The following is a 288358-nucleotide window of genomic DNA, read 5'->3' on the forward strand; positions in this document are numbered from 1 at the left end:
TGACAACTCAGAATTTAAATACACACAGTATTTGGGATACCAAAACCAAACTCTACAGACCTTTCAGATGCACACACACACACACAGAGGGGGAGAGAAAGAGAGCGAGAGCGAGAGTGAGGGTGGGTGCGGGGAACAGAGGGATATTATTGATATTATTGGTTTGGTTTCTAAAAACAGACCATGAAAGTTTTGTTGAAAGTGTTTTAATTTAGATAACCATGATTATGAGTTTACTTTTCTAGAGTTAAAATTTTAGTTATGACTCTCAGTACAATGCCTTAACTCTGTTTTTGGGCTCATCCACCACCCATTGTTGAAGTGATGGATTATACATATGCTGTACCTATGCTGAGGCTACCACGTACATTTATTTCTGGTGGTAGTGTGTTTAACTGAATCACTGTTTCTTAGCTTCCCTTTCAGCTAGTTGTATCCTGTCACTAAGTTTTGGCCAATGAAATCTAAGCAAATATTTTTTGGGTGGGCCTTCAAGGAAAGTGCTTAGAGATGAGGGTTATTTTTGTCCTGCCAGGAAAATGCATGGATAGCTGTAATCTCAGTGTCTATACTATCTCAGATAACTTCTTTGGTGCCTTTGAGTAGAATAGAAAGAAGCATCCATCCTTGCAGATGAACTGAAAAAGTTCCTTCTCTGCACAGCTGCAGTCCCTCACAGTACATGGCCCCACTTACTTCTTGGCCAGGTGCCTTTGCAATAAAGAAACTGCACAACCATACGAAGTGGCCCTGACAGACATACTGGAGTAAGAGGCAGGAAATGAAGCCATGTCCTAAGGACAACAAAGACGAAGAGTGAAGAGGACAGATCCCTGCTACAAATGAATGTGCCACATTCAGCCCTGAATTGACTACAAGGACCTCTTTTATGGGAGAGGACAAAAAAATTTAAGTTTCTGTTATTTCTGATTTGTTTTACTAGCAGCTAATTGCTAGTAACTGAAGACCACGTGGTGTGGTTTGAAAAGTGCTACCATTGATTAATGAATTGGTTAATTAATTAAGCAAACCTTTCTTGGTCTTTATGTATCAGACACTCTGTGGTGTGCTAGGGACAAAACCAGAGCTTAAAATCTCGGATGTGAAAGACAGTTGTGTACTTACATATATAATTATAGAATACTGTGATACAGTTATTTGTTTTGCATATTGTACTGAGACATCTGGCCGAGAGGTGTAGGCTGCGCTTTGATAGACTGCATTCACCCAGAGGGGGAATTTTTTCTAGTTCATACCCACAAATGAAACGCCTCTTTTTAAAGACCGTTCAACCAATGATAATGCCTTATTGTAGTTTAGTTCAGTGATTTCCAAACTTGTTTTAGCAGCAGTTAGCCTTCTTTGAAAGAATTCTCATGTGCAAATACAATGTTCTGGTTGTAGAGGTCTAAATTGTATTTGTTTAGGTGTAGAATTTACTTGTTAACTTCACCGCATTTATTAATACAGGTAGACACAGTGTGATAACTAAATACACAGTAAGGCTTCATGGGAGAAGGGATGTTTGAGCTAGATCTTGAAGGATATTTCAAGAGGAGGAAAAATGGGAAAGAGCACATGAAGCCAAGGAAACAGTGTGCAGAGATATCTAAAAGAGCATGTCCTGTTACAAAAATAACCAGTAGTTCATGAAAGACAAGGGTGAGAAAGACAGGTTGATGGTTAATGGCTAGAGGTGGTGGTGCTAAGACAGAGGCAGATCATTAGGGAATATATAATGCTTGTGAGATTAGGTTTTAATTTATAAATTGTGGGAAGTTAAAAGATTTTAAAGAGCAAAGTGATATGAATAGGATGTTTGAGAAGGATGTTAGGATTATACTTAGTAGGGATACATTAATAGACAAAATGCAAAAACTCAGGCAAGTGGTAATGCACTGACTTGACATTATCTGTGCATTGGATGGGAGGAATAGATTAATGAAAATATTTAGTAGGTCAAATTGGTAGATTGTGGTGAGGATGGAAAAGCAAAAGTTAAGGATGATTCCTAGGATTCTGTACTGGGTGACCATTCATTTGATTTCATGACTATTAGCTTGGTGGTTCCATTTTTAATGAGAAAGGGTCATACAAGGCCAGGAATAGATTTTGAAGGAAACACAAAGAGCTCACTTTTACACATACTGGTCATGAAATGTGTGCAGACTGTCCAAGTGGAGATATCCAGGAGGAAACAGACAATGCAGATCTGAAAGTGTGGTGAGAACTCTGAATTGAAGACGAGATTTGGGAGTTAAAGGACTAAAGATGTAGTTACAACTTGTATAGCTAATCATCTGAGATATAAAGAGTATGTTTGGGTCTGGTATGAAAAACATGTGAGAAGTTCAAAGAGGAAAAGGGATCTATTGTGGCCTCTATGCTGCCAAAATCTTCCCATTAAGTGGTCAGTGTGTAAAAGTGACATTGTTGTTTTTTTTTTTTTAGGTTAAGGCCATATCTCTAGGTAATTGTCTCTTAAAAATACCCCTTAGAGGCATTAAACAGAGAACAGGGTAGTGTCATGAAGACAACCACCAAACTAGGTATCTAGAGATGATTTTCTAACACTGGCTTTGCCAGTGACAGCCTGCGTGATATTTAGCAAGTCACTGCCTTAGGTTTCTCATGTGGAAAATGAGGAAGTAGGGTTCGGTGACCTTCAACATTTGGTAGACTACAATTCAACCTGTAACAGTATCTTCTTATAGTTTAGTTCAGCGATTTTCAATCTTATTTAGCAGCAACTGGCCTTCTTTGAAAGAACCTTCATGAAGAAACACAAAGTATTAGGACGTTTTGGTTGCAGGGGTCTAACTCAAGTTAGCTTAGATGTAGAAGAGAATTTACCAGTTACCAAACAATTCACGATATTGTGACAAGGTACAGCTGGACCCCCTGGGTGACCAGAACCTGAGACTGGTACGCCAGCAGGACTTGTTCTCTACATGTCTAATCTCCGACTTCATTCTGTATAAGGAAGTATATGGTCACTGGCCACTCTCAAGACTTCCTTCCTTCTTTCTTGTCTCAGAATACTACTATGGTGGAAGAGTCCTTCTTCCCTTAGTTCCACCTGAAAACATTCTAGAGAAGAACTCTGCTTGCTTTGCTTGTGTCATATGCCCAAGTTGGGGAACTCTTTTGAGCTGCAGCTGCCAGGAGAACCTCCTGTTTATAGTGGAGGCCAGAACAGTTTCCCCAAAGAAAGGGAGCATTGTTCGCAGAATAATGGAAGTTACCAGGCAGACAAATAGATGATCAATATGTAAAACAGAGGCTTTCTAGTTGAGGTTCCACCTATTCTATCCCCACTAGGTGGCTTCTGAAGCATACTTTGAAGACCCCATAAGCATCCTTGGAGTAGAGCATTAAAATAATTGATTTTAGTGATTGGATAGCATGCCAGGTGCCTTCAAGTCCCTAACAAATTGAAGCACTAGATATTTATTGATGGTGGAGTTGCTTAACTAGAGAATGTCTGGAATAAGGGAAGTACTAGAAAGAGTGATGCCAGTGTTGTTGGGGTTGGTTGGGGTGGAGATTCTCAATCAGGGACATGAAAACAGGGACTGTAGGGAAAAGAGGCAGGTGGGCAGCAAGGTGAGTTTTGCTTACTCGGCCCTTTTATCTAGGACTAATGTATCATATGGTGCACTTTAGTAATGGTGGAAAATGTCAGTCTCTGGCTAAAGTAGTGGTATGGTCTTTGGTGCCATCCACAGTTATTCTAGAGAAAGGAACACTGGGGATGTCGATGAGTAAAGCCACGCTTCTTGAATGAATATACCCATGGTAGATGTTACCTCAAAAAATAATAGAAATATAAAGTAATGGGGATAGAGGGAGACACAAAAAAAGGAATGAGTAAAAGATGGAAGATGGAGAAGAGTGTAGTTCAATAAAACAAAGAATCTGTGACTGGAATAGAGTTTAGACCTCTGTCAGGAGATCTGGGAAATAAAAATTTAAGATTGTCTCTACTAATATTTGTTTAAAAGCTGTATTAATGAATATCAAGTAAATTACATTTAGCTATTTTACTACTATATATTACTGCATAATTTTAATGTGATACTTTCCTTGAGGTCATGTAGTGATTAATATAAAATTGTGCATTGAAATTAGTAACATCAAATTTGACTCTTTTCAAATAGTAATAATGTCCTTAAATAAGAAAAAACTTTAAATCTTTGCCTTTTGAGTAAGCTGTTCAACAGAATTTCAGAACACAAAGGAACATAGCTGTGAGGGGTCTTACAGGTCCACTTCTCATGCTACCAACAGAAAAAACAGGGAGAGAGATTTACTCAGATCAAATATTAATTGCTAATTTGGAAAAGACACAGGTGGGTTGCTAGAACATCAAGGCTTTTTTTAATTGAGAAGGAATAAACAATTCTGTAATAATACAAATAAAAGTGTTTCAGAACAAATTGTACCTACACAGAACTGCTATTAGATCAATTTGGTCAAAAAGACCTTATTTAAGCCAGAGCTTTCAATTGTATAAATTACTTTTCTTTAAAGAGAGATTTTCTTACTGTGTTTTTATTTTTAATCTTAGTAAGAAAGTGTAGTATCTAATAAACATGAAACATTCCCATGAGACCAGCTATCAAAAGCAGGTTACTAGTCTATTGTAACTTTGATCTATTATAAAACTGCTTTTTAAAACTGGCTTCAGTGCTATACTTTCGCGGTAGTTGGGAAAAAGGGAGGGAGCTTTCTCTTTTGTATCAGTGAGGATTTAATTTCTCAGCAGCTATACAGTGCCAACCATTTAATTATTATTTCTCTAATTCACATATCAAATGAGAAAAATAACAGTCTATTTTTTGGATGATATAGTTATACTTGTTAATATATAAAAGTATTCCCTTTCTTTTGTTTTTAGTGAGTCAATCTATTTGCTATGTTCAAGGGAACATCCCTGAGAGTAGAGATTATTTAAACATAACCTGCATCTAATTGACCTTTTTTGAATAATAAGATTCACTACTCTTATCTCTGAATGTTACAAATGCCACAATTTAATGGATTGTCATGCATTTACTATTTAAAATTTAGAGGCCAACGATGAACATCCCTGGTATAAACCTGAGCTTCAGGACCAGTAAACCCTACTGTTGATTAGCACTTAACATCCACAAAGGCTCTCTCCTCTTCCTTCAGCCTTGTCACTACTGCTAGTCAGGCTGTGACAATGGCAGATATATGGCTCAAGTGAAAATGACAGTGCCATTGGCCTTACACTCTTGGGTACTGCTGTGACTATTAATTTTGTGTCACTTTTCATACTTTCATTTCTGGTTTGTTCTGTGAGAATTTCCTGTTTATGTGTCTGCTTCCCCTACGATTGTTGAGCTGCGTAAGAAGTCTGATGCTGAATACAATGTCTGGAAGATACTACCCAGTCTGGACATCTTTGTTTATATGAATAGCTGGAATCTATATACCTATGGGTATTTGGAGAATCTTACCTCTGTAGGGATTTTTCATTGTCTGATTTATATTTTCCAGGTGTTTATTTTCTTCTTTTCTTTGACATCTGGGTAGTATGTCTCTTTGGGGAAGTGTTTGTGTGCCAAGGAGAAATGCTGTGGCAAGATGCCATTGAGGCAGGTTTACTATTCTGGGCCGCTGAAGTAACTTGTTTCTTTGTTGCTTCCAAAGCCAAAGATAATTGTTCATGGTATGTTAGCCTAGACTCAAAAGACAGTTGGCAATGAGTGGGACTTCTTCCAGGATTAAGGCCATTTTGACACCTACTGTAGAAGCTAGTATGGGGGTGGTGTTGGTAGGGAGGGAACTGGAAACCACACAGGTGGAAAACAAAGTAGCCTGCAGGCTTCTCTGTCCTGCAGGGCTTCACTCACTCCCTCCTTCACTCCCGCCCTCCCTCACTTCCTGGTTACAAAGACGAAAGTGGTACAATTGTTTTTTTGCAAGGGTGGACTCAGTATCTGATCAGTTTTGGGGAAATGATGATTTGCATTTTTCCGTACCCTTTTCCCGGGTGAAGGCCTTTTGCATTCAGTAACAGGACCTAAGATTAACTGCAACGAACATAACGTGCTTAGTGTGCTGAAAAACATACCTGCGGGAAGAATATTGAACACTGCTAATACACACTTGACCAACACCAATCAGTACACAAACCCAGAGCATGCATTGAGACATTGTGCAAAACTGCTCCAGAGCAGTATTTTGTCCCTTAGAGCTGGTATAATTTGTTTTTGGCTTGCTACGTACAAGCTGAAACTGACCCACAAAAACAAAATCAAACCCCAGAAGCTTAAAATGTCAAGGCCACATTCATCAAGTAAACATTAATATTATTACTAGTTTACATTTCGATGTTTTCATCCTGGAGCTGGCACTGCCAAACGTTATTCTATCGCGAGAAGGGAGAATTAGAAAATGAACATGACGCTGTTACCGCGGTTTCACAGGTTCTTTTATTTACCTTTCGAAATAGGACTTACAGATGTTCTACCTGAAAACATTTTTTTGAAAACGTCAGGAAACATTTCCTTTGGTTACTTCACCTCACCTGGCGTTTCATTAGCCACCTAGACCAGCGCACTGCTTTGCAGTCAGAACGCCTCTGGCGACTTTGCAGTAAACAGCATCGAGTCCTTGTACGAAGGTTGGGTGAGGCGGGTTCGCCAGTCTCTTCCCCCACTTGGCTTTGTGGATGTGGGTTTCTGATGCCCTATCAGGCTACCCAGCTCTGCTAGTCATTTAAACCAAGAGACAAGAGTAAGGAAACAAGCAAGGGTAAAATAGAAAACAAACAAGACCCCTGGCATCCACTCACGCACGCGCACTACGCCCCAACCCGGGCCCGGGGGCGTGGCCAAGGCGTGGCACTGGAGCTCCGCCTCATTCCCTCCTCACCCCACCCCTCCGCCCCGGGGAGTGACAGACTCCCGCCAGCCCCTCCACGTCAATCAACCCTCCTCCTTCTCGCACTCTCTGCACCTTGTTATTAATCTCAATTCCGATATTGCCCGGGCGCCTGACCCGGCCTTCGGCGGCGTGAGCGTGTGTGACCGAGAGTAAAGGCAACGAAAGCTGGCGTCCCTGTGTAGCAGACTCGGCCCCGGCAGCGGCAGGCGCAGCAGCAGGCACAGCAGGAAGCCCCGCAGCGGCGGCAGCCCTAGCGCCGGGAGGCCAAGGCCAAGGCCGGGCTCTGCGCGGCGTTCGTAGTAGTAGCGGCGGCTCCAGCGGCCGCGGAGCGCAGCTTCCTCCGACCCGGGCCTTCGCGGGGCCTCTCCTGCGCACCGGAGTCAGCGTCCCCGGAGCCCGGAGGCGCGGCCCTCGTCCCCATCCTTGCCCCGATCCGTCCACTCCTCGCCTCCGCCTCTGCGGTCCCTCAGGCGGCCCGGCCCGGCCCGCCCGCCCCGCGTCCCCTCCGGCCGGTGCCTCTCTCCGGCGGGCTGCCTGCATGTCTTTGCTGCCCTCAGCCCCGCCGCCACCGCCGCCGCCGCCACCCCCGCCGCCGCAGCACCAGCAGCAGGCGCCCCGCCGCCGCCGCCGCCGCCGCCGCCCGGACCCCGGCGCGCTGGATGCAGGTGAGGAGGGGTGCGGGCCGTCCGCACCCCCGGGTCGGGGCCCCCCGTGCGCCCGTATCCGGGCCCTGCTGCCGCGGCGCCTTCCCTTCGGGGCGGGCGCGAGGCCCGCCCGTGGGTGTTTGTGTTTGCGTCTGCGGCCGCGCTCGGGAGGGGAAGCCTCTGTGGGGCCTGGTGTGCGCGCGCGCGCGTGTGTGTGTTTCCCCTGCCGCGGGGAAATGGCTGCTCGTGCTGCTTCTGGGCTGGAGGAAGAGAAGGGGCTACAGGGTTTCTGTGCCTCGGAGTAGGATCCGGAGTTCTGGGAAGAGGAGCGCGTCCCCGGGGAAATGAGGTAGGAAAGGGACAAATGTGCGTGTGGGTGTGCGAGTTGGGACTTCGACGGGCGGGGAGGCGGCGGGAGGACCCAGGCGAGTGGGTGTGTGCCTGGCGTGGGGCTGACCCCAGCCTCTGTGGGAGGCGCGAAGGTTCCGGGGTCCGCTGCCAGGCCGGGGATGCCGGGGGCGGATTCCGTGTGTCCGGGACCCCCGGCTGCCGTGTTCCTCCCCCTGCGGCCGAGGCCCCGGAGCCTCTCAGGTGAGGGCTGCTCGCGGGGCCAGGCCGAGGAAGGTGCGTGTGGCACATGCAAGCAACTGGGCGCGGAGAGCTGCGGGTTCGGGCCGCGCTGCCGTTCCCGGGGCCGCGGCAGGAAGCGCGCCGGCCTGAAGCGCGGCGGCCTGAAGCGCGGCCTATCCGCTTCCGTGCCCGCCGCCCGCCTCCTCAGCCTCCCCGGACTCCCGCCGGGCCGAGGGCGCTGCTTCGGGCCTGGGCAGGTGAGGGTCGGAGGCGGGACGTGCCGATTGCCGGCGTCTCGGCAGCCTCTGCGTCTCCTGAGGAGGGAGGAGGCATATTTTTGGCGTTCAAAGCGCTGGCTCTGCCCCTGGCCGGCGGTGGGACCCGAGGGAAAGTGAATCAAGCAGTTTCGGGAATACGCGGTGTCGAGATCCCTTCTTTCATCCTTCCCTTAAGGCTGTATGAAGGAACTAAGTACATGGTTTCATTTTCTGTTGCAAATCCTGTCGATAAGATGTATACATGTTTTTAAGTAAACAATTTCTTGGAGGGACAGGGGGAGCAATGAAGGCTGGCTTGCCTATCCTGTGTTGTTGGGATGGGATCGATTTTGTGCATTTGAAATTGTTTTATCCTGCCTCCTAGGGGGAAAGGCGCGTACTTGCCGAACTGAAGAGGGCGGTGAGGAAGAGGAAGTTACTGGAGCTGTCACCCTAGACTTGGCCGGCTGTTTAGCTTAGGCTGCTTAGGTGGATTGTGTTCAGGGAGTTAGCTGAGCCGTTTGTACACATTGGAAGCACCGTACTGCATTTTAGGAGATACTACCTTATTGTCTCCAGTTATCTTGACTGTCAGTCGAGTACGGACAAACAAGTTTTCTCTCACAGCCTCCAGAAGCTAGATAGATCAAGCAGCCTGTACTGTCTACTCAGTGTGGGCTCTAGGAAAGCTATTTTGAGAGTAGTCTAAGCAGAACGCAACTCTAAAGATAAATCCGCTGCCAATAGGCATAGAGTGCCTTTCAGAATCAAATATAAACGGCTTTTGAAGAATTATTTGTTAATTTACTTTATCTACACGCGATTGTCATTTATATCTAGTTAGTTCATCTAGCTAAAAAGCTTATTTGAAAATAATGATATAGATTCCATCCACGCAGGCCATGCTCTGTATAAAGGCCAGACAGAGACTGCTCCTTTCTGAACCTGGTTTCACGAAGAAATCTTCCATGTAATTCACTGTCAAGTGGGGAAAAGTGGAGGAGCAGAGAGCTGTTTTCTATCACCCCTACTGGAAAAACAGCACATTAGTGTAGTGGAAAAAGGACTTCTTTTATAGACTTTAGAACTCTGCTATGCCATTTTTCTTAGCTGTTTGACCTTAGGCAGGGTATCTAATGTCCGTTAAGTCTCCCTGTTGTCATTTGTAAGAAGATAATACATTTATACATAGTAAGGTTGTTTTGAGTATAGAATGAGAAAACATGTTTAGCTTATAGTAAATGCTTATTTGTTCTTCCTTCAACTCTACTGTGGCCGTTGGAAAACATGTATGTGTAAATATTCATTTTATTACTGAGAGTAATATGTAACTAAGTTAAAAATCAATACAATAAAACATTTCAGAATCCTTTGGTTTACACAAAGTATAAACTTTTAATATATTTTAGAAGTCTTTTTCCTAGAAATAAAACTCATTAAAATAGACGAAAGTATTAGTTTATAGAGACTATCCAGTCATATTTCTTTCCCCATTTTTTGAATAGGCCATCTCTTAGTTTTCATTACTCTTAAGAGTTCTTGCTATCTAGTCCTGGAAAAAATTGCTCAAGCCATATATTGCACATATATGTTCCAGTACCATTAAGCATTAAAATAGATCAGGGAACTGGAGTTCATTTCTATAGATACACCAAGTAGCAGTGCCACAAAAATTGTCTAATTCTTTTAGTTTGTGTTGACTGCTGGTACAAAAAAGCCTCTTGAAATATTTTTCCTGAGTGGAAGCAACTTTCAGTAATTTCACATCTAAAAAATTCTGTATGGAGTAGTAAATATGCTGCTCATTTAATTTTAATTCTGTTGCTGTGGAAAAATAATGATATGGAGTTAAAGGTAAAGCCAACAGAGAGGTTAAATAGAGACTTCTTTTTCTTTTTTCTTTTTTAATGAAGGTAGAGAGAGTGTAGGAGTTGTTTCATTGGTTTAAGTTTGTAATGTCTGTCTTTACTAATGCCAGTTTTCCCATTGGACTTTGACAAGTCAGCAATGTCAGGCTTAACTAAAAAAAAACCTAGCAGAGCATTAAAATTTCCACACTTGTGAGGATTTTTGTGAAGCATGGTAGAAAGAGTTTCATTAGAATGCAAAATGTCATGGTTTTGCTAAAGTGTGTTATGGGTTTGTGTGCATTTACATGAACATAATTATCTGCCATATGGTTTAAAAAAAGTCCTTATCTTAAAATTCTTAAAATTATAGATGATAATTTTTAATATTTTAAAAACAGAAATGAATTTTGCCTTTAATTAGGTATTTGGTAATTTTCATTAGACATTATAAATTACAGTATTTAAAAATGCTTCCTAATTTTTTAAATTTGGGAGAATTGAGGAAAATATTTCTCTGTAATGATCAAGAAAATAGATGGTTCTGAACTAATATGTTAAAATGTGGACAGTGAAATTTACTAACAATGAAATTGCTCGTGCTATCATTGTTTAAAGTAATTATGTTACAACAGAATAAAGGCAGAAAATTGTTTAGGTTTTAAATTTTAATGTTACTTAAATGGGAATTTAAACAATCTTTACAAAATATCCCTTCTAAATGTCTTTAATTTGGGGGAATTGAAATACTTGAGATTTCAGTGTGTATTACTTTGGGTAGTGCTAATTAGGGTAATAAAAACACTCCAAAATTCCAGAAGCTAAACACACAGAAGTTTATATTTTGTTCATGTAAACAGTCCAGTGCAGGTGCTCCTGTTTATTAGCAGACTTGTGGCTTTCCTTTATGTGGTAATTGAGGGACCCAGACTCCTTATTACATCTTAGGATTCCATTATTCTGTAGGGCCTTGAAGCCCCACAAGCCATTTCTTAAGAACCCCCAGACTTAAAATGAAAAACATTCACATTTCATTGGTGAGAATTTGTCAAGAGCCTTATTTGAATGGAAGGGAGGTGGGAATGTTGTCCCTGTATGGTGGACAGCTTGGGGCATTTCATGATTTTTTTTTAGATGGTAGCATATATTTATGAAATTACATCTAAAAGGTGAATTATAATACTTAAACATTACTTTCCATCTTCAAAGGAAGATTGATTGGGGGTCAGGAAAGGAGAATGGAAGGAGTAAGAACTGCAGGAGGAGGAGTTCTCTTCTGTGAGGGATTTGAGTGACAGTAAACTTCAGCTGTTTAAAGATAGAAATTTTACAGAGAACATTACAACCGGATTTTATAACCTTTAGTGGGTCTCTCCTCTACTATCTAGTTATTGATTGTCATTGTGGTCTATATTAGTGTTCTGGGTGTTTGAGTTATTTCTCACTGTACTTTGAGATCAGTTGACTTTGAATTTCAGTTTGTGGAGTATAGTTTCAGGGGAGATACATTTTTGCACTTCTTTGTCTATTGGGATAAAACATTATTACTTCATATTTTAAAGAAATATCATTTAGATGGCTCTTACTATGTTTTATTGTTTGCTGTTTCTGTTTTTCTAATTCTAAAGTCATTGTAATTAATATATGTGAGCTTCAACCCAGGAAGAATGATAAAATTATCAAGTAAATAACAAAGGCTTAATTATTAACTTGTGCTCATGTTTCATGATGAAAATACTACAACTTCCTTTGGCTAACTCCAGTAACACAGAACCTCTAATACATGAAATGAATTTTATCTCTGGATGACTTTAGTTCAATTTAATCACCATTTATGTCTTTAATTACCTTGGGATTATCTGAGCTCTATGTCCACCTTATTTTTATTCTGAAGAGTTGGTTAGAGATCTGGGGAGTATATATATCTTTATTCTCCAAAAGGAAGATTTTTGAGTAGTCCGATTAACTTCTCCATGGTAAATATTTCTAATATCTTGCATTTTGAAAATTAAAAATGTTATTGGAGGGCCTATTCTATATCCATTATTATACTTGGTTCTAAAAAGAAGTGTGAAAGAAGTAAAATAAATTCTTGGGAAGTTTATAGCTTATGAGTAAGGGAGATAAAATGTACGATTTAATTATTTCAAAACAAAGGAACAAGTGCAAGTCACTATCGTATAAATGTTCACAGACATTCTGAGAGAGAATAACATAAAATGGGAGGGTGGGTGGGTCAGGGACTAAGGAGTTGAGACGGTTTTTTTGGGGGGGTGGGTAACTGCTTTTTTGTGATACAACTCATTTACCATAGAAGTTGTCCATTTAAATTATAACTCAGTAGTGTTTAGTATATACATAGTTGTGCAGTCATCACAATTTTGTAACATTTTAATCACCTGAAATAGTAAATCTTGTACTCTTCATATTACCCCTTATTCTCCCCTCCCATACCCTTAGTTCTTGAGCAAACACTGATCTGTTTTCTGGCTGTATATTTGCCTGTTCTGGACATTTCATACAAACAGAATCTTAGTATAATAAATGGTCTTTTATCACAGGCTTCTTTCACTTACCCTGTTTCCAAGATTTCAACTATGTAAAAATAGCATTTCATTCTTTTTATGGCTGCATAATAATCCTTTGTGTGGATATGCAGATGATGGACATTTGGGTTGTTTCTATTTTTTGGCTATGAACATTCATGCACAAGTTTTTGTGTACATAGTTTCCAGTTCTCTTGGATATATATACCTAGGAGTAGAATTGCAGGGTCATATTGTGCCTGTGTATAAACTTGGAGAAAACTTTCAGACTGTTTTCCAAAGTAGCCTCACCATTTCACATCCTCACCAGCAGAATAGGAGGGCTCCAATTTCTCCAACATCCTTGTCAACCTCTGTTATTGTCTGTCTTTTTGAACATAGCTCTCCTGCTGGGGGTGTTAAGTAGTATCTCATTGAGGTTTTGATTTGCATTTCTCTAATGATGCAAGCATCTTTTCATTTGCTTATTGGCCATTTGTGTATCTCTTTGAGATGTGTATTCAGATCTTTTGCCCATTTAAAAATTGTCTTTCTGTTATTGAGTTATAATTGAATCTTTGAATATTATACATACACATCCTTATCATATGATTTGCAGATATTTTGCTTTATTCCATGAATTGCCTTTTCACTTTGCTGATGGTGTCCTTTGAAGAACGAAAGTTTTTAATTTTGATAGTCTTTTTTCTTTTGTTGCTTGTGTTCTGTTGTCATTTTTAAGAAGCCATTTACTAATTGAAGGTCATAAAGATTTACTCTTATGTTTTGTCCTATGAGTTATATAGTTTTAGCTCCTACATTTAGATCTTTGATAAATGTTAATTTCTATATATAGCCTGACATAAGGAATTTAACATTCCCTTGCATGTGCTTCTCTGGTTGTATCAGTCCCATTTATTGAAAAGACTGTTTTTTCCCCCATTAAACTGTTTTGTCATTCTGATCAATTAACTGTAAACATGAAGGTTTATTTCTGGACTTTATATTTTATTTAATTGAACTAAATGATTTTCTTTATATCAGTACTATGGTGATTACAAATTCCCTCCAGCTTTGTTTTTATTTTTTAAGATTATTTTTAAGATTATTTTTGCTGTTTGAGGTCTCTTGTATTTCCATATGAATTTTAGGATTAGTTAATTTCTGCATAAGACCAGCTGGGATTTTGGAGGCATTGTATTAAATCTCTAGATCAATTTGGGCAGTATTGGCATCTTAAAAATATTAAGTTTTCCTATTCACAAACTGGGATGTTTCCATTTATTTAGATCTTCTTTGATTTCTTTCAACAATATTTTAGAGTTTTCAGAGTTCTACATTTCTTGTGTTGCATTTATTCCTAAATATTTTATTCTTATGAATGCTCTTAAAAATAGAGTTTTCTTAATTTCATTTTTGGGTTGTTCATTGCAAGAGTAAAAATACAGTTGATTTTTTTGTATTGATTTTGTATCTTGCAGTCTCGTTAAACTTGTTTATTCAGATAGTTTTTTTGTAAATTCTATAGGATTTTCTGTGTAACAAGGATCATGTCACTTATAAGTAAATACAGTTTTTTCCAAGTTGGAAAAACCTACTTTCTTATCTGGATGCATTTTATTGTCTAATTGTCCTGGCTAAAACCTCTGTTGCAATGAAAAGAATTGTCAAAAGCTGATAACTTTGTCATGATCCTGATCTTGGGAGTAAAACTGTCTTTTACTGTTAAGTGTGTTGTTACCTGTGGGGTTTTCATAGATGCTTTTATTAGGTTGAGGAAGTTCTTTTTTATTCTTAATTTGCTGAGTGTTTTTATCATGAAAGGGTGTTAAGGTTGAGTTTGAGATAAGTACGAAATATGGATTAAAAAAGTGAAGATGCTATGTTAGAGTTGCGGATAATATACTTAACTTGTTTGAGAGAGGCTAGCTTTTCCCCCCTTTCCCCTCGCCCTTTTTTCCTCCCCTCCTTGCTCCTTTAATGCTAATTGTCTTCCCATTGAGGCACATATACATTTGGAGGGCTCTTATTCCTTTACTGAAGGCTTTCTAGATAATTCAGACATATTGAGCATGGGAGAATATTGTTTCTTTTGAAAAACATCTAATAAAAACAGTGTGGAGAACTTTTTCCTTTGATGGCTAGGTTGGAGGGGGACACAGGAAGCAGAGAATGCTTAATCACAAATCAAATGGTAACCATAGAATTAAAGAGAAGGGAACAAATGTGGCATATCACGGGTATGGCTAATAAAGAATTTCATTTTTGCTTAGAAACTGGCTGTCACCTGACTTTTCCCCCCAAACATTTCAGCATTAGTAGCTTTATTTTTTTAAGTTTTCTAAAAATATTAATAGCTTTCTTAGGATAATTTTGCTCTACCAGAAAAGATTATGTTTTACCTGATGTGGAGATTACTCTGTTTAATTTTGAAACTTTGTGTTTCCATGAAGCTACATTCTGATAAATATTTTTTAAAAATTTAATTTCTGTCCTTAATGTTAATAAGTCTCAGAAGTTAAATAACTTTGGGTTTAGCTAAGAATCTTCCTGTTGACAAGGCTGTGTGAAAGACTCATCATTCACACTAAATAGATGCCTGATAATTTTGGGGTTCCATATTGCTTTCATTTGTTAACAGTAGAAATTGGTGATACTAATTGGTGACATAAAATAGAAGTTACAATACTTTATCTTCCTTACATTTATCTTTTGCAAAGGAAACATTTCTCTCTAATCTTACAGTTTAGAATCTTAATTTTTCTCTAAATTACTTAGATTCCCTCACTGAGTAACACAGACCAGAGTTATATAATATCAGTTACAAATACTGCTAAGAGAATAGAACTAAATTTAGGGTATATCAGCATTAATGTCTCTCTATTCAAAGACTTTGTTGGGATTTTTTACATATATGTCCATTGCTATCTGATCATAATGTTTATACTTAAAGACAAAAAAAAGGGATATGATATGTTCTGCTGTAGGTTCATATTTAGTGCAATCTTCTGCAACATCTGTATATAAATTTATGAAATAATATATTGGGAATTATATATAGAATGATAGCTTTAAAACAGCACAAGAATTTTAATCACCAAAAATATATCTAGCCTGGTAGTAAATATTTATTAAATGTTGACTGGCTACCAGGGTTCTGGGGAGTAAAAAAAATTTAGAATACAGTCTTATCTATAGGAAATGGAATAATATTTATTAGACTACTGAGCATTAAGGACTGTTTAAAGACAATCCTCTTGCTGTTTAAATATGTAATCTAAATTAGTCCTTACAAAAATCCTGTGAGTTAGAGTATCATTCTCATTCTGTAGCTGGTTAAGAATATAAGCCTTTGATCCTTTCCTTCGTATTCCTTGGGAAACTCACTTAACTTGAATATGCTTCAGTGTCCTCATCTGTAATAGGAGATAGTAGTTCTTACCTTATAGGGTTGTGAGGATTAAATGAAGTAATATCTATGAAGAAAAGCTATGAATTCATAGCTTAGAACAGTATGTGGCATATCTGGAGTTAAAGAACACAAAAAAACAGAAGAGCTTAAAAATAGTATGTTATTGTTTTCTTTTTTTTTTTGAGAGTGCATCTCATATTCATTGATCAAATGGTTGTTAACAACATATTGTTTCTTATTATTAGAAGACATACAAGTTAAATAAAAGTCTTAAATATTGGCAAAACAAAATTTAAAACAGGATCTGTTTGACTCCAAAATAATTTTTACAATACTTAAAGGAGACTGAAGCCAAAATAAATAGCAAACAAGTGAAGGTAGATTATGCTAAATGACAAAGAACATTAAGTGCTGTAACATACAGAGTACATATGGGTTTATAACCTACAGGGATAAAGAGAGGAAGTTGACTTCACCTTTATGGTTACGAGAAGGAAGGAAAGAGTAATGGATTGCTGCAACATTCTCCTTGCTTGTCTCCCAACATCCCTTATTGCTCATTTAATTTCCCATAGAAATTCTTGTAAAATTTATTGGGCATTGCTTAAATTGCGTACTTAAAATTCTTCAATAACAATAATAACAGTTACTGTTTTGGGTTGCCTTCCTATGTGCTAAGGACAGGAGTTGCTAAGTGTTTTATGTAAAAGGCTATATATGATAAATATTTTGGCTTTGTGGGCCACACAAGATGTATGTCCTGTATTGTTTTTTGTTGTAGTTTTTGTTCTTTTAACAATCCTTTGAAAATGTAAAAGTATTCACTGCTGACAAACCTACCTGGAGTTCGCTGAACCCTGTGCTAGGAGATTTATATAAATTAACTTCCTTTTAGAATTCTGGCAAAATTGATATTAATTCCTATTTTATAATTGAGGAAACTGAAGCTTAGAGTGGCAAATTTGTTGAAAGTCACATCATGGGTAAATGACAGAGCTTGAATTCAGATTTAAGTCATTGGGATTCTTTAACATGTACTTTCCAGGATATCCTCCTGCTTCTTACTGCTTTTAAAATAAAATGGAGATTTCATAACATTATATGTGAGGCCCATTATGATTTTGTCCTAGTGTACCTCTCTGGTTTTATCATTTATTACTTCTCTCTTTTGAACATACACCCTAGCCTAGCCATATTGAATGATGTATGGCCTGGTTTATGCTTTATTTGTACCTACAATAGCTTACATTTTATCACCTTGCTGGCTTCTTTAATAATTCATCTTAGTTGCGCTCTACTCTGGGAAACCTTGCTTGACACTTCTGTCTTTCCTTTTTGCTCTTTCTCTGTGCTCCCTGAGCATACTGTGAATTCTTCCTTCATAACATCTACCTCATTGTTTTGTATTTACCTGCTTTATGTCTGTGACTTTCCATTAGACTGTGAGTTTTTAAGGGCAGGGCTACCTACCTGACTTTGTAGCTCAAGGGATTAAGCCCCTTGTATGTACTAAGTGTTTGGTATATGTTAGCAGCTTAATAACTGTTTATTAAATGAATGAATAATCAAATAACATTGCAAACAGTTGAAATTACTTCAACAAATATGTAGTGGCAGGAGGGCAAGTGCACATTCAAGGACGAGAGGGAACTTGAGTTAATTTCTGGTTAAATTCTCAAAGTTTCAGTGGGAACAAGGAGAATATTGGCAAATTGGAATATGATTGTTATGGAAGGGTTTGAATGCCTGGGTAAGGAATTTTAATTTTAACATAGGTTCAACTCCAGAGCAGCAACTGTTTTTTTACATCTATAAAGTGAGGTTCTCTTATTAATACCTGAATTTTATACTATTGTTTTAAGTGATATTTTATAGGATATAGCTATGTAAGTTTTGATTACTAGTTATTACAAATGTGGCTCTAGAGTCTCATAGTTAGCAATACTGCTATTAAAGACATTAGAATCATTGAGTGATTTTGAGCAGTTTGAAAATAATTTAAGAGTTTGGAAAGATGGTGGCATGAGTAGGACAACGGAAATCCCCTCCCAAAACCATATATATTTTTGAAAATACAACAGATAAAACTACGCCTAACAGAGAGACCAGAGGATACAGTACAACAGCCAGGCTACATCTACATCTGCGAGAACTCGGCTTCTCACGAAGGGGGTAAGATACAAGCCACAACCAGGCGGGACCCGAGTGCTCCCCCCACCCCAACTCACTGGAGGGAGGAAAGGAGTTGGAGCTGGAGGGAGTGGAAGCCCAGGACTGCTAAATACCCAGCTCTAGTAATCCACACCAGGAGCACAGACTCACATTGCATGGTATACTGGATATTAGAGAAACAGAGCAGTAAAACCTGCGAGTGGGTCTCCACAGCTGGCTCCCCTGGGACAAAGGAAAAGTGAGTGCTTTTTGAAAGTCTTAAAGGGACAGGGACTTCACAACTGGATGGAATCGTTCTGGCACACTCAGCCCAGCAGCTGGGAATCCCAGGGAACTTCAGGCACCCTAACCCCAGGGGTGGCAACACAGCTCTGAAGCCCCTCATGGCGATAAACAGCCTGCCATTCATTCCCCGTTCCACGCGGCCCCGGCGGAGCAGCCTGGGAGCGGCCACGCCCACAGCAGCCACCCAGAACCTCCTTCCAGCACGCAGCCACCTGGGCCAGATCCAAAAGCTGCCACTGGCAAGCAGCTGCCCGGCACAGGCAGAGGAAGCAGGGCAAGGTGTGAAGGGGCACCGTTCTCGCAGGAGAGCACACCGGGCACACCTGCCTCTCCCCGCAGGGCTCTGTGCTGCCCGGCAAGCCACTGTTCAGGAAATTAGCCCGAGCCTACTCCTGGTGTGCAGGTAACCAGCACAGGCAGCGGAGAAGGGCAAGGCGACCAGCAAGCAGGAAGGGAGTTTGTTCTCCCAGCTAACACATGCACTACCTGCCTACAACTACCTCTATTGCCATGAAAAGGCAGAAGAATTTGGTCCAGTCCAGAATCACCCAGACAACCCCTGAGAGAGGGCCTGAGGAAATAGGTTTAACCAATCTTCCTGAAGAAGAATTCAAAATAAAGTTCATAACCATGCTGATGGACTTGCAGAGAAACATGCAAGAGCTAAAGGATCAAGTTGAGAGGGAGAATACAGAAATAAAAAAAATCTCTGGAAGGACTCAAGAGCAGACTGGATGAGGTGCAAGAGGCCGTTAATGGCATAGAAACCAGAGAACAGGAATACAGAGAAGCTGAGGCAGAGAGAGATAAAAGGATCTCCAGAAATGAAAGAATATTAAGAGAACTGTGTGACCAATCCAAAAGGAACAAAATTCTCATTATAGGGGTACCAGAAGAAGAAGAAGAGAGAAAAAGGGATAGAAAGTAGTGTCTTTGAAGAAATAATTGCTGAAAACTTCCCCAGACTGGGGGGAGGAAATAGTCTCTCAGACTGTGGAATCCCACAGATCTCCCTACACAAGGGACCCACGGAGGACAACAAGACACAAAATAATTAAAATGGCAAAGATCAAGGAAAGGACCGAGTATTAAAGGCAGCCAGAGAAAAAAGGTCACCTACAAAGGAAAACCCATCAGGCTATCATCAGACTTCTCAACAGAAACCTTACAGGCCAGAAGAGAATTCAATGATATATTTAATGTAATGAAACAGAAGGGCTTTGAACCAAGAATACTGTATCCAGCATGACTATCATTTAAATATGAAGGAGGGATTAAACAATAACCAGACAATCAAAAGTTGAGGGAATTTGCTTCCCACAAAACACCTCTAAAGGATATTTTAAAGGGACTGCTCAAAATGGAAGCACTCCTAAGGCTAAATAGATGTCACCAGAGAAAATAAAATCACACCAAAGAAAGCAGACCAACCAAATACTAACTAAAGGCAAAAAATAAAATCAACTATGTACAAAAGCAGTCAAAGGAAACACAAAAGAGTACAGATTAAAACACCTAACATATAAAGAATGGAGGAGGAGGAATAAGAAGGGAGAGAAATAAAGAATCATCAGACTGTGTTTAAAATAGCCTAATAAGAGAGTTAAGTTAGACAATTAGATAGTAAAGAAGCTACCCTTGAATCTTTGGTAACCACGAATCTAAAGCCTGCAATGGCAATAAGTACATATCTTTCAATAATCACCCTAAATGTAAGCTGAATGAATGCACCAATCAAAAGACACAGAGTAATAGAATGGATAAAAAAGCAAGACCCATCTATATGCTGCTTACAAGAGACTCACCTCAAACCCAAAGACATGCACAGATTAAAAGTCAAGGGATGGAAAAAGATACTTCATTGCAAACAACAGGGAGAAAAAAGCAGGTGTTGCAGTACTTCTATCAGACAAAATAGACTTCAAAACAAAGAAAGTAACAAGAGATAAAGAAGGACATTACATAATGATAAAGGGTCAGTCCAACAAAAGGATATAACCATTATAAATATATATGCACCCAATACAGGAGCACCAACATATGTGAAACAAATACTAACAGAATTAAAGGAGGAAATAGAATGCAATGCATATGTTCTAGGAGATTTCAACACACCATTCACTTCAAAGGACAGATCCACCAGACAGAAAATAAGTAAGGACACAGAGGCACTGAACAACAACACACTAGAACAGATGGACCTAATAGACATCTATAGAACTCTACACCCAAAAGCAACAGGATACACATTCTTCTTAAGTACACATGGAACATTTTCTAGAATAGACCACATACTAGGCCACAAAAAGAGCCTCAGTAAATTCAAAAAGATTGAAGTACTACCAACCAAATTTTTCAGACCACAAAGGTATAAACCTAGAAATAAATTGTACAAAGAAAACAAAAAGGCTCAGAAACACATGGAGGCTTAACAACATGCTCCTAAATAATCAATGGATCAACCACCAAATTAAAATAGAGATCAAGCAATATATGGAGACAAATGACAACAACAGCACAAAAATAATTTAAGAGGATTGATTGTGGTATGTAGAGTTAGTTGAAGAGATTGGAATGGAGGGTGATAAGGCTCTTTTTTAAAGAGTTAAAATATGAAGTGATAAGAAGTCTGTGCTAGTCAAGATAGAAAATAAAACTTTTAAGTGGAATTAGTGTTTGAATATGAAGAAGTCAAGAGATGATGGAGAAATCAGAAAGAGGAGACAATTTGGAGAAGAAAATTTTGAATTTTGTATTAGAAAAACTGGTTAAAATTAGAATGATTTTTTTCTTCTGCCTGAATTTAGTTCCTGATTACTTTATGCCTTAGTAATTCAAATGTCATCATGTTTGATTTCCCTTTCTGCCTCTAATGCATGGGTGCTCGGTTTGGATATGGGTGGATGTTGAATGGTACGGGTTCTTTGGCAGTCTGAAGAAGCCTGTGGTGCCTTTTTAGAATAATGGTTTTAAGTGAATGGAAGAAAATGAGGTTAAAAAGGAACATATTATTGATACATTAAGATGTATAAAAATAATTTGCAATATGTTAATATATATGCCTTCTTATCAATGTGTTTAAGTAACAATATATGGCAGCAAGTCTAATAACTACCCTACTTTTGAAGTAGTGATACATATGTAGATGATACATGAAGATATCTGTCATAACCATAATGTGATATGAAAATAAAATATGTTAGTAACAGAAATCACAGGTATTGCTAATACTACTATGGTATAGATTGTCTAGTTCTAATTGAAAGAAGTACTAAATTTTAATTAGGAGTTAGTAAAGATAGTAATGTAATTTTTTCCTGTGTATTTATAAATTCCCTAAGGTTTATGCACCTCAGATTAATAATCTTTGCTTGTGTTGTCTCCTGGTTTCAATCTATTCTGTGTCTTTTTGTCAAAGTATTGTACTTCTCTTTGCAGATGGTAATTTTTTTTCATGTCTTCCTTTGAAAATAATATGTGCTCCTTGTTTAAAAATACAGATAGTGAAGAGTATAATTTTCTGGTTATTCTATTTCATGGCTATGAAGATTGTGAGTAGAATAGTATATATGTAGTATCAATATCTCTTCCCGGGCAATATGTACTTATGTAACCACATAAACATACATAAATAGAATCATATGTAATGTTTTTTAAACTTGCTTTTTGACTTAATAACATATTATGGCAATTTTTTCCATCAATAGATATGTCTCATGCTTAAAAAAATTAATAGCATTGAAAAAGTGGAGACACATACTACCATTTTCAAGTGTACACTTTAGTGGTTTTAGTATTTTCACTGAGTTGTGAGTCACCAATACTATCTAATTCTAAAACATTTCCATCACCCTTAAAAGAAATGTCATTCCTATTAGCAGTTCCAAGTTGCCTCTTTCTCCACCTGCCGACAACCACCAATGTACTTTTGTTTCTATGAATTTGCCTATTCTAGGTATTTAATATAAAAGGAATAAACAATATGTAACTGTTTGTTTCTGTTTTCTTTCTCATAGCAAATGTTTCCAAAGTAATTCCTTGTAGCATGTAACAGTACTTCATTCCTTTTATGGCTGAATAATATTTCACTGTGTGGATATACCATATTTTGTTCATCTGTTCATCAGCTCATGGATATTTGGGTTGTTTCCACTTTTTGATTATTATAAATATTCTGTGAATATTCATGTACACATTTTTGTGTAAACATAGTTTTCACTTTTGGGTATCTACCTAGGAGTGGAATTACTGGGTTGTACAGCAGTTTTATTTAACTATTTGAGAAATTGACAAACATTTACACAGAAGCTGCATCATTTTACATTGCAGTACATCCACTTTTTTGATTTGGTGTCATTAACCTACTGATTGGCAATTAATGTGTTCCTTATTTTTGGCAGTCATCAACACTAACACAATGAAAGATTTGTATATACACCTTCACACACTTTTTCAAAGGATAAATTTCTAGAAGTGCACTTGCTGGATTATAATAGTTGCACATTTAAAATTTTGATGCATCTTGTCAGGTTGCCCTTTACAAATGTACAAAATTATGCTCCTGCCAGTGGTATGATGGATGCCTATTTCCCCAAACTTTTGTTCATGTTATTCATCTTTGCCATTCTGATCATAAAGTCATGTATGTTTGAAAATTTGCATTTATTTGGTTAATAGAGGGGCTTATGTTTTTCACATATTCCTGGGCCAGTGTATTTATTCTTTTTTGATTTGCCACATCATGACCTTTGCCCAAAATTTTTCAGTTGGGGTGTTTACATTATTTTTTCTTATTGATTTGAAGGAGCTGTTTATATTTTAGAAACATTACCTAATTGTCCATTATAAATATCACAGAGACATTTTGATCCACTTTCCTCTTTATTTTTTAACTCTGTGACTTTGTTCTTTGCCTTATGGATGTTAAAATGTTTTTATATTTAATTTGTCATTCTTTTTCTTTATAGTCTTAATCTTGCTTAGAAAAGTTTGCTATACTCCAAGATTATAAATCAATTTGTATTTTTGTCTAAAATTAAACTTGTGATTGTTTAGCAAAAGCTGGTTGTATTTTGTATTTGGACTTACCTGTTCATATTCCAGTCTTGTCACTTACTAGCTGTGAGGTGTTGGATGTTTCAGAGCTCTGTACTCAGCTTCCTTATTAGTAAAATGGCAATTAATAATATGGAATTTATAATTTTAATGGAATTAGTGTGATGATGTGTACAAATAATCTAGCATGGTATCTGGACACTGATTGGGCATTCAGTGCATGTTTTCTTCTTTTTCCTGCTCATAAACTCTATACCTTCCTTAAGTCTACTTAAAATCTGATTTAAAAGATAAGCGAGGGGAAGAAATTCAGATGGCCAACAGGCACATGAAAAGATGCTCCACATCGCTAATCATTAGAAAAATGCAAATTAAAACCACAATGAGATATGACCTCACACCAGTTAGGATGGCCGGTATCAAAAAGACTAAGAACAACAAATGCTGGTGTGGAACAACAAATGCTGGCGAGGATGCGGAGAAAGGGGAACCCTCCTACAGTGCTGGGGGGAATGTAAGCTAGTTCAACTATTATGGAAAGCAATATGGAGGTTCCTCAAAAGACTAAAAAATAGAAATACCATTTGACCCGGGAATTCCACTCCTAGGAATTTACCCAAAGAATACAAGGTTTCAGATTCAGAAAGACTTATGCACCTCTTTGTTTATTGCAGCACTATTTACAATAGCCAAGATATGGAAGCAACCTAAGTGTCCATCAGTAGATGAATGGATAAAGAAGAGGTGATACACATACACAATGGAATGCTATTTAGCCATAAGAAATAAATCCTGCCATTTGCAACAATGTGGATGGAGCTGGAGGGTCTTATGCTCAGTGAAATAAGCCAGGCAGAGAAAGACAAGTACCAAATGATTTTCCCCATTTGGGGAGTATAACAATGAAGCAAAACTGAAGGAACAAAATAGCAGCAGACGCACAGACTCCAAGAAGGGACTACTGGTTACCAAAGGGAGGGGTGGGGAAGGGTGGGTGGGGAGGGAGGGAGAAGGGGATTAAGGGGTATTATGATTAGTTCACATGGTGTGTAGCGGGGAGTCATGGGGAGGACAGTGTAGCACAGAGAAGACAAATAGTGACTCTGTGGCATCTTACTACACTGGTGGACAGTGACTGCAATGGGGTATGGGTGGGACTCAATAATATGAGTGAATGTAGTAACCACATTGTTTTTCATGTGAAACCTTCATAAGAGCATATATCAATAATACCTTAATAAAAAAATTTGTAATAAAAAAAAAGATAAGGGGGGGGAGAGTTTGAAGAAATGGAGGGTAGTCTTTCAGTTTTCAAAATCAGAGAATCCCTATAGGATGAGTACTGACTGAAAGGGGGGTTGAAAATTGATTTAGTAATTTGAAGTCATTTATGTTTAATAACATTTTTCATTAGAGTGATAAGAGAAAATAGTTATATTTTAATAGGATGGAGACTAAAGTGGTATAGCATGCAGGAAGGATATGTGCATTCAGAGCATGTGTCCATCATTATTTCTATCATAGAGAAAAATAGTTGTAACTTTTTTTCTCTCATTGTTAGAATGCTAGAAAGATGAAAGGGATAGCAGTTCTAATACACACATAGTATGGATTGTGTGTACAAATTAGGGCATTTTTACTTATTTGTTATGAATTATATTACTTGTAACACCTCACAATTAATGATCAAACCTGGTCAAGAACTACTGATCCATTTGAAATTGTTTTTAGTGGTTCTTTTATGAATTTACACACATTTCTTCATTAAATTACCATTATTTGTAAACAGTGTTATATAATCTTCTTGGAAAGCACTTTTAAATACATTTTAGAAAGATAGGAAATACACAAATGTTTACAATATAGTAATTGTTTACCTTTTTCTCATCTTCCCTAAACTATTAGGTTTTTTGGGCAAGAAATATGCTTCTATTAAAAATCATGGATTTTTGATAAATGTTTGTAAAGCATTTTCTCTTTGTAAAACAACCTCAAAATAAAGTTGTAAAGAATTGTTAATAAAAAATGTGTAAACTCTTTCCTCAAATGGAGAAATAATAGACATAGATTATGTGCAACTGGGTTTTAGAAAATGATAATAAATTCTATTCTTGACTCTGGGTGACTGCCTATTGTTCCTGGTATGTTGTAAGTATACTGTTCTCATTTTCTCATCCTCAAAACAAGAAGGAAATTCTTTGGGTTAGCTCAGGAGGAAGGCAATGAATTTCAGTAACAAAACAGGAAGTTTGTTCCCTGTGACCTTTGATGAGTTTATAAAGTTGGCACTTTGCTGGCAGGATTGAAATTTAGAAGAGTTTTCTATTTAGTGTGCTTTGCTGCTTTTGCAGAGTATCTACCTGGTGGGAAAAAATAGGAATCCACGTTAAAGGCTCTGCTACCTTTGTGGAAAATGATGAACAATACTCTTTCTTCTGCTGACAAAAATCTGGGTATCTGTATTCTACCGTGGTTGGGTTTTGCTTTCACATAGGTCCAAAGTATCCTTTTCCTGGAACCAAGCTTGACTCAAAAGCTTTTGTAAGTTCTCTGACACTTTTTTATCCTTTTAAGCAACTATTTTAGGAACTATTTTAAGGCTGACATCCCTTCCCTTCAAACCATTTCCGCTCATTACAAAGCACCACCTTTTTGGCAGTCATTTGTAGGAGTAGAGTGGGTACTCTTGTTAGGCATTTATTCATGCCAAAAAGGTAAGGATTAGCTCTATTGTTCGGTGATATCTGCTTCGGATCAATGTGAGTCAGCGTTGGCCCTGCCTTTTAAATTATTTGATAATTAAGATGCTGGCACCTTTAGAACCTTTTCCTGGATGGAGCTTTGTGCCTTATCAAGTTTTATCCAGAGTCTGGTTACTAAGGTTTTTCTGTTTCACTCCACTGTTTTTAATAAGACTTGTAATTTAGATAGACTTTTCCAGATTCGAAACCCTGCTTCTCAAATAAGTAAAACTAGTTTTAATACCTTATGTATATTTTGCTGGGGTATGTATCTACAGTGCTGAAGCACTATATTGTTTGGTTCAGGTCTAAAGTATGAGACAGCTATATGGTTTCTTTCACTTTCATATTAGCCAGGTTTGTATTCAGGATTTAATTAAATTTCAAGGAAATATAAAAGCTAAAATAATTAGAAAAGCTATTATGAAAAGGATTCATTAGTTAAATCCTTAGTTTTTGATACTATCAAGTTCAGTTTTTTAGTAACAGAAACCAGTTTCTTGAATTAGGGTTTATGTTTCTTTAATGCAATACAACATTCTTAGTTTATACACAGATAATTTTTTTGCTTATACAAATACATTTAAGACATTGTATTTGTGAACTGTTACTCAGTTCTTTGAGTTTATATGCCACTAGAGAGGCAGAACTTGAAATTGGAAGGTAGGAGAAGGAAAAATATGAAGTGTTTTGTTTTACATAAAGTGTTAGAATGTTACTTTAGGTTTTTTGTTTTTGTTTTTGTTTTACATTTAAACATGTTAGATTGAGTCTACTTTTTCTGGTGTATTTGTCAGAGTTATAGAAACTCTCATGTCTTGGTATGCTTGCTTTTTTTTAGCAAAGTGGCTTTATCTTGATGATCTGTGATCCTTTTACAACTGCCCTTACAACTTGTCTCAGTTTGGGTCTGAAATACTTTTGACTTTTTTATAGCATTAAAGATGTCATTTCTAGTAGGTTTGAAGAAACAGATTGTGCTGTTGATTCTTCTTTATTCATTTTTCAGACTGCATAGCCAGTTGATTTACATGAATACTTTTCCTTGGGCAGTACAGTGCTTGTTATTAACGAACAGTTTTAGGAGAATACTTAAAGTACACTTTCTGGTATTGAATTGTAAACACCCCTGTGAATAGAGTACTCTTGCTTTTTTTCTACCTCCCACTTAACTTTAGTAGGTTTACTTAGTGGAAAAGAGAAAAATTTAAAGGAATTTGCAGCAGTCAGATATATAGTAGTAACCTTTGATAATCAGTATGTTAAGGAGAATGCTGGAAAATAGACGAATGGCTTTGCATGTTTATCCTTGAATACATGCCAGATGTGTTGGATAGATCAGTCTTGACTACATACTAACCTCTTAAGTATGTAATAGAGTGGAAACTTTAGTTGTTTCTGTGACTTTTTTTCTTGCTTACCTGGGTATCTTAACAACTGTCCTTCTGAGAGTGATATGAGCTCTGTTGAAGTTAGGCTGACAGAATTTGGAGGCCAAGAGTACAAATAAAAAAACTCTGAGCCATTTTTCTTATTTGTTTTGTCAGTGTCTGAGTTAGTGACTGAAGTAGGAAATGAAAGAGACGAAATACTAGTAAGAATTCATTAGAGAAATGGGAACATGGTTTCCCTTGTGTTTGTTGAATAGTAAGCCGCGCTGTAATGGATGTTAAACATTTGTTGTTCCTGTGTCAGAAAGATGAACTGTTTTTGAGTCACTGTGCACTCCAGATTAGTTGGATTTAGGGTTATGACAGTAATAGGATTTGGGTATTCCTGGGTCTTTAGCCATACCAGCATCTATCCATCTGTCATGCTAGTTAGAGCGGTTCTCATCTTCACTTACGGTTTCTAAGGGGCTAAACAGATGAAGAAAAATGAGAATAGAATTACAGATTTATTAATATGTAGGTCTTGTGTTGGGCTATTTTAAAATCAAGACTGGCATAGAATGCCTACTCCTCAGCTCCCCTGATTCTAGATCAGTCTTTTGAAAATCAGTTTGTCTAAGAATCAGTTTGCTGAAATCATCAAAATTGTTGTCTTCATTCAAAATTATTTTGAGATAGATCCATGTTGTCATGTGTGTCAATAGGTTCTTTTTTATTGCTGAGTAATTATTCTTTGTATTTACCACATTTTATCAGCCTGATGATAGACATTTGGGCTGTTTCCAGTTTTTGGCTATTACAAATGAAACTAAGAACATTCATGATCAATTTAGTCTCTGGGTGGACATGTGTCTTCATTTTCTTAGTGAAATGCCTGGGTCATATGATAGGTATATATTTAACTTTTAAGGAAACTGATATTTGAAGTTATATTACTTTTCATTCTTACCTGCAGTGTATGAGAGTTCCATTTGTTCCACATTCTCGCCTAGTCAGCCTTTTTAATTTTAGTCTAGTAGGTGTACAGTGATATCTCACCATGGTTTAATTTCATTTCACTAATGGCTAATGACATTGAGCATCTTACCATGTGCTTATTTGCCATCCCTATATCTTCTTCAGTGAAGTATACGTTAAAATGTCTTCTCCATTAAAAAAATTCTACTGTTTTGAGAGTTCTTTGTTTATGTTGGATATACACTTATGATTTACAAATATTTTTTTCCCAGTCTGGGGGTTGTCTTTTCATTTTCTTAATAATGTTTTTCAAAGAATAAGGTTCTTGATTTTGATGAAGTTCAGCTTATCAATTTTTTGTTTTATGGATCATGCTTTTATTCTGTTACTTGAAATCTTTGCCAAACTCATGATCACTAAGATTTTCTCCTTCAGTTTCCTGTGCCTCTCCAAAATAAAGATAATGAAGACACCTACAAGTTAGAGTAGTTGTACTAGTGAATTAATAATATATGTAAATTAGTATGTTAACCAATTTTGAGTTAATTTTTACATATAGTGTGAGTTAAAGATTGAGGCTCATTTGACTATGACAGTCTTGTCCAACTGCTTGTTAAAGATTATTCTTACCCCTTTGAATTGCCTTTGTTCTACTTCTGAAAAAAAAATTGACCATAGATGTGTGAATTTACTTCTAGACTATATTCTGTTATCTTGATCTATTTGTCTTTATGCTAATATCTCATTGCCATGATTACTGTAGCTTTATAATAACTCTTGAAGTCAGGTAGTGTAAGTCTTCTATTGTTGTTTTTCCTTTTCAAAGTAGTTTTGGTGTTCTAGGTCCTTTGTATTTCCATACAAATTTGTCAGTTTCTATATAAACTACCTGCTGGGATTTCATTGGGATTGCATTAAACCTATAGATCAGTTTGGGGAGAATGAACATTTAAAAGTGTTAATCTTTGCTATGAACACAGTGTATGGCTCCATTATTTATTCATTTTTTTCAGCAACGTGTTATAGTTTTCAGTGTACAGATCTTGCACATCTCAAATATACAATGATTAAAAATTAAATTATATAACAAAATTAAATTATATTGGAAACAAAGGTAATACTTAACTCATCACTTCCTGATTTTACTGCATTTTACTATTATCTGTATTCTTGAGGTTATTTGCATCTGAAATATAATGCTGTGTTACTGGGCATGTTGTTGCTAGCTTGCAATCTGCCACTCATGTGGGAGATTTTGTACTACAAATGCATATGGCAGTATTTGTACCACAGAAACAGTTAAGTAGTACAAGGAGAGCTTAGTTTGTTGATTGTCTACTCTTAGGAAGTGATGGAAGAAATATTAATCCACATTAAACTTTAGTATACTTGAAGTCTGTTGTGAATAGCACAAAAAATTAAGGAAGCACTCTTACAATATTAGACAACCATTATCAGCAAAGAAGTTGCTCATGTCATTGACAAACAGATGAAGTTCTGACTTGTCTTTCTTGCTTCATTTATTTTATTTTTTTTATTTTCATTTTGGTATCATTAATCTACAGTTAAATGAAGGACATTATGTTTACTAAGCTCCCCCCTTCACCAAGTCCCCCCCACATCCCCGTTCACAGTCACTGTCCATCAAAATAGTAAGATGCTGTAAAATCACTACTTGTCACCAAGTTCACAGTCACTGTCCTTCAACATAGTAAGATGCTGTAAAATCACTACTTGTCTTCTCTTTGTTGCACAGCCCTCCCCTTGCCCCCCCAACACTATACATACTAATCATAATGCCCCCTTTCTTTTCTTCCTGCCCTTATCCCACCCTTCCCACCTGTCCTCCCTTCCCACCCATCCTCCCCAGTCCCTTTCCCTTTGGTAACTATTAGTCCATTCTTGGGTTCTGTGCTTCTGCTGCTGTTTTGTTCCTTCAGTTTTCTTTTGTTCTTATACTCCACATATGAGTGAAATCATTTATTACTTGTCTTTCTCCGCCTGGCTTATTTCACTGGGCATAATACCCTCTAGCTCCATCCATGTTGTTGCGAATGGTAGGATTTGTTTTTTTCTTATGGCTGAGTAATAGTCCATTGTGTATATGTACCACATCTTCTTTATCCACTCATCTACTGATGGACATTTAGGTTGCTTCCATCTCTTGGCTATTGTAAATAGTGCAGCAATAGACATAGGGGTGCATCTGTCTTTTTCTTATGGTAAATTCCTAGAAGTGGTGCATTCTTAGGGTAAATTCCTATAAGTGGAATTCCTGGGTCAAATGATATTTCTATTTTGAGCATTTTGAGGAACCTCCATACTGCTTTCCACAATGGTTGAACTAATTTACATTCCCACCAGCAGTGTAGGAGGGTTCCCCTTTCTCCACAGCCTCACCAACATTTGTTGTTGTTTGTCTTTTGGATGGTAGTCATCCTTACTGGTGTGAGGTGATACCTCATTGTGGTTTTAATTTGCATTTCTCTGATGACAAGCGATGTGGAGCATCTTTTCATGTGCCTGTTGGCCACCTGAATTTCTTCTTTAGAGAACTGTCTATTCAGCTCCTCTGCCCATTTTTTAATTGGATTATTTGCTTTTTGTTTGTTGAGGTGTGTGAGCTCTTTATATATTTTGGATGTCAACCCTTTATTGGATCTGTCATTTATGAATATATTCTCCCATACTGTAGGATACCTTTTTGTTCTATTGATGGTGTCCTTTGCTGTACAGAAGCTTTTCAGCTTAATATAGTCCTACTTGTTCATTTTTGCTTTTGTTTCCCTTGCCCGGGGAGATATCTTCAAGAAGAGGTCACTCATGTTTATGTCTAAGAGATTTTTGCCTATGTTTTTTTCTAAGAGTTTTATGGTTTCATGACTTACATTCAAGTCTTTGATCCATTTCAAATTTACTTTTGTGTATGGGGTTAGACAATGACCCAGTTTCATTCTCTTACATGTAGCTGTCCAGTTTTGACAGCACCATTTGTTGAAGAGACTGTCATTTCCCCATTGTATGTCCATGGCTCCTTTATCGAATATTAATTGAGCATATATGTTTGGGTTAATTTCTGGAGTCTCTATTCTGTTCCATTGGTCTGTGGCTCTGTTCTTGTGCCAGTACCAGATTGTCTTGATTACTGTGACTTTGTAGTAGAGCTTGAATTTGGGGAGTGAGATCCCCCCTACTTTATTCTTCCTTCTCAGGATTGCTTTAGCTGTTCGGGGTCTTTGGTGTTTCCATATGAATTTTTGAACTATTTGTTCCAGTTCATTAAAGAAAGCTGTTGGTAATTTGATAGGGATTGCATTGAATCTGCATATTGCTTTGGGCAGGATGGCCATTTTGATGATATTAGTTCTTCCTAGCCAAGAGCATGGGATGAGTTTCCATTTGTTAGTGACCTCTTTAATTTTTCTTAAGAGTGTCTTATAGTTTTCAGGGTATAGGTCTTTCACTTCGTTGGTTAGGTTTATTCCTAGGTATTTTATTCTTTTTGATGCTATTGTGAATGGAATTGTCTTCCTGATTTCTCTTTCTATTAGTTTATTGTTAGTGTATAGGAAAGCCACAGATTTCTGTGTGTTAATTTTGTATCCTGCAACTTTGCTGTATTCTGATATTAGCTATAGTAGTTTCGGAGTGGAGTCTTTAGGATTTTTTGTGTACAATATCATGTCATCTGCAAATAGTGACAGTTTAACTTCTTCTTTACCAATCTGGATTCCTTGTATTTCTTTGTTTTGTCTAATTGCCATGGCTAGGACCTCCAGTACTATGTTGAATAACAGTGGGGTTAGTGGGCATCCCTGTCTTGTTCCTGATCGCAGAGGAAAAGCTTTCAGCTTCTCGCTTTTCAGTATGATGTTGGTCGTGGGTTTATCATATATGGCCTTTATTATGTTGAGGTACTTGCCCTCTATCCCCATTTTGTTGAGTTTTTATCATGAATGGATGTTGAATTTTATTGAATGCTTTTTCAGCATCTATGGAGATGATCATGTGGTGTTTGTCTTTTTTTTTTGTTGATGTGGTGGATGATGTTGATGGATTTTCGAATGTTGTACCATCCTTGCATCCCTGGGATGAATCCCACTTGGTCATGGTGTACGATTCTTCTGAAGTATTTCTGAATTCAGTTTGCTAATATTTTGTTGAGTATTTTTGCATCTACATTCATCAGGAATATTGGTCTGTAGTTTTCTTTTTTGGTGGGATCTTTGCCTGGTTTAGGATTAGGGTGATGTTGGCTTCATAGAATGAGTTTGGGAGTATTTCCTCCTCTTCTATTTTTTTGAAAACTTTAAGGAGAATGGGTATTATGTCTACTCTGTATGTTGGATAAAATTCCGAGGTAAATCCATCTGGCCCGGTGGTTTTGTTCTTTGGTAGTGTTGCTTCATTTTTATCTTTTTAATGTAAATGAAATCAACCATCATTCATGTTGGAGCTGAACTCATTTGTCAGTTGCAACCATAACCTGGCTATAGAAACAAGAGTTTGGCAACAAATCAACTAAAAAATGGCGTAAAAACATTCTGAGTCAATCGGCTGTATGGAATTTATGGAATTTACAGTAATGACTATTATGTGTTTTAATATTATCCGTTAAAAATATGTATTACACATATTTTAGTGAAATATATAACAAATCATCCCCTCACCCCCACCATTTCCCGCCCTCCACCCCGGAAAGCATCTCTGTCTTCTGATGTTGAACAGTCCCTATAACCAGTTAATACTGACTGTGTTTTTCTCAGCTCCCCTGCCCAACACCCAGCAATTGAATGCTCTGCTTAGTATTCTGGGGAAGGGCCAAAGTTTCTGTGAAGTTTCTCTCTGTTCTCTTGATCTGTCCTCAGACTTCCAGGTCCAGCATATGAGGCAGTGTGTTGTATTAGATAAGACTGGGACTGCAGAACCAGACAACCTGGTTTAAATTCCAGCTCTGCCATCACTATCAGGGTAACCAGGGGCAAGTTCCTTCTACCTCTCTAAAACAGAGATAATTAAAACACAACTTAAAATTGTTGTGATTTTAAGTGATTTAAAATATATGTGTAAAACACTGTAGATAATGTTTTCATATGGTTAATGTTCATTGATCGGTAGTTATAATGGTTATTTGTCTCTACTTGGAAATTACTTAGATGGTTAGCCTTCCCTTCTCTTAGCACCTAGTGACAATTTTAATTGGCCAGGATATCTTTAGTTAAGAACTTACAAATAACTAGAACTCAAAACCTTTGACTTTTCCCTTTATCTCTATCATAAATGATTTTTTTTTGCAATAGTACTTGATTTTCTAAACACTTCTTTAACATACATTCTACTCTGGACTCATACTTAGGTGGTTTTTGTGAAGGGATTTTCAATCTTAGTTGATATTTTGAGCCAGGTCTATCTTGCTGTGAGGGTGTCTCTGGAACATTGTCATTCATGACCGCTATTTGCTAGATGCCATTAGCACCATTTCCCCAGATTGTGGTGACCAAAAATGTCTCCAGACATGGTAGTATGTGCCCTGAGGAGCAAAATCATACCTTGTTGAGAACTGCTTTTTTAGAGGGGACTTCAGACTGTGATTAGTTATTTTAGTATTTCTTGGAGAGAGCCATGACAATTTTATTAATCAGTACTTATTTTTCAGATTGTCATTAGTTTTACTCAGTAGATCTTTCTCAGATTCTTTTGTATAGCTATTTAATTTAGTTGCTGCTACTAGGATTGACCAATAGGGCATCTCTTTTTTTCTGGTTACTGCTCATCCTGATGGCTAAAAAAAAAAATCCTTCCTTGTCCATATAGAAGCCATAGATTAAGGCATCTAGGGACCTTCTCAATGGATAACAACACCCAGGCCTAAAATTTTGTTGTATGTCATTGCACTTTTGTCTCAAAAAGAAGAGACAGGGAAATACATATCTTACTGATGATTTCACTTCGTATGTTATGCTCGGAGGTGGTTGAGAAAACAAATATTTTCTATGCCCAGAAAGGAAATTATTGCTTGGAAGTAATTTATAAGAACTTTAGGTTCTTCAAAAAAAAAACAGTAACCCAGGATATTTTATTTGAATTAAAATTGTTGAACACCTGAAGGATAACTATAGTGTGAAGTATTATTGGTAGTAGGTTTTGAAGATAGGCTTTTGAGTATCATCCTTATACTTCAGATGTATGTATGTATGCACATGTATGTTTTCTGGGAAGAATATGGTTTGCATCTGTAAATTAAAGACATGTGGTGTTTTCTTTAGACATAGTTTGCCTTTCCAGAATATTTTTCATAATACCAAATGATTTTTTTACAAATTTGTTATGTATCTATGAGTGATTAAGAAAAATATCCTACATTCATACCTTAAGTAATGCCCAAGCAAAATCAGGTCATTGAAATCAGAATATGGAAGGAAACTTCAGAGAAATATTATGGGCATAACAGATGAACAAACCTTAGGGAAATTATAAGTTCAAATATACTTCTATGGTTTTAGGCTTATAATAACTAAAATTTTACAGAAATACTTACATATACTGCCTTTGATCACAGAAAATATGGCTGTTTAATCAGACAGTGGTCTCCTTATATAACTCATTAATTTTGTGACTCTAAATTTTCTTTATTTGGCAGAATTTTATTTCTCTTTTTATTAACTTTTATATTTTTTTATACTGCAAGATTTATTTGTTGTGATATTTTGCAAATGTCTATAGGTAATATATAGCTTTCTAAGTACTAATAACATGCTAGGTTATCAGAATTATGACAAAGATTACTTTTTAAAATTTGAAAATTTGACCTGTATCTCAAATATTTGTCAAATGCCTTTTTAATTTAAAAAGTCCTTAGTAAAATAACAACAAAATACTACCTACCTATTAGAATGGCTTAAAATCCAAAACTTTGACAATATCAAATGCTACTGAGGATGTGGATGGAGCAAGAGGAACTCTTTCATTGCTGGTGGGAATACAGAATTCTACAGCCACTTTGAAGAAAGACTATTTGGCAGTTTCTTACAGAACTAAACATATACCATATGATCTAAACAGTAATCATACTCATTACCCCAATGAACTGAAAACTTAAGTTCACATAAAAGCTTGCACATGGATGTTTATAGAAGCTTTATTCATAAGTGCCAAAACTTGGAAGCAACCAATATGCCCTTCAGTAGCCAAATGGATAAACTGGCACATCCAGCCAATGGAATATTATTCAGTGCTAAAAAGAAATGAGCTATCAAGCCATGAAAAGACAGAGACGGACCCTAAATGCATTATTACTAAGTGAAAGAACCCAGTCTGAAAGGCTATTTACTGTATGATCCCGATTATGTGATGTTCTGGAAAGGGCAAAACAATGAAGACAATAAAAAGATGAGTGGTTTCCAGGGGCTAGAGGGAAGGGGAGATGAAAAGGCAGAGCACAGAAAAATTTTTAGGGCAGTGAAACTACTCTGTATAATGCTACAGTGGTAGATAATTTTCATTATGCACATGTCAAAACCCGTAGAATGTAAATAAAAAAAGAGGGAACCCTCTGGTAAACTAGGATGTTTGGGTGATGGTGTGTCAGTGTAAGTTCATTGATTGTAATAATTGTACCACTCTGGTGCTGCATGTTGTTAATGGGGGAGGTTATACTATGTCTGTATTGTATCAGGACAGTGAGTATATGGGAACTCTATACTTTCAGTTTTGCTGTGAACCTAAAACTGCCCTAAAAAATAAAGTTTATTAGTAGTAAAGCCCTTTCTTCATACTACAAGAACAATAAGTTGAAAGTTAGAGAATAGAGCTAAACAAGTACAATTACCAGCAATCCGATCATTTTTTCATACCTTTTTCATACACATTGGTACATGTCTCATATGTTTTGTTATAAAGATGGGATTATGCTATGTATAATCAGCTTTTGTTTTCAGTTAAGAGTACTTTCCCACACACTTAAATGTTCAACAATTTTTAAAAATTGAATTAGCACTCTTCCACAATTGGAGAATGTTCTGTTTCTGATTTTTAGGTGCTTTTTGCTAAATAGACTACTAACTTCCAGGTTAGGCTACAAAAAAGTATATCCATTTTGTACTGATGGTAATGTTTTTCTTTGGGATTATTTATGTAGATTGGCACAAATATTGGTTATTAGGACTCAATGACAGATTCTTGGTAAACTACTTTCTATAGTATTAAATGTATTTTATGCAGCTTTTTAAAGATTCATTTGAGATTCATTTGAATCTCATGTGTTTTAAGTAAATCATAGAATTTTAAGGTGGTTATTAAAGGAAATTTACGCTGTTAATTTTACTGATTATATAGGGTTTATGGCAATTTAGTTTGTATTAAGTTTTTTTGTCACCATTTTGGAATGACTAGCATCACTTCCTAATCATCATTAGAGAGACATTTTTTATTCAGTCACTTCAGAATTGTTTCCTGAGAACGCAGGGGTTTGTTACTTAGTGTATTTCTTGCACTCTTTAATTTCCCCTCTTTAAAGAGAATCATAGAGAAACTGAATTTTAGAAAAATGTTTTCCCCTCAGGCAATTCATTTGTCTACTTCTATTTTGTGGAGTTGAATTGCTGTAGCTCTTTTTTTTTTTTTTTTGCTATATTTGATGTATCCATGCATAAAAATGTTTTTCATTAAATAGGTGTTTAGAAATTTTATTTTAATGTAGCCACTTATGTATACATAACAGTGTTTTTCATTAAATACATGCTAATTCTGAAATTTGTGAATAGAAATTTGATAAGATAGGCTAATAAATAAAACATTTCTAAAATTATAGCCAAGTATCACTGAATGGGAATTAGTTAAATTAACTTGTGGGCACATAAACTTGGGATTGTGTTGCATTTCTTCTGGGACATAAAATCATTTTTTTTGGATGAAATAACCTAAATCTAAGTTTCTACATTATATGTTTATCTTAAAAATCCAAGAGAAAGGGTTAATTTTAACACTAGAAGATAGGCTAATTGCTGACCCTAAAGAGTCCTGAATTTAGATAGTCTGCTTTGAGTGAATTCTCTGAATTTCAAAGAAGAGTATGAGTATGTAGTTTAGAATTGGGTCTTAATGCTAACAGTCTGTTCACTACACTGGTGATTATTTTTGTGCATACCAAAAAACTTGGTTAAATATGACAGTTCAAATGCTGTGCTATAGTCTGCTTTTATGATAAGTAACAAGAATATTTTCATTTTTCATCTAACTACAGGGCTTTTAAGGCATTTATAATTTAAGAATATGACAGCTGCCTCAGTAGGGGCCATTTGGAAATGTGACTAGAAGAAATGTCAATTTCTTTATGATAGTATTATGAGTAATTACAGGTTAACGAGTATATCTAATTCACATTATCACAAAAAATTTCCTCATCCCCTTTGTAGTCTACCCTTCTCTCCACCCCTAGCTCATGATAATTATTATTAGTTCTCTATCCCCATATTTGTTATTATTCTGGAAGATCATATAAGTGGATTCATATAGCATATAGCCTTTTTAAAAAATTGAGATATAATTGATACATAACTTTGTATTAGTTTTAGGTGTATAATATAACGATTTGATGTATGTATACAGTGCGAAGTGATCACCACAATGAAGTCTAGTTAACATCCAGCACTATGCAATTAAAAAATTTTTTTTTCCTGTGATGGAAACTTTTAAGATTTACTTTCTTAGAAACTTTCAAATATACAGTACAATATTAACTGTAGTCACCTGTACGTTACATACCCAGGACTTACTTTTCTTGTAACTGGAAGTTTGTACCTTTTGACCCTCTTCACCCTTTTTACCACCTCTGGCAATCACTATATCTGTTCTTGGTATCTATGAGGTTTTTTAGATTCCACATGTAAGTGAGATTATACAATGTTTGTCTTTTTCTGTCTGACTTGTTTCACTTAGTGTAATGCCTTCAAGGTGTATCCATATTGTTGCAAATAACAGGGTTTCCTTCTTTTTTATGGCTGAATAAGATTCCATTTGTGTGTGTATGTGTGTATATATATATATATATATATTTGTTTTTTTTTGGGGGGGGGGGATGAAAGGGTTTATACCCAACTTTATTCCTATGGTGGCAGGTCAGTCACTAGAATCCCATCCACTCAGAGTGAGTCTGCATATAAAAAGCCCGTCTCTTCCTCTAGGCCTTTGCACACCCACAGTTGTCTCAGTCTCTGTCCTTGGCACTGCCACCACTCCAGCCTCTGTTCTCCTGCAGCCTTGCAGCAGCCCAGAGCACTGGGCGGAGCTCTTTATGTACAGTCAGTAACAACGTATTACCCACATGTATGTAGTGAGCTAGCTGACTAGGGCCAAGTGAGAGTCCTGGCCGCAGGAACCTTCCCTTTCTCCACAGCTGGTATCAATTGTCTGGCTTTGGAATCAGGCATAAAGTAGTTAGCTTAAAGCCTAACATGTAGCAAACACTCGAAATAATAGCTCTTTCTACCATGAGCACTCATTGTATTTAAGGTGGTCTCCATCTTAATTTTTCCTTTTCATTATTTCATGTATTCAACATTTGTTGTAGGTGTCAAACCTACAAATTCAGCATTTGTTGGTGTCAAACACTGTGGCAAATTTCAGAACCAAAGATTAATCAGACATAGTTCTTGCCTCCCACACGTCAGGTGGAAGAGGAGAGAAAGAAGGTACAGCCCTCTGCACCTCTGTAGAGGGCGGGATAATGTGGCAGGACAGCAGAGAAGAGGAAGAAATCCTTCCAGCTGGAATTCAGGAAGATATTCTGGAATAATAGATCTTTCACCTGGTAAATGCCAAAATATAGACCCACAGGGTCCAGGTAGGTATGGAAAAGAGTCCTTTAGAAAGGGAAAGCCCTGGGCATCATGTTTATCATCTGCCATAGCCTGCGAGGGGCATATTAGTGTGTCTTCAAGGAGGAGCTGCTTTACAGGAGCCAGCTGCCTCTCACATAGTATCACACATGTAAATGGCAGAACTACACAGTGAATCAGAAATAATGATACTGGGAGCTTCAAGCCAGTCATCAGCTTCTTTTCAGCATTCTACAAACAATGCTCATCTCTAGATGCTCTTCCTGGGCTGGTGGAGACGCAGGCATTAGGCCCTTTCCTTTCCTTAGCTGCAGACCATTAACAGAAAAATCCCACCTGGAGCCTGCACCCCATTAAGGACCATCGCCCTTCTCCCGCTCAGTCTGAATTTGCTTCAAATTGTGTCACTCTTTTGATTTGTTCATATTCTGTCTTCTTAGCCTCCACTTCAGCACATTGTCCACTAGGCTGCTCCTAAAATGCTTGCAGTCTGACAGCTCACATCCCTTGTGTTTCTCTTCCTCAAAGCCTCCCCTAGGAGATCGCCATGCTGGAGATTTCCCATGAACTGTACTGGTCCTCAGCCACATTTCAATTGGGTTCCATTTTGCCAGAAACCTTGGATTTTTTTTCTGTCTGACTTTAATAGCCAGGAGAGGCATTGGGCTGGACAGGTAATCTCATTTAATTTCCCTGATATGATTGTGGCAGTCCAGATAACACCAGGCTCTCACTCTCAGAAGGCTCACCTTCGGCACCCAGCTCCCAGGCTGTGAGGAAGTCTGAACTAGCCTAGCAGAGGTCACATGGAGATGCAGGCCCTCAGCCAGCATCAACCACCCGACATGTACAAGAACCTTCAAATGATTTTAAGGGCTGAGCCTTTGATTCATGCAACTGAGGCCATCAGGGAGCAAAGAGAACCTGTCCCTGCTGTTCCTTATGCATAAACCCCAGATTCAGAGAGTATAATAAGTAGTTGTTTTATGCCACTAAATTGGAGTGATTTGTTAAGCAGCCATAGTAACTGAAATTCCATTTACAAGTATGGAAGTGCTTCTGCAAATCCATCTATGAATTCACTTTTTGGAAACATCTTCTCTCTCTGGAGTCTTTTTTTTTTTTTGTTAATCATTAATCTATAGTTACATGAAGAACATTTTGTTTACTAGGCTCCACCCTTCACCAATTCCCCCCCCTACACCCCATTACAGTCACTGTCCAGCATAGTAAGATGCTGTAGAATCACTACTTGTCTTCACTGTGTTGAACAGCCCTCCCCATGCCCCCCCCCCACATGCTAATTATACATGCTAATAGTAATACTCCCTTTCTTTTTCCCTGCCCTTATCTCTCCCTTCCCACCCATCCTCCCTAGTCCCTTTCCCTTTGGTAACTCTTAGTCCATTCTTGAGTTCTGTGATTCTGCTGCTGTTTTGTTCCTACAGTTTTTCTTTATTCTAATACTCCACATATGAGTGAAATCATTTGGTACTTGTCTTTCTTTGCCTGGCTTATTTCACTGAGCATAATACCCTCTAGCTCCATCCATGTTGTTGGAAATGGTAGGATTTGTTTCCTTCTTATGGCTGAATAATATTCCATTGTGTATATGTACCACATCTTTATCCATTCATCTACTGATGGACATTTAGGTTGCTTCCATTCCTTGGCTATTGTAAATAGTGCTGTGATAAACATAGGGGTGCATCAGTCGTTTTCAAACTGGACTGCTGCATTATTAGGGTAAATTCCCAGGAGTGGAATTCCTGCGTCAAATGGTATGTGTATTTTGAGCTTTTTGAGGAACCTCCATACTGCTTTCCACAATGGTAGAACTAATTTACATCCCCACCAGTAGTGTAAGAGGGTTCCCCTTTCTTCACATCCTCGCCAACATTTGTTGTTGTCTGTCTTTTGGATGGTGGCAATCCTTACTGGTTGAGGTGATATCTCATTGTGGTTTTAATTTGCATTTCTCTGATGACTAGCGATGTGGAGCATATTTTCATGTGTCTGTTGGCCATCTGAATTTCTTCTTTGGATAACTGTCTGTTTAGCTCCTCTGCCCATTTTTTAATTGGATTATTTGCTTTTTGTTTGTTGAGGTGCGTGAGCTCTTTATGTATTTTGGATGTCAACCCTTTATTGGATTGGATCAGTAATTAATGAATATATTCTCCCATACTGTAGGGTACCTTTTTGTTCTATTGATGATGTTCTTTGGTCAGGGAGATTCTTTTTCAGCTTGATATAGTCCCACTTGTTCATTTTTGCTTTTGTTTCCCTTGCCCAGGGAGATATGTTCATGAAGAAGTCGCTCATGTTTATGTCCAAGAGATTTTTGCCTATGTTTTTTTCTAGGAGTTTATGGTTTCATGACTTACATTCAGGTCTTTGATCCATTTCGAATTTACTTTTGTGTTTGGGGTTAGACAGTGATCCAGTTTCATTCTCTTACATGTAGCTGTCCAGTTTTGCCAGCACCGTCTGTTAAAGAGACTATCATTTCCCCATTGTATGTCCATGGCTCCTTTATCGAATATTAATTGACCATATATGTTCGGGTTAATTTCTGGAGTCTCTATTCTGTTCCATTGGTCTGTGGCTCTGTTCTTGTGCCAGTACCAAATTGTCTTAATTACTGTGGCTTTATAGTAGAGCTTGAAGTTGGGGAGCGAGATCGCCCCACTTTATTCTTCCTTCTCAGGATTGCTTTGTCTATTCGGAGTCTTTGGTGTTTCCATATGAATTTTTGAACTATTTGTTCCAGTTCATTGAAGAATGTTGTTGGTAATTTGATAGGGATTGCATCAAAGCTGTATATTGTTTTGTGCAGGATGGCCATTTTGACAATAGTAATTCTTCCTAGCCAAGAGCATGGGATAAGTTTCCATTTGCTATTGTCCTCTTTAATCTCTCTTAAGAGTGTCTTATAGTTTTCAGGGTATAGGTCTTTCACTTCCTTGATTAGGTTTATTCCTAGGTATTTTATTCTTTTTGATGCAATTGTGAATGGAATTGTTTTCCTGATTTCTCTTTCTATTATTTCATTGTTAGTGTATAGGAAAGCCACAGATTTCTGTGTGTTAATTTTGTATCCTTCAACTTTGCTGAATTCCAATATTGGTTCTAGGAGTTTTGGAGTGGAGTCTTAAGGGTTTTTTATGTACAGTATTATGTCATCTGCAAACAGTGACAGTTTAACAACTTCTTTACCAATTTGGATTGGTTGTATTTCTTTGTTTTGTCTAATTGCCATGGCTAGGACCTCCAGTACTATGTTGAATAACAGTGGGGAGAGTGGGCATCCCCCTTGTTCCCGATCGCAGAGGAAAAGCTTTCAGCATCTCGCTGTTCAGTATGATGTTGGCTGTGGGCTTATCATATATGGCCTTCATTATGTTGAGGTACTTGCCCTGTATACCCATTTTTCTGAGAGTTTTTATCATGAATGGATGTTGAATTTTGTCGAATGCTTTTTCAGCATCTATGGAGATGATCATGTGGTTTTTGTTCTTCTTTTTGTTTATGTGGTGGATGATGTTGATGGATTTTCAAATGTTGTACCACCCTTGCATCCCTGAGATGAATCCCACTTGGTCATGGTGTATGATCCTTTTGATGTATTTTTGCATTTGGTTTGCATATTTTGTTGAGTATTTTTGCATCTACATTCATCAGGGATATTGGTCTGTAATTTTCTTTTTTGGTGGAGTCTTTGCCTGGTTTTTGTATTAGTGTGATGCTGGCTTCATAGAATGAGTTTGGAAGTGTTCCCTCGTCTTCTATTTTTTGGAAAACTTTAAGGAGATTAGGTATTATGTCTTCTCTGTATGTCTGATAAAATTCAGTGATAAATCATGTGGCCCGGGAGTTTTGCTCTTGGGTAGTTCTTTGATTACTGCTTCAATTTCGTTGCTGGTAGTTGTTCTGTTTAGATTTTGTGTTTCTTCCTTGGTCAGTCTTGGAAGGTTGTATTTTTCTAGGAAGTTGTCCATTTCTTCTAGGTTTGTTAGCATATAGGTTTTCATAGTATTCTCTAATAATTCTTTGTATGTCCGTGGGTTCCGTCATGATGTTTCCTTTCTCGTTTCTGATTCTGTTGATGTGTGTTGATTCTCTTTTTCTCTTAATAAGTCTGGTTAGGGGTTTGTATATTTTGTTTATTTTCTCAAAGAACCAGCTCTTGGTTTCATTGATTTTTTTCTATTGTTTTATTCTTCTCAATTATCCTGATTTCTTCTCTGAACTTTATTATGTCCCTCCTTCTGGTGACTTCAGGCCTCATTTGTTCTTCTTTTTCCAATTTTGGTAATTGTGTTGTTAGACTATTCATTTGGGATTGTTCTTCCTATGCCTTAATCGCTATATACTTTCCTTTTAAGACTGCTTTTGCTGCATCCCACAGAAGTTGGGGCTTTGTGTTGTTGTTGTTATTTTTTTCCATCTATTGCTGGATCTCCATTTTAATTTGTTCGTTGATCCATTGATTTTTTAGGGGCATGTTGTTAAGCCTCTATGTGTTTGTGAGCCTTTTTGCTTTCTTTGTACAATTTATTTCTAGTTTTATACCTTTGTGATCTGAAAAGTTGGTTGGTAGTATTTCAATCTTTTGGAATTTACTGAGGCTCTTTTTGTGGCCTAGTATGTGGTCTATTGTGGAGAATGTTCCATGTGCACTTGAGAAGAATGTGTATCCTGTTGCTTTTGGATGTGGAATTCCATAGATGTCTATTTGGTCCATCTGTTCTAGTGTGTTGTTCAGTGCCTCCATGTCCTTACTTATTTTCTGTCCAGTGGATCTATCCTTTGGGGTGAGTGGCGTGTTGAAGTCTCCTAAAACGAATGCATTGCATTTTATTTTCCCCTTTAGTTCTGTTAGTATTTGTTTCACATATGCTGGTACTCCTGTGTTGGGTGCATATGTATTTATAATGGTTATATCCTATTGTTGGACTGAGCCCTGTATCATTATGTAATGTCCTTCTTTATCTCTTGTTACTGTCTTTGTTTTGAAGTCTATTTTGTCTGATACTAGTACTGCAACACCTGCTCTTTTTCTCCCTGTTGTTTGCACGAAATATCTTTTTCCATCCCTTGATTTTTAGTCTGTGCATGTCTTTGGGTTTGTGGTGAGTTTCTTGTAAGCAGCATATAGATGGGTCTTGCTTTTTTATCCATTCCATTATTCTGCATCTTTTGATTGGTGCATTCAGTCAGCTTATATTTAGGGTGATTATTGAAAGATATGTACTTATTGCCATTGCAGGCTTTAGATTCATGGTTACCAAAGGTTCAAGGTTAGCTTCTTTAGTATCTTGTTGCCTAACTTAACTCACGTATTGAGCTATTATAGACACTGGTGATTCTTTATTTCTCTCCCTTCTTATTCCTCCTCCTCCATTCTTTATATGTAGGTTGTTTTATTCTGTACTCTTTTGTGCTTCCTTTAACTGCTTTTGTGGGTAGTTGATTTTATTTTTTTTGCCTTTAGTTAGTATTTGTTTGGTCTGCTTTATTTGGTGTGATTTTATTTTCTCTGGTGACATCTGTTTAGCCTTTGGAGTGCTCCCATCTAGAGCAGTCCCTCTAAAATACCCTTTAGAGGTGGTTTGTGGGAGGCAAATTCCCTCAACTTTTGCTTGTCTGGGAATTGTTTAATCTGTCCTTCATATTTAAATGATAGTCGTGCTGGATACAGTATTCTTGGTTCAAGGCCCTTCTGTTTCATTACATTAAATATATCATGCCATTCTCTTATGGCCTGTAGGATTTCTGTTCAGAAGTCTGATGATAGCCTGATGGGTTTTCCTTTGTAGGTGACCTTTTTTCCTCTCTCTAGCTGCCTTTAAAATTCTGTCCTTGTCCTTGATCTTTTCCATTTTAATTATTATGTGTCTTGGTGTTGTCCTCTTTGGGTCCCTTCTGTTGGGAGTTCTGTGTATTTCTGTTGTCTGAGCAACTATTTCCTCCCCCAGTTTGGGGAAGTTCTTAGCAATTATTTCTTCAAAGACACTTTCTATCCCTTTTTCTCTCTCTTCTTCTTCTGGTACCCCTATAATGCAGATATTGTTCCTTTTGTATTGGTCACACAGTTCTCTTAATATTCTTTCATTCCTGGAGATCCTTTTATCTCTCTCTGCGTCAGCTTCTATGTGTTCCTGTTTTCTGTTTTCTAATCCATCAATGGCCTATTGCGTCCTATCCATTCTGCTTTTAAGTCCTTTCAGAGATTGTTTTATTTCTGTAATATCCGTCCGCACGTCATCCCTTAGCTCTTGCATATTTCTCTGCAGCTCCATCAACATGGTTATGACCTTTGTTTTGAATTCTTTTTCAGGGAGATTGGTTAGGTCTATCTCCCCAGATTCTTACTCAGGGGAGGATGTCTGGGTTATTCTGGTCTGTATCAAATTCTTCTGCCTTTTAATGGTGATAGAGGTAGTTGTGGGAAGCTGGTGTGTGTGTTGGCTGGGAGAACTTCCCTTCTTGCTAGTTGTGGCCTTCTTCTCCTGGGAGGACATTGACCCCTAGCGCCTTGTGCTGGGTAGGTGCGCGCAGACAGGGTTTCTAATCCTTGCCCGGCTGCTGTGAAAGAAGCTCTGCCCTGCTGCCTCACGCTGCTGCTTCACTATAGCGGAGTGGCATTGCAGGGGAAACGGGTGGGAGGCTGATTATCTCCATGAGGGGCCTCCGAGCTGTGCTGTCACCCAGGGGTTTAGGGCGCCCAGAGTTCCCCGGGATTCCCAGCTGCTGGGCTAAGTGTCCGGAACGTTTCTGTCCAGCTGTGGGGTCCCTGTCCCTTTAAGTCTTTCAAAAAGCACTCGCTTTTCTTTGTCCCAGGGTCACCGGCTGTGGGAACCCACTCACAGGTTTTACTGTCCCGTTTCCTTAGTATCCAGCACCCCACGCACTGGGTGTCTGCCCTCCCAGTGCAGATCGCTGGTGCTGGGTGTTTAGTAGCCCTGGGCTCCCTCTCCCTCCCCGCTCCAACTCCTCTCCTCCCACCTGGAGCTGCGGTGAGGGGCACTTGGGTCCTGCCGGGCCACGGCTTGTATCTTTCACCCTTCGTGAGGCTCTGGTTTCTCGCAGGTGTAGATGTAGCCTCACTGTTGTCCTGTATTTTTTGGTCTCTCTTTTAGGGATAGTTGTGTTTGTTGAATTTTCAGAAATACATATGGTTTTGGGAGGAGATTTCCGCTGCTCTACTCATGCCGCCATCTTGGTTCTGCCCTCTATATTTGTATTTTTAAACCACATTTTCTTTGTCCACTTATCTGTTGATAATATAAGCTGTTTCCATGCCTTGGCTATTTGTAAATAGTGCTGCAGTAAACATGAAGGTATAGATATCTTTTTCAGATTGTGATTTTGTTTCCTTCAGATAAATAACTAGAAGTTGAATGATAGTTCTATTTTAAATTTTTGAGGAACCTCCATACTATTTTCTTAACTGCCTGTACCAGTTAAATTCCCATTGACAGTGCACAAGGATTCCCTTTTCTCCATATCCTCACCAATACATGTTATTTCTTGTCTGTTTGATGATAGCTATTCCAACAGGGGCAAGCTGATGTCTCATTGTGGTTTTGATTTGGATTTCCCTGATCACTAGCGATGCTGAACTGAACCGCTTTTCATGTGTCAGTTGGTCATCTGAGTGTCGTCTTTGGAGAGATGGACACTCAGATCCTCTGGCCACTTTATAATAATTGGATTTTTTTTCTTTTGAGCTGTATGAATTCTTTATATATTTTGAGTATTAACTCCTTATCAGGTATTTGATTTGCAAATATTTGCTCCCATTTTGTAGGTTGCCTTTTCATTTGTTAATGGTTTCCTTTATTGAGCAGAAGCTTTTTAGTTTGATGTAGTGCCACATGTTTATTTTTGCTTTGTTTTTCAAGTAGTGCCATTTGTGAAAATGTGTGAGCTACACAAGGGCAAGGATATTGTTCACTTTGTTCACTATTTAAGTTATACTGCTTGGTATAATACATGATAGTAGCAGGACTGAAATAAATATTTGTTGAATAAATGTTAAATGTCAGAAATATGACTTCCAGAAGTCTGAAGTTAGTTTATTTCGTGTGACTTTACCATCACAAAACATGAATTTGGTTTTGTTTTGTTTAGAGTGGTGACGGGAGGAGAGCATGAAAACTTCGAATAGAGTTCTTTTTAAATGTTTGCATTATTATCATCTGTGGACTTTGGTTGAATATGTCACTGAAGAAAAATGCCATCCACAGACTCTTATTGTAGAAATGGGGTGGGAATGCTAATGAAATCCTTAATACACCTAGGGGTGTCTCCTAATTTTTTGTGATTGCCATCAATATTTATTTTTATTAATATGATCCTGCTACATGCAGTGTGATTGGCTAGGTGTTGTTTCTTAAGTATCAATTGGTGAACCCATTCAGGGAAGGTATAAATAATTTTATATGAAAATTGTAATGATTCTTGTGTATAGTTAAAAATAGATATTGATGAGGAAATAGAAACTTCAGAAATGCTTCAGTTCAAGGGTTATTTTGCTTTATTAAAGAGGGTAATCTTAGACTTATTTTCTCAGGAAGGAAAATAGTCTGAATGTTTAAGACTAGTTGGGAAGGATGGATATTAGTCAAGGTGGGTAGTTAATAAATAACAAATAATGTGTTCCATAACCTTTGGGAATAAATGCCAATATAAGATTCATCTGGTATGTGTAAAATGTAATCAGTCATTGACATCTTGTTCTAAAATGCAAGATGTAGTATCTAATGTAGGCTTTTGTCTTCCTCCACCTTTGGGAACTGTGCCAGCATCTGCCTCTCTGCCAAGATTGCTTTGCAAACTACTGAGATGATCACTTAATATTTACTTCTGTGGAAATAAGTGCATGTATTATGATTTATATTTTAGGATTGGATTCACTGAATTGGAAGTCTGATTCATTATGAAGCACTCCTTGGTGGTTGTAGCAAACTTTCTTAGTCTGAATTCTAAGTGAAATAATACTAATTGTGCTGAACTATAGATTGAGATAAAATGACCTTAAATTTAGACAAGGGTGATGAGAGGGAAGCTGTGGTTTAACACCATAAGGATTTATATCTTTTTATGCACTGTAGAGCCTGTTTTTCCAGATAACAAAAATTAACAAAAGTTAATAGCCTTTAACAGTTCACTCTGATTTGGCTCAGAGTAGGGTTTTTTGGAGGGATGGGGAGAGAGAACAAGGGGGAATTATGTTGCATTATTTTATTAACCCCAGATTTAAAACCCGAGATTTGGCATTCCTTAGCAATAATATATTTGGTGTATTTTATATATATTTCATAATATGGTATTCATTGAAACAGCATGTTATGTAGATATCTTGTATTTTATTTACAGTTCTGGAAACTCCAATTTAAATTTTTCTAGGGTGAAGTAGTTCTAGTGTTACATATAATATTGCTTGTAGTTTTTAAAAAATTGGAATACATTTTCCATGAAGTCATTATTTTACAAGTTTACTTGAAGTTTTTGCTTAGTGGAACAGTAGACTGAGAAATAAACTAATGAAAATCTTCACTGTGTGGTAGTAATTAATCAGTCTTCAGTGATGGAGATTAAAACTTGTTTACTTTCAGGATAGTTCAGTAGGAAATAAGAAGTAGGAGATAATCAGGTTTTTTGTCTAGGACTGACAGTTACTCTCAGAAATTTTGCACCAGAATCTGGTAGAGCTGCATAAATAATATGCTGAGGTACAAGGAAGGGAGAGTAAGTGGCAGGTTCAAAAAAGCTTATTCGGTTAGTATTTTGGAGCTTTGTGGAGTATTTTTCATAATAATGAAATTGGATTAAAGACTGAAAAGAGTTAAAAAGGTTGTGTTGCTAAGGAGCTTTTTACTTTATTTCCTGATCAGGATCCCCAGTATGAATTAGGTTGATGAAATGGGAGGATCCTTTGGGAACTGATGTAGGACATTGTAGAAATTAGAAACTTTTAGAAAAACCAATTTAAAAACCTGCCTCTTTTCATCAATTTGAAAAAAAAAAAGCTGGGGAAAGGAACTATCTGCTAGGCTTTACAAAACATTTCTACTTCTTGGATACAAAGTGTCCTTGGAAGGATTTATACATGAGACTATTAGCCACATTTTAAGTGTTACTTTTAGAGATTTAAGTTTCATTTGAATTATTATTTTATATTTTGAGTTATTTCGAAGTAGGTTTTTGTGGTATGTCTTCAAAGTGGAAAGTTAATGGTGAGAAACTGAGAGGGAAGTTAAAGCTGAATAGAAGGATTCAGTAACCTATTTCCTTATCATAGTGGACCTTTAGTAATGTATGCAATTGTTGAATCATTATGTTGTACATTTGAAAACAATATACTGTTATATCAACTATTTTTCAATAAAAATAGAAAAAAGTAATACCTGTTTCCTAAATTTGAGTTCTCTAAATTTTTAGTAACACATTTGAAAACTTGGTGTTTGGGACAGTAGTGATCACCAAAGCTACAGGCTCTACTAAATTACTTAGTTAATACTAATGAAAAATGTTTTAGCTTCCATCAGACTAACCAAATCGATTCATTTTGAAGAAATAACTTGTATTTTTATTGGCTTCCTAAGCAAATCTAAGAGACCCCCTAATGTGACAGTATTAGTATTACTTTGGTTTTCATATATTACAGGCATTGTTAACATTTCATGGATTTGTTTTGTAGGATCAAATTTTGTAAGTTTTAATGGACTTAAAAGGACGGACACTTGTGAAAAAAATTTTTAAAATATATAGCTCTATATATAGTATCTGTTTCAAGGTTAGAATTATGTACCAGAAGAGATGGCAATTATTAATCCATTAAAAAAATATTTAGGGAAATTGAACAGGGGTGGAGTAATTAGAATTTATGGAGATTAATTTTTAGAAAAGAGTGACTTAACTGTGAGATGGAAAAAGTGGGAGAAAGGTGGTAGATTTTTAGGGTTATGAAGCATATGGTCATTCCACAAATACATGTTAAGTGCCTACTATGTAGTAGGAACTGTATAGAGATACAAAAAGGATATACCTCAACACAGATATAACTCAGTTCCCTTAAGGAACATACCATCTAGTAGTGGGAGCCATTATTAAAACAGTCAAAATTAAGTTGCCCTCTAATCCTGTGTTCTAAGTTTATAAAAATGATAAAAAAATTAATGAAACATAGGTTTTTGCAAATTTTGTAGTCTTCTTTACCCATCCTCATTGTAGGTAATGGATTTGTGGCATGTCTTTGGAGCTGATGTGTTTGATTTGGCTTTGCTTAATCTTGTGTTTTTGTAGAATCTTACATTAGTGTGCAGAAGTACCCACAGAGACACATGTCTCTTATGGTAGAAATTCTGAAACACTTGCTATCTAAAAATTGTTTTACATAGGCTGAATGTGGTAGAAATCAAGTTTTTTCTCCATGGAAAATGATCATATTCTTTGTGCTGTATTAAGATCTTGGACATTTGTGGGAAATAAAATGTCGTTTAGTATCACCCAAGTTGTGTGGTAAGACTAAAGTAAAAGGGCTTAATCTGGAAACATAGAAGCCAATCACTGTTAGCAGATGAACAAATTTGAAAAACTTTCTTTTAGTCTCTTCAGAAATATCAGGAAAAATATGGTATGGGAAATACTGATTGTACTCTTAAAAACTAGCTTTGATTGCTTGATAGATGATAGGATACCTCTAATTTTTCTTTATTCTCTATATATAACAAATTTCAGACCATCTGAAGGTAACTCTTCCATTGAGATACAGTTCTATACTTTAGTTGAAACACCCCCAGATTTAGAAGGTTGGTTTTGGCACATGAGTGCGTATGTGTGTGTAAATGTGAGCAAAGAACCAACTATAAATACTACAAGGCAGTTTACTGACAGCATGTAGGAGTTCAGTTAGGTTCAGGACTTTGTCATTTGCTTTCTTGTTAGATCTGAACTGGACTTTATTCTCTGCCATTTACCAAGCAGTAATTCTTGTATTGGATCCCTTGAATGGTTACTTTCAGTAACCATTTAGTTTTTCATCTTTACACATTGCACACAAGTTTTATGTGTCGCTTATCATCGCTGATTATTGTTCAGTGGTTATTTTGGCAGTTACATGAGGAAAAGACTATGATACTCGTTTCAGTTAGGGTGGCCTTATAACTCATCATCTTCTGAAAATAAAAAGGAGTGATATTAATAATTACCTAAGAAAAACAGACACAAACCAGGACTAGCCCATGCAAACCAAGATAATATGATAATCCTAATTAGGATGCTTTTGATTGCAAGTAACAGAAAACAAAAAACGAGTTGTGTGAAATGCTTTGGTTTGTGTATCTGAAGAGCCTAGTGTTTAGGAGTGCTGCAGGTTTGGTTTGGTGAGGACTTTGGCTCTGTTTCTCTATTTTCTTGACTCTTGACTTCTATGGCTGGCTGCCCTTGTGGTTGTTGAATGACTGCCAATAACAATATGGGCTATAATTCTCCATTTATGATCAGCAGGAGAGAGAAGCTTGCTCTTTCCATAAGCAGAGTAAGTCATAAGCCTCATGATTATTAGATACCACTGAACTAATCTCTCTGATGGGGAATGTCATGTGCTGATTGTCTTAGATATGGGCTATGTGAATATCACTGAGGAAAGAAATGTAAAATTACCCCAATTCTCTTAACCTAGTCAGAGTCCATTCAGCAAACTGGTGTAGAATCAGTCTGTCTTGGACAACAAGGCAGGTAAATGAAAGGGACGGAGTGGAATGGCTCTTCAGGAAGCAACCACAGTATTCATTGTAAAGTCCAGTGCCACTAATTGTTTGCATTTTCCCTTAGGTATCTGTTAACTGAGTCTGTGCAAGAGCTTAGCATACTGCAGATGTGTTTTGTTCTAGTGAGAATTTGTAGTATAAAATGACTTAGTATCCTGGCAAGGAAAGAGAAAAAGAAAACTTACTGTCCAATTTTTCTCATTTTTTTCTTTTTTTCTATAAGACTGTAATAATTGTCAATCTTTTTTTTTTAACAGACTAATAGGGATGCCAAAGGAAAAATATGATCCTCCAGATCCTCGCAGAATTTATACCATCATGTCAGCAGAGGAGGTAGCCAATGGGAAAAAATCTCACTGGGCAGAATTAGAAATCTCGGGTGAGTGAAATCTGAAGCATTTAATCCAGAGTATAGTAACAGTAATGAACAGGAGTGAGTACTGTTATGTTTATTTCTTTGTTGCTAATTTTTACTTATATGAACAAATAAATACAAGATGCTGAGGTATTAGTGTTTAACTTACCTGTTTTATCTGCGACTAAATATTTTTGTTTCTATTCTGTTCTTTGAGATTGATACCTCAAGCCAGAGTTGGCATCTGAAATTGAGGATATTAGGAGTTCAGTTCTAAGGAGGACCAGGTTCTTTGATATAATATATTTTGTTTTAGCTATTTCAGAGTAATTATTTTTGCAAATTGAAATCTTTGCCATCTTCCTGTCATCCCAGTATTTGCAGAGCAGGAAACTTAGAAGCTATTTGTTTATTCTAACTCATAAGTAATAATTGTGTTATATGACCTTTCATATTTAAAATTTGTTAAAATAGAATATGATTCCTTAAAACTCATAACTCCCATCTAATAGTGAAAAAACATCAGACAGACTCAGACTGAAGGATGTTTTGCAAAATACCTAATTAGTAATCCTCAAAATTGTCAAGGTCATGAAAAACAAGGATTGAGGAACTTTCACTGACCAGAGGAGACTAAGGAGACATGATGACTAAATGCATGTATAAATTACTAAATGAATTGAATCTTGGAACAAAAAGGTGTTAATAATTGGTGAAATCCAAATAACGTCTGTAAGTTAGTTAAGAACAATGTACTAATGTTGGTTTCCTAGTTGACAAATGTACCATGGTGTAATATAAGATGCTAATATGAGGGGAGACTGGATAAAGGGTATATAAGAATTATGTATTATCTTGATAACTTTCTGTAAATCTAGAATTATTACAAAGTTAAAAAACTTTTAAAAATAGAATTTAGGTATTGTTTTTTTTCTTTTATGAATTGGTATATAATATAGCTTATATATAGATTTTGCTTTTTACCCAGTAGGTTTTACTTATAAGAGTTAAAATCACATTTATAATGTCAATCAAGAATTACCTGTACATTTACCTAAAAGGTAACTAGACGGATAGTGATTAGTAATCAAAGGAATGAATATGAACATATCCTATTAGCTTAACCTGGGGTTTCTCAACTTGGCACTGCTGACTTAGGGCCAGATGATTCTTTGTGGTTGGGGGCCGTTGTGTGCACTGAAGGATGCTTATCAGCGTTCTGGCCTCTCCCATTAGATGCCAGTAGCCTTCTAGTTTTGACAACCAGAAATGTCTACAGATTGCCAAAGTCCTTTTGGAAGCAAAATCGTCTCTGGTTGAGAACTATTTGGTTAAACACTGAGTAAAACTAAATTAAGTTTCTCTTTTACCAGAATCTTTACTTGAAAAATTTGTTCTCTATTAAAATGCAAAATCATATTTGGCACTTTAAGCCTGATTATAGACAACATGAAAGCTTAATGTGTGACTGTTTCCTTGAATATGTACTTAATGCAAATGCAAAATCTTAAACCAGAGATGTTAATCTATAATTGTAACATCAGAAAGCTGAGGAAGATGTCTCCTTTTGGGGTAAAATGTTTTTTTTGGTGGGTAATCTGATAATCTGGTTCAAAATCACAATTCTTGTCTTTTTAAAGTTTGTATACTAATTCAGGCCCTACATATGGATAAACCTTGCGCTATTAATTTTTACTGAGTGTAAGAAATTCTTCTGTTAGGAATATAACTTCTTAAAAAATTCAGGACTGTTCTATTACAAAAGCCCAATGTAGCCCCATGATTGCTGCTTGAAACCGTATGATCACCCTCACGCCAAGGGTCTTCTCATTATACCACATCTCATTTAATGCATGGAAGGTCCATGAGAAAGAATGGTTTTCAGGCAAAAGTGGCATGAATTAAAGAAGAGCCAGGTGGTTTTGGAAGCAATCAGATGGCACTAAATACAAAATTAAGATGTCAAAGATAACAATATCTGTATTATATTTGCAGACTCTACTACCACTTTGTTTTGAGCCTAGAGTTTAATACTTCAATGTTTTGCCTTTTAGGTAGAGTGCGGAGCTTAAGTACATCACTTTGGTCATTGACACACTTGACGGCGCTGCACCTAAATGACAATTACCTTAGTCGCATTCCACCTGATATTGCCAAGCTTCATAATCTGGTTTACCTGGATTTGTCATCCAATAAACTCAGAAGTTTACCAGCAGAACTAGGAAACATGGTGTCTCTCAGGTGAGGAAATATAGATATGACTCACTGTATAAAATTCTAAACTTACCAAATAAAATTATGGGATGTTACTCATTTTACAGTAGGGTTTCCATATGTATTTGAAGATGAAGTGATACAAACTGTCAAAGCACAATGCTTGAGTTGGCCACCATTGAACATTTCTTTTCCTTCCTTTAAATTTGGAAGTTTCTGTCCAGAAGTATGCTTACATTACCAAATTATTTTGAGAGACTTGAGGGGACTGGGGCTAAAATAAAAATAAAATACTAAGTCTCACTTTAGGCTCAAGTGTACAATAAGACTAACCAGAAATAATGGGGAAAATATGATTTTCTTATAAGTAAAACTTTTAGGAATACATTCCTCTTTTACAAGGCAAGGTATCCTTATAATCCTTAAGGAAACTTTAAAACCTGATAATAAATGGATTTATTTCTAGCCCTTTAGGATTCTTCATAGACCTTGTGTAAATGTTCCCAGTACACGAAAGGATTGCTTTTCTATATTGTTTATCTGTTGATTAGTAATTGTAACAAATTGCTATATGTTTAAAGTTAAAAATTTATAAAAAAGTTTTAGAATCTAGTTCTTCATTATCCCCTTTGTGTTTTTGTTGGTTTTCCTTTTTTTCTATACTGTTTAGTCATCTAATAAGAGAGCTGTTTATTTTTTCTGTTGTTTGCCCAATAATTTCACAATCATAAGGTCATATCTTATCTATGCTATCCTTTGCTTTTTAAAAAAAATTTGTTCTGTATCAGTGAATGTCCATCACAGTACCTTGATGTGTTGTAGTTGTAATCAGTTATAAAAGTTGATACAGGTGATTAACTATTTTTTTTTGTGATTGACTATTATAGTTAAGTCCTGAAGTTTGTAAAAAGTATTTTTTATGTGTATGTGAATTAGATTAGGTTCAAGGATATATGTTGTCTTTGTAAATTAAGGATATCTATTCTTTGTATACCAAGAACTGTAACTCTGATTTGCATCTGATAGACATTTGAGTAAGAAAGAGAGAAAAGGAGGTGGATATAGCCTGAGTGATGTGCAGTCCCTACACCTTTAATAATCTTATAGAGAATAAGTAAACCATAGAAACACTGTTAACAGTGGTGGCAATTACACATTTTGTAGTACTTAAACAGCATATTTGGATGAGTGTATAGAAATGTACCTTGAATGTAAATATCACTCATGGTATGCTGGAGAGAAGGATAAGAAAGCATTTGTACATATTAATATACTGTGATATAGTAAACTAAAACAAACATTTTTTTTAACAGGGAATTGCTTTTAAATAACAATCTGTTACGGGTTTTGCCTTATGAACTTGGTCGGCTCTTCCAGCTACAAACTCTAGGTTTGAAAGGTGAGTGATTAAAAAAAAAAAAAGAGAGAGACCATTAACACTCAGTTTTGAGGTGTTCTGAGCCTTTTATAGACCATTTTGGTTACAGTATAGTCAGATTTTAGTATAATTGTGACTCTAGTGATTCTTAGGCATGAAATTGAACCTCATTTGATAGGATTTCAAAATGCTGCCATCATTTTAACAAACTTGTATGGGGAAAACTTTGTTTTGTTTTATATTTTACCTTTTATTTTCTGTGAAACTGAAATTTCTTAGAGGAGGTGTTTTAAATAAGCACTGTAGTTTTTTTCCCATCATTCTTTTTTATTTTTATTTTTTAAAAAGAATTAACTTACTAGAGTAAACTATAACCAGAATGTTCTATGTCAGGTTTTGATAGAGAAGATAAAATAACATTGATACATGATTTTAAGAGGGAAAAAAAAACATTATAACAGTAAAAATGAACTATACCTAATAAGTATAATTATTCTAAATAAAATATATTAATTCAAAATGCATACTTCTCTGACAAGCTCATCTCAGTCAATTTGGGATGAACATCATGTTCAAGTTATATAAATATTGAAATTTATGTGATTTTCTCTTATAGCATAGAAAGGGGTTTATTTTTAATTCAGAGGACTAGATATAGATGTATTGGTTAAATATTTAATTCTGTGAGGAATGAACACTTATCAAAGCCTTATAAAGTATATACTTTCATGTATTTTATTTTCCTTCTTCAAAAACTGTTTGAATCTCCGTGAACATGTTATGTTTGCATTTGTTTATGTCAGGTAATGGAGCAATAAGAATGGAAAGAATGCTGGCTTTATTGGATGAAATGGTAGAAAAGGTTTTAGTCTTCTGTATACAGTTAACTCTGTAAATTATATAATTATTTGATATTTATGTGAATATAATAGATATTTATATGGATAATTATATGAATGGTCTAAGTCTTGTGTTTTTAGTTTCTCTGTAGGATTTTATGATTTTTTTAAAATCATGTATGAGGGAAACAGGTGATACTTATAGCTAAACTATTACTTGAGGATTAACCCAAGGCATATCAAATTTAAATGTTGGGACACCTCACCTTATTCTCTATGAACTCAGTCTTATAAATGTAATTGAAACAGCCATCCAGGTAGAGTTGGAGTGGGGGGCAGATCTGTTCCTTTCTATTAAATTGTATTATGGAGTGATTGTCATTTGTTACAATTATAGATTGATGAAATATGAAATTGTCACTTTCATACTGATTATATAAATTGTATATATTTTTGTCTCAACATTTAGTATTTCTTTTAACATCAATCAGAATAGTTCTTTTTCTAAATTGATGGAGAGTACATCAATGACAAATGAGTAATTTACTACTGAACCCAGTGACTTACCTTTCATACCATGTAACATTCCTGTAAAAGAAAAATTATGTATCTTACTGCTTCATAACTCTATTGCATGGTATCACATACAGAGCCATATTCCCAGGAAATTTATAAGTATCAGCTGAATGAATCATTCTGAATATCTACTATCTCCTTAGTCCTTCATTCTCTTTTACTAGTTAAAATATTAGTCTTCCAAACAACTGTCTTTGTCTGCCTTCAATCCTAGGGTCCTTTTGTCTACTGGTTTACATTTGTTAAAATCTCTTCCTAGATCTCTAGTCCTTCAGATTAGGCACCAGCTCTGCCTTGCCAGCTATAATGTAGCTTTGCTCCTGCTTATGGATAAATTCCTTTTCATTAAACTTCAGTTTGTTCTATGGTAAATACCCATATGCAGCCCTTTTTTCTCTTTGAGAATCTTTTTGTCTGGCATTGCTACTTATGTTAAGATGATCCAGTACAGAAGAGCAAGTACCCTTTAGCAATGAAAGAAACCCAGAGGCCTTTCTGCCTTCTTTAAAAAGCTTAAGATGGAGGGGATCACGGGAAGATGGTGGCGTGAGTAGTTCAGAGGAAATCTCCTCCGCAAAACATATGTATTTATGAAAATACAATAAATACAACTATTCCTAAAAGAGACACCAGTGGATACAGTACAACAGCCAGGATACATCTACATCTGCGAGAATTCAGCATCACATGAAGGGGGTAAGATACAAGCCACTACCAGGCGGGACCTGAACACTCCCCCACCCCAAAACCTGGCGGGAAGAAAGGAGTCATAACAGGAAGAGAGTGAAAGCCCAGGACTGCTAAACAACCAGCTCTAGAAATCTGCACCCGGAACACAGACACAAGGTGCACGGGGTGCTGGATATTAGAGAAATGGAAAAGTAAAACCTGTGGGCAGTTCCCCGCAACTGGCGCCCCTGAGACAAAAGAGAAGGAAGTGCTTTCTGCAACTCTTAAAGAGACAGGGACCCCATAGCTGGACAAAGTTGTCCTGGCAGCTGGGAGTACTGGGGAAACTTAGGCGCCCTAAACGGAGGCAGTGCAGCTCTGAAGCCCCTCACAGGACTAGGAAGCCTGCCAGTCATTCCTCCAACTGATGCGGATCCCAACACATGGGCCCAGTAGCAGGAGAGTGGGAGTGCGCGCCAGGGGCGGAAGTGCTAGAAGGAACCAAGAGCAGATCTGTGCACCTCAGGGCTAGAGCGCAGCGGCGCAACTAAACAGCCCGGGCACGGCTTGCGCGCACCGGCGGCAGTGAAGCCAGGGCCCGGTAGAAGCCTGCGCAGAAAAGCCCCACGTGCACCAGCAGCGGAGACAGAGGGAGCAGGCGCACTCCCAGGAGCCAACCGGAATCCCAGCCCAACGCACAGCTGCCCAGGCCAGACCCAAAGGCCGCTGCTGGTACAGAGCTGCCCGGCAGGGGCGCCGCTAGCACGGAGGAGTGCATGTGGCAAGCCTGCCACTCCCAGCAGGGCTCCGCGCTGCTCTGACGGAAACCCTGCCCACAGCAGCATAGGGGACTAACCCGGTGGCTGCTCCAGGAGTGTGAGTAACCGTCACAGGCAGTGGAGAAGGGCAAGGCATCCAGAAAGCAGGAAAGGACTTTCTTCTCCCAGCTGACATGACTGCAACCTGCCTAAGCCACCGCTATCACCATAAAAAGGCAAAAAAATTTACTCCAGTCCAAGATAGTTCAAACAACACCTGAGAAATGATCTGCAGAGGCAGACCTAACCAGTCTCCCTGAAAAAGAATTCAAAATAAAAATCATAAACATGCTGACAGAGCTGCAGAGAAATATACAAGAGCTAAGCGATGAAGTCCAGAGGGAGATCACAGACATCCAGAGGGAGATTACAGAAGTGGAACAAACTCTGGAAGGATTTATAAGCAGAGCAAGAGGCCTTTGATGGAATAGAAACCAGAGAACAGGAATGCATAGAAGCTGATGCAGAGAGAGATAAAAGGATCTCCAGGAATGAAACAATACTAAAAGAATTGTGTGACCAATCCAAAAGGAACAATATCCACATTATAGGGGTACCAGAGGAAGAAGAGAGAGAAAAGGGGATAGAAAGTGTCTTTGAAGAAATAATTGTTGAGAACTTCCCCAAACTGGGGGAGGAAATAGTTGCTCAGATTACAGAGGCACACAGAACTCCCAAGAGACGGGACCCAAAGAGGACAACACCAAGACACATAATAATTAAAATGGCAAACATCAAGGACAAGGACAGAGTTTGAAAGGCAGCCAGAGAGAGAAAAAACGTCACCTACAAAGGAAAACCCATCAGGCTATCATCAGATTTCTCAACAGAAATCTTAGAGGCTGGAAGAGAATGGCACGATATATTTAATGCAATGAAACAGAAGGGCCTTGAACCAAGGATACTGTATCAAGCACGATTATCATTTAAATATGAAGGATGGATTAAACAATTCCCAGACAAGCAAAAGTTGAGGGAATTTGCCTCCCACAAACCACCTTTACAGGGTATCTTAGAGGGACTGCTCTAGATGGGAGCACTCCTAAAAAGAGCACAGAACAAAACACCCAACATATGAAGAATGGAGGAGGAGGAAAAAGAAAGGAAAAAAATAATCAGCTGTGTTTATAACAGCTCAATAAGTGAATTAAGTCAGACAGTAAGGTAGTAAACAAGCTAACCTTGAACCTTTGGTAACCACAAATCTAAAGCCTGCAATGACAATAAGTACATATCTTTCAATAATCACCCTAAATGTAAATAGACTGAATGCACCAACAAAAGACACAGAGTAATAGAATGGATAAAAAAGCAAGACCCATCTATATGCGGCTTACAAGAGATTCACCTCAAACCCAAAGACATACACAGATTAAAAGTCAAGGGATGGAGAAAGATATTTCATGCAAACAACAGAGAGAAAACAGGAGGTGTTGCAATACTAGTATCAGACAAAATAGATTTCAAAATAAAGTAACAAGAGATAAAGAAGGACATTACATAATGATAAAGGGCTTAGTCCAACAAGAGGATATAACCATTATAAATATATATGCACCCAATACAGGAGCACCAACATATGTGAAACAAATACTAAAAGAATTAAAGGAGGAAATAGAATGCAATGCATTCATTTTGGGAGACTTCAAACACCACTCCAAAGGACAGATCCACCAGACAGAAAATAAGTAAGGACACAGAGACCCTGAACAACACGCTAGAACAGATGGACCTAATAGACATCTATAGAACTCTACATCCAAAAGCAACAGGATACACATTCTTCTCAAGTGCACATGGAACATTCTCCAGAATAGACCACATTCTAGGCCACAAAAAGAGCCTCAGTAAATTCCAAAAGATTGAAATCCTACCAACCAACTTTTCAGACCACAAAGGTATAAAACTAGAAATAAATTGTACAAAGAAAGCAAAAGGCTCAGAAACACATGGAGGCTTAACAACATACTCCTAAATAATCAATAGATCAGTAACCAAATTAAAATGGAGATCCAGCAATATATGGAAACAAATATTTCCCCAACTTTTGTGGGACGCAGTAAAAGCAGTCTTAAGAGGAAAGTATATAGCAATCCAGGCATATTTAAAGAAGGAAGAACAATCCCAAATGAATAGTCTAATGTCACAATTATTGAAATAGGAACAAGAAGAACAGATGAGGCGTAAGGTCTGCAGATGGAGGGAACATAATAAAGATCAGAGAAGAAATGAATAAAATTGAGAAGAATAAAACAATAGAAAAAAATCAATGAAACCAAGAGCTGGTACTTCGAGAAAATAAACAAAATAGATAAGCCTCTAGCCAGACTTATTAAGAGAAAAAGAGAGTCAACACACATCAACAGAATCAGAAACGAGAAAAATAAACAAAATAGATAAGCCTCTAGCCAGACTTATTAAGAGAAAAAGAGAGTCAACACACATCAACAGAATCAGAAATGAGAAAGGAAAAATTACAATGAACCCCACAGAAATAGAAAGAATTATTAGAGAATACTATGAAAACCTGTATGCTAACAAGCTGGAAAACCTAGGAGAAATGGACAACTTCCTAGAAAAATACAACCTTCCAAGACTGACCCAGAAAGAAACAGAAATTCTAAACTGACGAATTACCAGCAACAAAATTGAATCGGTAATCAAAATACTACCCAAGAACAAAACCCCTGGGTCAGAAGGATTTACCTCAAAATTTTATCAGACATGCAGAGAAGACATAATACCCATTCTCCTTAAAGTTTTCCAAAAAATAGAAGATGAGGAAATACTCCAAAACTCATTCTATGAAGCCAACATCACCCTAATACCAAAACCAGGCAAAAACCCCACAAAAAAAGAAAACTACAGACCAATATCCCTGATGAACGTAGATGCAAAAATACTCAACAAAATATTAGCAAACCCTGAAAACTACAAGACACTCTTAAGAGAAATTAAAGAGGACACTAACAAATGGAAACTCATCCCATGCTCTTGGCTAGGAAGAATTAATATTGTCAAAATGGCCATCCTCCCCAAAGCAATATACAGATTCGATGCAATCCCTATCAAATTACCAACAGCATTCTTCAATGAACTGGAACAAATAGTTGAAAAATTCATATGGAACCGTCAAAGACCCCGAATAGCCAAAGCAGTCCTGAGAAGGAAGAATAAATGGGGGGTGGGGGGAATCTCGCTCCCCAACTTCAAGCTCTACTACAAAGCCACAGTAATCAAGACAATTTGGTACTGGCACAAGAACAGAGCCACAGACCAATGGAATAGAATAGAGACTCCAAACATTAACCCAAACATATATGGCCAATTAATATATGATAAAGGAGCCATGGACATACAATGGGAAATGACAGTCTCTTCAACAGATAGTGCTGGCAAAACTGGACAGCTAAATGTAAGAGAATTAAACTGGATCACTGTCTAACCCCATACACAAAAGTAAACTCCAAATGGATCAAAGACCTGAATGTAAGTCATGAAACCATAAAAGTCTTAGAAAAAAATGTAGGCAAAAATCTCATGGACATATACATGAATGACTTCTTCATAAACATATCTCCCTGGGCAATGGAAACAAAAACAAAAATGTACAAGTGGGACTATATCAAGCTGTAAAGCTTCTGTACAGCAAAGGACACCATCAATAGAACAAAAAGGTATCCTACAGTATGGGAAAACATATTCATAAATGACAGATCCGATAAAGGATTGACATCCACAATATATAAAGAGCTCACATGCCTCAACAAACAAAAAGCAAATAATCCAATTAAAAAATGGGCATAGGAGCTGAATAGACAGTTCTCTGAAGAAGAAATTCAGATGGCCAAAAGGCACGTGAAAAGATACTCCAAATCGTTAATCATTAGAGAAATGCAAATTAAAACCACAATGAGGTATCACCTCACACCAGTAAGGATTGCCATCATCAAAAAGACAAAGAACAACAAATGTTGGTGAGTTTGTGGAGAAAGGGGTACCCTCCTACACTGCTGGTGGGAATATAAATTAGTTCAACCATTGTGGAAAGCAGTATGAAGGTTCCTCAGAATGCTCAAAATAGAAATACAATTTGACCCAGGAATTCCACTTCTAGGAATTTACTCTAAGAATGCAGCACTCCAGTTTGAAAAAGACAGTTGCATCTCTATGTTTAACGCTGCACTATTTACAATAGCCAAGATATGGAAGCAACCTAAATGTCCATCAGTAAATGAATGGATAAAGAAGATGTGGTACATATACACAATGGAATATTACTCAGCCATAAGAAAAGAACAGATCCTACCATTCGCAACAACATGGATGGAGCTAGAGGGTATTATGCTCAGTGAAATAAGCCAGGCGGAGAAAGACAAGTACCAAATGATTTCACTCATATGTGGACTATAAGAACAAAGGAAAACTGAAGGAATAAAACAGTAGCAGAATCACAGAATCGAAGAATGGATTAATAGTTACCAAAGGGTAAGGTACTGGGGAGGATGGGAGGGAATGGAGGGATAAGGGTGGAGAAAAAGAAAGAGGGCATTATGATTAGCATGTATAGTGCGTGGGGGGCATGGGGAGGGCACAGAGAAGACAAGTAGTGATTTTACAGCATCTTAGTACGCCGATGCACAGTGACTGTAAAGGGGTATGTGGGGGGGACTTGGTGAAGGTGGGCGCCTTGTAAACATAATGTTCTTCATGTAATTGTAGATTAATGATACCAAAATAAAAAAATAAGCTTAAGATGGTAAAAATGGGATTGGTTTTATGAAGCAACTGAAGGGAATGAAATGTCCCTAAAGAATGGTAGCTTTATAGTCTTTGGAAGGTAAAACCTGAAATTCCTTATTGTTCAATAAAGTATAACCACATAGTGGTACTCTGTGTCCACAAAATGGGAAGGAGTGGAATGGAATATTTATAACAGCACTGTGATATATTTAAAAGAAACATTGAGTATTGACTACCTCTTACATTCCGCTTTGTCTTGAAACTGAAAAAAGGAACACTGTTTTCTATTTCCTGGTCTTTTCTGAATCACAAGTATGGATATTTTTTAGTGATTTTGGTCACCTTGGCCCAACAAGCTAATTTTTAGGAATTCTGTTTTGAGATTTGAGGAGTATGTGTGAAGGGTAGGGTATTTGATGAATTAGGATAAGAAGGCCAATTTAAAATCTGCAGATGTAGCCAGTCAGGTAATTTGGAAATATTCTTTTTAATCTTAAAAGAAAAATCTAGAGTATTAATTTTTTGGCAGAGAAGATATACCTAAAAGTAATTCTCATACAGTTTTTTAAAATAATTTAAGAATTCATGTCCTAAAGTGTAAGACACTTCTCTGACATATGGGCCAAAGAGTTGTCCTCAGGCATAAAACAGTGATGTCCCAAGTCATAAAAAAATAACCTAAATAATTGTAAAAATTTCTATCTTCCAAGAGTTATTTATCTCCCTTAAAGTAAAATGGACCAAAGCAGAAGACTTTCACTTATAAACTTTTTTATTCATAAAACATAAATAAAAGAATAACATTTTAAAGAAAATAATAAATAATTATACACCCATTGTCCAACATTCTCGGTATCTTTTTAAAAATGCACTTTGCAAATCTAATTGTCAATCATACAGGAGGCAGAGTACTTATTTCTGTGTTACATAATGAGCTTCTGAAAATCAATAAATAAAAGAACAATGTAGTAGAGAACATATTAATAGTTCTTATATATGGATATAGAAATGACTATAGAAAACTAATGCACCTTATGCATAATAATAACTGCAAATTGAAAGTATACTCAGTTTTTGTGTATCACATTGAAAGAATTTTTAAAATGTGATAAAATAACTGTTGGTGACATTACTGGGAAATGGGCACAATCACACCTTGGTGTAGATCCCTTGAACCTTTTAAGTTTCCTCTGTACCTTTTAATGATTATATCCCCTTCCTTTCTCCCAGAGGTATTATACTGTTCTGAATTTTTTGTTAGTTATTCCTTTGTTTTTCTTTAAATTATTCAACAGATGAGCTCCTACTGTGTGCCAAGTGGGGTTATGTATGTGTCTATTTTGGGTATTGTAACCTTTATACAAAATGGAATTCATCTGAATGTTGTTTTCTGTGACTTATTTTTTTCCCAGTTTATGTATTTAAAATTCAGGCTTGTTCATGCATATCGTTTTTATTCTTCATTGCTGTGTTGTATTCTGATAAGTGAATGTTCTATAACTTACTTTTCTGTAGTTATTTAGATTGTTTCCCAATTTTTTGGCTATTACATACAATACAGCTGTGAACATTCTGATACATGTCTCCTGATGGAGTTTCTAGGAGTAAAATTTTAGAAGCCTGTACATCCTTAGCTTTATTAGGTAATGCCATAATGTTCTGCAAAGTAATTTGCACTAAAATACACTCACCAAGTAATGTAGTTTCAACTTTTCTGTCTTCTTCCCAATACTAAGTATTGTCAGATTTTTTAAGTTTTGGCCGTTATTGAGTATGAAATAGTTTCTAGTTGTACTCAATTTGCATTTTCCTAGTTGCTAGTAAGATTGAGCATCTTTTTATTTATTTATTAGCCATGTTCTGTGATATTGTTATTGATGTCTTTTGCTCATTTTCACTTGGAGTATTTGTTTATTGATTTGCAGATCAAATTTGTTAGTTGCTCAAATTTTCTGTTCTTTAGAAAGTTTTGATTGTTCTTTTAATAAGATTTATACTAAAATTTCTATTAAAATGGTCAAGTTGTTCGTTTCCCAGGTAGTTCATTTAGGTTTTGCTTTATATCCTTTGAGATTATTTTATTAGGTATACCAAGTATACCTGTATATTGCTGTACCTTCTAGCGAAGGTAACCTCCTGGTAAATACTAGGTAGTGAGCCTCTCCCTTGTTATAACAGGTTTTAATCTTACAGTTTGTGTTGTTTAATACTGCTATGCAAATTTTCTTTTGGTTAATGTTTGCCTAATATCTTTTCTTGTCTGTTTACTTTCACTTTTTCAGCCTTTATGTGTACTTATGTTTAGGTGCATCTCTTAAAATAGTAGATAGCTGGACTTTGTTTTTAATCCAGTCTGACTTCATTTTGTTTTTAATATGTGGGTTTGGACCAGTGGTCTTACCTATGTTATAACTACTGATGTTTTTGTGTTAATGCTACCCTACCTTTTGATACCATTCTTTGTGTGGTTTTTCTCTCCTTTTTTGCCTTTCTAAAAATAAAGAGTATTTTTTGTTTCTCAATCTATATGCTTACTATGGTTTTGATTTTGTATGTTCTATTTCTAGACTCTTATTGGTTACTATTGATATTGTATCTTTTATATATTTTTGAAAAATTAAAATTTTTATTTAGTTTTTTTTTACTAAGCTATAATTACATAAGGTAAAATTCACCTGTGGTGACTGTTGATGAATGTTTGCAGTTGCATAACCACCACAATTGAGAAAAAGAACTGTTCTATCACCCTCAAAATTTATTTGTATCTATTGAAATCAACACTTTCTCCTAATCTCAGCCGTTGGAAACTACTTTTCTAGATGTTACATGTGGAAAACATACAATCTGCAGCCTTTTGAGGCTAGAGTCTTTCATTTAGCATAATGCATTCAAGATTCATCTATGTTACTGCACATATCAGTAGTTGATTTCTATTGCTCAGTAGTATCCCATGGTGTGGATGTACCACAGATTTTTATCTGTTCATAAATTGAAGGACATTTGGGTTATTTCAGTTATGGGTGATGAGGAATAAAGCATTATAAACATTTGAATACAGATGTCTGTTGGAAGTAAGTTTTTATTTCTCTTGGGTAAATAGTTGAGTGGGATTGCCAGATTGTATTGTAGGTGTCTTAAGATTAAAGTTCATAAGAAACTGCCACACAGTTTGCTGTAGTGGCTGTTTATTTTGCATTCCAAAAATATGAGCTTTAGTTGCTATACTTCTTCATCAGCACTTGCTATTATCAATATTTTTTATTTTGCTGTTTGGATAGGATGTAGTAATATTTCATTGTGGTTTTAATAGTCATTTCTCTAATGAATAATGATACAGAGTAGCTTGTGTATATTTGCTATTTTCCTTGGGGAAGTGTCTATTTATATATTTTGCCTACTTTTATTATAGAATTGCTTTTTTCTAATTACTGAGATTTGACAGCTCATTTTATATTCTGGATTCAAGTCCTTTACTAGATAAGTGTCTTGCAGATATTTTTTCCCAACCTTTGGCTTATATTTCTATTTTCTTACAGGGCCTTTCAAAGAGCAGTTTTCCATTTTGGTGCAGTCCTGTTATGTATTATTATTACATCTTTGATGTCACATCTAAGAAATAAATCTTTGCTTTATGAAAATATTCTTGAAATTATATAACTAGGGTTTGCATTGTGGTCTGTTATAATTTTTGTGTATGAGGCAAGGTTTGTTCTTTTGCATATTCATATACAGTCATTTAGCATTATTTGTGAAAAAGGTAATAGCTCCTACATGGATTCCCCTTGCAACTTTGTCAAAATTCAGTTAATGCAAGTATATGTGTGTCTACTGCTAGATATTCTATTCTGTCCCACTGATCTCTACCAATACCATGATGTTTGGTTACTTACTGTAGCTTTATGAAAAGCCTTGAGATTACATATTATGAATTCTCAAACTTTGTGATGGGTTTTCCAAGTTGCTTTGACCCTGGAGATGCTTTGCATTTCCATGTAAATTTTAGAATCAGCTTTTAATTTTTGAATAGTATCCTGGTGGAATTTGTATTGGGGTTGTATTGAATATATAGATGAGTTTGGGGAGATTCAGTATCTTAATCTTGGGACTTAATATTGTATTTTCCAGTCTATGAATACAGTATATCTCTCTGTGTATGCAGGTCTTCTTTATTTCTTTAATATTTTATAGTTTTCAGTGTGCAGATATTCTAAATATTTTCTGGACTTATGCTTGGTATTTTTGATGCTATTATGAATGATAACTGCTTCTTAAGTTTTCAGTTCATTGATATTGTATAGAATTAAAGTGCAGTTGACTTTTTGACCTTGTTTCTTGTAATGTTTGTAAACTTAGTACTTCTAGGACCTTTTACAGACTTAATCTGTGAATAGAGACCATTTTATTTCTTCCTTTTTGGTATGTATTCTTTTAAGTTGTTGTCTTATTACACTGGCTAGAAAATGTTAAAAAAATTGATGACAGTGCACATACTTGCCTTATTCTCGATTTTAGGGGGAGAGCACTCAGTCTGTTACCATTAATTATAACAGCTACAGATTTTTTGGTCTAAATTTCTTTCTAATTCACATTTACTGAGGGTTTTTGTCATCAATGCGAGTTGAATTTGGTCAGATACTTTCTCTGCAACTGTTGAAATGATTATGTAATTTTTTTCTTCTCTAGTTTATATGCTGAATTATATTGATGGCTTTTTAAATATTGAACCAGCCTTCTATTCCCATTTTAAATATCAGTTGGTCATTATGTATTCTCCTTAATATATTGTTGTGTTTGATTTGCTAGAACATGTATATTTATGATCATAAAACTATTCTGAAGTATTTTTCTTACAATGTCAGGATACTGCTGACCTCATAAAATGAGTTGGGAATTATTACCAACCCCTCTATTTTCTGGAAGAGTTTGCATAACATTGGTACTATTTCTTAAATGATTGGTGGAATTTCCCAGTAAAACCATGTGGGCCTAAAATCTTCTCTTTTGAAATGATTCTAATTACTAATTCAATCACCTTCTTTGACATAGGACATTGAGGTTGTCCCGTTCTTAGCGTAGCCACCCCAACATGCTTTTGGTTACTCTTTTCATGCACACCTTTTTCTGTTTTTCCACCTATTTGTGTCTTTGAATCTGTAGTGTGTCTCTTATGGACAGTATACAATGAATCATGTTCTATTATTCATTTTACTAGTCCTGGCTTTTTAATCAGAGTTTATCCACTTATATTTAATGGACTTGCTGATAAGGTAGGACTTATGTCTGCCATTTTGCTGTTTGTTTTCTGTATATGTCCTTTTTCTTCCTCTCTTCCTCAATTAATGCCTTCTTTTATGTTAAATGGATATTTTCCAGTGTACCAAATTAATTTCCTTGTTTCTTTTGCTATATTATTTTGAGTTATTTTCTTTGTAGTTACCCTGGAGATTACAATTAATATCTTAGTTTAATAGCAGTCTATTTGGATTAATATCAATTTCAGTAATATAAAAAAAGCTTTGTACCTTTGGCTCCATTCATTTCAGTTTATAATCTTGTCACAAACATCTTTATTGTGTGTCAGTCAACATAGATTTATACATTTCTGTATGCAATTAAAGTTAAAAACAAAAATTACATCTATGTTGTCTTTCATATGTACCTGTGTAGTTATTTTTACTGGTCCTTTTTTTTTTTTTTCGTATGGATTCAAGTTACTGCCTAGTGTCTTTTCATATCATCCTGAAAGTATCCTTTTAGTATTTCCTGAAGGGGTTGGTTTGGTCTTCTAGTGATGAACTGGGAAGACAAGACACAGAAGAATCTTGAAAGCAGTGGGGAATGAGTGAACTCAGCTTTTGTTTATCTGGGAAATGTCTTTATTTCGCTTAGTTTTGAAAGGTATTTTTGACTGATAAAAAGAATTCTTGGTTGACAGATTTTTCTCCTTTCAGCACTTTGAATATGTCATTGTGCTGCCTTTTGGCCTCCATGGTTTCTGATGAGAAATCACCTGCTAATATTATCTGTACATTATGAGTCACTACTTTCCTATTGCTGTCTTTGTCTTTGTTATTATAGTTCTGTTATCATTTGTCTAGGTGTGGGTCTCTTTAATTTTATCCTTCTGTTTGGTTCCTTTTTATAATTTATGCATTTTTGGTATTCTTTATTTGGTGAGGCAATTATTTGGATGTGGTTTTCTCTAATCCTTGGCATGTATTAAAGTAGTGGATTTCTAAAGTTTTTTTCTGGTCATTAGGTACAGTTTTTATTGTCCTTGACAGTTTCCATCAACGGCTTTTTTTCCCTCTGTGTATGGAATATACTCTCTTGTTTCTTTGCATGCTTTGTAATTTTTCATGAAGACCTGGACATTTAAAATAATGTGTCAGCTCTGAAGTTAGAAGCCCCTTCCAAGGGTTTTTTTATTGTTGCTACTTGTGTTTGTTTGTTGCTTTAGTGACTTTTCAGGACTAATTCTGTAGAGTCTATATTCTTTATTGTATGTGGCCATCAAAGTCTCTATTCAGTTTAGTGGTCAGCTAATGCTTGAACAGAGATTTCCTTAAATTCCTGGAACAATTAAATCTTCCAGTCTTGACCAGGTGACTCTGTGCATGTTTTGGGTCACACCTTCAATACTCAGCCAGGAAGTTTCTAACTGCCTTAGCCTTCATTCCCTACTTGTACATAGCCAGCAGGTGAGGCAGAGGTAAGAGCTGAGGCTATTCTAGGTCATTCCTAAGCATATGCATAGCCCTCCGCATATGTTTGGCCATCTAGATTACCAGGAATATGTCAGAGCTTTTCAAGAGCCCTGTTGACATCTTATTCTCAAGCTTTGCTTCTAGGTTTTTTAGTTATTGTTTACCTCACCTGTTACCATGGCCTCAGGCAGCCACAGTTAAAGCACTTCTCATTATGATTTCCTCAAACATGCCCCCTCCTATCTGGGTAGAATTCTTTCAGCACTAGACAGGAGTCAGGGAGCCAGGTCTGATAATGAGGCTTTGAAAGAGCTCCAGCTCAGTCTTGGTTGCTGCAGTGATTGCCAAGCTATCCTGGTAGCAAGGGGCCAGGAGTTAAAACGGGGCCAGGAGTTAAAACTCCTCACTCAGATCACTGTCCATATCCATATTTTGCCCTTTTTTCCCTCAAATAAATACTCCCAGTGTTGCTGCAATTAGTTAATTTCCAGGCTTCTGAAATACTTCATTTTGACAATTTTAGTTTTTGTTGTTGTTATTGCTTTTATTAAAGGAGGGGCAAATTTTTGGAGGTCTGTAATTTGCCATTTTTGCTGAGTTTTCATTTTGAATGAGCTGTCGTAGTTTCTGTCTTTCAAGAAATTTGTTCATTTCTGCTAATTTGTTGAGTTGATGGACATAAATTTTTAACATTCCCTATCCTGATGTTTTAAGGGCTATTTCCTTTTTAATTCTCAATATTTGTAAGTTATGTCCTTTTGTTGTTCAAAGATAGGTTTATCAGTTTTAGGTGCAGTAGTAATCTCTTCTTCCTATTGTAAATTTAATTGATTTCTGTTCTGTCTTTATTGGCTCCTTTCTTGTTTCCTTGGGGTTTACTTGCTCTTGTTTTAGATTTTTAATATGGAAGTTAGATAATCGATTTCAGATAGTTTCTAATGTAAACATTTAGTGGTATAAATTTCCTGCTAAACACTAATTTAGCTGCATCCTAAGTTTTGATGTTTTCATTTTAATTCAATTAAACATTTTTAAGTTCTCTCATGACTTCCTCTTTGATCCATGGATTCTTTAAAAGTGTGATGTTTAATTTCAAAGTACTTGGGGATTTTGCAGATACTTCTGTTGTTCATTTCAAGTGTTTTGTCTTTTATTTTGCTTCTGCTCAGTATGCTTTGTATGATTTCATTTCTTTTAAATATGTAACAGTTTGTCTTCTGGCCCAGTATATGGTCTTTCTTGGTCATTGTTCATGTACACTTGAAAGTAATGAACATTTTCCTGTGTTTGAGCAGTTGACTCAAGTTGACTGAAAAGGTTGTTATGATCTTTTTTATCTTTACTGATTTTCTGTTTACTTTTTCTGTTGATTAACTGATAGAGGAGTGTTGAAGTCTGAAATGCCATATTGCAAATTTCTGTGATACTATTGCACTGTATTGTAGCTTCCATTGTTGCTAACTGAATTTTGTTGCCATTTTCATTTTTTTTTAATCTTTTGAAGTAGTTGATCCTTTTTCTCCCTGTCTGGTTTTAAAGTCTTCTACTTGCTGTTGACATTCTCTAGTTTGCAGTACAAGGTAAAATGAAATCCTTTCACAAACTTTGTATACACTGTGCTTCTTGGATCAATTTATTCATTTTTTTAAATTCAGCTTTTGAAAGTTTGGAGCTTTTTTTCTTTTCGAATATTGGCTCTTCTCAGTTCTCCTCTAATCTCTCTGACTGGAAGTTAGGCTATATTTACTATTAACTATTGCTGTGTATCACAATCCTAACTTTCTTCTAGTGTCCTTGTTTTTTCCTCTGCTGTCTTGGTTTTCCCAGAGACCTTTTAAATAAGGTCTGCAGTTTTCTTAGCTATACTCCTATGTTATGGAGGAGCTGTATGATGTGGTGGTAAGGTGTGGAAGGAGAGGAAGAGTCCTATATATAGTCTTATGTTTAGGTCTCAGTGTTTCAGTGAGTCTGAGTTGGGCATCTGTCTCCCTTCTCCAACACACTTTGGGCTAGAGAGAGGTGGATTGTGGGGTCTATCTCTTACCCAAGGTTGATTAGGCTTGGTAAAACCCTACTTGGTTGTACTTACCAATTTGGTATTTACATATTTTCATTTTAAAATTTGGTAAAATTTTGTTCTAAAATTTGGTGAAATAGCTTCCCTCTTGGGCAGGGCTTCTTAAGGGGAACATTCCCCCCTCCTCCTGCTTTGAGGAGGGAGGATTTTTCTCTAATTTTATTATAGTGAGACCTGGTGGGGTTCCTGGACATAAAATTCAGGAAGGTGTGGAGGCACCTAAGAGTGAGTCCTCTCTCAAGCTAATCTCTGAGCATCTAGCATTTTGTCAGTTACTATTTAAAGTGTTTTAACTAATACTAGTTCCTTCTCGGCTTCTGCATCTGGGCTTCTGCTACCACTAGGCTGTGATTCTCTGATCTGCCCATTTGTGTTCAGGGCAGCGGTTTGCTCTGTGAACTCAATTGTTAGGATAGGAGTGACAAATTCCAAGCTCTTTACATGAGAGACCTGAAACTGAAGTCCTATTCTTTCTAGAACTCCCAATTTAATATATATGAATATTTCTTATTCTAACTGCGATATCTTTTACTGTCTTAGGTTTTACATATTTTTGACCCTCAGTAATGCATTGTGGTAATTTTGTTAAATATATGTATTTTTCTGTTTACTAAATTTTATTTTCAGCTGTGTGTAAACTACCTAACTCCTTCATCATGTTTTTTCCTAGTGCTCTATTGAGCTATATATAAATTATTTGAGTAAAATACCTAAGTAATTACATATGCAACTTAACTAATTTCGACGAAAGTATGCACATGTGTAACCACTGCCTAGCTCAAGACATAGAACATTTTTGTCATCCCAGGAAGATTCCTTTCCTACTTTCAAGTCAACTAGAAACTGCCAAACAGATTTTAATCATAGTTGTACCATTTTACACCTCCACCAGAAATTTATGAGAGTTCGAAGTATTCCACATTCTAATACTTTTTTGGTCCACATTTAAAAAATTTTAGCTGTTCTTGTGGGTATGTGTAATATTGAAAATCTTTTATAGTTAGTACCATCATTTCTGGAAGTCCCATGGTTTCTGTTTTTCAAGTCTGTTTGCTAGATTGTTATATGCTTGTCTTAACAAATGCCTCCTTTATTATTTAAGTGAATATATAGACTGTTAACAATAGTTTGATTTTTGAAAATCGGATGAATTTTTACTTAGTACTCAGATATTCCTGGTTACTGTCATAAAAAATGATTAATTTTTCTCTTACATTTCATTAACTTATGTTTTAATAAGTTTTCTTTACACTTGAAATATCTGCCTTTTCTCCTCAGGTAATATAAATATTCTAACTAGGAAGACCCTCTTCTTTTATATGATACCATTCATTCTTTGTTACATATGGCTATTTGTCTTTTTTTTATTTTTATTTTTTATTAAGGTATGTTTGATACACACTCTTATGAAGGTTTCATATGATAAAACAATGCGGTTACTACATTCACCCACATCATCAAATCCCCACCCATATCCCAATGCAGTCACTGTCCATCAGTGCAGCAAGTTGTATGGCTGTTTGTCTTTAAGTTAGAATACTGTCTTCAAAGTAAATGTAGAACCTATAAGGGTTACTTCAATGTGCCAAGTTGTGATATTACTTCAGAATTGACTACAACTAATCTATATGCTTATGTATATATGTATATATGTGATTTTGACAGTTCATAGGCATACGGCATAAAGTGAAATGGGAAATAATTTTTGAAGTTTTTTTAATGACTATCGATAGGATTTCTTTAAATTTATATAATGTCTCTAAATTTAGGTAATAAATTAAATACAGTAGAATTCACTTTAGACAATTAGTATTTGTTTATTGTGTGCATTTGTGTGATCTTGCCATTGTAACTCTTACAGATTTTATTTTTGTCTTCTGGCTTAGGCAATCCTTTATCACAGGATATTCTCAATTTATACCAGGACCCAGATGGAACCCGAAAGCTACTGAACTTCATGCTTGACAATCTTGCAGGTAACTATTAATGAGAAAGTAGTAAACTCTGCAGATATTACTGCCAGCTAATATGTCACATGTTGCTTAATAACATCTGATAAATTTTTATAACTGCTTTTAGGTTTAGAGTTCTACCATTAGTTTATCCCATTTTTCTTTTCTTATATTGAGTGCTTTCTGTTTATTAAGCAGTATTTTGGGAGCTTTAGTTACATTATCGCACTAATCATTCTAAGAATTTAGGAGGTAGGAGTTTGTATTGGCATTGTACAGATGCAAATTCTTAGATTCAGAGAATAAAGTAATTTACCTAAGCTAAAACTGCTGATTAATGCCAGAGCTGTGAACTCAAGATTTGTCTTGCTGTTAATCACAAAGACAGATATGTATGAATTTCATGCAGAAATTATGGAACCCACATATTGTACATATTTTCATAAATAAAATAATTAGTTTGATGTACTACAAATTTGTAGAAAACTGCAAGCAGGATTTTAATTAAGAACAGATTTATCTGACTAAACTAGTATCTTAAGTGGAAATTTTTATATAAAAAGTCTTTTAAGTATTTGACTTAAAATTTTTTTTGCTTCAGTATTCAAATATAGGTAAACTATGGAGATTCTACTAAATTAAAAAATTTCTCTTAAGAATAGTGTGTTTCTAAAATACAGACTCTTGAAAAAGAGCTGGAAATCTAGATTCCAGCATAGAGGCCACCATCACAATGTTTTCACTGTACTTATTTTAATTCTATTAATCATAGAAGATACCAAAATACAAATTTTTCATTTATATATATATATTTGAATTAAGGTATCATTGATAGACAATCTTATAAAGGTTTCACATGAGCAGCATTGTGTTTTCAACATTCACCCATATTATCAAGTCCATCACCCCACCTCATTGCAGTCACTGTCTATCAGCAAACTAAGATGCTTTAGAGTCATTACTTGTATTCTCCATGCTGTACTGCCTTCCCCATGACCTACTATATTGTAAGTGCTAATTATAATGCCCCTTAATCTCCTCCCTCCCTCCCCCACCACTCTCCCCAACCCCTTCCCTTCGGAAACCGCTAGTCCCTTCTTGAAGTGTGTGAGTCTGCTGCTGTTTTGTTCCTTCAGTTTTGCTTTGTTGTTACACTCTGCAAATGAGTGAAATCATTTGATACTTGTCTTTCTCCACCTGTCTTATTTCACTGAACATGATACCCTCTAGCTCCGTCCATGTTGTTGGAAATGGTAGGATTTGTTTTCATTTTATGGCTGAATAATATTCCATTGTGTATATGTACTACATCTCTTTATTCATCTATTCATGGACACAGGTTGCTTCCATATCTTGGCTATTATAAATAGTGCTGCGATAAACATAGGGGTGCATATGTCTTTTTTAATCAGGGAGTTTGTTTTATTCGGGTGAATTCTTAGGAGTGTAATTCCCGAGTCAAATGGTATTTCTATTTTTAGTTTTTTAATGAATTTCCATATTGCTTTCCACAATGGTTGAACTAATTTACATTCTCATCAGCAGTGTTGGAGGGTTCCCCTTTCTCCATATCCTTGCCACCATTTGTTGTTCCTTGTCTTTTGGATGGTGGCCATCCTAACTGGTGTGAGGTGATATCTCATTGTGGTTTTAACTTGAATTTCCATGATGGTTAGTGGTGTGGAGCATCTTTCCCTGTGCTCATTGGCTATCTCATTTCTGTTCATATCCTCTGCCCATTTTTTTAATTGGGTTATTTGTTTTTTGGGTGTTGAGGCATGTGAGCTCTTTATATATTTTGAATGCTAACCCTTTATCAGATAAGTCTTTTATGAATATATTCTCCCATACTGTAGGATGCCTTTTTGTTCTGTTGATAGTGTCCTTTGCTATACAAAAGCTTTTTAGTTTGATGTAGTCCCATTTGTTCATTTTTGCTTTTGTTTCCCTTGCCCAAGGAAATGTGTTCATGAAAAAGTTGCTTATGTTTATATTCAAGAGATGTTTGCCTATGTTTTCTTCTGTGAGTTTTATGGTTTCATGACCTTCATTCAGGTCTTTGATCCATTTCAACTTTACTTTTGTGTATGGAGTTAGACAATAATCCAGTTTCATTCTCTTACATGTAGCTGTCCAGTTTTGCCAATACCCTTTGTTGAAGAGGCTGTCATTTCCCCATTGCATATCCATGACTCCTCTATCTTATATTAATTGACCATTTGTGCTTGGGTTTATATCTGGGCTCTCTAGTCTGTTCCATTGATCTATGGGCCTGTTATTGTGCTAGTACCAAATTGTATTGATTACTGTGGCTTTGTAGTAGAGTTTGAAGTTGTAGAGCATAACCCTGCTTTGTTCTTCCTTCTCAGGATAGCTTTGTCTATTTGGGGGTCTTTTGTGGTTCCATAAGAATTTTAGAACTATTTGTTCTAGTTGGTTGAAAATGCTGTCAGTATTTTGATAGGGATTGCATTGAATCTGTAGATTGCTTTAGGCAGGATGGCCATTTTGACTCCTAATTTGTCTATCCATGAGCATGGGATGTATTTCCATTTACTGGTGTCTTCTTTAATTTCTCTCATGAGTGTCTTATAGTTTTCAGGGTACAGGTCTTTCACCCCCTTGGTTTGGTTTATTCCTAGGTATTTTTTTCTTTTTGATGTAGTTGTAAATGGAGTTTTTTTCCTGCTTTCTCTTTGTGCTAATTCATTGTTAGTATATAGGAATGCAACAGATAACAAATTTTTTTTTTAAAGTGAGATTTACAGTAAGGTAAAATCAAATTCGAACTGTCTAAAATTTCTTTTGGCTGTTAAGACTATAAGTTGATTGGGAGAGACAGAATAAGGTTATTAGAAAGGTTCTTTTAGTGAGAAATTAAGAATATGTGGCAGTTGAATTAAGCTGTATACATAATATGTGTATGCTATTTCTTCTTGCTTTAAAATGAAATATTTCTATTTTCTGTGTAGATGTAGCCAGTTGACTCATCCACACTGTGGTGTGTGTGTGTGTGTGTGTGTGTGTGTAATTTTTAAGTTCTTCAGATATTTTGGATATAAGCTGTTGGTTGGGATATATGTTACAAATCCCTTCTCCATGCTGTTGTTTGCTTTTTCATTCTCTTTTGATAAACAGAAAAAAATTTAACATGTTCAAATTTATTGATCTTTTCTATTATGGTACTCCTTTTGTGGCCTCTTTAAGAATTTTTCTCTACCTCAAGCTCAGAAATGTATTCTCTTATGTTATTTTCTAAAAACTCCACTTTTTTACTTATAACATTTGGAGCCATCATCCTCCCAGAGTTGAAGTTTGTGTAATACAGAAGTCAATTTCATAAGTTTTCCATATGTATATTAAGTAGACGCTGAGCCATTTATTGAAAAGTCTGTCCTTCAATCAGTGTTAGTGCCATCTTTGTCATATATTGTCCATATACGTATGAGTCTGTTTCTGTATTCTGTTCTCTATTCTCTTCTGCTAGTCTTTATGGCACTGTTAACAGTCTTTAATCAATGGTAGCAGACAGAGTAAGTCTTCCTCCTCAATTTGATTCTAAAGTCTTGACTAGTTAGTGGCCATGCTTCTTTCACCTTGTATTTTCATTAAAATTGTTAGAATCCACTTTTCAAATGTCTCCCCTCCCCAAAATGTAGGGATTTTGATTGGAAATATATCAGATCTATAGGTTCCTTTGGAAAGAACTGAGATGTTTATAACAGTGGGTCTTTTAACAATGTGTAATATACTTTCATTTGTTGTGCCTCTCTTGTTTTCTCTCAGTATTGAGCTTTGGATTTCTGTGTAGTGGTCTTACACATTTCTTATTACATTTATTCTAGGTATTGGCTTTTATTTGGTGTTCTTTTAAATAGTCTTTTTGAAAATGAATCTTAATTCTTACTGCTGATTTATGGAATACAGCTGAATTTTGTGTATTTATTGGCATTTAGCCACCTTGCCAGATACTTGTTACATGTACATGTTCAGGTACTTTGCTAAACTCTTTTAAATTTGAATGTATTTTTATTCCAATTTATACATTTTGTCATCTGCAAATAATGACACTTTTATTATTCTTTTTAATTCTTCTTTTATTTTTTTTGGTCTTACTGCACTTGGTGAGATCATCAGCAAAAAGTGGTGATAACAGGCAACATAGTCTTACAGTTTTTAGTAATTTATGATTCTAATGTTCATTGTAGTTTTTATATAGATAAACTTTTAAGGAAGTTTTCCTCTATTATTAGTTTGCTAGGAAAGTTTATTGTTTTTTATTCATTTTACTTGGTGAATGCATTGTTTTTATGTTACACTACCATTGTATTCCTGGAATAAACCCAAGTAGTTTAAAATACACTATTATCCTTTTTCTATATTCCTGTGTTCAGTTTGCTGGTATTTTACTTTTTTGCATGTAAGCTTGAGTGAGACTGGCCAAAAATTCTACTGTTTTCAATATTTTCATTAAGTTTTGATTAATTGTATGGCCTCATACAATGGGAAGTATTTTCTAATTTTCTATTGATTGGAGGAGTTCATTTAAAATAGGTGTTCTTTCTTAAACATTTGGTAGAATATATTTGAGTCTGGGTTTCCTTTATAGGAAGTTTTCAATTATTTAATTTCTTTAATAATTATAGCACTATTCTGATTCAACATTTTCTACCAGTTTAAGTTGTATGTTTTGGTAATGTGCCCATTTTCTCTAAATCTTCAAATTTATTGACATAAAGTTGTTAAAGTATTTTTAAATGATATTTTAATGTCCATTTGATATATAATGATGAATCTTTTGTGTTCTAAAAATTAGTTATTTGTGTTGCTTCTGTTTATTTGATGTATAGCCAAGGGATTTATTAGTATTTTCTTTGAAAAAAGAAAAGAACCAATTTTTAGTTTTGTTGGTCCTTTCTGTTAGTTTTTTTCAGTATCAGTAATTAATCATTATTAAATATCAGTAATTTATCATTATTTTTGTTCCTTTGGATTTCACTTGTTGCTCTTTGTCTAACCTCTTAACCTAAACCATTAACTTGTAGACTTTTTTTTTCTCCAAAGTACTAAATTATAAATCTGTACTAAATTATAAAGCCTGTAAAAATGGCTTTTAGCTACATCTCACAAGTTTTAATTTGTAATATTTTCATTATCATTCATTTCAGCATATTTTCTTATAGCTCACATTAGTTCTCCCTTGACTGATAAGTCATACAGAAATTTCTTTATTTCCAGGGGAGTTGTTCTAGTTTTGTCATAAATTGCTAGCCTTATTTTTTGGTGATCTGAGAGCGTGCTCTAATTGATTTTAAATTTTAAAAATGCGTTTTTTTTATTACCCAGAACATGATTAATCTTTGTAAGTACCAAGTATCGCCATTAGGAAGAATGTGTATACTATAACTGTTTGGTTCTTCATTCTGAGTATATTAGTAAGTTTGTTAATTATTGAATGTGGTATATATACTTAATAATTATTTTGTTTTTATTACTTCCTGAGAGGTGTGTTACTACAGTCTCCCACTTTGATTTGTTTATTTCTTCTTCTAAGCCTTCATAGCCTTTTAATTCCATACATTGAAGGAGTATTTCCATATGTTTCATCTCTCTGGTTATTTGACTCTCTTATCATTATGCTGTTCTTTCTACTTTGATATTAATATACTTACATGAAAACATAGAGTTACATGAGTTCTCTTTTGGTTGGAGTTTATACTGTTTATCTTTTTCTTTTCCTTTATGTTGAACTTTTTCTCTTTCCCTATATCTTATTTCCTTCTGTCTGCTTGCTTTGACTTTATTTTGTTCTTTTTCTTGTTTGAAGTAAAACTTCAGATTGTTGATTTGAACTCTTTCCTTTTTTTAAATGTAAGCATTGTAGCATTATAAGTTTCCCTGTAAGAACTACTTTAGCTGCATCTGACAAATTTTGATATGTTGTATTTTCATTTTCACTCTTTTCAATGAAATTTTAAAGATTTCCTTTGAGACTTCCTCTTTGATTCATGGATTATTTAAAAATGCATCTCTCAATTTACTGTTTCTTTCTTTTCTTATTTGATCCCAGTTTGGGACCAGTTGGGAAACATTCTGTGTTACTTCAACTTTTTAAAATTTGCTGAGGTTTGTTTTGTCTGTCTTGGTGAACGTTCCATGGGTGCAACTATACTCTGTAGTTGGTTGGAGTGTTCTATAAATGTAAATCAGAGTATGTTGTTGTTGTTGGTGTTCAATCCCTTTGTATCTTTCCTAATTTTCTATCTGGTAATCCTGTCAAATGCTGACATTATAATTTTGAAATCCCCAACCATAGTGTGGATTTGTCTGTTTTTCCTTGTGATGTTAATACAAACACCCTGTTTTTTTTTTTTGAGAGGGCATCTCTCATATTTATTGATCAAATGGTTGTTAACAACAATAAAATTCTGTGTAGGGGAGTCAATGCTCAATGCACAATCATTAATCCATCTCAAGCCTCATTCTCGTCAGTCTCCAATCTTCTGAAGCATAACAAACAAGTTCTTACATGGTGAATGAATTCTTACATAGTGAATAAATTCTTACATGGTGAACAGTACAAGGGCAGTCATCACAGAAACTTTCTGTTTTGATCACGCATTATGAACTATAAACAATCAGGTCAAATATGAATATTCGTTTGATTTTTATACTTGATTTATATGTGGATCCCACATTTCTCCCTTTATTATTATTATTATTATTATTATTATTATTATTATCATTTTTAATAAAATGCTGAGGTGGTAGATGCAAGATAAAGGTAGAAAACATAGTTTAGTGTTGTAAGAGAGCAATTGTAGATGATCAGGTGTGTGCCTGTAGACTATGTGTTAATCTGAGCTAGACAAGGGCAATAAAACATCCATGGATGCAGAAGATTTCTCTCAAAACAGGGGGGGTGAGGTTCTAAGCTTCATCACTGTTGATCCCCAATTTCTCACCTGATGGCCCCCCTGCGACTGTGCCTGTCTTAGGTTGTTCCTCCCTTGAGGAATCTTACCCGTCTCTGGCTAACCAGTCATCTTCTGGGGCCATACAGGGAGATGTAAAGTTGGTAAGTGAGAGAGAAGCCATATAGTTTGAAAAGGTTAGCTTTTTACTTCTTTGCAATTTATGCCCTGTGGCATCCATGCCCAGCATTTGTCTTGAGGTATCTTTACCCCTTGGAGGAATTATGATACTCGGTAAATTCGACATGAGGCATGAATTCTATTTAAGGGTTGTAATTAGGAAGGAAGAAGAAAAGCTATAGAGGTAGCAGACGGAAGAAAACATGGGAGGATTGATTATTTCTTTGACATATCTTCTTGTAGAGTACCTTAAGCATGTATAGGTTTTAAACTACTAACTAAATTGCGCACACATATTAACATAGTAGGAATACAGTTACATAACCAAAGCAGATCTATAATTACCAGCCATCTCCAGTGAAGCCAAGAAAACCAGTTAGGCACCCTAGGCATTTGTGAAAATTTGTCTATGATATGGTGGATATTGTCCAACTGTACTTGAACAGTCTGAGAGAAATAAGACAAATTAAAGCAACCCATTTCTGGGAACTGTTCACATCCCATATGTTCTTTTAACCGTAGATAGTCTGTAGTCGTAAGATTTTGGAGCGCTGCAACTTGCACTTCTTCTAATTCTTGGTTGAGTTCCAACAGTAGAGATCCAGTCAAATTTGTTGTTTTACTGAAAGCACAGGCCAGCTTAGATATCTCCTTCTTCATTCCAATGGCAAGTCCAGGAACCGGTGGGATGGATGCAGCTACAACTGCAGCATCGCCTGGATCTTTGTTGAGGTTTTTTGATGATCATCTTCTGGTATGACTCTTCCAGAGAGTGCTGATGTTGGAAGTTCTTCTTCATATCGTATCTTAGTTCATTTTCTGGGTAGCCAAATTAGGCTTTGATCCTCTGTATAAACACAAACAGACCCTTTGCCCACACTTTGATATGCCCTTTATACCATTGTGTAGAAGTCATTGGAGGTCACCACACAGGAACTGCTTTTTTTTTTTTAATTTTATTAAGAGAAACAAATATTATCAGAAAAGTGTACCTCCACAGCTGATCATCTGACACCCTTTAAGTGATCAAAATTAAGGATATTTAAAGCATGTGTTAATCTTTGATTTACCATTAGTTTTATCCTATCAAGGAGTAAGGAGTAATCCCCCTTTTCTTTCTTTTTTTTTTCTAATCTTTAATCTACACTTACATGAAGAATACTATGTTTACTAGGCTCTCCCCTATACCAGGGCCCCCCTATAAACCACATTACAGTCACTGTCCATCAGCATAGCAAAATGTTGTAGAATCACTACTTGTCCTCTCTGTGTTTACAGCCCTCCCCTTTCTCCCTCCCACCCCATGCATGCTAATCTTAATACCCCCTTTCTTCTTCCCCCCCTTATCCCTCCCTGCCCACCCATCCTCCCCAGTCCCTTTCCCTTTGGTACCTGTTAGTCCATTTTTGGGTTCTGTAATTCCACTGCTGTTTTGTTCCTTCAGTTTTTCCTTTGTTCTTATACTCCTCAGATGAGTGAAATCATTTGGTATTTCTCTTTCTTCGCTTGGCTTATTTCACTGAGCATAATACCCTCCAGCTCCATCCATGTTGCTGCAAATGGTAGGATTTTCCCTCTTCTTATGGCTGAGTAGTATTCCATTGCAAACACCCTGTTTTTAAAAATGTTAGCATGGTATTTCTTTTTCTCTCCTCTTACTTTGAGCTTTACCATGTTGTTGTATTTAAAGTGTTTTTCTTGTAGGTAGCATAGAAGTGAATCATGTCATGTTTTTAATCTATTCTGTCAAGATTCCACTCTTTTAATTTGTATATTTAGACTATTTACATTTAAAGTAATTATTATTACACAGAACTTAAGTCTTTGCTATTTTATTACTCATTTTCTGTTTGTTTCCTCTGTTTCTACGTCCTTTGTTTATCTCTCATTTCTTTATCTTTTATGATTTCCATGGTTACTTAAACATTCTTTAGGATTCAATCTTGTTTTATTTATGCTGTTCTTAAGTATATTCTATAGTTTTCTTAAGTATATTTCTATAGTTCCTAGTGGTTGCTCTAGATACCACTATATATATGTGTCTATTTATAATGGTATTTTATCACCTTAAGTGAATTATTGATGCCTTACTTCCATTTATATCCCTTCATCTTCCCTACTTTTAAAATGTAATTGTCTCTAGTGTTTCCTCTATCTACACTAAGTCCCTCCCAGTTATAATTCTTGCTTTAACTGTCAGATATGATTTCAAAAGCTCATGTGGAGAGGATAATCTATTATATTTACTCCTAATTTTGCCCCTTGTTCTTTACTTTTTGATGTTCCAGTTCTTATTCTGTTATCATTTTCTTTCTGTTTACAGAGATTCCTTTTGTCATTCTTCTACAGGTGGCTAGCAATACAGTCTCTTAGTTTTCCTTTGATAACTTTATTTCCCCCTGATTTCTGAAGGATAGTTTTGATGGATAAAGAATATGCAGTTGACAGTTCATTTCTTTTAGCACTTGAAAATACACCACATCCTCTAGCCACCAACACATTATAGGTAATGTGTCATTTCTCTTTGCTGTTTATGAGATTCTTTATTTGTCTTTAGTTTTCATCAGTTTATGATGTGTCTTGGTATGGATTTCTTTGGGTTTATTCTACTCAAAATTTGCTCATGTTGAATTTGTAAGTTAATGCTGTTTTCTAAATTTGGTTATTTTTTAGTTAATTTCTATTTGGTCCTTTTAAAAAGATTTTAATTTCTACTTCTTTGCTGGGGCATTTTATTTTTTCATTTGTTTCAAGAGAATTTGTTATTACTTCTTTAAACAGCTTATGATGCTGTTTTAAAATTTCTTTCAGAAAACTTCAACATTTGGATCATCTAGGTGTTGATTTATTTTGATAGTCTTTCCTCACTTAAGTTGTGGTTTTCCTAGTCTGTGGTATGTCTAGTGAATTTAATTTGTACCCTGGATAGTTTCAGTATTATGTTAAGAGACTCTGGTTCTTTTTAAAATCTCCATTTTAGTGTCAGTGCTCAGTTTAGGTTTAGCATGTGGGTTCTGTCAGCCCTTCCAGGCTTAGCTGATACCCCGGATATAGGCAAATTAGGCCAGGTGGTGACTGTGGGATGGGTTGGCTCCTTGAGTTATGCTAGAGAGGTTGCCATTAGCAACACTGGATGACTGGTACCACTGAGTGTGCATTTCCCCACATAGTCCCTGCTTCACTGCTCCTTTCCTGCTCCTTTGGTCAGAGAGGTCAGTCTTTCCATGTTGCCTGCCCTGTCTGTTTCTGGTGGCACCAGGGCTATTTGCAGGGCTGGCTAGCACTTAATGTGGCATATCTGGGAGACAAAAATGCAAGAATTCTTGTTTAATCACATTTTAGGTATGATACTAAGAGATGTATTAAGATGTTAACTGCTACTACTTCTTTTCTGTCACAATAAGAACAGATTTAAATTTTGATCCAGTTTTAGCACTCTGTCTAGAACCATACATATTTTTCTGTTAAACAGTCTTTATTTATTTAATGATAGCCCATATGACTCTGTACTCCTATACTTTGTCATATCATTGCAGTTGCAGTTTTCCTTTGATAACTTTATTTCCCCTTGTAGTGCTGACCCCTGTGTGTTTGAAAATCCACATAAAACTTCTGTTTTTCCAAAAACTTAACTATTAATAGGCTACTATTGAGCAGAAGCCTTACCGAGAACATAAACAGTTAATTAACACATATTTTGTGTTTTTATATATTTATGTGTGTGTGTGTGTGTGTGTGTCTGTGTGTGTGTGTTTACCTTCAAGTAAGCTAGAGAATATTTCAAAGTGTGGCAGATCTCAAAAAGTTTTCCAATACTTACTGAAAAAAATCTACGTTTAAGTGAACCTTTGGACTTCAAACCTGTGTTTTTTAGGGGTCAGTTGTATTATTCTCCTTGTAAAAAATGTTATGACAAGAATTTTCTTTAATTACAGTCCCCTCCATGTAAGTTTAAGTTGAGTGTATATTCTTGTAGGTATTTCTAAAGATTTTAATATGCAGAAGTCATACTAATAGAAATTTTATGGTATATTACTTTTTATGTGTGTTTTTAAAGTATTTCCTAATAAAATATACCACATTTTATCATTAAATATTTTCTACTTTATTTTTTCATTCAGCACTATTTCTTGTATATCTCTCCACTTCAGCACACACATCTGACCTTTTTCTTTTTAACTGTACCATTGACTTCCATACAGGGATATTAGCCATTTACCATTGTAAATGCTATTATAAACAATGGTGTAAGGAATATCTATTTCAAACCTGCTTTAGACTAATCCCAGGAAATAGAATTACTGAGTTACAAGGGCATGGATGTTGTAAAAGATCATCCAACTTGTCCTTCCAGATAGCTGTACCAGCTTATGTTCCTACCAGTCTTACATGCAAGTAATTACTATCACCAAACACGGATATCATATATTTTTGTCATCCTGGATAAAAGCATGCTATCTCCTCATCTTTTTTTTTTAATCCTGTTAACTAGTGAGGTAGTGTCTTTTCCTATGCTTTTGGCTCTTTGGATATCATTGTTGACTACTATGCATTTTATTTACACTGATATATTGTGAAGTATTAGTTAAAATATGATAGTTAAGATTTGTGAGGCAATTAAACATCAACCTCAGTAAATTCAAAAAGATTGAAATTGTACCAGCCAACTTCTTAGATCAAAAAGGTATAAAACTAGAAATAAATTAGACAAGAAAACAAAAAGGCTCAGAAACACATGGAGGCTTAACAACATGCTCCTAAATAATGAATGGATCAATGACAAAATTAAAACAGACCTCAAGCAATTTATGGAGACAAAAGAAAACAACAGCACAATGCCCCAACTTCTGTGGGATGCAGCAAAGGCAGTTCTCAAGAGCAAAGTATATAGCGATCCAGGCCTATTTAAAGAAGGAAGAACAATCGCAAATGAATAGTCTAAATTCACTATTATTGAAACTGGAAAAAGAAGAACAAATGAGGCCCAAAGTCAGCAGAAGGAGGGATATAATAAAGATCAGAAGAAATAAATAAAATTGAAAAGAACAAAACAATAGAAGAAATTAATGAAACCAAGAGCTGGTTCTTTGAGAAAATAAACAAAATACACAAACCCCTAACCAGACTTATTAAGAGAAAAAGAGCATAACACACATCAACAGAATCAGAAATGAGAAAGGAAAAATCATGACGAACACCACAGAAATACAAAGAATTATTAGAGAGTACTATGAAAATCTATATGCTGACGAACTGGATGACCTAGAAGAAATGGACAACTTCATAGAAAAATACAACTTTCCAAGACTGACCCAGGAAGAAGCAGAGAATCTAAACAGACCGATTAACAGCAATGATATTGAATCAGTAATCAAAAAACTACCTAAGAACAAAACCCCCGGGACAAGATGGATTCACCACTGAATTTTACCAGACATTTAAAGAAGACATAATACCCATTCTCCTGAAAGTTTTCCAAAAAAACAGAAGAAGAGGGAATACTTCCAAACTCATTCGGTTAAGCCAACATCACACTGGTACCAAAACCAGGCAAAGACCCCACAAGAAAAGAAAACTATGGACCAATATCCCTCATGAACATAGATGCAAAAATACTCAACAAAATATTAGCAAACCGAATTAAAAAATACATCAAGAGGATCATACACCGTGATCAAGTGGGATTCATTCCAAGGATGCAAGGACGTTACAACATTCGAAAATCCATCAACATCATCCCAACACATCGACAAAAAGAAAGACAAAACCACATGATCATTTCCATAGAAGCTGAAAAAACATTTGACAAAATTCAACATCCATTCATGATAAAAATTCTCAACAAAATGGGTATACAGGGCAAGTACCTCAACATAGTAAAGGCCATATATGAAAAACCCACAGCAAACATCATACTTAACAATGAGAAGCTGAAAGCATTTCCTCTAAGATTGGGAACAAGACAAGGATGCCCACTCTCCTTGCTTTTATTCAACGTAGTACTGGAGGTCTTAGCCACGGCAATCAGAAAACACAAAGAAATAAAAGGTATCCACATAGGTAAGGAAGAAGTTAAACTGTCACTGTTTGCAGATGACATGATATTGTACATAACAAACCCTAAAGACTTCACTCCAAAACTACTAGAACTAATATGTGAATTCAGCAAAGTTGCAGGATACAAAATTAATACACAGAAATCTTGCATTTCTATACACTAGTGATGAACTAGCAGAAAGAGAAATCAGGAAAACAATTCCATTCACAGGTGCATCAAAAAGAATAAAATACCTAGGAATAAACCTAACCAAGGAAGTGAAAGACCTATACCTTGAAAACTACAAGCCACTCCTAAGAGAAATTAAAGAGGACACTAATAAATGGAAATTCATCCCATGCTCTTGGGTAGGGGGAATTAATATTGTCAAAATGGCCATCCTGCCTAAAGCAATCTACAGATTCAATGCAATCCCTATCAAAATACTGACAATATTCTTTGTTGAATGTTCAATGCAATCCCTATCAAAATACTGAGAACATTCTTCATTCAACGAACTGGAACAAATAGTTCTAAAATACATATAGGACCAAAAAAGATCACAAATAGCCAAAGCAATCCTGAGAAGGAAAAATAAAGCGGGGGGGGGGGGGCGGATATCTCTTCCCAACTTTAAGCTCTACTACAAAGCCACAATAATCAAGACAATTTGGTACTGTCACAAGAATAGAACCATAGACCAGTGGAAGAGAAGAGAGAGTCCAGATATTAACGCAAGTGTGTATGGTCAGTTAATATATGGTAAAGGAGCCATGGATATACGTGCGAAAATAACAGCTTCTTCAACAAGGGTGTTGGCAAAACTGAACAGCTACATGTGAGAGAATGAAACTGGATCACTGTCTAACTCTATACACAAAAGTAAACTCGAAATGGATTAAAGACCTGAATGTAAGTCATGGAAGCATAAAACTCTTAGAAGAAAACATAGGCAAAACACTCTTGAATATAAACATGAGCAACTTCTTCATGAAATATCTCCACGGGCAAGGGAAAAAAAGCAAAAATGAACAAGCGGGAGTATATCAAACTAAAAAGCTTCTGTACAGCAAAGGACACCATCAGTAGAACAAAAAGGTATCCTACAGTGTGGGAGAATGTATTCATAAATGACATATCTGATAAGGGGTTAACATCCAAAATATACAAAGAGCTCATGCACCTCAACAAACAAAAAGCAAATAACCCAATTAAAAAATTGACAGAGGATCTGAACAGACACTTCTCCAAAGAAGAAATTCAGATGGCCAACAGGCACATGAAAAGATGCTCCACGTTGCTAATACTCATCAGAGAAATGCAAATTAAAACCACAGTGAGATATCACCTCACACCAGTTAGGATGGCCACCATCCAAAAGACAAACAACAAATGTTGGTGAGGATGTGGGGAAAGTGGAACCCTCCTACACTGCTGGTGGGAATGTAAATTAGTTCAACCATTGTGGAAAGCAGTATGGAGGTTCCTCAAAAAACTCAAAATAGAAATACCATTTTGACCCAGGAATTCCACTCCTAGGAATTTACCCTAAGAATGCAGCAGCCCAGTTTGAAAAAGACAGATGCACCCCTATGTTCGCTGTACCACTATTTATAATAGCCAAGAAATGGAAGCAACCTAAGTGTCCATCAGTAGATGAATGGATAAAGAAGAGGTGGTACATATACACAGTGGAATATTATTCAGCCATAAGAAGGAAACAAATCCTACCATTTGCAACAACATGGATGGAGCTAGAGGGTATTATGCTCAGTGAAATAAGCCAGATGGAGAAATAAGTATCAGATGATTTCGCTCATGTGTGGAGTATAAGAACAAAGCAAAAACTGCAGGAACAAAACAGCAGCAGAATCACAGAACCCAATAATGGCCTAACAGTTACCAATGGGAAAGGGACTAGGGAGGATGGGTGGGAAGGGAGGGCTAAGGGAGAAAAAGGGGCAGTACAATTAGCTCACACAATGTAGGTGGGGGTGCATGGGGAAGGCAGTATAACAGAGATAAGACAAGGGTGATTCTATAGCATTTTACTATGCTGATGGACGGTAACTGTAATGGGGTATGTGGTGGGGACTTGATAATGGGGGGAATCTAGTAACCACAATGTCCTTCATTTAAGTGTATATCAATGACACCAAAAGAAATTTTTTTTAATGATAAAAATGAAAAAAAACATCAACCTCACCTTGGTTGTTTCATTCTGAGAATTTTCTTGATTTCTGAATTTTTAACCATTTTATCATGTCCATGCAAAGGACATGTAATAAGAATCTCAACAACTAGAAAGTTCCTTGTTCATGCTTCGTAGTGTTTATACATGGGCTTTTCATTTTTGAGTTAGTTGTCATTATTCTGGCATGGCATTCCTAGAAGCCATGATCATTTTATAGGATTCAACATACTTGAACCAGCTGGATGGGTGGTTTGTCATGTTTTGGTAACCCTCATTCCTTTTCTGGCTAGATATGGAATATGTAAAAACATGCTCATTCCACTTTGTAGAAAGTATGGACAACAAAAAGTCATCCTTTAGGTAGACTTTTGGGACACCAAAAGGGTTGGTAAAGTGACAGTTTTTACAGTCATGGATACTTTGGTTGTAATTTCTGTCGCTGGATTAAGATGGAGTATTTTTTGCTTTAAAGAAATCCATTTCTCAGTCACTAATGCTCAAGGAAAATCTACAATCTTGAAACAAATTGTCCTATAATTACAATGTTTTTAAAAGGAAAAAGAAAAAAGGGGTAGATAATCTTAGTGAATTTTTGTTAATCTGATAGTTGAGTAGCATTTAGTTCTGTGGTATAGATAATCATATGCAATTAATGTTTAACCAGTGTCTTCTTTTTTCTGTACTATTCTCTTGCTTTGCATGGACATAATAAAAGAAAGATTTAAATTGGGGAAATGAAAGCCCCCATAGAAGATTCATTAATTTTTATTATACCTTCATATGTTTTTATTTCCTATTTTAAAGATACTTGAGTATTTCAATTCATCATATTTGCATAGCTTTGATTTCCCAGTGGGGAATAAGGATGAGTCAACACAATTTACATGTGTAATTAAGATATAAGGTCCTTCTTAAGCTTTTAAATAGGTACTTTTCATAAATACTGTGTAAGTAAAAATAACATTAATGAGTTTCCAAATGTCCTTTTCATATATTAGTTACATGTTTTCTGCATTGCTCTTTTTAAAAGTTCCTTCAGCTTCTAAATCTTCAGTGTATTTCAGCGTCAGATTTTTAAGTCATTTTGTGGGTCATTATAGCTGAAGAGAAAACAGTTGATTTGACATTGGAAATTATACTATCTTAGAAACACATGAAATTAACTTAGGTTTAAAATATTTGTTTTTCTAGTTCATCCAGAGCAGCTTCCTCCGAGGCCATGGATTACATTGAAAGAACGAGACCAAATTCTGCCATCAGGTAAATTGTTTTTCTTATTCTTGCTTGTCTTTTTTCAGAAATAGTGAAATGCCATTTGGGCTTTGTGATTTAATAAACAAGACTTAGTTTTATCTCCCCGTGGTAGATGAGAAAAATACAGAGAGATAGACTTTAAAAAATAAATCCACACTAAGGCTATGTACAAGGATTTTCTATCTTTCACAATGATGCAACTCTGGTTTTAATATATTCCTTGTAATACAGTCATCCAAATAGCATCTTCACACAGGGTATTGGGTGATTTAAGGAAAATGAATAATAAAGAGTTTTATTTTGAAAAATTTAAACTGCTCAAGTACTTCATCTTTCTTGAGCAGTTAGAATGATAACACTTGTGAAAGATTAATTTAGACTGACTCTATATTTGCTATATTGGAAATAAAATATGATACCAGGCCGGTGGTATAAAAATAGTACAGGGTGAGTATTTGAGTAATTTAAGGATATGGTTTAGCATTTCTAGAACTGCAGTAATGTAGAAATTATAAACTTTTATCTCTTGGTGGAGAGCAATAATGATTTGACATAATTTACAATGCTTCTTACTGCTTATTACACATTTTATGATAGGGAAATCTAACATTATTCTGGATTAGTACTGTTTCTCCACGTGCCTTCTTTTTAATCACAAGAGTAGTAGTTTCATGATATCTAATTGCATTTTTAAATTAATAAATGAAAATATTTCTGTTTTAATATGAAGATCAAACCAATCACTGAATACTAATAATTTTTAAAGGGACATAGTAATTTAATAACCATTAAAGAGTACATCACAGAATTTATTGTATACTCTTTAAGTCCTTCTGTTTGTGAGTTTTTTTTTTTTAAGTTAAAAACTAGGAGGATTCAGACAAAATGATTTGCTTTGTTACTGGGAAATATGGGAAAATAACATCTTCATGGTTCTGTTTGCATTTTAATAACACTGAGAAATATTGGCGTGTGCAATACATTTCTGTGTCTTCCAGTAGTAATAATTGTAAAACTGTCACACTTTAGAACTATAGTATCAGCGTTATTCTAAAAGGCACTGTGTCAAGTGTTAGCATAAATAATAGTCCTCATATCTGGGTATACATTGATCGTCTGAGTAAAAGGAGTGCCCAAGGTTTTCTACAGAGCCTTAAGTTTGGATTTATTTTACATTTAGCTTTCCCTAATGGTAACTAATTATGCCCTTCTGGATATTAAAAACACCATTTTCTAGTTCTTCAGAGTAATTCCTTTTTGATCACAAGTGAACATAATCTTGAAGAAAAGCTTTCCTACTATTGCATACCTACATTTCCGTTAAGAAAAGGAACAGCAGAAACAAATTTTTGTGAGTTGCTTAATTCTCAAAGTAATTCATTCTTGGGTTTTGCTTATTGAAAAACTTGTAAGAATTTTCCTTGGGATGTGTGGTACTTCCCTGAGTAGAATTGGAGTGCTAAAAATATATTGTTTGAAATACGCTTTACTTTTAGTATATAGGGAGATGTGTATAATAACTAATGATGGTTACAGGGGATTTATAGCCACAAACTATAAAGATAATTGAACTATGTAAGAATCAATCCCAGATGGTAAAAAAGGTACCAGTGTACAAAATGGCTACCAGTCAGGTCTGCAGAGGCCCCTTGAACCAGCTTTCTCTTAATACCTTTCCTGTCATTGGAATCTGAACCAACTTCTATCACGTGTTACTTTATTACTTAGATTCCACACCTTTTATTTAAAAATGTGATTCTCAATCATGTCTGTCCATAACAATTACCTGGAATACTTTTTAAAAATACAAATACCCAGTCGCTAGTATACTTGAACAACATTAGTTTAAACTGCATGTATCCACTTAACATGTGGATTTTTTCAATAAATATACAGTACCTTTAAATAAATAGGAACTTCTTCACATCTTTCATTTTGGATATCTAGTGTTAATAATATGTATGACATCTACCATGTTTTGCATTGTATAAGATGATATTGATGTGGGTACTGACCACTTGATTCATTTTGTAAACATGATGTAAATTTACAGTATGGATAAATACAGTACCCTACTATAAATGTATTTTCTCTTCCTAATGATTTTCTTAATGTTTTCTTTTTGCTAGCTTAAGAATTTTTGCACATAACTTATTGTAAGAATAAGAATCTATTGTAAGAATACAAAATATAAAACATAGACCATTAAAATATGTGTTAATGTGTTTGTTATTGGTAAGGCTTCCAGTCAACAGTAGGCTGTTAGTAAAGTTTTTGGGGAGTCAGAAGTTGTACATGGATTTTTGACTGCATGGGGGGTCAGTGCCTGTATCCCATGTGGTGTTCAAAGGCCAGCTATAGTCTTGAGCAAGATCATGAATATTAGCAATTTTTTTAAAGCTCTACAGAGTGATTCTGATGGGCACCCAAGATGGAGAATTAATTGATAAAAATCAGGACTCTGAAACTAATGTGTGTGTGCATGTGAATCACCTGGGATTTTGTTAAATTGCAGGCTTTGATTCAGTAGGTCTTTGTGGGAAAGGGATTCTGCAATTGTAAGTTCCTGGGTGATAACCGATGCTGTTGGTCCTTACAGCACACTTTTAAGTAACAAGGATACAAACTGTGCTCCTATCTGCTCACAGTCCTTTTACAGTTCAAGGGCATTTTGAAATGTGAGTGTAATTTCAGAAGTGATCCTTTGATTTGGCAAAAAGGATTCTCTTATAACTAACCTTTGTTAGTCCCTTCTGGGTTACAGCATTGAGAAGTCAGAGGCCCAAAAAACTATTAAGTATATTTTTTGTTAAAAAAAAAAAAGATTAATGAAATTACAGCTTTTTAATGAGAATAAAACTAAAAATTTTTGTTCCATTTATACACAGAAGCTCTGCTCAATACGTTATGTGCAAAAATCAGCATTCTGATTTAAAAATTGAATTTATTTATTAAATCTCTTAAAAATCTCAAATATAAACCATTAGTCTAATTCTAGTAAAAGAACTTTGGTGTGATGGACTCCAGTGAATTTTTAGTAGATACAGTTTAGTGGAATCTTGCCCAAGCATTTCACAGTTATGATATTTGGGGTATGTTTGTATGCCATTTGTGCTTGTACAGGTAGGTATACCCATGAAATTGCTTTAGAAAAAGTTGCCTAATATTCTCCCTTTTGTTTGTTGTCTTTTCCTCCCACTTTTTAGCTTCATTCACGGTTATGTGTTACAATGTGTTATGTGATAAATACGCCACCCGGCAGCTATATGGCTATTGCCCATCCTGGGCATTAAACTGGGAATACAGGAAAAAGGGAATTATGGAAGAAATTGTTAACTGTGACGCAGATATCATTAGTCTTCAGGTAACACTATAGAAATTAAATTGTCTTAAAGATTAATTTAAAAATAGTACATCTTTCTTCTGTGAAAGATCCTGTCTTCAAATCAAAACTCGAAAGGAATTATTTGCTCTTAAAAAAAGGATAATTTTAATAAGCACATAAGATATTTCCACAATGAAACTATTTTGCTAAGTACAGCCATCCACTTATATTCATTTACCATTTTCTTAAGGGAAAATAATCACATTCATGTTAATAATTCATTTCATGAACAAATTGGTTTTGCTGAAAGAGAAAACTACAGAAGATTACGTCTCTCAAGTTTATAAACTTAATTTACAGTGGAACCTGTAAAAAAAAATTTGCCCTCCCACTATTGTTCCTTAATGAAAAACATTTGAATGTTTAAAAAGTAACACTTTTTTTCCTTATTTTAAAAAACTGCCTCTGATATTCAGACTCTTCGGTTTTACCACACTTTGTTATAGTGAGTTTAACTGAAGAAGTACCTTTCTATTGAAATGTGTTCTATTGCATCTTTTTTTCTTAACAACTTTCAAAGCACATTAAATGTTTATAAAGGTGTTTTAAAATTTTAAGTGTTATAATTTCATGCTTTTCCAACATAGCCTGAAAAGAAAGTTACGACTTTTTAAATCATTTTTTGTACTAGTATACTTTGATAATTTATTTTTATGTTGTCCATAATGGTTCATATGACTTAATGGGAAATACGTAAGAAGTAAAAACCCTCAAAAAGAAAAATTTCTTTTGAACACTGAGAACTGACACAGAACTGGGGGGAGGGGAGGCAAACAAAATGAGACTTGGCTGTAGTTACTTAACTGTTCTTTTTTGATTATTTGTAGTAATAACACCCTCATACTCTTCTAAATAAGGTTTGAAGAATTAAAACATAATTAAAAAATATTTTCCAAGTAGAAAAGTAATACTACAAAGTGTTCATTCTAGAGAAGCTGGAAATTTTGAAAAATTATAAAGAATTACCTAATCTTATATTCTAAAGGTAGTTTGGCTGTCTACACATTTTAAAAATTTACTTACCTATTTATTTACAGATACATTTTCAAAATAAATTTGAAATCACACTGTTGATATATTTTGTTGTTTATTGTACTTAATGCACTTTCTGTATTATTAAAATCCTTCAAAGCCAGTTAACTATATGAATATATATTAATTAATGTAACATTTTCCCTAATATTGGACATTTAGGCCATTTATGCATTTTTACTCTTAGAAAATCATTTTGTTATGAGCATTGTCTTATATAAATCATTATCTTCACACTAGATCATTTCATTTACACAGATTTAAAATTTTATGGGTCAAAGAGTAAAATAGTCTAATAATTACTAAGTCAACAGAGACCATTGGATGATTGGTATTCAGGTACCTAAAAATTCCTTGGAGTAGAATTTTTCATTGATAGATCTTAAGCTTCTCTTTGGTGTCATTTCTTTCCACCACAGTTGAGAAAGATAGTTTAAAATTTTCCTCTTTATATATAAAATTTACTATGTCCCTACTACTTAATCTATATAATATGACCAATTTTGCTTAATTACCCATTGTGAGGAAGTGAAGGATTGTGGGATGAGCTCTGAATTGGGAGCTAAGAGATTTGGGACCAACTAGCTAACTAGTGTGAACATGAGAAAATTCTGTGACATTTCTGGTTCTTTCAGATTTAAAAAGCTGCCAGTAACAATGGCAGTTGCAAGCAGTAAGGTAAAATAGATAATATTTGTTACGTGAAATATTTTAACTTAGTCACATCTTACTCAATGCTGAATTGAACATTTTTATATCTTAATCAGAGTTTTCCTCTGTCATGTCTGATAACTTTTTTTTCATCTCAGGAAGTAGAAACAGAGCAATACTTCACTCTCTTTCTGCCAGCATTGAAGGAGCGTGGATATGATGGATTTTTTTCTCCAAAGTCACGTGCCAAAATCATGTCTGAGCAGGAGAGAAAGCATGTGGACGGTTGTGCAATATTCTTCAAAACAGAAAAGTGAGTTAAGGAAACAGCATAATAGTTTAAACTAATTTTTTTAATTGTCACATATTTGAGATTATCTTTCGTTTAACCCTGTAATAATAAACAAAAAGCTAGAAAGCAAGTGCTATAAAAATTAAAACTATTGGTAATGTTTTACTTCTTGTGTTATGTATTAGAAATAAGAGTGCTTACTTTATTATTCCTTATGCTTCTATTGCCAAAAGACACTAAAAATATTTAAGAGATATATATATTTGAATATGGCATTATAATCACATTTCCAAATATGTTTTTGTGAAGTAAAACATTAGTTCAGGTGCATGAAAAGAAAGTAGTACTTTTTAAGGGTAGAAGTAAATGATGACAATATAAGTTGGTCACAGGGACAGTACAGCATGGAGATTCTGTAACATCTTTATATGTTGATAGATAGTAAACTGCACTAGAAGGGGTGAGCATTTAATAATATGAGTAACTGTTGAACCACTGTTACACATGTGAAGCCAATGTAAGATTGTATATCAATGATACTTAAGTAAAAAAAAAGATGTATACCATCAAAAAATAAAAAAGTGATCATAGCCTCTTCCTGTGATTTTTTTTTGATAGTTGGCCTTTTCCAGAATCATTCATCAACCTTTTTGTCTTTTTCAATTACATTTCACGCATTTATTTAATCATTTATTCACTAAAAGTTTACTGAGCATTTACTTTGTGACAAGTGCTGTGCTAGTTACAGTAGACACAGGGTTTCTAATCCCACCCAGAGCTCAAGTCTAGTAGGAAAAGGTAGTTGTTTCAGAAAATCACAGTATAATATCATATATATAAGATAGATAAAGGAAGGTAGAAGAGAGACCCAGAGCTTATGGAGGTGGGGATTTAAGGGAATGATGGAGAAAGGATAATGGAAAGGACATTATCAAAACATACAGAAAACATGACCTGTGTTTTTTCAGGGCTGTTAATGTAGTTGATTAAAGTACAAAGATGAGAACATTTTGAATCTGCTTATTAAAATGCATGAATGATTTTGTAGAAGTCTCTGTATTTTAATATTTTTGAGTTTAAAAATGGAAAACAGTACCTGTTCAGCCTGCTTAACCCAGAGGAAGTTATGAAAGTTCAATGAGGTAATGGATGGGTAGGTACTTTGTAAACCATTCAGTGACCTGGAACTATTTTTATTATCATCTTACTTCTCTGTTTCTGTAGTCCTTGATAATTTTAGTATTTCTCCACTACTGGGTTTATTATGTTGTGTGCTTTGGATTTTGGAATTGCATTGCCTGCTTGAGGGTGCAGAGCAGCAGCCTTCCACATGCTCAGAATGCTCTCTCTTTGAGTGTTGGCTGAGTGACTACATGGTTAGAAACAGATTCTTTTGGTTATATTGAGGAAAAGAGGAAAGCATATTTTTGCCTTATAAAAGCTGCCAATTATAGAGTGGAAAATTTGAAGGAATCTGCAATAGAGGACTGAAATGTGTGAAGTCTGATAGAGGTTGAATCCCATGGTTAATGATTTGGATTTGATACATTGGTAGGGAATCATCTACTTACTGGATAAGCATATATATACTTGTGACTATTTTCCAGTATTTCCCTGTTTAATTCCTAGTATAACAAAGCCAGTTAAATGCTTTTATTGATACAGGCATATTACCATCATGACATGTTATTTTAAGTAAACGGATTAAGCGAATTTGAAAGATCCTTGACCCACTTCTTTTCATTTATTTGTATGTATTTTCCTGTCTTTTTTGTGAATTTTTAGTAGAGATAGTTTCAATGTGGTTAATAATTACTGCACAGCTCTGTGGTATTTGATATCAGAAAATACTAAATTCTCCTAGTGGGTTGGTGATTTTTAAAAAAATGAATTTTAGAATAACAATAGCTATTAATTTCGTAGTGTTTACATGTCAAACCTTTTACCTGTACAGATTATCTTATTTAATTTTTAAAGCAATCCTGAGAGGTGGAAATAGAGCAATTCCCTCCTAATAGATGAGGAAGGCACAGAGTAGTCTGGCCTCTTAGTCAATGCTTTAATCACTGCAATAAACTCAATTTTTAGTCTTGTTTGAGCTTCCAATATTATTTGTACCCTTTTATAAGGTTATCTCATTTGGGGAAATTGCCTTGAACTTGATATTTGTTATCTCTAAGTTCATATATAAATTTCCTTAGGTACCATGTGTGAAGTATCATAATTTAAAAAACCATATTGATAACATTGAGACATCTAACATCTAGCTCTTTTCCTATTTACTATTGTTTATTTCTGAAGGAAGATAATATAGAAAATTTTTATCATTCCCATCATAGTTTTGAGAGGAAAATCTAAATTCACTGGAGATAGGTAAGATTTTGAACTACCAATTAGTTGTCCAGGAAAATTTAAGTAACTGAGTATTCGAAAACTAATGCTTGAATTATTAACAGTGCTGTGAATTTGTTAAAGGCATGAACACATAGGAAATAAGTAGGTGTGTCATTTGGTTTTGTTCTCTTCCTCAACTCTTGTTGCCTAACGTGGACTCAGCAATAAGATGAAGACTTTGAATGTGTTGATTACATTCTGCCTCTTATGAACTATACCAAATACTTGTATTAGCTAACTCTCCAAAGCCAAACCATTTGGAATTTAACACAAGGTACACTACCCTGTCTTAATTCTATTTTTTCCTCATATTGGAGAGAGAATACAGTGCAAAGAAAAGACAATTTTGAAGCCAGGTGGTTCTCCATTTATGTAGCTGTGCAATCTTGATTGAGTCTCATGCTTTCTGGGCTTATTTCCTTATATATATAATTTGTATATTGTGAGATAACTTCTTTTATAGTTAACAAAACTAACAAAGTCAAAGATAGCTGTAGAAAAGTACCTAAACTCTGTACTCATTCTCAAAGTCTCATTTTTTGAAAACCAGAGTATCTGGTAATTCCTAATTTTCATTAATGGCAGTTTTTTCCCTTCTTGGAAAACAGTGGTACAGCATAGGTAACAGCAAATGGAAACTATAATAATTACTCTTTTTATCAAAATACTATATAAAAATCTCTTACTGTGATCAAAGAATAGGATACTGTTTAGTAAAGGCTAGGATACAGATTAACAATATTCAAAGAACTGGAATAGGATAAGATATTCCTTTTATCATATTTATTCTAGTTTAATCTTTGGGGATTCATAAGGCACTTTGAGATTTGGCAGCACCATTTGGTCATTATGAACATCACTTTTTGGGTAGTTAGATGCAGAGATACCAGAAAATAGAATTTGCAGTTGATAAAGTGCCAGAAATCAGCTTATGAACATCACTTTTTGGGTAGTTAGATGCAGAGATACCAGAAAATAGAATTTGCAGTTGATAAAGTGCCAGAAATCAGCTTCTGCTTTGTCCTGTATCTCAATAAGTATTATCTTTAGTTCAAAATATTTTTTAAAATGCATATGTATATATATATACATATATGTATTTATTTTGTATAGACAGTATGGAGAAACTGTTTTTTATGTATGGAGAAACAGATAAGTTTTTTAGACTCAGAAATTTAAATTTCTTTTTCCATTGTTGACTTACGTAGAAATGGGGTCTTGAGGCCAGATACACATTTAAAGAGATCCAAAATGGAGAGAAATGGATATGAACCAGAACTAGATACTACACTTACTTGTTATTCCTGAGGTTTGCAGTTCTGATCTTATCATGCTCTGTTTCAAATCCATGAGAAAGGGAAAGAACAACAGTGTGACCATCACACTGTGATGAGGCCATTTCCTTCAGTAGAATTGGAAACTAGGCTATCCTGGTACTGAATCCTCACTGTTTTGCTTCTGCTTTCAATCCTGCTTCTAGTCTCAGAGGTACCAGGAAAGGCCAAGTCCTTGCTTTTTCTTCGTATGTTATTACAGGTAGTTTTGTGCTTGAGAAGAGGGCATGCAGAGGTTTCAGTGTCATTCCAAAGTGACCTATTGTGGTAATCCTATCCTATATTTTGTTACTGGTGTCAGTTACTAATTTCCTCTTTTGTGGGTGGTGCTTGCAATTAGAATTTGTCTACCTGATTTTTTAAAAAGACTGATTTTTGGTTTCTATCTGATGTTAACTTTCCCATTTACTTTATCTGGAACATAAAATTACTGCTTTGTGCCAATTTCCTTTCCATTCCATTATGAATAATAATAGCTGTTTCACCTAACTTCAGAGGTTTCTTATGACGCTAACTTGATAAGAATGTGTAAGTGCTTTCAGAAGTTAAGAGTTGTACAAATACAGTAGGATAGCATATATCCACTTTTCTTCCCTATTTATCCCAGTCCCTAAGCTTACCTTTGTTAGTAAATTATTTCCTGGCATTCCCATGATTATTTAAATGCACCCAAGGACACATTTTATAGCATCTTACACCAAATGTACAATAAAAACTTCTGTTTGGTTTAAGTTTAGGAGTGCTGGGATGTGATCCAGAAAGTGGCATTGTTAACTTTTGTGTGATTATATTCTCATCTTGACTATGTACTGCATTGTTCCTTTTGGTTCATAAACAAACTCAGGGAGAAAAATACTACTTAAGTTATAGACTGTTTTGCTTGCTTAAGTTGACATTCACTCTCTCTACTGTTAATTCAATCACATCAAAGTCCATAAAATTACTTCTAGATTACAAGTTAGTAAGAAATTTACTTATTTTTTGTTCTGTTTGAAGGGCTGTTTTGTACATGTTCTTCTCTATGTGAAGCATTCAATCTAATCTTTCTCAAATCACGTAAGAAGGGTGGGGTCCTTGTTTGTTTTTTGGTCATGTTAGTATGGATTATATATGGTCTCTTATACCCATTTAACCTTCTATGAAGTAGTCTTTTTACAAAGGTGATTATGCAGAAGAATTCTTCACACTAAGATAAAAAATAGAGCATCTGTTTGGTAGCTACAACTTAGGGCTAATAAAATGAAATAGAGAAGCAAATCTAATAAAATTGTACATATTATTAGCAAGTCTTGATAGCTTGGATTAACAGGTAGTAACTATACACCAGTATGTTTTATTCAAAAGAAATATCTAATACAAGGAATGGAGGAAGAGTGCTATGTCAAAATACCACCTGTATGGAAATGTGGGACAGAAAGCAGAAGCAGAGTGGAGTGCAATTGATTGTGTGTGGAAGGGAGAAGTGTTTGGAGAAGTAGTATTAAGGTAGTATGGATAGAATATGGATAGTGATTTCTTACTATATTATAAATGTATTATTATAAGTATAGTATAAAATAAACAGAAATAAGGTAAGTTGTAGATTATATTTATCTGCACAAGTACTGGAAATCTCATTTTTTAAAAGCAGACTACCTGAGAAGTTCTTAAGAGTCAAGAAACCTATCTGTGCTCTTATTTAAATCTCACTGGAAAGAAGGAGCTTTGTTTGGTTCCTTGGTTCTCAACTATATCACTTTGGTTCTTCAACTGTTGGTGAGGCTGAAATGTTAAAACTCAGGAGTGTGACTCTGGCCCCTTTACTACCATTTCTAAGTGCCAAGGAAGGGAGTGTTAATTGTAATGATATCTGTACTCTGTTTAGGAAAACTGGTTTTATTTTTCCAAACATTTTGAAACCAAAGACATCAAAAAGCAGGTACTGTAAGAAGATAGAGAAGTTTTAAAACTCAAAAGTAGGCCAATACATTCACAAATTATACCAAGGAGGAAGAAAGAGGGTAGTTGGAGGCATCTAATAAACTAAATAATTGTTCAGGATTCATTTAAAAGAAGTCAGTAACCAAGGATGTACTTTTTAAAAAATTAATGAACCTGTGATGTTTGCCAAGAAAATTAAGAAAAAGTAAAGATTTGGTCAAAGTGGTAAGGCAACAAGAAGGTTTTTAAAATAACATGCACTATAAAGAAAGGATTTGCTCATTGTGGATTGCATAATCACTGATGATTGGGTATGAAAAAACCAGAGCTATACAATTTCTACTTTTCTTTCATGATTTTTATTGATAATTTCAAAGTGGAAGACTAATTAAAAAGGGTGAAGAGGAAATTGGCAAACGACGAAGATGAGATTGGTAGGCCTAGAGAGTCATTAAACTTCTTTAATTAGATTTCCAAATCAAGGTAATTATGTCTGTGGTACTAGAAGATCTTGCAAAAGCATGATTAGAGAACTGGCATGGGCAGTCTCTAATATTCATGATAATGAATAATGGAATATAAGAGAAGTTCTAGGATATTGGAGATGAATGACCCCATCTCATTTTTCAAAAAGAAAGACTTTTCAATCCTCCATTTTCCTCATCTTTGTAATGAGAATAATTTGGGTTCTCCAGAAACAAGACTCTTAAGTTAGTTTGGTGTTCAGAAGTTTATTAGGATCACCACCTGTGGAAAGGAAGTGGAAAGAAGCTGAACTGGGCATAGGGAGCAGAGCTGTATATTGCAGGCCTGGCAGCCTCAGCTGAGCACACCTGTAATTTGGAGCTGAAATGGCCTGTTAAGAGTTAACCCCAGGACCAAAATTTCCAGACCTTTGTCTTTTCCTTTTGGTCTGCAATTGGATATGTGCCACTCCCATAAGTATTTGACCTAGAATGAGGCAACTCTGTGACTGGAGTAACGTCTGAAGGATTGATAGGTAATCTGGGCAGTGTATCTTCATTGTCCACCCCTTTGCACAGTTTTTACAAATGTTAGGGCTGATATATATGAAATACCTCACAGTTTTGGTACAAAATAGATTCAGTAACAAGCAGCTATTATTCTCTCCTATTGAGAATTTTGATTATTTTAGAGAAGGTAGATATATACACATAAGATACAGAGAAATCAAAAAGCTGGAAGGGTGGTGTAATATTTTTGAAAAATAGAATGAAGATTCAAAATACCTTTAATATCTAAATGGGTAAACTAATGAGCAGAAGCTCATGAAATGAAAATAGAAAAAATGTCTACTGCTCTTAGATTATTATTATTAATATTTTATTAAGGTATCATTGATACACAATCTTATGCTCAGGTTTTCCATGAGTAACATTGTGTTTACTACATTCCCTCTATTATCAAGTCCCTACCACATACACCATTACAGTCACTGTCCATTAGCATAGTAAGATGCTATAGAGTCAATACTTGGCTTCTCTCTGTTGTACTGCCTTCCCTGTGCCCCCTCCCCCCTATATTATGTATGCTAATCATAATACCCCTTAATCCCCCTATACCTCCCTTCCCACCCACCTTCCCAGTCCCTTTCCCTTTGTAACTGTTAGGCCATTCTTGGGTTCTGTGAGTCTGCTGCTGTTTGGTTCTTGCAGTTTTGCTTTGTTGTTATACTCCACAGATGAGTGAAATCATTTGGTACTCGTATTCCACCGCCTGGCTTATTTCACTGAGCATAATACCCTCTAGCTCCATTTCTGTTTTTGCAAATGGTAGGATTTGTTTTCTTCTTACGGCCGAATAATATTCCATTGTGTATATATACCACATCATCTTTATTCATTCATCTGCTGATGGACACTTAGGTTGCTTCCATGTCTTGGCTGTTGTAAATAGTACTGCGATAAACATAGGGGGGCATATGTCTTTTTCAAACTGTGGTCCTGTTTTCTTAGGGTAAATTCCTAGGTGTGGAAATCCTGGGTCAAATGGTATTTCTATTTTGAGTTTTTCCATAATGCTTTCCACAAAGGTTGAACTAATTTGCATTCCCACCAGCAGTGTAATAGGGTTCCAGTTTCTACACATCCTCACCAGTATTTGTTTTTTGGATGTTGGCCATCCTAACTAGTACGAGGTGGTATCTCATTGTGGTTTTAATTTGCATTTCTCTAATGATTAGCGATGTGGAGCATCTTTTCATGTGCCTGTTGGCCATCTGAATTTCTTCTTTGGAGAAGTGTGTTCAGCTCCTCTACCCACTTATTAATTAGGTTATTTGCTTGGTGGTTGCTGAGGCATGTGAGCTCTTTATATATTTTGGATATCAACCCCTTACCAGATATATCATTTATGAATATATTCTCCCATACTGTATGATGCTGTTTTGTTCTACTGATGGTGTCCTTTGCTTTACAGGAGGTTTTTACTTTGATACAGTCCCACTTGTTAATTTTTGCTTTTGTTTCCCTTGCCTGAGGAGTTACGTTCATGAAAAAGTTGCTCGTGTTTATATTCAAGAGAGTTTTGCCTGTGTTTTCTTCTAATAGTTTTATGGTTTCATTACTTATATTCAAGTCTTTGATACATTTCTAGTTTACCTTTTTTGTATGGAGTTGGACAGTAATTCAGTTTCATTCTCTTACATGTAGCTGTCCAGTTTTGCCAACACCAGCTGTTGAAGAGGCTGTCATTTCCCCATTGTATATCCATGGCTCCTTTATCATATATTAATTGGTGATGTATGTGTGGGCTTATATCTGGGCTCTCTATTTCTGTTCCATTGATCGATGGGTCTCCTCTTATGCCAGTACCAAATTGTCTTTATTACTGTGGCTTTGTAGTAGAGCTTGAAGTCAGGGAGATAATCCCCCCTGCTTTATTCTTCCTTCTCAGGATTGCTTTGGCTATTTGGGGTCTTTTGTGGTTCAATGTGAATTTTAGAACTATTTGTTCCAGTTCATTGAAGAATGCTGTTAGTGTTTTGATAGGGATTGCATTGAATCTGTAGATTGCTTTAGGCAGGATGGCCATTTTGACAATATTAATTCTTCCTACCAGAGCATGGGATGAATTTCCATTTGTTAGTGTCCTCTTGAATTTCTCTTAAGAGTGTCTTGTAGTTTTCAAGGTATAGGTCTTTCATTCCTTGGTTAGGTTTATTCCTAGGTATTTTATTCTTTTTGATGCAATTGTGAATGGAATTGTTTTCCTGATTTCTCTTTCTTCTAGTTCATCATTAGTGTATAGGAATGCTACAGATTTCTGTGTATTAATTTTGTATCCTGCAACTTTGCTGAATTCAAATATTATATCTAGTAGTTTTTGGAATGGATTCTTTAGGGGTTGTTATATGTACAATATCATGTCATCTGCAAACAGTGACAGTTTAACTTCTTCCTTACCCATCTGGATGACTTTTATTTCTTTGTGTTGTCTGATTGCCATAGCTAGGACCTCCAGTACTATGTTGAATAATAGCGGGAAGAGTGGGCATCCTTGTCTTGTTCCTGATCTTAGATGACAAGCTTTCAGCTTCTCACTGTTAAGTATGATGTTCGCTGTGGGTTTGTCATATATGGCCTTTATTATGTTGAGGTTCTTGCCCTCTATACCCATTTTGTTGACGATTTTTATCACGAATGGATGTTGAATTTTGTCAAATGCCTTTTTAGCATCTATGGAGATGATCATGTGATTTTTTTCCTTTTTATTGATATAGTGGATGATGTTGATGGATTTTCAAATGTTGTACCATCCTTGGATCCCTGGGATGAATCCCACTTGATTATGATGTATGATCTTCCTTATGTAGTTTTGAATTTGGTTTACTAATACTTTGTTGAGTATTTTTGCATCTATTTTCATCAGGGATATTGGTCTGTAGTTTTCTTTTTTCGTGGTGTCTTTACCTGATTTTGGTATTAGAGTGATGCTGGCTTCATAGGATGAGTTTGGAAGTATTCCCTCCTCTTCTATTTTTTTGGAAAACTTTAAGGGGAATGGGTATTATCTCTTCTCTAAATGTCTGATGAAATTCTCTGGTGAAACCATCTGGTCTGGAAGTTTTGTTCTTGGTTAGTTTTTTGATTACGGATTCAATTTCAGTGCTGGTAATTGGTCTGTTCAGATTTTCTGTTTCTTCCTTGGTCAGTCTTTGAAGGTTGTATTTTTCTAGGAAGTGTCATTTTTTCGAGGTTATCCAGTTTTATTAGCATATAATTTTTTCATAGTATTCTCTAGTAATTCTTTGTATTTCTATGGTGTCCATCTTGATTTTTCCTTTCTTATTTCTGATTCTGTTTATGTGTGTAGATTCTGTTTTTTTCTTGATAAGTCAGACTAAGGGTTTATCTATTTTGTTTATTTTCTGAAAGAACCAGCTCTTGGTTTCATTGATTTTTTCTATTGTTTTATTCTTCTGAATTTTATTTATTTCTTCTCTGAGCTTTATTATGTCCCTTCTTCTACTGACTTTGGGCCTCACTTTTCTTCTTTTTCCAGTTTCAGTAGTTGTAGATATTGATTGTTCGTTTGACATTGTTCTTCCTTCTTTAAATAGACTTCGGTTGCTGTATACTTTCCTCTTAGAACTGCCTTCACTGCGTCCCATAGAAGTTGGGGCTTTGAGCTGTTGCTTTCATTTGTCTCCATATATTGCTTGATCTCTGTTTTAATTTGGTCATTGATCCATTGATTATTTAGGAGCATGTTTTTAAGCCTCCATATGTTTGTTAGCCTTTTTGTTTCTTTGTACAATTTATTTCTGGCTTCATACGTTTGTGATCTGAAAAGTTGCTTGGTACAATTTCAGTGTTTTCTAATTTGCTGAGGCTCTTTTTGTGGCCTAGTATGTGGTCTATTCTGGAAATGTTCTATGTGCACTTGAGAGGAATGTGTATCCCTCTGCTTTTTGTGGAGTGTTCTGTAGATGTCTGTTAGGTCCATCTGTTCTAATGTGTTGCTCAGTGCCTCTGTCTCCTTACTCCTCTTAGATTATTAAAAGAAGAGAAAGAGGGAGGGTCAACATTATTTGAAAGTACAGAAAAATATTTATATGCAAAAATGTTCATAATAGCATTAGTTATAATAGTTAAAATCTGAAGTAACATAAGTGGTCCAACAAATACTAATTAAATTATGGTGAATCTGTATAGCAGATGGTAATGCAATCATAAACATTTAGTTTAAAGAATAATTTTATAGGGAAAGTCCCTGGTAGAACATTCATTAATACATCAAAAGATAAATTTATAAAGTATTTTCCTTATTGTGTAAAAATATTTGTGTACATATGCATGGAGAGAAGTCTTGAGAAATATATATTGACTTAGTTAATGGGGATATGGGGTTTCAAGTGACTATAAATTTTCTTTGTATTTTTCCTCATTCTCAAATCTCTACAGTAAACATGTAACTTACAAGATCATTTCTTTCACTTACTTGTTTTTAAGCATATTTGAATTAAGCATGTTTTAAAAACCAGGAGTTCAGATACCTGGTTTAAGAGATCAAAAACTTTAAGATGTATGTTAGTTCTTATTCAGTTATAATTCATGTGGCTTTCCCCAAAGTGAAGTTTCAATCTTTGTTGACAAAAATACAGTCCAAAAGGAAGAAAGAAGTACTTGATTATATCCAATTCTAGATAATACACCTTTGGGTAAACTTGAGTTGTTAAGAGGAATAACTGTCTTACACTATGTATCAGAAAAGAAGTTGATCATTTCTTTTCTAGAAAAGACTTTGGGATATTTAAAGTACTGTCAAGTGGAAAAGAAATTAGATTTATTCTATACTTTAAAGAAATGATCTAGATCTAGTTTTAATGGAAGAAAGATAGAAGGAAACAAATTTTAGTTAAGGAAGACATTTATAATAATTAAATAACTCCCCCATCCCAAATAATGGCCCAGCTTTGATAGAAGTGAAATATTTCAATACTAAAAACATTACTATTAAGTAGCATTCTCAGACTTTCTTACAGAGCCCTGGGTTCCTATAAATATGTGTTAAGAGTTCTGTAAATATTTAGAAAATATTTTGACAGTTAAATGCAAATACTTGAACTGTAAGTTGGAAATAATGTGTTTACTCAAATGTTTCAACTTTGGAAATCAATAACATTATCTGATATTCTGCTTAGTTGATTTGTTTTGGTGCAGACCTCTGACTCAGGTTTTTGCCTGCTCACTTGCTTTTTCTGATTCAAGGCCAGTTATTTACCACTTACGTTTGTTATCTGTGTGAATAAGGATTTTTATGGATACTGTGTAACCAAAGCAAAATATAGAAATAAATTGTATACTGAGACTGATAGAAGACTAATTATCATCCATACCTTCTGATTTCAAATGTTTATATTCATCAGAATAGATTCATTGTTTTCAGTGATTGATTTATTCAAGCATAATACTGATTTGATTTGTTTTATATATGGGATTCATACCAGGCATTGCTTGAAAGAGGTATTCCACTGCTTAAACATATTTGAAAAAGTCTGGTATGCAGGATGGCCAGTTCTACCTAAGGAATATAGTTGAATCTGCCTACTACTTTTTATTTCTCTTTCCTTAGTCTAAGCCACCATCATCTGTCATCCAGACAACCTCAAAAACTTTCTGATTGGTCTCAGAGTTCCTACTTTGGCTCCTGTAATCTATTCTCCACAAAGCATTTGGAGTGATCTTAAGATAAATAACATCATGTCTTTCCTTAGAACCTTTAGCCCTTCCTCTTCCTTCCATCTCCAAAATCATTTCATACCCTTCATTTTTTTCTAACCTGTAAACATACAAAATTCTTTGCTGGCTCAGGACCATTATTTCTTCCTCTATCTGGAATGCTTTTAATCCCACTCTTCAATTTGGTAATTCCTCATTCTTTATGTTTCATCTTAAAGGTCACTTCTTTAGAGGGTGGAAACTGTAGTACCTTTAATCACTCTGGGTTAGAAATAGGTACACAGTCTGACCTCATATTCTTCTCAGCTCATCTGAGACATTAAGAATTGGAGCAAGGAGAGGAGTGTTATTTCATCTAGCAGTGTCCTGCAGCATAGTAAGATTTTAGTACTTTTGAAGGGGTGTGCATGCTTCTGTTTCAACGCCAGGAGGAGGATGAGGTAGGGGCCTCTTAAAGGAACAAAGATATCTTCTCTCCACTTAAATCCAGTGAAAAGTAGATAAAATATTTAGTAGGTTTTGGTCATTTATAAACATTTCATGAACTTAATAAAACTAGACTGGAAGAAGTTAAATGGCTTGACCAAGGTCATACTGCTATTACTGCTATTAAATATCAGTGCTGGATTCAATTCTGCAACTAAGGTAAAAAAAAGCTTTTAGTGCAGAAGCAGTAGTCACAGGGAGAGCCATTCTACATCTCACAGTTGTTCCTCTGAACACTATGTAAATGTGGTTCCAGTTTTCCAGGAATAGCCAGATGGGGAACTTGATTCTCCTTAGCTAAGATGAGGGTGTGCACCTGCATTTTCTTGTCAAATCTCTTGATCCAGGGAGAATAAAACTGCAACAGGGTAGGTAGATTTTATTCTTTCTTATTAACTTGCCAACTCAGGTAAGTGTGTTCACCTTTGAAATACCAGAAAGTCCCAACAGTAGTTTAAGGAAATGGGAAAAGGGTAATTTACTTCTTCATACACAAGAAGTCCAGAAATAGCCATCCAGTCAACTGCTTCACAGTCCATAGTAGGCTGCCTTTTGCCCTTCTGCTTCTCACCACACGGACAAAGGTGATCTATATGCCATCTTTGCTAGATAGTGCTTCCAAGAAAGTTTTTACAGTAGTAAGACTTCATATTGTCTCATTGGCCAGATGTGTCACATGACCTCTTAGAGCTAGAAAATGACTAGGAGACAGTGAACAGTGACTGTATCTTGTGCCCCTTTGTTTGATGTCTTTTAGCATGACAGTCCATGTACCTAATATCATCATCATAATGCATTGTACCTTTTAGATTTACATTGGTGCAGAAACATACAGTGGAATTTAACCAAGTGGCAATGGCTAATTCAGATGGATCCGAAGCTATGCTGAACAGAGTGATGACAAAAGACAATATTGGTGTTGCTGTGGTATTAGAGGTCCACAAAGAACTATTTGGAGCAGGTAAGTGTCATTTAAAATGTTTTTACTAAAAATAAACATCATCCCAAGCTTTTCCATCTCAAACAAATGCTGAGACTCTTGCTGTTATTTAGTGCACAACTATTTTCTTGTCAGAAAAGGAGATGATCCGGAAAATAACATTAATTATGTAAAGCATCATATATTTCTTGGGATATTACCACATAATCTGTAAAAGGAAAGTAATATGCCAGTAATTCTAAAAGGTTATTTGAAATAGGAAATGTTTTAGTTAGGCTGAAATTGGAAATTATGGTGAGTCAGTTCTCTTTTAGCCATAATTTTAGCTTTTTGAGTGTGGGATCTTTTGTCTTTAAGGTTAAGTACTTGACAAGTTTTCTCTAATTTCTTTGTCATATCTCAGTCATTGTTAGGGTAAGAGGGATCTTTTATCTAGCTGATATTTTTCTTTTGCATGGTAGATTATTTATAGCTTCCTTTAAAGTCAGAAACTCATTATGTACTTTGCATATCCAGACCTTTTCTCCCCTTTCTACTGCCTGCCTTTGAGCATTTCATTGTTTACAATTTAGCCAAGAACAAGAAGATAAGACATAAGACCACTTCAGAACTTTATTTAAAACAATTTTTTCCATACTTACTAGCTGCAGAAGAGATTTTTTTTTCTTGAATATTGATTTGAATTATTCAGATCATGCATATCTGTCAAATCTCCTTTATTCACTGTTTTTCAGTTTATCCTTCATCAAAGACAATCTTTGATACGAGGTTTTAAATTCTTTTTAAGTCTCTCCATTTTTACCTACTTTTTTTGTCCTTTCCAGTCTCATTCTTCTCTGAAGTCTGTACCTTTTTTTCTTATATTGTGAAAATTGAATTTCTTTTGGAGTTTTGCTCTCCTTTTAATTTGTTGAAGAGTAATTGTAAATTACTCAGTAGACAGTTTCACATTCTGAAATATGCCTCTTACACTCCTAGAAAAGGAATTGAATATTATAGGTGGTGCTTATGGCCCTTTTTGAAGGGCAAGTTTTTAATATTTTATACAGTGAACATTTAATCTACAGCTAAGTGACATTATGAAACTTAGAGGAAAGGCAAGAGCTTTAGAGAACTGCAACTTTTTTTTATGATCAAATTGCTTTTAAAATGACTATTTCAATATTTGTAAATTGGCTAATATCCAAAATATATAAAGAATTCATGAAACTAAATAGGAAAAAACAAACAATCCGATTAAAAAATGGGTATAGGATCTGAAGAGATATTTTTCCAAAGAAGACATACAGGTGGCCAGCAGACCCATGAAAAGATGCTCAGTGTCACTAATCATCAGGGAAATGCAAATCAAACCAGAATGAAAATAGTTGTCAAAATGGCTGTTATCAAAAAGTCAAACACAACTGTTTTGGTGAGAATATGGAGAAAAGGGAACCCCTGTGCACTGTTGGTAGGAATGTAAATTGGTGCAGCCACTATGGGAAACAGTAGGGAAGTTCCTCAAGAAATTAAAAACAGAACTACCATATGATCCAGAAATTTTTCTTCTGGGTCTTTATTCCAAATAAAATAAAAACACTAGTTTGAAAAGATATATGCCCCCTGTTTTTATTGCAGCATCATTCACAGTAGCCAAGATATGGAATCAACCTAAGTGTCCATCTATGGGTGAATGGGTAAGAAGATGTAGTGTATATATTTAATGGACTATTACTTAGCCATAAAAAAAGAATGAAAGCTTGCCAGTTGTAACAACATGGATAGGACCTAAGGGCATTAAGCTAAGCAAAATAAGAAAATGCCAGATACTGTATGATTTCACTTACATGTGGAATCTAAAAAATAAAACAAATGACCAAGCAAAACCAAAAGCATAGATATAGAGAACAGAATGGTGACTCTAGTTAGTAATATTGTAGATTATTCTTGAAAGTTGTCAAGAGAGTAATCATAAGAGTTAACTCTATGGTGACCAATGGTAACAGACTTACTATGGTGATCATTTCACAATGTGCATGAATGTGAATCATTATGTTCTATAGCTGAAACCAGTACAATGTTATATGTCACTTATACTTCAACAAAAAATTTTTAAATGACTACTGCTGTCTCATGGTTACTTCAGTTACTTGTTTACTCAACACTGAAGATAATTAAAGCTTGGTAAGACAAGAGGAAACTTAACTTTACCAAAATCATAGACTTAGTGTTGTGCCCAGAATTTGTGATCCCCAAAGACTGTGAGGGAGCTGAGTCCAGTGCAAAAGCAAAGAGCCTTTATTTGAGCTAGCTTGAGCTCAATCTCCCATCTGCACTGACGCAGCAGCGAGATGCCGGAGAGAGAGCGTGTTTCAAAAGCACAAAGGTTTTATAGGGGTTTAGGGGCAGTTGGCGGGGTGATGGTCGTGGCTTTAGCCGATTGGCTGGGGAAGGGTCAGGTCCCTGTTGCGCAGATTGCCAGGAGTGGTTTGAGCGGGAACGGGGCTAGGTCAGGGACACAGTTACTCAGAACGGTGGGCACAGAACAAAAATGGAGTTGGTCCCAGTTTCCTCTTTCAATCCCCCCTTGTCATGTTGCTTACGGGCCCAATCATGGGACTGGCTGCATTGCTATTTGGCTTTTTTCTGTTACTAGCAGCTTGTATTGAGCATGGAGGACCATTAGTTGGATGGCCCCCATGCGGTCTCTGACAAACTGGACCAGCGGGGTAACAGGGACTTGAGCTGCAAAGCGGTGCGGGCAGCCGCCTGATGGTGATTAGATCACTGGATTTTGGGGATGCCAACCAAAGGTGACCAGTTGAGACACAGGACCAGGAGATGCAGAAATTGTCTGCTACTGATTTGCAGGGGTCCCCTGATGTCCAAGAAGGTTCAGGGCAGATGTAAAAGTGGGGCGGGGGGTTTTGGGGGTTAAAGGGCTTGGGTCTGAGGCAGGGTTCTGGGCATTCAAGATGGAAGAGGCTTAGTAGGTTAAACCTGAGTTCTGGAAACCAGGTGTGTCTGGGAAATCTGACTAAGGATTGTCCCTGAGCTGGTGTCTGTAATTTGCCATGTAATGTTCAGAGGGGTGTGGGGACTCTCGGCAGCATGAGCAGTGAGAAGTAGAACTAATAAGAGTTACTAACATCAGGCGGGTTGAGTGTATCATAGCCTGAGCTTGAGTGTTGCGTTGGTTCCGATTGACGATCCATTGGGTGACAAAGTTTTTCCGGATTGTGGAAGGGTCCGCTGGCCGAACGTGGGTGTGATGGACCCAGGTTGCAATGCCATCTACTTTGAGAGCATTGGGGGTTGTCAGTACCACGATGTAGGATCCCTTCCAGTGCGGCTCAAGGGTTTCTTGGCAGTGCCTTTTGACATAGACCCAGTCTCCTGGCCTGTACTGATGAGGTGCCGGGGTCGTGCCAGCTTTGTAGATGGCACAGAGGCATGGCCAAATGTCCTCGTGTGCCTTCTGGAGCCCTCTCAAGGAAAAAAACAGTTCTTGGTTTTCAAATTCAGCAAGAAGTTCAGCTTTAAGGTTGGGAATGATAGGGGGTGTCCTGCTAAACATGATCTCGTAGGGAGTAAGACCCAGGTTGTAAGGAGTGTTTCTCACCCGGTAAAGGGCATACGACAGGAGAGCTACCCAGTCCCTGCCAGTCTCCGTGGTTAATTTGGTAAGGGTCTCTTTTAGGGTTCTATTCATCCTTCCTACCTGTCCTGAGCTTTGGGGCCTATAAGCACAATGTAATTTCCAACCTGCCCCAATAGCCTTGGATACTGCCTGCGTTACCTGCGAGATGAAAGCTGGTCCACTGTCTGATCCTATCATGGCAGGAAAACCATACCTGGGTAGGATGTCTTCTAGTAGTTTCTTGTCCACTGTCTGAGTCGTTTCGTGCTTGGTTGGGTATGCCTTGACCCAGTCAGAGAAGGTGTCTATAAATACTAAAAGATATTTATAACCATACTTTCCTGCTTTAACTTCAGTGAAGTCAGCTTCCCATTGGGCTCCTGGTTTGGTGCCCCTGAGCCTGGTTCCTTTTTCATTTGATGTGGCTCTCGCATTTGTGAGTTGACAGATCTTGCAGGCAGATACACAGCCTGTTCTATTTTGGTGTCCTGTTGGTGAATCTTAATTCCGGCATGTCAGATTAAGTCTTAATTTTTGGGCCCCCAGGTGGGTAGACACGTGCATGTGTTTTAATACTGAGACTCTGAGCCGGTCTGGCAGCACGAGCTCTTTGTCAGGTGTATGCCACCATCCCTTTATCTCCTGGGCCATGGGGAGTCTCTTGATCTGCTGCAACTCCTCCTGGGAGTATTTGGGCTGGGCTGGTAAAATGGGTCTCCCATGTCCGGTAGTTGTAGGGCCATGGTGGGGACTGAAGTAAGGGCCACTGCTTTGGCTGCCTGGTCAGCCTTTCGGTTACCTCTTGCTACCAGGTCATCAGCTTTCTGGTGCCCTTGGCAGTAGATAATGGCCAACTTGGCAGGAAGCCATAAGGCCGTGAGCAGGTCAAGTATCTTGTGCTTATTTTTTATAGTCCATCCCTCTGCCGTCAGTAACCCCCTCTCCTGGTAGATTGCCCCATGAACATGGACTGTGGCAAATGCATAATGTCTATCTGTGTAGATGTTGAGCCGTTTTCCAGCTCCGAGTGTCAGCGCCTTGGCGGGGCTATGAGCTCTGCTTGCTGGGCTGACGTTCTGGAGGGTAGAGCCCCCACCCACATGGTGTCCGCTTCGGTGACCACCGCTGCACCTGCATACCTGTGTCCATCCCACACAAAGCTGCTGCCATCAGTGAACCAAATAGCTTTGGCATCAGGGAGGGGCCAGTTGGTTAGGTCCGTCCGGAATCCATGTACTTGCTCCAGGATCCCTGCACAGTCATGTAGTGGAGCATCTAGGTCAGGGTCAGGCAGTAGGGTTGCAGGATTGAGGGCTGCACTGGAGTGGAACCGCACTCATGGAGGGTTGAGTAGGAAACTCTGGTAATGAGTTCTCCGTGTGTTGCTCATCCATTTATCAGGAGGCTGTTTCAGGACCCCTTCAATGGTGTGTGGGGTCGTGATCCAGATCTCTTGTCCTAGGGTCAGTTTGTCTGCATCTTTGACTAGGAGTGCAGTCACTGCAATAATTCTTAGGCATGGCAGCCAGCTAGCAGCCACTGGGTCCAGTTTCTTGGACAAATAAGCTACCGGGTGGCTCCAGGGGCCTAGAGTTTGAGTTAGAACCCCTTTCGCTATTCTCTTGTGTTCGTCTACAAAGAGGTGGAAGGGCTTCAGAATATCTGGCAGGCCCAGGGCTGGGGCATCTAGGAGGGCCCTTTTTAACTGATTAAAGGCAGTTTCTTCCTTTCCAGTCCATTTAAATGCTTTCCCCTCTTTGATAGCCTCATATAGAGGTCTGGCCATCTCAGCAAAACCTGGAACCCAGAGGCAGCAGTAGCCAGCCAATCCTAGGAATTTTCTTACTTCCCTCCGGGAGGTGGGAGTAAAAATTTTCAGGACAGTTTCTTTTCTGACATCTGATAACCACCGCTGTCTGCCCTCCAGGATGTATCCCAGGTAACTTACCCTCTCCCTGCATATCTGAGCTTTCTTGGCGGGTGCCCGGTACCCTAAGGCCCCCAAGGTTGTCAGCAGGTCCTGGGTCCCCTGCTCACAGTCTTCAGCCGTGTTGGCAGCAATCAGGATGTCATCTACGTATTGTAGGAGGGTAAGGCCAGGGCGCTCCCTTCTATACTCACCTAGGTCCTCGTGTAGCACTTCGTCAAAGATAGTGGGCAGATTTTTGTACCCCTGATGCAGCCGTGTTCAGGTGAGCTGCCCACTATAGCCCTCCTCTGGATCATGCCACTCAAAGGCGAACAAGGGTTGGCTTCAGGGTGCTAGTGGCAGACTGAAGAAGGCATCTTTTAAATCTAGTACAGTATGCCAAACTCTGGAGGGCGCCAAGGAGCTCAAGAGAGTATATGGGTTGGGAACAGTTGGGTGTATGTCCGTGACTCTCTTGTTTACTTCCTGGAGGTTCTGTAACAGTTGATAGTCATTCGTGTGAGGCTTTTTGACTGGCAGTACGGGGGTGTTCCAGGCAGACTGGCAGGGAACTAGTATTCCTAGGCTTCATAGTTTCTGGATGTGTGGCTGGATTCCCTTCCAGGCCTCCTGAGACATGGCCTGATCCTTACCAGAACTACCCCTGGCTTGAGCTGTACTAGGAGTGGGGTCCTGTGAGCGGCTAGTCCTATTCCTCCTGTCTCTGCCCGAACTGGAGGGAATTTTTGTAGCCATCTGTCCATGTTATACTCTCTCAGGAGCGCCCTCTGGTGGAGGTGGTATTCATCTTCTAGTTTCATGGTCAGGACCTGGATAGGGTGACCCTTGTCATCAGTGACCTGAGGCTCTCCCTGTCTGAAAGTTATCTGAGCTCCAATCTTTGTCAGTACGTCCGTCCCAACAGCAGGTAGGGGCATTCTGGTATCACCATAAAGGAGTGGGACAACCGGCCTGTTCCCAAATCTACTATTCTTCGGGTAGTCCATGAATACTGGCTGATACCAGTTGCCCCTTGTAACCAGGACTTCTTGCTCGCTAGTTTTCCTTTTGGGGTGCGGAGGACCAAATGCGGTGCTCCGGTGTCGACAAGGAAGTCAACAGGGATCCCCTCCACTCTTAAGAGTTACCCTGGGCTCGGGGAGGGGGTCCAAACCCCGACTCCCTTAATCACTCAGTTCATCCAGCTCTAAGACTTCTACTCGATCAGTCTTGCTTCCCTTACCATCAGCCTTTTTCGGGCATTCTCGGGGCCCAGTGCCCTCTTTGCAATATGCATACTGATCTTTCTTCAGCCTCTTGGTGGTTCCTCTACCTTCTTTTGGGTTGTCTGCCAGCTGCCAGAGACGGCGGTCTCATTCCTCCAGGGAACCAGCAGTGGTAGCTAGTAGTATTCTGGCCAGGTCTTGAGTTTGCTTACTGCTGGCAGCCACCATGGTGCAAGCCTGCTTATCTTCAGGAGACTCCCGGTTGTTGTATATCGGCTACTACCAGTAAGTCCTGCAGACTTCTTTCTCCTAGACTATCTATTTTCTGTAATTTTCTTCTAATGTCTGCAGCCGACTGGTTTACAAAGGCCATGATAACAGCTGCCTTGCTTCCGAGAGCCTCTGGATCCATGGGGGTGTAGGTATGGAATGCCTCCATGATCCGTTCTAAAAAGGCAACCAGAGAATTCATCTTTTTCTTTTCCTGTACATTTCCTACCCTGGCCAAATTGGTTGGCTTTCTAGCAGCCATTTGGAGACACCCCATTAGAGTCTGGCAGTAGACTCGGAGCCTCTCCTTACCTTCTGCTGTGTTGAAATCCCACTCGGCTGAGTTAAGGGGAAGGAGGTGTTTATCAGCCTGATTGGTGGTAGGATTCCTGTCTACTCCCGGAACTAGTTTTTGGGCCTCATTGAAGATTCTCTCTCTCCTCGGTTATGAACAGGACCTGCAGAAGCTGCTAGCAGTCGTCCCATGTGGGCTGATGGGCAAAGAGAACAGTCTAATAAATCAATAAGCCCTGCCAGCTTCTCGGAAAACTTAGGATTCTGAGCCTTCCAAATGTAGAGGTCACTAGTGGCGAAGGGCCAGTAGTGGTGGGGTTGATTTCTCTGGTCGTCTGGGGGGCTGGTGGCTCGTAGGGGAAGAATGGTGGAGTCAACGGCAGAGGCGTACTGCTCCCTCTGGGCCCTTTGTCTGGTAAAGGGCGGGCTTTCCACTGGAGCGCCTCCGCCCCCTGCTCTTGGAGCAGCACCTGCTTCCCCCGGAGGTGGGGGCTGGTGTCCCTCCGGCATCCTAGGGGGCTGATATGGGGGAGGAAAAATTAGTTTTTCGTCAGCCCTCCCCTGTAGGACAGGGTAGAGGGGTGCTGAAGGCTGGGTAAGACTTTTGAAAAGTTCTTCTCCGTCCTCTGCAAAGCAAGAATGGGTTTCGGCTCCAGAGGGGGTGGGGCAGGGAGGGATTAAGCCAGGAGGGTGGGAAAGGGAACTGATAGGGTGGGTAAGGGAACTGATCAGGATGACTTGTTTTAGACCGAAAGACGATATCCCTGACTCAGTGGATGATAGGGAGGTCGAAGATTCCCTCTGGCGGCCATCTGACACTGAAAGCTGGCTACTCGCTAGAACAAAGTCTGCCACCGACCCTTCCAGACTTCCACACTGAGGTTGTTAGCTCTTCCCCTGACATCTTTAAAATGATCTATCATAATACTTAGAGAAGTAGTCTGAGCCTGTCCCATAATGTCCGTCCAGTAAGTCCACAAAATAAAACAGAGAAACACAGAAACAGACAAATAAATAGAGGGCCCTGAAAACAGTCTTCCAATTCTGTGGAAGCAAAACCGAAAGCTAGACGACGGCCTCACGCCGACTGACGGGAGCGACCCGCGTCATCTCAGACCTTTGAGGGGATCCACGTCCCTCCAGAAGGGAGGATCAGAATGTTTTCCGAATCCTCCTGCCCGCAGTCTTGCAGTGCGTCCACTTAGAGCATGCCGGGCACTACCAGAATTACAGAAATGAGCTCATGCGGGAAAAAAAAAAGCGACAGGAAGCAGATACACAGAAGAGACAGGGAACGAAGAGATACCTACTGTGGCCAGTCAAGCTCTCCAGGTCGGGGTCCTTCGGGGTCTTGGGGATCCCGGATGAGCCCCCAAATGTTGTGCCCAGAATTCGTGATCCCCAAAGACTGCCAGGGAGCCAAGTCTGGTGCAAAAGCAAAGCCTTTATTTGAGCGAGCTCGAGCTCAATCTCCCATCCACACCGATTAAGCGGCGAGATGCTGGAGAGAGAGAGAGAGAGCACGTTTCAAAAGCACAAAGGTTTTTATAGGGGTCTAGGGGCAGTTGGCAGGGTGATGGTCGTGGCTTTAGCCGATTGGCTGGGGAAGGGTCGGGGCCCTGTTGCACAGTTTGCTGGGCGTGGTTTGAGCGGGAAGGGGCTGGGTCGGAGACACAGCTACTCAAGATGGAGGGCACAGAACAAGAATGGAGTCGGTCCCGGTTTGCTCTTTCATTAGAAGATTAGATTTTTGTGTACAGAGTTTCTACTTGCAATAGAAAATTAATTTTTATGTTCACTAATATTCCAACAGTATAAAAGTATATGAAGTAAAAACTGAGAGACCACTCATCTTACTCATATTCTCTAGGAGTAGCTCTTCTTAATTTCTTTATATATGACTAACATGCAATACATGTGCGTAGTTTTATTTAAATAACATATCATACACATTGAACTTTGTGCTTTAATATATGGACATCTTTCTTTGTCAGTACATGTTAACTAAGTTTAACTTTTACAATTTTTAATGGATTATCTAGTCTGTTATTTTGAAAGTATTAATGTTAATATCTGCTTTTGCAGAATTAAAAAACAGATTATTAGGGAAAAAAAGAAACTTAGAAATTTTCTAGTTGAGTATCTCATTGTCCAAATGAACCTGAGCACCAAAAAGGGTAAGTGACTGGCCCAAGACCACACAAAATAATTAGTATTAAAACCAGGTCTGAAACCCAAGTATTCAGACTTTGAGGGCACCCTACTTCCTAATTCTCATTTTAAAAAGTACTTTGAGTGTATGGTATGAATTTGTTTCGGTAGGAAATTCACATAATCATTTTGTGCATAGGTTAATGTAATGTTACTGCCTTTTACTAATGACCTATCACTAATGAGCTCAGAAAATGCAAGGTGAAGTACTGCTAGGCAGCAGGAAAAATTTAAGTTAAGGTTTAGGTAATTCAAAAACTACCTGCCTCACTAGATTACTGTGATATTGAAATAACAAAGAATTTAAAGTGCTTGTTTACACTAAGAACTCAGCAAATCAAGGTGCTATAATCAAGTGTTGATTATATCATAGTATAATTCTTAACTTGGGCATGTAGAGCAGGAGTTAGCAAACTTTTCTGTAAAGGGCCAAATAGTATTTTAGGCTTGGTGGACCACATAAGGTCTCTCACAGTCTTACAAAAAATTTTGCAGAGCCTTTAAAAGTGTAAAGCCAGTCTTAGCTCATACAGCAGTACAAAAATAGGTGGTGGGATTTAGCTCATGGCTGCAGTTTGTTGACCCTGATCTAGAGGAGTATTCCCATGTTGGGATTACCAGAATCTCAGCAGTGTAAGATCTGAGAACTGCCATATGAGATAAAAGGAAAGATGGAAGTTAATGGAAAATAGCAAAGAAATGGCTATGGGTTTGGGGGAGAAAACCTTAAGATATTTCTTTGTTGATACATATAGCATAACTATGTTATATATGTTACATATTTCCTTTTTCTAATATTTAAATTTAGGTGTGAAGCCTATTCATGCTGCAGACCAACAGCTACTTATAGTGGCAAATGCCCACATGCATTGGGACCCAGAGTATTCTGATGTGAAACTTATTCAGACCATGATGTTTGTCTCAGAAGTTAAAAACATTCTGGAGAAAGCCTCTAGTAGGCCTGGCAGCCCAACTGCAGATCCTAATTCCATCCCGCTGGTGCTATGTGCTGATCTTAACTCATTGCCAGATTCAGGTATTTATAGCATCATTTCTTCATTGCTTTCAATTTTGCTTTTACTTCTAGTTGAAAGGCCCCTAGCTCCTAACTTTTGTGAATAGAGAATTTCTCTTCTAAACTAGGGAGTGTATCATTAAGAATTCCAGGGATGAGATGTGAGGTAATTGAGGAGAGTTTAGTAAAGAGGCTATTTCCCAAGGTATGTACAGGGTTAAAGAACACAAAACAATGAATGGTGCAATACTCTGCCTTTACAGGAGTTAGTGACACTTTACCAACCCTACACGTAAAGGGGAAAGTGGTGGGAGCTGTTATAAGAACTTGCAAAAAATAATTATAAGGAGAGGGCCACTTAGTAGAGCAATGGTTTTGAATTAAGTGATGTGATCAATCCCTGGCATCAACAAAAAGGGAACCAGGGGAATAAATATCCCTACTTCACTCTGCTGTGCCCTTTGATCTTCTGCCAATACTGCCCATTGACCAAATCCAACTAAGCCAGAAGGGTAGTGGCCAGCAGTTGATAAGTAAAGGCCAGCTTCCTGAGGCAGAGAGCTATAGAGGAGGGTGATCAGAAGAGGCAACTGGAAAACATTCAGCGCAGCTAGCTTTCTAGTTTAATAATGTTGACAACTTTTTAAGTGAATTCACTAAATGATACTGAGTACTAACACTAGGTGCAGAAGAGTGATTAAAATTCTCCTAAGATTTCACATTAACTTTTGAGTTCCATTAAACTAATTTGTGTTCTAACATTACTATTTTAGATTTCTGTGAAAAATCAGTTCTGCATTTTAGATTATTAAATTTCAAATTTAAAACATTAAAGTATTACTGTTTTGCTATAAAAAACATATTCTAAATTTTGTATATGTTCACTGAGCTATTTTAAACGGTTTTAAATAATAACAGTAAATATAAAATAACCCATGTGCCTTCTTGGAAATATTCATGAAAGTCACAAACCTAGAAAACCCCTTTACCTTTTTTCCTTAGCAAATTACTGAAATCATCCTTTCACAAGTGTTTGTCTTCAGCCCACAGCTCCATTGGCTCCTTAACTATGTACTCCTTCTTTAATCCTTTTTTTGTGCTGAGTTGCTCTCTGTCGTTTCCCCCTTCTCCTCTGATTTGTTTAAGCTAATGAGCTGTCAGGTGAAAGCCCAACATAGTGAGCTAACTATGGAACTGGACTGTCAGGGTTGGATCCTGTTTCTACCACTTAGAGCTGTGCATTATGACTAAGTCCCTCATTTATAAACAAGGCAGTAATCGTTTATTCTTCCTCATAGGATTGTTGGTGAGGTTTAAGTGTGAAAAGCACTTGAAACAGTCCCTGCATATAGTAAATGCTACATAAACGATAGCTCCTTTTCAGCTACCCCCAGTCCTGATACTGCACTCAGCACTTGTTCACCATCTGTTGCTGTCATTCTTAATCACAGATAGAAAAGATGAGTAACAGCATTCACTCACTAATCATTATGTGAAGAAGGGTTGTGATACTTGTTCCATATTTACTTATTCAGTGGAAGCAGTGTACTTTTTTGAATGCATCTATTCTCTTTAGCGTTTTAGATATACCTACTATTTTTGACTGTAGCTCAAAATAAAGAATGATGTTGTCTAGCTGAAAATAGACATTGACATGTTGAAATGCAAAATCTATTTTTTGTAAATGATTTTTATTTTTTATTATATGTGCTATATTTTACATATTCCCAAAGTTGTTGACTGACTACATAGAACAGTTAAATACTAAAGTGACAACATTTTGGAATAATACTGTAAAAGCATTCAGGATTAAGACCTTTTTGGTGAATGCCATACTAGTTCTTGAGGATCACCTTCAGTCTGACAAACCATTAAGAAAACTTTATCAGGAAGAAAATTTGTCAGGTGATCCTGATAGTTTGCTCTGAAATAGGCAAATACCCTTCAGTTTGATCTGAACCATATGAAATTGCTAAAATTTAATTTTTTTTTTTTTTTTTTAGCAATAGCCAAAAAAGAAAAGCAGCTTCATATGGCCCAACCCAGTTAAGCCACTCTGAACCTGGTATATCCACAAACAGCATATTTTGGCCATAGAGTTTTATGTAAGTTCTACTTGCTAAACACTAGTGTTTCTTCTTTATTCTGCTAGGTGTTGTGGAGTATTTAAGCAATGGAGGAGTAGCTGACAACCATAAAGACTTCAAGGAACTAAGGTACAATGAGTGTCTTATGAACTTCAGCTGCAATGGAAAGAATGGAAGCTCAGAAGGGAGAATTACACATGGCTTCCAACTGAAGAGCGCCTATGAAAATAACTTGATGCCTTACACCAATTACACCTTTGATTTCAAAGTAAGTGACAGCCTCTGGGCTGGTGTAGAAATTATTTCAAATGCAAGCATGTGGCAAGACAAGTATATATTATTTATGCTTAACTGTATTATTTTCAGGAATTTTTAGATTCTCAAAATGTATTGGTTAATTTTGCACCTAAATGTAGGGAGGTTTGTTAGCTTTTTTGGTGGTAGTTGTTGACAGAATTCTTTGCACCCTCAAATTTCAGATAACATTGATAATAGCAAAAACTTCCAAAATGCTTACCATTTTGTGCTAGGCACTGTTCAGAGCACTTCATATTTATTAATACAGTTAATCTCACTTGTCCATACCATCCCTAACTTTCAGTAAGGGTCCAAATAATAATCAACCTGATATAGCTCAACTTACTTCAAATGAATGATGTAGTATTCTCTCAAAAGTTTAACACTTTCCATTGATGTCTTAATTATCTTTTAAGTTTTCCATTCTTTTTTGGGAGATGGGGTTAGAGAGGGTTGTACTTAGGGTTTGTTTTACATCCATATAGTTATCCTAATACATTCTCAGGCAGTGGAACTCTCCAGCCAATTTTCTGATCACTCTCTGCCTGTAGCTCTTCTACCTCTGTTTGACTTTCTGACATTTTAGGCATCTATCCTAGAATCTTATACCATTCTGAAAAATGGGATGATGTTAGTAGTTTGGGGTAAGAGGCCTAGAAGGAATTTAATAAAGTGCCAAAGGGAATTTTCATATAAAATGGGCTCTCAAACATCTCTAAAATCCTTTTTCCATTCTCAATGCTGTGAGAAACAAATAGTAGGAAGAAAAAAGGAAATTTGTATGCTGATGTTATTAGCCAGTTCTTGTAATCATGAAGTAGAAAAAGAATTGCTTAGAAGAAGTTGAATTTCATTTTGGTATTTTTGACACTTAGAGTACGTGACAATCCAGTAATAGTTGATTTTGTTCAGATCACTCACACTCATATGCAGTGATATGCCGATAAATATTTGGTAATGAGCTTTCTGGGGAAGAAAAGCCCTAATTTGTAGTGGTTGCTGATTTTTATGGTGTAAGTATTCCCAGTGTAGTAGATTTCAAGCTCCCAATATAGTAATATTGAATTCAGAGTTGGGATAAAGTGGTAAGAAAGGTACTAGGTCACTCTAGCACAGCACGGCTCTTATGTAAGCTTAAAGGAAAACCTCTAGGTTTAATGTTTCGCTGTTTACTGTAGGTTAGTTGCTTACCTTTGTGACTATAGTGATACATAATCCATCTCTACCAGCAAAACAGAGAAAACCTAAAATAAAGTTCCCCAGAATAAGTGTTCAATAATTCTACAATTCTTATTGTTGTTTTGGTATGTATATAGGTAAAAAGACCAAATCATTTCTACCTAATCTAGGCTTTTTATAAAGCTTATTTTCCTTGTCCATAAAGTAAAAATTAGAGAAACAGAATCTTGGATATTAATCTAAGCTATCTTTCTCAGTTACCTGAATTGTGATCCTACATGTGTTAATAATTGAATCAAAAATCTTACTGAATCATTTATAGTCCAAAGAAGTATAGTTAAAGACCAAAAGTGCATGACTCAGAGATTTCTGATGTTTGGCTGGGTAAGAAGGGCCAAGCTATAAATCTTGGGAGAGAGGCATGCAGGGAAGGTAAATACACTGGCTCATTAAATAGGTGGATAGAATGGGACGAGAAAGGAAGATGACCAGAGAACAAATTAAGGACACCCTTGAACTAGAGAGAATCAAGTTTCTAATTTAGTAACAGACAAGTAAGTTTTTAATTTTACATAAAGCATTGTGTGTACTATCCCAAGATTGAAGGCAGTCTGTAAAAAAAGGTAACATCAAATAGAAAAATATGTAATCGGCATTACATACTGATCCAAATACAGTATCCTACCACTGCATTATTGTAGTGTTGTTAAATTTTGTGTACATGCCCCAGATAGCATCTTTTTTAACTTCTTTGGCCCTTGAATAAGTTAGAAATATTGTTAAGTGGTATTTAGAACTCAAATTCATTTAATCAAGAACTGATTTGGAATGCACTAAAGGGCAAGCAGTTAGAATTACTTGTAGACCAGTGCCTTACTGAGTTTGGGCTGCTATAACAGAATACGTACCATAGACTGGCTTATAAACAACAAAAATTTATTTCTCAGTTCTGGAGGCTGGAATCTGAGACATCAGAGTGCCAACATGGTTGGCTTGTGATTGTATTGTGTCTTCTCACATGGCAGAGAAGGTGAGAGCTCTCTGGGTCTCTTTTTCATAGAGTACTAATCATGTTCATGAGGGTTCCATTTTCATGACCTAATCACCTTCCCAATGTCCCACCTCCTAGTACTATCATGATAGGGGATAGGATTTCAACATACAAGTTTTTTTTTTGATATCTGTTTGGTGAGTGGGGGGCACACAAACATTCAGTCATAACACCAGATTAATTGAATAAAGTTCTTAATGCAGAATTTCTGCCATCACTTCCCCTACTTCCCCTGCCCCAACTCTAAGGGTGTGCCTTAATAACGTTTAATGAAAAGAGGAAGGAGTTTTTCTATTCTATCAAGTAATAAATCTTGCTCTGTTACATTGTAAAATTTATAGTAATCATTTTCTCCTTTTTATTTTTTTACAAGACAATGCTAGCTCATAAACTGTTTTCACTGTTGTTACTTTTTTTCAAATACATTTCTATAGCCTTAATATAGTCTTTTCTAATATGAAGACTGTTTTCCAAATTGTAGTCTTTTAAAAAGAAATAGTTTAAATCACAAAAGGTTAAAAATCAATAGTCTGTAACCTCCTTTTTTTGAATATGACACAAGGTACAAATATACATACATATGTATGGTTATTTGGGTGAGAGTTCACAGATATCACATTGCTAAGGGTTTTGATAAGAACTTTTACTTTGGGTGTTTCAAATCAAGAAAATCATTGCAAGTGATGCCTGTGATAAAATACATCTATCTGGATTGTTTAACATCTTTTTGGGGGCCTATTTTTGGAAAGGATTCTATAACTCTAGCAGCTGATATGTATAATGACACTCCAGTAAAGTGATAAGATATGCAGTGTTTTATTCAGCGTAAGTAGTTGAAAATATTTCATTTGTGCTTTGTTTGCTTTGTGGTTGGCACAAAGAGTTGTCTCATAAAGGAAATAAAACTACCCTGACCCTTTTAACCTGTTTCCTTAAAAAGTCACTGCAAAACTAGGCATTAGCTGAAATGAAGGGATAATACCTTTTACTAATATCATTTCTTTACTATTTGGACTTGGAATATTAATGGCAGAAAGGTTCAGGTATTTACTGTTGAATAAGATCCTCTCCCTCAAAAGAACTATTTTGTTATTTTAGTCTTAGTTATGTAAAAATCAACAAATTTGAGGTATTTGTTTACAAAATTTAACAATGTAAATTTTTTTCATTAAGAGTTTTTTTTTTTCTTTTTAAGTAACCCATCTCACTGTGGTACCACTTAAGTACTAGGCAAACTCATATATAATATTTGGAAAGAGGTACTCTTAGTCTGGAAATACCTCTTCATACTTGGGGCTCAGGTTCCCTTGCTATAGATAGGAAGAAATTGGATTTTACTGTCTTGCATACACAGCCTGGGACAATAAAAGCACACTAGTTTTGAAACTTTACTGGTCAGCTAAAACAACTCATCTAGCTCTGAGACATAGAATTGATATATATGTATGGGTCCCTGCTGAATGTTTTTTGCCTAAGGTATTGTTAGGCAGCAAGGAATCCAGAATTTATGGTATACCAGAATTTGTGAAAATGAGTATTCTAGAACATGTAACTGTATATGATATATTGTGTGGTGTGTGTGTACTAAATCTGGGGAAGTTGAATGAGCAAATCTGAAAATGTGCTTTACCTTGGGTTCATTCAGATGTCTTTGGATAGCTTGATATGCAAATAATTGAAAATAATTGTCATTAAAAGAATTGTCATACTTTTTCATTAGTTATGTACATATTCATATAAAAACAGCTTATTGTAACTGGTAGTGCAGTTTCCATAATGTTTATACTGATACATTAGATTTCACTAACTCAAACCAATTCTAAAGGTGCCTAGACCTAATTTGGTGTGTTTAGCTTCTCAGTTTACTTACCACTTATGCACAAATGCAGGGCTTTATAATTTACTTAGACCCATTGTCAACACAACAGACACCAGAAGTACAGATTACTCAGGTATTTGGCTTTTATAAATTATTGTTCTTTATATATCTTGAGTTTTTCTCTTTTCTAAGCATGTATTTTTCTTTTTCTTCCAACCCCAATCTCTTTCCAGGGCGTGATTGACTACATTTTCTATTCCAAGACTCATATGAACGTGCTTGGTGTCCTGGGGCCTTTAGATCCTCAATGGCTGGTTGAGAACAACATCACTGGGTGTCCACACCCTCACATCCCTTCAGACCACTTCTCACTGTTAACACAACTTGAACTCCACCCTCCATTCCTGCCTCTTGTCAATGGTGTTCACTTGCCTAATCGGAGGTAGTGGAGTACTGCCCCGCAAGGACGGGGGCGGGGGGATCTGTTGCTATGGACCTGTACAGTTGTAAATCAAAGTACGTAGGAGTGAAGTATGGCCATCCTTAAGCTGCTTCTTCCGGTTTCTTTCATTATGTGTTTGCTGTAAGATTTTGTACATTTTTGTGCATATTGGTATCATTTGGCACTAGGGCTGGAACCAAAGTTTTAACTCTCTCCCCAAATTTTTAATTTAACATGTTTTTAAATTGAACCTTTGTATTATATTAGAAGTCAGCATTCATAATTGATAAATCACCATTTTGAGGCCCAACAACAGTGTATTTGTTTTTCTGAAACAAATACTTTCTTTTGAATGGTTTCAAATCAGCCAGCCATTTTTGTAAAAGGCGATTTTTAAAAATTACAGGATTTTAAACCGAGTGATGGCTTGCCTTGAAGGGAAAATTTTCTTGGATTTTTGTTTTCCATTATAATAAACTGAATTTTGGCTTCCCTAGTCATTTGTACATTAACAAAGTGCTTAAATTTGCTAGATCTGTACATAAACTATGATGTAGCCTTTAGCTATAATAAGAAAAGTTGAGAAATTAAAGATGGTTGCACAGTATGCTTTCAAAATCAAGTATTTAACAGCATATGACAGTTTGTTGGGCAAACAGTGGTTTTTTGTTTTTTTTGAGGAATCACTATTTTGTTACCCTATTAGTTATATAGCCTTACTAGAAGTATTAATTCTAAGCTTATCTTTCCAGTTTACTTATAGGGAAACAACGGGTAATTTCTACTGCCACACATCTTGAAAATAGAATTTGGTATATATTTAGGATGCCCACAAATTAGTGTTCAGTATTTCATCGTTCCAATCCACCTTTTCTGCCTGGTTGTGTTAGAGAACAGACATTATATGATCTATAATCATTTTTGCTGTTATAGTCAGATGTTAAAAAAAGAACTACTGAATGAAAAGGCCCTGATCAAAATTACAGAAGGGGAAAGCCATACAAATATTTCATGTGTTTCCCAAAGTAGGTCAAGTGGCTGTTGGTTTTGGCTTTTTGAGGTGACAGTGGAAGGATTTGGGGGAGAGAGGGAACAAGGAATAGTGAAAAACCTTGGATCATTTTTCCTGACTCTAGTTGCCAAATGGCCATTATATGCTTTTAATCTTTGTTTCCGTTGTCTGTCAGGGAAGTTGAACTAAGAAGCTACTGGTTTATCCCCAACTGTCGATGCTCTTTAGGTATGTTGAAATCCTTTTTTTTGCCCAGGAAGGGTCAGTTGAAAATCTGTGACTCAAGAGGCAGTGGACATGATATCATTTTCTGGGGTAAAAAATTGGTTGGCTACTTGATGTTAATTATGGCACAGTAACAGGAAAAGGTTGTGTCTGTGTTTTTAAGTTTTTCTTTATTCTGCTTTTTTGCTGCTATTAAGAGTTTTCTGAAAGTTATATTTTAAACTTTTCATGCACTTTACTGTTTCTAGGCTCAAAATGTGATATTTTTAATAAATAAGAATTTTTCCATTATATGAATGAAATTTTAAAATAAAATAGCCTATATTTGTGTCTCACTAATATATAAAGTACAGGTCAAATTTAAATTATTTAATTAGTTTTTAAATATATACAATTTGTCTCCTCTCTCAAACTGACATCTTAGACTGTTTCATTAGTTTTAAATGATGCATTTCCTTTGGTCATTTTATACTAATTTCTTCCATAGTAAATTAATCACTCTATATAAGATAATATTTCCCTGAAGGATAATTTTAGTGGGACAAGGGTGGTGGGATGATGTAATATCATATATAGGTTTGTATCAGAAGGGTTCTGTAAAGCCTAAACTCCTTTTTAAAAGTGCCTAGTGATAGAGGCATTGTTTGTCATCTATGATAATTGGGATGTCATTATAGTTGAGTGAAGTTTGATGTAAATAAAATATTCTTTTAAAAATGTTAAAATGCTATAATAAACAAAGAAACAACCCTTAAGATGACAGATTTTCCTCAGTGTGCAGGTATCCCTTCTTATATACCTCAAGCATTCAACATCTAGCCATGCAAATTGATTTTCTGAAGCATAGTACTGGAAAGTAGAATAGCATGAAAAACTTAATTTTGTGGACATTACCTTTTTTTGTAATCAGCTACTGTATGTTTTTTTAAAATCTTGTTTTGGGTGGGTTTTCTGCTCTGGAGGTATATGCACTAACAAAATATTTTCCTCCTTTCATATACGCATGTTAATTAGCAACGTGAGCAATATTTCCTACCATACTTCACTCCCAATATTTTTTGAGATGTTTGTATAAAATGGAATTTAAAGTTCACTTATGATTGTATATGAACCACAGAGGAGCCCATTTATTAATAAAAAAACCTTTTTTAATAGTTAAATGTAGAGGGAAAAAATAAAAAACATTGGGAAACATTGTAAACAGCTTAAGTTTATTTTGTGTATGATTGAGGCACTCTGTTGCAGGAAGGTGTGTAATTGGGTTCTCTCTGCTTCCAAATGCACTCTTTCAAACCATTCATTATCCTGTGTATTTTTAATGTGGTTTTAGTAAATGTTGGTAGTAGCTCTGTTGAAGTAGGTAATTGTGTTATGTTTTGGGTGGCACACACACTTGGGGCATGGTAACCCAGATTTCATGTGCACGGTTTCCCTTTAGCCCACTGCCCAAATTTCACACACCCTTCACCCTTTGTTCCCTTTGTAAAAGGAGTGGTATCTGTTTTGAGCTGCCAATTCAGATGATCAGAAATGCTGCTCTCCTCAGTATTGTCTCGTTAAAACGCATGCCACTTGAAATTTTGGTAGTGAGAAGCCAAAAGAAAGAGGTGAATAACAGATGGTATATATGTATATATATTCAGTGAAAGTAAAATATTTATGCTCAGATACTTTCTAGTTCTCAGAATATGTTAATAAGCTTTATGCCATGGGGCTGCTGCATATTTTATCTGAAGATAAAAAAAAATTGGGCATTTTTTAATTGTGATAATGTATTTTTTTTAACTGTTAAATATGATTTCCGATATTTGTCTAAGAACTGGAGTGTTCTTGAAATTTTTTAAAACAGTGTTGTTTGAGGAAGGGAAACTGCACTGTGTACCATTACATCAGTCATATATGCATGTCAAGTCACCCACTCTCAGGCATCAGTATCCGCCTCATAGCTTTACACATTTTGATGGGGATTATTGCAGCATCCTCAGGCCTGACATCTGGGAAAGGCTCAGATCCACTTACTGCTCCTTGCTTGTTGACTTTGTTTTGAAATAATGTGCCTGGTGTCAACTTCTAAGCAACAGCACTGCCTAAAAGCAAGCAGAGAACAGAATCCCAGCACCATCCTATAGGCAACTTTTTAGAATTCAGATACAGTAAATCTGTTCCAGATTTATGATGTTTTATGTGAAAAAAAATTTTGTATGATGTAGTCGAGTATTTTTGTTTCATTTCTTCGATGTAAGGCGTGTGAATGTTCGTTTGAATATCACATGTTAAAGTCAGGTATGACACAGTGGGTTTCGAGACCAACTTTCATCCCCTCCCATTTGCCTTGCTCTAAGCTTTCTTTTCAAATTATATTTCCAGTATTTATAGGCAAATATTTAATTTTACTAATAAGCATCCTGTGTGAATGTATTAAAAAAGCCACTGTGTTTTAGTGTTGTAGTTGGCAGAAATGTATAAAGCTTCATTTCTTATTTGTCCCTGTTCTTTTGTGTTTTAAAGTTATTAAATCACAGAGAAGCAAGGGAGAAAGTTGAAAAATATCTAAGGTTCATATCACTTGATTCCAGGGTGTGCTATATTAGAATTAAGGATGTGGCACATTAAAACTGGAATGGGGGCAAACATACTATGTTACACTTGAAAATTCTATCTCCTAAATAATATATTGTTAAATGGGTGAAAAATTAAGTTTGCATTTGCATTTCCAAGAGTTTGTAAAATTTGCTAATGCCATTTATACTTGCCAATCAAATAGCAAGGAGTAGTGAAAGCACAAGAGAAAATAGGTTGTGTTCTTTGATGGAACCCGAGACATACAACTCATCATTTCCAACACAAGGCTAGGTTTTCTAGCAATAGGAATTGGCTATGTCCAGTACTTAACAGTACGTAACTTATTTCTCTATTCTTAATTCTTGAGGGAATTTAGTAGCTTTGTAAAATGCACTTAATGATCAGTAGCTTTGGTCACAGAAAACACCATCAGTTTCTGACATATTCGGCAGGCCATAAGAATAATGGCTTTATAGCAAGCAAAGACTTTATGACACGTTTTCAAAATAGCACTCATATACATACATATATATATTGACAGAAATGTGAATTCTTCTATTTGTAAGGTACTCTCTCCCACCTGCCCTCCTGTAAAAAAAAATCACCTTTCTCATGTGTGGATATTTGTTTAATATTTTCCTTCTGAATTTTATCATGTTTGTAGAACTCTGAATTAACAGGTAGACAAATTAGGGAAATCAGAATATTTTTCTAAGCCAGGAACTTCAACCAAAGCTTTAAATTTGTAGATAAAACTTTTATACTTATGGTTGGTTTGGGCATTTTTAGTTATTTAATGTAAGCATATCACCAAATTGAATTCAAACGTAAGTAAATTAGTACATTTTTAACCTGGCTTATTTACCAAAGTTGTAATCTCTTTAAGAACAGGATGCCAAGAGCATCTTTCATTTTATGGAATGATACACACATCTTTATTGTATAGGTGTCACTTTAAAGCTTGAGAGTAAGAAGGGAAAATGAAAGTCCTTACACCTATTCTGCAGGATGTTCTGAACAAGATCCACAGAAATAAAACAAAACACGTTTTTTTTCAGAAGTGGTAAGGGACAGCATGGATGTTTCTTGTTCTAACCAAATACCTTCTTTATGTAAATTTCTCTGTAAAATCACAAGTCCTACAGCAAGAAACAGGGAGATAACCGGAAAAAGCCTAGTTAATAATTTCTTTTGGCATAAATATTTTTGGTTAGCCAGTTATTCTTGGAACCAAAGGAAAACAAGCATGTTGAGGTTTTATTCAACAAACATTAGGACATTGAAGTAATGGAATGTTTTTAAGTCAAGTAGATTTCACTTTCAAAGAAGATGAAATAAGGACATTTCCACCTGTTAAATGTTGATTTTTTTATGGCACATAGTATAAACTGAATAGCAGTGTGCTGAAATTAGAAGTGTCATCAGAAATAAATCAAATTATAAAAAGGGTATGCAAATGCAAAGTGATATGACTCTTTTGGCACATTAAGTAGTATGGTATATTTAGCTTTCAGAAACTTTCAAAAGGCATAGTTTGGCACCTACTGTAGTTATTTTTGTTATTAGAACAATCTTCCTGAACTTAATTTCCTTGTTTGTATGTCTGTCATTGTAAAACATATGACTCATGGCAGCCCTCTCAGAAAGTGGTCCTTTCATACTCATTTCAATTTTGTGTTAATATTTAATTACTGACATGACTGTATTTTCTTTCAAGCTATCAATGGGTGTTATATTCCACATTTGTTTAATTAGTTAACTCACACAATTGGCTCAGTGTTGATGTGTCAAATAATGACTTTGCTTCTTACCAAACAGGCTTAGTTTCTTGCCACTTGTTTCAGTCTTGATGCAGTGAATGATGAAGTAGTCTGGGTGTGTGTTTATTCAGGAACTGTACTATCCTTTCTCTGTGCTTAAATTGCTAAAAATACATTTCCCTTCCCTGTGAAATACCTGAGCGGTGCTCTGCCAACTTTTTGTGGGGAGGGGTTTGGATGGCTGTGTTACTGCACACTGGATCTGGAATTGTTCAGTACTGTGAGTGGCAAATCTCTTAAACACCAGCAGCACTGAGAAGTGCACTATGGGCATTCGTACAGTTGTCCAAATGCAAGCAAGTCTTTCATCGAGGAATGCAATTGAAGAATAGATTCATTGGAGTACTAGGAATATTTTGAGAAGGATGAAAGCCTCATCTTTGTTTTTTGTTGTCTCTAGAGTGGGATGATACAGAGGGAGTTACTTTAGTTGTAAGAAGAGGACTGTGTATACACCTTTTCTCTGCAAGGGCCAGGGTGTTGTTCAGATTCACTATGGATTAGTTTACATCTATTATGATGTCTCTGAACCATAAAATAAGTGCCAACTAATTGTCCATGAGATGATCTATTCTTCCACTCAATTTACTATTTGAATAGGAAAGCGTTCGTTTATTCTCATTACTTGGCATTAAATCAATAATTTGTAGTTCTGCATACATTTGAGTCATTATGTAGCCTATAAAGTGTTTTTATAACTAATTTAATGGTTGGAAAGTAAAGCACATGAGTTTAAAAGTGAGCAAGATACTTTGGTGATTTTTTTCCCCCCTGAGTACTGGGTAGTTTCTATTGATACTATTCCAAAACAAATTGTTCTAGGCTGTGTATTTACTTTGCTTATGTCCAAAGAAAAAGCCAAACTAAATCATTTCATTACTGTGGTCTAAGAATCAGTTTAAACTTTTAAGATTTTATTTCTTTCTCTTTTACGTAGGAGATTTAATGAAGTGCCATGTAATTGAAGCTTACTAGTGTTTAGTGTTTAATGTTTAATAGACTGGTTCTGTGGTGGTCTAATCATTTAACACTCTGTCATCCCTGGAGAAAATGGTTCTGCTTTTACTGAACACATTCTCTCTGACAAAATCACCAGCTGCTTTATTTTTCTATTTATTACAGTTAAACAGTTGATGAGGTTTAAATCTCAACCAAACTGCTCAGCTGAGATGTTTTTCACAATAGACACTGTACAAAATGTGCGTGCAAAAGGACACAGTTGGGTGGTAGTATTTTTTCATTAATGTGAACATTGACTAAACAAAGCAGTCCTGCCTTTTAAATCTTGTGGCAGTTCAGAAGGGAGGTGCTTAAGAACCTTAACTACTATGTCAGATGACAAAATACTTTTTTCCATTTTGGAGATTGGGTACTGCTCACACATGATGTATAGGGCTAAATATATGCTTGTTTCCTCGCACCTGTGTACTTCCCCTTCTCTCCCTCCCTCCCTTTCCTGTAGGCAATAAATGGCCATTTTGCAACTGCATAGCTTTGTCTTGTTTTTATTACTCTTTCTGTGTGCAATGTAAGTGCTTTTAGGTCATTACATCTCTTGTAAAGTGAAGTAGGGAACCAAGGTGATTCAGGCAAGATAAAATAAACTGATATTACCTTTTTTTTTTTCTGGTGAAAAGTCTATCACTACTTAATATGTTGTTTAGAATAAGTTTGGAAGTTAGTCATGCGACTTGCTTTGGCTGAAGAAATCTGAGCAGAGGGATATGTGTCACTTCTGAGTGGGGTGTTAAGAACCAGTCTGCAATTTGGCATATTCCCTTTTCTTGCCTTTGTGATCATAGAAGCATATATTGAAACAAATCCTATATGCTTGAGTGACTGTTCAACATAGCTCCCCTGCTGAACACAGGACATTTAGCATAAGTGAGAAACTCCTGATGAATCTCAGTATCTTAATACAAAAGGGTTTGTTCTTATAGCCCATCCTGACTGATAGACAACCATCAGACACATATGCTAAATTACCAATTTTATCAGTCTCAACAGGTGGATCTCCAAACACCTAGAATAAGTTCATTCAAACATTCACATACTTACTATGAACAAGGTGCTTTGGGGGATATAAATAGGGTTAGGCTCCCCATTCTACGAAAATTCACATTCCAAACTCTTTTATTTATGACAACAGGACAAAATACTGAAGTGGTTTAGTCTGAGTAAAGGTATCTTAAATCTTAGAATCTGGGAAGGAGAGTGGGAAAAAGCAGTGAAATAGGAATTCTGAAAATTATGTTTAGGGATATTCAGTTGAAAAATGATTTTGAGATACAGTTTGAGAACAGATTATTCTTGAAGAGTGTGAAACAAAACTGAGCTGTTGAGCTTAGTAAGTGCTTGAAGATAACAGCATATTATTTTGGAACACATTGCTAACATAACAGATCTCTAGGTTGAAAAGCTCTATGCCTTCTGATTGGTCCTTTCCGGTAAGTATACAATAATCTGTATCCTTACTCACTGCCCCTAAGGACCCTCTTCTTTACAGAAGCCTTAATGTTGGCCAGCCTCTCTGAAATCTTCCAAAAGTAGAATCACTCACCCCTGAAGTGGATTTTGAAGGGGTCAGGTTTTAGGGTGCTGCCTTACTGAGAAGATACTCCTAAGATAGAGCAACCAAGACATTTACCAAATGTCCTCACATTCCACCATGTGACCTTGGACAAAACGCATCCTTATTGGTAAAATGGTTATAAATAATCTCATGAACTGGTTCTCTCAAAAAGCAAGACAGGAGATCACTGGAAGATGGCGGTGTGAATAGTTCAGAGGAAATCTCCTCCCCAAAACATATATATTTATGAAAATCCAATAAATACAAAAATTCCTAAGAGACACCAGTGGATGCAGTACAACAGCCAGGATACATCTACATCTGCAAGAACCCAACATCACACGAAGGGAGTAAGATACAAGCCACGGCCAGGTGGGACCCGAACACTCCCCCACCCCAGAACCTGGCAGGAAGAAAGGAGTCGCAACGGGGAGGGAGTGAAAGCCCAGGACTGCTAAATAATCAGCTCTAGAAATCCATACCTGGAGCGCAGACAAAAGGTGCACGGGCTGTGGGATATCAGAAAAACGGAAAAGCAAAACCTGTGGGCAGGTCCCCGCAACCAGCACCCCTGAGACAAAAGAAAAGCGAATGCTTTCTGTAAGTCTTAAAGAGACAGGGACCCCATAGCTGGACAAAGTCGTCCCAGCACACTTAGCTAGCAGCTGGGAATCCCAGGAAACCTTAGGCGCCCTAAACCCCGGGGAGGCAGTGCAGCTCTGAAGCCCCTCACGGCACTAAGCAGCCTGCCGGTCATTCCCCCAACTGGCGCAGACCACAACACAGCAGCCCAGTAGCAGGAGAGTGACAGCGTGTGCTGGGGGTGGCAGCGCCGGAAGGGACCGGGACCAGATTGCGTGTGCCAAAGGCAACAGAGGGGACAAGGAGAGGCTTGTGCGAGCCCGCAGCGGTGGCAACCGAACAGCCGGGGTTCAGCTCATGCATACCGGCGGCAGTGGAGCCAGAAGAGCTCAGTAGAGGCCCGCGTGGGAGAGCCCTGTGCACACCTGCACCAGAGGGAGCAGGCGCGCTCCCAGCAGCCAACCTGAATCCCAGCCCAACACACAGCTGCCCGGGCCAGACCCAAAGGTCACTGCTGGCACACAGCAGCCTGGCAGGGGCGCCACTATAATGGAGGAGTGCACCTGGCGAGCCTGCCACTCTGCACAGTGCTCCGCGCTGCTCTGACAGAGACCCCACCCACAGCAGCTTAGGGGACTAACCCGGTGGCTGATCCAGGAGTGCGGGTAACCGACATAGGCAGCGGAGAAGGGCAAGGCATCCAGCAAGCAGGAAAGTATTTTCTTCTCCCAGCTGACACACCCGCAACCTGCCTACAGCCACTGCTATCACCATGAAAAGGCAAATAAATTTAGTCCAGTCCAAGATAGTTCAGACAACACCTGAGAAAGGATCTGCAGAGACAGACCTAACCAGTCTCCCTGAAAAAGAATTCACAATAAAAATCATAAACATGCTGACAGAGCTTCAGAGAAATATACAAGAGCTAAGGGATGAAGTCCGTAGGGAGATTACAGACATCTCGAGGGAGATTACAGAAGTGGAACAAACTCTGGAAGGATTTATAAGCAGAATGGATAAGATGCAAGAGGCCACTGATGGAATAGAAACCAGAGAAGAGGAATGCATAGAAGCTGACGCAGAGAGAGATATAAGGATCTCCAGGAATGAAACAATATTAAGAGAACTGTGTGACCAATCCAAAAGGAACAATATCTGCATTATGAGGGTACCAGAAGAAGAAGACGGAGAAAAAGGTATAGAAAGTCTCTTTGAAGAAATAATTGTTGAGAACTTCCCCAAAATGGGGGAGGAAATAGTTGCTCAGACTACGGAGGCACACAGAACTCCTGAGAGATGGTACCCAAAGACGACAACACCAAGACACATAATAATTAAAATGGCAAAGACCAAGGACAAGGACAGAGTATTAAAGGCAGCGAGAGAGAGAAAAAAGATCACCTACAAAGGAAAACCCATCAGACTATCATCAGACATCTCAACAGAAACCTTACAGGCCAGAGGAGAATGGCATGATATATTTAATGCAATTAAACAGAAGGGCCTTGAACCAAGGATACTGTATCCAGCACGATTATCATTTACATATGAAGGAGGGATTAAACAATTCCCAGGCAAGCAAAAGTTGAGGGAATTTGCCTCCCACAAACCACCTCTACAGGGTATCTTAGAGGGACTGCTCTATATGGGAGCACTCCTAAAAAGAGCACAGAACAAAACACCCAACACATGAGGAATGGAGGAGGAGGAATAAGAAGGGAGAGAAATAATCATCAGACTGTGTTTATAATAGCTCAATAAGCGAGTTAAGTTAGACAGTAAGGTAGTAAACAAGCTAACCTTGAACTTTTGGTAACCATGAATCTAAAGCCTGCCATGGCAGTAAGTACATATATTTCAATAATCACCCTAAATGTAAATGGACTGAATGCACCAATCAAAAGACACAGAGTAATAGAATGGATAAAAAAGCAAGACCCATCTATATGCTGCTTACAAGAGACCTCAAACACAAAGACATGCATAGATTAAAAGTCAAGGGATGGAAAAAGATATTTCATGCAAACAACAGAGAGAAAAAAGCAGGTGTTGCAATACTAGTATCAGACAAAATAGACTGCAAAATAAAGTAACAAGAGATAAAGAAGGACATTACATAATGATAAAGGGCTCAGTCCAACAAGAGGATATAACCATTATAAATATATATGCACCCAATACAGGAGCACCAATATATGTGAAACAAATACTAACAGAATTAAAGGAGGAAATAGAATGCAATGCATTCATTTTGGGAGACTTCAACACACCACTCACTCCAAAGGACAGATCCACCAGACAGAAAATAAGTAAGGTCACAGAGGCACTGAACAATACACTAGAACAGATGGACCTAATAGACATCTATAGAACTCTACATCCAAAAGCAACAGGATACACATTCTTCTCAAGTGCACATGGAACATTCTCCACAATAGACCACATACTAGACCACAAAAAGAGCCTCAGTAAATTCAAAAAGATTGAAATCCTACAAACCAACTTTTCAGACCACAAAGGTATAAAACTAGAAGTAAATTGTACAAAGAAAACAAAAAGGTTCAGAAACACATGGAAGCTTAACAACGTGCTCCTAAATAATCAATGGAGATCAATGACCAAATTAAAATGGAGATCCAGCAATATATGGAAACAAATAACAACAACAACACAAAGCCCCAACTTCTGTGGGACGCAGCAAAAGCAGTCTTAAGAGGAAAGTATATAGCAATCCAAGCATATTTAAAGAAGGAAGAACAATCCTAAATGAATAGTCTAATGTCACAATTATCAAAATTGAAAAAAGAACAAATGAGGCCTAAGGTCAGCAGAAGGACGGACATAATAAAGATCAGAGAAGAAATAAAATTGAGAAGAATAAAACAATAGAAAAAATCAATGAAACCAAGAGCTGATTCTTTGAGAAAATAAAATAATTAAGCCTCTACCCAGACTTATTAAGAGAAAAAGAGAGTCAACACACATCAACAGAACCAGAAACGAGAAAGGAAAAATCATGATAGACCCCACAGAAATACAAAGAATTATTAGAGAATACTATAAAAAACCTATATGCTAACAAGCTGGAAAGCCTAGGAGAAATGGACAACTTCCTAGAAAAATACAACCTTCCAAGACTGACCCAGAAAGAAACAGAAAATCTAAACAGACCAATTACCAGCAATGAAATTGAATCAGTAATCAAAAAACTACCCAAGAACAAAAGCCCCAGGCCAGATGGATTTACCTCGGAATTTTATCAGATACAGAGAAGACATAATACCCATTCTCCTTAAAGTTTTCCGAAAAATAGAAGGGGAGGGAATACTCCCAAACTCATTCTGTGAAGCCAACATCACCCTAATACCAAAACCAGGCAAAGACCCCACCAAAAAAGAAACCTACAGACCAATATCTCTGATGAACATAGATGCAAAAACACTCAAAAAAATATTAGCAAACCAAAATCAAAAATACATCAAAAGGATCATACCCCTTGACCAAGTGGGTTTCATCCCAGGAATGCAAGGATGGTGCAACATTCAAAACTCCATAAACACCATCCACCACATCAACAAAAAGAAGGACAAAAACCACACGATCATCTCCATAGATGCTGAAAAAGCATTCAACAAAATTCAACATCCATTCATGATAAAAACTTTCAACAAAATGGACTTAGAGAGCAAGTACCACAACATAATAAAGGCCATATATGATGAACCCACAGTTAACATCATACTGAACAGTGAGAGGCTGAAAGCTTTTCCTCTGAGATCGGAAAAAAGACAGGGATGCCCACTCTCTCCACTGTTATTCAACGTGGTACTGGAGGTCCTAGCCTTGGCAATCAGACAAAACAAAGAAATACAAGGAATCCAGATTGGTAAAGAAGAAGTCAAACTGTCACTATTTGCAGATGACATGATATTGTACATAAAAAACCCTAAAGACTCCACTGTGAAACTACTAGAACTAATATCGGAATACAGCAAAGTTGCAGGATACAAAATTAACACACAGAAATCTGTAGCTTTCCTATACACTAACAATGAACTAATAGAAAGAGAAATCAGAAAAACAATTCCATTCACAATAGCATCAAAAAGAATAAAATACCTAGGAATAAACCTAACCAAGGAAGTGAAAGACCTATACCCTGAAAACTACAAGACACTCTTAAGAGAAATTAAAGAGGTCACTAACAAATGGAAACTCATCCCATGCTCCTGGCAAGGAAGAATTAATATCATCAAAATGCCCATTCTGCCCAAAGCAATATACAGATTCGATGCAATCCCTGTCAAATTACCAACAGCATTCTTCAACGAACTGGAACAAATAGTTCAAAAATTCATATGGAACCACCAAAGACCCCGAATAGCCAAAGCAATCCTGAGAAGGAAGAATAAAGTGGGGGGGGGATCTCGCTCCCCAACTTCAAGCTCTACTACAAAGCCACAGTAATCAAGACAATTTGGTACTGGCACAAGAACAGAGTCACAGACCAGTGGAACAGAATAGAGACTCCAGACATTAACCCAAACATATATGGCCAATGAATATACGAAAAAGGAGCCATGGACATACAATGGGGAAATGACAGTCTCTTCAACAGATGGTGCTAGCAAAACTGGACAGTAAGAGAATGAAATTGGATCACTGTCTAACTCCATACACAAAAGTAAATTCAAAATGGATCAAAGACCTGAATGTAAGTCATGAAACCATAAAACTCTTAGAAAAAAACATAGGCAAAAATCTCATGGACATAAACATGAGTGACTTCTTCATGAACATATCTCCCTGGGCAAGTGAAACAAAGGCAAAAATGAACAAGTGGGACTATATCAAGCTAAAAAGCTTCTGTACAGCAAAGGACACCATCAATAGAACAAAAAGGTATCCTACAGTATGGGAGAATATATTCATAAAGGACAGATCCGATAAAGGATTGACATCCAAAATGTATAAAGAGCTCACACACCTCAACAAACAAAAAGCAAATAATCCAATTAAAAAGTGGGCAGAGGAGCTGAATAGACAGTTCTCTAAAGAAGAAATCCAGATGGCCAACAGGCACATGAAAAGATGCTCCACATCTCTAATCATCAGAGAAATGCAAATTAAAACCACAATGAGATATCACCTCACACCAGTAAGGATTGCCATCATCGAAAAGACAATCAACAACAAATGTTGGTGAGGTTGTGGAGAAAGGGGAACCCTCCTACACTGCTGGTGGGAATGTAAATTAGTTCAACCATTGTGGAAAGCAGTATGGAGGTTCCTCAGAATGCTCAAAATAGAAATACTATTTGACCCAGGAATTCCACTTCTAGGAATTTACCCTAAGAATGCAGCACTCCAGTTTGAAAAAGACAGATGCACCCCTATGTTTATCGCTGCACTATTTACAATAGCCAAGATATGGAAGCAACCTAAATTTCCATCAGCAGATGAATGGATAAAGAAGATGTGGTACATATACACAATGGAATATTACTCAGCCATAAGAAAAAAACATATCCTATCATTCACAACAACATGGATGGAGCTAGAGGGTATTATGCTCAGTGAAATAAGCCAGGCAGAGAAAGAGAAGTACCAAATGATTTCACTCATATGTGGAGTATAAGAACAAAGGAAAACTGAAGGAACAAAACAGTAGCAGAATCACAGAACCTAAGAATGGACTAACAGTTACCAAAGGGAAAGGGACTGGGGAGGATGGGTGGGAAGGGAGGGATAAGGGTGGGGATAAAGAAAGAGGTCATTACGATTAGCATGTATAGTGCATGGGGGGTCACAGGGAGGGTTGTGCAACACAGAGAAGACTAGTGATTCTACAGCATCTTACTACGCAGATGGACAGTGACTGTGAAGGGGTATGCGGGGGGGGGGACTTGGTGAAGGGGGGAGCCTTGTAAACATAATGTTCTTCATGTAATTGTAGATTAATTATACCAAAAAAAAAAAAAGACACATCACAGCCTCCCCATGCACAGGGATACTAGAGTGCACTTTAGCACTGCACTTGGGGCCATTTTAAGTGTGAGATCACCAAGAAGCACACAAAAAAAAGAAAAGAAAAAAAGCAAGACAAAGGCTTGGATGCAAGTAGTGTATTGGAGAAGTGAACACAAGAAAGCGGAATAGGGGACTATGAAGGATCAAATAGGGAAGGGGGAAAAGCCCAGGCTGATCAGCTCTGGGGGCAACTGGGCCCAATAGAATGTACCGCAAAATTGTCTTCATAAGGGATGGGAGAGGAGACTATGATCTGCCATCTCTCATGAGGCAAGGGTTACTCCAAGTGTGTTGTTTTTCCTGTCCGTTTTTGTGCATCAACTTCACTGAGTAGATTCCTGCAGGTATTCCATACAGTAATCATGGAGAAATGGGATTGATGGGCACAGAAAGTAAGAAACATTTGGTGTGGCTTGAGACAAAATCTGTTAAGTTACCCTTGTGTAACTGGTTACCCAGCATTGGTGAAAGTAAGGAAGTGAGCTGAGAAGATGTGAGGCAGAGCACAAGAGAAAGTCTGATACAGGTTACCTCTTGAACCACTGTTAAGTTCGCTTCATTACATAATGCTAGGTCATGACAGTGTAAAATGAGGTACAGTTCAGTGCTCCAACTGCTTCTGAGGCTATGATTAATATTTGTCTTCCCTCTTCCATCATGCATTCCACATTTTGCTAAGCTTTGCACCAGCACATCAGCGTGTCTAGGCTGCTTCCCTAAGGTTGGGTGTCCCAGACCTTCATTCCAAAAAGGTGTTTTATGTTTATTGGGCATGGTTGCTGAATTTGCCCAGTTATCCCTGGGCATGAAAGAACCATGAGCTGCCCACTGAATCCCTTGGGTTCCAGACATACTTCTTCCTTTACCCATTGGGTAAAACCAACCCTATCTTCTCATGCCAATATAATGGATCTTCACTGGCACACCAGCATTGTGAGCCCTCAATGACCCCTTTCTGGAGGTAGTCTACGTCCAATGCTTGGGCAGTGTGTGAGTGTAAAGGCTCAGTCTTAGTTCACCTCAGCAACTCTGAAGAGCCATCCCAGCTTCAGAGTTCTCCAGGGTGCCTTTGTGAGACTGCATTGTAATCCAAGTACCCCTTAGTCCAGGACTGATTTGTTTCCCACTATTTGATTCAAAGAGCATTCACTAAAAGTTTCCTGCATATTAATCTCTACCTGAGAGTATGCTTCCCAAGCAACATAACTTGACATACCATCTGTGGGAGTCATGTCAACAGCATATTGCAGTGCCTCCAGGACTCTTTGACAAGACTTTAAATCTTGAATCACTAGAGAGTGCCACCATGTCAATAAGTTGTTTCTTAATGTAGTCTTATTCAGGTCTCTCTGCTCTAACACTTTGAAGATCCACTTTCATGTTTCTCCAGTTCATGGCCAAATGTTAGCCCAAGTCTTAGAATTCTTTGGTCTGAAAGCTGTTTCCTTCTTGTGTAGTTGCTGCATTCCTTTGCTCAGGCGGCTATCAACATAGTTATTGATCTTAAGTTCAAAGAGATGAGGCGTGGGTAGATCTTAAGGAGGACAAACAGCATCTTTTGAAGCACCTGTTACAAATGAGAACTTTGCATGTTACCCAAGTAAAGGGAGGTGTTTTTTTTTTTTCCTGTAACAAGGGAAAGGGCTTGGAAAATTCAAGGATATCTGAGGATTTAGGCTTCTCTGACTTTTCTACCAAATGTCTCCATCCCAGGTTTTACAGTCTCGCTTTGAAAGCCCAACCTTCAACTGTGTTTGTTGTGGCTCTGCTATTAATATGCATATCTTGGGCCTGATTTTTAGCAACCACTTGCCCCATAGCTGCTGAGATAATGGTCATTAAATAATACCCTGAATGTATCTGACTTGAGTTAAAGTGGGTAATCTGAGTCTGTCATTTTCTTCTATCAAGGTGTCTAAAGTCCGTTTTGAGAACCAGACAGCTCCGCTATCCTTGTCCTTACCATCGTGCCATACTGTTTAAGCGCTACTGCCTCCCGCATATGCTGATGCTTCCCTTCCACCAGCACTGCAGATCCACCATAGTGAAAGCAACTGGGGTCATCAACCAGCAATGGGGTGACTAGAGAGTGACCCAGGTCCAGAATCCCACCTTGAGCATTTGCCTCCTTGGGCTACTTGTAGTATCTTAGCCTAAATGTCCTCAAAAGGCAGAGTCTGAGAGATCTTCCTTGCAAGGAGTTGATTTGGGGATGTTACCTCAAGAAATGAGAGTTGGGGCTGGGAATAGTCAAACAGGGAAGGAGGGCAAGCCATTTCAGTGGTGAGTAGTTGAGGTGATCACCTCTGTGGGAAACTGAGGCTTGATCATGACAGCAACCCCCCAAAGAATCATGTAAAACACACCTGTGAATGTCCACCTGGGGAGTGGAAAAGGTAACGATTATCCAGTGGCCCCTAGATCACTTAGTCAAAGGTCACTTACCTGGATGTTAATCTTCTCATATGTCCAGGCTTAGCTTTTCTCTTCACATATGACATGGTGAAGGATCTTGAACTTCTATTGAAGCGAATCAAGAAAATAGACAAATTTAAGCACAGTCCTCTTTTTAAACACTCATATATATTCTTGTATCCCTTTCTTTGTGGATCATGGCAAATATGTAAATTAATATAAAAACTAGAGTTTACTCTTACAAAGTTTATTATGTCAGGCACTACTTATATGCTTTATTTACATGAATTTATTTAATCTTCACAACAGCCCAGTAAAATATGTACTGTAATTCTCTTAATTTTCCAGGTGAGGAAACTTGGGCCCAGAAGGTTTAGTAACCCAGTATCTGTGTGATCTTGGGCATGAGTTGATGCAGGAAACAGGAAAAATATCTGCATCAGGTCCAGGTAGGAGTGCAAGTGGCCTTTCCCATTGGGCCAGGGGACCCGGCAGACCTATGATGTTAGAGGTCCAGCTGCTTTTATACAATGGGAACAGAGGAATATGTTTGGTACCTGGGGTAACTTGGGTGGTTCTTGGTATTTCCTTAACCCATTTGCTGTTAAATAGACAAGTACAAGAATCATGGCCTGAAAAGTGCCTGGTAACCACTAGATCAGCCACAGGACCAGAAGAATACTAGCTGAGGGTGAAAGGAAGCTAAGGGTGAGTGGATAGTGGAGAGAGATGATGAGTATCAATTGTAGCCCTAGAAAAGCTGCATAAAACTATATGAAACATAGAAAACATGTAGGCCTTATTTAAGAGGTCAGTGTAGATCAAATAGTGTAATTTAGAAGATCTGTGATCTCTTCTTGTACATTAGGTTTAGCAGTGTCTATAACAAGGGGTTGCATTAGTTGGGATTCATTTGCAAAAACAGAACCTACTCTTTCATTCAAGATGACTATTACATAGGGAATGAGCTAAATGGGTGAGGAAAAAATGAAGTCAAACAGTGGGTGGTGAGGCAAACCAGAGGTTAGTAACATCTAACAGCCACTCCACTCTTTGAAGCACTGGAAATCAGAGGATGAGGTTACCAGATCCAAGAAGTGGGTTTACCTATCAGGAACTAGAACCATCCCATGGCATGGGTCAGGGGTCTGCTCGCAGAAGGTGGTATCACAAAGGGAGGGACTGTCTTTTTGGGGCTGGGATCACAGGGAAGACTAAGGGTCAACTGGAAATGCTACCTGCAGCAGTTAGAGAAGGAGAAAAGAGCCTGGCTTTCCCTCCTCGTTTCCTCCAGTTTCCCACCATCTCTCATTGGCTGAATTTAGCCAGAAGTGATTGGCAAAGAAGCCAGAAAAATGTGGGTTCCCATGGTCCATTTGGAATAGAGGAGCAATGGGGAATGCATGGGGGAGCAAGCAAGCAAATCAGCACTCGTTGCTGTTTTTACCAGTCAGCTTTCATTCTTATGCTTCTAACCTTTTTTTTTCCTTTTTAAGCACTTTATTTGCATGATCTTTTTTTATGTGTTAAAAAAACACGTAAAATTACTGAGTTAACAATTTTTAAGTGTTCAGCACTGTTAAGTATATTCACTTTTGTAAGATAGAACTTTTTCATCTTACAAAACTGAAACTCTATATATACCTATTAAACAACAGCTCACCATTTACCCCTCCCCAAAGCCTCTGGCTGCCACTGTTCTACTTTTCTGTTCCTATGAATTTGAATACTTTAGATACCTCATGTGAGTGGTATACAATATTTCTCTTTTAGTGATTGGCTTTTTTCACTTAGTATAATGCCATCAAGAGGGATCCGCGTTGTAACCTGTGTCATTATTTCCTTCCTTTTTAAAGCTGAATCATATTCTGTTGTATGTACATAGCACATTTTGCTTATCCATTCATCCATCATGTTGCTTTCGTGTTTTAGCTGTTGTGAGTAACACTGCTATAAACATGGGTGTACAAATGTTTCTTTAAGACCCTGCTTTCAATTCCTTTGGGTCTATATCCAGAAGTAGAATTGCTGAGCCATAAGATAATTCTATTTTTAATTTTTTGAGGAATAACCATGCTATTTTCCACAGTGCTAGTACCATATTACATTCCTATGAACAGACACAAGGGTTCCGATTTCTCCACATCTTTGCCAACATGTGTTATTTTCTGGTTTTTTGTTTTTGTTTTTGTTGTCTTTTGTTGATTTTTATAGTAGACATCCTAATGGGTATGAAGTCATGGTATCTTGTTGTAATTTTGATTTGCATTTCCCTAGTTATCAGTGATGTTGAACATCTCATGAGTTTATTTGCCATATATGTATCATCTTTGGAGAAATATCTGTTCAAGTCCTTTGCCCATTTTAGATTGGGTTGTTTGTTTTTTTGTTGTTGAGTCCAAGTGGCCCTTCCTTATATATCCTTGTTATGAAGCCCTTATCACATATATATTTTGCAAACATTTTCTCCCATTTTGTGGGTTGCCTTCTTATTCTGTTGATAATGTCCTCTGATGCACAAGTTTTTTGTTTCAGTGAAGTCCAGTTTGTCTATTTTTCCTTTGTTGCCTGTGCCTTTGGTGTCATATCTAAGAAATCATTGCCAAATCCAGTGTTGTGAAGGTTTTGTGCTATTTTCTTCTAAAAGTTTTAGAATTTTAGGTCTTAGATTTAAGTCTTTGATCAATTTAAGTTAATTTTTGGATATGGTGTTAGGTAAACGTCCAACTTCATTCTTTTGCATTGGATATCCATCTTTCCTAACACCATTTGTTGAAAAGACCATCCTTTCCCCATTGAATGGTGTTGACACCTTGTACAAAACCATTTAACCATACACAGGAGGGTTTATTTCTGGGTTCCCTATTCTGTTCCTATTTCCCCCTTAGTACTGCTTTCAATGCATCCCCTAATTTTTAGTATGCTGTGTTTTTATTTTAATTTATCTCTAAATATTTCCTGATTTCCCTTGTGATTTCTCTTTTGATACATTGGTTAAAAATGTGTTGTTGAATTTCCACAAATTTGTGAATTTTCCAGTTTTGCTTCTGTTATTGATTTCTAAGTTTATCCCATTATGGTCAGGGAAGATTACTCTGTATGTTATCTGCACTGCCTTCTGGCTTCCAAACTTTCTGATTGGGAATCTCATTGAGGATCTCTTGTATGTGATGAGCTGCTTCTTGCTTGCTGCTTTTAAGATTCTCTTTTCATCTTTGCCTTTCATAAGTCTGATTATAATGTGTCTTAGTGTGGGTCTCTTTGGGCTCATCTTTCTTGGATTCCATTGAGTTTCTTGGATGTTGATATATCTATGTCTCATAAAATTTGGGAAGTTTTCAGCCATTTTTTCTTCAAATATTGTTTTGCCCGTTTCTCTCCTCTCATTCTGGGACTTGCCCAAAGCACATATGTTAATCCATGTGATGGTGTCCTGCAGGTCCTTTAGACTCTGTTCATGTTTTTCAGTCGTTTTTCTTTCTGTTCTTCAGCCTTAATAACTTCCATTATCCTATCTTCAAGTTCACTCATTCTTTCTTCTGCCAGCTCAAATCTGCCTTTGAATTCCACTAATGATTTTTTCATTTCAATTATTTTACTCTTAAGCTCCAGAATTTCATTTTGGTTTGTTTTTTGTTTTCTATTTATTGACATTTCCATTTTGTTCATACATCATTTTATTTGCTTTCTCCACATCTTACTTTAGTTATTTGAGCATTTTTAAGTTAGTTGTTTTAAAGTCTTTGTCTAATAGATCTGCCATCAGGTCTTTTTCAGGTACAGTTTCTGCTGATTTATTTTTTTCCTTTGAATGAGCCACTTTCTTATTTCTTTGTATTCCTTGTATTTTTGTTTTTGTTGCTGTTGCTGTTGAAAAATGGAATTTAAATGTAATAAGATGATAACTCTTGAAATAAGATTATCTCCTTTCCCCAGAGTTTGCTGGAGTTTTTCTGTTGTTATTATTATTTTGGCTTTTTTATTATTGTAGGCTGTCTCTGTTCCATGGATCAACCTATGGTGCAAACTTGAAGTCTTCTTAGGTCTTTCCTGAGTCTTTACTTTTTTCCCTGGGATGTATAGTCACTTTCTAATTTTACCTGTAAATGCTTTTGCTCTTGAATGTCCTACTGTTTAATGTTTGCCTTTTAGAAGAAGAAAATATAAAAATGAAGGGGAGGGGAGGGTGGTGGCCCTTAGTCCCCTGGAAGACATGTCAGCCAGAGTGCAAGGGGCTTGCAACAATGAGGGGAGGTGCAACAGTATCAGCTGCCCATTTCTTTGTCGGCACCTCTGTGATCAGAAGTAACAATCAGAGGACAGATCTCCAATATCTGGAGGACAGTGTCTTTTTTGCTTACCTTGACTCCTGAAAACTGTGTGTAGGTTGTTCCAAGAACAGGTGCATAGCTTCCTGCCATATGATTGGGGATAGGGTAACTGCTACTGGGCATTGACCAAAATTAATCACAATTTAAGTTCCAAGTCTTCCTCTGGAAGCTGCAAGTCTTCACAGATTCCAGAGTTCTAAAATAGTTACATCAGACAGATTCTGCCAATGCAATTGCTGTCAAGGTAAGGAGACAGATTGCTGGTGCTTTTCTACTCTGCAATTTTCCCAGAATCCTGTCCTACTTCTCTTTTTTTTAAATTGAGATACATACAATAAAATGCACAAATCTTAATGTACAGTTCAATCAATGTTGACATGTGTGTACACTCATGTAACCATCAACCAGATCAAGATATCAAACATTCTCACTAATTTTTCCGCTTTACCTGTTTCACCCATCTCCCCCTTTCTATTCTCTGATGGTTGCCATACCACCAGTTTAAGTTCTGTGTTTTGAGTCTATTTCTATTTTGTTTGTTTTACTTTTTAGATTCCACATATAAGTGAAATCACATGGTTTTATTATTCTCTGACTTATTTCACTTAGCATAATACCCTCTAGGTCCATCCATGTTATTCCAAAGGGTGTGATTTCATTCTTTTTATGACTAATATTCCATTACATATATGTACTCCATCTTTTTTATCTGTTCATCTATCAATGGACATTTAGATTGTTTCTATATTTTGTCTATTATAAATATAGTTGCAACAAACATAATAGTACATATATGTCTTTTCAAATTAGTAATTTTATTTTCTTCAAGTAAATTCCCAGAAGTGGAATTGCTGGGGCATATGGTTGGGAATGAATTTGAGAGCAAGCAGGAAAATGACCAGCACAGAAAACATATCCCTTCCTTATAATTATTTACATACTTGGTACAGTGATAGGTTCATAGATGATATGGTATAGACCTTGCCTCACAAGAGCTTCCAAATATATGGCTATATTTGTATGTCATTAGTAGTAACAACATGAATGCCAGATGACTTAGTATAATCCTAGCATTATTTCCTAGTAGGGCTATCTATGTATTTTTTATATATAGAAGAAATCATCTTGGATATTATTTTATGGGAGGCATGAAATTACTTACAGTAACAAGCTTTTAACTAAGATTCTACCTAAGTGCTTTTCCTTACACTACTTTATTGAAATTTTTACCTGTTAATTATGAAAATAAAAAAATGCAAAGTACAATGTATACATTCCCTCCTAGAAGCTTGGCTTTCTTTAGTATTTTGGAACTACATAACCAAGATTATCTGTCTACATTTAGTAGACCACAAATGATGTGTTAAAATGTGGTGCCAAACATATGGAGAAGAAATAGAATGGAGAATCGTGCTTTGAGATGTTTATTTCTGTGGAAATTTTAATCTTTATTTTTAGTATTTCCACATCTATAAACTATTCTATGGGGGGAAAGGGAGCTCCTTTTAAGAATCTTATTCTAAGCCCAAAATACTCTTGCTGAACATTTTGCCTATGCTCTTGATAGTTTGTGAACTATACCCACTACAAATCAGATAATTTGGAAAGTTTACATTCTATACAAAACTTTCCAGAAAAGAAAAAAGGACTTTGTTGCATATGTGAATTCTCTACACTATGATCAAGAAGTTAGTTCAGGCATTGACCCAAAGATCCTTCGGACATCTTACATTTTTTGTCCCACTTGAAGGAGGAAAATTTTTCTAGTGAGGTTGACAGCATGAGAATGTGCTACTTCTTTTAACCCTCCAGATTGAGTTTCTTCTCAACACAACTGGTCAAACAGTTGTTTCTAAAGAGTCTTGGATGCTATCCACATGATCAGGTTCTCATTTTTACATGGTAATGCCTTCCTTTAGAACGAAGGGAATATCTTTGGTACTCACCATAAACATCTGATTTTACAAACTCACTACTTACAAACCATGTGACATTGAATACCAGATTCAATGTGAAGAACATAAAAGACGGATGTTTCTTCTACTGTTCTGATGCAGGCAGTTCAGGGCATACTATTTTTGAGAAAAAAAAAGCCATTAGGAAATGCACATGGTAAGTTAAGGAGGTGAGAGGATATTAAAAAAAACTAGGTTCTTTTTGCAATTTCCCATTTTGGAGGGGGGAGCAGTTTTCTTCATCTTTGTACAGTATTCTCAATAAATGTTTAAGTTAAAGAATACTTAGAAATATAGCAGCTCTTCAAATGTTTGAAAATTGCCATACAGTAGAGAAATTAATTATTCAGCTCCTTTTTAATAGCCACCCTTTTATTTACTAGTTTTTCTCCCCTTAAAAACACGCAAAACAATACATGAGAGAGTTTAAAAATTATTAGAAGTGTTTTGATCACACAGAGACTTCCTAGCCACTACTTCTGGGAATAGACAATGTGGTTTCTGTAGACAGTCAAGCTAGATGACCACCAATTGGCCTCCCAACTTTGGCATTTAGAATGACAGTACCTTTAATTTTCATTATCATTCAGATAGTCATGTTCATATTCATTAATAAAATAATAAGTACAGAGAGTGCAAAGAATTAAAACACCTGGGGCTGAAGAAAATGTAATGGCCAGTTTACTTATTTGGCATAATTGAATGATAGTTCACCTCTTAACTGGACACAACTAAACCTCTTTCATTCTGTAGAAAGTTCACTTGATTCCCTTACTCTCTCATCTTGAAAAAGAAAACGGGAAATAAATTTGACAATGAAGGAAATGGAGGAGTCTACTCTTGTTCTTTGTTTTCCTCATAGCTCACCAGCTCTTTAAATCCTCTGGATCTGGTGAGAAGCAAGTTAGTGAAGGGGCAAGTTCAGAAACCAAAGATCATCCAACTCCTAGCGATCAAATCAATGACTTTTGTCCCTGTTTTCTTCTACTTTTCTGTCTCATTCAATCATGATACGCATCCATTTCTTCTGAAAATTTCCATTCTCTTGGCCTTTGTGAACCTTCAGAAGAGTTGAAAAAGCCTAGGAAAAATCACTTCTTCCCTTGTCTTATGCCTTTCTTCTCTCTCTACTACCCTTGAATTTTTCCAAGCATCAGCCCTGCTTGGTTCCTTCCCTTGTCATTATTCCATCCTCATTCCCACTTAGATAACTCCCTAATGTCTATCTCCATCCACCCCTAATGTCTTTCTTTATTTTTAGTACTCTGTTTCTGACTGCCTCTTTGAAAATTCCTGGGCATGTCTATTATTTCTCTATATTCTCATTTAAATGAATCTTTCCACCATTAGTTCTGTTCCTCATCTTAGTTTCTTAGGTCTGATGAGTAAAAGATTCTAGTCAAGGTTAGTCTAAGGTTGGGGGAGCCATGGGAAGAAAGGGCTCAGTCAGATATATTACAGATGTATACAGATTACAGTCAGAAATAGAAGACCAGTAGGACTTGATAAGTAATATTTTTCTTCCACTAATGTCCATTTTACTAAGTATAGACCCATTATTACTTATTTAAGTCTTACTGAAGGTCATTGATAATTTCTTTATTTAAAGTGCTGTTTCATAGTTTTATTTATAAGGGACCTGTAGAAGTACAAAAATAAACTCAGTCTGTCAACTGTATTTATGCTTTAGGCTCTTAAATTTCTCAAATTCAACTTCTTCCATTTTGTGGATAATCGGGAACTTAATCTCCATTGTTGTGGGCTGGTGTATGTGTGTGCTCACTATAATAGATTAAGGGCAATGAAAGATTAATCAAGTGTGGAAATTCATAAAAAGGGAAAACTTATCAAGGAATTAAATCTGTATATCTTTGTACCTCCCCTCCATACACTTTTTCTTCAAATGCCAAACCACCATGGATGCAGTTTGTTACAGGCTGATACTGACCATCTCTTTTTCTCTAATGTTGCTAGGGGTGTTCTTCTGACCTGCTTACATTCTGAATACAACTGGAATGATTGGAAATGACTCTTGGTCTGACAGGGCTCAACTGTATTTTAAACATTTGCTGTCTAAATACATATTTAAAAAGCTCTTCCAAGTAGATGCCATTTCCATCTGTGGAAATACTCAGCTGTCTGGAGGGATAAGTGTTTTGTCATGAGGGCTCTCAGTGTCTCTTGCCCTATTCTGAAAACAAATGCAAGAGAGAGAAATAATCCTTTCAATATGCATGCCAAAGATGTGAGAGTGCCTTATTTTAGTTTTAAAATCAAGGATAATGTATATTTGCCTGTTTACCAGAATTAGGTAATTACTATACAAAATTCTAATCTTGCCTGTCTGAACCTGCTGTGGTGAGACTGTCATTTCTAATGGAATTATATACTCATGGGCAACCACTCTTTCTCTAATGACAGTGCATTGTGTCTTTTCAGGGATGTAAGGAGTAGAGTTTTGGTGAAAAGATTAAATAGGAGAGGTGTTTGTTTTGTTCTTCTTTTCTACTCTCCTTATTTGTGACTCTGAGATGCCAAAAAGAAGGTGTGGGATGACTTTGGGAAGAAAGAGAGGAAAGATTACAAAGGAAAGGACTGATTTCTTTATGGTAGTGGTATTGAAGAATTGGTAGTAGAAGAAAGTTCCAAGACCTGGTGGAAGCAATAAAAATGGATTATCCCACCATCGGCTGTAGGTTTGTGTTGGTTAACATGCTATACTTATAGTGCAATTATTGTGTTTGCATTGATTTATTATTACTATGAATATGTAAAAGTGCTTTTTAAACTAATTTTTTTACAATATATATTCAGAAAAAATGATTAGATGAAAATACATCAAAATAATTCATTCATATTGATTATAGTCTACTTCTTTTCCACCCAACATTATAACTTAAGCATTTCTCCAGATTAACAAATATACTTCAAAATCACAGAATATTATAAAGCCATTCAAAATGTTTTTGTTGTGCTATCATGGGGCTGAATTTTGTATTTAAAGAATATATAAACTGTTTATGATATTTTGCTATTATATATCACTGAAACTAAATAAATGTACTAAAAATTTTTCCTTTACAGTATAAAAACTTACTTTGCTGACACTCAGAATGAGTGGAATTGCAGAGAAACATTAAGACATTATGTAGCTCATATCTTACCACATATGGAAGCTTTGATTTCTAATCACCTCCACTGTTAAAACCGAGAGAGCTGGGGGTTAACTCCTAGCAGATGGTGCTGCTGCTCATAGCGCTGCTGACTGAGCATCCCAGGAATTTAAAGACTTGCTTAAACAGGGTTAATACATGGCCTGTGGGAAGACAGCTGGTCTGTAGCAGAATTAGAGGTCAGGAGGTTACCCACATTTCCCTGAAAACAGAGGACACACCAGAGTCAGGGTCAGTGAAAGCCATTTAGGGAAAGGAAAAAGCAGAAAGGTTCTATTTAAGGGAGCAGTTGAATAAGAGGGTAGATGGTGCTAGGGTAAAACAGAGTAACTACCAAATATGGATGAGGGGGATAGGGAAATGAAGGGGCAGAGAAAAGAATGTCAGAACATTGTCGCCACAGCTGCTACGCTTGAAATGTGGAGAGAGACCATACCTCCCGCTCTTTTCCCAGCTCTGAGTTTCCTTGTCCTACGTTTTCACCAGCTTGTGCAAATGAGTTAGGAGAACTTTGATCTTTCCAGGCCATTAGACATTAAACATGACTAATTTGTAAGAAGACACAGGGATGTCATCAAGTGGAAGAAGATATTAATGTCTTGAAATCTCATCAAGGACAGTGCTGACACCTCTTGCAGTCCAAATTCTGCAAATGCCTTGAGAGTGAATCCTCTGTGGAGCACAATGATAGATGCTATAGGGCTCTGAGATGAAAAAAGTAAGGCTCAATCTCAGCTCTCAGGTAGTTTCTTATGTAATAAAAGGATGGTAGATGGAGGAATTAGACGCATGGTGCGACTATAATACAAGGTGACTAAGAAAGCTGGTACAAAGAAAGTGGTAGGAGGTTCAGCAGTAAGAGAGAGACAAGGATCAATGAGGAAAACAGTGAATGTTTATGTAGGATCTAGGGAAATACTAACAAAGGTGTAGGAGTCCAGTAAAAGTAAAGGAAATCATAAGCAAAGGCATTGAGAGACTGTTTCCTCCACTCCCCCCACCCCCCAACATATGCATAGGTGCATCTATTTCGTCTTAAAGTACTCTCAGTTCTCTTTATGGAATAAGTCAACCTATCTTCAACTTCAGTTTCTGGCATAACATAGGGTTCCATAAATATATTTTGAATATTTGAAGACGGTATTTTTTGTGGCCTACAGAATGATAAACCATGGGCTTTAATGTTGGACAGATTTGGGTTCAATTTTTGGTCCATTTCCTAGCTGTGTGACCTTGAGTAAGTTAATCTCTCTGAACACTTTTCTTATCTATAGAAATGGAGAATGTAAGAATGGAATTCTTTTTGTAAGAATTATATAGGAAAATGTGAATGCACTTGCTTGCTAAGGGCTGGTGCTCTGCTTTCCTTGCCATCACCTCTGTGAGACATCCTTACATTGGCTATGCCCTCACTGTCTCCTAGGCAACACCAGAGGGCGACATCATCCCATTCTCATAGTAACGGCTTCCAGGAATGAGGGCATTCCTTGCAACAGGATTTTTCTAAGTGTGTTGGCAAGGAAGGAAGCAGAAACCCTGTGCTGCAGAACTTGAATAGGGCAGTTAGAGATAAGCCATAGAAAGACTGCAGCAGCTACTGTGGCCCTCTGTGGGCAACAGCTGTGTATGAAGACACCATCAGAAGGCACCATGCCAGCCATCTATTTCTGCCAGCTGGGCTGGGAGTACTTCTGGTGCTACTGGAGCATCAGAGTCTCAGAATGGGTATCTAAATGACCTGCCTGATTACTGCTAGAAAACCACTGTGCTTGTGTGGTATATCTGAAAAAGCTGTTGGAATTTGTTAGAGAGTCAGAACAATGGTGACCAGGTATTCTGGTTTGCCCAGGACGTCCTGGTTTATGCCTGGCATAATTTATAGTGCCCCCTTTTCTCTCAAAGTGTCCTGGTTTTCTCGCACTTCAGCCTTTATTCTCCTGTCACCCCAGGTACACTAGTTCCCCAAATAAGTTGTGTACTTTTCAAACTGGGGAAAGCATAAGCAAAGCCATAAAAATGTAAATGTTCTCTCCACCTCCCTCACCTTGGGAAGATTTCCCGTACATAATACACATCTCTGAGTGATTCATTCTCTGCACTAGATTGGGGAAGAATGCTGGAGATGTCTTGCTTCAGAAAGGGAAGATTAGCTGATCATTCTGGTAAGTGTCATGGGTAGGGAAACCATGTAATATGTATAACTTAACCAATATATAATATATAACTGAGGCACTTTTTTTATGGTGGTAAGAAATGCAACAAAATTTACTCTCTTAACAATAGTGTTAACTCTGTGCACATTGTTGTGCAACAGATCTGTAGAACTTTTCATCTTACAGAACTGAAACTCTACCCATTGAACAGAAACTCCTCTTCCTCCCTTCACTCTCCCCCTAGACCATGGAAAACAGCATTCTATTTTCTGTTTCTGAAAGTTCGACTACTTTAAATAACCCATGGGGAATTATGCAATATTTGATTTTTGGTTCCTGGCTTATTTCACTTAGCATAATGCCCTCAAGGACCATCCATGTTTGTTGCAAAAGGCAGGATTTTCTTCTTTTTAAGGCTGAATAATATTCCATTGTGTGTACATACCACACTTTCTATATCCATTCATCCTTCAGTGGACATTTGTTGTTTTTGTTGAATTATGGTTCTCTATATATTCTGGATATTAACCCTGTATCAGATATATGCTTTGCAGATATTTTCGCCCATTCTGTTGGTTGTGTTTTTGCTCTGTTTATTATTTCCTTGGTTATTCAGAAGTTTTAAGGTTTGATGTAGTCCCATTTATCTATTTTTACTTTTATTGTCTGTGCCTTTGGTATCATATCCAAGAAATCATTGTCTAATATTCATAGTTAGTGTATGGAAATACAATTGATTTTTTGTGTATTGATTTTGTATCCTACAATTTTGCGGGCCTCATTTATTAGTTCTAACAGGTTTTTTTCTTTCTAATTTGGGTGACTTTTATTTCGTCTTCTAGCCTAATTGGTCTGGCCAAGACTTCCAGTACTTTGTTGAATAAGAGTTGTGACAGTATGCATCCTTCCCTGGTTAGAGAAAACGTTTCAGTCAATATTAAATATGATGTTTGCTGTGGATTTTTCATATATGGCTTTATTATATTGAGTAGCTTCCTTCTATTTCTAGTTTGCTGAGTGTTTTTGATTATGAAAGCATGTTGAATTTTGTTAAGTGCTTCTTCTGCATTCAGATTATCATATGTTTTTTCCCCTGCAGTCTATTTATGTGTGTTACATTGATCTATTTTTGTATGTTGAAGCATCCTTGCATTCCAAGAATAAATCTCACTTGAGCCAGGTGTACAATCCTTTTAAAATGCTGATGAGTTCAATTGGCTAGTATTTTGTTGATTTTTGCATCAGCATTCATCAGGGATATTGATCTCTATTTTTCTTTCCTTAGAGTGTCTTTGTCTGGCCTTAGCATCTGGGCAATGTTGACCTCATAAAATGTGTTTAGAAATGCTCCCTCCTTTTCAATTTTTGGAAGAGTTTAAGAAGGATTGGTTTAATTATTTTTTTAAACTATTTTGTACAATTCTCCAATGAAGCCATCAGGTCCAAGGCTTTTGTTCTTGGAAGATTTTTGATTAATGACTCAATCTCCTTGTTAATTATAAGTCTGTTCAGAGTTTTTACTTTCTTCATGATTCAGTCCTTGTAAGTTGTATGTTTCTAAGAATTTATTTCTTCTAAGTTATCCAATTTGTTAACATGTAATTGTTCATAGTAGTCTTCTATAATTTTTTTTATTTTGGTGGCATTAGTTGTAATATCTCCTCTCTGGTTTCTGATTTTTGTTATTTGAAAATCTCTTTTTGCTTAGTCTAGCTAAATTTGTCAATTTTGTTGATCTTTTCAAAAAATTATCTCTTAGTTTTGCTGATTTTTTTCAATTGTTTTTCTATTCTCTATTTCATTTATTTCTGCTCTTATTTTAGTTATTTACTTCTTTTTGCTACTTTGGGTTTAATTTGTTCTACTTTTTCTAGTTCCTTGTGGTGTAAAGCAAGGTTATTGAGTTGAGAGCTTCTTTAATGTAGGCATTTATTGCTATAAACTACCCTTTTAAAAATGCTGCTTTTGCCACATTCTGAAAGTTTTGATATGTGGTATTAAAATTTTCATTTGTCTTAAAATATTTTCTAATTTCCTTTGTGATTTCTTCCTTAACCCATTTGTTGTTCGAGAGTGCGTTTTTAATTGCCACATATTTGTGAATTTTACAGTTTTCACTTTGCTATTGATTCCTAATTTTATTCTGTTGTTATTGGATAAGATACTCAGTATGATTTCAATGTTCTTAAATTTTTTAAGACTAGTTTGTGGCCTAACATGTGCTCTATCCTAGAGACTGTTCCTGTGCACTTGAGCATGTATTCTGTATTCTGCTGTTGGGTGGGGTTTTCTTTTAGGTCCATTTGGTCTACAGTGTTGCTCAAGATCTTCTATCTGTTTGATTTGTCCATTATTGAAAGTTGATCATTGTGTAACTATTTCTTCCTTCAGTTTTGTCAACATTTGCTTCATATATTTGAGTGCTCTAATGTTAAGTCATATATATTTATAATTATTATATCTTCCTGGCAAATTGACCCTTTTATTATTATATAATATTTTTGTCTCTTGTGATGGTTTTTGATTTAAAGTGTATTCTTTCTGACATAAATATAAGCCATTCCTTCTCTCTTTTGGTTACTATTTGCATGGACTATCTTTTCCCATTTTACTTTCATCCTATGTGTATGTCCTTACATGTAAAATGAGTATTTTATAGACAGCATATAGTTGGATCTTGTTTTTTGTTTCTTATCCATTTAGAAACTTTATGTATTTTGATTTGGGAAGTCTAATCCATTTACATTTAATATAATTACTTATAGGGAAGAACTTGCTATTGCCATTTTGTTAATTTTTTTCCTTATGTCTTGTAACCCTTTTGTTCTTGCTCTCTTCCTTTGTGTTTTATTGATATTTTTGTGGTGCATGCTGTGATTCCTTTCTCAGTCTCTAGATATTTTCCTTGTGGCTACCATGGAGATTATCTAAAACATCTTATGATTATAACAATCTATTTTAGGCCAATAACAATTCAACTTCAATTACATATAAAATTCTACTCTTTTATATCCTCCCACTTTATATTATCCATGTCACAAGTTGTGTCTTTTTATATGTTTATATATTAACATAGTTTTATAGTTGTAGTTTTTTTTTTGTATTTTAAATTCTATACCAGAATGAAAAGTGGTTTACATGGCACCATTATAATTTAGGATTCTGTATTTGTCTATACATTTAGCTTTAATAGAGAGCTTTATATTTTTGGGTTTTCGTGTTGCTGTCTAGCATCCTCTCATTTCAACTTGAAGGACTCCTTCAGCAATCCTTATAGGGCAAGTCTATGGGTAATAAACTTCCTCAGCTTTTGATTATGGGAAAGTCTTAATTTCTCCTTCATTTTGGAAGGGCAGTTTTGGCTGGATATAGGATTGTTATCTGGCAGGTATATTTCTTTTAGCAGTTTGAATATATTATCCCACTCTTTTATGGGCTGCAAGGTTTCTACTGAAAAATCTGCTGATGATCTTATGGGTGCTCTCTTGTACATGCCAAGTCACTTTTCCCTTGTGCCTTTCAAGATTTTCCCTTTGTCTTTGACTTTTGACAATTTGATTTTAAAATATCTTGGTGTAGGATTTTTGGATTCATCTTGGTTGGTAACTGTGGGGAAAATTGAAGTTCTGTGGCCAGGATCCTCACCTGACCCTAAACTACTTGATGTAATTGGCCTACTGCTAGGCTAATACTTCCACACCCTAGGCAATGAGCAGCAATTATTGACTGAGTCACTATATAAAGAGCTTTTCCCAGTGTTCTGGGTGGAAAAAGAGATGGAGGTGGGTTATGGACCTGCAGACTGCTGGATGCAGACCTTATTCTAGTATTTGACCTACTGCCCTGAGAATAAAGCTGGGTATAAACCCTTTTATCCTCAAGAACGTTCTGTTGTCATTTCTTGGTCTCACCGGATCCATAGTGAACTTGCCTTGGGCTGAAACCCTCAGGCAAGACAGTGTCCATTGAGTTTCTTGAGTCTGGATGTGTGCTTCCTCAGATTTGGGAAATTTTGGCTGTCTACCACTTTTCCTCTCTCTTCTCCTTCTGGGACTCCTATAATGCTCCACAAATATATCCAAAAGTGGTCTGCTTTGTGGTGTCTCATAAATCCCTTAGATATTCACTTTTCTTCATTCTTTTTACTTTTTGCTCTCCTAACTCAACAATTTCAAGTGACTTGTCCTCAAAGTCACTGATTCTTCTGCTTGATTAAGCCTCCTTTTGAAACCCTCTAGTGAATTTTTCAATTCAGTTATTATATTCCATTCCACACTTTTTGTCTGGTTCTTTTTCATAGTTTCTATCTCTGTTGATATTCTCACTTTTGTTCACACATCATTGCCTGATATTTTTTAGTTGTCTATCTGGGTTCTCTTGTAGCTTTTTAAAAGGCTGAGGTTTTTAACAGATGGTTATTTTAAATTATTTGTTATGTACTTTATAGATTTCTGTTTCTTCTGGGTTTCTGCAGATTTATTTTGTTCCTTCGATTGTGCCATGTTTCCCTGTTGCTTCATGTGTCTTTTTATATTTTTCTGGGATTTGGGAATTTGTAAGTATAGCCACCTGTCTTGCCAGTGGGTTTCAGCCCCGGGCTAATTTGCTATGGATTCAATGTGACCAAAGAAATTAACAGCAAAACATTCTTGGGGTGAAAGGGTTATACCCAACTTTATTTCCAGGTTGCAAATCAGTCACTAGAATCCCATTCACTCAGAGCAGGTCTACATGCAGCAAGCTGGTCTCTGCCTCTGGGCCCCTCTGTCTGCACAGCCATCCTCTGGGCCTCTTTGTCTGCACAGCCATCCTCTGGGCCTCTCTACCTGCATAGCCATCCCACACAGCTGTCCTCCAGGCTTCTCTGCACAGTCATCTCACACAGCTGTCCTCTGGGCCTCTCTGCACAGTCGTCCTGCACAGCCATCCTCTGGGCCTCTGTCCTCGGCACTGCCACCACTCCAGCCTCTGCTCTGCTCTCCTGCAGCCTTGCATCCCTGCCATCGTGTCATGCCCAGAGCACTGGGTGGAGCTCTTTATGTAGAGTCAACAGCCATGTATTGCCCTCAGGTGTGCAGTGAGCTAGTCAACCACAGCCAGGTGAGAATCCTGGTCACAGGAACTCTCATTTTATCCACACCACCTCTCCCATTCTTTACAAACTGGCTTTGCACAGGGAAATACCTTCAATTAGCCTGGCTAGGGTCCTGAAAGCCTCTCAAATCTTTTCTGGAGATGTGTCTTCTCTTAGTTTATACATGTAATTTCCCAGTTAAAGAGATTTGCCTGTTTCTTTTTCTGGATTCTAGCTAAACTGTAGGTTCTCTGGTACTGCAATGAATTACTGAGCTCTTCTTTGTTCTCAGTAGCCCTCAGACATCCATAGTACGTCAGTTCCCTCTCAGTTCCAAGGTGGGCTAGACAGAAGCCAGTCCTTGGTAGCCCTTGAAAAGCCGGAATGTTGGGTGAATATTCTGCTTACACCCTACTTCCCCACCCTCACTCACCCCAAGGGAGGATCCATGAGCTGGGTATTTTCTCTTGATTGGGCTGAGCTGAGCCACCTTGGGGGCAGGGTTATCTTGGGTGAAAGGCAACAGCTTTTCTTACTCATCCAATACAGCTGTTCTTGCCTTTTCATTTGTCTAGAGGTACTGTGACTTCTTGACTGTTTTCTGAAGTTCTCAAAAAGTTTTTTTGTTCTCTTAAACAACCAAATATTTTTGTTAATTTGGTGTCTCTATGGAAGAATGAGGTCTGTGGCCCTCTATTCTGTCATCTTATTGATATCACTCCTTACCTGGGACACTTTTGAGAGCAAACTTAATTTATATACAACATATAGCTCAACTGGTACACTTTTGAGAGAGGGTGGTTAAAATCATTAAAATCGTATAATTTCTTGGAATTTATTAACTATGTAACATTGGTAGGCCTAGAAATAGTAGTTCACTTGTAATAAAAATAATTTATATTCATTAAACCACAATACTGTAACTACAAAACCAAGTAAACATCATGTTGAGATTTTAAACTGAATATACAATAGCTTTCACAATAATGAGAGTTATTTTACTTTCATCATAATGAACTCCCTATCTTGATTCCAAGCAATTGAAGAAAACAATGACCTATTATTGGATTTAACCTAAATGACTTTCTGAAGTATTTGATGACTTTGATATAAAAATGAAATAATTTAGCACTTTGAGAAGTTCTGCTATTAGAACCCATACATTGACAGTTCTCACTTCACTTTTGTACATGCAAAGAACCTTAGAATTGGAAATGAGCAGAATAACTTATAACTCTGCTCCAAGTGAAAAGTCATGCTTCACATGGGGGTATGTAAGTACTAACTTTTGAGGCTACATGTGTTAAATCAGCTTCTTTGGGCACAGTTTTTATATAACAACTACTAACTGTTTTAAAGAAGGGATTAAATTTTTTTAAGTAAACATTCTGTTGAAGTGTAATTCATACACTTCACAGGAAGCTGCATAAATTACAGTTGTAGAACTGTAATTTGATCAAAGCATAGAACATTAGCAGCACCCCATTCTTCCAACATTATATATGCTTACTCCCTAACTGTCATCATTATCCTGACACCTAGCATTATCACTTATTGTTGCCTACTTTTGAACTTCATATAAATGGTTCTTTTACTTCTGGCTCCTTTCCCTCAATATTTATATTTGTGAAATTCATCCATGTTGCCTATGGAATGTGTCTCTTTTCCATGCTGCAAAGTATTCATTTGTGTGAATGTCACAATTTATTGAGCTGTCCTACCAAATTTCTGCCATTTCTTTTCAGTTCTGGCCATTATGGAAAATGCTAGTATGACACTGTTGTGCCCTTTAAGTGCTTATGTACTCATTTTTGTTGAGTATATAGCTAGGAGAAGAGTTATTATGTCACAGGCATATGTTCAGCTTTAAAAGATACTGCAAAACAGATGTTCTGCATCTAAATTGCTTAAAGCCCATTTCCTGCACACATTTCACATATATTTCAACTGTAATTTCCCACATTTCCTGTCTGGAAGCCCAGGAGCTTCAGGCATCTCCCAGGCTGAGGCATGGCCCACTGCATAATTAGCTGATACACCAAGTGACCAATGAAAGCAGCAGCATGGAATACTTGCCTCTTCCCATTTCTTTGTGGGGAAATGGTAAGCTTGACTAGTTCACCCTGAAGTCCAGGATGTAGGAAATGGCAGGCAAGAGATTGTTGGTAAATATGAGGGCATCTGGAGACTAATGTCTCCTTTTCTAGGTGGATATATGCTCTTCCAGTTGTTGATCTCCTACCAGAAGGGGAAAAATCAGCAAAGACGTCTGATAAGACACAGTAATGCCAGACAAGGTAGGAAATTTGTGTTTCAGATTGGTACAGAGAACGGATCTAGCCCATTATCATATAATCCAGAATTGGAACCATGGACCATAGTTGAGATTTGAGGTGGCAGGCTTGCTGTTTCAGGTCAGGCAGTGTGGGGCATGCACATCAGAGGAATTTGGAATGAGACTACCAGCTGGAAGATATGGCTGAATCTTCCAAGGAGCCACCAAACCTAGGCAAGCTGCTCAGGACAAACTCATCAGTAAATCTGTTGGGCACTAGCTTCTCACCCTATGTCCGAAGAAAGCAAGCTTGATCAGTGGTGATGTCCAAGAGAATGGGATCATCAGCATTCCCTGGGCTGTCCCACGGCCAGACATGTTTTTCTCTCTCCCCTCTGGGTTTAGACTCAGAAGGAGGGAAACGCAGGGAAGGAAGGGTGTGGTATGAAGGAGTTGACCACACTCTACACATAACGTCATAAGCTGTAATCCCAGTTGCAAGTTTGGAAAGAGGAACCTCTACCAAATAAATGATTGAAAATTAAAAATAAGCAGAACTGAGTCCTAATAAGAAAAAACAATCTGTTGTAATAACTGAAAGAGAGAGTGAATTATGGACTAGGACTGCAATGATATCAGGGGTCTTGCTACACAGTAAAAAAGGAGGATTAACAGAGCAGAACTGAAAACACTTACTGGAAAAATAAAACCGTTCTATGTTTATACCCAAGTTGTTGAGACTGCTCAGTCAAATTGTTACATAATCTGACATAAAGTGCTTGGCTAATGTCATCCTGCATCAAGAAGACAAGGCCTACATTTGTTTTGACCTCACTATATTCCTATACTCAGCATAGGCCCTGGGACAGAGCAGATGCTCATTCAATATTTGCCGAATGCACTGTTTTTCTTGTTGCCACATTCTAACTAAAAAATTGCACACCTCTAGTGATGATTAAACTCTTTCTGAAGGTAATTATGTGTGAAGGTATAACACTATAACATTTAATTTGTAACATCTTTTGAAAAATCTAGCTTTGCATTCTGAAATCAAAGTAGTTAAAATTACAGAGATTTTGCTTTTTAATTAGAAACTAGTATCACTAAATCTATAACTTTAACTTACTACCTAAACTGAAAAAAAAACTAAACAGAAAAATGCTTTACTTTATATGCTGATAAGCTTCTTGGTTCACTTTTCAATGGGGGGCAGATTGGTTTATTAAGAATTGCCAATTGCCACTCAGAGTTTGGACTTTATTATATTGAGAAAGATTTTTTCCAAGAAAATCCAATTATTACTGGCATAAATCACAGTGGATTTCAGCCAGTACCAGAATGGGCCAGGATGAAGTTATTATCTGTTCAAGTGCAATGTGACCCAGAGATCTACCCATTTTTGGCAGGCGGAGATACTATTTGGGGCATTTAATTAATAACACACTAACAGAAGCTGATCTTATTTATAAGGTAATTCTATGGCATGGACTCAAGGGCATTACTATAGCAAGGTTTATAACAAGTAATTTATATTCATTTTTTAAAATAATCTATTAGTGGCCTACACTGAAACAAGCAACATTTCTCTTTTTTTAATGAACTTTTAATGTTAGAACAGTATGAATAAAGGGAGTTCCCATATTCTCTGCACCCAGTTTCCCTATTGTTAACATCTTGTATTAGTATGGTACAGTTGTTATAATTAATTAACCAATATTTATACATTATTATTATCTTAAATCTATAATTTATTCAGATTTCCTTAGTGGGTTTTCTTTTGTTTTTTTTTCACCTATTATCCTTTTTCTGTTCCAGGATCACATTCAGTATACCACATTACAGTAATTTATATCTGTCACATCTACTTAGGCTCCTCTTGGCTAAAACAGTTGCTCAAATTTTCCTTGTCTTTGATAGCATTGATAATTTTAAGGAGTATTTATCAGGTATTTTGTAGAATGTCCTTTATCTGGGATTTTTCCATTTTTTTTTTAATCATGACTAGACTGGAGTTATGTGTTATGGGGAGGAAGGCCATAGATATAAAGGGCCATTCTCATCACTTCATATCAAGGGTACATGCTATCAACATGACTCATCACTGCTGATGTTGACTGGACCACCTGTTTGATGATAGGGTTTATCAGGTTTCTTTACTGTGAAGTTACTCTTTCTCTATTTCCATATTGTACTCTTTGGAAGGATATCAGATTGACCTACTTTTGAGAACAGCTCAAATTTCTCTGAAATTCTGATTTTAAATTAATTTTATTCTGGCATTACCTTCTGCACCTTGTCACAAATAGGTATGCATGCATGCACAAGCATTCACATACAAATTCTCTTTGTCTGTCATAGCTACACAAAGAGATCCAAAAAGGTCTGCACATATTCAGAATAGTATCATTTTAATAGGTAGTCAACAAAAACTACCAATGCAATAGCCAGGTTACCAACAAGATCCTCTCTCTATACCAGAGGCTTATGAGGGACTATAGATTGAAACTGTAGATTTGAAAGGGAATTTTTTTTTTTGATTCAGATGCATTCAAAGATGAAACTCATAGATAAAACTCTTAGATGAAACAAGCTACTCACCCTTGTTTTGATACACTGGAGATAAAATGACAGTAAAATATGGAACCAGTGCTCTTTTTCTTTGTTAAGGAGTATTGGACCTGCAGGAGCACAGTTGGGCCTCTGAAATGAGTTTTTCTTTTCTTTTCTTTTCTTTTTTTCTGGAAACCCCAGAGATTTGACCGTCTGGTCTCCATCTCCATTTGGAAGCTGGGTTCACCTCTCAGTGAGTCTCAGGAGGAGAGAAACACAATGTTCTCCCACACCTACCCCTTCAAAGGAGAATACAGATGTAATATTTTTTTCTTTCCTTTTACTGCTAATAATTATGCAGAAACAAAAAATAGTGTTAAAACCAAGAACTAGCAAAAATCCCCCCCCCCCAAACACTAATAGTTGTTGGTCTTCACTGAAATGGAGATAGGTATCTCCTTTCATAGCCATATTTCCAAAATTCTAATTGGCAAACTGTCTCAGTCTATTTTTGGAATCCAGATTGGGTTAGATTATGCATCAAGCTTCTTATTACTTACCTAGACATAACCAGCAGCAGCAGCAGTACTGATGTAAATTGACTGAGGGTCTCTTTAATGTTTTCTGTAGGAATACGCTCTTCTAGTCTTGGTCTCTAATCACCTGTGTAAGGAAAGAAATTCCTTTGCACCTTTGGCCCTTAGCTTTGGGATATTTTAACTGATTCCAGTCATTTTCTTCATGCCTTCTGGAAGTCTGAGTAAAATTTGCTACTGAACATCTGCCCTTCTTCCCTGATATTTCATAGATTAAAAATGAACTTGTAGAGAAGAAATGGTTGATGATAATTGAGAAAAGGGATGCTATATGGCATTCTATAGGATAAATGGATTTAGGATTCATAAATCCTATAGGAGATGGCCGTGAAGGGGAAAAAGAGGGCCCCTTATTCTTCTGATACAGGAAGAACTGAGAAGAGTATACCACAGCACTGACAAATAGCAATAATATTCAGAATAGTATCATTTGAATAGGTAATCAACAAAAACTACCAATGCAATAGTTCACATTACTTTCTTACTAAGTCTTTGAAATTCAGTGTGTATTTTATGCTTATAGCACATCCTAATTCATATGCCAAATTTTCAATGGTTAAAGTGAAACTGTCCAACTAAAACAAAACCATGTGTTTAGCAGAAAATATTTCACAGTGCTTCCGTTTTTACATGTAAGTGAATTAAGATTAAATTAAATTTTAAAATGTTGCTAGACATTTTTAAAGTACTTAACAGCCACGTGTAGCAAGTGGCCACCAAATTGAATAATATAGATATAGATTAAGAGAGAGAGCACTTTTATGTTGGAGGATGAGAACTCATAAGGTGGTTCCTACCATCTCTGCAAGGCGGAAGCCAAGTGTCCTGGTTGAGAATTAGAAAAAAGCCTGCTGGTTTATGGCAGGCCCTGAAAAACCTAGAGGGTTAGCAGTGTGGTGGAATAACTTACCACTGTGGCCCTGACACCTCTGGCTAGTACAGGAGCAGGAAAAATCTCACATAGCTGGATTTTCTGACACTTGGAAATTCTTAAGGGAGGTTTGGTAGAAAGAAGGTCAAGGGGCTAAGTAAATCTAGGATGAACGTATAGCAAAATTGAGATTATGGACCAGGATGTGAGGAAGTGACAAATGAGGCAGTTACCTAATCAGTCAGGTAAACAGGGAGATGTGAAGGGACAGGAGGGGTAACAAGGGCAAAGTGCAGTCTCAGTTGGGAGAACATTGAGTGCTGGATAAAAGAGTAGGGTTGGAGAGGACTTTTATCATCTGATACTATATCTGGCTGTTAAAATGGGCTCTTCCAGTTGAAACAAAGGTGTCAAGGATCTTCTTTTACTCGCTAAATTCCTCCGACTCTAGAAGAGGAGTCAGCAGCTAACGCCCATGGACTAAATCTGGCTACCACTTGTTTTTGAAATTGAAGTTTTTTTAGAACACAGCCATGCTCATTCATTTATGTTTTGTCTATGACAAAAGTGCTTTCACTCTACAATGGCAGAATTGAGGAGTTGCAACAGAGACTACAGAGACTGCAAAGTCTAAAATTCTTATCTGCTTTTGGACACAAAAGGTTTGCTGATCCCTGATTTAGCTACACACTGCACTATCTATGAAGGACTTGCAAAGAGGGTGGTTCCAATCTTATTCTTCCACCACTAGTCCATTAACAACCTTTTAAGAAGAAGCTAAGAATTCATCATTACTGACACAGGAAGGATTATTTTGGGGAATCAATGTGCTACATCTCCATCTCCAAGGAGATGATTTCTCCATCCCCATTCCCAAACTGGAGCCCAGAGAGAGGCTTCAAAAGAATCATTTTGAGAGCTTAACATAAGCTTTGGTTCCTGAAATTTGGATGATACAGAGATTGGTTTCTATGTCATTCGTCAAAAAAAAAGGTCTGTATGAGAAAACCTAGTTAGCGGGTGGCTGGCTAGAGTAAGGAGAAAGGACCACAGTGGCAGTGACATGGACCTGATGGAGTAGCTCTTCTCTTTCTGTTTTTCTCCACTTCCTCCTCCTCCACAGCTTTATTTTACCATCAAATTCACTCTTTTAAAGTGTACAACTCAGTTTATTTTAGTACAGTCACAGAGTCATGCAACTGTCACCATTATCTAATAGTAGAATATTTTCTTCTCCCTAAAAAGAGACCCTGTACCCATTAGCAGTCACTCCCCAATCCTTCCATCCACCAGCCCTGGTCAACCACTAATCTACTTTCTGTCTCTATAGATTTGCCTATTTGAGGGCATTTCATATAAATGGGATTATACAATATAGCTCCTATTTTTTGAGTCTGGCTTCTTTCACTTTCTTTTCAAGGTTCATTATGATAGAGGAGGAATCAGTCTTTCATTACTTTTTATGGCTGAATAATATTCCACTATGTGGGTATACCATATATGTTTTTCCACTCATCAGTTGAGGACTGTTTGGGTTGTTTCTACTTTTTTAATATTATGAATACATTGCTATGGACATTTGTGTTACAAGTTTTTGTTTAGATGTCTGTTTTCAAGTCTTGATTATATACCTGGGAAGGGAATTGCTGAGTCATATGTAACTCTATGTTCATCCTTTTGAAGAATTCCAGACTCTTTCTAAAACTGCTATACCATTATACATTCCCACCAACACACTCAACAAGTGTATGAGAGTTCCAGTTTCTCCATATCTTTACCAACACTTCTTGTTGCCCTCTTTTTTTTTATTATAGCCATCCTGATGGGTATAATGTGGTATCTAATTATAGTTTGGATTTTCATTACTCTAATGATACTGATGTTGACTATCTTTTCATGTGTTTACTGGTCATTTGTATATTTTATTTGAAGAAATGTATTCAAATCCTTTTGTCGTTTTTAAAAATGGAATCATTTGTCTTTTTATTGTTGAGTTATGGATAACTGCTTTTGAGTTCTCTGAAAGGACCCCTGCTATACAGGCGTACTGGGTAGAGTGAGAATGTCAGACTGCCAGAGACCATGAGAATTTGTAGTGAGAGTTATGTCATGTGTGACCATCAGGAGGAGACATCACCCTTGCTAAAAGCATGTAAATGGGTCTCCTAAACACTCACAAAAGCACTAAAGAGAAAAACAACCAGAATTTGGGCATGAAACACAGAGATTTCAATGGCATGAGTGTCATGAGACTTCACCTTTTCTTAAATCTTTCCCTTCCACCTGCCTCACCTTCTCTAGGGTCCAAATAAGTGGTTAATTAACCAGTAACAAAGGGAAGAGAAAGAGGGAAGCAGCTTGAAGAGCAGGGGCAGGAAAATGCTTGAATGAAGTATTGATTTAGATTCAGTTGAATTCTTTTACTAAGTCAAAAGTAAAGCTATTGATTAACACCTGGGAGTAACCAGAAAAAAACATGAGACCTGCCTGAAATTTCATTCAGATACGGGAAAGACTGAATAAGCTCAATGGAGTCAAAGGCAGTTGAATGGAAATAAACATTAAGACAGTTTATAATGTTACCCCTACAGAGTCCAGCTTGTTTGATATGCCAGTAAAAAGATCTTAGACCTACCTAGTGAGCACCCAATATAAACCTCTCAGGTATGACTGTGTGTGTGTGTATGTGTGTGGGGGGAAAGGAGGCACCAAGGTGGGGTAGATTATAAAGTCAGTGAAAAGGAAAGGTCTGAGAAGCTGAGAGGCTAGGATATTGGCTGGACAGTCAACTTTGATACTGTCCTCCATCTGCAGGATGGTAGGGAATGCAGTTGTAGTGGAAAAGTGAGCTTGACATCCAGGAGCTGAGGGATGGCCTGGAGGCTGACAGGTGACTCCATAGGAATGTTGGGAAAATCCTGTCAAGAGCTGAGGAAATGGAATTATTGATAAAATTTCTTGGAGCTGTGGTGTGGAAGCTTCGGGGAGGAATATGCCAACCACATCTTGGCTTGGTTTTGGGTTGGACTGAGAGAAAGGAAGGCCACTGATTGAGAGACTTGAGAAGAAAGAGGAAGTATGTGGATAGTTAATGGTGTTTGGAAAGGAACAATGAAAGAAGCCAGCAAGTGTTGCTAATGGGAAGAAGCAAGGATAAAGGGTAAGTTCAGGGATGGGGATAAAGCTGAGGAGACAGTGAGGGCACAGTCTGGAGAGGTCCCTGCAGAGGGGCCAGTGATTTTATGGATGTAGGAGGTGGAGGGGAGGGAGGGAGGAGGCAGACAAGGAAGTGAGAACAATGGAGCTGTTGACAGAACTACTTGGTCCTAAATTTTCCATTGTAAAATTAATGTATTGGTGTCATTAACCTGGTCATATGAATAACGATCCTATTAAGTCGCAAGCCCCAAATACTAATGTTAAGAAGAACTAGGGTGTTCTCTGACCAGTGTTTTAACTTTTTTAAATTGTGAAATTCTTCAATTTGAAAAAGGGACTTTCCAGTGGAAATAATAGACTGTAAATTGTTTACTTGGCAAAACACCATTAGACTAAGCTAAGGGCCTTCATACACAAAGATATCACAGAAGTTTACCTGCCAAGTGCTTTCAGAATAAGATGGCAAGGAAATTTTCCTTGACTTACAAAGCAAGAAGATATTTTGAAAGATACTGTATTTTATATTTAAGGAAGGCACAGCCATAAAAATAAGAGCAGAAATGTTGGCCAATTAATGAATACACTGGATGGGAATCAAGGAAAAGTTGGAATCATTTTAAATTGTAAGCCAAAGACTTATCCTTAAATTTGGGCCAAATAGAAAAAAACACACAACTTTTTTAGGGTTGCCTTGCTAAGATTTACTGCCCACATTTCTCTTCCAGGGTGTATTTAGTGCTGAAAAGGGTCAGAAAGAAAAAAGGAGTAGAGTGTGATAATTAAAGTACAAAAAAACTTAGCTGACATGTTATCAAATTCATATGAAGTTTATAGAAGTTTGTGTCTGCTGTTTTTTTAAGTATTATTTTTCCTAATAAAGATGTACTTACTACTCTTGATCTGGCATCTAGTGCTACACCAAGTGCTGTGCATGATTCAGTAAAGACACAGCCATCATTCTTACTTTAGCGAGCTTACACTCTCAGGAAAACAAAAGTAACCACATAAAGTACCCAAAGAGAAAAACACAAGGGGCTTTGAAATAAGCTTAAGTGAATATAATCATGCATATTGACATAAATGACAATACTTCCTTGGCTAAAGCAATTGCTAGATTGTAATATGATAAAGAATGTGTCTTATAAGATGCTATTTCCTAACAATTGCAGAAAAATTGCTCTTGACTGTGTCTGCTAAGTCCACTTTCTAGCTCAAACAAGGGTAGGCAATCCATCGGGATACTTCCTAGACTTTGCTCCATGGAACAGTAGTATCCTAAGATGCCTTGAAAAAAAGGGATTCTGTGGCCAAATTTGAGAAATGCAAACAGACCATGTCTCCTTCTTGGGGAATTATAGTAACATTTGCATATTAAAAGCTCTGAGACATCCTGCAGCAAAAAACTCATGTTAAAACTGTACACATATAGGATCATGTATCCCAAACTCATCTGACTGTACATTCCATACTTATTTGACTATTAAACCTATTTTACTTATTATTACTGAACCCACTTAGCAAATGCTGTATTAAAGGATATACATGAGATAATCAGGATTTGGTGACTTGGAAAAGCAAACAAAATAAAACTATTTGCACCTGGACAAAGGGTTTATTTGCCAAAATTCTGAGTAAAAGCCAAGGCTCTGCACAGTTATAGGAAATGAAAATACAAATATAACTCCAGGTGCTTTGAAGAATAATCTAATCCTTTACTGTGGGGCCTTTACCAGGAACAGATTCCATCTCAAGAAACCACTTTCTTTGCTCATTCATAAGAAGCAACTTCTTATCCGTTCAAGTTTCATCATAGACTGCACTTCAGTCACATCTTCTGACTACTCTTCTAATTCTTATTATCGTTCCATTTCCACCACATCTGCTGTGACTTCCTCCACTAACATCTTGAACTCCTCAAAGTCATCCATGAGGGTCTGAATCACTTCTTTCCAACTCCTGTTAATGTTGACACTTTGACCTCTTCCTGTGAATTATAAATGTTCTTAATGCATCTAGAATGGTGAGTCCTTTTCAGAATGTTTTCAATTCACTTTGCCCAGATCCATTGGAGGAATCATTATCTATGGCAGCTATAGCCTTATGAAGTTTATTTCTTAAATAATAAGACTTGAAATTAAAAATAATGCCTGATCCATGGGCTTTAGAATGGATATTGTGTTAGCAGGCATAAAAACAACATTGATCTCATTGTCCATCTCCATTAGAGTCCTTGGGAGACCAGGTACATTGTCAATGAGCAGTAATATATTGAAAGTAGTATTTTGAATAATCTCTTTCTCTAAGCAGTAGGTCTCAACAGTGCGCTTAAACTATTCAGTAAACCATGTTGTACACAGATGTACTATCATCCAGGCTGTGCTTTTCCATTTATAGAGCACAGGCAGAGTAGACTTAGCATAATTCTTAAGAGTCCTGGGGTTTTCAGACTGGTAAACGAGCACTGGCAGTCACTAGGTACATTAGCCCCTAACAAGCGAGTCAGCCTGTCCTTTGAAAGTTTTTCCTCTCTAGCTATGCAAGTCCTAGAAGGTATTTTCTTCAAACAGAAGACTTCACTTACATTAAAAATCCATTGTTTAGTGTAGCCATTTTTATTAATTATCTTAGCTAGATCTTCTGGATAACTTCCTGCAGCTTCTACCTCAGTGCTCCCTGCTCCACCTTGCACTCTGATATTATGGAAAGAACTTCTTTCTTTAAACCTATGAACCAACCTCTGCTAGCTTCACATTTTTCTTCATCAGCTTATTCACCTTTCTCCTCCTTCATAGAAATGAAGAGAGACAGGGCCTTACTCTGGATTAGGCTTTAGTTTAAGGGAATGTTGTGGCTGGTTTGATCTTGGGCTAATTTCACTACTGTTGTGTCTCAGGGAACATGGAGGCCTGGGGAGAGGGAGAGAGATGGGGTTGAGAGAGAGCCAGTTGGTAGAGCAATCAGTATACACACACACCATTTATCTGTTAAGTCTGCCATCTTAAATGGGTGTGGTTTATGGTACCCCAAAATAACTACAATAGTAACATCAAATGTCAGTGATTATGGATCACCATGAGAAATATAATGATGGAAAAACTTTAAAATACTGAGAGAATTACCAAAATATGACACAGAGACATGAAGTGAGAAAGCTCTGTTGGAAAAATGGAGCCAATAGACTTGTTCAATATATGGTGGCCACAAACCTTTAACTGGTAAAAAAAAATTCAATATCTGCAAAGTGCAATAAAGCAAAGCACAATAAAACAGGATGTGCCTGTATATACACACACATGTGCCCATCTTTATCCAGTCATCCGTAGACAGAACCTTGGGTTGTTTCCACATCTGGGCTATTGTGAATAATGTTGCAGTGAACGTGGGGGTGCAAATATCTGTTTGAGATCTTGTTTTCACTTCCTTCAGGTATATATTCAGCAGTGGGATTTATGTATTATGTGGTAGTCTATTCTTAATTACTTGAGGAACCTCCATACTGTCTCCCACAGTGGCTGTACCAACATACTTTCCTACTAACAGGGCACACTGTTTTCTCTACCCTCCTTCCAACACTCTTTATCTCTTGTATTTTGATGATGTAGTGGTAGTACATTGTGGTTTTGCATTTCCTTGACCATTAGTGATGCTGATCATCTTTTCATGAACCTGGTGGCCCTTTGTGTGTCTTCTTTGGAAAAACATCTATTCAATTATTCTGTCCAGTTTTAAATAAGATTATTTGGGTTTTTTGCTCTTGAGTTGTATGAGTTCTTTATATGTTTTGGATATAAATCAGATCCAGGATTTGCAAATATTTCCTCCCACTCTTTAGGCTGCCTTTTCCTTCTGTTGATTGTTTCTTTTGCTTTGTAAAACTTTTTTTGCTTGATAGAGTTCTACTTGTCTATTTTGCTTTTGTTTATTTTTGGTGTATAACACCATTTCTGACAACAGCTTTAAACAGCAGTTGTGATTCCAAAATAGTTTTTTAGGATCTCAGGAGGAAAGAAAACAACAAAACAAGACAAAACAAAGTGGAATAAGGACTGTGTATATGTCATGAAGTTCTTCAGAGTTCTTAACTCCAGGGTATTAATCCCTCTAAGATTTTATGAAATCCTGTTATAGGGAAAACTGGGTTTAGGAGTGATCTCAGAGCCTTATTGCCTTAGATTCAGTTCTCACTGGGGTCATTTCCTGGTGTGTATTAAGCAAACAGCCTCTCTCCACGCAGGGCTCTTTATTTGTCACTTTTTCTAAAGCTTCTAACAGGCTGAGGAAGGATAGAAGTTATAGCAAAGTAAGGAAAATGACCTTTTGTTCTAATTGGCATTACAGTATGAAGCAATTAACTGAAAGTTAAAGAAAAACAACTGTGAATTTATTTTGCAAGAAAAAAGGTATGGAGTGTTTTGTTTAAAGTTGATTGTTTAGACACTTTCCGAAGTGTGACAGTGCTGTGTACTATTGAGGAGAATATCAACTACTTCTCTTAGTCATTCTGCCCTTCCTCTCAATGGAACCTCAACTTTTAGTTGATCATGTAGCCACTTAGCTAAAATACCCATTTGTAGCTAGGTATGATGAAATGGCTAAACTCTGTGTTATGATATATAAATGGAATTTCTGGTCAGTCACCTGAAAGGGGCTCAAATGCTTTTATTTCCTTTCTCCATCCTGTTCCTGAGAACATGGATGTATTGGCTGGATATCCATTCCCACATTGGATTATGAGAATGAAGATCACAGTTTCAGGATGGCAAAGAAGAATCTGGAAAGAGCTCACGGCTCTGATGACCACTAAGGTGCTACATAAGCGTGGGGCTGTCTACTTCTGGATTTCTTTTATGTATGAGAGAGAAATATCTAGCTTTCTTGAGTCAGTATTCCTGATCTTTATTTTACACAGGCAAATCTAATCATAACTGATACAAATATGAGATTATTTTCTGTCTACCACAAAAAATTTATAATTGCTTCACTATCATTACTTTTTTTAATGAAGGAGTGCATGACTGAAAGATGTCTTCAGTTTCTAAAAAGTAAGTTCATGACATCCATATAAAAAAATGAGTTGTGGCTTCTACCTGACATCTAACACAAAATTCAATTTGAGATGAATCAAAGGCCTAACCATAAAAGCTAACTATTGATTTTAGGGAAAAACACAGGAGAATATCTTTGTGACTTGAGAATAGGCAACGATTTCTTAGGACAAAGAAAGCAGTAATCGTTAAAAAAAGTTGATTCAAATTTATGTCATGCAAAATTTAAAACTTAGGCTCATCATAGTCATCATTATAAGAAAGTAAGTCACAGAATTAGAAAAAATGTTTGCAAAACATATAGCCAACAGAAGACTGGTCTACAGTATATATAAAGAAGTTGTATAATTCAATAAAAAAACTAAAAACATGAGCAAAATATCTGAACAGACATTTCACAAAGGAAAATAAAGAATAGCCATTAAGCACATAAAAAACTATTCAATATCATTGGTTGTCATGAAAATGAAAATTAAAACTACAGTATGATACTACTACCCAAGCACAAGAATGGTTAAAATTAACACTAACAGTACCAAAATTTGGCAAGGATATGGAACAACCAGAACTCTTGTAAACCTCTGGTATGAATATGATAATATAAACACTTTTGGAAAAGGTTTTATGAAGTTAAACCTACTATGCCATGGTACTTCCACTTCTTGGTATTTGCCCAAGAAAAATGAAGTTAAGTGTTCATATTAGACTTGTAGAAGAAAGTTCTAGTAGTTTTATTCATAATAGCCCAACCTGGCTGTTTGGAAACAAACCATTAGTTAGTGAATGGATGAGCTAATTGTGGTAGATGCATAAAATGCATTGCTACTTAGTTAGCAATAAAAAGAAGCAAATACTGATATGACCAATGAAGTAGATGAATATAAAAAATAATATGCTGCATGAAAAGCTTTTTTGTGGAATACCTGTTAAAGTTGTCTATTTTTTAATCGGCTTATGTGTTTTCATATTATTGAGTTGTAAGAATTCTATATATATTTTGGATATAATTCTTTTGTATTGTGAATATTTTGCATATCAGTACTTGATATCTCTTGATGAACATTTTATGTGCACTTGAGAAGAATCTGTATTGTGCAGTTATTAGATATAGTATTCTATAAAGGTCAACTAAGTCAAGTTGGTTTTTCAGATCTTTATATTTTAATAAAATTCAATAACAATATAAATACATTTTTTGTTCCATTAGAATATAAAATCTTAATTTTAATAAAATTCAATAACAATATAAATACATTTTTTGTTCCATTAGAATAAAATAAAATTGCTCTGAGAGAGGGGCATTCAAATATCCAACTATGACTGCAAGTCGGGTGTTTTTTCTCTCCCTTTAGTTTTCAGTTTTGTTTGATGTTTTCTAAAGCTCTCTTATTAGGTATGTAAACATTCAGGATTGTTATGTCTTAATGAACTGTTCCTTTTATTACTAGAAGGCATTTCTTTTTATCACTAGAATTATCCTTATTCTTGAAGTATATTTCATCGAATATTAATATAATCACATGAGCTTTCTTTTCCTTACAGTTTGCATATTATATCTTTTTCCATCCTTTTGCTTTCAATTTGTTTGTACCTTTATATTTTAGGTGCATCTTTTATAGACTATATTATGTCCTGAATTGCACCCTCTAAAATTCATATGTTGATTGTATTTGCAAGTAGAGCTCTTAAAGAAGTCATTAAAATTAAATGAGGTCACAAGGGTGGGGCCCTAATCCAATAGGACAAATGGCATTTTAAGAAAAGAAACAGATAGCAGGGATGCTTGAGCATAAGGAAGGCCCTGTGAGGTCACAGCAAGGAGGTGGCCATCTGCAAGGCAGGGAGAGATGCCGCAGGAGAAACCAAACCTCCAACCCCTTTATCATGGACTCCCACCCTGTAGAACTGTGGGAAAATAAACTTCTGTTGTTTAAGTCACCCAGCTTGAGCTCTTTTGTTACGGTAGCCCTAGAAGGCCAATGCAGACAGCGTATAGGTTGGTCTTAAGGCTTCAAAAAATTGGCTACGAACTCAAAGTTGTTTCTCCCCACACAAATATTTAGTAAAAGATGAAAGATTTATACGATCTGAAGAGAAACCAGAATATAGTTTGGGCTTTTTATTTATTTATTTGTTTGTTTGTTTAGTTAGTTAGTTAGTTAGTTATCATTAATCTACAATTACATGAAGAACATTATGCTTACTATGCTCCCCCTTTCACCAAGTTCCCCCCCCCCACAAACCCCATTACAGTCACTGTCCATCAGTGTAGTGAGATGCTATAGAATCACTACTTGTCTTCTCTGTGTTGCACAGCCCTCCCCATGGCTCTCCCACATTATACGTGCTAATCGTAATGCCCCCTTCCTTTTTCCACACCCTTATCCCTCCCTTCTCACCCATCCTCCCCAGTCCCTTTCCCTTTGGTAACTGTTAGTCCATTCTTGGGTTCTGTGATTCTACTGCTGTTTTGTTCCTTCGGTTTTTCTTTGTTCTTATACTCCACATATGAGTGGAATCATTTGGTACTTGTCTTTCTCTGCCTGGCTTATTTCACTGAGCATAATACCCTCTTGCTCCATCCATGTTGTTGCAAATGGTAGGATTTGTTTCCTTCTTATGGCTGAATAATATTCCATTGTGTATATGTACCACATCTTCTTTATACATTCATCTACAAGCAACTAACTTAAGTTGCTTCCATTTCTTGGCTGTTGTAAATAGTGCTGCAATAAACATAGGGGTGCATCTCTCTTTCTCAAACTGGGCTGCTGTATTCTTAGGATAAATTCCTAGAAGTGGAATTCCTGGGTCAAATGGTATTTCTATTTTGAGCTTTTTGAGGAACCTCCAAACTGCTTTCCACAATGGTTGAACTAATTTACATTCCCACCAGCAGTGTAGGAGGGTTCCTCTTTCTCCACAACCTCGCCAACATTTGTTGTTGTTTGTCTTTTGGATGGTGGTGATCCTTACTGGTGTGAGGTGATATCTCATTGTGGTTTTAATTTGCATTTCTCTGCTAACTAGCGATGTGGCGCATCTTTCCATGTGTCTGTTGGCCATCTGAGTTTCTTCTTTGGACAACTGTCTGTTTAGTATCTCTGCCCATTTTTTAATTGGATTATTTGCTTTTTGTTTGTTGAGGTGTGTGAGCTCTTTATATATTTTGTATGTCAACCCTTTGTTGGATCTGTCATTTATGAATATATTCTCCCATACTGCAGCATACCTTTTGGTTCTATTGATGGTGTCATTTGCTATACAGAAATTTTTCAGATTGATATAGTCCCACTTGTTCATTTTTGCTTTTGTTTCCCTTGCCCAGGGAGATATGTTCATGAAGAAGTCGCTCATGTTTATGTCCAAGAGATTTTTGCCTATGTTTTTTTATAAGAGTTTTATGGTTTCATGACTCACATTCAGGTCTTTGATCCATTTCAAATTTACTTTTGTGTATGGGGTTAGACAGTGATCCAGTTTCATTCTCTTACATGTAGCTGTCCAGTTTTGCCAGTACTATCTGTTGAAGAGACTGTCATTTCCCCATTGTATGTCCATGGCTCCTATATCATATATTAATTGACCATACATGTTTGGGTTAATGTCTGGAGTATCTATTCTGTTCCACTGGTCTGCAGGTCTGTTCTTGTGCCAGTACCAGATTGTCTTGATTACTGTGGCTTTGTAGTAGAGCTTGAAGTTGGGGAGTGAGATCCCCCTCACTTTATTCTTCCTTCTCAGGATTGCTTTGGCTATTCGGGATCTTTTGTGTTTCCATATGAATTTTTGAACTATTTGTTCCAGTTCATTGAAGAATGTTGTTGTAATTTGATAGGGATTGCATCAAATCCGTATATTGCTTTGGGCAGGATGGCCATTTTGATTATATTAATTCTTCTTAGCCAAGAGCATGGGATGAGTTTCCATTTGTTAGTGTCCTCGTTTAATTTCTCTTAAGAGTGTCTTATAGTTGTCAGGGTATAGGTCTTTCACTTCCTTGGTTAGGTTTATTCCTAGGTATTTTATTCTTTATGATGCAATTGTGAATGGAATAATTTTCCTGATTTCTCTTCCTATTAATTCATTGTTAGTGTATAGGAATGTCACAGATTTCTGTGTGCTAATTTTGTATCCTACAACTTTGCTGAATTCCGATATCACTTCTTGTAGTTTTGGAATGGAGTCTTTACAGTTTTTTATGTACAGTATCATGTCATCTGCAAATAGTGACAGTTTAACTTCCTCTTTATGAATCTGGATTCCTTATATTTCTTTGTTTTGTCTATATGCCATGGCTAGGACCTCCTGTACTATGTTGAATAACAGTGGGGAGAGTGGGCATCCCTGTCTTGTACCCGATCTCAGAGGAAAAGCTTTCAGCCTCTCACTGTTCAGTATGATGTTGGCTGTGGGTTTATCATATATGGCCTTTATTATGTTGAGGTACTTGCCCCCTATACCCATTTTGCTGAGAGTTTTTATCATGAATGGATGTTGAATTTTGTCAAATGCTTTTTCAGCATCTATGGAGATGATCATGTGGTTTTTGTCCTTCTTTTTGTTGATGTGGTGGATGATGTTGATGGATTTTCTAATGTTGTACCATCCTTGCATCCCTGGGATGAATCCCACTTGGTCATGGTGTATGATCCTTTTGATGTATTTTTGAATTCGGTTTGCTAATATTTTGTTGAGTATTTTTGCATCAGGGATATTGGTCTGTAATTTTCTTTTTTGGTGGAGTCTTTGCCTGGTTTTGGTATTAGGGTGATGTTGGCTTCATAGAATGAGTTTGGGAGTATTTCCTCCTCTTCTATTTTTTGGAAAACTTTAAGGAGAATAGGTATTATGTCTGCTCTGTATGTCTGATAAAATTCTGAGGTAAATCCATCTGGCCCGGGGGTTTTGTTCCTGGGTAGTTTTTTTATTACTGCTTCAATTTTGTTGCTGGCAATTGGTTTGTTTAGATTTTGTGTTTCTTTCTTGGTCAGTCTTGTATTTTTCTAAGAAGTTGTCCATTTCTTCTAGGTTTTCCAGCTTGTTACCATATAGGTTTTCATAGTATTCTCTAACAATTCTTCGTATTTCTGTGGGATCCGTCATGATTTTTCCTTTCTCATTTCTGATTCTGTTGATGTGTGTTGATTCTTTTTTTCTCTTACTAAGTCTGGCTAGAGGCTTATCTATTTTGTTTATGTTTTCAAAGAACCAGCTCTTGGTTTCATTTATTTTTTTCTATTGTTTTATTCTTCTCAATTTTATTTATTTCTTCTCTGATCTTTATTATGTCCCTCCTTCTGCTGCCTTAGGCCTCATTTGTTCTTCTTTTTCCAATTTCGGTAATTGTGACTTTAGACTATTCATTTGGGATTGTTCTTCCTTCTTTAAATATGCCTGGATTGCTATATACTTTCCTCTTAAGACTGCTTTCACTGTGTCCCACAGAAGTTGGGGCTTTGTTTTGTTGTCATTTGTTTCCATATATTGCTTGATCTCTATTTTAATTTGGTTGTTGATCCACTGATTATTTATGAGCATGTTGTTAAGCCTCCATGTGTTTGTGGGCCTTTTTGCTTTCTTTGTACAATTTACTTCTAGTTTTATACCTTTGTGGTCTGAAAAGTTGGTTGGTACAATTTCAATCTTTTGGAATTTACTGAGGCTCTTTTTGTGGCCTGGTATGTGGTCTATTCTGGAGAATGTTCCATGTGCCGTTGAGAAGAATGTGTATCCTTTGCTTTTGGATGTAGAGTTCTATAGATGTCTATTAGGTCCATCTGTTCTAGTGTGTTGTTCAGTACTTCTGTGTCCTTACTTATTTTCTGTCTGGTGGATCTGACCTTTGAAGTGAGTGGTGTGTTGATGTGTCCCTAAATGAATGCATTGCATTCTATTTCCTCCTTTAATTCTGTTAGTATTTGTTTCACATATATTGGTGCTCCTGTATTGGGTGCATATATATTTATAATGGTTATATCCTCTTGTTGGACTGAGCCCTTTATCATTATGTAATGTCCTTCTTATCTCTTGTTACTTTCTTTATTTTGACGTCTATTTTGTCTGATACTAATACTGCAACACCTGCTCTTTTTCTCCCTGTTGTTTGCATGAAATATCTTTCTCCATCCCTTGACTTTTAATCTGTGTCTGTCTTTGGGTTTGAGGTGAGTCTCTTGTAAGCATCATTTAGATGGGTCTTATTTTTTTATCCATTCTATTACTGTGCATCTTTTGATTGGTGCATTCAGTCCATTTACATTTAGGATGATTATTGAAAGATACGTACTTATTGCCAGTGCAGGCTTTAGATTCGTGGTTACCAAAGGTTCAAGGTTACCTTCTTTAGTATCTTACTGCCTAACTCACTCACTTATTGAGCTATTATAGACACTGTCTGGTGATTCTTTGTTTCTCTCCCTTCTTATTCCTCCTCCTCCATTCTTTATATGTTGGGTGTTTTATTCTGTGCTCTTTTGTGCTTCCTTTAACTGCTTTTGTGGGTAGTTGATTTTATTTTTTTGCCTTTAGTTAGTATTTGGTTGGTCTGCTTTCTTCACTGTGATTTTATTTTCTCTGGTGACATCTATTTAGCCTTAGGAGTGCTCCCATCTAGAGCTGTCCCTCTAAAATACTCCGTAGAGGTGGTTTGTGGAAGGCAAATTCCCTCAACTTTTGCTTGTCTGGGAATTGTTTAATCCCTCCTTCATATTTAAATGATAATCATGCTCGATACAGTATTCTTGGTTCAAGGCCCTTCTGTTTCATTGCATTAAATATATCATGCCATTCTCTTCTGGCCTATAAGGTTTCTGTTGAGAAGTCTGATGATAGCCTGATGGGTTTTCCTTTGTAGGGTTCCTTTTCCCTCTCTCTAGCTGCCTTTAAAACGCTGTCCTTGTCCTTGATCTTTTCCATTTTAATTATTATGTGTCTTGGTGTTGTCCTCCTTGGGTCCCTTCTGTTGGGAGTTCTGTGTACTTCCATGGTCTGAGCGATTATTTCCTCCCCCAGTTTGGGGAAGTTTTCAGGAATTATTTCTTCAAAGACACTTTCTATCCCTTTTTCTCTCTCTTCTTCTTCTTCTGGTACCCCTATAATGCAGATATTGTTCCTTTTGTATTGGTCACACAGTTCTCTTAATATTCTATCATTCCTGGAGATCCTTTTATCTCTCTCTGCACCAGCTTTTGTGCGTTCCTGTTCTCTGGTTTCTATTCCATCAATGGCCTCTTGCATCTCATCCATTCTGCTTTTAAATCCTCCCAGAGATTGTTTTATTTTTGTAGTCTCCCTCCCAACTTTGTCCTTTAGCTCTTGCATGTTTCTGTGCAGGTCCATCAGCATGGTTATGACCTTTATTTTGAATTCTTTTTCAGGAAGATTGGTTAGGTCCATCTCTCCAAGCTCCTTCTCAGAGGTTGTCTCTGTGATTTTGGTCTGGATCAAATTCTTCTTCCTTTTCATGGCGATTGAGGTAGTTGTGGGGAGCTGGTGCGTGTGTCAGCTGGGAGAATGTCCTTTCTTGCTAGTTTGTGGCCTTCCTCTCCTGGGAGAACAGCGCCCCCTAGAGTCTTGTGCTGGGCAGCTGCAAGCAGACGGGGTCTCTCATTCTTGTCTGGCTGCAGTGAAAGAAGCTGTGCTCTGCTGCTGTGGGCATGGCCTGCCTCAGGCTGCTACTCTGCTATGGCGGGGTTGCGCCAGAGGGGGAACAGGCGGGAGGCTGTTTATTGCCATGAGGGCCTCCAAGCTGTGCTGCCACCCAGGGAGTTCTCTGGGATTCCCAGCTGCTGGGCTGAGTGTGCCAGGGTGCTTCCATCCAGCTGTGGGGTCCCTGTTACTTTAAGACTTTCAAAAAGCACTCACTTTTCTTTTGTCCCAGGGGTGCTGGCTGCAGGGACCCACTCACAGGCTTTGCTGTTCCATTTCTCAAGTATCCAGCACACCACCCACTGTGTGTCTGTGCTCTGGTGCAGATGGCTAGGGCCAGGTATTTAGCAGTCCTGGGCTCCCTCTCCCTCCCTGCTCCGACTCCTCTCCTCCTGCTGGGAGCTGGGGTGAGGGCCGCTCGGTCCTGCCCAGCTGCGTCTTGTATCTTACCCCCTTTGTGAGGTGCTGAGTTCTCGCAGGTGTAGATGTAGTCTGGCTGTTGTCCTGTGTCTTCTGGTCTCTCTTTTAGGAATAGTTGTATTTGTTGTACTTTCAAAAATATATATGGTTTTGGGAGGAGATTTCCACTGCTCTACTCACGCCGCCATCTTGTCTCCTCCCTAGTTTGGTCTTTTTAAAAAATCTAATTTGTTGATATCTGCATGTTACTTGGAGTGACCATTTACATTTAATGTAATTGTTGGTTTAGTTTAAGTTATGTCTCCATCTTGCTATTTATTTTTCATTTCTTGCTTCTGATATTTTTAGTTTCTTTCATGGTTGAATAGTATTCCACTATAGTTAGCGTACAATACAAAATTACTATACATGAAAATAAACAGGAAAATGTGATCCATAGTAAAGAAAAAATATGTCATGATTAAAAATAAATGTCGTATATTACTTTGAAATTATATCTATTTTTTTTTTTCATAAAAATAAAGAAAACTGCAGAGGCATTATGTTTTGCAGCATGTCCTAGCAGCAGTTGAGATTTCCTGACTTGGATCATAGAGCAAGGCTGAGTGGGATCTCAGATGCAACTCAAAGTTCTGTTATCCTAATTGCATTATAGTCTATAATATTATAATATAATTAATACAATATAATATAACATTTCATCTATATATGTAAGCCCACTATCCAAACTTTATAAAAATTCAACATAAACTGTCACTTGAAACATCATTCTTTGATTTATTATGGATTCCAGTTTTTTAGTATTTGTTTCTATCTTTAGTTTCAGATTTTCCTTTGAAAAATCTCTTAAGTGCTTGTAATATTTTATAAGGAAACAATTATTTTTATTAAGGTATCATTGATATACAATCACATGAGCAACATTGTGGTTACTAGATTCCCCCCATTATCAAGTTCCCACCATATACCCCATTACAGTCACTCTCCATCACCATGGTAAGATGCTATAGAGTCTCTACTTGTCTTCTCTGTGCTATACTTCCTTCCCTGTGCCCTGCCTACATTATGTGTGCTAATCATAATGTCCCTTAATCCCCTTATCCCTCCCTTCCAACCCACCCTCCCCAGTTCCTTTCCCTTTGGTAACTTTTAGTCCATTCTTGGTTTCTGTGAGTCTGCTGCTGTTTTGTTCCTTCAGTTTTTGCTTTGTTGTTATACTCCACAGATGAATGAAATCATTTGATACTTGTCTTTCTCCACCTGGTTTATTTCACTGAGCATAATACCCTCTAGCTCCATCCATGTTGTTGCAAATGGTAGAATTTATTTTCTTCTTATGGCTGAATAATATTCCATTGTGTATGTGTACCACCTCTTCTTTATCCATTCATCTACTGATGGACACTTAGGTTGCTTCCATGTCTTGGCTATTGTAAATAGTGCTGGATAAACATAGGGGTGCATCTGTCTTTTTCAAACTGGGCTGCTGCATTCTTAGGGTAAATTCCTAGAAGTGGAATTCCTGGTCAAATGGTATTTCTATTTTTAGTTTTTTGAGGAACCTCCATATTGCTTTCCACAATGGTTGAACTAATTTACATTCCCACCAGCAGTATAGCAGGGTTCCCCTTTCTCCACATCCTTGCCAATATTTGTTGTTGTTTGTCTTTTGGATGTTGGCCATCCTAACTGGTGTGGGGTGATATCTCATTGTAGGAAACAATTTTAGTCTATTCTTAGTTGTGATAAAATACACATAAAATTTACCATTAAAAAAAACTTTTTAAATGTTAGTTCAGTGGCATTAGGTATTTTCAAATTGTGGTTTATATATCCAATTAAATACCATTGAATAATAAAAAAGAAACTATGAATCTGTGCCAGAACATGGATAAATCATTAAAATATTGTGCTAGTAATGTTAATTTTCCAAGTACTTGGTTTCTTCTTAATCCTTTAACATTATGGTATAAAAATTTGAAAATGGAAATCACTGCTATAAAAATCCAGTCTGTATCTAACAAATTCCTCAAATAATGCTACATGTGGACTGTTGATATGTTCCCCTAATTTTATAATAAGTCCTCCATTTCAATGGTAATTTCAAAGCGTATGGGAAAGAAGAACATCTAGTTTCCATATTGCCTGTCACTCTGTGTTGTATTCTAGCAATATGTTCTAGCAATTATTTTTCTTTCAGAATTTCACAGAGCAACACACTGTGACTTTGAAGGACAGATGTTCCAAGCACTCTCAGAATGGCTCTGTGGCTTTCTGATTTCAAAAAAGTAAAAAATAAATTAGCTTTTAAAATGTCATAGTCAATGAAGCACTGTGATATGAATACTGAGTTAAAGCTCAAAAAGTAGACATTGTCATATTTTTCAAAAATGATTAATGATGTGGGAAAATATGATATAATATTTAAAAAGCAGCATATAATCTAGTGTCTAGAGCAAATCACTCAAATCTGTCCAATTATGTGTTTCCCTATGAAAACAATATTTATAAAAACTTAAAGTTAATGTAGAGATCTTTATCATCCTCTTTCTTTCATACCACCACCATGAAAACTTCAGAGAAAGGAAAACTGCTCTAAATTTTTTTACTTAATGGACATTCCACAATGTCTGGATCCAATTACAAATCTATTCTTCCCTAGAGTCCTACATTTTTTATAAGAAGGTGCAAATTGTGGTTAAGAGGCTTTAGAACCATATTGTCTGGGTTTAAATATTGACTTAATTTCTTTTTGCAAATCCTAGGCAAATTATTTAAACTCTTAAATTTAAATAACTTCAGCTCAAATTCTGAGATTCCTCATATGTAAAATAAGGGTGATAATAGTACTTTGCTCACAGGGTTGTTATGAAAATCAAATGAGGGTATACAAAATACTTAGAATAGTGAGTGTCACATAATGAACTTTGAACAAATATTAATTTTTAAAATAATAACTACCCAATAATGCATCTTTATGAAGTTATAGTTCAGCAGTTTCTGAAATGAGTTCCAATGTTCCCTGCCTCTTTTTATTCATGCCTGTGTGTAAGCCCCTTCCCTTCAGTATGGGCTAGAGAGGCTTGCTTATAATTAATATAGGTATGGAAAAAGTGATGGGATGTCTCTTTCAAGACTGGGTTTTAATGATGGTGACTTCTGTCTTGCTTTCACTCCTTTCCCTGGCTCTTTTCACTTGCTTGCTCTGATAAAGCAAACTTCCATGCTGTGAGCTGCTCAATGGAGAGGCCTACATGGTAAGAAGCCAGTGAGGAACCGAGGCCCTCAGTCTAACAGCCTGCCAGGAACTTGTTGGGGTGTCACTTGGTTTGGAGTCACAGGGAAGTCAGATTCAGATAGAATGAAACATGACATCAAAGTCAAGAAAGCAAAGCCAAGTTTAATTATGCTCTGAAACAGAGTGGGCCTCTAACCTAGGAGCATATGGCCCAACTGCCTATTGTGAGACATGGGATTTTGGCAGGGCAAAGAAGTCCTTGACTGGCCTTCTTTGGCCTTGGGGACTTGATCTGATTGGCAGAGTTAAGGCATGGGCTGCACTCTGAAATTTTCCTTCTGGGGAATTTTTGTCATTTGCAGAGTGCCTGTGCTCTGAGGTTTCTTATCTGGGAAATGTCTTTGCCTTTCAAGTCACTCCTTGTTCCTGTAGCTTCATTTAATTGACTCTGAGTTATCACTGGCTCTCTGGCTTTATCTGATCAACTCCCTGAGTTCTTGGTTGGCCCCAACCTTGTTCCATCCCTCTCATGTCTGTCTTTCTGCCTAACAGACTGAATCCTGCCAGCAACCATATATATGAATTGGGAAGAGGGCTCATCCCTATTCAAGTCTTGAGATGTTTGCAGTCTCTCTGACACCTTAATAGGAGCCTTGTGAGAGACACTGAGCCAGAGGACCCAGCTAAGCTTCACCTGGATTCCTGATACACAGAAACTGTGCCATAATATTTGCTATATTAGTCCACTAAGTTTGGGGTAATTTGTTACATAGTAATACATAACTAATATATATGTTGGCACTAGTAGTGAGGTGCCTTTGTAACAAATACTAAAAAATTTCAGAGCTGCACTGGGACCAGACAGTGGGAGGAGGCTGGACAGATACTGAGGAGCATTTTAAAGGCAGCCCAAATTGCTTTTAACAAACTGACAGTGGAAATCTGGACCTTGAGGGCACTGCCTATGAGGGCTAAAAAGAAAGAAACATATTATTGGAAACTGCAAGAATCCTTTTATGTACTGGAAGAAATGTTAGCAATCTTTCATCTGCTCTTACATAGAAAGCAGGAAAAGTGCTTATGGATTTGGTAATCCCACTAAAGAGACTTCCAACAAGAGTGTTGAATATGCTGTCTAGTTTCTTCTAGCTGCTTATGATAAAATGCAAGAGGAGAGAGATCACTTCAGGGAAGGACTGGTAAACAAAAAGCAGCCAGAATTTGATGGTTATGAAAATTCTCCTCCTCTACAGAGAATGAAAAATGCTGAAATTAAGAAATGGCTTCTGTGTACTGTCAGAAAAATGGTCTAGAGATAAAGTCAAGGATACTCTAAAACATTTTTTTTTAGACATCACAACAAAGGACCAAGTTATTACTCAGTCCACAAAGGCCCTTTAAAGAGATTAGAGATGTATCTCAGAAATCTTCTCAAATGAAGGGGCCTGTGGGAAGCTTAGCTCAGCCTTCTCAGTAGCAGCTCATTATAGAGGAAAGCTTACCTAAAGGAGATTGATAAGTGTGGCATTTGTCTAATGGTGTAGATCCCAGTGAATTTCCCAGGAGTCCTACAAAGTTTTTGAGAAAACTATTAAATAGATTCCCAGGACGTAATTCCAATGTAGGGGACTTTTCCACCACACAACACCAAACAATTCTTGGACACCAGCAGGATGTCTGAGAATTCAACTCAATTCTGACAGCACCCACCTGGAAGGAGATAAAATCAGATTCCACAGGTTGAGAGCTCAGTCCAACAAGACTGCCCACACCCTCAATTCAGATTCCAGTCACAAGCCCCAGGCTGTTCCCTATGCTTCTGACTGGCTGGCTGCAGATTGGAGGTTCCAATGACCTCCTTCTTCAGTTTGATTAATTTATTAGAGCAACTCACAGAACTCATGGAAACACTTGTTTACATTTCCCACTCTGTTAAAGGGTATGATAAAGGATATGAATCAACAGCTAGATGAAGAGATACATAGAGTGAGATACTGAACAAAGGAATTTATGTCCTTAGGGCCCAATCTGGGGGCACATGGAAACACTGTGGTTCTTCAAATATGAAAGCTCTCTGAAAAGGAGAAAAAAAATCTGTTAACTTGCTTTTTATGGAGGCTTCACTACATAGTCATTGTTGACTAAGTCATTGACATCTGGCTGAGTCAATCTCCAGCCCCTCTCCCCTCCCCTAGGGAGGGGAAGGACTGAAAGTTCCAGCCCTCTAATCACGTGGTCCTCCTGAAAATAAGCCCCTCCCCTTGGGTCAGACCCAAAAGTCACCTTCATCAACAACAGGACATCCATTTCACCATTATAGCTCTAAGTGTTTTAAATGTGAATGAAGACCCAATGTATCTAAAAATATGTATTTCTTTTTTCAAAAAATAGGAATATTTCATGAATTTGCATATCATCCTTGCACAGAGGCCATGCTAATCTTCTCTGTCTTGTTCCAATTTTAGTGTATGTGCTGCTGAAGTGAGTACCTGTCTTGCCAATGGGTTTCAGCCCTCAGCAAGGTCACTATGGATTCAATGTGACTGAAGAAATGAGAGTAGAATGTTTCTTTGGGGTGAAAGGGTTTATTACCCGGCTTGTTCTCTGGCTGTAGGTCGAGCACTAGCATCTCTGCCTCCCAGAGCACTGGGCTGAGCTCTCTATATAGAGCAATAATAGCTTATTGCCTAAAGGTGTGGAAGCGGTAGCCTAGCAACAGGGCAGTTACATCACCAAGTGGTTTAAGTTCAGTGAGGATCCTGACCATAGGAACCCCAACTTCCCCACAGCACTATAGCAACAGAAACACTGCTGGTTTGGACTGAAAGGGACAGAGACAGACAAAAGGAAAAGAGGTGATGGGGCCCCCAAAATTCTTTGGGCAGGAAGCAGATTGAAGATGTTATTTATCTACAAACAAGTGCTACCTTTCGTAATAAAAGAAGGATGATTCAGAGAGTGGACAGCAGCCCAGACAGTAAGGCTGAGAGCCATGAAGAATTCCCAGACCTTGAAAACAAATGGAGGAAATTCTAATATTCTCCTTGTTGGATTTCAGAATTGCTATGGGCAGTGACTCCTTTGTATATCTTGCTTCCCCTTTTTTGAGCAGGAATATTTATAGTGATTACCCTATGCTTGTACCACCAATTGAATTTCCTTTCCTTTTCAGGAAGCTATTAGAGGGGGTTTTCCAACAAAAGGAGGGAGTAGCTGGTGGCCCCACCATGGGAGTGGGTAGAGGAAGGTCCCAGAATGACAGCTCTGCAGCAGTCAGTTAAGACTGCAACACGAATGGAAGGATCAAAAGACAAAAGAAAACTGTGCAATAGATAGATTATCGGATGTGTTTGAAATTATTGGAGAAGAACCCTTTTTTTAGGGAATTTGGGATTAATAAATATTAGGTACATAGGAAACCAAGAAAATGAATTTAAAAAAGACAAGTATTAAATCCAGGGAAACAAAATAGGACAGAAACTGTAACCAAAGTATCCTCATGGACCTTCTGTGACTAATATTTAAAGTGAGAATAACATAAACACTAAATATTGAGCTAACCAAATGTCATAACTAATTAGGAAGATCAAGATACTGGTAATGTGTGTGTGTGTGTGTGTGTGTGTGTGTGTGTATTAAAAGCTAAATCTTTATTATATATGGTTGGAGGTCAATACATAATATCAACACCTGAAAAAATTTAGAACTATCAATATAAGCATGTTATTTAGAAATACAGAGAAGACATAATAAAATGTAAATTTTGGTTGTTTTGAGGGAGTGGGAGTCAAGAATGAGAAGGATGAGCCTGGAAACACTTTCCTTAGCCTTATAGAACTATTTTACTTTCTAAACCACATACTTTTTGAAATTTGAAAATAGAAATAAAACAGAGACAATCCTAATCAGAAAGAACAGGTTTGCATAAATTCTCCAAGAACTATATTATGTCTCTAAGAGAGGTTAGATCAGCGAGAGCTATAGGAGATGGCAAAGCCAGGAGTCCCACCATGTAGAGCAATATGCTGAATGAAGCACTTTGGACTTGCCCTTGAGAAATGTTAAGGAGTTGCCATGATCTTAGATGTCAGGGTGACATGGTCATAATTGTTTTAGAAAGATCAGCCTTAAAGGGTCAGTAAAAGAAAAACAACTCTACTGTCCCCATGCTCTTGATTGTGCATGATGCTTGGAAGAGATGACTCTGTAGGATGGGGCTGTGTCTCAGTGGTTGACTGGATGGCCTTGTGCTGCGGAAAGGTCCAACAATGAGTTCTCCTGAGGGAAGTTTAGTAAAACTAACAACTTACAAAATCAGTTTGAGGAGGTTCTGCTCACTGGCTGCAAAGCCCTGAAGGAGGGAGGCTGTCTCAGCAGAAGCCCAAGAAAAGGGGCTCATCAAGAACGGTGGTGCTCTCAGGACCAAATAGTATAATAGAACATAATAGTTCTGAATATTAAAACAGAAAAATTGGCAAGAGTGACATGCAACTGATATTTTTGAAATGATGGTTAAAATATTTGTCTCCTTCTATAATTGTGAACCCAAGAATCCTTACTAGAAATGAAAAACAGCATCAGTGGCAGATTTCTGGCATGATGATAGGACAGTTTGTCCTTCTATATATATATTTCCAGAGAACATGTTTAAGTTATATTAGAAATCCATAAACTTGTAAAGACATTAGAAAATATAAGCAAATAAACAAACACATACATATTTACTAATGGTGATAGTATTATTAGGAAGGAAAGGAACAGATAGGAACAAGGCCTATCTTATGGCTCTACAATGCACTTGATACGCAGTAGACTTGCCATTCTATTCCAAGCATTGCTATTTTTTGGGCTCCATCTTCATACATCACACTTTCATGTCTCCATGTCTTTGTCTAGCTCTTTCCTCTACCTGAAAAGTCATTTCCCTTGTATTTGCAAATATAGACACTACTTAATCTTCAAAACCCAGCAGATTTTCCCTTGTCCACCCAATAATAGTCAAGTTCTCCTTTCAAGATTCTGCTGTCACAACTCTTCTTTCATTTTGCCTGGCATTATAGTTACTGCCCAGTGAGATGAAGTGCAACTTATAAGTAAGGACTGAGTTTTACTAGTTTATGTTTCCCCTATAGTTCCATAGGCAGGATCTCAGTAATGCTTGGCTAGATCTCCCAGGCCATCAAGTTCAGATGAGAAAAGTATGAGTTATACTCCTAACAATGAGCATGATTTGCTGTCTCTCAATTCCCCATGGATGTGACCTCTGTTGCCTCAAATAGGGGAATCAGACTTGCTGCTGATGGTTGAACAGGGGAAGGTGTCAGAAAAGGTGGCCTGGGGTACCTTCAAACTCCTTGGGCATAATGCCTTCAAAATCTGGGAAGAAACTGGAGTGCTGAAGATTGAAGTAAGTAGGGAAGGAGTAGCTAAGGCAGCTGTGGATAAAATGAGAGTTCCTGTGGCCAGGATTCTCACCTGGCCCTGGTTAACTAGCTCATTACACACCTGTGGGCAATACATGGCTGTTGACTCTATATAAAGGGCTCCTCCCAGTGCTCTGTGTGCGACACGGTGGCAGGGCTGCAAGGCTACAGGAGAGCAGAGCAGAGGCTGGAGTGGTGGCAATGCCGAGGACAGAGGCCCAGAGGACAGCTGTGTGGGACGACTGTGCAGAGAGGCCCAGAGGACGGCTGTGCAGGCAGAGGGGCCCAGATGCAGAGACCGGCTTCCTGCATGCAGATTCACTCTTGAACAGGATTTTAGTGACTGGCCTACCACCTGGAAATAAAGTGGGGTATAACCCTTTCACTCCAAGAACATTTTACTGTCATTTTCCTTGGTCACATTGAATCCATAGCAAACTTGCCCAGGGCTGAAACCCATTGGCAAGACAGCAGCTTAGTCTGATTTATGCAAAACTGTCAATTCATTGTTTTTAAAACCACACAACTATTACATCAAATTGCCTGATTTTTAGAATTGGTCTCCGTGATTCCAGGAAATGCCTAGAAAAGACAAGACTCATCACTGTATCTCTGCAGTACTAGAAATACTCCCATTTTCCAACAATGTCATCATCTGAAACTCAGGAAAAGATTCTGAAGCTAAGTCGTTGCACTGAGGAAAGAAGGACTGAAGGGAAAATTCTGGACCAGTCTAATTACATTAAGATAGAATCTACTTACTCAGTGGTATGATTTTTAGAGGCCCCCCAAAAGTATCCCTACATCTTTGATCAATGCCTAAAATTTCAGGTTTCTATCTGATGATAATAAATTTAATAATAATAATATTCAATGTCTGGAAGATAACACTTTATATTGTTCTGTTAATTTGAACATGCTTTGAAAAGTGGAACAAATTACATGGAATCTTTCATTGAGAGCACTTTATTTGGTTCAGAAGACATTTCTTGATAAGTCACTTGAGATGGAAACAAATATTTGAAAAAGACTCAAGTGTAGACAAAGCTTCCCAGTACAGGACAGGGGAGAATTTTTTCTAATTTTGCTAAGAATGAAAGGGAAGAGTAAGGTGAGTTCGAAGCAGAGTTGATGGAATTAGGCTCAAATATGTTGGTCAAAGTTCAGCTTCTATGCAGGTCTCATTGTTTATTGAATCTTTAGAAATTTCCACTTAGAATTTTTGACACTGGCCATATTGAACATGTGTCTCCTACTCTGAACTTTAAGTAAATAAATGCTTAGAAATAGTGTGATTTTTTTTAAACTATAGTCAAGTGATTGGATGTGTTTTTGAGCATTTATCTACGTAAAGGTTTTTGTATGAATATAGCCTAACCATGTCTGAAAACTCTGAGAAACTATGTTTTTCTAGGCCAATGAAACTTTGGAGCCAGACCAAACAGATTTTATCATAAAAATGGATTTCTATGTCAATGAAGACACAGAGAAAATATTGAGAAAGGTAAAAACAGTTGGAAATGAAAACTGTGAAACAGTCCATGTGACTAGTCAAGTTGAAGTCTAGGATGATAATGTCAGTGTGGTATAGCAGAAAATTGAAAATGTATATTACTTTGGTGATCTGGGGTTCATTTGGATACTGCACATCTAGCCTAAGGTATGCATTGAAAACAAACTGCTGGTGATAAGAATCAGATCCCAGTGTTTGCAGTGCCCGTCTATAGCTGGGGAATGGCAGACACGTGTTATTTGACACATCTCTCTGGGGACCCACCTTTATCACACACCCCTTAATCACCACTTCAGAACCTCTTGGCCTTAGCTGTTTCTGATTCTGGTTCTGAATCTCATTCTGCATGGCTCCAACTGACCTCATGTAGGAACAATCTGACTGTGCTTCACTACTGCCTGTACCATGCCCCTCTTGCCTTCCACCCTTCAGTTATGTGGCACAAACAAAATTCCCTTGTCTAACTAAGCTAAAAAGGTTTTGTCACTTGTAACAGAAACACATTTCCTCCTAATACAAGGGAGAAAATGAAGAATGTCAGGTCCAATAAAAATGTTATCTTAAACCTCACCCAAACTTGAGAAGTGGATATTATTCATTCTGTTTTCTAGCTGAAGAAACTGAGAATCAGCGAAGGTATTGTGGATAAAATGAGAGTTCCTGTGGCCAGGATTCTCACCTGGCCCTGGTTGACTAGCTCACTGCACACCTGTGGGCACTACATGGCTGTATGGCTGTTGACTGTATATAAAGAGCTCCACCCAGTGCTCTGGGTGTGACATGGTGGCAGGGCTGCAAGGCTGCAGGAGAGCAGAGCAGAGGCTGGAGTGGTGGCAGCGTTGAGGACAGAGGCCCAGAGGACAGGTGTGTGGGATGACTGTGCAGAGATGCCTGAAAGACAGCTGTGCAGGACAACTGCAGAGAGGCCCAGATGATGGCTGTGTGGGATGCCTGTGCAGACAGAGGGGCCCAGAGGATGGCTGTGAGGACAGAGGGGTCCAGAGGCAGAGACCTGTTTGCTGCATGCAGACTTACTCTGAATGAACAGAATTTTAGTGACTGACCTGCCACCTGGAAATAAAGTTGGGTATAACCCTTTCACCCCAGGAATGTTTTGCTGTCATTTTCTTTGGTTACATCAAACCCATAGTGAATTTGCCAGGGGCTGAAACCCATTGGCAAGACAATTGGCAAAAGTCGGCAGGGTTCACTGTTGACCAAGGAAAAGACAGGCTGCCCTTATGGGAGGGGTACTTCAGCGGGCTGCCCCTGTGAATGGGGAGACAGTGGATCGTCCCCCAATAGGTATGTGGTCTGAGGTGGCTTGCCTCCTAGAGGACTGGGCCCCACCCCAGGAATGGAGGCAAGTGGAGGTGACACCTGAGGCAGCAGGGGAGGCTTTTGGTATAGTAAGGAGATCCTTTGAGAAGCAGAGTGCCCATGAGGCAGCGGGGACTGTGGGTTGGCTGCTTCTCACAGTATTAAAAAAGTTTACAGAGGAGACCCAAGAAATGGTGGGACGAGAATGCGAGCTGCAAACCTCTGTGGATTCCCTGAGGAAGGAGATGGCATTGATGCAGGAGGAGGCAGCATGAGAGCGCCGGCAGCAAGGTGCCATTGGAGGCGAGATGGCAGCGCTGCCAGGTGTTCTGAAGGAGGAAGAGGCCATCAAGGAAAAAGACGAACTCCTGAGGGAAGCACAGGTAGAGATGGCATGAGAACGTCAGCTGTGAAGCATTGAGCTGAAGGTAAGAGACCTTCTGAAGTCTGAGCTGGCATTGTTGCGAGGCACTGTAGCAGAGGAGGCACCTGGGGGAGTGGAGAGAAAGGTGCCATCAGCCCCAGAAATGGAGGAGCTGGGGAAGGATGAAGGGGTGGTGCCAGAGGCACAGGCCCCTCCTGTATTGAAAGCATGCCCAGTGGTTGTAAAGAAAATAAAGACCCAGCAGCTGAAAGTTCCCCAAGGAGAGGAGCAGCTACCTCCCCAGGTCGTGGAGCACTCTATGGTCCGCCCCTATGCTCAGGCTGAGCCGGTGGCTGTAGGACTTAGGCGTGGATGGAATTGTTCTGTCGGGATCAGACATGGGAAAGCTGTCTTCCCTGACAGTGCAGCCCACCTTGAGGCAGTGATTACAAAATGTGAGGTGACATGTACAGTAGCTGAAGCAATGAGAACCCAGAAAGAAATAAGACCTGTTACTCACAGGAGGAATTTGAGGGGCCTCGTGAGGGTTATGAGGACCCAGATGTGGGTTGATTTGATATGAGCAGTAGTAGATGGAAGGAAATTAGATGGGAAGCCAAACAGGATCTTACTGGAGCTATGGCAACAGCTGAAACCAGAGCAGCAGTTCCAGCCATTAAGACCAAAGAGGCAGAGGTCAGAGACAGAGCCACAAGTCCTGCCTTTGTGTCTGCAAGACTTTTTGCTGGAGAGGCTGGAGAACAATGTTCGAGCTTCCTTGCACAGGGACCATTGCAGAGGACTCGGGGCACATAGACTGAGAGGAGAGAATCCTGGAGGGGTGGAGTGTGGATAAAATGAGAGTTCCTGTGGCCAGGATTCTCACCTGGCCCTGGTTGACTAGCTCACTGCACACGTGTGGGCAATACATGGCTGTTGACTCTATAAAAAGAGCTCCGCCCAGTGCTCTGGGTACAACACAGTGGCAGGGCTGCAAGGCTGCAGGAGAGCACAGGCTGGAGTGGTAGCAGTGCCAAGGACAGAGACCCAGAGGACAGCTGTGTGGGATGACTGTGCAGATAGACCTGGAGGATGGCTATGCGGGATGGCTATGCGGACAGAGGGGCCCAGAGGCAGAGACGGGCTTGCTGCATGAAGACTCACTCTGAGTGAATGGGATTTTAGTGACTGACCTGCCACCTGGAAATAAAGTTGGGTATGACCCTTTCACCCCAAGAACGTTTTGCTGTCATTTTCCTTGGTCACACTGAATCCATAGCGAATTTTCCAGGGGCTGAAACCCATTGGCAAGACAGTGGCAAAGGGGGGGTGTCACTGGGAAATATTACTGCCTAAGATGATTAATGTTAGGCCAGAAAGTTTGTGCTCTCATACCTCTTCGCAACCACACTCTGGTTTTTCCTCCATAACTCTCAGACTTACCACCAGTGCACTGCTGCACCAAGGGGAAATGTCCTGATTCCATCTGATAAGTACTAATTATGACTTCCCTTTCACACTTTCATTCCCCAAAGTGAATTCTGTTAAATAAGACTCTTTCAGATATGTTAAGAAGAATAGCAGACACCTGTATAGTTTCACTGAAAGTCATACATTGTGAATACATATAACATGTTATAATGTATCAGCAATTATATTATTGTAATTATTATATATAGATTATTACTGTATAATATGTAAGTATTATATAATACATACATATATATTATATATGTACCAAAACCATATTACATATATATGTTCATGTTTTGGTCCTTATAACAATCTTATGAGGATAGTGCTATTATTACACCTAATTTACAGATCAGGAAACAGGTATAGAGAGTTTAAGGGGCTTGCTTAAGATGGTGCAGCTGGCAGGTGGTCAGAGGGCTAGTTCTCCCTTCTGTCTGTGCCAAGGACATTCTGTGGGGCTTAGCTTTCTTCGGCCTGTAATCTGTGAAATGGGATGCAAACACAATTTTATGATTTCTCTGACTTGTAGTAATGTATGCACTGTGGTGCCTGAAATATGTAATTCATTCTGTATTGTCTCTGGTGTTTATTTTTTGAATTAAGCTTTCTTAGAACTTCTCTCTTGCTGACTCTTTTGTAATCACTAGGTAGTGGACTGATGGAGACACTTCCTAGAGTAGATTCTCAAACCTAATTACTTAAATAGGATTGTGTGTCTTCCTCTTCATTTTCTATTCCAAGATTAGGACCAGGTGATAGAAAGAACATTGAAATACGAAGTATGAGCCATTTTGACCCTGGCTTTTTTACTCTTAAATGACCTTGGCAAGTCTATTAACCAGCGTGGATCACTCTTTCCTCATCTGGAAAATGAGATAATTTGGTTAGATGACTTCGGCCTCTGTCCTGACTCTGAGAGTCTGTGATCCCATCAAGTTTTCTTCATCCCACAGAAGATTAGATATATTTCAGTTTCTAATGAGAAAAGGTAATAAAGGGAAGGAAACATTTCTCAGGATAGGGTGAGCCCAAGACAAAAAACAATAGCTTCCTTGAATGCACTGGGTATATTGACTCATTTCTCTCTCCTATATTAGGACTCCAGTGAAAAAGACCCTTATCTTGAACAAAAATGCTAGCTGCTCAACACTACTTAAAGGAAAAGGTCTAGATCTGAGAGCTATTTTACTATGTTTCAATAATACAGAACAATTACTATATTATTATTACATATGCAAGTTCCTTCTTGGCAAAGAGAGGATTTTTAGGGTTTCTTTCGTTATCCATAGAGAAACTAGAATCAATACTTATGAAACAGGAGTGAATGTTAATGATTACTGATGAACGCTAGCCAAAATATGTGGTGGCCAAATCTTAAGACTTACAGAATAGCTTATTTTGTTTTGTTTCTCAAATGATAAACAAATTAGAGATGTATTTTTCCAGCCACGTATCATCCAAGACCATTTTGTTCTTGTTTTAGTAACCATTTCTTAGAGAACAGATACCACTTTTCACCAAAGGCATAAACACAAAGGCTGGAATATAATTGCACTGAATGTTAATTTTAAAATTCTAAGCCCTTCAAATAATAATGTTAACTAGCCTCATAAAAAATTGGTCAGGCCACTTTTCTTCAAAGTGAGAAAGGATGCTGGGAGGAAGGGACAGGGAACTAACTCATGGTCATTTGTGGTGGGAATAACATCAGTCAAACTGCCATTCACACATAATGGCAGATGAAGTCTTAGACATGTAGGAACTCACGAATTAATGTTCCTAAGGGTTTTTCTTCAGAAGTCTACTGGAGGCCAACTTCAGCCAGCCAAAAGGTAGCTGGAAAAAGGACTGGCAAGGCAAGTTTTTTCTACTATTTCTGTTACTAAGGGAAGTCTGTATCGTTCTGAGCATCATCTAAACAATCTAAGTCTGTCTGCTGTCACACCACCGACAGAGTGATAGTGTCCATGCCGTCACACTATTCCCGGTAGTTTACACTTGTCATAACAAAGTCTGTTTTGACAAAGATCAAGAAAATAATACTGTGCACAAAAATCACAGAAAATGGGAAATCAGCCAATGCCATTCATATAGACCCCTAATCTAGGTAATGTTTGAACAAAATGATTGCTGAAATCCTTTTTAGTAGTGATATTTGATGATTTAATGGCTTTTGGGCATGACATAAAATACTCAAGGCCTTGGGCTGGTTGGTTGTCACTACTTCCTTCTGAAAAATTTGTTTTCATGACTAATAGTTAAGATTGGCAAAGTGCTATTTTTCAGAGGGGTTATCTCAAAAGGAAGAGAAATTTTTCAACCAGCCAAGCCCTCCAGCCTATGAAATAGAATCACTTATAAAGGTTGACTGAGCCTTAGAGCACTCCTAATCTGAGAATTCTGGGAGAAGTCTGTGGAAGCCTTTGTATAGTTTTGGTCAACTTAAGGGTAGGTCTTCTGATTCACATCTGAAGAAAACTTAGAAACCATTTATTTTAATTCTATCATTTTACAGAAGAAATTGAGGCAGAAGAAATTCAGGATATTTGACTAAAGTCCCAGAAGAAGCAATTTGTTATCTAGAACATATTAAGTCCTTTTATGCCTCCTGCACCAGTGGTTGCTTCAAATCTCCATTTCCCCAAGCTCCTGGGCAACCACCTTCCCCTGCACTCTCAACAGATGAATGGGCTTAAGTGGACTTATGTTTCACAGAAAAAATAGAAACCTTAAGACAAAAACTGTCCGCTTTCTGCAACCGAGTCTGAATTGATAGCCACCTCTTGCTCCTTTCCTACTGCTGCAGGAGAGAGGAGGCCCCCTACTGCCCTAGGCTAGTATTTGCAGCTGTGCTCTGTCACCATTTTCTCCTCAAAATTACCACTAACTCCCAGTCACTTTCCAGGGGCCTTGATCAACTGATTATCCCCTCTCTCTGCTATATATTCAAGCATTCTCTCTCTACTGGCTTTTCCACAATCAAGGAAACTTCAACTTTTTTATTTATGTTTTATGTCTTTTAGGAAAAAAGATTTGAAGTAGATATGACTAAATGTTTGGATTTGTTGCTTCAGGTGGGTGAGTGCATGGGAATGTATTATTTTAATCTCTGTATCTGTTGTATCAACACTTTTTTCTTCAAGAAAGCAAAAAGGTCATAATCAGTGCTAGAGGCTCAGTACAGATCAGAGACCACAAATGCCAAAGAGCATCCATCCATAGGAGCCGCCAGCCACTGCTTCCCTGTGATTTCTCATGCAGAGGGAAGGAAGTTTAGGAACCTGCTGACTGAAGTTAAAAAAAAAAAGAGAGAGAGAGCAAAGTGAATTGGAGAGAGTGTTGTGTTTACATTGGAGTAGGGGACTTCCAAACTCCACTTTACCAGCTGTGAAATTATTTATAGGTGGTCCAAAAAACTAGCTGGAAGCAATCATTTGGAATTTTTAAAACCTTCTTTTCAGCAATGTTACTAAAAACATTATCAGCCATTAAGAAACACAAGAAGGTCAAACTTTATCCATTTATTGGGTTTTCAAATATCTGTTAGCAACTAGTGTACATGACAGAATCAATGAAAAGATGGGTCCATTTTTTTCTGCTATTATATCATTTTTAATTTCATAAGGAAAGTACATTTATTATGGAAGAAATATCTTATTTCCCATATCCAGATCTACACAGCCTCTCTATTTTTACTGTTGAGAAAGGCTTTCCTCCTCCCCCTTTGCTGAATGGAGTTCCTGCCCTTCCTCCCCATCCAAGGCCAGTGCCTGCCCTCCCCCAGGCTTGAGACCTCCCTCTCCCACTTCCCTCCTTTTTTGGAGCTGTGTGCCTGTCTTGTCTCTTTTATCTTCTCTGTCTTCAACCTTTGCCTCCAGTAGGTTATTGCCATAATATTTAAACATGTTTCCATTTTTCTTTCTTAAAGTAAACAAACTTCTCCAATGATCTCACATCCATCTCCAGCTGACCCCCAATTTCTTCTCTTACCATCACAGCCAAACTTCAAAAGGGAATTTCTTTTTTTAAAGAGGTAAATTTCTATTCTTGCCATCTCCATTCCTTAATCTCCCATTTTTCATGCCAATCAATCTATCTGGCCTTGCCACCAGACCACCCACCTCAGTCTCCACCGATCTCAGTGTCTACTTCATGGAATGAGCAGAACTTTTTAGTGGTGAGCAGAGGCAACTTTCTTTGTTACCATTTGTGCTTCTCAGGACTGGGATTAAATCTTGGGCAGATACCATAGATTTTCTGGTTACTCTCAAGGATTAATAATTTAATTTTTTAGGATTTTGAAATGTTTTTATAAAATGAAACTGGAATTTTTTTTTTACCTCTAATCCAAATGAAAGTTCTCCCAGTTTAAGCCTGTCTTAAACTGGGAAATCTGTAGTGAGGAAGTGGGCATGAGTAACTTTTTCAGAATTTCTCTTCTAAAATGTGTCCTCTACTCACAATGCTTTCTCTGCATCCTCCAGGGTTGGTGCAAAAAATTCTTACCTGTCTGGTGTAGTTATAATCTGGCATTGGTGATTATGGAAAGTACCTGCATCTGCTGCATTTTCCAAATCTCAGGTTATATACACACATACACATGCACACATATTTGAGTCCCTAAAGATTTTATATGTGTATGTATGTATTTATATATAATCTTATTAAAGATTTTATATGTATGTAATATATAAAGTTTATATATATTTTGTATGAGACCTATAAAACCACTTTCACTGAATTGAATCTTTCTATTTCTAGGATGTGTGCTGAGGACAGTAATGAAGCAGGTCCCTATCATATGCATGTAGCACGAGTTATTAAGTCATTCTCACTGAGCGGTCATGAGCAAGCCATGTAGCCGTGTTACAGAGCTTCTTCTCCATTTGCTCTCTGAATGGTTTAACCGCTAGGAGGAGCTGGCAGGAGATCTGAGGGCAGGGAGCTGGGCCCCACTCCTTCGCTGCAAGGCCGTGATTTTGGCTATGGATGCTCTTCCATGGCTCTAGCTCCTGCTGGTCCCTTTTAGCTCTGCCCATAATTATATAAAGGATGCCAAAGGGATTCTTCATTGAACACTTTTTTTCCCTGCCAGAACCCTGATTGATATGACCTCTGTAAACCTCATTTTCCTCATCTGTTGTAACATGGGTATAAACAAAAAGAACCTACTTCATTGGCAGAAGTGAGGATTAATTGTAACAATGCTGGTAGAGTACTTAATACATAGTAGACACTTAACACATGTACTTAATACTTAGTGTATTAAGTATACACTTAATACAAAGTGTTTTACTGAGTATTAACTAAGTAAATATTAGCTATTATTACTATTTTTATCATTATTATTGCTGAGATAGATTTGGGCCACTTCTGACTGAGAATTTAAAATAGTAATTAGCAGATTACAAAGCTCAAATCCACCCCCTGTACTTCTCATCACAAATAACCGTTACTTTCCTCGGTTCCTCTTCTTCCTCAAGTAGCCTTCCGTGGATTTCCCTTTCTGTTTCTTTTGGTCTGTAAATGATTTTCTCATGCTTTCCTCAGTTGATACTATTTTTTCCACTCCTCAAAGCATAAGGCCATTCTGAAATGTATCTAAAAAAATCTGATAATGACAGATTCAGGGACTTGGGATATAGCCAACAACTGCAAGGATTTGAAATTTCAGGCAGATGAATGAAAATCCCCAAATCTGATCCTGAAATTCTCTCACCCAGTAGCCTTGAGTAAATTGTTTTATTCTTTCCAATACTACATTTCATCAAGTGCATAAAATGAATGGGGAATGATTAGGAAGAGGGGTTATACTCAACAGAGGAGAAATTAGTAGGATTAAGTACTAAGTGTTTTTTATTCTCTCACTGAGGATATAATATATAAAAAAATAATTTAAAAAAGTTCTGGAGAAATGGAACATATTCTTAAATCTTAAACTGTCATCGAAAGGTTAAGTAGAATGGCCTTGGTTCAAAAAGGCATTTTAAAGACACTAATAATAAACATATTCCAAGTGACATAATCTATCACCACTGTGACTGTCACTTTGTTTCCATTTAGACATACTGTAGTTTGAGACTAAATTTAAATACTGTCTATATTGGAGCCTATTAGAAGTCTTCTTTGATGATTTTACTGAAATCAGAACTTATAGCATCAGTTTAGCTCCTAATGATATAATCTTTCATGACAACAATCCTTTGTGAGAGTATAATCCATCATTAAATCCTTCATGACTTTTGGATTTAAGTAATGTTACTGAATTTTTCATATAAGTTTAGACCTATTCATTTATTCACCTCAAAATATCTTTTGAGGAAAGGGCAAAGGACACTTATTGATCACCTATATCTGCTGAGAATTGTGTGAGGTGTTTCACATTCCTTGGCTCTTCTCAACAACCCCAGGAAATAGGTATTATCTCCATTTTATAAGTAAGGAGATGACAATTTAGAGAGTTTCAGTAACATAGCTAAGGTCATGGAGCTGTTGAGTGGCAGAGCTCAACAGTTTTTCTGTCACATCAATCACATAGGGACGCAGAGCGACCTGCAAACCTGTGACATCCTACCACATCAAAGATGAGCAAGGCAGTTCCTTCCCTCAGGAGCTTTGTCTCCTCTGCAAGACCGAAACCAGTGAAATGCTTGCAGGCTGTTAAAATATGGTCCTGATGGGCCCCACAGCAACCCCTCACTCCCACCTATACCTTGCCAGTGCTGTCTCTCATAGTGCATGCTGAAATACATGATAACAAAGCATCATTAGATGTTTTTCCTCCTCATGGCCTCAAACTATGCTGCTTTATTGCAATCATCTTGAGCTCATTTCCGTTAGGATTTACAAACATAATTTAGCCTTTCTCCCCTCAGTGGACCTACACTACCAGGCTCCATGTGACCTCCACTGCAGATGATGTCAGTGTTTGTTTTGTAAGTCTTACAGCTACCCTGGGACAGTCCCTGCAGAGGCCAACGGCTCCCTGAGATGTTCTACCTGATGGTGTTCTCTAGCTGCAGGGACTTCCTCAGTCCACACACTGAGCAGAAAGAAAATGCCAGAGTTCAAACCCCCAGAATGGCCTCTCAGCCAATGCAGGGTTGGAATTTGTGGACAAATACTCTCACCCCCTTATTCTTCAATGGGAAAATTCTGAGACATGTTCAACATAGTCTCTTAGAGGGACCCTAGGGGAGCTGAACTCCAATTGTCCATAGCAGTGACATGCTTATCATTGTAACTTTCTTCCCTGTTTGTTGCAGGTTGGGATCCCCAGGAAACTGGCTCTGAGAAGTAGATTAATGTTCAGAAGATTTACTGGAAAGTGCTCTCAGCATTAATCCATGTAAAGAGAAGGAATGAAGGAAAGTTGGGTGGAGAGAGAAATTGAACAGTAATGTAATTATTAAAAAAGCACCAACTGGCCCCTCTAGGGCCAGAACATAAAATCCAAGCATTGACAAGTTATTATCAAAATTAGACTGTCCCCAGGAAAGAGGAGTAACTTTGTGAGCTTAGACTCTTCAGGTGAGGCCAATATTTGGAGAGGGCTGGGTGAGGATACGGTGTTTCCAGCAGCCTCCTAGGAGCTTGGGGGATCAACCCTTCAGTCTGGATGGGGATTAGGTAGTGCTTCACAGCATTCGCTATAGTCCACCTCTTGCTCTATTTAGATTCACTTCTTTTAAGTTCTGGAGCAGCTCTTCTAGGCCCATTTTGATAGACCTTTTTTCTTGAGATAAACTTATAACAGGAAAGTTAGAGGGATGCCCTAGTTCATTTACAGACAAAGTTGGGCAAGGGAATACCCAGAGATGCCTCAGTGAATTGCTTGGATGCCAAACATATTCCTATAGGCCTCTTTGCATGTGTAAAGGTAGCCTGACCTCCCCCTGGTGATCTGCCAAGATAGTCTTATTGATAGCTTTTTCTTTGAAATGAGTAGTCTAATGTTCTCAGAGGTTGCCATAACTTAAAGCTTAATGGGGTTCTTAATCTCCAAGAACAAACATTTTTCTTTTGGGAACCAGTATACCTCAACACACAAGGCCTAGAGATACAAGGATGGGGAAAAAAATCCCAAAGAGGATCTCTGGGAATAATGATAAGTAGCATCCCACTTACTCCTATCCCTTGATTTCTGAAACACATTCTACATGTTGGGTACACAGCACCATGGAGTGATCATTGATTTCAAGTGTGCACTGAATCCTTGTGTGTGCCTCATTTTCACGTCTATTATCTGGCACCTCAGTTATGACTTTAAAAGGCCTCCTATCACTGTATTGGACTAGCCATATCTGGGCAGTGTGATACAGGACAGTATCAGTAGATCCAGAGGTCATGTGTTCAATGCCACACCTCCTTTTCTGTAAAGGGGCTCCTTGTTCTTATGAGATACTGTGTGGATCATACACTATGATAAGGGTTCTCCTTTCCTGACCATAGGGTCTCAGCCAACACCACTAACAAGGGCATACAGAGTGTAAAATATATGTTGATTCTAAGCAAAATGAATTTCTACCCCTTCTCTCTGTACCCATTACCACAGGTAGATCCACCTGCTCCTAACCCGGACCTCTGTGTTTCCCCTCTTCTATATTTTCTTCTTCCAGGTCTCTGACCAATCAATGAAGCCAGTCACCAGGAGTCCATGGCTTACTTTGGACTGCTATAATAAAATACATATATTGGGTGGCTTAAACAACAAGCATTTATCTCTCACAGTTCTAGAGGCTGGGAAGTCCAAGATCAAGGTGCTGGCAGATTTGGTGTCTGGTGAAGGCCCTCTGCTTGGTTTGCAGATGTCTGTCGTTTTGTTACATGGCCTTGGTATATGCATGCAGTGAGGGTGAGCAAGAGGGGGAGAGGGAGAGAGATACTTCAAGTCTTTCCCTCTTTTTAGAGGTGTATTAATTCCATTAATGACTGCTGTGTGCCCATCTCAGCCTATTGATAGCCAATGTTGTGATTGATGGGCTCTTGTTGTTCTTATGCTTACAAGATACCCTTCAGCAAAAACCATCCAGAAACTTTAAAAAAATAAAGGTTTACTATTAGGACCTGGAAATTACACAGCATACCTGGGACCACAGAGTGAGGGCATGGAGATAACATGCACAGGCCTGGGGTTTGCTTTTTATTGGGATTGAGGGTTGGGGCCTAGAGTTTCACAGGCTCATTCTTTATTGGTGAATTTAAAATCTTGGGAATATCAAGTGTGGGAAGAAAAAAACACTAGTGGCCCAAGTGGTCAGTTATTGACATCAACCAAGATCTTAAAAGAGCCTCAGTAGGAGGAGGCTGCCTGGCTCTTTGTTTAATGATGTGGATGGCACTTTGTCTGGGTTACCTGTCCTTCAAGTGGATGCCCCAGCAATCAAAGCTTAAGTCAGGCACTTGCATGACAAAAAAAGAAAAATTGTCAGGATTTACTGTACAGTGGCCAAATCTAGATCTGCTTGTTTTCTAAAGGCCTATCTCTAAATAACATCACACTGGGGATTAAGGCCTCAACATATTAACGTTTGGGGGAACACATTCAGTGAATAGCTGTCCATATATATTTTGACTTTGGACCACTTTTCTTTGCACACAAAGTGAATGATCAAGGAACCGTTCAATGCTGTGTTCATTGGGACCTTGGGAGGATTTCCCCTTACTCCTGTCTTTCAAGGTTACCAGGAATGGAGCCCTCAGTGCGGCTGCTTGCAAATTTTGGCATATTGAGGTGGCACCTGTGTGAACCAACTTCAGCTTTTATCTTTCTCCATCAGCTATGATGGATTCCCCACCCCCATCCCCGTGTGGCCTTTGGTGTGAGCCGACAGAGAGGTACTGGTGCAATAGCAGTGTATGACAGAGGGTCCTGGGACATTTAATCCATGCAGCTTTCTGCTACTCCTGCTTTTTTCTCCCTATTATTTGCACGAAATATCATTTTCCATCCCTTCATTTTCAGTCTTTATATGTCTTTCGGTCTGAAATGAATCTCTTGTTTAGTGTTCTATTTTTTAATTTTTTGTGTATTTGTTATAGGCTTTAGGTCTGTGGTTACCATAAGGTTCATGGATAGTTTCCAACATATATAACAGTCCATATTAAGCTGAAGATTGCTGTATTTCAAACACAATCTAAAAGTACTTCCTTTTTCTTCTTCCTCCACAGTTTATGTATTTGATGTTATAAATGACATCTTTATTGATTTTGTGTATATTTGGTTTTATTACTTTTGTTTTGATTTCAGACTTGCTTGTTAAGTAATTAGTCTACTACCTTTACTGTAGATTTATTTTCACTGCTGAAAACTACTTAGGCTTAAGAACATTTCCATCTACAGAAGTCCCTTTAATACATCCTATAATGCTGGCTTAGTGGTTATAAATTCCTTCCTTTATTTGGGAAATGTTTAATCTCCTTCAAATCTGAATGATAATCTTGCTGGGTAGAGGATTCTTGGTTGAATGTCCTTCTGTTTTCAGTATATCAGATATTTCATGCTATTCCCTTCTGGCCTGTAAAGTTTCTGCTGAGAAGTCTTCTGATAGCCTGCTGGGGCTTCCCTTATAAGTAATCTTTTTTCTCTCTCTAGCTGCTTTCAGTGCCCTCTCCTTATCCTTAATTTTTCTCATTTTAATTATTTTACATCTTGGGGTTGTCTTCCTGGGGTTCATTTTGTTAGGGGCCCTCTGTGCTTCCAGGATCTGTCGTCTATTTCCTTCCCCAGTTTGGGGAAATTCTCAACAATTATTTCCTCAAAAAAGACTTACTATCCTTTTGTCGCTCCTCCTTCTGGTACCTCTATTATGCAAATATTGTTTTGTTTGGATTGGTTACACAGCTCTCTTATCATTCTTTCATTTGTAGATTTTCTTTTTTCTCTCTGTTCCTTAGCTTCATTGTTTCCCTCTTCTCTAATTTCCATGTCATTCATTGTCTCCTGTACTTGCAGGAATCTATTATTCATTCCCTCCATTGTATATTTCATTTCAGTTACTGTATTATTCAGCTCTGAGTAGCTCTTTTTAGCTCTTATATTTCTTCATTGAAGTCCTCCCTGAGATCTTCAATACTTTTCTGCAGATCAGTGAGCATATTTATGACTGTTACTTTGAAGTCTTTATCAAAAAAATAAGTAATCTCCATTTCATTTAGCCCTCTTTCTGGTGTCTTATCCCATAGTCTGTTTGAAACATATTCCTCTGCCTCCTCATTTTGTCAGGGTTTCTGTATGTCTTCCTTTGTATTAGATGGATCAGCTATGCTTCCTGTTTTAGACAGTAATGGCTTTATGAAGATGGTATCCTGTGATGCCCAGAAGCTCAAGACTTTTTACTCTCCAATATCTGGTTTTCCTTTGCAGTGGAGCCCTGGTTGCTGTTGGTGGGCTATGGACAGGCCATCTTTCCGTGTGCTGGTAGTGGTCTATGTCAGTCCTCCATAGATGGCAGTTTGCCTCGGCTTGCCCTTTGTGAGCAGAGCAGTGGCTTCTGCTGGGATTATTGTGGGTGGGACTACCTCTGCCTGCCCCTCAGTGATAGAAGTGTTGCTGGGCTAACAAGTGGGCAAAGCAGTTGTGTGGCAGACACTCAGCAGTGAATTGCATGGTGGCAGGGTACACAGGTGTGGTTGCACAGTGGCAGAGGCTGGGCTGACTGCAAGAAGGAATGAGTGCTTGGAGTTGGCTACGACAGGGCCAAGAAAGCTGGAAAGCCTCCTTCTGCCTGCCAGACAGCAAAGTCTGATGCTGCTGGCCTAGTGGGTGGGCAGGTGCCGATGGAAATGTTTTGGAGCTGTGCTGCCAGTGATGGGGGTGGACCATTTGGGGCTCTTGAGAGTACACTACCTGTTGGGCTGAGGGAGGGCTGGGGAAGTGTCATCCACCTGCCCTTTCTCTTGCAAAAAGAGCTCATCCAACCCTAGCCCCTCTGGTACCCCTCCTGCTGCTGGCAAATACTTCAACTTGCTGCCTCTGATTTGGGTCTCAGTGGCACCAGCAGAGCATGCCTGTCCTCCACAAGTAGCTGGAATCTCAGCCTTTCAGAGTCTCCAAACTCTCCCTGGTGTCCAGACCTGCTAATCACCAGAACCCCTTACAATGTGGACTTGTGCTCCCAGAACAGATCTCCAGGGCCACGTGTGCAGAGTTCCTGGATGCCCATCCCCTCCCCACTCCATTCCTCTTCCTCCCATCTGTGGGCTGGTATGGGGAAGGGATAGGGGTCTTCTTGATCATGGCTCTGCAGCCTTCCCTGTGTGGTCTTTAATTCTTCATCAGCTGTATGTGGTCTCTTCAGAGTCTTCAGTCATTTTCAGGGTTAGTTTTATGTGCTGTAGTTGCTTCCTTGGTGTGTGTGTGTGAGGAGGTGTCCTCTTTGCCTTCCTACTCTGCCATCTTTGTTCCCCATCCCGTGCAGCTTCCTTATTCCGCCCTGCTCTGCTTATGCCTGACCTGGGATGTGTCAACCTCCATCTTACAATAGATTTCTGCTGGGCCTGCTTGATCTTGCAACCTATGGGTCTAACAGAACCTAACTAATGAAGGAAGCTCTGGCCACATGATGACTTGTTATTCCATTGCTAAAAGGGCCCAGTAATATTGCAAAACCTGTTTTTTTAAAAAAGTATGTAATTTTCCAACACTAATGGCATGGCCTTGATCCTGGACTCTAAAGGTCTACATTATCTCCTATTAATGTTTGCCATAAGCACCACAAATACTTCTAATACCATAAGTTCTGCTGAGCCATAAGGGCTAGAAGCAGGGCAACTTGAATTGCAGTGGGGCCTATTGTTGACATATTCATGCTCAGCTGACATCCATTCATTTACTCAATATAATGGTGAGGGTAGTATTCCCAGATATGCAATATTCTTCCTCCAGAAACCTCAGAAGCCCACCGGGCATTGTGCTTCTTTCTGTATGGTCAGAAGTATATGGTAGAGTAATTTATCCTTTACTTTGAAGGGGAAGTCCTAGCATGCCCCAGACCATTCAATCCCTAAACATTTCATTGGTAGGGTTGGCTCCTGAATCTTCATAGGTTTTGTCTTATCCTCTCTGGAGCACATGTGTCTTACTAAGGTCTTTAATATACTTGCCACTTGTTGCTCATGTTGTCAGATTAGCATGATGTCATCAACATAGTGAGCCAGGGTGAAAATTTAGGGGAATATTAGATTATATTATGACAAAGGATAGAAAAGTAAACCTAGTCCTGAGGCAAGACTATAAATATATATATAGTATATTGCAGTTTGTTCCAAGGGATGTAAACTGTTTCTGATCTTCCTTATTGATGGGAAAGAAAATATTGACTAGATTTATGATTGTATTCCATGGGGCTAAAGACTCGTTGACCTGTTCTATCAGAGATACCACACTTGGCCCAATGTAAAACTAGTGTAGATATTTGATAAAGCTTATAATAGGCTATTTTCAGAATCTGTCTTTTGTATAGGCAAGACTGGATAATTAAAAGCAGTTATGATGGGGACCATCATTCCTGCATCCTTTAGGTTTTTAAGAGTGGTACTAATCTTTGCCATTTCTCCATGATGTGATACTTTCTGATTTACTGTATCAACTAATTATAGTGGGTAACAGGGGTGTTTTCTCTTGATCTTTCATGCTAAGATAGCCCTTACCCTACAGGCCAAGGAACTAGTGGGATTTTGCCAACTTCATTTCAGTCATACTTTGGTGATTGGAAAAGTAGCTACTGGGTAGGTCTGTGAACCCAGTGACCTCACTGTGAACTGGATCTGGACCATGATGTTTCATAAGTCTGGATATCAGTGCCAGCTCACTCCCTGTGTTTCAGAGTTCCCAAAATAAGTGGGTATTTTTCTTTCCCTAGGATACAGTTTCCTTAGTAAACGGCCACAGTTTTGTTTTAGTAGTCTCAGGGAATTGATTTCTGTATGCACTCCTCTTGATGTTGCAGGGTCTTTTCTCCTGGAGAACTGGATTTTTCAGCTAATGATTTATGGGGCCAAAAATGGGCCCAGGTCCAGAAACTGGGCAAGAGATCATAACTTTTTATTGTAGTGTTTGACCTTAGCCTCTTGTCTATCCATCTTCAATTTTGGGGGGCATATAGATTGAGCAATACCTTTGCTCATCTATCTTGTCTATATGGATGACATGTTCTGTTAACCATCCTCTTAGTTCCAGTTATTCAGCCCAATGAGTGCCATGCTGTCGCTGCTCATCATGTTAACTCTGCTCTCCTTGCTTCTAGTGTTAAGTGCTGCCACCTCACTTTTATTGTTTTTGGAAGCTATCGTCCCCATATCTTTTTATCAGGGAGCTCTTTTCTATAATGGCCTCTCCTACAAGTGCCCTGACTACAGAGAAGACCACTTAGGGATGCTACAGGCCTTCTCAGCAGCATCCCTTACTGTTTTGGTAAACTTACTAACCTCCAGGCTCTTCCACCGAATATAATAGAGTGATGTCACTTTCTGTACTATAGCATGCCTACTTTTCTGAACCTTTTGAGCCCTTCCTTCACTGCCTGCTACAGCAATTTGGCAGATCTTCATTTAGGAGCTTCAGAAAGTGAAGACCCAAACTAAGAACCATCCCAGGAGTGTGTCTGCCTTGGAGTCTTTGTCATGGTGTTAAATTCTTTTATCCCAAGAAAATGTGGTCATAGTGATAAAGTCTGCTTTATCCCACTTTATATACTACCAGTCTCCTGATGTGGCACACAGAATTACTCTCTCAGATCTTGCTGTCACACGCTAACTAGGTCCTGCAGGTCCTTTGGGGTATAGTCCCTTTCCTAATTTAGCAGGCCTAGCATATGTGTTGTTGGCTTACTCTACTTACTGGTCTGGTGGCAGGAAAGGTGGTGGGGTAGAGATCAAAGGGGGCACATGTTATCTTGCAAGGCCAGGGGGAATGTGCTGCCTCCAACAGTTCTGTCTACTTCTGCAGGTTCAGGCCCCAGGGAATTCTGAAGGTTTAATATTTTCAAGTGCATTAATCCCAAAGTCCGCATCTCAATTTTCAGGGCCCCATTACTGCAGATCTGGCTATGTGTCCAGTTCAACATTCTTTGGATCAGCTATTGTTATGATTATGTCCTGGGTGGAGTCCTCAGATTTCCCTGCTCTTTGTCAGCAGGAGAGAATCTCTTAATGTGCTCCAAAGAGGCTTCTGGCTTTCATATCTAGTCTTTAATTGCTGATTAACTTTTGTGCCTTCTATTATCTTTTCCCAAATCATCTAATGCCTCCAGCAGTAACCATCCAATTCCATTTTTCTTAAAATGACTAATTCCCGTATATTTCTTAAATGCCTAGTACATTGCCTCTCCTTGTGCATTTCCTTTAACCAGCTTGCCATCTATCCCAGTTTATGACAGAAAAAGGTATTCACAACTGCTTCCTTGTGCAGGGACTGTCAGACGCCCTGTTTGGCCAGTAACATGGTCCTCACCGCCAGCTGCATGCATATGATTCAGCTCCAGAATCCCTTTTTAACCTCTGCTTTCTTGAACAACTTCTGGATGCTTTGCAGGTCAGGCTTCCTGGTAAGTAAACTGATAGAAAGATTAGAAGGCAGAACACTACTTGGGAATGTTTTCAGGATTAACATTTACAGAGGAAGAGAAGCAAGCTGGATGAGCAGAGGGACAAGTTAAACATGAGACAGTTCCAGCAAAGGCATCTGTGACCCCCAGGAAGTTCTGAAGCTGGGCAGACCATTCAGATTTAATGGCAGAGAGGTGGAATAGAACATGTACACTCTTGCATCAATCAGTCCTTGAATAGAGGCTCTTCGTGGGAAGGGAACATGACCTTGGGTGAAAGCAACTCCCAGAGACTGTCCAGCTGCTGTGAGTCCCCTGTGCAGCAGCTGGGGGAATAAATGCTTCAGTCCTGAAGGTAGATTGGTGGCCCAGCACAGCCTCCACACTGTATCATTTCCCCAGTCCTAACTGCACCGTCTGGATCATCTCTACAATAAAGTACTTTCACCCAAATCCCTGGATCAAGGTCAGCTTCTGGTGAACCCCTGAATTAAAATGGCCTCCCATGAGGCAAAGCAATTTTAAGACAGATATTGTAATAGTAAATATAATATTTACTAATTATTGCAGTAATTACTAACATTTGACATATTTCACAAGTAATGATTCACAACCTCACTTTCTTAATCTCTAAAGTGAAGGTGTTTGGCTAGATGATTACTAAGATACTTTCCAACTCAAATGTACTACCATCTCCTTTTCTGCTCAAGCTTCTATCACAACATAAGCTCCTGCCTCTCATTGCTCCTGTGTGCTGTGTCTAATGGCAAAAGGATGGGGAAGGAAATGTCTGCAAATATTAGCTTTCCTGTTTCATTTGTTTACAAGGCCATTCATTCTGTCCAAGCAGAGACATGGCAAAGGGCTGGACTGCTCTACAGAGTTCAAGAAGTTGAAAACAGTGGTAGAAAGTCTTCTCTGTTATAGAACAAGAACAGTGGTTCCTGGGGAAAGCCCTTATAGGTGGGATGTTGGTAACAAATATGTTCCCACAAATTTCCTGTGCTTAATGGTATTTAGTGACTAGGAGATAGAGATAAAAAGCATTTCCCAATGTGCAGGGGTCTTACCCCAGGAATAAAAATGCCAACAGTGCTTCTGTTGAGAAACCACAGGAGAATAATCCTGGAGTGTTTTCACTTTCTACCTCCTATAAAGAAAAGCTTTGTAAGTACATGTATAGTCATATGTTGGTGAGGTAGTGTGAGGGGGAAGAAATGAGAGATGATCCACAATATATGTAGATGGACTTCTGTATGTGTAGAATCATACTTGTTCACAATTAGTTCAATACATAGTAAGAGAACACTGTGTAGACATGGCTTTGGAATTCTCCCTCAAAATTTTCCCCACTGCATAAAGTTGTGTACAGCTATGAATCAGCGCAAGCTGGCTTCTTCCAAAATTGCTTAAAGTGAAGGAAGAGATTATTTGTAAAATGGAAGATCCCTTCACTCACTTCTTACTGCTTCTTTATTTTTGAAGTATAGTTGACATACAAAATTATATTAGTTTTAGGTGGGCAGCACAGTGATTTGACATTTGTGTACATTATAAAATGCTCACCATAATAAGTTTATTTACCAACTGTCACCATACAAAGTTATTACATTATGGACTATATTCTGCATGCTGTACTTTACATCCCTATGATTTATTTATTTACTTTTACTTGAAGTTTGTTATCTGTATTTATGAGTCTATTTCTGTTTTACTTGTTTTGTTTTTTTAGTTTCCACTTATAGTATAATCATATAGTACTTGTCCTTCTCTATTTGACTTACTTCACTTAGCATTATACCATCTAGGTACATTCATACTGTTGTAAAAGGCTAGATTTCATTCTTTTTTATGGCTGAGTAATATGCCATTGCATATGTGTATCACATCTTCTTTTATTCATCTGTCAATGGACACTTGGGTTGCTTCCATATCTTGGCTATTGTAAATACTGCAGTGAACATAATGGTGCATATACCTTTTTAAGTTAGTGTTTTTATTTTCTTCAGATAATACCTGGATTTGAATTTCTAGATCATATGATAGTTCTGTTTTTATTTTTTTGAGGGTGCTCCATAGTGGCTGCATTGATTTACATTCCCACATGAGGGTTGCCTTTTCTCCACATCCTCACCAATACTTGCTATCTCAAGATTGTATATCAATGATACTTCAATAAAAAATAAATTTGAAAAATACTTGCTTTCTCTTGTCTTTTTGATACTAGCTATTCTGACAGGTGTGATTTGATATCCCATTGAGGTTTTGAGTTGCATTTCCCTGGTGATTAGGAATGTTGAGTATCTTTTCATGTGCCTGCTGGCCATCTGTGTGTCTTCTTTGGAAAAATATCTCTTCAGGTCCTCTGCCCATTTTTTAGTTGGATTATTTGGGGTTTTTTTGGTGTTGAGTTACATGAGTTCTTTACATAGTTTGGATATTATTCCCTTAGTGGATATATTCTTTGCAAATATCTTCTCCCATTCACTAGGCTATCTTTTCATTGTATTGGTGGTTTCCTTCATTATATAAATGCTTTTTAATTTGATATAGTCCCAATTGTTTATTTTTGCTTCCTTTGCCCTTGACTGAGGAGACAGATCAAAAAAAATATTGCCAAGACTAATGTCTAAGAGTTTGTTGCCTATGTTTTCTTTTAGGAGCTTTATGGTTTCAGGTCTTATATTTAGGTTTTAAATCCATTTTGAGTTTGTTTTTATATATGGTGTAAGAGAATTTCATTCTTTTGCATGTAGTTCTCCAGAGTTCCCAGCACCATTTGCTGAAAATACTGTCTTTACCTCATTGTATATTTGTGCCTCCTTTATCATAGATTAATTGACCATATATGTGTGGATTTGTTTCTGGGCCCTTATTTGTTCCATTGATCTATGTGTGTATTTTTGTGCCAGCACCATACTGTTTTGATTATTATACTTTATAGTAGAGTTTAAAATCAGGGAGCATGGCACCTCCAGCTTTGTTCTTCTTTCTCTAAATAGCTTTGGTTGTTTGGGGTCTTTTATGACTCCCTACAAATATTAGGATTCTTTGTTCTAATTCTGTGAAAAATTCTATTGATATTTTGATTTGGTAATACATTGACTCTATAGATTGCTTTGGGTAGAATGGACATTTTAGCAATATTAATTCTTCCTATCCATGAGCATGGTATATCTTTTCATTTATTTGTGTCATCTTCAGTTTATTTCATCAATGTCTTATAATTTTCAGAGTACAGGTCTTTCATCCCTTTGGTTAAATTTATTCCTAGGTATTTTATTCTTTTTGGTGCAGTTGTAAATGGGTTTTTTTTTAAGTTCTCTTTCTGCTAGTTGTTATTAGTATATAGAAATGCAACAGATTTCTTTGTATTAATTTTGTGTCCTGCAATTTTACTAAATTCATTTGTTAGTTCTAATAGTCTTTAAGGTTTTCTCTGTATAGTATTATGTCATATGTAAATAGTGACAGTTTTTTGTTTTCCTTACTGATTTGGATATGTCTAATTTCTTTTTCTTATTTGGTTACTGTGGCTAGGATTTCCAGTATAACATTGTTAAAATAGTAAGACTGGGCTTCCTGGTCTTATTCCCTATCTTGGAGGAAAAGCTTTTAGCTTTTTACCGTTGACTATCATGTTAGCTGTGGATTTGTCATATATGGCCTTTATTTTGTTGAGGAATGTTCCCCCATGTCTACTTTGTTGAGAGTTTTTATCATAATTAGTTGCTGAATTTTGTCATATGATTTCTATATATACATTGAGATGATCACATGATTTTCGTTCATTTTGTTAATGTAGTGTGTCATGTTGATTGATTTGAAGATGTTGAACTATCCTTGCATCCCTGGAATAAATTCCACCAGATTGTGATGTATGACCCTTTTAATGTATTTTTTACATTGGCTTTCTAATACTTTGTTGAGGATTTTTGCATCTATGTTCGTCAGGGATATTGACCTGTAATTTTCTTTTTTTGTAGTGCCTTTATCTGGTTTTGGTATCAGGGTGATGCTAGCCATGTAGAATGATGCTTCTCTTCAGTTTTTTGGAATAGTTTGAGAAGGATAAGTGTTAACTCTTTAAATATTTGGTACAATTCACCTTTGAAACCACCTGGTATTGGATACTTTTGTATCTTAGGAGTTTTTTAATTACTGATTCAATTTGTTACTAGTAATCAGTCTCTTCAGATTGTCTGATTCAGTCTGTGAAGACTGTATGTTTCTAGAAATTCAGCCATTTCTTCTAGGTTGCCTAATTTGTTGGCATATAATTTTTCATAGTAGCTTCTTAAAGTCCTTTGTACTTCTGTGGTGTTGGTTATAACTTCCCTTTCATGTCTTATTTTATTTATTTAAACCTCTTTTTTTCTTTGTGAGTCTAGCTAAAGATTAGTCAATTTTGTTTATATTTTCAAAGAACCAGCTCTGAAAGAATTGGATCTTTTCTGTTTTTTTAATGTCTCAATTTCATTTATTTCCACTTTGATCTTTATTATTTCCTTCCTTCTACTAACTATGGGCTTTATTTTTCTTTTTTCTAGTTCCTTCAGGTATAAAGTTGGATTGTTTATTTGAGATTTTTTTCTTATTTCTTGAAGAAAACCTGTATCAGTATAAATTTGCCTCTTAGAACTGCTTTTGCCACATTCCATAGATTTTGGCACATTGTGCTTCCATTTCCATTTGTCTCAAGGTATTTTTAAATTTCCTCTTTGATTTCTTTCTTGACCCATTACCTGTTTAATAGCATGTTGTTTAGCCTCCACATGTTTGTGGGGGTTTTCTTTCAGTTTATTTTTCTTGTAATTGAATTCTAGTTTCCTACTGCTGTGGTACAGAAAGATACTTTATATGATTTCAATCTTCTTAAACTTATTGAGACTGTTTTGTGGCCTAACATATGATCTATCCTGGGATATATTCTATATGCATTTGAAAAAAATGTGTATTCTTGTTTTTGGATTGAATGTTCTGTGTATATCTGTTACATCCTCTAGTCTAATATAGCATTTATGGCCACTGTTTATGACATTCCATCTGGATAATCTATCCATTGACATAGTGAGGTGTTAAAGTTCCCTACAATTATTGCATTGTTATCAATTTCTCCCTTTATGTCTGTTAATATTTGCTTTATAATTAAGTGTTCTTATATTAGGTACATAGACATTTACAGTTGTTATATCCTCTTGCTGGATTGATCCCTTTTTTATGTAATGCCCTCCTTTGTCTCTTTGTTTTGAAATATATTTGAAATAATTATTGCTGCTCCATATTTCTTTTTATTTCTATTTGCATGGACTATCTTTTTCCATCCCTTTACTTTCAGTCTGTATGTGCCTTTAGGTGTTAAGCAGTGGCCTACAAGAAACTTGCTTATTTATTTTGAGTTCAGAATAATAAAGCACATTAATTGGAAGGATGCAAGGGAGGAGATGTTAGCTAACCCAATACAGAGAAGGGTCTTCATACTGCCCAAGGACCTGATGAACATCATTCTTATAGGTTAACTTAGTTTATATTTACAGATTTTATCAATCTGTATCAGCTATGATTTAGGGAATTTCACCCAAGAAATAACAATTCCCAGCCAAATAAAGTTAGGTGCTGAGATAGTATTCTAGTTATGTAGAATAAGTGACAAATTTGTAGTAAAATGCCTGTAGAAAAGACATTTTCTCTGTTTTTGAAATGTTTTGGAGTGTAGCATTTCAGTAGGACCCTAAGAGATGCCATATGGCTTTTCTCTTTATTAATCACAAAATGTTATACTGGAATCAAAGTATTTAAATTGGTGTCTTCTGTAGAACTCAATTTGACTTTGCATTCATGTATTAATTAAGAGACAAGAGAGACATTTTAAGGTTTTCCAGAATAAATCCTTGTATTACATTAGCAGTTCAACAATAAAAGGGAATCCTTTTTACTATTATCAGTGATATTAACATCTGAAAGGGAATTTTGAGTACAGAAAAACTATTAATGGTTGCTTAGGTTTTAAATTAATGTTCAGTTTTAAAGCTTATCTTTTCAGATTTACCTATTGATCAAGCTTAGCCTATAAATCTTATTCTGGTATTTATAAATATTAACAATCCCTTTTACTTGATGTTTAATTAATGTTTAGCTCCAGTCCAACAAATAAAACCCCCCTTAAACAATCAGGCTTATTTATAAACTTGATTGAATTAATTTCTTTAAAATTTTAGAATAAATATCTTAATACATTTTCCTTTTTTTTCTTGGTATTTCAAATGCTGGTGAGACAAAATCACAACCTTAGCAAGTATTCCTTACTACTTAATAAAATCTTGTTAAATATACAAAATTATAAATTTCTGCATATCAAGTTTTCTTAAGTACTCTAATGTGCTTAAAATTGATATTAAATACATTTTTCAGCTTAGAATTACAGACTTAGTTATACATTTCAAATTGAGGTCATGTTTCCCTGAGAAGCCAGATTCTTTTATACTTTATAAAAACATGAATTTGATTTATTCTATCATCTTTAACTGTAATTCTAAACATTCCTGGCTTGTAAAGTTACTTCCCCAAATAAGGAAAGCTCATTCACATGACCAAATGCTGTGGTAGAAATAAAGTGGATGGATCCCAGAGATGTTAAGAGGTGGGGACAATTGCTCTTGGTGAATGATTTAAAGGGGAAAGTTAGGGAGAGAGAGAGAGGTCAAAGATGATACTTGAGTTTAATTTTAATGGATGTAGTGCCAAAATTTACTGGGATAGGAAGTATCAGAGGAGGAAAGGATGTGGGAAGAATAGTGGTATGAATTTTAGGACTGGAAGATGCTTTAGCAGTTGTTTAACTCACTCATCTCATTTCCAGGTTAGGAAACAGTCAGAAATCAAGTGATTTTTTTTCAATAAGAAACTGTTTCCAAAAAAACACCACCACAAAATTTTTCAATGGACACAGCTGGAAGTGGTGCACATGTTTTTCCTAGATTAACTTCCTTTTAATATTTCTTTTCTCAAAAATGGACAGGATGAAGTGGGATCCTGGAGAAATTCTTGTACTTGTCTTGCTAGTACTGGAACATTGGCAAAACAGATAGTAGAAAAATTGCTTCCAAGATTTTGCTCACAACCTGAGATGATACAAAATAAGGATTTTTAAAAGAAACTGTAAGTCAGCAGGTACAGAGTGTGCAAAACAAACAAGTTGTCGTTTTGCCTCTGGTAAAATGCCACACTGCACCACCAATTTCACAGGTTAGATATGAGGCTGAATGCTAGATGTCAAAATGTTATGGCTTGTTTCAAGATTATAGGACACCAAGCAGCATTTTTGGTGTTAATGTATGTTGACTTTAGCATTGCCAAAACCAAAAGCATGGCCAAGGTTTTTCCCAAAGTTACACAAACTTTTCACTTTAAATTGGCTTATTAATGGGTGATCTTATTAGTATTCATAGGCTAAGAGCAAGGTTCCAGTTCTGTTCTTAGGAACTCAAGAGTGCAGACTGAGAATATGGACAATTGAGGGGGGCAAAGAAGAGTAGGCAACTTCCTCAATTTTAATCTTCCTTGGAATTTTAGCTTTTGCTGGGGAAAAAAACAACCTTCCTAGTTCTTCACATTGTGACAGAAGAGACTTAGAGGGCCCTTCCTCCCAGTCAGGATTTGGAACTGACCGGAGTTTTCAGGAACCACAGGCATTTGCGGAAAGTAGAGCCGCCCTGGCTGCCTTTCACACAGCAGCATCACAACTGGGTGGGACGTGACTGCTGGTCTCCACCAGCCGTCACCAGGTGGGCTCCTTCAAGGGATCAGTAGGTCACACGGTCGAGAGTCTCTCCAAGAAATGCTTGGAAAAAAATCTCTTCTACTAATGCTATAAGGGTAATTGGGTAATAAAAAGGGGACCTGAATAAGAAACATTTTATATTTTTTACTTTTAACAAGTAGGAAAAAATGAAATAACTCTGATGACTTGAATCGAGGTTAGAATAATTGTGGCACAGTTAATCCTGTTAGCCCCAGTTTATGCCCTCATTGTGATTGAGATTTTCAGATTCTCTTGACTGTAGTGAAATTCTCATTGGTTTTAGTATCTGCATATGCAGTTTCTTAGGTGGAAGAATATGGGGAGGTGCTGAACAAAAAAGATGTGCTGGACATTTCCAAATGGAATTCTTTGAAGTTGCTTCTAGACAGAGAGTCTAAAAATTGCAATTAATGAAAAACATACTACAGTTTCTAAAACCAGAAGTTGGGCAAAAGTTTAAAATGTCCACTGTCTTTGTGGACACCGTGATTGTCTATCAGGGACATTGGCCATGATAGAAATGAAGTATCTATGGAACTTCATCCACAGATGGTGGATACCTAACAAATGGAATATCTCCTGTTTTGAAAGTGAGAACCGGTGTGCCTTTCTTTGCTTATCTTCATTTTTTTTTTTTTACTTTCAGGAGGTGGGAGCCAGAAAGGGCAGAATGTGCAAATACAGGAAATGGAAAGCACCAAGTGGGGGTTCCATGATTCAGGTAAGGAAGCTGAGGAAACCAACCTGCCATTTGTTATAAAGTACTTTCGAAATGTTGATTTTGTTACTGAATAATGGGTCTCAAGCTAGACTGAACTCTCCTGATTATTTCACATTTAATTTGAGATAATGTATAAAACAAATCAAGTTCACAGTTCTTCAACTTGTCACCTGGCTGCTGATAATGAACTGGTATATATTTTTTGTCCAGTTCAGTTATGTCCAAATCTGCTGCAGGTTTCTGCTGACACTGGGCTTGTAGTCATGTTTCTTCCCCTTCTCTCTCTGAACTGTCTCCTTCGGAGGCCATATGATGAATCACAAGCTGATCTTAGGCTCCGTCATCCTGGGTCAGTTCTATGGTTTACTCATCTGCCATGTTCAGTGAATCTGATGTTGCTACATTGCACCATTCACCATTGGGTGCCCACAGAGGACTGTGGCTTGAACTCAAAGGGTTGAATATGACCATTTCTAGAAGGTCAGAGAAATAACATTAGAAATGGAAGAATAATCCCAACTTCCTGGAATTTATAAATTCCAGAAATGACCCCAAGTTACATGTGACTGATCTGAAAATGTTTTCAATTTTAGTTCCCTAAGGGGTAGATATTATTTCCATCTGAACACTTAGAATAATGAGACTCAGAGAACTTAATTATATTTCATTGCATTTTGATCCAAGATCTTCTGATCCCCACGTTTCCTACTTCTTAGCCTGGTTGCAGATTTAGTTTGGGGGAATTATGGTTTATCCTTCGGAATTGCTAACATATTATCTTTTTTTTCAGTGAGGAGGTAGGTAGAATAAGGGAAAGAGCCTCTCACTATTAGTAGCATAAACATCAACTGGAAATCTTGTCAAAATGCATATTCTGTTTCAAATTCTGCATTTCTAATATGCTCTCAAATGATGCTGATGTTGCTGGTGGTGGGACTGTACTTAGGGAGGCAAGACCCTAAAGTCCTGAGTTTGGGCACTGACAGAAGAGAGTCATGGGATCTGCCTGTGCTCTTCCTGGGACACACTCTGAGGAGTCCCATTTAGAATGGGGCAGAAAGCACGGAATTTGTGCCCAGCATTAACGTCACCTCCCTCACTGCTGCAGTCTTCAATTTGATCATGGTATTTCTTGGACCAGACACCAGTGGGTGCTGAAGAACCTCCATGGAAGAGCTGCACAGTTCTGTGCTGTTGGTTGGTTACCAGTGTTCCCAGAGGGTGCCAGGCTGGCCACTGGATTGGTGGGGAGGGCAGTTGTTCAGGAGTGCATGAGAAACAGAAGGGTCTCCAGACCAGAGGATGCATCAGAGACAGAGCAGGAGCCTCTGCTGGGATCCCCATCCAGAGACCAGCATAAAGAATAAGGCCAAGGAGACTTTCATGGAGAGATGAGCCTCTTCATCACTCACCTTTGAGGGGAAAGATGTTAGTCCTATTGTCTACTTAATAGGGAAGAGGGCTAGATCAGGCATTTTTCCTGGGGCATCCAGTCCTACTACATTGAGGAATAGAATAAAACATTTATTTCTTTGATCTTCAGATTCAAATGGAGAGGCTCTCATTCAAAAGAAAAAAATGCTTACAAATAAAATTGTCTCCCATGGGAGTGAGCAATTTTTTTCAATAGTAGAACATATAAAAATACATGTGTATAGGCTTTGTTAACTTTTATGAGTTGTAATTGGGACAGTCCTCCATTAGGCATGTAAAATAATGAATGAGATTATGGTATGTGGAGTCTGGCTACTGGGATTCAGAAACCAGAACTAACATTCATTAGTTGTGTGATTCTGGATAAATTCCTTAACCTCTCAGAACCTTAGTGTCCTTATCTGACCACTCTGGATAGGTCCAGTGAATGAAGGGATAGGCTATGGGGAGACGAGATTGGAGGGTAGGAGGAAATAGAGGAAGGAAAATTTATTTCCTCTATTCCTCATTTATATTCAGTTCTGGCTGTGGCTTGATGGCTCTGTTTTTTAATCAGGCAATCTGACTTACAAGCTGCATCTCTCCAAACAACCTTCCATAACACTACTTCCTTCCCTTGCTCCTTCAGGTGTAGGAGTGGCTACTAGCCCTTGGGTGCCTCAACATTCCTTGTTGGCTCTCTTAATGTTCTCCACACCTCTGAAATAATTCCTCATTACATTCTCTTCAAAGTTGCAGATGAGCATGCTGTTTCCTAAAGGGACCCCAAATGTAAGAATTTAATAAATATTAGTCATCTTAAATTTATGGTAAGAATGGATTCATTGTTGATTTTGCTTTTTCCATTAATATATATTAGTGTCCTAATATGACATAGTTTTAGTGGAATTTAACTTGAAGATCTTAATATTATACAAGCATATTACATTTCAGTGACAATTATCAGTTTGTTCATATCTGCCAGCATGTTCAGGTGCACAATGGTAGTTAAAAATAGGTGGTTAGGTCCTACTTTCTCCTAATCATATGTTCTAAGTAATATGGTAAAAATTGTTTTCTAAAAATTCCAAATAAATGCTGTGCAAGATGGTCCTCATTTTGCACAAGAGTTGCTTGCTGAATATCTAGGGTGCTGTATGGGAGACAAAGAAATAAAAATCTGACTCAATGTCTCCAAAAAGTTTGCAACCCAATTAGAGAAATAGGTAACGGAAAAGTTCCTTTTTGTAGTATCATAAATGGTAATAAATAAAACAGTTACAAGGCATTCATTCATTCATTCATACATTTATCCAACAAATATTTGTTTAATTCCTACTATATGCCAGGTCATAATTGATGCTAAGGATACAAGGACGAGCAAAACCAAAATAGTTCTTGATCTCATGGAGCTTACAGCCTAATGGGGGGACAGATCTTTATTACATGATCTCACTAACAAGTGTGTTATTAGTCACTGAGGTAAGTGCTCTCAAGGAAAAGAGACAGTTGCATGAGAGCATATCACAAAGAGATCTGACCTAAGCAGGAAGAACATGGAAGGCTTTCCTGAGGAAGTGATTCTTGAGCTTAGAAATGAAGCAGGAGTGATATCAACTGATGTGCATGTCGTAAAGATCACCTCAGTTGCATTATGGATGAACATCAGAGGGAGACACACAGCTTTAAGCTATTTAATTGGGCCAGATGAGAATTGATGGCATCTTGGCATAGGGAGGCAGTAAAGATGGAGAGTATGGACAGATAAGGAAGATATTCAGTGAAAGGTGATATTTTGAAGATATTCAAAAACTTTTGTTATGGAATGGGTATGGAGCTGGTAGTGAGAGAAAGGAATCTTGAAATAGGGCCTAATTTTCTAGGTTGCACAATTAGACAAGTTATAGAGCTTTCACTTGGTTAGGTACTGCTGGAATTGAACCAGATTGAAATTAGATCATTAATTTTTGTTCTTGATATTGAGTTTGAGGTACTTTGCAAAATCCAAAGTGGAGATACAGCAGAGTCATATGAGTGGAATGAAACAGAGTTCAGTGGAGAACTGGGTGGAAAAGTCAACAGTGTTTATGTGGTAATGAAACAGTGTTTATGTGGTCTTAAATGATATTTTCTGGGGAGAAACATAGTGAAAAAAGAGAAACCAAGTCACCTTAACTATTATTGGTGGCCAGAGAGAGAAGGGTGAGCCTGAAAGTAAGGCTAAGAAGGAGTGGGCAGAGAGAAGTGCCCCCTTCTGGGTGCCAAGGGGAGAGACTGTAGCTGTGCTGTAGTCCTCTTTTCCTGAAAAATACAATTGAGTTCCATCAGATGAGCATGAAAGGTGGATCATTGTGCTGGCAGCTTATCATGTTCCCAGTTTACCTGTCTCTGTACCCAGGCCCTTTGCCTTGTGGGTTTACAGTTCCACTAGAGATTAAATAAACTTCCTACTCCACTGACATTGGCATGGCCAAATGACTTGCTTTGGCCAATAAAATATAAGAGGAAGAAGGAGGTTGGTAATTCTGAACCATGACCGTAAGAGGCATAGCACATTTCTGCCCACCTCCTTTCTGCATCTTCCATCACCATGACAGGAATATACCCTTAACGCCATCTGGTCGCCCCAAAATGAGAGGTGCATGGACTAGACCTAAACCAAACAGATGGCCTGAATTAATCCCAAACTCACTCTTGTCAAACTCACCCTCCCTGAAGGTCCAGAGATGGGACTGAAAATTCCAACCCTCTAGTCTCTTGGTCGGTTCCTCTGGCAACCAGCCCCCTTCCTGAAACTCTTAGGAGTCCCCACACTAGCATAGACTCAGGTGTGGTTGAAAGGGCTCATTGTGAATAGCAAAAGGCATTCCTATCACACAGGAAATTGCAAGGGTTTTTGGACCTCTATGCCAGGAACGAGGGGCAAAGATCAGATATAATTTTTACTATACCAGTTTATTAAGCACAGATTGGTAGGCCCAACCCCTGAGTTTCTGATTCAGTCCATCTGTGGAGGGACTTGAAAATATGGATTTTAATAAGTGTCTTCAGGCTGCTGTTGGCTTTCTTCAGAGGGACTGAACATGGAGAAGCTCTGTCCTTGAGGGTCACAGCATGGTGCGATCTCTCTCTCACATACTATCCTTCTGACTCGTGGGCTTCCTCTCTTAGTTCCACCAAGTTTTCTGTAGGTCAGCATATTCATTCTGTTGAAAAGTACCACTAAACTCTAACTCAGAGCAAGGAAACCCTGGAGGTGCACCAAACCTTACAAAGAGCTGAGGACATAAGATGGCACATCTCAGTATGAGGGAAGAAGTGTGGGAAGGGAAGCCATGGAAAATGGAAACCACTATGACAGAACTTACACAGCTGGGCGAGCCAAGTCCAGGCGAGGCAGGGGAGCCCCTGCAGAGGGGAGAAGGGAGAATCCTGCTTCTCTTGGAAAAGCAGAATCTTTTCCTCCATGGGCCTTTAATGGTCAGATGGGTAAGAGAGGAGCAGTAGAGGCTCAACTCACTTTGTCGGAAGTTCCCTGCATTCTGCTGCTAAGAGATCCCTGTGGAGCTTGGCCTTCTAACACCTTCATTCTGTTCCCCAGAGTTGAACATCCTGTTTTGGTCACCATTACCTTGTATATTTTCTCTTTGTACTTTAATTAATGTGTATATGTATGCATATATTGCCTAATTACTGGTATATATACAGTGCTAATAATACTTAGTATGTACATATAAATTACCTAACTTCTGCCTTATTGTTCACCATTCTCCCTGCCTAGACCCAAATCCACTCAGATCAGATCAGATCACTTTTCCTCAGACACTCCACTAACTGGCTCAGCAAGTTACCCTGCATCTAACTATGAGCTAAGACCCCTGTTCCAAATCAGGCTAAATAACCCCACACCCACTATGACCTCAGAGCAGTGGGGGTGTGTGTGGTTAGGAACCCCCACTGGCCCTGTTCCTTGCTTCACATTCCACATTTGCCACCACCTCCATGCTGCCCTGGGACTGGATTACACAGTGCATGTCTCAGCGCAGGAGAAGGGCTGCAGGTAGGAGGTAGAGCTGAAAGTTCTGGGGTTCCCACCCACCCCCTGGCTTTTGTTGGCCCTGAAATACAGGGTGGTAAAAGGGATGAGGTAGGAAATACACTTAGGAATAAGAAGACTTTAGGCAGTATGGTGTCATGATTTAGACCAGCTGCTTAGAAACCAGGTGGCCCTGGGTTTGAATTCTGATTTTGTCTCTTGCTAGCTGTGTGATTTTCGGCGAATGAATGTCTATTTGCTTCAGCTTCTGCTTCTGTAAAATGGAGGTGATGACAGATATCACCACTCCGTGCAGTCAGCAGAGTGTGGTGGTTAGAAGCACGGTTCCAGTGCCAGATGCCTGGGTTTGTATGTGGGCATGCCATTGGTAGCTGTAAGGCTTTGAACGACTCACTTAACCACTCTGTGTCTCAGCTTCTACATCTGTAAAGCAGGGGTGATAATAGTATCTGCCTCATATGAAATGGTAGTATTTCTTATTTTCTCCTGAAAATTCATATAGCCACAGTCTCAAAAAAGACCAAAATCAAACTAAAAAAAAATGAAGTGATTCCTGATCTCTAACACTTGAAATCTAAAATATGCTAGAATGCAGGATTTTGATGGCATTTTATGATCCTTTTGTGTGTGTGTGTGTGTGTGTGTGTGTGTGTGTGTGTGTGTGTGTATGTGTGTAGTAAAGAAATGAACATTGAGTTGTAGCCAACAGAAAATATAGTATTTATAAGTACTCTTTACTCCCACCCAAGAAATCTGTTTGGTAAAAATAAAAAGGGAAAAATTAAAGTGGGAGCCAGATGTAGCTTGGAACTAGGGCATGCTGGGAGCAGAGCCCCCAAAGCAGGGAGCATGACGGGACAAATGCAGTGGGGGTCAGCGCTGTGGCGGGAGAGCCAGGCCAGAATCAGGGAATGAAGGAGATGGGAGTTTAAGCAGCTGCTCCTTCCACTTGTCAAACCCAAGGCAAAACTTTGTCAAATGGAACATTGGCAGCTTCAGGAATCAATATGATGAGACAGTGAGAATGGGTTTTGGTAAGAGTTTGGCAATTTCTGGAGGATATCATGGTAAGGATATCAAGGAAAGGAGACTCTCAGGGTCAACCATTTTCCCACTGAGTTAATATCAGGAATAACTTCACTCATCCATTGCCTTATAATTTAGATCATCTGTAAAAGGCAAGGGGCATGCAAAGAAAAATTAACATGATGAAATCCTAGGTTTCATTATGATAAGTTAGAGAATATCTCAGTTTGAGTAAATGCTCTATTAAGAATGATTTGCTTATAATTCAGTAAAATGTTTGCTCAAGTTTATTGAATAGCATTAGATTAATGGAAAGCATTAAAGAATTTGATAACAGAGACCAAATTAAAAAAAAGCCCATGTAAAAGATATGAGTAAAAAAAGTTTGTCTAAGCAAATGTCTAAAAGAATACATCTGAACATCACCCTTTAAATGCTTTTCCTGAAAATAGTATGAATTTAAGTCTGGGGATCTTTGAATGTTATTAGTTTTTATTTGTAACAACAAATCTCATAAAGGAACTATTTAAAAGTAGAAGGACCCCATTCCTCTGAATAGTGAGCCTTTAAATGGAAGGACATCTACTATGCAGAGCCCTCTAACCCTCTTGTCAGGCTGAGGTTCCATGGATTTCCCAGGCAGCTTTTCAAGTCTCTTATGGAAGCCTGCTTTTCCTAGGCAGCAAAATGACTGAAATGCATTCCATCATTTCCTTCTTAATTCAAACCACATGTTCAGGAGTGAGGTTTAAATTTTCATTCTCTTATTTTCTTGGAAAATTTAGCATTAATAATAGGTATATTATCAAAAGAAGCCTATATGATTTATAACTAAATAACTATCCTCAAAGAAACTTTCCTCCCTGATGAGTAAGAATGCAAAGTCCAAATATGTGGGTACTGTTTTAGAAAAAAGTTTAACTTTGCCCCATCAGCTTCTGCAGGGTTATTTTTAGTATGCTCTCCTGCTTGTATGAAGAAGTTCTTTTTCTTGGAAAAGATTCAACCAAGCACAAAATTATAACACGGAGCAGGAATGAGTGGGGAAGGCAGGTGCCCTTAGCAGGGATGTTGGCATCAGGCAATCTTTTCCTTAAACACCGTTGCTGGTGGAGTTGGTAGTTTTCTTCTGTGAAATAAAAACAAACACAATAGAGTCACATTTAGAGAAAGACTTACCAGACACTGTGGCTTTCCCCTGGAGATATCAAATAAGGAATATTGTGCATACTGGCTTCCAGTCTAGTGTATTGGGCTGCTGGAATGAGTCACCCCGGCTCTATCTGCTAAGTAATAATAGTGAAGAATAAGCATTTGTCTTAGGAACCTCTCATAAATTTTAAATAGCCCATTTTGACTGCCCAGGAAAGGGAAACCCTTTAGTGCAAATTGGAATCTGAAAATCTGTACTATGCTTGACTTACTTCTGTAATGCTTTCATGAATCTTTGTGTCCATGTACTTTGAGGATTCAAGCATATGATTGACTTATTCTTTGTCCAGATTCTGGGGGAAAAGAAAAAGGAAAAGAAAGCAGTTACATTTTAATCAATCCTTCACTTAAGAAAGAAATTAAGTATAAATATAATTATTCCCAGATGAAGTGAAAATTCATTAGATCTGCAGTAGGAGATTTGTAGCCTGAGATCCGAGGGAAAAGGAGAACACCACTTGTGGAGCTGTGTGTGTGAGCTGGTGGAGATGATCTTATAAAGTTTACAGAATCTTACATGTCAGGGTTAGTGTTTTGTTGACAACCTATGCATGCACAGGAGACAGACCAGATAGCTAACGCCAAGGCTGGCTCACTTCTAAAGCTGTATCACAATATCCTTAAAACACGTTTGTTCATTGAGCTTTGGAGAACAAAATCAACTATAGAAAATGCCCTCCTGAGGACTTTTTATTTGAAAAAAACTTAATGTGGGAGAGGTTCCAGGCCTGATTGTTCCAAGTGACATCTGCATTCTATCGAACCACCAGTTAGCGAGGCTTTGCTGCTCTAAGAAACTGAGCAATAACAAAAGTAGCAACAATGATTAATAGCTGATATGGATGAAGCACTTAAAACATGCCAGTCAGCATACTCACAGGTAGCATGCATTGTCTCAATTAATGTCCCCAAATCCTGTTCTAGAACTATTATTTCCTCACCTTCAGATGAGGAACTTGAGGCTTAGAGTTTAAATAACTTGTCCAAGATTGCACAACAAATGTGTGATAGGGCAGGATTCAAAGGAAGGCTGTCTGACTCTGGCACCACTTTTCAGTCACTGCTCTAATGGGTAGGCTCTGAATAGCTACCAAGTGCCAGTGTGGGAGACTCTACTCTCCTTTGGAATGACTTAGAACAAAACACAACTTCTGAAAGTGTCATTTATCTTAGCTATAAAATGGCAACGAGCAAAGATCCATCCATCTAGATTTGAAACTCTACCCCTGTAAGTGAATCTTAGAGAGGTCAAAGGTCAGAGAACTGTTAAGTTCTTGGGCAGAGCCTTACAATTTTGGATTCTGAGTTCATTATGGGAAACAGATTTCATGGAATTTTCACCCCAACTGCTATGGGTTTCTTATAATAATTTGCAGCTTTTGTTTCTATATATGGTTAAAATTCAGAAATGCAGAATTTGGGGAGAAGATACAAAGTCAACTTTCTCTCACTTCAAAATGACTGAACTTCAAGTAGAGCAAATTAGAGTGCATTACTTCCCTTGATCGAGAGGTGAGAGACTTGAATGTGGACAGAGGAAATGCAATGAAAAGAAAGGAGTCTGTTTTCTATGTAGCCAGAGGAACTGCTCCCAGGTACATCAGGGCTAGACATCACATCTCTGAGCAATCATTGTGGTTTAGTTAGATCTCTCATTGGCAAAGACATCAGCACAAGTGTAAGGCTTTTTTAATGAAAAATATCCATACATATTTTTGATGTTCCGTATTTCTTTTTTTGTAAGTTGAGTACAAGTAGGGCAAGACCCAAAGCCCCGATATCAAAATGAGACAAACAAGAAGTGGCTGCTTACAAACACATCAAAGGTCTAAAGATGTCCAAGGAACGTGCTGCTAACGAAAGCAAGGTCAGGGGTGCCCTGAGAAAGGTGTCCTGGGTGCTTGCCTCATTAAAAATAGATCTAGGAAGGAGAAGTCAAAGTTCTAAGTAGTGAACACAAAAGATCTACAGGCTATACCTAAAATAATCAATGCAACAATCCAACATTTGTTGAGCTTCTGCTTTTATGGCAGGTAAGGGATAAAGCATTGTGAATAGGAAAATGAATACTATCTGATCTCCATCTGTAAAGAACTTATTTTCTGGTGGGAGCAAGGGAGAGAGAAAAAACATGATTACTTCAACACAATGACGCTGCAACAATTGTAGCTAACATTTACTGAACCTTCACCAGTGTGCCAAACACTCTACCAGGGGCTTTACATGCAGCGTGTTCAAGTCTCATTTGAAGTGCTATGACAGAAGCACCCATGGTTTGCTCTGAAAGTACAGAAAAGGGAAAGTCACAGAGGCAAGGGGTCACACCATTTCAATAAAAGAAAATATTTAATTTCTTGCAGCCACTACTGTCCCCTTAGCTTAACCGTTTAATCAGAATTATGGGATCAAATCTGACAGAACCTAATGCTAAAGGGCAGTCCCATAAAATAGACATTCAGACCAAGGACTCTTGTGGATATTTATTTCTTGCTCTTTAAAAACTGGGGAACAAAATGTCTGCCTCTGCTAGTGATTTGAATTTGGGGGATAGAGAAGAAGCTTAGTGGAGGAAGATGTGGGTGGGGTACTGGCACTGTCCCTTGCTAAAGTTATGCCTCAGCGCATCTAGTTAACCTCCCCACACCTCAGTTTCTGCATCTGTAAAAGAGTGATAACAATAGATATACCTTAGTAGGACTGTTGAAGGAACAAAATGAGTGAATGTGTATTAAACTCTTAGTTCGGGGCCTCTGCAACATAAGTACTTTAACAAATATTACTGATCCTCATTATCAGCAACACTCAAAAAGTAAATCTTTTTGACATTCTTGAGTAAAAACACTATGGCAACATATGATGTGATTTTCATTGGGAGAAAGGAATCATTTTTTTTCTTGTAACTTACATGATTTCTTTGTTTGGGCACCCATTCCCAGGAGGCAGGATTCGAATCCGATCAATGTGGCGGAAGGAGAAAGTATCTAAGGTCCGTTTGACGCATTTACATTTTAAGTTTGTGTTGTAGGCTTCCAGGACACCTATAAACAGAGAATCAGTTATTTAAATCCCTTTGACATGTAATTTACAACTAGCACTTAATTAGTCTTTTTTCACACAGTGCATTTGTAGATGTAACAATTTCAAGTTCGTGCTTCCACCCATATGCCTTCAGTTTGTGTATTTCTGCTTGTCTTGGCATATTTTCAAACATTTTCTACCAAAACCTTAAAAATAAAATTGGCTTTAAAAATGCCAAGCCTAATGAAATTTGTGATAGCATTAATCTATTGGTACTCAGGTGGTTGTCTATACAATAAAATTTGAGAATCACCATTATGAGGACTTACGACTCAGTTATAATTAGTATAACTACAATATACTACATATACTACAATATACTATGTACTATAATATAACGTACTATAATAATAATAGCAGTAATGTAAAGTCAACTGATCTTCACTCTCAACACATAAAAACTGAGGCCAGGAACTCCTTCCAGAGTCCCAGGAGCAATAACAAGCTGTAGCAGAGTTCTCTCTCTTATCATACCTGCCCCCTCTTGTCTTTCTGTTTGAGGAAACATCATAGAAGGTATTTTTGTCTTTGTTTAATATGTTGGTCCTTCACTTCAGTTGCAAATCATTAGCAAACAAAAGCCAATACAAATATCCAGAACTTTATTCAACAACAAACTTATTAGTACTAGATACTTCCATAACTAATCCATCTCATGCATTTTAGTGAATTCTTTAATCCTACCATGAGCTTGACATGTATTTGCAAATAGAAGGAACCCAGGTGTCAATGTGTTTCCAATTGTGAGGGAAACAATGAACAAAAACTAAAATATCATAGCATGTTGTATTTCATACAAGGTCCAAACTACATGATGGGTACAGAGGAATTTGCTGGGAGTAATGGAAAATCTTCATGGAGGAGAAAAATGGGGTCCTTAAAAGAATGAAAATAACATATGAAGCAAAATAAAAATTGAAAACAGTTCCCTGGATTTTGAAAACAAAAATTTGTCCTCTACACCTGAGTGTATCATTCTGTGCACATATCAGATTCCTTCAGATGTATAAAAATTTACCACTTCAACTAGATATTTATCTACTTACACAAAGATAGCCTCCCCATTTAGACTTGGAAGACTCCATCTTTGCAGAAAGTGTGTGCATAAGCACCCTGTTGGACTTACACTAGTTTGTGTCAGAGCTAACCTTATAGAATTGCACCAAACATTACCTGCAGGAGACCAACTGGTTGAGGTCAGTAATCTTTAAACCCAGTAAGGTCAGATCTTTAAACCCTTTCAGGCTCAGAAGACGCAGCACTGAAGGCAGAGCAAGAAGAGATGCATAGAAAGAACTAGTTATAGCAGAGCCATCTGAACAAGGCCAGGAACAGACAAACCAAGCATAAGACACCCGGACCTTGGACTTCCAGTCATTCCTCCATCTGTGGATGACAATCTTAACAATGTAAGCACTGCCACCCTCTAAGAGTTAAGTCCCTAAGCCCCTTACTTCTAGAAATCTAGGAGTAGTTGAGCAGTTTTCTTCCCCTTCAGTCATATTTCCCCCTTTTTCTAGTTGAAAAAAGAATTGAAATGGCTGAAGCCCCAAAGCACAATGACAACATAAATGGAAGCTCTCACCATGGACTGGAGAAAGGCTGCAGACCATCAGGAGGAGAAGCAGAGATCCTGGGGTGAAACTCATTCTGCCTCAAGGTGGAGTTCAGACCTCAGCTCTGAGCTAAACTGGGTTCTCAGCACAGGGACTCCTATTTATTTAAACCAGCAAAGGCCCCTCCCACTGCCTTTGTCTTTGCATCATCAGTTTTAAAAGCCCCCAAATATTGCTGAGCTTGCCATTTTACAACTCCTCTTGCAATTTTATAAGTTTGCTGCAGAGCACTACTAGTTTCTTGAAAATGTACACTATAAAAGGCAGGGATGCTGTAGGTATTTGCGGTTGGGAAGTAGGGGGGAAGATACCAGTTGGGAGGCTCCACAGCACTTGCTCCAGGATCACTATCAGTGCTACGGCTCCGAGTGCTTCTCGCAGCTAAGGGCCAGCAGGCTTTCTCGGTGGTATTGGCAGATAGGCTCTGTGAAGTTAGCTACTCTGTCGGGAACATCACTGTGTCCCCAGCACCTGCAAGAGAGTCTAGCCTTTGGTAGGTGCTTGGTAAATATTTCCAGATCTAATGACTGTCTCCTTATATACAGACCCCTATGCTGACTAGGTTACTGTTTTTCTACCAGACTTTCCCACCTCTATTTCACTATATATGATTACTTATGTTATCAGGCCATCATGGAAACCCTGAAAGGGGGCAGTGTGTGTCCCCTCCAAGGCAGCCTGTGTCTTGATGAAGAGAGGGAGGCAACAGCGTTGAAGAAGAGAATCTTTCTGGCTCTGGAATGCAAGTCACTGAGCTTGAGAACCAGGTGTCAGTGGAGGATGTCATTAGGATTTCATCAGATGCTGAACACTTTCTTACAGTTTGTTTAACAAAGCATGTGTGCAGTTTGGTTTTGATCCTGCTGAATAGCCCATGGGGACCATCAGCCCACAGCTTAACTCACTTACTAGGAGCTCTTTGATTAAAAAAAAAAAGTATGTAGACAATGGCTGGTCTGGCCTAGAATACCTCTGGGTTGCCTTGGGTATCTACATGTGTGGATGTATGAAGCCAGACTCACTGAACCACTGAAAAATCAGAGGTTTGGTCTTTCTGGCATGGGTCCCTAAACAATTTGATTTTTGCTACTCAATTAGCATAGTGGGTATTTAGCATCTTCGATGCTCTGGTGTGAATGGGGAGGGCATTGTGGTAATGTCACACAATCTTACAACAAGCAGTTCTCCAGTAGACCTGAATGACCTCAGTGACTGGGAACTGATCAATCCTGAGGCAGCCTATCCCACTGTTTGGGTAGTTATAGTTGTTAGAAAGTTCTTTCTTATGAATACATGAAAGTTGCTTCCCTAAGAATTTAATCACTTTGCCCTTATTCTACACCTTCTTACCGTGTAAAAACAATTCTAAATTATCTTTCACATGATATTTGAAGACACACAGGGTGTGTCAGTGCATCCCTTGGGAAGCAGTTGCGGAGATGGATGTTGAAGTAAAATTAATTTTTTGTTTTGTTCTGTTTTGTTTACTCCTATGATTGAAAAATGTGTGGAGGAGACAGGAGTGGGCAGGAAGAGCTTCAGATTGCAATGATGATCTGACAGAGTCTATGACAACTTCATGGGGAGCTCCCCAAAAAAGGCTATTTATTAGAGGAGCCCTGTAGTGGGCAGAGGTGTCCAGGCCTACTACCCCTGCATTGTCTGGGACTCCCCAGAAACAGTGGGGTCCCTGACAGCCAAACCAGAGCCTGAAGGTGTTAGCAGCTGGAGGTTGTTGGCTAATTGCACTTCTCACAACTGGCTGGCAAGTTATCTTTTTCAGGGAGATCTGAGCAGTGAGCCTCTGTGGCTGTCACACAGGGTTATAAGCTAGAGATGGATAGCATAAACTAGGGAGTCCCCCAGTCCATGACTTTGGCCAGGTCACTTAATTTATCTATGCCTCATATTTACCAGGTTTCACATGGCATAATACTAATTTTAAAGGATTGTTTGGAGAAAGAAATCATCTAGGATACATAGAGTTCTTAGCAGAATGCCTGGCACCTAAAATGTGTTCAATAGATAGCCTGTCCATCCATCCATCCATACATACTATACATACATTATCAATGGGTCTTGCTAACTTCCATTCAAAAAACTGGATGTACACGTTTCAAAGGTAAACATCACTAGGTCTTTTATTAGAACACAGTTTGAAGCTCTCTCAACTTCTTTTCTCCATCACTTATCTTCAAAGCAAGTGGTGGGCTATCTCTTTAAAATTTGTTGATCTTTTTCATTGTTTTTTCCAAATCATGACTGCCCTTCTTTTCCCTTCTCATGCCTTCTCAGATTGACAGGCACACACCACACACACACACACACACACACACACATGCTCGTGTGTACACACATCTGCACACCAAACTACTCCAAGTTTGGCTTTACCGATAAAAGGAAGAGGAAGCCCATCACCTCCTTTGTCCTAAGCACTGTTCTTCTACTAATGCATTCCTAGACTGAGTAACATTATTCTGTTACATTGAGTTGTTTCTTTTGAAAATGATCCATTTTTGACTATGTCTTATTCATTTCACTATTGTGCAATTTGATCTTGGGACCCAGGTGTAGGAGTTTTACATTTGCCTCTGTTATATAGATAATACATCTCCTTGTTAGAACAAAAATGAGTGATGCTGACAATAACAGGAAGAGCATAGAGACAAAGGTACTTGAAAGAGGACTCTGAATAAATCTAGGAAATTCTATAATTGTCTCTTGCTAAAATAGGACTGCTGGGTCAAGTTGCTAATTCCAGAGCAATTCTAAAATCTGATTTTGGTCCTTTCAATGCCCAGAGCTCTGGATTTAGCTTATACTGACCAAAGAAGCCTTACATTTGCCTGTCCCAATATGGATTAGTGGTCTCTCCGATGATTCTAGATGTTTCAAGTATAACTGTCCATGATCTTATTTACAGCAAGCTTATAAATTTCAAAATCTTTGAAGCCAAGAAGAAAAATACTTGAACCAATAGATTTAGGGCCCAGAAGGTAACATTTTATTTTTAAAATAGTTTTTACAGACATCTTTGGTTGGAAACATAAAAACATATAAGTTGATTTATATTAAACCTGATTTTTATGATCCAATATAGAAAACCTTAGAGAAAACAAGAAAATTATGGGGAGGGTTTTCTCCTTTGACAGTGGAACCAAACCAGATTTTCTCACCAGCCCCTAGAAAAACTGGGTAGTTTTGAGTACCTTGGTACCCAAATTCTGGTCTATGGACCAGCACCATACTCTTCACCTGACAGCTTGTTAAAAATACAGAAACTCAGGCCCTGAATTTTAACAAGACTCCCAGGTGATTTGAATGCACTGTAAAGTCTGAGAGGCATTTGTCTTGTGTAATATGAGCTGTAGGCACATTCAAATTGTCGTCAGGGAAATGTCACCACAAGTCATCTCCAGAGTGTGATGCTCAGATCCCGAGTGAAAGCGGACAGGACAGACGTGCCCACTGACAGCTAAATGCAGAATGGTGACAACAAGAAAGAAATTCTCTCTTAAGATATCAAAAAGTCAAATGTCACTAAAACAGAGAGGTGGAATAACTGGCCAAAGTATCTGCCAAGCTAGCTCGCCAGTTGGTATTGAACAGAGGGCACATGGCTGAGTTTAAAAATGATTAAAAGGATACAATTCTTATAATTTTAAGTAGTTTGTTATAAAATAGGAGACAAGACAAATGTCACTGACCAAATGGAAAACATTTTCTTTCATACCATCTAAAAAGCAGCTCAACTAGAAAACAGAAATTTACTCTATCCCATTATAAATGTTTAACCTGCTGCAAATCTGACATCTATTTGCCTACATATACATCTATGTACCTTTCAGCACAACAGGAAAGTGTTGTAACCCGGGTGGGTAAGAGCTCAGGTTCTGAAATCAGCCTCTCTGGGTTTGTACCCTTGCTCCAACACTTACTTGCCCTGTTACCATCTCCAAGGCTCAGTTCTTTCTGTATCAATAGGGCCCGTAACTGTAACTAACACCTTCTTTGGCAGTTGTGCAGCGAACGTAACAGTGCTGGAAAAGTGGGTTTTGCTCAGCCTTGGGCAAGTAGCAAACACTTGATAAATGTTAAATATTTTGTTACCTTTGTGAAAACTCAAAAATGTATTATTTTCATTGCGTTCTATTTTATTTTATTTATTGTGGTAAGAACCTATCCTGTTAATAAATTTTTAAGTGTATGTACGGTATTGTTGATTAGAGGTACAATGTTGTACAGCAGATCTCTACAGCTTATTCATCTTTCTTAAGAAACAACACTGGCTTAGTCTGTGAGTCAAACTCCTAACAAGAAAGAAAATGTCATTTAGGTTTTCACTGGAGATATATGACTCCTTGAATTTAAAGGTCCTCTGGTCAAAAAGCTGTTCTTATTTGAGACTGACCACCTACACTCTGTTTTTAACCACTTTTAACAGATATATGAATCTCTTTTCTCTAAGAAGATACCCGTGGTTTGTATGAAATGTACTGAAGTTTTACAAAGGGGCCTGTTTATTTTGCTGTCATTTTCACCTTGATTGGATTACTTACAGCAGCCTGTTGTTTACCAGATGATGACTTCAAGACACATACCTGCAGAAAAGATATTTTTCAAAGACAGTTAGTTTCCTATTTCAAGTTTTGCTCAAAGTTCAATTCAAATACCGTGAGTCCCAGGCAAACCTCATATGTATCTCTTCAAAATTCCGTCCTGCATATTGGGGTGGTGATTTGCCAGAAGACTGCTAGGTGGCAGCATTACTCACACGAATGGTTTGCAGAAAGGGATGTGCCTGTCCTCAGGTACGTGCAGAGCTGACACAAGGACTGTGCTGGGTGTTATTTCAGTGTGGAAATCATTAATTTAATTTGATCTGACCACCTACTTTTCACGATTGCTTTTCAAATTTTTATATCGTGAGGTTTGAGATTTTTCTGATTGAGCTGAAATGTTAATTCAGGATTGGAGAAAAACCCCTAAAAATCTGAAGTAATCCAACAAATTCTGGGCCAAATCTGACTTCTTGGCCTTGAGGTTGCAAAATCAAATTACACATCAGTTGTCTGGCATGCAATTCATCGGGCTTAGCAGCAGCTGGGTGTGAACATTTTGTGATTAGGAGGTTTTCTGAGAACAGTGAGGCCACCACATACCAACGTCAAAAGTGATGCTCAAGTTTCCCAGCCTTTTCAAGAACAGCACCTTCATTAACAAATAGCATCTTGTTTCTCCTATTCAAATTCTATAATTACATATATAATTACATATTTTACATGTGCATATATTGTACATATATAATTACATATATTACATATATGTTATTGCATATTGTACATGTATTATACATACAGTAATTACATATTATTTCATCATCTGCTTTTTTCACCTAGCATGCTTTTATAGTATAACCATGTATGGAGTCCTGGATATTATAAATAAAAGTCAATAATTTTATTTTCCAGCAAGAGCACCCCTATTTAATTTTGACACTTTTTGGCATTTTCCTCTGTTCTTTTAATATCTGCTGATCCTCAGACTTCAGGTGCCCCAGGTAATCCTCTTGGTCTCATATTCCTCTGCCAGTGTTTCCACTTTGTCTGGCCAGACTTTAAACTCCTCTTCTTACTGTGCACTCTCTCTCTAGGCAACCATGTCTCTTCAGTGCTTCAAATTTATATGTAAGTCCACCACAATGGTACCTATCCAATATCCTACTGGTCATTTCTACATAGAAGCCTCTCAGGTCCTTCCAGCCACTCATATTCAAAACTGAATGTAGTTCCTCCAAATCTGCTCTACCTCCAGTATTCCCAGTCTTAGTAAGTGGAATCATCATTCATGCGGTTGTTCAGAAACCAGTAAATCATCATTAATTCCTCCATCTCCCTGAATCCCCATATTTACTTGGTCCCCAAGAACTGCCACTTGTATCTGTTAAAATATTTTGGCTCTGTCTACTTTCTCCATTTTCCTGGCTACCTCCTATTCCAGGCCACCCGTGTCTTTTCTTGAAACAAGTGCAATAGCCTGTTAACTGCTCTCTCCCATCCCCGTCCGCTCCATTTTCCACACTGCAGCCAGTCATTCATTTAAAACACAGAGCTGATCATGTCACTGCTCTGCTTTAAAAGCTCCTCACGGTCCTTACCTGGGTAAGTCCAAGGATCCTGGCCTTCTCTCCAGTTTCATCTCTTGCCTCATTCCCTTTCTCTCCACTCCATGTTTGCATTGTGACCACTCTGCCCTACACTAGGGGTCTGAAGTTCACATGCTGAACATATGCAAAGACTCCAGTTTTGTATTCCAAACGAATATTTCCTTCCTCACTGGCAGTACCTGGATAGTTTTAAATTTTTTTCCCTCTAGCTCTACTTCTATGGCTTCCTTTTTTCTTAATAATAGAGTGTTGTAGCTGGGCTAGAAATGGAATGTGGATGTTTTCAAAGTTTAGAGTTGAGGAACTCTAAGTAGGGGCATGCTTACCGTGGAGTTTCAATTTGTTGGTGCGTAATGCAAAGTGTCCCCCAATAACCCTGACTCTACCATACTGATGCCCCCTTTTCTGCTGTGTGAGACATCTTGTCCAGATTCCAGAATATCCTCTTGCCACTTTTTGTTATTTGAATGATCTTAGTTCGGTTTATTGAAAAAAACCCACTGCGCAATTCAGAACTCTTCTATCTTCCACCAATATAGATGAAAACTTTGGCCAAAGGGGCATGGAGCAAGTGAGAGAAGCATAGTCTGGATACTTATACCTCTTCTTCCCTCTTCCTATTGTACTTCCGACGGGAAGAGGAGTGAGGGATGGCTGCCTTTCGTGGCAAGGTGGTAGCCCCTCCCCCACCCATCACCCACCACGACTTCTCTGTTACCATTACGGACGCCTGCTGTATCTCTGGGTAACTTCTCTGTTACCATTACGGATGGCTGCATCTCTGGGGAGACCCTGAGGAGCCTCCCTAATGCACAGCTCCCCAATGGGGCAGAGCTGACTCTACAGCTCCTCAGCTTCCACCACAGGGGTGCACTTCATGGCCACTTTTGCTGGGGTCTCCTCAGCCCATGCCAACCATTTGGAGGTGGAGAACTCATGAGACAGCCAGCCCTGGTCAGCTCCTGCATTACCAGACCCACAGAAAACAAAGGCTTGTTGCCATGCCAGATGGCGGGAAAGCAGGCTGCCCCTGTCGGTACCTCCTCTCTCAGCACCCTGTCTCACTGTTTCCCTGTTCTCCAAGCTTTAACAATATCAAGCATCCTTCACTTTAGTGGCTTGCCAACATTCAGAAAAAGAGGGAAGAGCTCCTCTTTTGCACCTGGCAATCTCCCAAAGCTCTCTCATCAGTCCTAGTCTTCTTCTGATGCTGACTGGGGTGGAGGGAAGGAGTGCCTCTCAGCCCTACGGGAAGGTCGCGGGCTCCAGTGCTGCTGGTGCTCTGGACACAGCACGTGGCCACATAGCAGATCCTGCAGGTTGCCCACCCAACATCTCTCCCTGCACTCCCACCTTTCAAACAGATCTCTCTTGAATCTGAGTATTCAGCCTCTTCCACACAGCCATGTGCATCAGGCGAGGCCATTCCAAGACCCTAGGGGGAAATCTCATTATCTTGAATGAATCATGACAATTCCATGTCTCTATGTTTGGGGTCTGGGAAAGACATCTTTAAAAAATCTTTAAAAATTCATCCTAAAGGACACATGTTATCAATGCTTTTGCTTGTCAGCTTTAGATCTTAACACCCCCTAGGACAACAGGAAAAGTCCCATTGTATTTCCTGTTACAGCACTTCAGTGATACACAAAGGTATTTTACTTTATTTCTAAAACGTAAGCAGCAATTTTTTGAGTATGACAAAGTCAATAAAGGAGCAGCACGGGGTAGTTGATTCTCCATCCCTACCCAAGCTGTCTGGGACCATTAAGAGAGGGCTGGAATACCAAACTGGGGACGTTCAGTGTGATGAAATCTTTGGACAGAAGCATGGTTTGAAGTCCAGGGGACATCATCTTAGGAAGTAGGACAAAGACTGGGGAAAAGGCCATTTCCTAACTACTCAGCAGATAATAGTAAAGCTCTGGGGCTGTGATAACTCAGGTACCAGAGCAGCATCCTCACAGGAGGCCCTGCAGGACACCTGGGGTGCATCTGACAAAGCAGCTAGAGCAAAAATCACTAACAGCCTTGTTACACATTTCCCAGGAACTGGCAGGGCCTGTGGGTTGTTGGACAGAAGTTCTAAAGACAAGCAGGTCAGATTTATAGACGTGTGCCATTACTGCCTACATGGCTGCATTCATATTCAGAGGCTGTGGCTTTCACACTGTGCTCTTCTGAGGGTCATGAACCCAGAAAAGCTTATCGGATCTCGCTTCATGGTTCATTCTATGGACTTGCCTTTAAATGAGCAAACATCTGAGTGTCTACTGTATGCCAAGCATTATGCAAGGTACACAAAAAAAGATGTGACCCATGCCCTTTGAGAGTCAATCAGAGAGTTAGCGTCTCTACTGCGTGCACTCAGGGTTCCAAGCACAACACATACTGGCCTGGAGTTTAAAAGCACAAACTTGGATTACTTTAACTCAGGGTGTCTCAGGGTGTTTGAAATGTTCTAATACAACATATTTTCCTAATTACAAAGCATAAGAGGTCTTAGTAGAGAATTCTAAAAGCAGCAGCTTTCCATGCTAAATTTAGTGAACAGAATGAGAATCATCTCCATAGACCTTCTGTCTGCTTCAGTGATATGCAAAAAGACTTTAGTTGGCAGGGAAAAAAAAAAAAGAATGTGCTGGTGAATGTTTTAAAATCAGCTTTCTGGAAATAATAAGTTCTGAGTTAATGGCGCTTGCCTATTTTTGTTAAGTAAGTACTCCCACCGAGGCCAGTTTCATCACTGCCTCTGGAGTGGGGGATCCATGACTCTGTGGGAGCATGTCAGCACACACGTCCTGCCCCATGACAGAGCCAGAGCACTGTCCCTGAGATCTGCAACGTGGAGCGTCCATCCTGGGCCTCAGCACCCGTCCTAGCGGAGGCTGCGCGGGCTGAGTGGCTTTCTGTAGGTGGGCGGCGGGAGGGGAGTCTCTGAGCTACACCACCGCCCACAGCACCTATGACAAAGCTGACCGATGGTTGGATTTTGATTTACGTATCGGTGGGATTCTTGCCAGCCTACTTTCTCAACTGTTGTCCCTGTTTGTGAAGGAGACAAATTGGCTCCAGCGATCTTGTCCTCCGGAGAGGCGGTGCTAGGGAAAAAGGAGTCTTTGCTCTGGGCAAGGTTTCCAAGGGCAGACCCAGGTTTCCAGGGCAGAGGGAGAAGGTGGGCCTCTGTAGGCCTGAAGCCAGTTACCTAAGAGCTCCCACCTCTCCTTCCTCTTTATGTCTCATTCTGGCAGCTTCCTGAAATACTCATTCTTAGCCCTTCTGACTCAAAATCCGGAGATACTCACGCCTAGCCCCTCTGACTGAAAATCCAGTAGCCTTACCATTAAGCGGATTCCCTGAGCACTGGAGCAAGTGTGGCCAGGAGGCGTATGTCACTTCCTCAGAAAGAGCAGCCTTGCCTGCTCTGACTGGCATTCAGCGTGAATTCCTCACCACGCAGGAGCAATGCTGGTGTTCACAGAGTGACCCTGCACTGCTTTAGCGCGTCACCGAGCCCAGACCCCGAGTTCATTCCCTGAAAGCCGTTAGAAAGCCTCTGTTCTCCTACAGCCACACAGCTCTCCGTCTGCTCCCAGCTCTGGGGCAGCACTGCTCCTCCCTCCCTTCTGTGGTTGAAGACAGAGCTCTTGGCCCAGCTGGCAATACCACTGTGGCATGTGGTCCTTTGCACAAGAACACCCTTTGTTTTCAAGCATGCCAAAGTTTCTCTGGAATCAGGAGACAGCTTTGAAAGCTCATCATTTTTAAACTGACTACTTAAATTCTAAGCTCAAATTTTCTCATCTCCAAAAAGGTAGTAAAGCCTATCTACCCAGAGGTAATAGAAGAAATTAATGTGAAAGTGCTTCATAAAATACAATGTGATTTTGACTTCCAAGGTATTCTACTATCTCTTCATTGTTCCATTATTTACATAGTTTCATTAACTTTATTTATGACTTTTATTTATTCATTTATTTATTGAAGTATAGTTGATACACATTACTATATTGGTTTCAAGTATATAACACGGTGATTCAACAGTTACTCATATTATTAAATCCTCACCTCAATCAGTGCAGCTACTGTCAACACAAAAAGATATTACAGAACCATTGACTACATTCTCCATGCTGCACTTCCATCCCTATGAACTACTTATATTATAACTGAGATTTTTGTACCTCTTTATCCCCCTCACCTTCCCCAACCACCTATTCCAACCCTTTCCCTACAGTAACCACCAGTTACTTCTTGGTATCTCTGTGTCTACCATTGTTTTTTTTCATTTTGTTTTTTTTTTTAGATTCCACGTGTAAGTGAAATCATATGGTATTTGTCTTTATCCACCTGGCTTATTTCACTTAGTTTACTACCCTCTAGATCCATCCATGTTGTTGCAAATGGCAGGATTTCTTTTCTTTTTTATGGCTAAATAATATTCCATTGTGTATATGTACCACATCTTCTTTATTCATTCATCTACTGATGGAAAGCAACACTTTGGTTGCTTCCATATCTTGGCTGTTGTAAATAATGCAGCAATAAACATAGAGGTGCATATATCTTTTCAAATAAGAGATTTTGGTTTTTGAGGGGTAAAGTCCTAGAAGTGGAATTACTGGGTCACATAGTATTTCTATTTCCAGTTTTTTAAGGACCCTCCATACTGCTTTCCATAGTGACTGCACCAATTAACATTCCCACCAATAGTGTAGGAGGGTTTCCATTTCTCCACATCCTTGCCAGCACTTTAATTCCTGAGATCAATTTCTTCAAAGCCACATGAATTTATCAGCTTTGTTTTGGAGGGCTAGGTCCCAAGGGAATGTCCATTCATTCATGACAGCCCCAGTGTCAAACCTCTGACTTTGGTATGCTCAACAGAGGGTATGTATGGGAGATGATGTGAGGCAATGGTTATTGCTCCTTCCTGCTGTGAATTGGAGGTGATTCTCTCCACTCTTTGAAGCCTAGTTGGCTCTTAAAATGTTTGTGTTTACTGCTGGTGGGAATGCAAATTAGTTCAACCATTGTGGAAAGCACTATGAAGGTTCATCAAAATGCTCAAAACAGACCTACCATTTGACCCAGGAATTCCACTCCTAGGAATTTACCCTAAGAACACAGCAATCAAGTTTGAGAAAGACAGATGCACCCCTATGTTTATTGCAGTACTATTTACAATAGCCAAGAATTGGAAGCAACCTAAATGTACATCAGTAGATGAATGGATAAAGAAGATGTGGTACATATACACAATGGAATACTACTCAGCCATAAGAAGAGGGCAAATCCTACCATTTGCAGCAACATGGATGGAGCTGGAGGGTATTATGCTCAGTGAAATAAGCCAAGCAGAGAAAGAGAAATACCAAATGATTTCACTCATCTGCGGAGTATAAGAACAAAGGAAAAACTGAAGGAACAAAACAGCAGCGGAATTACAGAACCCAAAAATGGACTAACAGGTACCAAAGGGAAAGGGACTGGGGAGGATGGGTGGGTAGGGAGGGATAAGGGGGGGGGGAAGAAAGGGGGCATTAAGATTAGCATGCATGGAGGGGGAGGGAGAAAGGGGAGGGCTGTACAACACAGAGAAGACAAGTAGTGATTCTACAACATTTTGCTATGCTGATGGAAAGTGACTGTAAAGTGGTTTATAGGGGGGACCTGGTATAGGGGAGAGCCTAGTAAACATAATATTCTTGATGTAAGTGTAGATTAAATATAAAAAAAAAGAAAGAAAAGGGGGATTACTCCTTGAGAGGATAAAACTAACTGTAAATCAACGATTAATGCATGCTTTAAATATCCTTAATTTTGATCACTTAAAGAGTGTCAGATGATCGGCTATGGAGGTACACTTTTCTGATAATATTTCTTTCTCTTAAAAAAAAAAAAGCAGTTCCTGTGTGGTGACCTCCAATGAGTTCTACACAATGGTATAAAAGGCATATCAAAGTGTGGGCAAAGGGTCTGTTTGTGTTTATACAGAGGATCAAAGCCTAATTTGGCTACCCAGATAATGAACTAAGATATGATATGAAGAAGAACTTCCAACATCAGCACTCTCTGGAAGAGTCATACCAGAAGATGATCATCAAAAAACCTCAACAAAGATGCAGGCAATGCTACAGTTGTAGCTGCATCCATCCCACTGGTTCCTGGACTTGCCATTGGAATGAAGAAGGAGATATCTAAGCTGGCCTGTGCTTTCAGTAAAACAACAAATTTGACTGGATCTCTACTGTTGGAACTCAACCAAGAATTAGGAGAAGTGCAAGTTGTAGCGCTCCAAAATCTTACAACTACAGACTATCTACTGTTAAAAGAACATATGGGATGTGAACAGTTCCCAGGAATGGGTTGTTTTAATTTGTCTGATTTCTCTCAGACTGTTCAAGTACAGTTGGACAATATCCATCATATCATAGACAAATTCTCACAAATGCCTAGGGTACCTAACTGGTTTTCTTGGCTTCACTGGAGATGGCTGGTAATTATAGATCTGCTTTGGTTATGTAACTGTATTCCTATTATGTTAATGTGTGTGCACAATTTAATTAGTAGTTTAAAACCTATACATGCTTAAGTTACTCTACAAGAAGATATGCCAAAGAAATAATCAATCCTCCCATGTTTTCTTCCGTCTGCTATCTCTATAGCTTTTCTTCTTCCTTCCTAATTACAACCCTTAAATAGAATTCGTGCCTCATATCGAATTTACCAAGTATAATTCCTCCAAGTGGTAAAGATACCTCAAGACAAATGCTGGGCATAGAAGCCACAGGGCATAAATCTGCAAAGAAGTAAAAAGCTAACCTTTTCAAACAATATGGCTTCTCTCTCACTTACCAACTTTACATCTCTCTGTATGGCCCCAGAAGATGACTGGTTAGCCAGAGACAGGTAAGATTCCTCAAGGGAGGAACAACCTAAGACAGGCACAGTCGCAGGGGGGCCATCAGGTTAGAAATTGGGGATCAACAGTGGTGAGGCTTAGAACCTCACCCCCCCTGTTTTGAGAGAAATCTTCTGCATCCATGGATGTTTTAATGCCCTTGTCTAGCTTGGATTAACACATAGTCTACAGGCACACACCTGATCATCTACATTTGCTCTCTTACAACACTAAACTATGTTTTCTACCTTTATCTTGCATCTACCTACCACTTCAGCATTTTATTAAAAATAAAAATAATAATAATAATAATAAAGGGAGAAATGTGGGATCCACATATAAATCAAGTATAAAAAATCAAACAAATATTCATATTTGACCTGATTGTTTATAGTTCATAATGCGTGATCAAAACCGAAAGTTTCTGTGATGACTGCCCTTGCACTGTTCACCATGTAAGAACTTACTTGCTATGTAAGAATTTGTTCACCATGTAAGAACTTGTTCGTTATGCTTCAGAAGATTGGAGACTGACGAGAATTAGGCTTGGGGTGGATTAATGATTGTGCATTGAGCATTGACTCCCCTATACAGAATTTTATTGTTGTTAACAACCATTTGATCAATAAATATGAGAGATGCCCTCTCAAAAAAATAAAAATAAAAATAAATGTTTGTGTTTAGACTCAGTTTTGTTTTATCAGCACGTTATTCATAACAGCACATAATCAGGGAAATGGAGCAAGCTTTCAGTTTCTACCAGTCTCCCCTGGTAAAGAATTTCTTAGCTTGTTGGTTTGTAAAAAAGGATGTGGGGAAAGGGACCACCAAAATCCAAGGGGATGATGAGAGAACAAAATCTAAAGAGAGTGGTCTGGAGAGAAGAAAGAGATGTGAGTTAAAATCACAGTTCTGCCCACTTGTATGTAAGTTGTTAACCTTGGTGGGTAACTCCATCTTTTAAGTGGAGCCGATCATACCAGAATGTACATTAAGCTGCCCAGCATTCAGAATTTCTTATTTTAGAGGAACCTCCTATCATGTGAATCTTTGGGGACAGTAAGGTCTCATTTCCACTTGGGAATCTGAAAAGACCTCTGGTATTCAGGGCACAAGACCCAGGATGGCAACCTAATGTTTTCACCCAAAACTTTGAATATTGAGTAATTCAAATTCTGTTTTAACTGGGCTGCCCTGCCCCCATGATGTGATGTTGGGCAGGTTCCTGCTGCCAGTTTCCCACAGCTTCCCCTGGGCTCTGGCCTTGCTTTCCATGGCCTGTCTGATGTCCTCCCAGTCATTTCGATCTGTTTTTGTTGCTGGCAACCCAGAATGCTGTGTGAACAGATACTATTCCCTTTTTATAGATAAAGTTTAGAGCTCAGAGTTTAAGTGATCAATTAAAGATGACTGCACTCTCAAATCTAGGCTCTCAGATTCCAAAGTCCATCATTCAGCAAATATTTGCTGTACTGATTATGCACCAAGCACTTGCTGACATGAGCAACACAGTGGTGAATGACATAGATGGGAAGCCAGTGCAGGGCTGTGCACAGCGTGGCCTGTATAATTTATGATTATATAGTTCTTTTCTCCTGTAGGCATCAGGACTACTTGGGACACTTACACACAGAGTCCAACTTACTGAATCTAATTTCTGGAAATTAGAGTAGGGAAACTTCATGGTTAATAAGCTCCCAAGGGTCTGGGAATCTAATACATAGTGTAGTGATTACAGTTAGCAGTACTGTATTACATACTTTAAAGTTGCTAAGAGACTAGGTCTTAAATGTTCTCGCCACAGAAAAGAAATGCTAATTATATGATTATGTGATTGAGGTGTTAGTTTATGCTAACATGGTATCATTTGGCAACGTGTAAGTGTAACAGCTCAACTCATTGTGCACTTTAGACTTACATAATGTTATATGTCAATTACATCTTGATTTTCAAAAAGCCCCCCAGATGATTTTGATTCTTGCTAAAGTTTGAGGACCATTCCTAATATGGTGATGCCAGCTATAAAAAGTATGGTACATATCCATAGTCAATAGTATGAACTAAGTAGCATTTCTTATGAAGAAACTTTACATGATATAAAAAACTTTTCATATGTCTTTCTAGTTACAAAACAAAAGTACTGTCCCGTATTGGGGCTCAGAGAACAGAGCTACACACGTGCTAAGCACCTTAAATTTGTAATGTCTTAATCCTCTCCACAGAATTAGTGTATTGACAGGGGATAATTCATGGGCTACTGTTCACATGACCAACAGTCCTTATCTTGGCGGTTTGGTTTTAAACCCAGAGGCAGAAAAGGAAGGAATTATAATGTGACTTGAGTTCATGGAAAATGCATTCTTTAGGCCTTTGGTGTTAAGTTTATGATCAACATTTTGATACTGTGTTTTGCTTTTTTATGAAATTATATGCTATGTGCAATTCTGTTTAAAATCATGTGTTTTTAGGAGAGAATAATACTTGTATTGCTGAAATTAGTGGAGAGTTCAAACTTCCCGTAAAATTGCCTCTGTGAATCCCCCACAGCCATCAGCTTCTTTGAAGTGGGATGGTAACTCGAATAAGCACTTTTGACCTTAGCCCACACGTTGCTCTGTTGGAAGAGAAAGGTTCTGCTTTACCTTTGAGTGCTTCCTCCTACTATGGAAACTGGTTTCTAAAGACAAAGAAGAGACATTTTCTAAAAGGATGTTTGTAACATGTGTAGTAAGTGGTTAGCAATTTATATATAAATTTGGGAGGTCATTCTCTTCAGAATTAAAAAAATATCTTACCATCTCCTGGAGCCACTCAATGCAAAGGTCTCTGACTTGGAACTTCCCTGCAAACCCGAAGGGGCTTTGACAATCAAATGTTAATGTGAATTTGGGTTTTTAATCACACTTTAATAAAAACTGTCTTCTATGTACTTCAATCATAGAGCAGATTTACACAGGCCATGAACTTCTGATATAACGGAGACGTGAGTGTGGGACTACATATGTGGGTGTTTAGGGGAATGAAAAGTGCAGAAGAGCAGTGATACCCTTCTGATGGAGGCATAGGCAGTGTGTCTGTCTGCTGTCCACTGAACTGAACGGCCCTCTTCCTAACTTCCTACACCCAACTGATGGAAAAGACCCATGAGACATCTTGAGCCTTTTGACAGTGTTCAGTTGAAAACAAGCATCTTTCAAAGTCTCTCTGTGCCTCCAGAAAAGCAAACAATATCTCTCAAATGTTTGCCAAATGCCAACTCTATGCCAAGCACTTGGTGTTTGGCTCTGGGGCAGGAAGCAGAACTTTGATATAACTTTCAGCAATTTCCTACACCCCGCCTACAAGCAAAGCAAGCACTTCTGTAAATTACAGAACATACATATATGGTCTATAATAATCTGTAGCCTTTCCAGCCACATGTGCCTGAAACAGAAACTTAGACAGACTGAAAACAGTAGTGGCCCAGAGGAAATTGTTTCATTTCAGATTGTTGTAAAAGGGAACCTTCTAACCTAGTCTTCTGGGGCTTGATTCACCTACATAACTTCATTTAATGGTTTGAAGGCAAGCAGTGATTCCTATGGGAGTGCTCAGTCGTGTTCTTGTTGGTCCAAGTTTGAGATGGGAGAGTTGACGATGAGCAGAGCCTATGAAATTGACCCAGGAAAAGAACCGGAGAAAGAGGATCCATAAGAACAGATTAAGAGTATGAAGATGGAGCCAAGATATATGCCCCAGGCTGGAGGGAACTCAGACTTTAGAGGACAGAGAGGCTAGGTGGGTGTTTGGGGGAGAAACTCCACTGATGACAGACACACATGCCAAGGACAAATAAGAAAATATTACAGGTAGTTCTGGTGTGCACCCTCAGCTGGCACCAGCATTGTCAGTAACGTAGAAGGTGGAACTAAGTTGACTGGAACATGAAGGTACTAATACTCAGCTACTGAAATAGTGATTCTCAGAGCAGGCAGCAGTGTCCTATCAGAATCCCTGGAGGTCGGGGCCAGTCTACTTCTCCACCCATCCCAACTGTAGTGACCCCCTTCTTCTGAACTGTAGTTTGTCTTATACCGCAGGGGTGGGGATTAGAAACAGGATAGAGTATGTAACCAATTCACAGTGACATTTGATTGTTCACTAGAACTTTTTCTGTGAAAATTACAGTGGTGAAAATGGGGGAGCAGTCCTCTTAGGAAATTAATGTAGTAGTCACAACATTTAATTGAAGAGACATTTTTCTCTTTCCTGAATCAGCGAAGGGTAAAAAGAAGAAATAGAGATTATACAAAGGAAGCAAGACAAAATTCCTCTTGGCCACAGATGCTGGTGCTCTACATGATTCCAAAGGTCTTCAAGGAATAGAGGTGAGGCTGAGAAGCTGGACACAAGCAACCCTTGAAAGCAGCAGAGGACAGAGAGGTGAAGAATGCTGGTAGGAATTCATGCCAGTCCTACATGAGGGCTGCTTCCTCTATGCAGTTCCCTCTGCAAGCAGCTGTCCATGGCTGAAGCCTGACCACAGACTGCTGCCATCCCGGTGTGTGACCGGTGTCCCCAAGCCGCATGTGCTGAGAAGTTTCCTCTGTTCATTGCCCTGCACTCAACCACTTCGAGCATCAGAGAACTGAACACTTGGACCTGAATCTTGGCTCTGCCTCTTATTAGTTTCATGTCCTTGGGTATGTTACCTGCTTTCTTGGAGCCTTGGTTTTCTAATCTTTAAAATGATAGTCATTGAAGAATTAGACAAACTGAAGGAGGTGAAGACTTGGACACAATGCCTGGCATGCAGATATCAGCCTTTCAAATGTTACTGTGAATTGTGAAAATTCCACTGAAGTAATATGTATAACCTCACTTGGAGTTGACACATTTTGTGACGTGAGGCCTAGACCAACGCCAGTGGCTGCCTGGGTGAGTCATCCTGGGCCAGGCTTTGCTCTTCCTGCTCTCAAAGGGATGCAATGCAACTGGATTTTTAAAAATTTAAACTAAAATCATCATTCAGTTTGGTGAGAGAGAGCTATTCTTAAAACCAAGATGTGGGCAGGATTCTTTTTTTCATCTTTGATAAAGTTTGCAGTATCTCCAATCATGCAATATCATACATGGCTTACTATGTATTCCCATGTCCACAAGGAAAAGCAATACAAAGTGCCCTGGACAAGAGATGTGGGCATCGCTTACATTAAGTGGCTCATCAGACATGTACATTCCAGGCAAGGTTTCTGACAGTGTGGGAAGAACGGCTTTTTCTTTCTTTCTATTCAAAAAGATGGATTGCTTAGCAGCCATATTTTCCTGGCTTCAGTGGAATAACTCACTTTTCCTTCTATAGACTGAGTACTGAGATATTAGCTTCATGTAAGCTTGCTATTGATCAGGGATAATTTGAGAGATAATTTTGTGGCTTAAGGGAAATTTATGGCAGAGGTTGAAGTCCAGAGAAGAAAGGATGTCGACAGCAATTGAAAATTGGGTGAAAATGAAGGATAGTTTGATACCACAGCTCCCGTACATGATCTGCAGGCCCAGCGGCAGTAGGTGATGCTGAAATAAGAGGTGGGGGACTCCATCCTCCCCAGAAGGTGACAGATAATAGTGAAACCACACTGCGTCTTGACAGTATAGGACTGCTTCTTCTGAGGAACTCCTAACACAGAAGTCTAGTATTGAAACTCACATGAGGCTTCCCTGCCGGATCTTTAAAAGTGAATACAGCTTCTTTTTTTCACAAGCTGCTCAACAGTACTCAGAATAAAATCCAGTAAGTCTAGTGCCTTACTTGCTGAACCATCGAAATAGGAAAAGGATCTATGTTGGAACATTCCCCTCAATTAATGAAGACCTCTAGTTTCATTTCTCCCCATCACCATCCCTCCCCCTTCATTCATTCACTTATGCATTCAGTCAGCAGAGGAACCACAGGGATCCACAAACTTTCACTGAGCATGTACTAGAGTGCTAGTTCAGTGTGAGGAATACAAAACCATAAGATTTGACCTCTTCCTGCATGAACTCAAAGTCTACCTAAGGATAATGGACAAAAATAATGTATAAAATAAATGCTTGTGTTTGTTAGGGTTGGATAATACTGGAGGCCCTAACTGAAATAGAAAAGGAAGTGAAGGGGAAGGGGTATTCATTCTGAAAAGGTTGAGGGGTATGTCCAGGAAAATTATTTCTCCAACCTTTACTTTCCTCTCTTCACTATCTGAGGCCATAGTTTGGGATAGTGGTCATGCTTGATTAGTGTTTGTCAAGCTGTGACGGTGGCAGGGACAAGGGAGCAAGGAGAAAACTGTGTTGGCAGATAAAGCATGGAAAGGTTTCTCATAGGGATTTTGTATCCCTACAAAGCTGTTCAATTCCCAGAGGGCTAAGGTTTGGGCCTAAACCTAGCTAGGTAGTCCAGACAGACCAAAAGCAAGCCACAAGAGCAACTTTTTTCCTTCAAACTCAAGGCTAAAGCTAGGAGCTCTTCTAATGGCCTCTTCACTCTAACTCTATTTCTTCCTTGGTCTTCTGACCCAAGGGAGAGGGGAGAAGGAAAACTGTCAGATTACTCAGTTTCTCAGGGAGGAAGTGTTCTAAAGCCTTTGTTCTGTCCATCAAAAGCTCCAACCCTGACAACGCTATGGCTGACAGTATCCTCTGCTGTAACCTAGATATGAGTACTTCCTCCTTGAGTCTGGATGAATAGAGAGAAAACTTTGAGATTTTCTGATGGTTGGATGCTAACCCGAATTTCCACATGCCTTCTATTGATTTTACTGTCTAAATCTCTGGAATCTAACAACCATTAACTCTCACCTGCCCTAGAGTACTAGGCTGCTAACTGGAGCCTCTCTCTCTCTTCTGGATATTGTACCAATTCTCCACAAAATGCAGCAGAAGTATTTTTTTAAATGTATTGGTGTGATGATATAATCTCCATTGCTTATAAATTTCAAAGTCTTACTGTTGGTTTTAACGTACATAACTTTTACCACTACCTAGATAACACTGTCTAATCTACCTGACTTTATCTTGTATTCTCTTAGTCCTTTGCACATGCTGGTGTTTTTTCTGCCTAGAATACCTTCTCTCTCTCTTTTTCTCACTTTCTGTGACAGGAGAGGCAAAAGATGAATAGAAGACAGCTGGAGAAACATAACTTCCCCATGAACATCTTCCTTGATCCTACTACCCATCTCATGTAGGTCTCCCTCCTTTGTCACTGTGTGGTCTCTAACAACCATACTCTTTCTTTTGGAGTTCTGCTCAGTTGGAAATGATACATTAATGCAAGACTCCACCAGACCATAAACTCTGTGAGGACAGAAGCTTATTTGTCCACAGGGCCTCTTATATATTGGTTGGTCATTATTTCAAATCTGCTTGTTTATGACTTCAGTGAAGTTGTTTTAATTTACAGTTGACCCTTGAATAACACAGGTCTGAACTGCACAGGTCCACTTATATGTAGATTTTTTTAATAAATATATTGGAAGACATTTTGGAGGCTTACAACAATTTGAAAAAACATCTTTCTCTAGCTTACTTTATTGTAAGAATATAGTATATAGCATATGTAATATATAAAATATGTGTTATTCAACTATTTATGTTATTGGTAGGGATTCCTGTCAACAATAGGCTATTAGTAGTTAAGTTTTGGGGGACTGTGGGGAAAATGAAAGTTCCTTTGGCCAGAATTCTCACCTGACCCTGATCAGCTTACTCACTACACATGTGTGGGCAATATGTTATTATTGACTCTATATAAAAGAGCTCAGCCCAGTGCTCTGGACAACACAGTGGCATGGCCACATGGTTGCAGAGACTGGAGTGGTGGCCGCCCCAAGGACAGAGACTAAGACAGCTGCGGGGGTAGAGATGCCAGAGGCAGAGACCAACTTGCTCATGCAGACTTGCTCTGAGATGGTCTGGATTCTAGCACTTGACCTGCCACCTTGGGAATAAAGTTGGGTATAAACTCTTTCACCCCAAGAACATTCCATTGTCGTTTTTTGGTCTCACCGGATCAAGAGTGAACTTGCCCGAGGCTGAAATCCATTGGAAAGATAGGGAGTCAAAATTATACACAGATTTTCAACTAGGTGGGGTTGGTGCCCCTCACGCCCATGTTGTTCAAGGGTCAGCTGTACTCATTCATGACTTAAAGTGAAGTTGTTTTGATTTGAGGGTGAATTTGTTTACATTGAGGAAGCTGTGTCAGGATGTTGTCATCTGTTGTTGCCCACAAGCGCTCAGTAGCTTAACTGCTGACAGGTGCCTCTGGGGACTTATCTATTAGAACATATGGAAGAATGGCTATGATGTAATGGACTTTTAAACATTAAATACCAAACATTTGTGAGAATTTACCAAGAGTGTTCCATTTGGCAAGGCCACCCTTTGCTGATCTGAATTGCTTCTGAAGCTCTTGGGGCATTTTCTCCTTCCATGCCAAGGTGACTCTTTACCAGCAGAGGTGAAAACTATGCAGGGTCCCTGTAAAGATGACCTTCCCTGCCAACACTGGCATCTTCATTCCCCTAGCACATGCTCTAGTACTATGGGACTTTTACCTTGACCTGGCATTTGAACATCAGCTCCTGTGCGACTAAGCCAACTCTTCCAAGAACCAACTTGTACAAGGTACACCTCCACTAAAATATGGACTTTATTTCTTTCATTACACCTTTGCCTGGAACAATAGTGTAATTAATTTATTGTTGTTTTGGAGTATGTTATTTGTTTCTTGGTATCTTGCCAATGGGTTTCAGCCCAGGCAAGTTCACTATGGATTCAGTGTGACCAAAGAAATGACAGCAGAATGTTTCTTCAGGGTGAAAGGGTTTATGACCCAGCTTGTTTTCCCGGCAGTAGGTCGAGCACTAACATCTCTTTCTCTTCCCAGAGCACTGGGCCGAGCTCTCTATATAGTGCAATAATAGCTTATTGCCTAAAGGTGTGGAAGCGGTAGCCTAGCAACAGGCCAGTGACATCATTAGGTGGTTTAAGTTCACTAAGGATCCTGGCCATAGGAACCCCAACTTCCCCACACTCCACTCCTCCAGGATTCTCGCCTTACAATCTATGCACTCTCAATCTTCTGCAACAGTCCCTGTGTGAGAAAACTGGAGCACTGTAACCAGATTCCACAACAGCAACAGAGGATAAAAACAACTTAGAGATAATAACAAAAATTAAGATACAACAAGATTTTGAAACAGGTAACAAAAATTATAATAATCCTCAAGCCAGAGGAAGTTTCCAATACACAGAGACCTTAGGGGTGATAAGACACATGTTTTAATGCCACCAACATAGGCAAATCTTGTCCATCATGTAGGTTGCATGCATGAGAGTGGTCCTGTGATAGGACTGTAGCAGGAAGGGGGTCCCTTCCAGGTCTAGTATACCATACTTTTACTCCTTTCCCCATGGGGGTTACTGAAGGGTCTATATATAGTGCTACTGGAGGTGCATGCACTGGCCATAATGCTAAAACAGAACTCTCTGGTAAGATGCTCCTACCTTCTGGCTGTTCAGGATATACTACTGTGACCTTTGGGGGCCACTCTGCTGTTATTCCAGGAATACACAGGACTCCAGCTTCCAGGCCTTGTCCCCAAGGTTCTAGGAGAGCCAGTCATCATTGGTCCATGTGTCGTAAGGTCCAAGGCCACGTCCCCTCAGTGGAGTCTCCGGGGTTCAGTGCAGTTGGTGCTGCAGCAGGATATTATATTCTGGTGGCCGAACCTCGGCTTCAGTGATTCTTCCTCGGTTTGTACTTGCAGTTGTACAGGGGAGGCAGCCATATGTGTTAACATGTCTACAGGGCTCAGAGCTCCCTTTCAGTGTCCCTCACTCAAACACCATAGCACGGACCATAAGCAGACTGACCATCCCCACAGACTATTGGTATCTGACTTCAGTCCGGATTTTAACAAGCCATTGTGCCTCTCTGTCATGCCTGCTGTGGTAGGATTGTATGGCACATGAAACTTCCATTTGATTCCCAGCTGTCTCACCCATTCTTGCAGTGTATGTCCAGTAAAATGGGTGCTCTGATCACTCTCAATTACCTGTGGTTGGCCATAGGTGGCAAAGAGGTTCTCTAGGCCTCTTTTGGTCATCTGCTGGTCTGCACAATGGGTGCAACCAGAAGTCCAGTGGCTGTGTCCACACAAGTCATTGCATATCGATATCCATCTGACACAGGAAGAAGCCCAATATAGCCTATCTGTCACCTGATGATGGGTATAGGCCCCTTAGCTATTGTCCCATGTTGCTGAGGAACTCAGTGTAAGTCCCTTTGGGAGCATAGGACACACTCCTGCCGGGCTCTACTAACTACGTGAAAGGTGAAAAACAAGCCCCACTGATGGGCTACAGCCCACATTGTCTGTTGCCTCACATGCAACAAACTCTGATGTAACCATTGGGCTACATCAGAGGCAGGCTTTCCTTCTATCTGGGCCAATTTATCTATTTCATCATTTCCTGGAGATGCTAGTGGCAAATGACCTGTCACGTGGTATACTGTAATTATTTAGTCTGACCACAGGCCCATAAGTCTTGCCACAATTCTTACCACCAAGGAGGTTTGACGAACCAGCCAGTTGGCGTGGTACCAGGTTGGTAGCCACAGGGTCAAGCCCCGATAGACAACCCAGCTGACAGTGCAGACAACTAAAAGGGAGGTTCAGTCTCATACCCACCCCAAGATGGAATAGGTGGTTATTACCTTTATTGGGGCCATTCCAGTGATGGGTTCTGTAGCTGGCAAGGCATGGCAGCCAGATGTTTTTCTTTTTTTAAAAATTTTTATTAAGTTATTATTGATATACATTCTTATGAACATTTCACATGAAAAAACAATGTGGTTACTACATTTAGCCATAATATCAAGTCCCCACCCATACCCCAAGGCAGTCACTGTCCTCCAGTGCAGCAAGAAACCACAGATCCACTATGTGCCTTCTCTGTGCTACACTGTTCTCCCCGTGATCCCCTACACCATGTGTACTAAACATAATACCCCTCAATCTCCTTCTCTCTTCCTTCCCACCTGCCCTCCCACACCCCTCTCCTTTGGTAACCACTAGTCCCTTCTTGGAGTCTCTGAGTCTGCTGCTATTTTGTTCCTTCAGTTTTGCTTTGTTGTTATACTCCACAATGCGGGAAATCATTTGGCACTTGTCTTTCTCCGCCTGGCTTATTTCACTGAGCATAATGTCCTCCAGCTCCATCCATGTTGTTGCAAATGGTAGGATTTGTTTCTTATGGCTGAATAGTATTCCATTGTGTATATGTACCACATCTTCTTTATCCATTCATCTACTGATGGACACTTAGGTTGCTTCCATATCTTGGCTATTGTAAAAAGTGCTGCGATAAACATAGGAGTGCATAAGTCTTTTTGAATCTGAGAAGTTGTATTCTTTGGGTAAATTCCAAGGAGTGGGATTCCCGAGTCAAATGGTATTTCTATTTTTAGTTTTTTGAGTAACCTCCATATTGCTTTCCACATGGTTGAACTAGCTTACATTCCCAACAGCAGTGTAGGAGGGTTCCTCTTTCTTTGCATCCTTGCCAGCATTTGTTGTTCTTAGTCTTTTCGATGCTGGCCATCACTGGTATGAGATGATATCTCATTGTGGTTTTAATTTGCATTTCCCTGATGATTAATGATGTGGAGCATCTTTTTATGTGTCTCTTGGCCATCTGAATTTCTTCTTTGGAGAACTGTCTCTTCATACCCTCTGCCGATTTGTTAATCAGGTTATTTGCTTTCTAGGTGTTGAGGCATGTATGTTCTTTATATATTTTGGATGTTAACCCCTTGTTCGATATGTCATTCACAAATATATTCTCCCATAATGTAGGATGCCTTTTTGTTCTGTTGATGGTGTCCTTTGCTGTACAGAAACTTTTTAGTTTGATCTAGTCCCATGAGTTCATTTTTGCTTTTGTTTCCCTTGCTCAAGGAGATGCGTTCAGGAAGAAGTTGCTCATGTTTATATTCAGGAGAGTTTTGCCTATGTTCTCTTCTAAGAGTTTTATGGTTTCATGACTTACATTAAAGTATTTAATCCATTTTGAGTTTACTTTTGTGTGTGGGATTAAACAATAATCCCATTTTATTCTCTTGTATGTAGCTGTCCAGTTTTGCCAACACCACCTGTTGAAGAGGCTGTCATTTCCCCATTGTATGTCCATGGCTCCTTTATCATATATTAATTGACCATATATGCTTGGGTTTATATCAAGGCTCTCTAGTCTGTTCCATTGGTCTATGGGTCTGTTCTTGTGCCAGTACCAAATTGTCTTGATTACTGTGGCTTTGTAGGAGATCTTGAAGTTGGGGAGCATAATCCCCCCAGCTTTATTCTTCCTTCTCAGAATTGCTTTGGCTATTCGAGATCTCTTGTGGTTCCATATGAATTTATAACTATTTGTTCCAGTTTGTTGAAGAATGCTGCTGGCATTTTGATAGGGATTGCATTGAATCTGTAGATTGCTTTAGGCAGGATGGCCATTTTGACAATATTAATTCTTCCTATCCATGAGCGTGCGATGTGTTTCCATTTATTGGCATCTTCTTTAGTTTCTCTCATGAGTGTCTTGTAGTTTTCAGAGTATAGGTCTTTCACTTCCTTGGTTAGGTTTATTTCTAAGTATTTTCTTCTTTTTGATGCAATCATGAATGGAATTGTTTTCCTGATTTCTCTCTTTGTTAGTTCATTGTTAGTGTATAGGAATGCAACAGATTTCTGTGTTTTAGTTTTGTGTCCTGCAACTTTGCTGAATTCACATATTAGATGTAGTAGTTTTGGAGTGGATTCTCTAGGGCTTTTTATGTACAATATCATGTCATCTGCAAACAGGGACAGTTTAACTTCTTTCTTGCCAATCTGAATGCCTTTTATTTCTTTGTGTTTTCTGATTGCTGTGGCTAGAATCTACAGTACTATATTGAATAGAATTGGGGAAAGTGGGCATCCTTGTCCTGTTCCGATCTTAAAGGAAAAGCTTTCAGCTTCTCACTGTTAAGTATAATGTTGGCTGTGGGTTTGTCATATATGGCCTTTATTATGTTGAGGTACTTGCCCTCTATATCCATTTTGTTGAGAGTTTTTATCATGAATGGATGTCGAATTTTGTTGAATGCTTTTTCAGCATCTATGGAGATGATCATGTGGTTTTTGTCCTTCTTTTTGTTGATGTGGTGGATGATATTGATGGATTTTCAAATGTACCATTCTTGCATCCCTGGTATAAATTCTACTTGATCATGATGGATGAATATTTTATGTATTTTTGAATTTGGTTTGCTAATATTTTGTTGACTATTTTTGCATATATGTTCATCAGGGATATTGGTCTGTAATTTTCTTTTTTTGTGGTGTCTTTGCCTGGTTTTGGTGTTAGAGTGATGCTGGCCTCATAGAATGAGTTTTGAAGTATTCCCTCTTCTACTCTTTGGAAAACTTTAAGGAGGATGGGTATTAGGTCTTCACTAAATGTTTGATAAAATTCAGCATTGAAGCCATCTGGTCCAGGAGTTTTGCCCTTAGGTAGGTTTTTGATTACCAGTTCACTTTCATTGCTGGTAATTGGTCTGTTCAGATTTTCTGTTTCTTCCTTGGTCAGCCTTTGAAGGTTGTATTTTTCCAGAAAGTTGTCCATTTCTTCTAGGTTATCCAGTTTGTCAGCATATAATTTTTCATAGTATTCTCTAGTAATTCTTTGTATTTCTGTGGTGTCCATAGTGATTTTTCCTTTCTCATTTCTGATTCTGTTTATGTGTGTAGACTCTTTTTTTTCTTGATAAGTCTGACTAAGTGTTTATCTATTTTGTTTATTTTCTTGAAGAACTAGCTCTTGTTTTCATTGATTCTTTCTATTGTTTTATTCCTCTTGATTTTATTTATTTCTGTTCTAATCTTTATTATGTCCCTCTTTCTACTGACTTTGGGCCTCATTTGTTCTTCCTTTTCTAGTTTCATTAATTGTGAGTTTAGACTGGTTATATGGGATTGTTCTTCTTTCCTGAGGTAGGCGTGTATTGCAATATCTTTGCTCTTAGCATGGCCTTGGCTGCATCCCACAGATTTTGTGGTGTTGAATTATTATTGTCATTTGTCTCCATATACTGCTTGATCTCTGTTTTTATTTGGTCGTTGATCCATTGGTTATTTAGGAGCATGTTGTGAAGCCTCCATGTGTTTGTGGGATTTTTCATTTTCTTTGCATAATTTATTTCTAGTTTCATACCTTTGTGGTCTGACAAACTGGTTGGTACAATTTCAATCTTTTTGAATTTACTTAAGCTCTTTTTGTGACCTAACATATGATCTATTCTTGAAAATGTTCCATGTGCACTTGAGAAGAATGTATATTCTGCTGCTTTTGGGTGTAGTGGTCTGTACGTGTCTGTTAGTCCCATTTGTTCTAATGTGTTATTCAGTGCCTCTGTCTCCTTATTTATTTTCTATCTGGTTGATCTGTCCTTCAGAGTGAGTGGAGTGTTGAAGTCTCCTAGAATGAATGCATTGCATTCTATTTCCCCTTTTAATTCAGTTAGTATTTGTTTCATATATGTAGGTGCTCCTGTGTTGGGACATAGATACTTATAATGGTTATATCTTCTTGTTGGAATTACCCCTTTATCATTATGTAATGTCCTTCTTTGTGTCTTGTGACTTTTTTTGTTTTGCTGTCTACTTTGTCTGATACAAGTACTGCAACTCCTGCTTTTTTCTCTCTATTAGTTGCATGAAAGATCTTTTTCCATCCTTTCACTTTTAGTCTGTGTATATCTTTGGGTTTAAAGCAAGTTTTTTGTAGGCAGCATATAGATGGGTCTTGTTTTTTTATCCATTCAGTGACTCAATGTCTTTTGATTGGTGCATTCATTTCATTTACATTTAGGGTGATCATCAATAGGTATGTACTTATTGCCATTGCAGACTTTAGATTCATGGTTACCAAAGGTTCAAGGGTAGCTTCCTTAGTATCTAAGAGTCTAACTTAACTCACTTAATATGCTATTACAAACACAATCTAAAGGTTCTTTCTTTTTCTCCTCCTTTTTCTTCCTCCTCCATTCTTTAAATATTAGGTATCATATTCTGCACGCTTTGTCTATCCCTTGATTGACTTTGGCGATAGTTAATTTAATTTTGCATTTTCTTAGTAATTAGCCCTTCTACTTTCTTTACTGTGGTTTACTACCTCTGGTGACAGCTATTAAACCTTAGGAACACTTCCATCTATAGCAGTCCCTCCAAAATAGACTGTAGAGATGGTTTGTGGGAGGTAAATTCTCTCTGATTTTGCTGATCTGGAAATTGTTTAATCCCTCCTTCAAATTTAAATGATAATCTTGCTGGATAAGGTATTCTTGGTTTGAGGCCCTTCTGCTTCATTGCATTAAGTACATCCTGCCACTCCCTTCTGGCCTATAAGGTTTCTTCTGATAAGTCTGATGATAGTCTGATGGGCTTTCCTTTGTATGTGATCTTATTTCTGTCTCTGACTGCTTTTAGCGATCTGTCATTATCTGTGATCTTTGCCATTTTAATTACTATATGTCTTGGTGTTGTCTTCCTCGGGTCCCTTGTGTTGGGAGATCTATGCCCCTCCATGGCCTGACAGACTATCTCCTTCCCAGATTGGGGAAGTTTTCAGCAATTACCTTCTCAAAGACACTTTCTATCCCTTTCTCTCTCTTCTTCTTCTTCTGGTACCCCTATAATGCAAATATTGTTCCATTTGGATTGGTTACACAGTTCTCTCAATATTCTTTCATTCTTAGAGATCCTTTTTTCTCTCTGTGCCTCAGCTTCTTTGTATTCCTCTTCTCTAGTTTCTATTTCATTTATCATCTCTTTCACCACATTGAATCCACTTTTAATATTCTCCATTGTGCTCTTCAACAATTGGATCTCTGACCATAATTCACTCTTGAGCTCTTGAATATCTTTCTGTACCTCCATGAGCATCTTAATGATTTTTATTTTGAACTGCCTTTCAGGAAGATTCATAAGATCAATGTCATTTAAATCTTTCTCAGGAGTTGTATTAGTAATTTTATTTTGAACCAGGTTCCTTTGGCATTTCATATTTGTATATAGTGGCCTCTAGTGTCCAGAGCTTTACTCTCTGGAGCTGCTCAGCCCCTGAAGCAATGTCAGGTGTCACAGGAGAGTGGTATTGTTGCCTCGAGGGAGGGAAAAGCTGTTTCCTGTCTCCGGGCTGCTATGCCTGTCTCTACTGCCAGAACCAGTGTACCAAGCACACAGGTATAAGCCACTATGCTTTCTGTTTGTAGTTGCTGTACACAGATCTTCCCTTTGGCTGGCCTAATGCCAGGGTAGGGTTTGCCGGTTTGCGAGCCAGGTGGAGCCAGGAGAAAGGCACAGTAGGCTGCCTGTCATGGAGGGGGTCTTTGGAGTTGTGTAGCCAGCCAGTGAGCTGGAGCACCTGGAAATCGTGAAAGCCCCCAACCTGCTGGGCAGAGTGCACCCAGACAATTTTGTCTACCTGTCCTTTCTCCTGAGCAGTAAGTTCTGTGCAGTCCTTGCCCCTTTAGCAGCCCTCTTGCTGTTAGGAAGTCTCTCAGACTGCCAGCCTTTCTTTTTTCCCAGAGCAGCTGGATATGGATCCCTGCTTTCCACAAGTGGCTAGAATCTCAGTCTCACCAGGTATTCTGCCTGTCTTAGCATTCTGACCCCCTAATCACAAGAGTACCATGCAAGCACCATGAAACGTAGGTTTGTGCTCTCAGAGCAGATCTCCGTAGTTAGGTATTCAGTGGTTCCAGGCCTCCACTCCCTACCCCCACCATTTCTCTTCCTCCCGCTGGTGAGCTGGGGTTGGGGAAGGGCTTGGGTCCCGCCAGGCCACAGCTTTGGTACATTATCCTGTTTCATGAGGTCTGCTCTTTTCTCCAGGTGTATGCAATCTGGCACAGTCCTCTTTTGTGTTGCTCTTCCAGGATTAGTTGTATTAATTGTATTTTCATATTATATGTGGTTTTAGGAAGAATCCTCTGTCTCACCTGTCACACCGCCATCTTTAATCCTCAAACAGCCAGTGGTTTTTCTATCAGAGTGTATTGTACCTCTGCCTCTTTCCAGAGTTATGACCAGAATCTAATAGGTTGGCAAGTTCATTCAAGCCACTGCCAGAGACCCCAGCCATAACCATCTTCAGTCACATGAACATCCAGCCCACAGGGCCTTGATGGGTCTATCACACTCAAGGCCTGCACGGCCTTGACTGCCTGTTTTGCACACTCATCCCAGTCCCACCTGATGCCCTTTCGTTTAAGTTCAATGAGGATCCTGGCCATAGGAACCCAAACTTCCCCACATTTGGCTTATTAAGAGACTATGTGTATCCTATAGGCTTGTGAAATATTATCATTATAAATTCCAATTCCTACAGTGAGCCTGCATTAAGTAAATTATTGTCAAAAACACTCTCAGTCTCTGAGCATGATTTGTCCTGAACAAAACAGCCTAGCTTGGCTAATTATTTGTTGAATGGGTCAGTCTGTCCCCATATATACAGGAAGGGAGTAGTCCTTGAGGGAGATCCATGAAATGTCAGAAGTTTGGTGTGGGGAAAACAAAAGAAAATCCATTTTCTAAAGAGTTTTAAAACTGCTGTGTTAGGGGATTGATGATGATTTTTTCCCCTTTTCTATTTTTCTACATTTTCCAGGAAGAAAAATGGCAAAGCATAGAGGACAGTGAGAACTGAGGAGAGGGCTTTACATTTGATGACTTAATACTCTTTTCTAATGACCTTTAATAGAAGAGTTTCAGTAGAGTAATAAAAGCCAAAACTGTGGCAGTGAAAGGAGTAGAAGATAAATAATGGTGAATATAGGTTATACCTGACCAGTTTGTAGGTAAAAATAAAGGGAAAGATAAAACAGCTGATTTGAGAAAGTAGCTGACTTAACAGAAGCTCGTTAGTTGTGTGGAATTTTTTATGCTAATTAAGACCAGAAAAGATCTGTAGGCTGAAGGGGAAGAAGGTGGTGGGAAAGAGATTCTAGAGATTTGTGAAGTTTTTGTCCTGAGACAGGAGGTAAGAGAAAATATACACGACTAATAAGTGCTTGATAAATAATGTAATAAACAAGTCAGCATGCTGAGGAGGCTGGGAGAACTTATATCTATCTCCAGGTGGTCCAAGCAACTAAGAACCAGGCACTTGTCCCCATGCAAAAATATGGAGCCATTGATACTGGATATTCTAATATCAAGAAACTGGATTTTAATGTGAGATCCTTTTATTTTTAAAATTTGATATCTGATTTAAGCAAAAGTTTAAAAAGCAGCCAATATTCAGTCAATTGGCAACCATTTGGGAACTTGTATTTTTTAGTACCTGCTTTCCCAGACCAAAGCTGCCAATACGGTATTTAACAGTTCACAAATACAACACCCATTTTAAGTGCATAATATGATTATTTTAATAAACTCACAGATATGTACAACCATTACCACAGACAATTCTAAAACATTTCATCATCTCAAAAGAGACCCCTGGACCCTTTACCTATCATCCCTGACATCCCCTCTTTCTGACCACTTCACCACTAAGCAACCACTAATCCACTTTCTGTCTCCATAGATATTCCGGATATTTCATTTAAGTGAATCATATATTATGTGGTATTTTATGACTAGCTTCTTTAACTTAGGGGATGGTATTTTTTAAGTGAAGAAGTAGGATATGAAGAACTTGGAAGCCCTTTAATCTCAACACCAAAGCAAGTAGGGGAGAGAAGAGTATGTCGAGGTTGAAAATCCATTCTTCAGGAATGAGAGAAAGGCAAAGCTAGAAACAAGTCCTGAAGGCTTTCTGCCACTACATGGATAGGACACCTCAAAGATCACCTGTGTGAAAACCTTTATTTTGATTATCAATCTGCCTCAGGCCTGAGAGGTCACTGGCGTATACAAGTTTGTATCAGTTGTTTACACATCCAAGGTTCGATCTGATTATCCGTGCCTGTGCCCTGCCTGTGGCTGAAAATTATACATATCACTCTGTGTTGCACAGCCATTTTTCAGGACGTTATCCTTGAGTGAATCCTTGGTTCTAGTTACTGGCATTGGTCAGAACAGGCACAGAGAAAAATCTAAGGATCCAACACATTTGGGATTTTCTGTTTGTAATAAAGGTAATCATTCAAAAGTGTCCTCTGCAAAGAAATAGAGCATTTTCAGGCAGCCAAGCACATCATTCCTAAGGGGGATGTGCTATCTATTGGCAGGTCGAGGTCAGGGTCTTGGTATTCATCATAAATTTTTAAAACAATTTTTCCTCAACAGCCTACCAGGCACACAAAACTGGAATTTTCAGTAGTCACAAGAGCAAAAGAGCATCTTTAAAATACAGGCTGAGTTGGACACATATCTAATAAAGATTGCAAGACCACCGGGGGCTCCAAGAGCACGGGACATGGAGAAAATGCCAGTGTTAATTAGAATATAGTCAGGTCTGAAGATTGTCCCTTCACCAAAGATGTTCAGGCTGCAGCTGGACCAAGCAAGAGCCTTTGGTAGACAGAGCACCCACATCCTTGATAGGGTGAATGACAGCAATACTTGGCTCATCAGAAAAGTGGGCCCCATTCTAGCTTTCCAAAATTCCACGTAGGGATTGACTCTAAGAACTTTCTGGAAAAAAAGTATTTTGTTTAGGTTAAACTGTATCAGTTAGGATTAGATGAGTGCCTAAAAGCCAAAGTAAGTATCTTCAATGAGTTAGAACTGCATTTTCCTGCTGGGTGTCTGGAGGAAGGCGGTCCAGGGCTGTGAGCAGCACTTCTCCAAGGCCACCGCAGTTGAGTCCTTTCACTGCACTGCTTTGCTGTCTCCAGGAATGTGGTGCTTGCAGTGGCTGGAGATCTAGCCCCAAATTCTTGTTTCAAGCAGCAGGTGAAAGAAAGATGATGAAAGAAGTTCAAAAAGCACCTTCCCACTGTCCTTTAAGGAAGGTCCAGAGACTGCCATCTAACACTTCTGCTTACATTTTATGGGCCAGACTGAGTTATCTGGCCATATTCAGCTGCACAGGAGGTTAGGAACTGCACCTTTATTCTGTATGACTATACACAAAGTACAATCTGGGCATGTTTTTATGTTGTAGAGAATGGGAGTGCCAATCCTTAGTTCCTGAGGCAGACTGGTAGCTGCCCCTCAACAACCAGATTAAAAATGTGAAGAATGTGTTTTGGATTATTTGCCATTTATTAGTGACCAGGAACTTGAAGAAACAGAGTATTTAACAAGTTTTGTTGTCCAGGGAGAAGGGTAAGGGGGCCAGGAATGAACACATAACAGACATAGAGGGCTTCTAGCCTGTTTCCTGGGTATGCATTTGAGAATAACGAGGCCCAGGGAGGCTGTTTTTCAAAGATCATGTTGTCTACCAGTAACTAGAACCCAAAACTGATTCCCAACTAGTGTCTTCCCATTCCTTGTAGACACTCAGGGCCCTGCAGATGAGGGAGACTTCTCTATTTTGTAGAGGAGCCTGAGAATCTAAGAGACTGTTCACACCCTGGGATGGCCTGGTACAAAAAAACAAAAAGAAAGAAAGTCCTGCTTATTAGCCAGTGCTGGTCATCCAAGTCAAGTCCCCACATTCTGTGAACCTTGACATCCTTCTACCTCAGGACAACATTCCCAGTAGGCTGTCTCGCCTCTGCTTGAATCTCTTGAGTGATGGGGGAGGCACTGTAAGGCATCCCACTCTAACTTCACGTTGCTTTAGTTGTCACATAGTTTCTGATACAGAGGAGAAAATATCTTCCCTCCATTTTGTGACAAGGTTCTGGATGGATTATAAACCATGCCAAGAATACTGACATGTATTAATACCAAGATTTGGGACATATCCTGAAATCTGGAAATTTCCTTTAGTAATATAATTTGTAACCTAACTCAAAGCTACAGTTGAAAATCCAAAGCCATTCTCACTGCTGTGTTTGTGAGTCCAAAGGTGATTGGTTGATAGGTTTTACTCATTGCTGTTTAAGAGGCTAATTTAGTTTAAAAGGAAACAAGGAAACACCCTCTAAAATTGGGAGATGGAGGGACTGGAGGCTCTGAAGTATACTAGTATTTTTTGTTGTAGTGGAAAAAGCAAAAGCTACAAAATTGGAAAAGAAATGTCAAGGGTCTTGATTTTCTCAATTGCACATTCCAAGAACTGATTTTTATAATTAAAATCAAGGTATATGGTAAGTTTTATGTTATTTATATTTTATCACAGTAATTTTTTTAAGGGGGGGAAAGAGCTGAGATGTCTTAAATTATTCTGGTTCTCTTCTCTAATCCCCATTATCTGAAGGAGCCCTGCCAATTAGTGACTCAAAGTTTTGTGCAATGGTTTGCTTTTGTAGCAGGTGTACTTTTTAAAACTCCTACATGGACTGGTAAACAAGAGGTAGGGACTTATATTTCTAGCCCTGGATCTTTAGAAAATTTTAAATATTTTTATGGTAAATAATTAGATTATCCCAGATGGCCATACACATTTGACTCTCCACAAACACAGCTCCCTGATAGATATTTGTTTTTTCAGGAAAATACACATTTTACTTAATGGCCAAGGACACAAATATAAACACACACATGTTCACACATACATATAACTAAAACAATATTTACTGTTACCATTTGGGATGTATTATGAAATTTTCTACTCTGTTCTTTTATTTTAAAAAATGCTGGTGTAGCACAGAGAAGACAAGTAGTGACTCTATAGCATCTTACTATGCTGATGAACAGTGACTGCAATGGAGTTGGGGGTGGGGGGACCTTGATAATACAGGTGAATGTTAAAACCACAGTGTAGCTCATGAGAAACTTTTATAAGATTGTATATCAATGATACCTTAATAAAAAATATGCTGGTCACAACTTAGTAAACAAATTTTGCAAACATGAATATGTTACAACATATAACTTCTCCAAGGCATCATCAATGCTAACTTTTAGAGAAGTTTATAGTTTTTTTCTTTTTTAGAGTTTGTTCACAAGAGTATTCTAGTGCTCAGAGAAAACAAAAATTAATATAGCCTCATTACCATGTATCCAGCCCAGACACGGCACAAGCTTTCAGTGTGTTTAAGTCACCCACCTGCCCAGGTCCAGGAGCCAAGGAAATGACTGGCAGCTTTGTAACAGGACTTCGATGTGTGTACTGCCCTTCTTATATAAAAGTCCTTCTTATGTAAATTATTTCATTTCATACTCACAACACCATGTGAGGTAGGCAGGAAAACAGTAAGGTTTACTTTACAGATGAAGTTAAGATTCAGACAGGTTAAGTGACTTTTCTAGTTACCAGAAGTCTAGCCAGAACCCATTAACTTTCAGGTGGAGGACTTTTTTTCCTAAACCACATAACCTCTCAGAGTATAACCTCACCTCAGATATTTTCACCACTTCATCCTCTTTTTCTTATTGTTGACTCAATACAACAGAAGACCTGATTCTAAACTTATCATGCCAAGTCTATGCTTCTTTTCTGATGAAAACTTATGGCCATAGGACGTATATTCTTTTGGAAAGCACTGTTTGCTTGGCTCTAGTCTAAAGGAACATAAGCAATGCAAAAGCCCTAAAGGCCAAGGAAACTGAAGAGAGAAAAGGATATAAAATGAAGGGTATTCATGAATTTTAGTCCCTTTAAGCTTCTACTTTTATGAGAGAGTTCAATGGAGAGCTTTAATGTAACTGACACTTGAGGGTTTTGAAGAGGATCTAAGTCTTCATGAAGTTATTCCAACTCACATCTTGAATGCATAATGATGATAGGCCCCAGAGTCTTCAAACCCTTGTACTTGATGCTTTCCCAAAGTGCTAGGATTTGAATGCTACAATACAAACTGATCATGTTTTTGTCCTTAGTGGTCCATGGGGTTCTTTAAATGAAGTCCGTGTTAGAGTCCATAGGTACTGGTGCTCTGCAAAACTGCTCAGAACCCAAGGCTCCAGGACGACCACCTTAGCCCCTCCCCGCCCATCAAGACACCTCCACCACCAGGTACCACCTCCAAGGCATAACTTCCTCCTGACACATATTTTTAATAGAATTATATCAGTAAAGAAGGTGCGCTGTCATCATTAAACATGAGTGAAATTATACAGAAGTCTATCTGAATCATGAACAAAGATCTATGAAATTTGACTCATAGGCTCAGATGTTGAAGAGTATGTGAAATAAAGTCCTCCAGGAAAATATCGAAAAACCCAAGTTCCTACCCTCAAAGAAGGCCTTTCAAGGTTTGTGGAATTTGTTTATGTTCCTTGTCCTTCTGTGTAGCAGTTATTCCACTTCTCTTGGGAAACTTATGACAGATCCACTTAATGGACTGCAATGTTTTCAAGGCCAAACCTGGCTGCCTTCCTTCCATCAATTTCCGCATGTCTTTCGGCAGGCTGTGCTCTCTCCTTTCCCTGTAACATGGAAAGGGACAGTTTCCAGGACAATTACAGATAATTGTTTAGGTCCTCTTACCAATGAGATTGTGAGCCCCTTTTGAGTATTTTATGAATAGAGAGCCAAATACTTGTTAGATAATGTGGGAAGTCAGAGGAAGGAACAATTAATTTCAGCTCCTGCATGACAGGTGGTCAGAGCTATTTTCATTATAAATGTTTCTGAGATGGCCCTGTAAAGATTTTCTTTTTGTCTGAAAGAACCTGGTGCAAACAATTCAAAGAAACTTCTTAGACTAGGAACAAACTCAGTGAGCAAGCCTTTGGCACAGAGAAAATTCAGATGTGGTCTGCCCAAGGTTCCACAATTATAACAAATACCAAATACCACTATAACCTTTTTTCCTACTGACCCACATTGAACATGAGTTGGGTTTGGCAAGGGGAGGGAGAGATCTGTGATCCACCTAAGCTAAATCATTTTCTCCCAGTTGTTTTGAAGTGACAGCCAGAACAATGGCTTTAAGCTCTATTTTTTTTCTATTGAAGTATCATTGATATACAGGCTTATATTTGTTTCAAATATACAACCAGTGGTTAAATGATTACCCGTATTATTAAATCCTCAGCTCTGCTAGTGCAGTTAAACTCATGTTCAGCTGCAGAACCTCCTCTTCCTTTTACAAACAAATTCTTACCCCTAATCCCTACATTTAGATTAAAACAGGCACAAGCACAGCTGTGCAGGTTGAAGCAGCAGGAGCCTGAGCCCTCCACTGAGCCCCCTTTCTTCCCGGAAGACCTTTGAGCCACATCAGCTGAACCGCAGACTCAGTGGGACAGTTTGAAAACCACTGACAACCTGACACAGCCTGGTGAAAATCCATGGAAAATGTGCTTGTGAAGCAAAATGTGCCCAGGAAAACCCCACACAGGCTCCTGAGGTCTGTGTCTGTTTATTTTCTGCCTCCCCCACCCCTCGGGGAATGGGGAACTTCGCTACACTGAGGATTGCACCACTGGGGACTTGGCCTTTCGCCTTTCACTTCTCCACTGGGGGCATTTCAGTCAGTGTCTGCCTCAGCACATCTCTCTCTGGAGTACAAAGCTGTTTCACCTGGGAGGGGAGCTCTATGTTGTGAAGCTGGGCTCTAGCGTCTGACTGCCAGGGCTCAAATCCAGGCTCCAGGACTTCTAGCTGCAGGAACCCTGATGTCTCTGATTCTCATCGTGTCCCAAGTTTCCTCATCGGTGATACAGGGACAGTAAAGGCAGCTTGCGTCCTAGGGTTGTTATAAGAATTTAATGAGATCTTAAGTCTCCTAGAATAGTGCCAGGCACAGAGTAAACGTTTGGTAAATTCTAGGTGTCATTAGGAGCACAAGCCTGTTTGCTTGCCTGATGCCTGCTGGTCAAGTGCCTCACTCCTTTTATTCCTGCTTTGCTGGGTCACCTGAACTTTCCTTGCAGACTTCAAGTGAAAACTGCCATCTCAGCAGTCACACCTACCGGTGTTCCTACACACGTGTAAGTCTGGGAACTACCGCAGAGCTCCAGGGGCCACTGCTTTCTTCCTGCTCTCTATGCAGCAAACCTTTAACCACATCTCCCAGGAGCTTCTAGAAACTCCAGTCTGTTGGTCCTAGTTTTCCCACAGATACTTTGTTTTTCAACCCTTAATGTTGTTTCAGCTGACTTCTCCACCTTGTGTCATGAGAATCTGCTTCAAACAACTTTTAATTAGTACAAACAGGACTGGCTACATAATTTTCAGGACCTGTTGTTGCAAAATGAAAATATGGGGAGCCTTTTTCACAATTATTAAGAATTTTAAGGCATTGACCATATTTAAACAACTGCAAGGCCATTCTGTCACATATCCATGAAGGTAGCCCTGAGTAAAAACATCAACATCTTAAAGCCTTTATGCAACAGTCAGAATGGGGGATATTCAATTTACACAATGAGATTTTTCTTTTATGCATACAGGCTTGAGGGACAGAAAGTGTGTATGTCCCAAGGACACCTACCTGTTTATTCCTCCCACAGAAAATAGTTGTAACAATAGACAAGAGATTCCATCTAAAGACCATTGTAACAGATTCCTGCACATGGACCCCGGGCATCAACGATTGAGAACAGCTGTGGAGGGGCAGGGCTAAATTCAGCCAGGGCACTCCGGGATTGGAAGACTCCTGTAGTTCCTGTTATGTCTGCAGCAGAAATTCAGAAAGAGGGTCTTCAGAGCAGACCGCTCTGGGTTCCAAGAGCAGCACTACTGATGAGATGCAGGATGATTCGGGTAAGTTAACATATGAGACCCGTTTCTCAGCTGTTCAATAGTAATACCACCTTCAGGGTTGCTGGGGTGTTAGAACTGTATGAAGCATTAGACATAGACACTTATATAGAGAGCTGCTGTTAAATTGTTTTTTAAGCCAGTATTTCTCAGCAAATATTCATAGCAATCACCTGAACACCTTGTTAGAATGCAGAGTCTGATTCAACATAACTGGGCAGGGCACAAAGTTCTACATTTCTACCAAGCTCCTAGGAGACACTGATGCTGCTGGTCTATGACCATACTTTATGCAGCAAGATTTAACTAATTTCTCTTTAACCACTATATACAAAAAGTCATAAATTATTTTCCCTGGATCTCTTGAGTTTAATTGTAGCAAAGAAAAAAAAAGTTTGATAGTATCTGTGAGAGCTGGTAGGTTTATATGGAACATAACCAGCTGTGTTAATCACCACTAATAAACTTAGCTGCCTGGGTTCCCAGAGTAGTTACACAAGAGAGGAAATGCTTGTAATGAAAAATATATATAATAGATAAGGATTTTAGCATCATGGGAAACCTAAGAAAAGATATAAGTTGCATCATTATTTGAGAATGAGGAAAAAGAAGAGAGCCCAAAACCATATTTCTGAGCAATTCATGACACTAATGCAAAATTAATGTGATGTGCTTTGGATGTTCCTGTGTGCAATACATTATGTAGGGCAGTGATGTGAAAAAACATATGTGATGTTTACAGTCTGTTGATAGGGACAGCTACACGAAGACACTAAGCAGTCAGAATGTAAATAGTTCCCCTTAGTGGGAAAGGTTTGCTAGGCACGGGGAGGATATTTTGGAATACTTAGGAAAAGTACAGTTAGAAGGGGGATTTTCAAAGGACCAGTGAGTCTTGGTTTGAATATAGGGGGAATGTATAGGGAAATGTAGTAATTTTAGTGCAATTATGCTAAAAAATGTGCCTCAAAAAGGGCATTGTTTAAGAATATCTGCTGTCAGTAACAAGGCTTCATTAACATAGCCTTCTACAATGCAGGTAATGACCCTCAGCTGAGGGAGGTGGAGGTAATAAAGCAGGTGGCCCATAGTGTAATCATTAAAAATAAGGAATTTGAAGTTGTATCTGAGTTCACACACAGATTTCAACAAGAATTAGCTGTATGACTTGGCAACACTATTCACCCCAAATCTCTAATTTATTTATAAAATGATTTCATGTTTTCTTAACAGGATTGAAGTGGTGATTAAATGAGATAATTAGTGAAAAATAACCCATTGTATATTCCTTAGTACATGGTTCATGATAAATGTTTGATAAATAATAAGTATTAACATATTTGAAAATGAAAGGAGAAAGGAGAAAATGAAAGAAAGAAAGAGAGAGAGAGAGAGAAAGAAAGCGAGACAGAGAGAAAGAAAGAAAGAAGCCTCACTGTGGTCACAGCAGTGTTTAGGACCAGGAAGTTCTAGGAGGTGAAGGGGGTCACACCAACTGGAGCTCCAAGATGTCTGGAAGCACAGAGCTTCAGTTTAAACTGGCAATGACAACACACAGAGAAAATTTTAGTCCTTTCACAGAAACAAAACTGTGGATGGTTGCTATGTGTGCACCTGGGTTGACTGCTCCTCCCTGGATCTTGAATCTTTAGACTCCCAGGAGCCCTGCGGAAGTAGGTAGCTCCTCCCTATTAGGAGCTGGTGCTCTTCTGCTCAAAGACTATATAGAAACCTTTTCCTTGCAAGACTTGTGCCTGTCTCAGGATCGGGCCCTTGGCCACTTGGCCACTGGACCTATAACTGTAAATTGCAACAAACACAGCCAGGGGCATGCTGGACATAGGGAGAAACGGGACCAAACCCCAAAGGAGCTTTAGGACCTAGCCATCTTTTATAAACATGAACTGGGAGATTATGAATGGGATGGTTTCTGAGGGTCAGAGAATATTGTTTGAAAAGAGTTTATCAATTTCAGAAACTCTTCTAGGATACATGATTTGAAAATTGTAGCAAGGATACCAAGAGATAATATAAACACACTCCTAGGTTAGCTCTTAAAAGCATGGAAAGAGCAATAGCTTACACTAAGTAAGAAAAGAAATACCAGAGTTGCCATGGCATGTGATAGAGAATAAAAGGCTCAGAGAAGTACCCATTCTAGAGTGGGCACACTGTGTAAAGCTAGAAAACCCACCGGACATCTATGTTCCATAGGATACATGATTTACCAAAGCAATAAGGATTTTCTTGATAAGGCCACTAGCATTAGGGAGAAGTTCTGTGTTGGCACTCCTCAGCAGGCCAGGGCTGACTGTAGGAAATGCCTTTACAGGGTGGGGCTCACTGATAATAAGACATCCCACCCACATTGCATACAATAGAGAACAGGTCATGGGACTGAGTCATCCAAAGCCATGTAGGTGAATTATCATAATGTATGGAAAGGCCAAAAGTGTAATGGATGGATCTGACTTGCAGATAAGTGTGGAGCTGATTAATAGAAAACAGTGTCTCTAAGGAAAAAATAGAAGGGCACCCAACAAGGGCACTATGCAATCTGTGTAATCAAACAAAGTCAGGGGTGGATGATTTCGAAATTGACAGCAGTTGCTCCAATATGTAGTCATGATCCATTGTCCGGTTTCCAGATCTAAACTGTTTCTCAGGTCTGGAAACCCAAAGACTAAAGGGGTCAGGTGCCAAGGACTCGGCAGCATGTGGCAAGGGCACACGGAGACGATTCCTCAGGCTTTTTCCAGGGCCATGTGCATAGATGTGCACCACGGCGAGGGGGTTGCTGGACGGGGTCAGGGTGACACTGATGCCAGGACAGCTGAAGCATCGTCATGACTCCGTTAGAACGGAGGCATAAAGGGGCCAAGGAATAAATGGATTCAGTGGATAAATCAACATTTCAAATTGAAGGTTTGTGTCTTATACTCAGGAAAATCCTGTTCCTTTTTTTCTTTCTCTCCTCCATTTTCCATATTCTAGAATGACAGACCTAATTTTCTGGATTCATCTTTCCATTTTTCTCATGTTATGGCTTTGTAATATGGAAGATTTCTTTATATTTTAGTATTTTTATAAGCTTATTTTTGCAATGATTTTTAATCTCAACTTTATTGAGGTTTAATGTACATACAGTAAAAATGCATCCATTTTGGATGTACAGTTTTATGGGTTTTGACACATACATCTGTGTGTCTACCCCTGAAGTCAAGATGTGGGACATTTCCGTTACTCCAGAAAGTTCCCTTATGCCTCTTTGTTGCTAATACCATCCTCCCTGCACTATAACTACTGATCTCTTTTCTGTCACTATAGATTTGTTTTCCTCTCTAAAATGTCACTTAAAGGAATCATGCAGTATATATTCTTTTCTTTTACTGAGCATGTTAGTGAGATCCAAAGTGTATGTCTCAATCTGCTGATTTTATCAAGCAGTTTTTTATTGTATGGATACACCATGATCTGTCTAATCATTCATTATTTGAACTTTGTGTAGTTTCTAGTTTTAGGCTATTATGAACAAAGCTGCTATGAATATTCACGTACAAGTGCCTTTGTGTGGACATGTTTCTGTATCTTGTTGGTATATACTTGGAGGAATTGATGTCAAACGGCAAGTGTAAGTTAAACTTTGTAAATTTTTTCTGTTGAAGTATAGTTGACATGCATACTAGGTCAGGTGTACAACATAGTGATCCAACATTTATATATATTATGAAATCATCATAAGTCTAGTTACCATCTGTCACCATGCAAAGTTATTACAATATTGACTAAATTCCTTATACTGTACTTTACATCTTGATGATTTATATTATAACTGGAAGTTCATACCTCTTAATCCCCTTCACCTGTTTTGCCCACTGCACCCAAATCTCCCCTCTGGCAACCACCAATTTAGTCTGCATTTATGAGTTTGTTTCTGTTTTGTTCATTTGTTTTTTAGATTCTACATATAAGTGAAATTATTCAGCATTTGCCCTCTAGGTCCATCCATCTTGACACTAATAGCAAGATTTCATTCCTTTTTATGGCTGAGTAATTTTCCACTGTGTATGTGTGTGATAGATCTTCATCTATCAGTAGATACATGGGTTGTTTCTATATCTAGGCTATTGTGAATAATGCTGCAATGAACATAGAGGTGGATATACCTTTTCAAATTTGTGTTTTCCTTTTACTTGGAAAAATACCCAGATGTGGAATTGCTGGATCATATGGTAGTTCTATTTTTATTTTTTGAGGAACATACATACTGTTTTCCATAATGGCTGTACCAGTTTACATACTCGCCAGCATTACATGAGGGTTTCTTTTTCTCCACATCCTCACCATTGCTTGTTTCCTATCTTTTGGATAGTGGCCATTCTAACTGGTGTGAGGTGATATCTCAGTGTGGTTTTGATTTGCATTTCCCTGATTATTAGTAATGTGGAACATCATTTCATGGTTTGTTGACCATCTTTATATCTTCTTTGGAGAAATTACAATTCAGGTCCTTTGCTCATCTTTTAATTGGATTATTTTTCCGGTGTTCAGTTGTATGAGTTCTTTATATATTTTGCATACTAACTCCTACCAAATATATTGTTTGCAAACATCTACTCCCATTCAGTAGGTTGATGTTTGTTTTGTGGATGGTTTACTTCCCTAGGCAAAACCTTTTTAGCTTGATGTAGTCCTATTTATTTTTGCTTTTGTTTCCCTTGCCTGGGGAGAAAGATCCACAAAAATATTGTTGTGATTGATGCCCATGAGTTTACTGCCTATGTTTCTTCTATGAGTTTTATGGTTTCAGGTCTTCTATTTAGGTTTTTAATTTGAGTTCTTTTTGTGTATTATATAACACAGTCCAGTTTCATTCTTTTGATGTAGTAGCTGCCCAGTTTTTCCAACACCGTTTATTGAACAGATTGCTTCTTCCCCATTGTACATTCTTGCCTCCATTGTTATAGATTAATTAACCATATGAGTTTGGGTTTATTTCTGGGCTCTAAATTCTGTTCCATTGATGTATGAGTGTGTTCCATTGACATATGAGTCATACAGTTTGATATATGAATCAAACTGTTTTGATTACTATGGCTTTGTAGTATAGTTTGAAATCAGAGAGCAAGATACCTCCACCTTTGTTTTTCTTTCTCAAGGTCGCTTTGGCTATTCAGGGACTTTTTTTGGTTCTAAAAATGTTAGGGTTATTTTTTCTAGTTCTGTGAAAAATACCATTCATATTTTGATAGGGATTGCATTGAATCTATAGATTGCTTCATGTACAATGGACACTTTAGCAATATTAATTTTCCCTTTCCAAGACCATGGTACATCTTTCTGTTTCTTTGTATCATCTTCAATTTCTTTAATCAATGTCTTGTAATTTTCAAATACAGGTCTCTTACCTCTTTGACCAAGATTTATTACTAGACATTTTATTCTTTTTGATGCAATTGTAAATGGGATTACTTTCTTTTTTTTTTATTAAGGTATCATTGATATACACTCTTACGAAGTTGTCATAAGAAAAACAATGTGGTTACTACATTCACCCATATTATTGAGTCTCCCCCATAACCCATTACAGTCACTGTCCATCAGTGTAGTAAGATGCCACAGAGTCACTACTTGTCTTCTCTGTGCCACACTGTCTTCCCTGTGATCCCCCCACACACCATGTGTACTAATCATGATACCCTCAGTCCCCTTCTCCCTCCATCCCCACCTACCCTCCTTCATCCCTTCCCTTTGGTAATCACTAGTCCCTTCTTAAAGTCTGTGAGTCTGCTGCTGTTTTGTTCCTTCAGTTTTCCTTCATTGTTATACTCCACAAATGAGGGAAATCATTTGGTATTTGTCTTACTCTGCCTGACTTATTTCACTGAGTATAATACCCTCCAGCTCCATCCATGCTTCTGCAAATCATAGGATTTGTTTCTTTTTTATGGTTGAATAATATTCCATTGTGTATATGCACCACTTCTTTATCCATTCATCTACTGATGGACACTTAGGTTGCTTCCATATCTTTCCTATTGTAAATAGTGCTACAATAAACATAGGGGTGCATATGTCTTTTTGAATCTAAAAACTTGTTTTCTTTGGGTAAATTCCTGGAATGGAACTCCCGGGTCAAATGGTATTACTATTTTTAGTTTTTTGAGGAACCTCCATATTGCTTTCCACAATGGTTGAACTAGTTTACATTCCCACCAGCAGCATAGTAGGGTTTCCCTTTCTCCACATCCTCACCAACATTTGTTGTTGTTTGTCTTTTGCATGTTGGCCAACCTAACTGATGTGAGGTGATATCTTGGTGTGGTTTTAATTTGCATTTCTCTGATGATTAGCGATGTGGAGCATCTTTTCATGTGTCTGTTGGCCATCTGAATTTCTTCTTTGGAGAATTGTCTGTTCATATCCTCCACCCATTTTTTAATAGAGTTATTTGCTTTTTGAGTGTTGAGGCATGTGAGATCTTTATATATTTTGGATGTTAACCCCTTGTCAAATATGTTGTTTACAAATATATTTTCCCTTACAGGATGCCTTTTTGTTCTGCTGATGGTGTCCTTTGCTGTACAAGTTTTTTAGCTTGATGTAGTCCTATTTGTTCATTTTTGCTTTTGTTTCCCTTGCCTGAAAAGAAGATGCATTCAGGAAAAAGCTGCTCATGTTTATATTCAAGAGATTTTTCCTATGTTTTCTTCTAAGAGTTTCATAGTTTCATGATTTATATTCAGGTCTTTGATCCATTTTGAGTTTACTTTTGTGTATGGGGTTAAACAGTAATCCAGTTTCACTCTCTTGCATGTAGCTGTCCAGTTTTGCCAACACCAGCTGTTGAGTAGGCTGTCATTTCCCCATTGTATGTCCATGGCTCCTTTATTGTATATTAATTGACCGTATATGCTTGGGTTTCTATCTGGGCTCTCTATTCTGTTCCAGTGGTCTATGGATCTGTTCTTGTGCCAGAACCAAATTGTCTTGATTACTGTGGCTTTGTAGTAGAGCTTGAGGTGGGAGAGCATATTCTCCCAGCTTTATTCTTCCTTCTCAGGATTGTTTTGGCTATTTGGGGTCTTTTGTGGTTCCATACAAATTTTAGAACTGTTTGTTCCAGTTTGTTGAAGAATGCTGTTGGTATTTTGATAGGAATTGCATTGAATTGGTAGATTGCTTTAGACAGAATGGCCATTTTGACAATATTAATTCTTCCTATCCATGAGCATGGGATGTATTTCCATTTATTGGTGTCTCCTTTAATTTCTCTCATGAGTGTCTTATAGTTTTCAGGGTATAGGTCTTTCACTTCCTTGGTTATGTTTATTCCTAGGTATTTTATTCTTTTTGTTGCAATTGTGAATGGAATTATTTTCCTGATTTCTCTTTCTGATAGCTCGTCATTAGTGTATAGGAATGCAACAGGTTTCTGAGTATTAATTTTGTATCCTGCAATTTTGCTGAATTCAGATATTAGATCTAGTAATCTTGAAATGGATTCTTTAGGGGTGTTTTTATGTACAATATTATGCAAATAGTGACAGTTGAACTTCTTCCTTACCAATATGAATGCCTTCTGTTTCTTTGTGTAGTCTGATTACCATGGCTAGGACCTCCAGAACTATGTTGAATAAAAGTGGGGAGAGTGGGCATCCTTGTCTTGTTCCTGATCTTAAAGGAAAAGCTTTCAGCTTCTTACTGTTAAGTATGATGTTGGCTGTGGGTTTGTCATATATGGCCTTTATTATGTAGAGGTACTTGCCCTCTATACCCATTTTGTTGAGAGTTTTTATCATGAATGAATGTCGAATTTTGTCAAATGCTTTTACAGCATCTGTGGAGATGATTATGTGGTTTTTGCCCTTTTTTTTTGATGTGATGGATGATGTTGACGGATTTTCTAACATTGTACCATCCTTGCATCCCTGGAATAAATCCTACTTGATCATGTTGGATGATCTTTTTGATGTATTTTTTAATTCAGTTTGCTAATATTTTATTGAGGATTTTTGCATCTATGTTCATCAGGAATATTGGTCTGAAATTCTCTTTTTTGTGACTTCTTTGCCTGGTTTTGGTAGTAGAGTGATGCTGGCCTCATCGAATAAGTTTGGAAGTATGCCTTCCTCTTTTACTTTTGGAATACTTAAAGAAGGATGGTTATTAGCTCTTCTTTAAATGTTTGGTAGAATTCAGCTGTGAAGCCATGTCCTGCTTGGGAATTTTCTGGTTACCACTTCAATTTTATTGCTGGTAATTGGCCTGCTCAGATTTTCTGTTTCTTCCTCAGTCAGTTGTTGAAAGTCATACTTTTTAGGAAGTTGTCATTTTTTTCTAGGTTGTCCCATTTATTGGCATATATTTTTTTATAGTATTCTTTAGTAAATCTTTTATTTCTCTGGTATCTTATGTGATGATTCCTTCTTTATTTCTGACTTTGTTTATGTGTGTACTCTCTTTTTATTGGTAAGTCTGACTAAGAGTTTATCTATTATGTTTATTTTCTCAAAGAACCAGCTCCTGGTTTCATACATTTTTTTTCTGTTGTTTTATTCTTCTATTATTTATTTCTGCTCTGATCTTATGTCCCTACCTCTACTAACTTTGGGCTTCATTTGTTCTTTTTCTAGTTTCTTTAATACATGCTCTGTATAATTTCAATACTTAACATTTTTTTTAGTCTTTATAGTCCACCATATGATTTGTTTTGGTAAATGATCCATGTGCATCTGAATATATTTGTTTGTTGAGTGTTCTATAAATGTGTAGCTCAAGTTTGCTACAGCTGTTCCATTCTTCTATCTTCTTACATAATTTTTATTCTACTAATTACTGAGAGAAGAAAGTTGATATTTTCCAAGTGCTATTAGTTTATCTATTTCTAATTTTAGTTCTGTCTGTTTTTGCTTGGTGTGTTATTGAAGCTCTGCAATTAGGTACTCACTTGTTTGTGTTCTTAATGATATGACTCAGTTATCATTTTGAGATGTTTATTTGTATCCCTATTATTTGTTATCCTGAAGTGTCAGTCTAGTTTTCTTTAGATCAATGTTTTCAAGGTATAGTTTTTTATCCTTTAACTTACCTGGGTTTTCAAATAATTTTTATGGTGAATTTCTTATAAACAGCAAATAGTTGGGTTTTGCCAAACCCTCATTCATTCCATTGTGTTTTTATCTTGTTCTATTATTAAATACACTAGGATTGGCCATATAAATGATGCAAACTGAGGGATATCATTTTTCTATAGCACTGAATGCAAGAAATATTATGTGTCTATTTTTCCCGAAAGAGTTATATCAAGTTATATTCTTCTCTTTTCAACATTGATAAGGCCAGTATATCTGTTTGATGACTCTTATGACCCAATGATCAAGGAAAATAATGGAGACAGTTAGTTCTTCATCACTTTTGGATGCCATAATATTGGTCCTTGCCTAGGTTCACATAGTTCAATGTAAGGCTGCCAGCTTCGGTGAGACTTGGTTACCACCTCCCTTTGTTAAGTTCAGCCATGGGCTCCTCACAGGAGCTTGCACTGCTGAGATGATTAGTGCTTTCCTTGGGTATCCAAGCAATCCCATCTCTACCAGTCATTCCACCACCTCCAGTGAGCATCCTCAGAATGAACTATGCCATTTCTCTCTTCTACCTCTAAAGAAGAGGGCCCTTATCATATTTTTCTCTTCAAATTAGACAGCCTAATCCACTTTAGTTTCTAAAGTGGAGGGGTGGAAGTTGAGAATGGGTGCAGAGATTTTTATTTCTTTCTTACAGGAAGAACCCAAAGTTGCTGAAAAAAAGAAAAAAATGAGCAGGACACCAAATAAATCTCTCAACAATTCACTGTTACATTCTCAAGATAAAGCCAAGAGTCAAAAACTAAACATTGAAATAGCATTCCACCCAGTAATTCCACTTCTAGGAATTTACTTGAAGAAAAAATATCCCTGATTCAAAAAGATATATACACCCCTATGTTTATTACCATATCACCACACTGTTTGTAGTAGCCAAGATATGGGAGCAACCTAAGTATCCATCAATAGATGAATGGATAAGGAAGAAGAGATACATATACATAGTGGAATATTATTCTGCCGTAAGAAGAAGAAAATCCTCCCATTTGCAACAACGTGGATGGAGCTAAAGGGTATTATGCAAAGTGAAATAAACCAGGTGGAGAAGAACAAATACCTTATTATTTCACTTATTTGTGGAATATACATTCAAAGCAAAACAGAAGGAGCAAAACAGCAGTAGACTCATAGACACCGAGAAGTGACTGATAGTTACCAAGGGGGAGGAGGATAAAGGGGCACAAAAATTCTCAATCATAATATAAGTTGGTCATGGAGATAGTAGTACAGCATGGAGAATATAGTCACTGATTCTATAACATCTTTCTATGTTGACAGTAGCTGTACTAGTGGGGGTGAGGATTTAGTAATATGGGTAACTGTTGAACCACTGTGTTACATACTTGAAACCAATATAAGGTTGTATATCAATGATACTTCAATGAAAAAAGAAAAATATTTTTAAAAATCATGAGTCTTTTTTCACTGATTTTTTTTAATGTTGAATAAGATTGAGCAGGGACAGAACTCTTTTTATAAAAGTTCCTGAGCAGCCCAAGCCACCCATAAAGCAAGGCTACAGGTGTCCTGCCCAAGAACTGCAGGATTGACTATATTCCTGACCAGGGGATGGGTGGAGTCATGCTGAGATCCACACAGGAAAAGGCTGCCTGAGTCAGTAGGCATAACTCCTGCTCTTGCCTACTTGCCTCCCTTATGACTTAACTATGTTCAGTGTTGTTCAATTTTATTGAACCCCTGTGTTTAAGATCTAAATATAGAAGAAAACATGAAGGAAAAGGAAACACTCATCTCAGTATTCATAGAGGATGGAAAGAAATAATTGCAAAGCAAAATATGTCTTAGTTAACTTTCTCCAAATGGAGATAAAAGGAACCAGAGAAGATAACCATTTATGCTTGTTGATTCTTTTCATTGTTAAACTTCTGTGTGCAAAGGACCATACTATGAAGCTGTATGTGTGTTCTTAGATCAGTGTCTAGCTCAATAAATGCCAGTTGTTATCACTGCCATTATTATTCACAGCAGTTGTCATTTACTCTCTCTCCTATTTTGGAGAGAAATTATAGCCAAAGTAAAAATCTGATTTGCACTAACTGCCTATTCTTCCTATTCGTCCCTAGCCTACATGGCTTCTAGCTTATCTTAGGAAGGAGAGTGATATATTTTTTAAAAAGGAAAAAACAGCTTTCCCTTTCCAGATGCTTATTTATTCTCTTTTGGAAATTGGAGCAGGAATCAGATGGCTAAACATCATTAGAACTGTGTTCATTCCCTAAGAATGAATATGCTATAAAAGACTGTTTGAGCACTCTGTTTTAACTGTTTTAGTGTCATATTCCTGTTGAAAAACATCTTAGAAATGAGTCAATAAGTATTTCATAGTTGAAACTGAAAAATACACATCATTCTCTTTAAACAGAAACTTTGAATGCTGCTAAAAATTACTTGCTGTAAATGAGGAAATACTTTGCGTAGCTACTATCCTCTCTAAGACTGTTATATAATGAACAATGAGGAAATAGAATATCTAAATACAGCTTAAGACCATTTTTTTGCCCTTAGTTACAGGGCTAGTTTTTCCTGATCCCTGGCTCTCAGTACAGCTAGATGCCATTCTAGGACTCCTTTCAACCTATAGACACCTAAGACCCTAGGTAGCCCACACTAATCACTCTAATTTTTTTTTCTTCTGGTAAAATCATCTTTTAAAGAAACCTGAGAATCAGAGGCAAAGGCAGAAGCCATTGCTGTTTAACAGGAAAATAGAAGGAAAGAAATGTTGCTACTTTCCCATCTCCTATTTCCCCCTCAGTCTGTTCCCTATAATCTCTCTTATCTGTTATAATAATGGCAAACACAGAATGTTTACTGTCAGCCGGAATCATGCTAGGTGTTTCACATTGATTGGCTAATTTAATCTTTACAACAAATTTGTAAGGTAGGCAATGTATTTGTCACCATTTACAAATGAAGAAATAAAAGCAGAGAAGCTAAGGGAGATACTCTAATTTACATAGCTAGTCGACAGCAGAGTCAGGATTAGAACCCAAGACAATTGGTTCCTGAGTCCATGCTCTTTCTTTCCCCAAGCTTTACTGAGATAAAACTGACATACAACACTGGGTGAATTTAAGGGGTAAAATGTGATGATTTGATATATGTAAATATTGCTTAATTGGTTAAGACAGTCACGAAAGTCAGTCCAGATTCAAGGGCAGGGAATATAGATGTCAGCACTTGATGGAAGAAATGTCAAGGCCACATTGTAAGAAAACAATGCAGGATGGACAAGATTTTGTAGTCATCTGATTTTCAAAAAAAACTTTAATTGTGGTGCATAAATAAAATGCACACACTTTACAGCTCAATGAATTTTGACATATGTGTATACTCATGTAACCATCACCCAGATCAAGATACAAAATGTTCTGACTAAATTTTCCCCCTTCACCTATTTCACCCATCCCCATCCCTCTCCACTAATGCAGCCACCAGTCTGTTCTCTGTGCTTGAGTCTATTTCTGTTTTCTTTATTCATTTGTTTTGTTTTTTAGATTTCACATGTAAGTGAAATCATATGGTATTTGTCTTTCTGTCTCACTTATTTCCCTTAGCATGATACCCTCTAGGTCCATCCATATTGTCACAAATGGCAAGATTTAATTCTTTTTTATGGCTGAGAAATATGCCATTGTATATATGTACCATATCATCTTTATCCACTCATCTATCAGTAGACATCTATCAGTAGGTTGCTTCCCTATTTTGGCTATTGTAAATAATCCTGCAATAAATATCGGGGTGCATTTGAAGCAGTGATTTTGAATCACTGATTTTGTTTTCTCTGGGTAAAATCCCAGAAATGGAATTATGGGTCATATGGTAATTCTAATTTTAGTGTTTTGAGGAAACTCCATACTGCTTTCCACAGTGGCTGCACCAGTTGACATTCCAACCAACAGTGTAGGAGGGTTCTGTTTCTCCACATCCTCACCAACACTTCTTATGTCTTGTCTTATTGATAGTTTGATAGTAGCCGTTCTGACTGGTGTGAGGTGATATCTTATTGTGGTTTTCATTTGCATTTCCCTGATAATTAGTGATGTTGAGCATCTTGTCATATGCCTGTTGGCCATCTATATGTCTTCTTTGAAAAAATACCTATTCAGGTCCTCTGCCCATTTTTTAATCAGATTACATGGGTTGTTATGTGTGTGTTGAGTTGTATGAGATCTTTATTTATTTTAGATATTAGCCCTGTATCAGATGTTCCATTTTTAAATATCTTCTCCCATTTAATAGGTTGTCTCTTCATTTTGTTGATGGTTTCCTTTTGCTGTGCAAGCTGTTTAGTTTTATGTAGTCCCACTTGTTTGTTTTTGCTTTTTTTCCCTCACATAGGGAGGCCTAGCCAGAAAAATTTACTAGTGCCTTGTCCAAGAGTTTACTGCCTATGTTTGCTTCTAGGAGTTTCATAGTTTCAGGTCTTATATTTAGGTCTTCAATCCATTTTGAGTTTATATTTGTGTACGGTGTATGACAGTGATCCAGTTTGATTGCTTTGCATGTAGCTGTCCAGTTTTCCTAGAACCATTTATTAAAGAGACTGTCTTTTCCCCATTCTATATTATTGCCTCCTTTATCATGTTAGTTGACCAAATGAGTGTGGGTTTAATTCTGGGTTCTCATTTCTGTTCCATTGATTATATGTCTACTTTTGTGCCTGTACCATACTGTTTTGATTACTGTAGTTTTGTAGTATAGTTTGAGATTAGGGTACATGATACTCCTGCCTTTATTCTTCTTTCTCAAGATTGCTTTGGCTATTTGGGACCTTTTACAGTGCCATATAAATTCTAGGATTATTTGCTCTAGTTCTGTGAAAATATATCATTGGTATTTTGATAGGGATTGCATTGAATCTGTAGATTGCTTTGGGTAATATGGCCATCTTAGCAATATTAATTCTTCCCATCTGTGAACATGGAATATCACTCCATTTTCTGTGTCCTCTTTAACTTATTTCATAAATGTCTTATAGTTTTCAGAATACAGGTCTTTTGCCTCCTTGGTTAAATTTATTCTTAGATATTTTATCTTTTTTGATGCAATTATATGTGGGATTGCTTTTTCAAAATCTACTGAGATGACCATAGTTGTTTATCCTTCTTTTTGTTAATATGGTTTATCACATTAATTGATTTGTGGATATTGAACCATCCATGCATCCCCAGAATAACTACCACTTGGTCATAGTAAATGATCCTCTTAATGTATTTTTTACTTCAGTTTCCTAATATTTTGTTGAGGATTTTTGCATCTATGTTCATTATTTGCATATAGAAACACAATCAATTTCTTTATATGGATTTTGTGTTTTGGGACGACTAAATACATTTATTAATTCTAGTAGTTTTTTTGGTGGAGTTTTAGGGTTTTCTATATATGGTATCACATCATCTACAAATAGTGATATCTTCACTTCTTCCTTAACATTTTTAATGCCTTTTATTTCTTTTTCTTGTCTGATTGTTAAGGCTAGGACCTCCAGTACTATGTTAAATAAAAGTGAGGTGGGTATCCTTTTCTTGTTCATGATCTTAGAGGAAAAGCTTCCAGCTTTTCACCATTGAGTATGATATTAAGTGTAGGTTTGTTGTATATGGCCTTTATTATGCTTAGATATATTTCCACTATACCCATTTTGTTGAGTTTTTATCATGACTGGCTGCTGAATTTTGTCAATTGCTTTTTCAAATCTACTGAGATGACCATAGTTGTTTATCCTTCTTTTTGTTAATATGCATTATCACATTAATTGATTTGTGGATATTGAACCATCCCTGCATCCCCAGAATAAATACCACTTGGTCATAGTAAATGATCCTCTTAATGTATTTTTTACTTCAGTTTCCTAATATTTTGTTGAGGATTTTTACATCTATGTTCATCAAGGATATTGTCTATAATTTTCTTTTTTGTAGTGTCTTTGTCGCATTTTGGTATCAGGGAGATGCTGGCCTCACCCTCAGTGCTACTCCAGCTTTTTTGTTTTCTGTTTCTTCATTTCTAATTGCATAGAATAAGTTTTTCTGTCCGTTCGGTTTCAGTCTGTGTGTGTCTTTAGGTCTGAAGTGATTTCCTGTAAGGTACGTATATTTGGGTCCCATTTATCTATCCATTCAGTTACTCTATGTGTTTTGATTGGAGCATTTAGTATATTTACATTTAAAGTACTTATTGATAGATATGTACTTATTGCCATTTTGTTAAA

The 288358-nt window shown here is 37.9% G+C and overlaps 2 protein-coding genes, 2 long non-coding RNA genes, 1 other non-coding gene and 1 pseudogene across 12 annotated transcripts; 1 reads left to right on the forward strand and 5 right to left on the reverse strand.

Moving 5' to 3' along the window:
• Positions 1–6445: 6445 nt before the first annotated feature.
• Positions 6446–7130, reverse strand: LOC140849607 (uncharacterized). The gene is made up of 2 exons (XR_012131709.1): positions 6991–7130; positions 6446–6739 (listed from the first exon to the last, which is right to left on the reverse strand). It is a non-coding gene; the product is annotated as an uncharacterized lncRNA (long non-coding RNA).
• A 95-nt stretch (positions 7131–7225) lies between these two features.
• On the forward strand, positions 7226–134963 carry CNOT6L (CCR4-NOT transcription complex subunit 6 like). 5 transcript variants are annotated; one of them, XM_073237424.1, is made up of 12 exons: positions 7226–7583; positions 52649–52770; positions 54801–54987; positions 56274–56359; positions 74654–74743; positions 91236–91304; positions 94505–94662; positions 96525–96679; positions 110306–110457; positions 120774–121001; positions 123133–123335; positions 127647–134963. In XM_073237424.1, the coding sequence occupies exons 2-12, from the start codon at positions 52659–52661 to the stop codon at positions 127857–127859; spliced, it is 1653 nt and encodes a 550-aa protein (XP_073093525.1). In that variant the 5' UTR covers positions 7226–7583; positions 52649–52658; the 3' UTR covers positions 127860–134963. The 5 variants fall into 5 exon arrangements, with proteins under 5 accessions (XP_073093525.1, XP_073093523.1, XP_017521255.2 ...); XM_073237422.1 differs by lacking the exon at positions 7226–7583 and adding an exon at positions 7611–7911; XM_017665766.3 differs by lacking the exon at positions 7226–7583 and adding an exon at positions 7947–8153.
• A 7694-nt stretch (positions 134964–142657) lies between these two features.
• Positions 142658–155315, reverse strand: LOC140849384 (uncharacterized). 3 transcript variants are annotated; one of them, XR_012131125.1, is made up of 5 exons: positions 154969–155315; positions 154524–154734; positions 151385–151476; positions 145104–145178; positions 142658–144225 (listed from the first exon to the last, which is right to left on the reverse strand). It is a non-coding gene; the product is annotated as an uncharacterized lncRNA (long non-coding RNA). The 3 variants fall into 3 exon arrangements; XR_012131124.1 differs by having other exon boundaries at positions 151351–151476; XR_012131126.1 differs by lacking the exon at positions 151385–151476.
• A 22939-nt stretch (positions 155316–178254) lies between these two features.
• On the reverse strand, positions 178255–178362 carry LOC118969290 (U5 spliceosomal RNA; annotated as a pseudogene).
• Positions 178363–189945: 11583 nt separating this feature from the next.
• LOC118969292 (U6 spliceosomal RNA) lies at positions 189946–190052 on the reverse strand. Its single transcript, XR_005057249.1, has one exon. It is a non-coding gene; the product is annotated as a U6 spliceosomal RNA (small nuclear RNA).
• Positions 190053–227911: 37859 nt separating this feature from the next.
• On the reverse strand, positions 227912–234229 carry CXCL13 (C-X-C motif chemokine ligand 13). 2 transcript variants are annotated; one of them, XM_017669958.3, is made up of 4 exons: positions 234098–234229; positions 232340–232472; positions 229647–229727; positions 227912–229351 (listed from the first exon to the last, which is right to left on the reverse strand). In XM_017669958.3, exons 1-4 carry the CDS (start codon positions 234159–234161, stop codon positions 229300–229302), a joined length of 330 nt encoding a protein of 109 aa, XP_017525447.1. In that variant the 5' UTR covers positions 234162–234229; the 3' UTR covers positions 227912–229299. The 2 variants fall into 2 exon arrangements, with proteins under 2 accessions (XP_017525447.1, XP_017525448.1); XM_017669959.2 differs by lacking the exon at positions 227912–229351 and adding an exon at positions 229454–229508.
• Between the last annotated feature and the right edge of the window lie 54129 nt (positions 234230–288358).

This window comes from Manis javanica, chromosome 5 (genome assembly GCF_040802235.1).
Source record: "Manis javanica isolate MJ-LG chromosome 5, MJ_LKY, whole genome shotgun sequence".
In the NCBI taxonomy this organism is placed as follows: Eukaryota; Metazoa; Chordata; class Mammalia; order Pholidota; family Manidae; genus Manis; species Manis javanica.

Excerpts from the sequence above, each read along its gene's own strand:
- CNOT6L (XM_073237422.1), top strand. Across the intron at positions 96,680-110,305 it reads ATATTCTTCAAAACAGAAAA|ATTTACATTGGTGCAGAAAC; the intron begins GTGAGTTAAGGA and ends TGTACCTTTTAG. Across the intron at positions 123,336-127,646 it reads ATTACACCTTTGATTTCAAA|GGCGTGATTGACTACATTTT; the intron begins GTAAGTGACAGC and ends ATCTCTTTCCAG.
- CXCL13 (XM_017669958.3), bottom strand. The coding sequence starts at position 234,161 with ATGAGTTTCACCCCAGGATCTCTGCTTCTCCTCCTGATGGTCTGCAGC. Across the intron at positions 229,728-232,339 it reads TGCCCAAACAAAGAAATCAT|AATCTGGACAAAGAATAAGT; the intron begins GTAAGTTACAAG and ends CTTTTCCCCCAG. Across the intron at positions 229,352-229,646 it reads TTCATGAAAGCATTACAGAA|AAGAAAACTACCAACTCCAC; the intron begins GTAAGTCAAGCA and ends TTTATTTCACAG.